Consider the following 288358-nt stretch of genomic DNA (forward strand, 5'->3'; position numbering starts at 1 on the left):
GGACTTGCAGACTTTTTTTTTTTTTTTACACTTTCCAGAATTTTACACAAATTTAGTCATGGAAAATAAGAAAAGAAACACAAGCCATGTAAAATAAAAAAAAAAGAAACACAAGCCAAAAATGCACATTTCCTTCATAGGCTAAAGATAGAATGCACATTTGGGGGGAGATTTGTGCATTATGGGGGATTTGCACATTTCTGTAATTGCAAATTTGCACAAATTCAAGAAATTGGGGTGGGGGATCCAATTCCATCAATGATTGGACAACAGAATGAAAGGCACATGACAATCTGCAAAACACAGACAGAATGGATTTTAGAAAATCAGTAGATCCCTACCTCTGATAGTGACTCCAGATAAATAGAATAGAAACCTTTCAAATTTGTTCTTATTTTCTGTTTTCATATGTCCCTAACAAGTACAACACTGGCAGGGAAATGTCAGCAGCACCCACATTGTTCATTTTTGGGTCATTTTGTTTTTTATTGAAGGGTTTGACCATCTACCCCCTTGGTACTGTTGTACAAAGGGCATATCCATTAATAGTGGTAAGTTCTTCAGTAGTGTTTATCCCAATAGACAGGTTCTCTTTTGGGAGGTTATAATTTGACATCTCATACTTAGGACTGCTGATTTCATCAGAATAAATGCTTCTTTCTGACTGCAAATTGAGAGATACAGAAAGCTCCAACCCTCATTATAATCAGTTTTTATCACTCAGGCAGAAGTCTTATGCACTTAATTGTTAATAGGTACCAGTGCACGGTTTGAGAGCACAGGATGCAGCCACCTTGATAAGCAGATTTGACTCTAGTCAGCGCCTGGATAGGAGGCCACCTAGAAAACCCATATGTGACCCCTTGAAACCCGCAATGGAGTAAAAGTGAGATATGAATGTCCTATAAGAAACAAATAATAGATCAAATTGAAATAGTGGAACTTAGGGCCTTGCTAGACCTGGTTGAAAATCTGGGGGAGAGGAGGGGAGAACTCGTGTTATGACTAATGCAAGATCTTGCCCTTATGCACACGTGAGCCTTGACGAGCTCTGGAGGAGAGCCGGCGCAGCAAAATTACTTTGTTCATGTAATTTTAATTTAAACCCATTTTTAAAATTATTTTTAAAGCGGCAGCAGCAGCGCAGGAGCCAGGAAAGGTAAGTGGTGTTTTTATTTTTTAAAAAAATATTCTTTCCCCTGCATCCCCGATCTTGTTCTCCTCCCTCCCATCCCCAATTTCGTTGCCCTGGCCCTGTTCTTCTTCCCCCCCATCCCTAATCTCGTTGCCCTGGCCCCGTTCTCCTTCCCTCCCATCCACGATCTTGTCACCCTGGCCCCGTTCTCCTTCCCCCCCATCCACCATATCCGATGTCCCCCCTGCCAAATTGCCTGAATCACCCGCCCGCCATGTCCGATGCCCCCTCCCCCCCGTCCGTGATCTCCCCCCCCAGCTCCGCACTTCCCCCTCATCTCTCACCGGGTCCGCTCTTTCCCCCAGCCCCCATCTCCCCCCGTGATTCCACCCCCAGCCTGATGGGCACAGTGCTCCTATGGAGTGCTGCAGCCCGTCCGCTGCTTTCCCCAGCTACTCACGCGTAAGTGCGGTAGCCGGGAAAAGCAGTGGACCCATCCACACACCCGCGATCCCAGCCTCAGCCCGACCTGAGTCCGAGACCGCAGGAAGAACCGCACTACAAGCGGTTCTGGTTAGCATGGTGCCAGGGTGGCTCAAGCCCTGGCTGAGGCCGGGATCCCCTGTGCATCATCTGGATGCACAGGGACGAGCACGGGACAAGCACCGCGCTAACCCATGGTCTAGCAACGGCCTTAGTTCCTCATAATCATGAATATCTTTTAACTTCTTCTAAAGTTTCATTTTTATGTAATATCAAAGAGATAGGATCACATCCAAGCTGGGCAGTGTGATACTACAGGCCAGTTAAGATAGCTGCTTCTTTGCTGGACCTTACATCATGTCACACATAGAAACTTCTTTGCAGTCATCCATGCTGGACAAAAAGGCAAGTAGGGGATGCAACGTTGGGGATGCAGTCAGAGACATGGTGCATGAAAAGGGCTGTTGTGACAGGCTCAAAGTCATCCAATGAGCCACATCACTTAGTGGGGATCTGAACCAGGGCCTCTCTAGTCTACGGATGGAGAATATGTGACCCTGCAGATCTTGTTGGATTACAGCTCCCATCAACCCTAGCCAGCATAGCCAATGGTGAGGGGTAATAAGTGTTATAATCTAACAACATTTCACGTCTTTCCTCTAGTCCTAGTTCCTTCCTATCACTTAGTGCCCTTCAGATAAGCCCTGATCATTGGGTTGGTTGGTTGGGGTTGATGGGAATTGTAGTATAAAACATCTGGAGTGGACCAGGATCGGAAACACTTCCTAACCCAATACTCTAACTACAGCACCATGTTGGCTTCTATGAATATTGGAAAGGCTATCTGGCTACTTGTGAAGAAAAAACAACTGAGACACAGTAATTGAAATTGTTGGCAGTGTGTGGTCATTGTCTCCTGGCTTAGTTGGAATCCTATTCTCCAATGTGACTGGTGGGGATGGAGAATAGAGGCAGTTACCCATGGTATATGGATGTGTTTAGTTATGCCAGCTATTTTTTGTGTATAGGTTACACTGGTGGGAGAAGAGGGATATATTCCCAGGGAAGGATAGGAATTGGCATGAGATCACTACAACCCTACATCTCCACCCATTTCCCCTCTTACCCTGCCGTAGCACTGACAGAAACTTAATATTACAGCAGTGATATCAGTCACTATGCCATCATTACCTTACTATAACAAGGTTGCATTGTCAAGGGCACTTTTAATATCAACCCACAAAGTGAATGAAGCTAGCTCAGATGTGGGCAACTTACAAGCATAATTTGGCCAGTCAAATAAGTGTTCAATCAATCAATCAATCAATTATGCTCCTTATGTGAAATTAAATGAGATGTTCATCATTCCAGCTTCTGAACAAAGCAGACTGCCAGGTATTTTGTTGTACTAAGCAACTCCCATGCATTAAATTCCATGGCCAATGAAATTGTTTTACAGCATTAATTGAGATGGGAGCTTTAATGCTAAGGTTTAGTTGCAGCCTTTGTTCATGTAATTTTGCACTGCCGTATATTTGGGTTATATAATGATGATTTTTTTTTTAAAAAAAGTAACAGGTGTAATAAATAGATAATTATAATTCAATTTTAATATTCCCTGTGACATGTAAACAGGGGAGAGTGTCAAAGATGGGATAAAATAAACTTTATGTAGACCTTTTGTTAGAAAAAAGAAAAAAGAATGAAAAGTGAGGACAAAATTCAGAATACTTGCATAACTCATATATCCACATACTGATCCCACCTTGGTTTATACACAGTTTTTTATTTTATTCCAAGTCCTTTGAATAATTAATATTGAATTAATTATTAACCAGGGCAGGACTTTGGGGCAGAAATTCAAGGCCCATTCAGCAAAATGAGTAGAAGGGCTCCCAGATGTGGCAAGGCTGACTCATTCCATTTTGAAGTAAGTGAAATAATTCACAATGCCATCTAAAGAGTGGGGTGGTGGAAAATATAAGACCATTAAGTCCAGAGTTTTAAATTGCCTAACTGTATCATTGGAAGCATCCCAGTTATAGGCTATCACAATTGATGAAATCCAAAATTAAGTACCTTTTGGACTACAATCCCATTCGTGCTTGCTGACTTAGTTCCATTGAAATCAGTGGATGTTACCTCTGAGTAGATGTGGATATGTTCAGGCTCTACACTACACTGATTTCATCAGATGTGTTAGGCATGTTTAGATCCCCTGTGCTTGAAACAGTGGGTCTAAAGACTGGATCTTGCTCAACAATTATGGTGGTGGTGGTGGTGTTTGGCATCAGTACTGAAGTGGATAGAGATGAACAATGGTTTTAATTTTTTACTGTGGTTTTAATTTTTGTGAACCGCCCAGAGAGCTTTGGCTATTGGGCGGTATAAAAATGTAATAAATAAATAAATAAATAAATAAATAATAAATAAAACAAACTCAGTCTTAATCCAAGAAGATGGCAGGACTGGTGTTGGGGAGATATTGGAGAATAGATATTCTGAATTAAAAACTCAGGTTTGCTCCTTGATCTGGCACTAATCCTACATATCTAGAGATGGTGGTAGTGCATTTACTCTTTACACACTTTGGCTGATAACATCAGCTGTGGTGTTTTCTAGGTAAAAATAGAATGGTCTTGCTGCACATTCATACCTTAGTTAGTTACATTCTAATTAAACCACTATAATGTGCTCTCTGTGGAGCTTCCTTTAAGGACAGTTTAGACACTTTAATTGGTTCAAAATGCAACTGCCAGATTTTTTTTAACTGTGGTCCAAAGACAAGACCATATAAATCTAATGCTAGTATATTATCCCCATTAGCTACTTGTTTATTTCCAGGCTCAATTCGAAGGTCTGTTGTGTTGTTGTTTTTTACTTTTAAAGCCCTAAACTAGGCATGGGAAACCTCCACCCCCTGGGCCCGAAAGGGGTTCCCCATCTGATCCCCACTTCACCTTCTTACCCAGGTCCTACTCTTTCTCCAGCTGGAAAAGCTCCTATCTTTGAACAGCTGCTGATCAAAAAGAAGAGCTTTTCCCCTGCTGAGTACTGAAAAAGGGAGTCCCTTACTTTCTCAGCACTCAGCAGAGATAAGAGCTTTTCCCTACAGAGGAGAGGGATGGGACCTGGGGAGAAAGTTGCTGTATGGTTTAGTCTGGGTTACTTCTGAATAGACATGCAGAGGCTAGGTAGTTGCAATGCTATTTCAAAGTGCTGCTGATTCACGCCTGCTTACTCCTGAGTAGACATTCAGAGGCTTGCTTTACTTACTTCTGAGTAGGTTTCAAATTGGTTATGACCACATTTTGCCCCACCCACTCTGCCTTTGGCTACATCCATAGATGGAATGGATCCTTTAGACATTTCTCAGAAAGTTGGCCTTTGGACTGAAAAAGGTTCCTGCCACGACCCAGGCTCTGAACAACAGACCCGGCCGCAGCTACTCCCTGCTCAAGCCAAGCACCACCGCTTGATACGCCTGAGGTGAGGGATAAAAACCACCTTCCTCCAAACTATGTGGAGAAAGGGGTTAAAATGGAGAAAGATTTTAATATATATAATAATGCGCTGTGAGTTATATCTGCTGAGATGAATATTATTATTATTATTTATATAGCACCATCAATGTACATGGTGCTGTACAGAGTAAAACAATAAAATAGCAAGACCCTGCCGCATAGGCTTACATTCTAATAAAATCATAATAAAACAATAAGGAGGGGAAGAGAATGCACCAAACAGGCACAGGGTAGAGTAAAACTAACAGTATAAAAGTCAGAACAAAATCAAGTTTTAAAAGCTTTAGGAAAAAGAAAAGAATGATTGTCAGAGTGGGTTTAAATGTGTAAACTTAAGATGATAAATGCCAAACAGACACGTGGGATTTTTGTGGTAGTTTAAAAACAAAACAATCAAAATTTATTTTTAAAAGTTCAGAAGCTTTGTTTCAAATAACAACATTTAAAAACCTTTTTGAAACCTTTCATACAATCCTGTCACTCATTCACATACGCGCTTTCCTTTTTCTCACACAATCACTCTTGAACTTTCTTTATTCTCAGTATTGATTAATATACATCCACTACATGCACACCACACTCTAAAGACACCACTCACTACACTGACCCTCAAATTTCCCAGAACTTAAGTACCATAAACACAGATCACTACAGACCCTAAGAGTACCTAACAAGTCTCCCTGAAAAGTTTTTTCAATCCCCTCAGTCATTCCCTTATATATATCACTCCTCCCCCCTCCCAAGACATTCTGACTCCGCCCACTCAGGCCAACATTCTAAAAAACCACAGACTTACAAACCGCAGACATACATTTGGAATTGACTTGTGGGGTGTAACACCACAGTTCCCTCCCTCCCCATCCTAAATGGCCTAGGTTTAGGATACCCTATTATTGTAGAAGATCCTGTCAAAGCATTAATATCAGTATTAGAGCCTCTGCACTGTATCCCATTGTTGTGTAGAATAGATGTTATTGAGCGAGCTTGAGAAACGGCCTTTTCCACAGTTTCACCTAGATTATGAACAATCTTCCAAGGGCAGAGCCACCTGGCTCTATCAAGGATTGATTGATCAAAAGGCAGGTAAGATGTCTTCAAGTTTTTGGTGAAAGAGGCTGAGTTTGGACTAAATGCTAATCAACAGTTGTTTCTCATTATGTTCCTATTACACCCCCCACCCCAGTTGATTAGCGCGTCACCCGAACTCAGCCTGAGTGTGGTTTATATACATTCTGATCTGATTATGCTTTTATTTTATTGCTATCTTGATGCTCCAATTTGTTTGGTATGAATGAATAAATGAATTGTGTTTATATCACAGATTTTTGGTTTTTGTTTTGTTTTTTGTCTTACAAGGAACCCAAGGTAGCTTACATGGTCTCTCCCCCCATTTTATCCTCACAACAACCTTATGAGGTAGGTTAGGCTGAGAGTCTGTGACTAGTCAAGTGGGGACTAGAATTCAGATCTCCTGCATCCCAGTCCAACGCTCTAACCACTATAGCATACTGTGATTGTTTTAATGATTTAAATAAATGTTATACTGTGGAAGACAAGAGTTTGTTACCCCATTTTGATAACTTATCTAGAAAAGCAGGGTACAGATATATTGAGATGATGATTAAAGGGGATGTTCTGTAACACTAGAGCCTTGTGTGGCGCAGAGTGGTAAAAGCAGCAGTTTCTGCAGCTGAAACTCTCCCCACGGCCTGAGTTCGATCCCAGTGGAAGCTGGTTTTAGGTAAAATGAGTACCCAGTTAGCTAGTTGGGGGAAAGGTAATAATGGCAACAGCAAACCACTCTGCTATAAGGCCTGCCAAGAAAACGTCAGCGAAAGCTGCCGTCCCTCCAAGAGTCAGTAATGACTCAGTGCTTGCACTAGAGGTTCCTTTCCTTTCGTTCTGTAACACTATTCTGAGTGTCAGTTACAAGACTTAGATTAAGCTGACATTGTACATTGAATTGTGGAGTGTTTTTATTAGGAGTAATCTGAGGCCTTTTATGGAGTGTGATCTCACCCTTTTAGCTCAATACTAACCAAAATATCCTTCAAGTCTATAGTTAAACGTTAACCTACCTGGGTTGCAAACCTGTACACACATACTAGGGAGTAAGGAACATTGAACACAGCAGGACTTACTTCTGAGTAATCACGCATTGGATTGCTCTGTTAGAACTTACTGTGTGCAAGTGGAACTGAACACCTCCAATACATGCATACAGTCTGTTCTGCTTTTAATAAAGCTCTTTGCATCAGCTCTCCAACTCTTTCTGTTTGCACATTTTTGACGTTATTTTCTTCTCACACTTCAACTTTACTTAAGAAATGAACACTTTCCGAGGGTGGTTTTATCATACAGTTTCCCCAGAACAATTTAGTTAACACAACAAGGGGGGTGGGGGAACCTAATAGTGTTTTAAAATGAAAGGGCAAGTAAGTGAGAGAAAAAAATGAGTCAGAACTTCCAACGAACTTACAGTGTTCAGCAGCTATTGTTGCTTTTGCTAGCTGGCAAGAACTCTTCAGTTGAAGTCTTTTTAGGAAGCAAAGGATGCCTAGTATTTACTCTGCACGTGTCAATACCTGACGGTCGCTGGAAAGGACCGCTCCTGCTGTGGCGCGACAGCAAATCAAATTCAAGCACAAATGCCCCTTGTTCTTAGAGGCTTTAAGGGTCCGATCTAAGGCCCACTAACCAGAGAGTAAATCCCATGGCGCTCAACAGGGCTTACTTCTGAGTAAGCATTTATATAGGATTAAGCTCTAATTAAAAAACGAAGCCTCTCAGCTTCAAAGGTAGCTTCCCCTAACCTCGTGACCGGCAGGACTTTTGGACTGCAACTCTCATCAGCCCCAGCCAGAACAGACAGAGTTTATGGGAGCTGTAGTCCAAAATATCTGAAAGGCCACAGATTGGGGAAGGTTGTTCTAAGGGCTCGATCCTTGATAGGGCTCCATGGATTTCTACCCAGCTTACTTTCAAGTAAGCAACTTGAGAGCTCCGGTTCTAATTTGTCCCATTTTTGACCCCACTGAAGGGATATACTCAGTGGAGGCTTGATTTCGGTGGGGCTGTATTTCATTCTGGGTTTTAGTCAGAACCAGCCAGAACTCTAAAGGCTCTTTCCAAAGTGCTGACCCTAAATGGATGGATTTACAGCCCTACCGAAATCGGAGCCACCAGCCTCCGATTAAGGAACTTCGAAGAGATGAAGAAGACCGAGACCATCCAGAACAGCCTTCCCCCAACAGGGTGGTCTCGACTACAACTCCTATCATCCCTCATATGGTGGGAGTTGTAGTTCAACACATCTGGAGAGCCCCCAGTTGGGGAAAGGCTGTATTAGCAGGTGTCTCCGGGAGGAGGCAGCTCGAAAAGAAAAAAGTTCACTACGCCTGTTTCTTCTTTGCGAACGTTGCTTAAACTACAGACCAGCCCGCCCATTAATCCTTTGCCTACTTACCTTGGAGTACATTATACTTGACTGGGCTTACTTTTGAACAGAAATGCATAGGATTGCCCTATGAGCGGCATAGCCCATTTATTTCAATTATGGTGGGGAGGAGGGGTATTGAAGAGCCTGCTGTAAATAAATAAAATAAATACGTAATCCTCTTGTGAAAATTAACAGGATTTAAGAAGGTTCTGAACTTTGGACGGATGGCGTCCACTGTTTTAACCCTTTGGACACGGCCCGATTTATAGCCCACATGAGCTAAAGTGCTTGCTTTGGAACCAGTTTAAACCCAGTTGGTTTCAGTGGAACTTGCACGCTGTAGAAAGCGTTGGGATTCCTTCTCGTGATCCTGAAAGCCCTGCATGGTTAAGATTCAAAGACTTGCCTTCGTGGCCGATCCTCTTTTCGTTCTACTTTCATAACAGACTCTTCAGTGCGTCGAGATTTTGAGCGAACAGACCCTTGTTAATTTCAAGCCGCCCAGCAGCTGCTGGCCAGGTGGATCGTCGCTGGAGGCTAGTGGCTCCGATTTCAGTGATGTGAATCCATTCTGGGATTCAGTCAGAACCAGCCAGAGTTCTAAAGATGCTATCCAGGATGCTGAAAGCTAGCCTCTAAAATAGGTCCAGCACCTTGGATAGTTCCTTTAGAGTTCTAACTGAAACCCAGAATGGATTCACTGCCGCACCGAAATTGGAGCCATCAGCCTCCACTGTGGATCGTGCAGTCTCCGAGATCCCGCAAAAGTTTGAAAGGAAGATCTGTTCCTTGGGCGGTGGGAGGGGAGGATCAAGGCTATAGTTCCAAACATGCTTACCTGGGCGCCAGTTCCATTGAACTCAGTGGGCCTTACTTCTGAGTAGACATATAGAGGATTTTACGGGAACTCTCCATGACCCACGCCTTGATTTGGGAAAGGGTTGTGCTGATTTTGGGAGAATTTTCCTACAAGGGCATTTGTTGAACAATCGCACTGAAACATAGAGAGCTTCGGCTATTGGGCGGTATAGAAATGTAATAAATAAATAAATAAATAAATTCTCTAACAACTCATTCCACCCACCCACCCCAAATTACATGGGAAATGAGGTTGCTTTTGCAATGGGATCTGCTTCCAAGAGAAGCTATGAACCTGAGTACCCGGATTTGGCTGTGATTCTTTCCTCTAACAGCAATGGGACTTATTCCCAAATACATGGATTAGGTCCTTGGGACTTTCTTCCAAGTAATGCACAAGGAAGTGTCCATAGGATTGTGGCCACAAGAAGCTTGCCTAGAATTCCAGGTTGATTGGCATATCGTCACAGCCCTTTTGATGGTTGGAACTACAGTCCCTAAGCAAATGTATTCCTAAAATACTTGGTGGCCACTATGACTTTTTCATGAACCACAGGCACTATGGAGTCCATATGCTGTCTACACATGCATGCATCAAATCAGATCCATTTTACCTGGCCCATATATAATCCTCCTTCCTCCTACATGTCACTTCTGATCCACAAAGCAGTTCAGTCACAAAAAAATTGCACCCCTGCCCTCCAGCACCTTTGCGGTCACTGAGAGACAATCAACTCGGAGTCTGGTAGCTTTGTCTTAACTAGATTGGGAAGCAGGCTTTGGGGGTGTATCAAACCTATCTGTAACGAACATACATGGTTTCCAACAGTGACTATGATGGCTTAACTTACCCATCATTGGCTACTACACAGTTAAATCTAGAGGTGCCTATGAAGACAGAGAAGTTCTCCCAAACTAAACTCTATAGCCCCATCCTATGGATGGTCATGGGGATTTAATTCCAAGTAAGTATTACACAGGATTGCAGCTGTTGGATGGAATCTCTCAGTGGTAGAAAAGTAGTGCACCAGAACCCAACAAAACTTATTCAGATCAGGCTGAAATTGTAGGTACATAGAACCATAGAATCATAGAATAGCAGAGTTGGAAGGGGCCTACAAGGCCATCGAGTCCAACCCCCTGCTCGAAAACGCCACCGGATAAAGCAGGACTTACTTCCATGAGGACCTGCACGTCTTGGAAAGGGTGGAAATGAGTTCCTTTTCCTTAGGTTTCAGGATCTCAGTGGCCCTGCAGAAGGATTTGTTCTGCTCTTTTTTCTATTCAAGCAGGGCAACTCCGGGGGGGGGGGAAGGGGGCAGTTTCGCCCACCCTAGTATTCAAGCTTCACTTCTTCTATTAACTGATGGGTTAGCACAGGGTGGGTGTGCTAGGTGTTGAGGGGGTAGCTCTCGGGTGGACGAAATTGCTCACCCTTAAAAGGTGAATTCTTCGAAACAAGGTTGCTGGAAGAAACCTCCGCCCCCCCCCCAACCCAACCCAACCCACCCCCAGGTCGACTTAATTCATTCTCCCTATCCACACTCCCCAAAGCAGATGCCAACTCCCATGCATCTTGCAGACATTCCCAAAACATCCACATTTGCGAGTTCAGTTCCCCACCCCCGCCGAGTCTAGTGGGTCGCAGAGAATAGGAGTTAATAACCTGCTCCCCTGTCTCTCAAATGCCAGCCCAATTCAAGGAATAGTTTAGCAAAACAATCCACTTAAGCAGGATGTGGATAATATAATAATAATTAAACTATACTGAATTATTATTATATTATTCAATATAACAACAACAAGTCCTCGTGGTCCCCAATAGATATAACCAACATCTCAGAGTTAAGTTGCTACGGGACGAAAACTCCAGGCCTGATTTCAGCACCTCTGATGGGTGACAGCAACCTGGCTGACAGCGCCGGCAAGAGCGAGGGTTGTGAGGATTTCTAAAAGAGAGGGCGACCTTAGAGAAAACGTCACCGGCAAAGAGAGCTCCGAAGTTTTAAAACTCCGAAGATGGGCGAAGGGCTCTGGCTGACTTTGTGCCTAACATGGCTGGGCGTCAGATTAACTTTATGGTGCGGGGAAAACAGCATGTTTGGGGGTGGGGGAGGAAAAGGAAAAAGAGAGAGAGAGAGAGAGAGAGAGAGAGAGAAAGGGAGAGAGAGGGAGGTTTGGAGTGGGTGTAAATGGAAACCTGAAAATCTGTATTCAAGCAACTGGGAAGATGTATTATAGATAATTTCTGAGCCCAATTATTTGCATTTCATAGCCTCCGACATTTTTAAAATAAATAAATAAATAATTGGAACCCTTTATCATCCTGGCTGAAAAGCAAATCACACAACAGTTATTATAATGGAAACACTGATATGACGCCTTGATCCTGAATACGGTTCTTCTGCAATCCTACGCACAGTTTCCTGGGAGTAAGTGTTATTGAACTCAGTTGGGCTTACTTCTGAGTAGGCAGGCATAGGATTGCGTTTTTAGTGGGAAGTAAGTCCCACTGGGATCAATGGGCTTATTTCTTAGTAAGGGACTTTAGGATCGCAGTAGCATAATTTTACTGTACTCCGACTGTAAACCTCTGTAGAATTTACTTGGGAATAAGCCCTACTGAATAAAGTCGCATTTTATTCTGAGTAAGCATATAGGACCTAGCTATTAATAAAGCAACCTCATGATGGTGTGTGTGTGTGAAATAAATACTAAAATTAACCAGTTCATTGGGGGACAATTGTGTCCGATTGTCATTGTTGATGTAATATTTTGCAAAACTTATAATGGTACCTCCAGTTTACATGGAACAGTCATCTTCAGTCAAGCTGATTTTCTTAACGTTTCCTCACAGAATTCCTATGATCCGGTCGAACAATTCCTCATCTGGGTTTATCCTCAACCCGCACATATGAATATAATTCATATATCTGAAGAAGTAGATTGTTGTCTACAAAAGATTTTGAAGAAAGGGCTAAAGAAAACAAGACAAAATAATTACTCTCTCACTTTTAACAACAACAACAACAACACACACGCACGCACGCACACGCACAGAGAAACACACAAGACATCTGCATGGAAGGATGCCCCATAGAATCCAACGTGCATCCATTCAGGAAGATTTGCGCCCGATCCTACGCATCTTTACTGGGGATTAAGTCCCACTGAATTCAGTGAAACGTAGCCCAAGTAAGTGCCCGATCATTCCGCCGCCTTCTGTGCCAGGAGGATAGAAGCTTTAATTGACTATATATGAGTCGAGAAAAGCGTTTTGCACTGAGTCGCTTTGCCGTGTTGTACAGACTGCTTGGGAGCCAAGTACCCTTGAAATGACCGGGACGCTTCTAGGTAAAGCTGTCATCTGAAAGTTCCCGTTGTCTGGGAGGAAGCCACATTGAAATCAATAGGACTTACTTCCGAATAAACAACTTTAGGATCGGGTGTCAGCACGTCTGCTACATTTCCAACATCCCATTTCTAAACTATTATGACGTAGGTTGTTGGATCATAAAAGCCTTTTGTACAGGTGTTCCTCCCAGTACACCGGCAGACCCCCGCCCCATACTCATCATACCTGGCATAGGAAGGAACTTCCATTGAGTTTGCTTTTCTTGAATTGTGCTGTTTAGATGCAGCAGATTTTGACCGTTGTCACTCTTAAATGTTCTCTCGTTCTCTCTCTCTCTCTTGAAGAGGGTCTGGGATCTGTCATTTATGCTGAAACTCACAAATATTATTAAGAATCAGAGAAGGTAGATAGGAAATATATATTTTTATTGAAAAGTTGTCTATTTTTTGTAACGTTTTGGAATAATGAAGTGCAGGACAAGGTGCCACCCCATGATCTGTTGGGATCATTGTACAGAGGAAAGGCGATGTAAAGTGAAGAATCAACCCAAGCCATTATCAACTGACTAGGATAATATTGTGAATGATTGTTCAATTTTATATGTATAAAATCTGATATTGCATTGCTTATAAAAAAAAACTGGGGTGGGGAGAGGAAAACAAATGCCGCTCAGCTTTAAAAAAGAAAAGAAAAGAAAGGTAACAATAAACTATTGCAAAATAAAGGACTGGATCCCACCAAAGCCCAGCACTTGTAAGTTCCATTCGTTTCAAGGGGAGGACGTCAACCACCTGCTAAACTGCCCTATTGGAATCAATGGGACCTCAGAGTCCTTCGCTTTGGCTGGATCGGTTCCAGGCTTGACGAAGCAATGCATTGGCTCGTTTACTTGTTCCTCGCAGCCGAAAGATAGTAATTCTCTGAGAGGGATTTCAGGGGCACCGCCTGTTAAGTTACTGCGCTGCTTTGAATGTCCAGTTAAGCTGGAGTTGAATGCTACTGGCATCTCGAGCCCAAGCACGCTTACTCGGAAGTAAGTCCCATGAATTTCAGTAACTGTAGGATCCCGCTTTGACTTGAAACTAACTTCCCATTAGATTCAACTCAGGACTTCTGCTTTCCAGGTGCCACGTTGTGTAAGGTGGTATAATAAATGGTGGTTGACACGCCCTGCGTGAGTAATGAGAAACCAGAACAAAATAAAATGGAATGCAGAATTCCCTTTTGAGACAACCGATAAAATGTCCTGGATGTAGGTGTGCGGTCCCCCTTACATCTATCCCAAGGTACAAACGCCTACAGCCATAAATTCTGGGCACGATGCATCTGTTCCTTGCGCGCAGAACAAACGAATCCCGCAGGAAAGCCAGAATGTAGCAACGAGGCATCGGAGAGTTGGGTCACCCAGTTTCACCCGAACCTGAAACTCGCGCCTGCCACCCACTCTCTCGGAAGCCGTTTAGCAAGAAGAGGGAAAGTTCGATATTTGAACAGAACTGCCAATAAAAAGGCTTGTTCTTCTTGTAAAAGGGTACATAATTTCATCATTCCAAAAGCACCCCCTCTTCCACCAAAAACACTCCCTAAAAAAAAAAAAAAAAAAGCATTCCCAAAGGACAGCTCAGTCCACAAGTCCCTTAAGCCCTTGCCATTGGATTTAAGCCTCTCAAGTCTTGCAGCCCTTTGCGGGTTTTACTCTGAGCAAAGTCCTACTGAGTTCAATAGAACTTACTTTCACGTAAGCGTGTACAGAATTGTAACCTTAGGCTGACAGAATTTCGAATTGCATTTTTATCCCCCACCCTCCCCTCTCGCACTGGATTAAATGATCCTGTTTTGTGTGTGGTCTATTCCAACACGTTCAACGCAATCCTCAAGTAGTCCTGTCCAAAAGTCTAACTTTTTCTTGCATTCGGCGCATCTGCTGAAAGCCAGTGACATAAGAAATCAATTATCACACAGCACTCCTGTCGGTTTGCTTGAACAGGTTAATGCAGATCCTCTCCTGGAATTTAGATCACTGGGATGAGCTGCCTTTTACAAATCAAAGGATCGCGCCCTTCGGCCTGGATACTAGATACACTGAACGCGATCCAGCCAAAAGTTAAGCGCTTTTAAGTTCTCTTGATTGGGGGGGGGGGGGGAGAGAGAGAGAGAGAGAGAGAGAGAGAGATCCTATCAGCGCACTGCTATCCACTCTCCTCAGAAGTAAGTCCCATTGAGTTCAATGAGGCTCAGTCCTAGGTTAACGGGAATAGGTTTATAGCCTAAAGCTGTAATTCTAAAAGCAATTGCTTGGGAATTAGCCCAACTGAACCCACTAGGACAAATACGGCATAAAATCGCGGTGTACAACCTTTAATTTTAACTGAGCTCATACTTCGTAGTGAAATAACGTCCTTTGAAATCAGTAGGTATTCCTGGGCTGCCAGCATGTATTCACTTTTCACACACACACACACACACACACACACACACACACACACAGAGAGAGAGAGAGAGAGAGAGAGAGAGAGAGAGAGAGAGAGAGAGAGAGAGAGAGAGGCAAACTTCGCCTCCGGGTGCCTTTCACGTTAATTACTTTCTATGCATGCATGAGTGTTTCAATGGGTTGTGAGGCCGTAGTTACTAGGTTAACGAGGATTTTAAAAAAGCCCTGAGTGGTCATTAGGTTGAGCAGAAGATGACAGATACTGGGAGAAATCTGACTTAAACCCTGGAGTTAGTGGAGGCTGGTAGCTCCGATGTCACTGGGGCCGTGAATCCGCTGTGGGTTTCATTCAGAGCCAGACCCATCCCCTATTTTGGGGATTGGGTTCAGCACTTGGATAAGCGGCTTTAGAGTTCTGACTGGTTTTGAATGAAACCCAGAGCAGATTTATAGCCCCACTGACATTGGCGGCACCAGCCCCCGCTGTGTATAGTAATATCTAGAACTGGACCTCCAACTAAGAGGCTTTGATTGCATTCTTACATTCATGCCAGCTTTGGCTTGCATATTCCTCTGTGCGCATGTCCATTGCGCCTATGGCTGTAGCTGTTTTGTGTGTGTTTGTGACTGTAATGATATATCCACCCCTTTCCCTCCCTCTCAAGCCTCCGCCTTCGGCATCACTGACGCACACATTTGCTGGTTCCGTCTACGTAGAACTATTCATATTAATTTATGACCCCCCCCCTCCCCTAGACACATACTTTTTTTTTAAAGGGCTGGCTTTTAGACGTGGAAGCTGTTGACTGGATTATTCTTTCATTACCATTTTTCTGTTCGAATTGGGAGTGGGAGAGGCGTGGGAAAGGACAACAAAATTGGGGCAACGCTCCCCCTAGCGGGCTTGGCCGACGTTGCTCGCCTCCCGCTTACATTTTCTTTTGGGTAGGGTGGGGTGGGGGAAGAAACGCTCTTTCAAACCAATAACAGAGGGGGAGGGGGAAGGAAGAGGGGGGGGGGAAGAGAGGGGGTTCCTTCGTGACACGCCCTCATATCCAGTAACCAATCCTCAGAGAGGATGCAAATCGACTCATGAGCTCTTGCGTGCGCCCGACGGCTCCCCCTTCCTCTCCTTTGCCGCTGATGCCGCCTTTGGATTAGGTCAAATATCCAGGGAGTCTCTCATGCATGTGTTCATGCCATGGGGGCTCCCCCCTCCCTCCCATTCCTGGCTATGCACGTTGGGTCTCAGCGCTCGGATTGTTTGGAACGCACGTCCCCAGAGCCCAGTCCCTTGAATGGGGGAAATCACAAACGGCCTGGAAAGGAGGGGAGGGGAGCCAGAGGGTTGCTATGCGGGACTACGTGCTCTGGAAGGTCAAGTTTATAGACTGTGGAGGGAAAGAAGAACGCGAATGCTCTGGGGAATCCTGCTGAGGGCAGATTTTTTGGGTTGCTTTTTAAAATAACAACAACAGTCACACCAGACACCGGCATCACATCAATTTTTGTTTTTACAGAAAACCTTCAGAAACTAGGCGTTCCAAAATACAACCACGCCAACATACAGAAACCGGTCATACTTAAAACATGTCCAAAGGTCAGGAAATTCCTGAATCAATAAAATACAGCATGATCTGGCAAAGTCTATCATGTTCATCTAGAAAGAACGCCATAAGCAAGAAGAGAAACAATAATAATAATAATAATAATAATAATAATAATAATAATAATAATAATAATGCAATAATCTCTTGTAAGAGAAAGCTATCAGTGGCTACTAATCCTGGTGGCTACTTGCTACTTCCAGTATCAGAGATAGTCTATGTACAGCAGTTGCTGGGGTACATGGGCAGGATGCTGTTGCACTCCTGTCGTGCTTATGGGTTCCTGTTCAACAGCTGGTTGGCCACTGAATAGAATGCTGGACTAAATGAACTCTTGGTGTGATCCAGCATGGCTCTTCTTATCTTCTGTTGTTGTCATCGTCGTCATCATCATCATCATCGTCATCCATGTTATATAATATTTCCTCCCCCTCCATTGTTTCTCCCTGATTTCCATTATGTTCAGATACCTGCAAACACTGGACAGAATATTCTTATTGGGGTTCCCTCTTTTAGATGGGAAAGTGTATCACTTACTTCAGATGGCCTTACACCCCCCACCCCACCCCACACAAACTTAGATGGCAATGTGTGCTGCTTTACTTTCTTCAAAATGGGATAAACTTTATTTGGACCTTCCTGTTTATTCTGCTGATTGGAGCCCTGGATTGGAGCCCCCAAATCTTTGCCTGATGGCACCACTGACTGCACTTGATCTGGACTTAGCCCAGCTAGTATGTAGTCTGGGGGTGTTGAACCTATTTCAACATGAGGGCCAAATTCCATTTTGAGAAGCTCTTGAGGACAGCATTCCAGGATGGGGGAGGGGTGGGACCAAAGGCAAAAGGGTGGGGCCAAAAATACCAACATAATTTAGCTTAAAGCTCCTACCGCTAGTAACTAAGGGTACAATCCTATGAATGCTTAGATTGAAAAAAAGTCCTACAACTCCCAGCAATCTGGCAATGTTGGGAGTTGTAGGACGTTTTCCCATCTAAACATGCATAGGATTGTGCCCTACATTTTAGGAGAGGCCATCTTAAATCATACCTGACAAATGGTTGCCAATAGGCAGCTGGACAACCATCTGTCAGGTATACTTTAAAGTGGTTTCCTACATTGAGCAGGGGGTTGGATTTAATGGCCTTATAGGCCCCTTCCAACTCTATTCCTCCTCTATGATTTCAACCTTTTAGAATGGAGGAAAAAGCTTTGGGGGAAACCATTTGAGCTCAATGGGCTTTATTCCAAGGTAAGTAGGATTGCAGCTTTAATCTCAGCCTCAATTCCTCATCTTTAAAATGGGAACAACAGTGGTGATACATCCATGGTATACTTTTCTTTGCGATCAGAGAAAAAGAGTAGCCAGAATTATACCCAGGCTGCAATCCAAAACACACATACTAAAGTGTAAGCCCCATTGATCACAGTGGGACTTACTTCTGCTCTACCACTGAAATGAAGCTCTGTGGCTGATTGATATGGTTACTAGTCCATATTATAATTCAAGATTATAGCTTGTTATGTATTAAAATAAGGACAGGCCAAGATATACAAGTTTGGTGGTATCTGAGGAGCAAGAATAAGTCTATTTTTGTATCAGGAACTCACTTGTAGATAGATGGTTGTGGGACAAATGGTCTCTGTGAAAGATTTCTTGCTCTGCTAATAGCTAAGAGAGTGACACCTTTAAGGTTATTTGGAATTGCTCATTCTCTGTTTGCAGAACACTGTCTTAGACTGGAAGTCAGGCGATCCGAGTTTTAGACCCCCACTCGGCTATGGAAGCTCACTGGGTGACTTTGGGCCAGTCACAAACTCTCAGCCCAACCTACCTCACAGGGTTGCTGTTGTGAGGATGTATGCTGCCTTGGGTTCCTTGGAGGAGAAAGGCGGGATATAAGTGTAACAAACAAATGCAAGCGTTTCCACATTTTTAATTAAGAAGTGAAAATTTTCCTCTCCTTACAAACAAATAGAAAGTCCCATTCTCAATCACAAAAATAATTCCTGTGTGCATAAATCATACAAAAATCATTCCTGCTTGCATAAATCTACTACATCAGGGAGAGGGCTAAGCTAGAATCTTTCATGTATTCCATATTTACATCTTTAATACCATGAAAGACTACTTCAGTGTAATGGCTTATGGGATAGTCTACAGGTAATATAAAGTAGCTAATAATAAAACAGGAATAGTCCCAGAGGGGGAGAAATTCTTTTATCCCACATTTTAAAGTGAACATACTAATTTTGAATAACTAGGTGAACCAAAACGCAGTTATCTTTTGAAATTTGCAGTTCTCTGAATTTCATAATGGAGTTCTCCTATGAAAAAATGCATACAAATATTCACATGTCAGAGAAAATGACATTAAAAATATAGCATAGTAGGAAAATCGTATACACACACACACGGCAAAATGAATAAAATGCATTTATTAATGTTGATGAATTTTCATGTGAACTTAAAAAAAAAACAATCTCAAAATTTGGGACAAATCAAACTTAAGACTGAAGAAATGTTCAAACTTTGAGATGAATCAAATTTATGACTGGAACAATGAGGAAAAAAAGATAAACCAAATTTAAAAGATTCGTCCATTGCTAGTTTGATACTTTTGAGCAAGACTGCAAAGTTGTGTCCTGTCAGTGTGAGATAGTGGCACAGAAAAGACAAGTGCATATCAGTTCTTTATGGAATTTGCTATCACCAGCTACAACCCCCAAACCATTTAAAATTGACTTCTTTCTAGTTTAATGTCATTGGCTTCTTCTGAACTAAGGCTGGAGTAAACCCCACTGAATTCAATGACATCTATAGGATTGCACTGTAAGTTTAGATTGCTGTGGCACCTATTGAGTGTCTGGCACACGTATTGTAGAACTCAACCCCAAGCACTGTGAGGATCTATGTGGAGGGCACAAATCATATACTCTTTCCATCTAATCCAATCAAAGGGTTACTCATTGGTTGTGATAATTGGGAATTATGGGCTGTTGTTTCCCATACTTCCTCTAATTGCAGACTATGGGGATTCTGAGGGGAAAGGAAACTTCACAGCACAAAGTGGGATAACATCATTTCTGTCTCCTGTCCTTGTTGTTCCTATGCTTAGTATCCCTATAGGAAACCCTAGCAATGCTTATTTATGTTAACATATTTCTAGGCCACCTTTAAGACAAAGAGCTTACTGTACATAATGAAGATGATTGCACAGGATACAGATGCATAACAATAATAAAACAGGAAACATTTCTGCCATCTTAGAAGAGTGAAATGATGACACATCTCAAAGCCTGTGCCATTAGCAAACAAGGTGAGTTCTAGAACTAGGTTGACTCAGCAGCATCTCCCCAGGCAGCTATACATCACATGGATGGGATACTGTTGCTGGTATTAATTAAATGGAGAGGGTCCTTCCCATGGCCTGTGTAAAGTTCTTTGTGCTATTTAGAAAAGGTTCTTGCTAAGAAGGAAGAAAGCTGGCTGATTTTTTAATTTTAATGCTATACCCATCTGTTTAAGAACACTTCTAGTTTGTTTTGCAGAATGTCAACAGTTATCCCCAGTGAATAACATTTCTTAGAAGTTGGAATTTCCTGTATTGACTCTAATATCAACTTAAGGACATGAATAACACTGCCTACAGCTTGGTCTCCTGATGCATTCTATCTCAGTCACGATTAAAACATCTAGTTTCTTGCTTTTCTTTATGAGATGTAGCAGCCTCTTAGCTTATACTGCCAATCTTCTCCTACTACTCAAACGGGGGCAGGAAAGGGTTATGTTGACTTTGTTGTGTAAGTGGTTGAAAGTAGGGATGTGCTCTGCTTCTAATCGGACCGGCGAATTAGAAGCGGAGCAGGGTGCTTCGCCTCCCCTTAAGGCGGAGGCGAAGAGGATTGGGGGGCCGGCGGAGCGTGGCGAAGAGGATCAAGGTGAAGGCGGATCCTTCGCCTCGATCTGGAGCTCCGCCGGAAAGGTAAGTGGGGTTTACCGGGCCCTGCCGCTGTTGCTGTCGCCCATGCGGCGACAGCAGCAGGGCCCGGTAACCCCCCCTCCTCTCCCTTACCTGCCTCCGTCCGCGGTCCATCGGCTTCTTCAATTGAGCCCGTGGTTCAACCAGGACTTGCGGCCCAGACTTCCTGGTTGAACCACGGGCTCAATTGAAGAAGCCGATGGACCGCGGACGGAGGCAGGTAAGGCCCCCCTCCCTCTTGGTCCCTTACTGGGCTCTGCCACCGTCGCCGCATGGGCGGCGACAGTGGCAGGGCCCGGTAACCCCCCTACCCTCCTCTCCCGGCCTTACCTGGTGCCACTCCCCTCCACTGCGGAGCTCCGATTCGAAGCCGGAGCTCCGCGGCGAAGAGGAGCGGAGTATGGGCGGAGCGGCACGGAGCGGAGCGGCGCGGAGCGGAGCGGGCTGCGGATCAGCCTGCGGGGCAGAGCGGGGGGGTCCGTGCACACCCCTAGTTGAAAGCAATATGAGATCCCCTCTTTGGTAATGAGATTCAAACTGCTTAATCTCATTAATAGAAATGCCATATAACCATTAAAAACATAGATCACTATATAATCTTAAATCACTGATTCAAATGGGATTAAACATGCTAACCTCAGTGCTGGATTGTGACCATATTGTTCATCTATCAAAACATAGTAAGCAAATACATTTTCATCCCATTCCTAAACATTTTTGCTAGTTGTATGTATTGAGAAATCCATTTGCTGCAGTGATAAGTCTACTAAGACTGTAATTCCATACATATTTACTCAAATGTAGGAATATATGAGAATTTCATTTTTTGCTCACAAAACATGCAATCATGCTCTGTTCATAATTCTGATTGCAAGTACATGTCCACCAAAACTGTTCATAATTTGCTGCACAAGTGCTTGTGTTTGGTTTGCACAACTTCCCCTGTTTGATTTGCACAAATTTCCCCTGTAGTCTGAATTAGCTACACTTTAGTCTGTGGAAGAAATCTGCACAAATTTCAGTTAAACCACTGCTCAATTTGGATAATTTCCCCATTCATGCAAAGCAAACAGCAATTGCAAATGGGAATTGAGCATGAGATGAGCAGCAAGCTGATTTCTGGAAAATTCTGGTGATTTTGAACATCACTCATTCACTTCTCCCTATTCAGACATAATCCTCAATAAATTCAGTGGGACTTCATCCCAGGTAACTGTGTATAGGATTGCATTTTAATTCACTAAATCCTAAGGGCATGATCTGCAAAGCCTGCTCCCTCTCCCCGCCTCCCATGTGTGGTGCTCTGTGTAGAGGAGTTTCCTGCTGTCAAATTCCTTCCCTTCTAGCATCCTTCCCACAATTGGACCTACGTATATCTAAGCTATGGATGTTGGAGGAATCTGTCCAGGTGGTGAAGTTCACCCTGGACACCAGATTGCTCACCTGCCAGTTGGCCCTGACTTAATCTGTATTGAATTGAGAGAGCTGATGGATTTTCAGGGATTTCCTTTTTAATTGCCATTTATGCAAAATGCAGCCATAATTTGCATAATTTGTGCAAATTGCTATCATAATATGCTTAATTTGCACAAATCATGCTTGCAATTTGCACAAAATTAAGCATATTACAGTCAAATTGTGCAAATTAAGTCAATTATGGCTGGGGGGGGGGAAGAAACTCAAAGGTCCTGGATCTCAGGAAAAAGCCCATGGCTTGGTCATAAATGCAAGCTGAGCTGAGGGCTCTGGGAAAATCTGGTGAGCCCCCAAATGTCTGGATTTCTGCTCAGTGGCTTTCCCTAATCTGAGCATCTGCAAGGGACCCATTGGATCACCCTTTAGCTGCTTGCTTTTTCTTTTTAATTGCTAATTCTCTGCACCAGTCCACATATACATATCTTACTCATTTCTTTGACTTATTCACTTGTGGTTATTGTTTTTAACTGATAGCTGCTAAAATGGACCTTTATGCTCAAAGACTAAGGTTGCAGTCTTATACCCACTCTCCGAGGAGTAAGCCCCGAGATGATGATTCTTCTTCTTCTTCTTCTTCTTCTTCTTCTTCTTCTTCTTCTTCTTCTTCTTCTTCTTCTTCTTTCCTGCCTTATTTCCTCTTGCAAGAAACTCAAGGTGGCTTACATGGTCCTCTTCCTCCTCTCCATTTTATCCTCACAACAACCCTGTGAGGTAGGTTAGGTTGACAGGCAAAGGTTGGCCCAAAGTCACTCAGTAAGCTTCATGCCCGAGTGCAGACTAGAATCCAGATCTCCCAAGTCCCAGTCTAACACTCTAGCCACTACACCACGGTGGGTCTCATAGACATCAGATTACATTGATATTTGCATAAGCCTGGAGAGGATCTTGCTGTTTTGCCTTTGAAAGGAGAAAACACCGTTCTGATTTCTATATGGATCAAGTCCAAACCAACCAAGTTCTGCACTGTCTGAATACCTCAGATTGTCTGAACGACACCAAACATGATCCAACACAGGTATGCTAATGCAGCCCAATCCTATGGATACTTACTCAGAAGTAAATACAACTGAGTTCAATGGGACTTGTTCCCAGGAGACTGCCAGTAGCACTGCAACCTTAAACCCCCTGAAATCCAGCCTGGATCATGGCCTTTAGCCACAGGTTCCTGGAACTTCAGTTTATCATAGTGAATAGCGAATCAAAGGCCGCTCTTAGGAGAGAGCTCCCTCGCCACCCCCCATGCTGAGTTTCACTGAAGTTCCATTATTAAGCCTACTGAAATAGTTATTCATGCCCAAGTGACATCAATCATCTGGGCTGCACAATGCCTGACTGTAAATTATAACATTATCTATGAGCAGAATGACGATAATAAGAATAATAAAGCTGGAGTCACAGTGCCAGCAGGCCAAGATCCTCCTCTTGATCTGTCAGATTTGTTTTGCGGCATGAAAGGGCAGGTTTTCTTCCATCCCAAGCTCAGACATCATTAGAACTGTCACGGGGCTTCAGCAGGACCAGTTGATATCACTCAGAACAGCAGTTGTTCCGCTATTTGGAGAGGCCGACTCGAGAATCAGTTGCCAGGGCACATGCGCTGCGAGCGCATTCTCCTTCAGACTGACATCCCGGTGTGCTGTCCTGCAATTGCCCTCTGTAAGTCACAACACGAAGTAAACTGCTGTCAGGGAGATGAAAGACCCCTTTCCTCTCATCTCTCCCCTGCAAAATTACTTCAGTGCCACACTGTATTTTATGTCAATACCTATTTTATTTTTATTGTATCTTTTTTTTTCAAAACAGAAAGGGGGGGGAGGAAAGAAAAAGAAAAGGAAAAATATAAGCGCATTGTTCCCTGAATTACTGATGCTCTGGGTAACCTAGCAACTTCTTACACGGTGCGGAGTGGTAGCATGCAGTACATTCATGTCACCAACAATGCAGCTCTGTCTCTGCAGATGTTGGGAGGTGAAATCTGTCAGTCACCAGCTTTGGCCTCTTCTAGACAGGGATATCTGGGCTACAGCGGTACAGTCACTTGTAACCTGAAGACTGGATTATTGCAATGCACTCTATGTGGGGCTACCCTTAAGGCTGCTCCGGAAGTTGGAGTTAGTGCAGAATGTTGCAGCTCAGCTGTTGTCGGGAGCTGACCCTTTCCAGCATGCAACTCCTTTGCTAAGGCAACTGCACTTGCTACCAGGCCAGGTTTAAGGTTTTGGTACTAGTGTATAAAGTTGTAAACAACCTGGGACTTACAGTCACTTACAGTCACTTTCCCCCCTGCTTCTGCCCCACAATACTTCCTCTTTCTTTACATGAAGAAAGAAGAAGTAAACAATGACCACGTGGTCCATTCAGTCGGCGTTTTTATCTTGTGCAGAAGGGGTGGGAGACGTGTGGGAGGCGGATGTCATCATCAGAAAGGCCCATAAAAAACCATGAGTGGCCAGTAATGAGTGTGTGATAAAATACTTGTCTGTTGATGCACCTAGTCCTATCTGCACCACTGCAAATGGATGGAGTGTTATTCATTCATTTATTTATTGCATTTTTATACAGCCCAATAGCTGAAGCTCTCTGGGCAGTTCACAAAAATTAACACCATTCAAAGTATAACACAAACAGTATAAAAACATGATATAACATACCATGATATAAAAGTACACCCAAGATAAAATCAGCAGCAGTGCAAAAATACAAATTTAAAATACAAATTTAAAACAGCAAAGTTCAAATTAAATTTATAGTCTGTTAAAATGCTGTGAGAATAAAAAGGTATTCACCTGGCATCTGAAAGAATATAGTGTAGGTGCCTGGTAAACCTCCTTAGGGAGCTCATTCCACAGTTGGGGTGCCACAGCAGAGGAGGCCCTCCTCCTGGTAGCCACCTGCCTCACTTCCTTTGGCAGAGGCTCACGGAGAAGGACCCCTGAGGATGACCTTAGGGTTATTCTCAAATTGGCAGATTGGAGGTTGACACTTCATGCATCTGATGAAGCAGAGAGTGTCCATGAAAGCTTAATGCCACAATACATGTGTTAGTCTTTATAATGCTACAAAACTCTTGGCTGATTTTGCTGCAACAGACTAACACAGCAAACACCCTGGAAGTGCAAAAGTCATGGGTCGGGCTGTGGGCAGTGGAGTCCATTATCTACTGAGCCTCCTGAAGAGGGCCAGCCCACGAATTTTTGCTGCCTGAGGTGAAGAACAAGATGGTGCCCCCTTCCATTCCATGTACAAAGGCCAACTGGACTAGCAGATGAGTCTTACTTCATTACAGGGAATGGGATGGCTTCCTCCATTGCATCTGAAGGCAGCAGGCTAGCTTAGGGGGTACAAGGCAAACCACATGGTCCACAACTCTCTCCTTTGATACTTTCCTACTGCCTCCCAGCATCTGCCCCTGATGCCACTGCCTTACTCTGCCTAATGGTAGGGCCATTCTAAGACCCAAAGAGGGCTGGATTTGATTTGGGGGCCTGAGGTACCCCACCCCTGATCAGCATGCTCAGATAAAAAAATAATAATCAGGCGTTACAGCCCTCTTGTAGCTTTATCATAACAGAATGGAGAAGGGAACATGCAAACCCACTGTTGAGATATTGGCCTAAATCAGGACATACTTCCTTAATTAGCTCTACCATTGTCCAGCTGAAAGCAGTAAAGTTATTATAAAGCAAATCATTTTATGATCAACAACTTCAAATGCATTTCCCACCTTGGTCATTTGAAACTGGCTTCATCAGCACCATGCGTTGCTTGATTTTAAATATTATTTCTTTAACATGGTTTTGACAAAGGCAAAATGAAAGAGCATTAATATTGGCATATGGCTCTGAGTGAAGCGCTGAAAAACAGAAATGGAAAAAGCTGATCTCATGGCCAGGGAATGCTCTTATCACCATGGTAAGCTGGGGCTTGCTTACAGTCATGGTTCAGGGTTGCATTCAGTTCTCTATGCCAACGGAGAGTTTTCCTATACTGTAAAGATACTCAAGAGATTAATTAAGGACCACAGAGAAGCAGAAAGCAAATGGAGGAAAGCTCACTTGAATTGTACCTTTTGGAACGGTGTATAATGATCTAATAATATGCATTGTCTGTTGTTTCTCTCTAGGTGCACAATATTTTAACTGTCGTATCTTTCTAGAAATGATTGAATCAAATTACTTTACAGATGCAAAATGGTGCCATCTTAAGTTGCCCTCATTTAAAAAATAACTTTTGGGTTGTTCTTGTTCTTGTATAGAAGAGTAGAACCTTCATGAGTTCTTCAGCTTTGTATTTCTTTAACTAAGCCACTAGGAGCAGTTGCAGCACCTGGTGAAATTCCCTATTCAGTTAAAGCTGCAGGTGCCCTGCCCTCTTTTGTATCTGGTCAAGAGGGCAGGGCTCCTGCAGCTTTAACTGTTATGATGAAAAGGGAATTTCACCAGGTGCTGCATGCATACAAATGATACTTGCTGAAATTTTATATACAACTGTTAAAGCTACAGGAGCTCTGATTTCCTTTCCATATGGTCACCCTAGAATAGGGTCCCTGAAGCTGAAATGCCCAGGAAAGTCCAGATGGATGAAGGAGGTCCTTCAAGTAATCTGGTCCCAAACTATTTAGAACTTTATAGTTAAAAACCAGCACTGGCCCTGGAAAAGCACTGGTTCTGGATGGTGTTACACCACCCCTGAAAGACTGTGTTCACAGCTTAGGGGTGCTCCTGGATCCGTCACTCCAAATGACAGCCCAGATAGATGCAACAGCAAGGAGTGCCTACTATCAGCTTCGGCTGATACGCCACACCCTTTCCTAAAGTTGGAAGACCTAAAGATGGTAGTGCACATGCTGATAACTGCAAGGCTCGACTTCTGCAATGCACTGTTCATATGGCTACCTTTGTGCCTAGTCCAGAAATTTCAACTAGTTCAAAATATGGCAGCCAGGTTGGTCACCAGTACACCTAGGGGTGACCATATTAGGGTCACCAATTTTAAAATCACTTCACTGGCTGCCAATTAATTTCTGGGAGAAGTATAAAGTGTTGGTTATTACCTTTAAAGCCCTACATGGTTTGGGTGCAGGTTACCTGTGGGATCGCCTTCTCCCGTACAATCCACCCTGCACACTCAGGTCCTCTGGGAAGAATTTACTTCAGTCAGTGAAAAATAGGCTGACAACCATTAACCAGAGGACCTTCTCTTCTGCTGCTCCCAGACAGTGGAATGGCCTGCCAGGAGAGATTCACCAACTTAACAGTCTTTCTGAATTTAAAAAAGCTAAAAAGACTGATCTCTTGCAGCAGGCCTACCCAGTCAAAATTTAAAATGTCTGGCTGTTATTTTAATAATGTATTAGTTTTATATGTTTTTAATCAGTTTTATATATTTTATAGTATTTTTATATTGGATGTTGTTTCCCGCCTCGATCCAGAGGGAGAGGTGGGTAAGAAATAAATATAATAATAATAATAATAATAATAATAATAATAATAATAATAATAATTATTATTATTATTATTATTATTATTATTATTATTATTATTATTATTATTATCCAGTGTGACTGTTATTGGGCCTGTTCAGACAACATGTTAACCCATGGTTAGTCCACTAACCCTGTTGCAGTAAATGGTTAGTGAGTGTGTTTAAACTATGGTTATGTAGCCACTATAATTAGGAATAGTTCTCATGACATGCTAAGTCAAGGTTCACATGACATACTAAGCCATACTGTTTAGTTCAAAATGCTTAATCGCTGTGGCTTAGTGTGTCACTTGAAAAGGGTCATAGTACTGATGTAACGTGTCCTGATTGCCCAACTCCCACCAGCAGTCAGGCGGCCAAATTCTGCACCAGACAGTTTCCACACTGTCTTAAAAGTAGCCCCACATACAGCACATTGCAGTAGTCTAACCTGGATGTGATTAGTGCACGGATAACTGTGGTGATATCAAATTACTCTAGATATGGTCATAGCTAGTGTACCAACTGGTAAAAGGCACTCCTAGCCACCGACAACACTTGTGCTTCCACGCATCTCTACATTAAGGGGTAAAAACTAGGGCTGTGCAGGGACCCCCCCCCATCCGACTTGGAGGCCGATCCGGAGCCTCCAAATCAGCCCCGATCCACCTCTGGGCTGCCTCGGGGGTTCCTGATCCGCTTTGGCGCCAAAGCAGAGGCTAAATTCAGACCCTCCAAGGTGACTTGGGAGTTTTCTGGGTGCCAGCTGCGCAGCCAGCACCCAGAAAACTGTCTCCACTTACCTGGGGACCAGATAAGCCCCCTCCCTCCTTCCCCCCTTCCCTGCTCCACCGCCTGCCGCTGCAGTCTTTGCGTCTGGCAGCTTCCACTGCCGCTGATGCATAAGACTGGAAGTAGGCCACGCGCCCTACTTCCTGTCTTATCTGTCAGTGGCAGTGGAAGCCGCTGAATGCAAAGTCAGCGGTGGCAGCAGTGGCAATGGAGCAGGTAAGCCCCCTCCCCCTTCCCTTCTTCCTTGCTCTGTCACCCACCGCTGCCTTTGCATTCGGTGGCTTCCACTGCTGCTGACGCATAGAAGTAGGCTGCGCGGCCTACTTCCTGTCTTATGCATCAGCGGCAATGGAAGCTGCCAAACGCAAAGACGGCGGTGGAGCAGGTAAGCCCCCCACCTCCCTTCCTACTTACCTGCCTCCGCCATCTGCCACTGCTGCCCTTGCATCTGGCAGCTTCCACTGCCACCAACGCATAGGACCAGAAGTACGCTGCTTGGCCTAGTTCCTGTCTTATGCATCGGTGGCAGTGGAAGCCGCCGGACACAAGGGTGGCAGTGGACTGTGGCGGACAGCAGAGGCAGGTAAGGAGACTGGTGGTGGTGGGGCTGCCGCCGAAGTGTCGAGGCGGTGTAAAACTTTGGAGCCAATTGGCTTCGGCTTCGGGCCACCTCAGACTTCGCCTGAACCAGTTTGGTTCTAGTTTGGGAGGGTCTGAATCACCCCAATCCACTTCAGATTCAAGGTTTGGACCTTAGGCGGTACTGCTTTTAAATGATATATTGTTTTAACTTGGTTCATGGTTTAATTTGTTTTTAACTGTGCATATTTATTGTTTTATATGTATGCTTTTATCTGTATGCTGCTCTGAGATCTTAATGATATAGGGCGGGGTATAAATGTTTTTAAATAAATAAATAGTGAAAAATCCACAACCGTACCAGACTTTTTTCCTCGTAGGTCTTTCCATGTTCACTACAAGATCCTTTAGATGGTGACCAACAGCGAAGATATGATTTGTAATTAAAAACTTCCCCTCCATAAAGTCCAATGCTCCATAAAATACAATGAAACAGTGCTATCTAGTGGTAGAATGAATTCTGTGGTTATTTAAAATACTGCATTATCTGTTTTTAGAGAGCTTCGGCTATTGGGCAGTATAGAAATGTAATAAATAAAAAATAGATAAATATTTTTTATTTTTTTTTAAAAAAGTGAGATTTTAAAGTGGGGAAAAACATGGGAGAAATTCTGGAGGTTAATGGCATCATGTCAAGTATCCACTATCTGAGAGTCGCCAATCAGGGCAGGTTCTACACTACTACTGCTTTAAATCAGGGCAGGATCTACACTACTACTGCTTTAAATCAGGGCAGGATCTACACTACTACTGCTTTAAATCAGGGCAGGATCTACACTACTACTGCTTTAAATCAGGGCAGGATCTACACTACTACTGCTTTAAAGCGCTTTGTAACAGTTTTGATAACTGTTGGGGCCCAGGACACACTCCATATACCGTTTTCAAAACTATTATTAAGCGCTTTAAAGCAGTAGTGTAGATCTGGCCCATGAGTGTGCAAGAAATAACTCATGTAGCGATGCTCATAGTACTGAGTCCAGGAGGACTCCCAAGCTACAAATGTGGTCTTTCAAGGGAAGTGCAACCAGTTGTACTTGTTCAACCAGTTCAGCCAGTTTTACCACCCACAGTACCTCCATCTTGTATGGATTAAGTTTCAGCTTGTTTGCATGATGATAATAAAAGTGCAATAACTGTGTCCTGCAGGATGATCCCTAAATAACCAGGGCTTCTGCTGAATAGCAAGAAAACCTTTTCATTAAGCCTGTTGCTGCTGGCTGCCTGACAAGACGGTAAATATTATTGCTGGTGCAGCATACCATGGTGATCCTAGGAGGGCGACAGGGCTAAAAAAGCATGAATACAATGTACCGTCTGTCTGGTAAATGGCCAAAGGGTAGTCTTAGCTCTGAAATCAACTCCATTCTGTAAAGAAGAAGAAGAATACATTTGGCTTTGCAAGATTCTGAGTGTTTCAGAAAGCAGGGGTCCTGTACACCGGCTCTTTCAGGCAAGTTTTGAAATCGAAAGCAACACATGATAAGAAAAAGAAACATTTGGGGTTTTGTATCAAAGCCACACAAAAGTACAAATAGGAATAAAACCTGGACCACCCATGGCGAGAGTGTTCTCGTTAAAGCTACAGTCAACTGACCTATGCACCGGAGGGTTTCTATTGCTGAGGCAATGGGATGTAGGTTTGAACTAGACTATCACAGCCTGAATTTTCAAGAATCCTTGGGGGCAGAAGTTCATAAAACATATCTTTCTTTCTTTTGTGTGGAAAAAATAGTCTCCATTGAAGCTTAGATAGATATATACACATTGTAGCACAGAAACACACACACACACACACACACACACACACACACACACACACACACACACACACACACCAGAGGAAATGTAAGGAATAAATCAGATAAATGAAAGAAGCTAATGACGGTATTCTTTAATGTTAATGTCATATTGGGGGTATTTAACAAAAAGATGATGGCCTACAGAATGTCAAACTAATATTCTAGTTCCCTTTGATATGACAAAGGGTCTGATACGGCTTGCAAGAATGGAACAGTAAGAGGGGGGAAATGCAGACTTTGGAAGTATGATATAGGTTTGGTGTTAGCCATATTTCCAAATCCAAATCACACAAAATTGTGACTTGGAGATATATTTAACTAAAAACTGCAAATTTGAACTATTTGAATGTTTATAGCCTTTTGATTATGTTGGTTCACCTGTACTTCAAAGCACTGTTTTTTCTGGTTTTCTGTGCTGGCCAGCCTTTAAAGTTACTTTAATTTTCAGGCCAAGGTTGATCCAATGCCCCGTTTGAGATAGTAGGCTCAATCAGAGTGAGAACTACAAGCAGGCTCAGAATGGGTCATTTTAACCATTGTGTTAGTGAATTCAATTATATTGACATATTGGTAGCCCCGTATTGGCAACACCATTGCCATAAATAGAGAAACCAGGTGAATGCATGGGACTTTCTACCCAGTCAACTGTTACCGAAGTGTGGGACAATAATCTGCTTTTCTTCTCCAGCTGCGGATAGGACCTCCAGGGCACCATGAACTTTATCAAACAGGTTAATGGCATACCTCTTCACTTGGACTGTTTATTTGTTCTATGCCAATACTGAACAACAAATGAGGGCATGCTACGTAGGGTACGCAAACCAATAGAATTAATAAATACCATCAAAAGAAGAAAATTGCAATATCTTGGTCATATTATTCAAGGAGAAAAACACACCATTCCCCAACTTATTATACAAGGGAAAATTGAAGGAAAAAGATCAGTGGGAAGAAGAACAACACCATGGCTAAAGAACTTGAGGCAATGGTATAACTGTACTTCTATACAATTATTTAGAACAGCAGCGTCAAAAACAAAAATATCTGTAATGATAGCTAATTTCCAATAGGAGAAGGCACCCTAAGAAGAAGACCTATTCTGTGAAAATGGAGATTCTCCCGCCCCGAGATCATTCATTCATTCATTCATGTTTTAATTATTACTGTAATTTTATAACATCTTTCAATAGAAATTTCCAAGGAAGGGAAAAAGAAGGCAGAACTTTTCCCAGTGCAGTTGATCCAACTCTCTTTCTTTTCTTTTCTTTTCTTTTTTCCTTTGGGAGAGAATGGGAAGCTAGCTCTCTTAATGCAATTAATTCTATGGATTTCAGTCCATAAACAGTTTTTCAAGCAGTGGTTCTTGGTAACTGTCTTGTGATGCATTCTTTGTAAAAGGAAACCAAGAAAGAGGAAAAGAAAGAAAGAAAGCAAGAAAGAGGATCTTTCTTAAAAGAAATGTCTTTGAACAAACAATAAAATGGGGTGACTAAACTCATCAAGAATATTGTTTGTGCTTGCTCAAGCTTTTACTTCACTTGAAATAAGAAGAAGGACTTCAGATGGGGTCCCTTGGCTTGCTTTTATTTCTCTAGCACAGGTTTAATTGCCTGTGGCAACTTGGATTTTGCAAACACAAGTTCTACTTCACAGTTTAGTATTTACTGGGAAGGGGGGCGGGAGAAGAAGCAAGGACTAAAGATAGAGGCAGTTTCTCTCCTGCTGAGTCTGGGTTTGGCACTGTTGATCTATGCATTTTATGACCTCATCTTGATTATTGTAATTCTCGGTATCTAGGTATGAAGCTCTTGACCTTACAACAGTAAAACCCACTCCAGAACGCTTTCTTCATGGGCTCCCTGCCAAACGACAGATTAAATTGATGGTTTTGGACCTTATCTTAGACACTCTCTATGGGGTATTACTGTGGCGGGCTGGCTCACCATGTGCGATCATGACCTACAAAACTGCTACCTTCTACTGGAACAACAGAAATGTCAGCCTTAAGATTTCAGTGTGTGCAAAAGATACAGAATTTTCCCAGCAAGAACACCATAAATTTGGAAGTTATACCCAGAAGAGGTCAGAATGGGAATAAACCACAGCATAGAAAATAAAAAAAGCATTTTCTTGGAGGTAGGGAGGGGGTACCTAAATCTACACACTAGGCCTGTACTTTTAAAGTCTGAAACATGAGTATTGTTAATAACTGCTATTACCAAGGTACATTAAAATAATAATAATAATGAAAATTCTTCACCAAAGTACCCCACATTCAATTCTAGTCTAAAGCTAAATTACTTTTGTATGCATAATTAAGTGGTCATCTGGTTGCTTCTTTCATAGAGTATTGTTCATACTTTTAAGAAGTTTCTTCTGATGTTCAACCAAAACCTACCCTCCTGTAATTCTTCACTGGTTGAAAATAGACCTGGCCATGTGGAAGTAATAATGAGATGACACACCACTAATTGTATGTGTACTGAAATTACCATGCAGCCAGGACCAATGTTTTGGCCATATTATAATATAATATATTATATAATACAGTCTTTTATAATAGTCTTTTAGCATTTAAGAAAGCTATAAAGACTGATCTATTCTGGCAGGCCTATCCAGTGGAATTTAGGATTTTTTAGGATGTTTTAATAATATATACTATATTTTTAATTCAGTTTTATGTATTTTATTCTTATTGTTGTTCCTCACCTTAATCCAAACAGAGAGGCGGGTAAGAAATAATAATAATAATAATAATAATAATAATAATAATAATAATAATAATAATAATTTGACTGCTAGGGTATGAATCTGACAGTAGAGGACTTCTACTACAGCTCCTATTCATTTCATTTGCTGTTTTTTTTTTTTTTGCAAGAGAACTTCTTGGTACATTGTTTCCTTTATATAGGCAGAGAGGATATTAAGTTTTTAGGTCATGGAAATCGTTGCATAGTCTAGGGATGGGAAACTCTTTCAGACTAAGGGCCACATTCAAACCTGTTACTGGCAGTAATTAAGCCTTAGGAGAGACATTTCAACTTTTTAGAATGGGGCCGGGGGAACCCATGCAAAAGCTGAAAAACACTTCGTGGGCACCCAGCAATGCTACAATCAGGTGCTATTTAAGAATTTGGCCTGACTCTGTCCCTGGATGAAACTATATTCTTCTTCTTTAGGAGTTCTCCAAGGTCCTGCACAACCAGCCTTATCTCTACTAACTAGAACCTGCAACCCTTCTTCCTACTGTGAGATGAATCCTGCTCAGGGTCAACCACATACTCTATAGAAGAGGTAGGAAACTAGGGCTGTGCAAATCTGTGTTTCGGATTTGAAAAATTGAATCCCCACAGCCATTTCATGGGGGATCCACCATTTTATGATGGATCTGCCATTTCAATGCACAGTCCTAGGCTCCCATACAGCCTACAACTTCCAGCACCTGGTGCCTGGGAGAGCTCTACTTATTGGGGTCCAGGGACAGTTGGCATACATCTACTTGCCACCACCACTGTCCACTCCTCCAGCACCATCGCCTGGTCCGTCAGTCTCCTCTGGCCCAACCTCTGCCCGCTCTTCCATCCAGCCCCCACTCCTCCAACCTGGCATTTGCGAGATTGGCCAGCCTCTGCGAGATCCCCTGCTCAATGCAGGAATCCACCTTAAAGCATACCTGACAAATGGCTATCAAGCTGCATCTTGAAGGCCTCTAGTGTGGGAGAACCCGCAACCTCCCTAGGTAATTGGTTTCATTGTCATATTACTCTAACAGTCAGGAAGTTTTTCCTGATGTCCTGCTGGAATCTGTCTTCCTGCAACTTGAGCCCATTATTCCATGTCCTGCACTCTGGGATAAACAAGAAAAGATCCTGGCCCTCCTCTGCGTGACAACCTTTCAAGTATTTGAAGAGTGCTATCATGTCTTCTCTTCTCAAGGCTAAACATGCCCAGTTCTTTCAGTCTCTCATCATAGGGCTTTGTTTCCAGACCCATGATTATCCTCATTGTCCTCTTCTGAACATGCTCCAGCTGTCTGCATCCTTCTTGAAGTGTGGCACCCAGAACTGGATGCAGTACTCAAGATGAGGCCTAACCAGTGCTAAAAGAGGTGAACCGATACACACACTGCCCTTGGTGGTGGCGGCGGCGACATTGTAATGGTAGGATCCTTGGCACATACCCATGTGCATGAGGCACTCTCCACACATACTAATGAACTTGTGCAATTTGGGTGGATGGTTGAGCCTGAGGCCACCATGCCACTCTCCCTCCTGTATGTGCATTAGCTTAGCCCTCAATAATGTCTGAAAAGTACTACTATTGCAAGGCTCTAAAATGATGTGTCTGAAGATGAGTTTGCAACCCCTCCCCAGCCTGATTCATTCTTCTCATCCAAACAGCTTTGGTTGGCTTAATTCTGCATCAGTTCTGTGGACTTGGCTCGGAACTTGAAACGTTCAGCTATGGCCGGGTTTTGTATTTTTGTAATGTGTTGCAATGATCATTCCAATCTCTCACATGGAAATTTATTGAAAGATGGATGTGAACATTTCTGCAATATTTCTGTTCTCTCTGTTTTGGAAAGCTGATTTGTCAGCTTTTGTATGCTATCTGAATTTATGTGCAAGCAAGTAAAGAGAAGGCAGGGTTTTTTATTATTATTATTACACCCAAAGAATCATCCTAAATCTCAAAACAAACGTCACAGATCTCTGGAATTTTGCTAGGCTTTTGCAATCTATGTTGGTTTGCAAATACCAACTGTGAGCTTTCAAAAGTAATGATGTGTCATTTTTCTTGCTCTCTTCCAAAGTCTCTACACATTTTATGGTCCTTTATAACTAGCCATTGATTGACTATAGCAGATTATAAAATGGAGGATCCTGAACACTGTTCTACATTTATTGTTTCAATATTTCCAGTTCTTACAAAATATGAATTAAGTTCTTTAAAATTATTATTATTTACATTTATATCCGGCCTTTCCCTGCTCTTGCAATGAACCCAAGGCAGCACATATGATTCTCCTCCTTCCCATTTTATCATCACAACAACTCTGTGAGGTAGGAGGCTGAGTTAGTGACTGGGCCAAAGTCACCAATGAGCTTCATGGCCAAGTGGAGAGTAGAACCTGGATCTCCTGAGTCCCCTCTAACCATTACACCACATGGGCCTTTTGGATATCTCCCATTGCAAATGCACCATTGTCACAATGCTTATGTCTTTTTCTTCTGCCTCTATCTGCTTTACAGTTGCTGGCTTGCTGCAATAGTAGGAGAAGCTGGCACTAGCTGGCTAGTGTCCTCCTGTAACCTGATAGTAGATAACAACTTCAAATTTTCCAATTCTAATTGGAATTCCATTTTGCTTATCTAGATCCATGTAATCTTTCAAGGAGGCATTTGCTTAGAAATACTGAAGAACTTTAATTTCTTGCTGAATTCCTTAGTTATGACTAAAACGTGAAAATCACTCTTTCTCGTGCTGAACTCATGCTGATTAGCCACGGAAATTTGTAAGACAGTTGGGAAAGAAAACCAGGGTGGGGGAATGGAATGGAGCATCCTAGAGAAGGGCATGGCAAGGCTGGCTGGCTGGAAGCAGAGTGGTTAGACCCTAGGGGTTAAGCAGCTGACTGGCAACACCAACACTTTGTCTTTTTTTAAAAAAATCCCTTTCTGACTTTCTGCATCACTCACTGCCATGAACTGCTCACCTGAAATCCTCTGGAATAAGTGGTAGGAAAAAAGTGAAAAGGAAGGAGGGAAAGAAAATGTTGTCAATCAATTGGCAGGTGGGCAGGTAGGAGATGCTATCTGAGACAGAAGGCAAGGAACTCAGAGGGGGTAAAGAGGAGTGTGGAAGGTGGGTGATGGCATCTATGTGTCTCTTCTTCCATTGCCCAGTTTCTTTTCTTCCCTTTCCAGCTCTGGTCCATGGACAAAGAGAAATGGAGTAAAAGAGAAGGGAAAAATCGACACATAGATACAAAAAGTGTGGAGGGAACCATGGGGGATTCCACACGTCGTACTGAGGCCGCTTCCATGCGGCCCCAGTGCGACCCCAAAGCGATCGTGTAGCTTGCCTGTAAAAGAGACGAGGAAGAGGCGTCCTTGCCGCCGCCGCCACCCACCTCCCTCCTCGCCGGCCTGGATGGAGAGCTCGGCGGAAGAAGGCGGGGTGGAGAGCCGGAGCTCTCCACCCCGCCTTCTTCTGCCGAGCTCTCCGAGCCGGCCAGCAAGGAGGGAGGTGGGTGGCGGCGCCGGCGCCGGCAAGGACGCCTCTTCCTCGTCTCTTTTACAGGCAAGCTACACGATCGTTTTCAGGGTGCACTGGGGGTGGATGGAAGCGCCCTGAGTACGACGTGTGGAATCCCCCCATCTTATTGTCTGGATGGTCATTTCTTGGTACACAATGAGAAGCCATTTTTAAATGTCCTTAGGCAGGAGAGAGAGAGCTGGTCATAGAATTCAACAGAAACATCTAAGATTTTAATGTAGCCAGGATTGGGCACCATTTTCCCATCTGCTGAATAGGTAGCAGCAAAGAGAAGAGTTCTTGATTTTTCTAAATGAGGTCCTGTGAAACATTTAAATAATTGCCCTTCTAATGCAAATTCCAAGGCAAATGGAATTTTATTGTTTCCATATTGGTAGCATCTCTCCCCCATCCTCACAACTCCGCCAGGGATACCAGCCTGTGACATTTTGTTGCATGCCTCCACTTGTTTATAATAATTATAAATCCACAGCCAACCTTAGCTGTAACAGGCCAGGCTGCTGCAACACCAAGTTCAGATACATCAATTTCACTCTTGCCTTGATATCAGTCATGAATGCTTCCCAATGCCAAAGTAGATCAGGGTTGTAGCTCAAAATGAGTAAGATTTTCAAACCTCAAATAAAAACATGTTTGAGATTTATGTGTCGGTGTCAAGATTTTATTTCTTTCACTAAGTTTGCGGACTGTGTAGGCTGTGATGCGAATGGCCAGAGGCATGAACTTATTGTCACATACTTCAGAGGAACACTCCCCACCCCATCATAATACTGGCTCAATCCAAAGTTATGAAATGTGTTATATTAATCACATTCAGAACTTGGTATTTTCCCAAATAATTTAACAAGGGGGATAGTCCATTTCCCACCAACATCTACCTTTCTCCCTCCCATCTATGCTGTCCTGTGCAATCTTTCTTCCCTCTAGCAGCCTTCCATGTCCAGAGAGTGGCCATGCGTCCTCTTTCACAGAGGACAACGCTCTATTTGAAGGCATAGTCTATTTGAGCAGTTGTCCAGGCCAAGTCTGGTTTCAAGATAAAAGAATCATTGGAAGGAAGAGCTGAGCCTTGAAGTCGCCCATCAACTGTTAGCACCTGGGCAGCAGGCAAGTCACCTAGTCACAGTCCCATGCTATGGTGAGATGTACTGTATTTCTACTTAAATTATAATAATAATTCAAAACATTAGCACGTGTACTCTTCATGCAAATCAGTGTCCTCTTTTTTTCTTTTCTTTTTTGGTGAGGCCTTCTCTCTTTTTGGGCGATTCGTAAGTCTGGTATCCTTTTTCCAACAATGGCTAGATGCTTCCAGGAAACCCACATATGGAGTAGGAAGACAATAGCTTGAGAAGTGCCCATGGCTCAGCAGTAGAGCTCCTGCTTTGCATGCAGAAGGTCTTAGGTTTGATTCCCAGCATCTCCAGGTACGACAGGAAAAACTCCTGCCTGAAACCTTAGACAGCCACTACCAGTCAGTGTTGACAATACTGGGTTAGATGGGCCAATGGTTTGAATCAGTTTCCTATATTAGCCCTCCCCCTTTTTTGTTGCCCCCATAGTAATGGGTATTCAGAGGCCGATGTCTCAAAATGAGGTCATTCCTTTTTAGCTAGGATGGCTGCCATTTGTCGACATAGCCACCACAAATGGGCCTAATCATCTTTAAAAGCCATCTAAGAAAGTGACCATCACCACATCTTGCAGAAGTTGATTCCGTAAGTTAATTATGCATTGCACTAAGAAGTACTTCCCTTTGTCTGTCCTGAATCTGCTTTCAATCAAATTAATTGGGTGACCCTGACTTCTAGTATGAGGAGGGGAGAAACATGTGTCTCTATGAACTTTCTCCATGTGATGTATTAAGTCACAAGCTTCGAGCAAGAACTCCCACCTTCCTTTTAGGATCAAACCAGACGTTTGCTTGAAACATAGAATGTGCTATATATCCACTTATTCTTTACTCAATTAAATGCATGTGTGTGTGTGTGTGTGGTGGTGGTGGTGGTGGGTGGAATCCATACATAGAATGCAGAATGTGGTGAGAGGAAGTGTATATCTTTGCTCCCCAATATGACTGGAGCGAAAATGACAAAACGTTCCTCCCCTGCATGGCTAGAATGTTTAAGGAATAATTCCTCACTGGCACCGATGCTAAAGCTGGAGACTGGAAGCTTTCACTTTTGTTGATCATGCTGTCTGGGCATGATGGGAGTTCTAACCAAACACATCTGTAGGGTCCCAGATGGGAGAAGGCTGCTCAAGACAATTGTCAGAATAGTTAACATTTGACTTTTAGGAAGATAATAACCCCATCTAATAAAAATGTGGTTGGTGCCACTCAACTAGTGGTCAGTATGCTGCTCTTATATTTATCTATTCATTTAAACTATTTCTAGGCTTCCTTTCAAGGCAGGAGCCCACCCAAGGTGGCTTACAAGAATGAAATAGACATGCCATTTCATAAAAGGAACCATCTAACAACAACAGCAGCAACAACAACCACAACAACAACCACAACCACATAAACACACACACACAATCGGGGAAGACCAGAGTAAACATTTTCAGAGTATTCCTAAAAACCTGACAGACCATTGTTGATAGCCTATGCCACATGTCCCTGGCCACATAACTGCCCTCCAAGGTGGACAAGGTAGAAGGGTCCTCTGTTTCTGTACTTGCAGAGTTCTTGGAGATGTGAAGTCTTTGTGCACGGCTTTAACATATGCCATCAAAGCATTACAAAAAGAGCACTCTTTTCCTGCTTTTCTGCTGCATATCCTTTAGGTGGCACTGTGGCGTAGCAGTTAGCATGAATACACAACTAAAAAAAACCATTTCCTTTGGCTTTTACAATAAAATACCGCACTTTCCCTGCTCTCAAAAAACCTCACTGAAAGTGCTGTTTAAAAAGGGAACCAAAACTGTAGATTCATGTCCTTGCCTAAAGAACTCCTAAAGAACTATGAGTAGAGAATGAAGAGCGCCTCATGTAGAAAATCCCCCCCCCATCAGAAATCCTCAGGATTTGTTCTGCATGCAAGGTTTTAAAACTGGAGAATCATAGAATCAGAGAATCAGAGAATAGCAGAGTTGGAAGGGGCCTACAAGGCCATCGGGTCCAACCCCCTGCTCAATGCAGGTGAGAGGAACATAGGGGCTCCTTCATATTATAGAATCACAGAGTGGAAAGGGACCAAAAGACATCTAAGCCCCATCTACTCAAACTCCTGCCACCACCACCACCCAACCCCATCAATCTATCTCATTTAGGCCTCAACGCACAGAGAAAGGGTTTTATTGAAACTGAAAAGCTAACATGTTAAACAATCTATATTTTGCGTTGATATGAGCCTGATGTGAAACATATGTCTCTTATGCCAGCAAGGCAGCAGGACAATATTACCGGCATACATTGTGGTTATAACTTATTGCTTTCCATGAAATACTCTTTTATCGAGTCTTCTCTTCTTTCTCTGCTTTTGTAAAGCAGGCCTACTTTATGCCTTGTGGTATGACCTTCCTTTATGCCTAATCTGCCATTCTCTGATCTAGACACCCTCTGTTCAGGACAAATTTTATGTTCCTCTAAGTCTGTACAGAGGTAGTTGCACAACAATGTACATTTTAAACCAAAGGCATTATAAATTGCCCTTTTCAATAATCTGCCCAGTGTTGGGGGGCGGGGGCGGGGAGAGAGATGGCTGTGCTTTGTCTATTGGGTGAATGGCATGCATTTGAGAAACCTATACAATATTGACTCAATAGCAGCTTCAGTCTGGTGGGTAGAGTATACAGCTTCCAGTGATATGATGTTTTAGCTTTCCTTTTCTGTGCTCTGTACAATAGCATCGGTAAAGATCGAATTGCCAGCTTCAACTGTGTGTGTTTCCTTGCATTTGTCTGTTTGTGTCAAAATCTGAACAGTTTTTAAACACAGGAGGCTTTGTATTTATGAGCTTAAATATTCCAGTCTTTTCTCTTTTGCCATTCTTAGGAGCTGCTGGGAGGTGGGGTGGGGGGGGGGAAGAGAACAACCACACAACACACACTGTGCATATCACATCTCATTGAAATGCAGCCAGTGTTTTCTGCATCTTAATTCTATTAGAACATGGACAATGAATGTATTTGTGTTAGTTACTTTCCCACTTTGAGCTTAAACAAACCCATGAATGGAAGTCTGGGTGGCAGCGGAATGACATACTTTGGATGGCGACGCAGTCAGCAACATGCTAAAAGAAATGTTTGTAACCTCCACTGAAGACAGAACTCACCCTTTCTCCCTTGATTCTCATAGCTTTTCATCCAGTTGGTGTGTGTGTGTGTGTGTCTGTACGTCTGTGCTCCTTCGGTTTTGTGCCTTCCTCAAAACCCAAATGCAACCCATTTTCAAAGACTACCCGAATTAACAGCTGAACATTTGTTCCACTTCCCCTCAGATAATTAATATGCCTTATTGGCTGACTAAAGTTCCAGTTTACAATGGCTGCTAGATTGAATGACATGCTGTAATTCTTCCACCAATGCCACTGTGGACTTTTCCTCAGGGATTTGATTAGTTTATCACAGTACTCCTATATTAAAACAAAAGAGGATCTTTCCCCTTTCTGATTACAGACCAGTTCCAGTGATGGGCCTGTCTTGATTGTACCACCCATCTGTTGTTTATGAGAATCATTTTCCCTAAAGGGAGATGGTTATGTACAGGCCGAATGTACCACCTGTCATCTTGTTCCCCAAATTTTTCTCCTTAAGCTATTAAACCAATGCTATGGGGACATGAAAGGTTTCTAGATAAAACCTGAGGATTATGTGATTAACTTACTTGTCTTTCTGAAAACTGATCTTTACAGGTAAGGGGAACCTGTTTTCCAGATTCACTGAAACATGTGAAAGAAAAAATGGACATTTACTTTCTGAGGCTCCTGAAGTGTTATGATGAGGCACTAAAATGTTATGATGAATTTTGTTGTTAAATTCCAAGCTGCCCCCTAAATCTGTTACTGAATGGTTTCCCCAACCCTCTGGAGCAGCTTTCAAGGGGCCTGTAAGGGAATCTATTCTGCCAGCCATTTCCATTCTGCTGGCAGATACAGTATTGTATATAATTCTATAAATACTATACTGTAATTTGAAGAATAGATGCCCGAGTTTGCTTGTTTTCCTCTTCCCATAAGAAGAAAGTCCCATAAGAAGGGAGAGCAGCAAGGACCTTGAAGTTTCCCATCAACAGTAAGCACCTGGACAACAGATGGAGCAGGGACACTGGTGACCTGGTCGTGTTGTTCCCCACTGTGGTGGGATGCGTTGTATTTCTATTTGAAGTATAATACTTATTTTGAAATTTGCTCTATATAGAAATCAGCACACACACAAATTTTATGCAAATTTATGTCCTCTTTTGCCCCTCCTTTTTTCCTTTCTTTGCAGATGTGGAAGCGGCCACCCTATGGAAGGCACACAGGTGGGCTGGGTTGACGTTGGATGTTCCTTTGGTCATCAGCTTTACAATGCAGCAGAGGGGGATGCTTGGGATAGAGACATGGCTTGGCTAAGTATAATGGCTATCTCCCCTCTGCCATTGGGAATGGAAACCAGTCCATCAATGGGTAAATTTTCTAAGAAGAAAATCTACTCATGTCTCACAACAAAAGAACCCCAAGTTCCAGCAACTAGGTGCAAAAGATGAAAAGTTGCAATTAAACAACAGGGCACCTTTGAGCCTAGGAATATGCTTTCAGTACCAGGCACAATCTTCATGGAAACAGACTGGGAAGAGGTCTGTAGTTTTATAAGGATTTTCATGAAATTGGCTTTTGTCCATCAGTATGTTGTTTATTCGTTCAGTCGTTTCTGACTCTTCATGACTTCATGGACCAGCCCACGCCAGAGCTTTCTGTCGGCCGTTGCCACCCCTAGCTCCCCCAAGGTTAAGTCTGTCACCTCCAGAATATCATCCATTCATCTTGCCCTTGGTCGGCCCCTCTTCCTTTTGCCTTCACCTTTAACACCATTAACACAATTAACACTATTTAACACCTCTAACACCTCACCTTTAACACCATCATGCAATGACTCTCAAATAACCCTTTACTTTAAAGACCATTCTTAAGATTTCTTTATAAGATTTCATGCAAGGATGGAGGACCTGTAGTCCTTCTTTCACCTTCATCATAAGGCTCCTCAGCTCCTCCTCACTTTCAGCCATCAAAGTGGTGTCATCTGCATATCTGAGATTGTTAATGTTTCTTCCTGCGATTTTAACTCCAGCCTTGGATTCGTCAAGCCCAGCACGTCGCATGATGTGTTCTGCATACAAGTTGAATAGGTAAGGTGAAAGTATACAGCTCTGCTGTACTCCTTTCCCAATCTTAAACCAGTCCGTTGTTCCGTGGTCTGTTCTTACCGTTGCTACTTGTTTGTTATACAGATTCCTCTGGAGGCAGACAAGATGACTTGGTATCCCCAAGAACTTGTCACAGTTTGTTATGATCCACACAGTCAAAGGCTTTAGAATAGTCAATAAAACAGAAATAGATGTTTTTCTGGAACTCCCTGGCTTTCTCCATTATCCAGCGGATATTGGCAATTTGGTCTCTAGTTCCTCTGCCTTTTCTAAACCCGGCTTGTACATCTGGCAATTCTCACTCCATGAATTGCTGGAGTCTACCTTGCAGGATCTTGAGCATTACCTTGCTGGCATGTGAAATAAGTGCCACTGTCCGATAGTTGGAATATTCTTTAGTGTTTCCCTTTTTTGGTATGGGGATATAAGTTGATTTTTTCCAGTCTGATGGCCATTCTTGTGTTTTCCAAATTTGCTGGCATATGGCATGCATCATCTTGAAAGCATCATCTTGCAATATTTTAAACAGTTCAGCTGGGATACCATCGTCTCCTGCTGCCTTGTTATTAGCAATGCTTCTTAAGGCCCATTCAACCTCACTCTTCAGGATGTCTGGCTGTAACTCACTGACCACACCGTCTGAGCTATCACCGTCTGAGATATTATTATCCTTCCTATACAGATCTTCCGTATATTCTTGCCACCTTTTCATGATCTCTTCTGTTTCTGTTAGGTCCTTGCCATCTTTGTTTTTGATCATACCCATTTTTGCCTGGAATTTACATCCGATGTTTCTAATTTTCTGGAAGAGGTCTCTTGTCCTTCCTATTCTATTGTCTTCTTCCACTTCCGCACATTGCTTGTTTAAAAATAATTCCTTATCTCTTCTGGCTAACCTCTGGAATTTTGCATTTAATTGGGCATATCTCCCCCTATCACTGTTGCCTTTTGCTTTCCTTCTTTCTTGGGCTACTTCCAGTGTCTCAGCAGACAGCCATCTTGCCTTCTTGGTTTTCTTTTTCTTTGGGATCTTTTTTGTTGCCACCTCTTGGACAATGTTGCGAACTTCTGTCCATAGTTCTTCCAGGACCCTATCTACTAAATCTAGTCCCTTAAATCTATTCTTCACTTCCACTGCATATTCATTAGGAATATTAGTGAGCTCATATCTAACTGATCTGTGGGTCTTCCCTATTCTCTTTAGTTTGATTCTAAATTGTGCAATAAGAAGTTCTTGATCTGAACTACAGTCAGCTCCAGGTCTTGTTTTTACTGTCTGTATAGATGTCCGTCACCTTTGGCCGCAAAGGATGTAGTCAATCTGATTTCGGTGTCGGCCATCTGGTGAAGTCCATGTATAAAGCCGTCTTTTTGGTTGTTGGAAGAGAGTGTTTGTTATGCACAGTGAGTTGTCCTGGCAGAATTCTATCAGCCTATGTCCCGCTTCATTTTGTTCTCCTAGACCATGCTTACCTGTAATTCCAGATGTCATTTGACTGCCCACCTTAGCGTTCCAGTCTCCTGTAACGAAAATAACATCTCTTTTTGGTGTATTATCCAGTAGGTGCTGCAGATCCTCATAGAACTGATCTACTTCTGCTTCTTCAGCATCTGTGGTTGGGGCATATATTTGGATCACTGTGATGTTAAATGGCTTACCCTGAATTCGAATTGAGATCATTCTATCATTTTTTGGATTGTATCCAAGCACTGCTTTAGCCACTTTATTATTAATTATGAAGTCTACTCCATTTCTTCTGTGATCCTCTTGTCCACAGTAGTAGATCTGATGGTGATCTGATGTAAAGTGGCCCATTCCAGTCCATTTCAGTTCACTGACACCCAATATATCTATATTTAATCTTGACATCTCACCAATAACCACATCCAATTTGCCCTGGCTCATAGATCTTACATTCCAGGTTCCTATGGTGTGTTGATCTTTAGAACATCGGATTCGTCGTTCACCACCAGCACCGTTGGCTGCTAGCCGTCCTTTCGGCTTTGAGCTAGCTGCGTCATCACATCTGGGGCTAGTTGAACTTATCCTCTGTTCCTCCCCAGTAGCATTTTGACCATCTTCCGACCTGGGGGTCCCATCTTCCGATGGTATACAGACATATCTCTGGTTGTACTGATCCATTTAGTTTTCATGGCAAGAATACTGGGGTGGGTTGCCATTATCTTCCCTAGGGATCGTATTTAGTCTGACCTCTCTACCATGACCTTCCCGTCTTGGGTGTCCCTTCACGGTTTAGCTCATGGCATCCTTCAGGTGCTCAAGCTCCAGCACCACAACAAGGTAATGGCCCTTTAGTTTGGGGTTGGATGGGTGGAGTCCTGCCAGTTGGACTTAATGTCATCAACCACATTGCTGCTGCTCAGCGAATGAGAGGCGTGTTCCCCTCCCCACCCTCCATGCTCTGCTGCTCAGGGAAGTTTCCTAGGAAGAGAGGAATTCGGTCCCAAGTAGTGACAGTCCCAATTTGGTCCCAAGATCGTGCAATCCTGCTATCATTCATGTGATTCTGTTATCATTCAGATGTTCCCTCATTCATAAGAGGTTCCTTCATTCATAAGTAACCCAAGTATAAAATTGTGATTGTGCAATCCCAAGAAGTGAATGAAGGATTTTCTTATGAATGGGGGAGTCTCTGAATGATAGCGGGATAGTGGGATCACGATTTTACAGTTCTAAGTAAGCAGAGACAGACCCATGAACAGGAATATTCAACTTGATTTATTGACCATTCTTACCAAGTAAAGAAACCTTCAACTTGTGTGACCCTCTGCTCAGAAACACATTTAAATAATATTTCAAATAGAATAAGGCCTATGTTAATGACATCATTAACAATCAGGTCAGAGGTATTAATTTTTTTTAAGAAAAATTAAATATCAGCTTGTCGGGGGGGATTGCTAGCAGAATTGCAGCATATGGGAGGAGAGCCTTCATCCTCAGCCATTCTTGGTGAGATTTTGCCTCTACCCATGGAGTGATAATTAGCATTCAGAAAAAGCCTCCTACTGACATCAATGGGAGGTTTTTTTTCTCTTCATGCTAATTACTGTCTCTCTCTCTCTGTGTGTATGTGTGTGTGTGTGTACTTTGACTTAAATCACGGATGGGGAACAAGGCTTAAACTTCATCACACACTCTTTCATTCCTAGTATTTAATTTTTAAAAACAACAACAGCCCCTTGATGTGCTAATCACATCATTAAGTTCTCATGTAGTTAGGCCCTCCTGTTTTTCAGACCCAGCATTATTCCTCAGGAGCATTAATCTCTCTGGTCAGCTCACTGGTTCTATGCACTAAATAACTATTGTTAAAAGTGATTTTGGGGTTGTTGTTTTGGTCTGGGGCTTGATATGGGTGGCAATGGAACAAACACAAGCCCCTAGTGATGGTTCAGCACTGTATATAGAGTGAAATGCTTAAATATTAAACATGCATGCCAAAGGCCTGTTTGTCCTGTGTTAGTATTACCACAGGCAAAATGAAGTATGTAAAAAGGGGGAAACGCAACAGTGAATTTTCTAAGAGCATGTTGGATTATTTAATTACCATATTAAACATATGTTATTACAGCCAAACCAAATCCCTCAGTGCAAGCTTTCATCAAATGTCAGAAATATCTTGCCAGATAACTCTAGAAATTTAATTACGAATATATTTTATCTTAGGCCAGGAAAAGGAAGGTAAAACACTTTTTGTATTCATTCCAAATGTGAGATGGACAATTGGGAGATTTGTGTTATGACTCATTTGTACCATGATTTCAATAGCTTCAGTATTCCAAGCCCTTCGATTAACAATAAAATAATCCAGTAATAGGGACTGGTTTGATATGAGCACGCCTACCTATCAGAAGAATGGGTGCATTGGGGAGTCTGTGTATGCAGGTGTCCTGCTGTGCTTTGCAAATTACATGAACTCTAGGGTATTATTGAAAACATCTATCTGGAAATGACTATAATAATTAAAGAAGAACTGAACTGAACTGAAATGTAGGCTTCCAGACCCTGGCTGTGGAATGAGCAACCTAGAAAGGTTCTCCTGGCGCCTACATTGTGCTCTTTCCAGCACCAGGTGAAACCCTTTTGATTTTCCCAGTATTTTAGCATTTTACCATCCTAGTCTTTGAAATCTGCTGTTTTAAATCAGTATTTTAATCTCTGCATTGATGGTTTTATATTGTATGCTGTGGTTTTATATTGTGGTTTACATTTCCATATTTTATACTTTAAGCTGTACTTCATGGTTTTACTTTTTGTGAACCACCAAGAGAGCTTCAGCTATTGGGTGGTGTAGTAATGAAATAGAAATAAATAAACAAATAAGACAGAGTGATGTGAAATGTCTCCTAGGTGGAACTGACTTGAATGTTTTAGGGCCCAAACTTTTAGCACAAGATCTGCTCATTTCAGCCAGACTAGGGCCACATCTACACCAAGCAGTAGGAGTGTGCACTCTGCCCCAGAATTATCTGGTAACCACGAACATCCACGGAGCATTTGATCTTCCAGAGCCGCTTCCAAACCCATTGATTAATATCAGAGCATAGATGCGCCCAGTCGGAGCTTCTAAAATCTCCGGAATTATCCTGCTCTCTCTCTCTGTGTAACACCATATTTGGAAGATGCTGAGTGGGCTGAGTGGTAGCTTTGATATTGACTTCTGTGGCTAACCAATAGGAATGGACACAGCAGCGTTCTCCTCCAAACTCAGTGTTCAGGGAAGTGGAAAACACTAACTGGTGACTGATTTGTGGGGGGGGGGGAGGGAGAGAGGGAGCGTGTTTCTGCTCAGACACATAGAAGTCAATCATCCACATTTCCACAGTGTGAAAGTGCTGCTGGGCTGGCTGGTGAGTGAGAAAGCTTCTACACTGAATAAGGCACAGGCAGGCTCTTTATTTCAGTGGCTGGGTGCAAGGGGGGGGGTCTGTCCAATAGATCTGGAGGGCACTAGGTTGGAGAAGGCTGGAGTGGGCAATTTTTAAAAACAAATTCCTAAAATAATCAAGGCATAAACCAATCTAAAGCAGTTTGAAAACAGTATATGAAATGTGTCATGGGCCCCAACAGTTTTCAGTGCACTTCAATACCATTATAAAGCAGTAGTGTAGATCCTGCCTAGGCCAGCATAGTCTGTCTAACTTACAACCTACCGAGACACACACACACCTCATTAACCATTTGGTGGAGCCTGTCAAGTGCTTGGCAATGCTGGCTGTGGGGTCCTGGTACTTGTAGTCCAATGCATCTGGAGAACACCAGGTTGGGGAAGGCTGGAATAGATGCAGGCCATAAAAGTTCCGTGTGTGTGTGTGTGTGTGCAAAAACTTAGGGGATGTTCATATGGTTGGCAGACCTTTTAAAGACAATATTTAAACTGTATTTTAATCATTCGTTTGTAAAAAAACAATTTAGGGGGTGCATAAGATATTTAGGGGGGCAACCCCCCAGCCCAACCCTGGCTATAGGCCTGTAGGCAGTACCTAATTAGTTGGACCGATGGTCCGAGTTGACGTAAAACTTCTTTATCTTCCTAGGAGCGCCAGTGGCCCACCCACTCATCGCTGGTGGGCTGCGTTCAGCAATGTGGATCTCAGATTGTGCGGCCTGCCCTCCTGCTTAGACTTTGCTTAGCAGACCCATTTGCCTTGCCACAGTAAGTATAGTTGCTGCAGTTTTAGGAATGAGATTGGCAAGTTGACATAGCAATGCAATATGGCCAGGATTGATATTTGAATTAGATTGCCATTCTGTCAAGTCTTAGACTTGGCCAATTTTCATGTGGAGCCAGGCACAGATCAGCCTAAGATTCAGGAAAAGTTATCCCCAAAATGATCACACTGCTTGCTAAAAACAACTAAAGGACTACTGCAAACTTTATCTCACCTTTAACACCATTGTGCAATGACTCTCAAATAACCCTTTACTTTAAAGACCATTCTTAAGATTTCTTTATAAGGTTTCATGCAAGGATGGAGGACCTGTAGTCCTCCAGTTGTTCTTGTACCACAGCTTCCAGCATCCCCCACTTTTGGCCAATCTAGCTAGGGCTTATGGGAGTTGGAATCTAACAATATCTAGAAAGCACTCTCAGTTAAGTGGAAGAAGAGAGAATATAATGTATTAGATGCCAGATATATTATTTTATTAAATCAAACTGATTTTAAAGTTTTTTGTTGTTTATTCGTTCAGTCGTTTCCGACTCTTCGTGACTTCATGGACCAGCCCACACCAGAGCTTTCTGTCGGCTGTTGCCACCCCTAGCTCCCCCAAGGTCAAGTCTGTCACCTCCAGAATATCATCCATCCATCTTGCCCTTGGTCGGCCCCTCTTCCTTTTGCCTTCCACTTTCCCTAGCATCAGCCTCTTCTCCAGGGTATCCTGTCTTCTCATTATGTGGCCAAAGTACTTCAGTTTTGCCTTTAATACCATTCCCTCAAGTGGGCAGTCTGGCTTTATTTCCTGGAGTATGGACTAGTTTGATCTTCTTGCAGTCCAAGGCACTCTCAGAATTTTCCTCCAACACCACAGTTCAAAAGCATCTATCTTCCTTCGCTCAGCTTTCCTTATGGTCCAACTCTCGCAGCCATAGGTTACTTTTTTTATTATTTTTTAATTTTTATTCATTTTCAACACTATATAAACATAGATAAACATTACCAAAATATAACTGAAACAAAACACAATAAGAAAAAGAAAAACATCAAATATCTGCTGCATACATATTGAATGATTGTTGAGTACAAATATCAAAAACTATTACATATACCTTATCATACTACAACATCTTCGTTCTTAACATAAAAGTGCACCCCCCACCTCGGGATCATTCTTGAGTCCAAAATCTAATCGTTTCTTCTGCTGGTGGTTTCCCACTTCCCTTAGTAAACACAAACACTAGGAACTGTTTCCAAATTCCTTCGAACTCATTTATTTTAGTTACGCCTTTTCTCCACTTAATATTACATGTCAGTTTATCATTAATGGCTATGTCCCATACTTCTTTGTACCATTCCTCAATAGTATATTCCCCTTGGACCTTCCAGTTCCTAGCTACCATCAGTCGTGCTGCAACCAACAAATTCGATATCAGCTCTATAGTTCCTTTTCCACACTTTATATCTTCAAATAGTGACAGCAATGCTATTTTTGGTGTTTGTTCTATTTTCATTCCCACTATTTCTTCAATTTCTGAAAACACCATCTTCCATAATCTTTGTACATATTTGCATTGCCACCACATATGTAAATACGTTCCTTTTTCCCCACAACCTCTCCAACAATTTGCTGAATGTTGATCACTTATCTTATTCAATCTAACCGGGGTTAGGTACCACCTCCATAGGATTTTAAAATAATTCTCCTTTATTCTTACTGATAAACTTCTCAACACTCTTTGTTTCCATAGTCCCTCCCAGCTCTGTCGCCCTATTTGTATCTTCAAATCTGATTCCCAAACCATTTTCTCTGTATTCTCTCTAAACTCCTTCTCTAACAATATTTTATATATTTCACTCATTAATCCTTTTGAAACTATACTCCCTCCTTTCCCTTCCTCCTTACTTACTACTAATTCTTCAAACCTCGTCATCTTTCTGCACATTCTATTATCTTTAATCCACTTTTTATTCCATTGCTCTAATTGACCATATTCTAGCCAAGATAGCTTCTTCTCCTTTAACAAATTTTCCATATCCTCTCTTGTTTTAATATCTCTTACCCAATCCTTTAATCTTATTTTATTTTTCTCTTTTAATATTTTACATAATCTACCCTTTAGATCCTCTGGGAAATTCTTTAACATTATTATCGGTGCTAAGGGAGAGTTGCTCGGAAGCAGCTTCCCTTTAAATTTACTCCAAATTTCCCATTGAGTCCTCAGGAGTGGATTATCTATACTTCCAACCCACTTTCTTCCTCCGTCTTTAAAAAAAACATTCTCCAAATTCATCTCTACCTTATTTATGGTTTTTTCTTCCATCCAATATAAATCTCCTACTCCCATAATTGCTTCTACAACATGTCTTAATCTATTTGCTACGTAGTATAATTTTATGTTTGGGAGACCCATTCCCCCCTTTTTTTGGCTTAGGTACCAATTATTTTTATTCACTCTTGCTCTCTTTTCTCCATTACAATATTTATTAATAATATTTTGCCAACTTTTTATCTCGGTTTCTGATATTTTTATAGGTAACATTCTAAATACAAAATTAATTTTAGCTAATATCTTCATTTTTATTAAGGCTATTCTTCCGAACCAAGATAAATTTAATCTTTTATATTTCTCCAATTTCTCTAATACCTCTTTCTTTAACCTCGTTAAATTTTCCTTTTCAAGATTCTCTAAATTTTTTGTAATTTTAATTCCCAAATATTTAATCTCATTCTTAACTTTCAATTCCATTCCCTTAAATTCCCAATCCTTTTCTTCCTTCTTGGTATAGTTAAACAGCATCATCTCTGATTTAGACCAATTTATTTTTAACCCTGTAATTTCCTCAAATTCCCTCAACTGATATTTAATTCTTTCTAACTTTCTTAATGGATTCTTAATGGTCAATAAAGTGTCATCCGCAAACATGTTTAACTTTATTTCCCTTACCTCTCCAATTCCTTCTAACTCTTCATCCTCCCTTAGTGCCTTCGCCAAAACTTCCATAACCATTACAAACAGGACCGGCGAGAGCGGACATCCTTGTCTTGTTCCTCTGGCTAGTCGTTCCTCTGGCTAGCCATAGGTTACTACGGGGAATACCATTGCTTTAACTTTGCGGACCTTTGTTGTCAGTGTGGTGTCTCTGCTCTTAATTATTTTATCAAGATTTGTCATTGCTCTCCTCCCAAGAAGTAAACGTCTTCTGATTTCCTGGCTGCAGTCAGCGTCTGCAGTAATCTTTGCGCCCAGAAATACAAAGTCTGTCACTGCCTCCACGTTTTCTCCCTCTATTTGCCAGTAATCAATCAAGCTGGTTGCCATAATCTTGGTTTTTTTGAGGTTTAACTGCAACCCAGCTTTTGCACTTTCTTCTTTCACCTTTGTCATAAGGCTCCTCAGCTAATCCTCACTTTCAGCCATCAAAATAGTGTCATCTGCACATCTGAGATTGTTAATGTTTCTTCCTGCGATTTTAACTCCAGCCTTGGATTCGTCAAGCCCAGCACGTCGCATGATGTGTTCTGCATACAAGTAGAATAGGTATGGTGAAAGTATACAGCCCTGCCATACTCCTTTCCCAATCTTAAACCAGTCTGTTGTTCTGTGGTCTGTTTTTATTGTTGCTACTTGTTCGTTATACAGATTCCTCAGGAGGCAGACAAGATGACGTGGTATCCCCATACCCCCAAGAACTTGCCACAGTTTGATATGATCCACACAGTCAAAGGCTTTAGAATAGTCAATAAAACAGAAATAGATGTTTTTCTGGAACTCCCTGGCTTTCTCCATTATATGCCACTAAATGCCATTAAATGCTTGGAGTAGAGGGCAGTCCTAACCTGGTGCCGAAAAGATGGCAGTGTTGGTGCCAGGTGGGCCTGAGTAGGGAGCTCATTCCATCGTCAGAAGGCCACCACAGAGAAGGCTCTCTCTCTTGCTGCCACCCTCTGAGCCTTCCACAGAGGAGGCACTCGGGAGGGACCCTAGAAGTTGATCATAATGGCTGGGTATGTTCAGGTCAGGAGAGGCATTTCACCAGGTATTACAGTCCTGAGCTGTGTAAATTGGTCGAGTGTTCTCAGTAGTGACTGGCACCTGTCTTACGGAAGTCCTTCCAAGGGAAATACGATTGGCCCCTTCAATTGCAGTATTCCAAAACACTTTAAAAACAAACCTACCTATTTAAAATGGCTTTGTTTGCAGAACATGCCACTGTTAAAATAGTTTTACCACTGCGGCTTGGAAATAATTTTATAATAATTTATATTTTAATATATTGGGGGGGGGGTGCAGGAGGAGCTAGCTTTAATTTTTTTTATCAATAATGTTCTATTACATTGTATTTTATGGTTATAGCGTTGTCATCTGCCTTGAGTGGACACGGCCCAGAAAGGGATTTATAAATCTTTAAATCAATCAAACAAAAAACAATAATAACATTACTGTAATGTACATAGAAGTCTGTTGATGAAACTTTTGAGTTTGATAATAAAAACAATGATACTCCAACCTATGCAAGGCATGCGTCTCAAGCTGAATATGCTGGTCATAGACAACTAAGACATTTCTAAATGCAAGCTGCCAAGTACACAAAGAGCAAAGTTTAGTCAAAGTTCATCTTAAGGTCATCCACCAAGTGAAACCATCAATCTGGAAAACCTCTGAGTAACCTCCACATACTTCCAGACAGGATCTGGCTTCCTTTTTGTGCTTATTAGAGCATGCAACAATTAATTTGTTCTAAATAGAAAATTAAACAGTCATGTAAAGAGTTATATGAAAGGCCATAAAGTAGAGCTTCATGGGCATTTATGAGGTCAGCTTGGAATTCCTCGGGATTCAAGTTTATTTTGAGAATAAAAAGAAAGGATATGAGGGTAAAACAAAGTTCTTCTCTTGAGATGGAAATCCTTATCAGTGCTAAGGCTCTTACAATGAATATACATAGGAAATGAGTTCCCCCACCCAGCCCCAAATAATGTGGTTTATTAGAAATGGCTGGATTGATACATGCAGTAGAGTGAGCTGGGAATGAGATGATTGAATGGATGATTCCATTTTGGATGACAAGTGGGACAACTTTAGTGGTTTCAGTGATGGACCTAGAATGGGGAAGCCGGGGTTCAAATCTTTGCTCAGTATTCTGGGTAATCTTGGATCAGCAACAGTCTATTTAGACTCTAGACCTACCTCACAGGCTTGCTGTAAGGTTAAAAGGAAGGGAAACCATTATCCCTGTTTGAGCATTTTAGAGGAAGTGGGGGGGGGGATAATACCACCACTTATGAATGCTCACCCCTGCCAACAGTTGGGCAAAAAACCCCTCTCCTTACAAATAGGAAGGTAGTACATGAGGGAGAAAGGTCTAGTACAGGTCTTTTCCTGCTATACTCTTTTTCACTTTCAGGGATATTTTAAAATAGGGCAGCATTCAAAAACATGATTCTCCACCTGAAGTGGTACTGTTCATTCTTCCACCTTGGCATTCGAGCAATACAAAAGCCCTATTCAGGTTCTGGAAGAGTAGAACAGAGCCACACTGAATAGCCCTGTCCCCCTCACATCACACCCTAATGTAGCCTGGCCTGTACATAGGAGACCATGCCCTTTTGGCATGCCCTGTACATAGGCGACCCTGTATATAGGTGACCCTACACCATAAAGTAGCCCTGTACATAGGTGACCGTGCCATACAGAGAAAGTCTGTAGCAGGGAGGCCTTTGCGCATTCAGCTGTACAAGAGTAGGCTTCTACGCCATTTTGAACCCTGCACAATTGGGGTTCTGAATCCTGCATACAGTGGTACATGTGAAGGCCTCTTCCCTGCTGACATTCATGCTGTACGTGTGGACTCCTTTGGATGGGTCTACATTATGGTGTGATGTCAGGATCAGGGTTACTTAGTGCAGCCCCATCCCAGCTCTCATGGTGAGTTTCATCACTTATCATAATACCTGAGTAGGGCTAGTGATTCTTCTGATTTATGTGTAGACCAGGGGAAGAATCCAATGCTGCCCATCTGCTAATGGAGCTGGCCACCAATTCTGGTCCATGCATGGACAACCCTGCCACTACTGGTCTGCATGTACCCCTAGCACTTGTGGAATGACAATTTAGCACTTCTGGAGGCAAACCCCAAATGAGCAGAAATGCTGTTTTCTGGAAGGGAAGAGGCTGGCAGAGCTCTGCCAACTGGCCCTCTTCCAGACAGAAGTGTTTCTACTAGTTTTGGCTTGCTTCTGGAAGCACTAAATACACGCTCCATTAGTGGCATGGCTGGCTTTGTGCAAAGGCAGCATTGGTTCTGCCCCAGCCATCCACCAGTGTAGGGGTTTCAGGTGAATCGAACAGCCACATCTCAAAAAGCCACTCAAATTTCTATGAGAAAATCAAATCTGTATGTTTCGGAAAGAATTCAGTTTTATGTCCTCTCCATGATTCTCAGACCAAATCCTCCACACAGAGGCAGTTCCTGTCAGGAGATTACACAAGTACCACAGAAGCATTCTTCCAAAAGATGATAAAAACATCTTTTTAAAAAATATCTCTGTGATGGAGGAAAGCAAGATGACTAGCGTATGTATACAGATAGAATGTCACAGAGAGAGAGAGAGAGAGAGAGAGAGAGAGAGAGAGAGAGAGAGAAAGAAAGAAAGAAAGAAAGAAAGAGAAGCAAGCACATACACTGGAAGCTAGCATGCCTTCTAATCTAAAACAGAAGTCAAGTTATTTGAATATGCAATTATATATCTAATTATTCAGGTGTTGTACCTCTCCAGCTAATAGCAGCATGAATAATCCACAGTGATATCTGTAATGTGCTGCAATGATTATTATCACATCTCTGATATTTGCTGGCTCAGCTTACATTCTCTTGCTTTTGTGGGTTTTAAAATAATTTTGCCATGAAAATTTAACTCTTTCAATATTGGACAACTGCAAAGTTAGGTGTCAGAAGCAAAGATTCTGGCCTGAAGCATCTATCTAGGGCCCTCTATGCAAGTATCCTTCAATTCTCTTCTGAAGCCTAATCCACCCTCTCTCCCCGCCTCTCTGTCTGCCAATGACTTTGCCTCTTTCTTCAATGCTAAAATCCAAACTATTCGCTCCGATCTGGCCAGCTCTGCTCCGCTTCCAGCTCCTGTTCCTCACCTGTCAGTTCCTCCTGCAACTCTCTCGGCGTTCCGTTCGGTCTCAGCGGATGAACTGTCTAAAATACTGTGCTCGTCGAAGCCTTCCACTTGTTCCCGTGATCCGATTCCCTCTCGCGTCTTTATTAATCTTATCCCCGCTATCCTCCCGTCCTTGCTTCACATCATTAATTCTTCTCTGTCCTCTGGTTCATTTCCTTCTGCTTTTAAACATGCTACAGTCTCTCCCATTCTCAAAAAACCCACTCTTGATCGACTATCTCTGTCTAACTACCGACCTGTCTCTCTGTTGCCGCTTGTCTCAAAGATTCTGGAACATGTGGTCTACTCTCGTTGTCTTGACTTTCTCTCTAGTAACTCTGGTCTGGATCCCTTTCAATCTGGATTCCGTCCTTTGCATTCCACTGAAACAGCCCTTACCAAGATCACCAATGATCTTCTCACTGCCAAGTCTAAGGGCCATTATTCCGTTCTTATTCTCCTTGATCTAACTGCGGCCTTTGACATGGTTGATCACGATCTTCTCTTAGATTCCCTCCATGACCTTGGACTCTGTGGCTCTGTCTATAACTGGTTTGCCTCCTATCTAGAGGGTCGCTCTTTCAGCGTGTCGGCTAACGGCAGCTCGTCCTCCTCTTTTCCCCTTTCAGTAGGGGTTCCGCAAGGCTCGGTGCTTGGCCCATTGCTGTTTTCTTTATACATGCTGCCCTTGGGTAAGCTTATTCAATCTCATGGCCTCCAATATCACCTATATGCCGATGATACACAATTATATCTCTCATCTCCGGAACTTTCTCCTGATGTCCACGATCGTATCTCAGCATGTCTTTCAGATATCTCAGCCTGGCTGCTTCATCGTCGTTTGAAACTTAATATGGCAAAAACTGAACTGCTTGTTTTTCCTCCTAAACCTTCTCCTCACCTCTCATTCTCTCTTACTGTCAACGATGTCACGCTTACTCCGGTCAAGGAAGCTCGTAGTCTTGGCTTTATATTTGATTCCTCGCTCTCCTTTATTCCTCATATCGAGGCAGTAGCTAAATCCTGTCGTTTCTTCCTGTATAATATTGCCAGGATTCGACCATTTTTGTCTGTCTCTTCTGCCAAGACTCTTGTTCACGCACTGGTTATCTCTCGGTTGGACTACTGCAACCTTCTTCTCTCTGGCCTTCCCTCGTCTCACATCAGTCCGCTGGTCTCTGTCCACCACTCTGCCGCTAAGATCATCTTCTTGGCCCGCCGCTCTGACCATGTCACTCCACTTCTGAAATCTCTTCATTGGCTTCCAATTCACTCCAGAATCCAATATAAACTTCTCCTGCTGACCTTCAAAGCTTTTCACGGTCTAGGTCCTGTCTATCTCTCCTCTCTCATCTCACACTATTGCCCCGCTCGTGCTCTCCGCTCCTCTGATGCCCTGCTTCTCGCCTGCCCAAGGACCTCCACTTCCCTTTCTCGGCTTCGTCCTTTTTCTTCTGCTGCCCCTTACGCCTGGAACGCTCTTCCAGAACACTTGAGAACTACCAACTCAATCACAGCTTTTAAAACTCAGCTAAAAACTTTTCTTTTCCCTATAGCTTTTAAATGTTGAGTTTGTTCTGACTCTATACTGTTAGCCTCACCCTACCCGGTGCCTGTTTACACTTCCCTGTGCCTGTTTGCATTCTCTTTCCCTCCTTATTGTTTACTACAATTTTATTAGATTGTAAGCCTATGCGGCAGGGTCTTGCTATTTACTGTGTAATCTGTACAGCACCATGTACATTGATGGTGCTATATAAATAAATAAATAAATAAATAAATAAATAATAATAATAATAATAATTAAAGTTAGATCTGTAAAGATCTGTAGAGCCCTAAAATATTATTGGGCATAGATGTGGGCTTTTAAGCATGGCTGTTTAGGAACAGTCCATCGATTATTTACTGCTAAATAGTAGAAAAATAAAGGGCTTAGTGGGTTGAATCCAAATTTAGTCATATTTCATACTTGAAATCAATACGACAAGTTTGCTATGAATAACTTAATTCTCAATGATGAGTGTACTGTTAACCTATTGTATTCACAGTTTAATCATGAGTTGATAGAATGTGGTGCTATCAAGTTGACATAAGGTATAATTATCCAGACCCCCTGTTTATAACACTGGCAGGCCCTTACTTCCTGTCTTTATCTGACCTGGGTTCAGAAATGGGGTTAGTCCTGATATTAGGATACAGAGAGCCAAATATGCAACACAGGGCTCATCTACATTTATGAGCTTTCCGGGATCAAAGGGAGAAGATCTCAGGTTTTCCAGCTTCCAGGATCCTTTTCCAGTGTTCAAATGCGAGTGTGACATCCCAGAAGGAAAGAGGGCTGTCCAGCGTGGCATGTGGGTTTTTTGTTTTTTTGTTTTTGGAAGGAGGAGCCAGTCGTGCAATTGTAAATAATTAAAAACAAAGTAAGTAAAAAAGAAAACTTAAAACAAAAGCGCCGACAGCCATCCTGAGAATGGCGAATGCTCCCCCCCCAATGGGCATGGAGCCACCCTGTGTAGCTCCATGCCCATTTAAAGAGCCACGCTACTTGAGGGGAGGAGGGAGGACCTGGGAGCACTGGCCACACTGCCCGCAGTCCTTGGCATTGTCCCAGGACCAAAGGAAAAACCAGGATAAAAGTAGTCCATTTTATCCCAGAGAAAGTGAGTGGTTATCTGTGGTTGACCCTGGGATCCCCTGTGTGTCATTTGGATGCAGAGGGAAGACCTTGAGCTGAACCCAGGATAAATGGATGGTGTAGACATGCCAGTTACTTTATAAATAGATGTTCATATACCTAGATTAATTTTAAAAACATTTCTTACCAAGATCTAATATATATTAAGACAATTATAGAAAGAAAATGGTACCATGATACTTGTTGACAGTGTAAAATAGGGAATAAAAATAAGATTAAAATATATTGCATACATTGCCAATATAGCTTTCTGCTAGCAGAGGTTACCCCCTACCCTGGTTACAACCACGGACACTATCTTCCCTTTACTTTTATAGTTTTATACTTGAACATGACATGCAATGGGCTTTAAGTGGTCTAGCCTTCTCCAACACCTCTTCTCAGAATTTAGGTGACAATGGTTTTGCTTACATCTTTTCTGATGTATCTTCTTTACTCTCCAGTTCTACAGAAATTTCCTAACCTGTTCTTTGGAGGGTTTCCCTGTCTGAGGCAAGAATGATGCTCATCATGTTTTCTTTTCCCCAGGTCAAAGCACAAAAATAGGCCAAGGAAAAACTTTGGTTCAGAAAGCAGTATCTTTAGCTAGGCCTCTTTGGTTTACCTAATATAACTACTGCCATAAATAAGGTTTTTCACTTTTCTTTTCTTTTCTACAAAGGGCCTTTGGGCTAAACTGACTCAGGTTTTCCTACAATTGAGGGGAGAGGGGTAGGTTACCTAAACTTTCTCTTTTCTTCTAATTTGTACTCAGATATTCCTCTGCTAAGAGGGATCTCTCTACCTAGCAACATTGTGTATAGCAGGAGTGAGCAACTTATGGCCTTCCAGATGTTTTAGCCTGCAAGTTGCCCATCTGTGGTGCAAAGTGAGGATGGTACTTATGTGGATTGCACTATACTGAGAGAGGATATAAGTGATCAATTAAATCAGTCAAAGTGACAAATACATCACAAATATTTGTGATTCAGCATTTGTGTAAAATTCACAGTTGTCCATCAGGATTGAATGAATGAAATCTTTATCTCTAAAAGTGATAAGCCATCACAATTCGACATAATAAAAACAAATAAAAAGATAAGCTAAAATAAGTTAAGTTAGTTAAAAATGGCTAATATAGAAAAAAAATCGCAGGATTTAACTCATGATTTTTTTTTTAAAAAATGCATTTCATAAGAACAAAAATATGCACTAATTTTATCTAATAATCATTCAGACTTTGATGAAGCTGTCCATAATAAACAGTAATGCCATTAAGAATGCAAGTTTTCCTGACTTCTAGTATGGTCTCACTGAGAATTTTTAGACAGAGGATTCTGAGATCAGGCATGTGTCTTCATCTTTTACTTCAAAATCTTAAACCGTTTTACATGATTCAAATAAGGGCATTAAACATACAAAATACAAAGTGATTGCAAGCAAATCATATTTCAGAAAGCTTTCTAAGTTTAGATTCAGTAGCATGCCTCTTTAAAGCAGGTTAAAGGTTTTTTTTAACACCATGGCAGTTCTGAACTTGAAGCAAATAAATAAATAAATAATCGAGTATAGATGATAGAGAAGCTGATATGAGGACTGATGTTTGGTTCTGAAGTTCCCATGTGCTGCCTCTTATTTTTATATGATTTTCTTTTGCAGAACAGACCTTCAGATTAGCACTTTAACAATGAATTGTTATTTTCTCAAAATTCCCAGCTATGATGTGGAGTGATATAGTAACTTTATATCTTTGTCAGCTTCCCTGGGTTCCCAAAACAAGACACCACTTGGTTCTCTTCTGTAGCTTTACTATTTTAAAATTGAAGTGGTTTTTACTTCTGTTTACTTCTCACAATATATCCTATCAACTTTCATTCATTTGTGTCATAAGCAGGACATGTGAACAATAATATATGTAAGCAAACATAATTCCCCACCCCCAAACTTTCTTATCTGAAACACCTGTAACCTCTTCCTGACTTTAGATCAGAAAATTTAGCTTTTCCCATAGCAGGCTCAGAAGTCTGTGAAAAAGTCAGTCAAAAGCCACAGTATATTAGTACGAATGCCATGCTAGAATCAAACTGATTCAAACTTAATATAGGAATATATTTCCTAACATTTTGTTTGCTACTTTATAAAAGTTACAAACCTATGGGAGAGATGTGGAAGATCAATATGTCTTTATTTTGGTGAAATATTTACAATTTTGCAGTCTGGTGCAGGAGTTTTGAAATTTGCAAGAGCTTCTGCAGCAAATATTTGTCTCAAGCTGGACTAAGTTCTAGAATGAAAGTGGCAAAGGGCCCTTAAATAGTCCCCATGTATTTAAGTAGACCTTGGCTAGAAGTTAGAGGAAAGACTCTTTCCGTAATTGGCAATCTGCTACTATCCCCATGTTGCTCTAGCACATGAGAGAATTTTATTACAAACAGTCCCCGGCCCATTCTTGGGTCACTGTATTCTGCAGCCATTTTTTAAAAAATGTGCTATATAGCACAGAATGAATACTATTCTAAGTGAAAAGCTGAACCAGCTGTGCACACAAAACCAAAACCTGCTGGATTGTTCCTTTCAAAACTCTGGTTTTTTCTCCTTCTTTCTTTCTAGATTGCCTTTAATTTTATATCCCAGAGTATGAAATCTTGTACATTAAATAAACATTACAGTATTTTTACAGCTCACTGTTAACTTCCTCTTTTGTGATATGTAAGTCGTCCAAAAACCTTTAGCCGAAATAAAAGCAGCCACAGGGTATTCCCAAGGGTATAATTTCACTGAGGATTTCTCTGATGTCACATACCAAAGAGCTAAGTTGAGCTGTTTAGTCAGAGGAACCCCAAGATGAAAATTACATCCTTGTAACACGCAGCAGGAGACTTTTTATACATTAACAGCCTTAAGTGAGCCATCTCTGATGATTATACCTTCTCTAAAGACTCAGGGTTCCAGCAAAATGGTTTTCATACCTACAAAATAAGTATTTATTTCATCTGTTTTTGCCATTCTGTCCTTGAATGAAGAGATGTCACTTTCCTTCCCCACCCCCCACCTTACACACACCCAGGCAACAAGAAGACATGAGTGTTCCCAGCTTAAAATGTGATCATAAGAAGTAGAGGGGAACGAAATGTTTCAATACTGGAGCTTTTAATCTGGATTGGATAAAATTTCAAAGTCCTGTCTCACTAGTCACATTATCCTTTGCTGACATCAGTGTTGTCAGGATAATCTTATAATTCTGACAATGATACCCACCCCAAGTGTACATGTTCCAAATAGGGAAACTGTCAAACTGTCACAGAATATATATATATATATATATATATATATATATATATATATATATATATATATTTTCTGTAGGATCTTTACTCTAGGCTGCCGGATGGACTCCATACTACTTGTCACCTTGACCCCTCCCCCCAAGACACAATAATAACAATAATAATAATCACCCAACTTACAATGGATTGCACCCTTGGTGTTTAAAACTAACATTTCTATTAGTCTTAAAATAATGCAAGCAAATCATGGCGATTTTAGCTATTAGCTAATGCAAGCTGAATGTATCTTCAGAATATTGAATCTTCTACTCCTGCTTCTTTATTCCTTTTTCACCCAAAAAATATGTGGATATTTCCACTACATCTACACCAGCCTGCCCTGTTCCACCTGGGATTCTGTCATGCAAGGAGGCACAACATGGGACAATCAACTGGAACAGGAGGACATTTAGTACCACAGAAACTAGCCTGGATTTTGGCATGATTTGAAGATGATAAAGAACCCTCCAGAAGCTGGAGTACTGACAGGTTACTCTAGCACTGGCTTAGAGCAACTGGCAGGGTTTTACAACCAGGCCAGGAGGGTCCTTCTGGGAGCTCCACTTCCTCATGGGCTGCATATTTATTTATTTATTTATTTATTTATTTATTTATTTATTTATTTTTAAAGTCCACTTTCCTACCGTTGTTGGCTTCTTCCTGGGTGGTGAGGTTCTGGGGACCTGGTTGGGGAATGCTCCCCATAATCTCACTGCTCAGTGGAGGAGCCCAAGATCTACTCCTCACAGCCAGAAAGCAGCAGTGTCTTGTGGAAATCCAGAGGATGGTGCTGGAGGATCTCCACTTGGGAAGTCTCGGGAACTGGTTCTGACTCTTCCCCAAAGTTGCTGCCACTAGAAACCTCAGTCTCAGAGGGCTCTTGGTCCTGGGTTATGACACAGCTTCTTGTGGCTGGCTGGGGAATGCTGGGGAGTTGTAGGACTTTCTTTCTGTCTAAACATGCCTTGGATTGTGCCCCAGTGTGTGTGCGTGTGTGTGTTGAAAGAAAAAGTGTGGAAGAAGCAGTGGAAAAACATGGGATGGTTCGAAATGGAAGACAACATAAAATTTTGTGAATGAGGCAGGGTGGCTGCATGATAAAATCCTCATCTGGAAGCACCCACAGGCAACAGATAATCATATAATTTTCTGCATTGAGTGCCTAGCCAGATATTATTATTATTATTATTATTATTATTATTATTATTATTATTATTTAAAGGAGAGCAAGGTACTCAGTGCAGCCTCAGGCTCAAAAACCGAGGCAGTGTTCCCATCAGCCCACAGCCATTCCTGCTCCTGTCATGCGCCCCATCGATAATTGATGCAATTAGTTTGCTGTTTGAATCTCACACGTGATCATGCTATTTTCCTGTGTGTTTGATGGGCGGGATGATTATAGGATGGAACTCAACGAGTGTGAAACAAAATAGTTAAGTTGGGGTTTTTCTTTTTTTAAAAAAAAAAAAAAGGAAGAAGAAAGAAAGAAAAAGAAATCCTGTCCCATCTGTCAAAGTGTACGTATGACATCATCAGATATTCGGCACTTGTTTGCCGCTATTCAGGCCAACCCGCCCTGCAGTCTAAGCATTGTGCTCGAGCTCTTTTTGCAAGGTCAGTGGGCTGGAAAATTACCACATGCTGTCAGAGTTAGCTCAGCTAGGCCTTGTTATCGTTGTTTCCAAGGAATCCATTCATTCCATTATTTTACATATTGGGCAGACGTCCTGAAACTGAAGCTTGGGCCATGCTAACTTGAAGGGCCAAACGTTAATGGGTCTCTATTGTTAGTGGAATAGTGGCGCAATACGTGGGAAAAAATACCCAGACGGCTCCCTGACACTGGTTTAGGACCTGTAGACTCAGGGGGTAGTCTGTGAAGAGCTTTTATGTAAACAAGACTTGGGTAAACAAAAGCTGTCTTCTGTGTCAATATTCATAACCTCTCTTTTTTTTATAAAAAAATAATCCTTTATTTTAAGAAATACAAAGTGAAACACCCGCCCCCCTCAAAAAAACAAATCAAAAGATGCCAGTATATTATGGTCAATGGTAATGGAGATCTATGTATGTTTTTCAAATAAATAAATAAAACACATAAATTCAGACACGTACTTTTAAAAATGGACTGATTTAGAAGCTAGGTTTCTAAAATCTTAAGCAAATTCCAGCTGAAACAAAGTGACGTTGTTTGGAATTTATCCCACGATTTGTGGGAGTTATAATGAATCTATGACTGAACGTATTAAAAGCATGCCATACCTCCTGTGAACCCCCCTCCTGCTACACGTCAAACCAGACCTTGTGTGACATGACAGCACATGTCTTTTTAATGGTAATTTGCTAGCACTGAGAAGTTTGAGTAACTGATTACATACATTTCAATTATTTTCTTTCTTAAAATCAGAAAGATGAATGTCAATGTTCTAAGTCTTAGGATGGTAGGGAAATATTGTGAATGAAGGAGGTTTCATTAATGGCAGCATTTAAGCAGCTAAGGTTGCAATCCTATATCCATTTACTTAGAGGTAAGCCCAAGTAGGGCTGCACTCCAACGGGATCACACAAAGTGATTTTTTCCAGCAATCCTGACTGTGTCATCGTTGGTTAGCACTACTTATTATTTCCCTTGTCTTTTATTCATTTAGTATTGCTCTATGGAGCCCATTTTGGTTCCCTGTAGTTTTAAATTATCATTGTGGGGGTTGTTATAAACCTGGCCAATGAGATCTTAGCATGATTCAGGGCACTGCTTTGAAATGTGAAAGGTACTAGTACCCAGGTACTAGTATTAATGGAGTCAGAGGTGCAGCAAGTAACCCCTACGCCAATCCCACATGCTGAATAGTGGGGAGAACTCTTCCCCTACCTGCAGGGCCCAAGCATCATTGTAGATCCCAGAAGCCCAATACAAACTTGAAACAGTGCCCCATAGGATCCTTCCTTCCTTCCTCCTTCCTTTTCTATCCTGCTTTTCCCCCTCTTGCAAGAAACCTAAAGCCTCTTATATGATTCTCCTACTCTCCATTTTATCCTCACAATAACCTGGTGAGGTAGAGTAGGCTAACAGCCAGTGATCGGCCCAAAGTCACCCAGTGAGCTTCAAGGCCATGTGGGGACTAGAACCCAGATCTTCTGAGTCCCAGACACTCTAACCACTACACCGCACTGGTTCTTCATCATCAATTGCCACAGACATAGGCCTTAGGTAGACCTACCTGATAGTCCATCATGGAGGAGGGAAGATCTCGCATTGTGATTAAGGCAAGATCCTCCTCAGTTTACATGTAAGGTACAACGATCTCAGGAAGAGAGGCGTTGTGCCCGCCATATTTTTTAAAAGAAGACAGAGCGCACAAACGGTTGTGCGCAAAGGTAAGTTTTTTTTAAAAAAAAATTAACTTAATTTCCTCGCTCCCCCCACCCTACCCCTGATGGGCGCAGCACTCCTGGCTCCGCGCGAGTAATCATGTGGAGCTGGATCAAGCCGCGGCAACAGGCCACACGTTCTGCGGTCTCCGGCTCAGTCCGGGACCATGGAAAAACCGGGCCCAAAGTGGAGGGTGAGCTCCCTCCCTGATCATCCCTCCCTGATCCCGGGATCCCCTGTGCGTCATATGGATGCACAGGGACAATCCAAGGGGTTCGCCCCAGGATTTCGCTTGGTCTAGCTAAGGCCATAGTCTTTCTTTGAAATAATTTTTCTCTTGTTTTTGCATGAGAAAGCTTCATTGGCTGAAATTCCTTCTATTTCAACCACTATTACAGCTGCAGTAGCCCTGTCCTCTTTTGCATCTGGCTATCCCAGCTGAAGCCTGGGACAGGCCACTCTGGATCTTTGGGCTCTGGTAAATGCATCCCCCCCACACACACATATGTGTGTGTGTGGGCTCTGCCTACCTATCATAAGGCCTTGGAATCTCAGATCCCTGTGAAAATCATACCACTTTAGAACACAGGAAGCTGCCTTATACTGAGTGATACCATTGGTCTAGCTATCCCAGTATAATCATCACTGATTGGCAGCGGCTGTCAAGCATTTTAAGCAGGATTCTTTTCTGGTCCTACCTGGTGATGCTGAGGATTGAATATGGGAACTTCTGTGTACAAACCTACAGCCCCTTCAGAAGAAAAAAAAGTGTACGTTAACTTAAATCACCATCTTCAGAAATAAAGCATAATTTTGGAGCTTTTACATCTGATCTACATCCTTGCAGTATGTATAGTATAAACAATTTTGCAGGGAAATAGTCATTACCTTAGGAGAACAGCTGATCAAAGTTACTTCTGTATACAAAAAAAGATTCATCTGCCAACTAGGGATGTCTAAGGAATTTGATTCTTGTAAATTTGGATGTGATCTGACCTGATCTGCAACTCCCAGACTGATGGGTAGATCAAAAGAACACAATTATCCCTCAGATTTCACACTTCTCTGAAGTTCCCAGCTCCTAAAAACATACCAAAATATGCTAAAATATCTATTTTAGAATAGGATATATTTAGAAACACACACATTTAAATAAAAAAGTTTATAAATGGATATTTGATCAGAAAATGCATTTAAAATATGTAGTAAAAGATTAATTTATATACAGGTTCTCGTATAGATTTTTTTATTTTAAAGACACCATATATTAATGAGGAAATGGGATGGAACAGATTTAGGAATGAACATAAGTGAAACTGACGTGAAACAGAAATAGTCAGAGCTGTGCAACCTGGGCAAATTGGAATTATGTTCCTAATTCCTATTTGCCCAATCCTAAAAGATTTTGACTGGGTTTGGATGCCATGATGATCAACATTGCCTGTGGGTGCATATGCAACCCCCTGCTCAGGAGATTGTTGTGTCATGTGAACCATACGAGCATGGGTTATTTGAGGGTTAAACAACCCTCTCATAACCCTAAAACTGACCAGAGGTGATGCAAAGGTTGCATATGCAACCTGGTGGACATACACAACCCATATTCACTGCAGCCTCACCTATTTTTTAAGCCACAGTGAGCTGTCGGGTTGTGTGAACAACCCCTTTATGTTGGTGGAAAACAATTGGGCTTATAACAGCACAGAGGAACAAGTTATCTGTAAATGAGGTTTTAAGTCTGTAATGTTAACATGTTGCATATAAGAATGAGACATTTAAACTACTTAAAACCGCTAAAAAATTAATCTGTAGTGAGGAAGTCCATTTCCATTTGCCTTTGGCTTAATTGTCAGATCAGACCACATTTAATCTTCTGGTAGGTACTCCAAGAAGGCTATGATGAAGATGTTTGATCTTGATCTGCAGCCCAAAATATTTATTTCAGGTGCAGATTTTTGTTCTGCCCCTTCCCCCATTTTTAAAGTTATAGTGCTTCAAAGAACTTCACATACTTTATTATGGTGTTGTTTCTTATTTGTTTGTTTTGTCTTTGTACAACAGAAGTCTTACTAAAGTGACCTAGCTGGGGTAGATAGCAGAGTGACCGGGCCAATGGAGGCTGGTGGCTCTGATTTCAGTGGTGCTGTGAATCTATTTTGGGTTTCAGCCAGAACTCTAAAGGAGTGCTGAACACTATCCTTAAACTAGGTTCAGAACCTTGGATAGCTCCTTTAGATTCATAGCCCCACAGAAATCAGAGCCACCAGCCTCCACTGGACCTAGCCATTTACAAACCTAGACACTGGAGACGAGATAAATGGGTACATCTGAGTAGGCTCTCCACTGGAAAAGTCAATGTACCGTAGTTATTACAGTAGCCTTCCCCAACCTGGTGGTCTCCAGATGTGTTGGACTGCAGTTCCCAGCATTCCCAGTCAGCATGGCCAATACATCTCGGGGGAACCAGGCTGGGTTGCAGTGTCAAACAAAGACCAGGTATACCTGGGTTCAAAGTTCACGGGGTAACCTTAGCCAGCATTCTCCCTCAGCCTAAACTATCTCACATGGTTCTTCTGAGGATTCGACGTAGATGACCATGTACATCATCTTGAGCACCTTGGAGAAAGGTGGGATTTAAACAATGCAATCAATCCAAGTAGACATACATGTTGGTTCTGTGGTCCTGGATAATCAGGGCTGTCGGTGGGGTTCAGCTACAAAAATACAGCAAGCATGGATGCCCTGGCTAAGTCATAAGTGGCTGGACTTTATTTGACGTTGGCTGATATGTTTAATTCCCTTTTCATGTTTGCTACAAAGGGAAGAGGGTGCAGTTGCAGAGTTATTCTTTTGCTGTTATTGTAGCCAATGCTGAAGAAAGAAAGAAAGAAAGAAAGAAAGAAAGAAAGAAAGAAAGAAAGAAAGCTGCATTTGAGTTCTCCATATGCAAAAGTTGTACCTTGAGTAATTTCTTGGCCAAGAGTTCACAGCACGTTGGAAATAGTAGGATATGGATAACTGGGAGGCAAAAACTGCTGAAAAAAAGCCTAGGAATGTCAGATGACCAATGCTTTGATGGAAACTGAAGGGAACAGAAGGCTGACGAGTACTTTCTACAACCACCCAACTCAGCTACAATACAGATTCACTCCTGCTGGACCAAATGTCTTAGCAGTATCATATAGCGAGTTCTCAAAATAATATTTTCAGGCTATCAAAATTACTCAAGAGATCAAGACTCATTTGAGGACCATATTGGAAGATTGATAAGTCAACGGTAGGGCACCTGCTTTACATGCAGAAGGTCCTAGATTCAATCCCTGATATCTCCACTTAAAAGGTGAGGCTGCTGGTGATGTGGAGATCTCTACTGGAGACCTTGAAGAGTGGATACACTTGATGAGTCTTCCCCAACCTCGTGCCTTCCAGATGTGTGAGATTATAAAGCCCACCATCCCCAGCCAGCAGGGGCAATGCTGGAATTGTTATCCAGTCAGATTGAGGAAGGCTGGAATAGATCAAGGGTGCAAAATCTTAGGTCTGGGGGCAAATCTGGCCCTCCAGGGTTCCCCAAATGGCCATGTCCCTTCCTCTGGCTCCACCTCCTTTCCTCTGATAACCAATCATTGTGAAAATATGCTGGTATTTTGGGCTCTGCCCCTTTTGCCTTTGGCCCTAAGAGTTTCTCCAAAATGGACATTGGGAATGTGGTCCTAAGGAAAAGCGGCAGGGTCTTGCTATTTACTGTTTTACTCTGTACAGCACCATGTACATTGATGGTGCTATATAAATAAATAAATAAATAAATAATAATAATAATAATAATAATAATAAAAGTGGCCCTAAGAGTTTCACCAAAATGGACATTGGGCTGAAAGAGGTTAAACTCCATCGGACAAGATGGGCAAATGGTCTGATACAGAATAAGGCAGCTTCCTATATTCCTAAGAAGAAATACCGTATTTCTTTGATTTTAAGACGCACACTAATTTCAGTACCACCAACAGAAAAAAACAAACCCTAAGACACACCCGCAATTCTAAGACGCACCCCATTTTTAAAGATGTTTATATAGGGAAAAAGTGCATCTTAGAATTGAAGAAATATGGTAGTAGTTTCTTGTAAGCTCTCATTTAGAGCATCTTCCAGGTAAGAATAGGTGTTAAAATACTTGCTCTAACCAAAATTCAGGTCAGTCACTTCCTCCTTTTCTGAAATACATTCAAAATTTCAGTGAGGATTATTTCCATCTGGCAGCTAATTTTAAATCGTTTGCTTCTTCAGCTGGCATTAAGAGCCAATTGAGAACTTTTATTTTCCCCCTATAAAATAATGTGTGTCGGCGCTAGACTTCTTAAGCCAAACCCTCCAAAGCAATCACCATAATCACATTGTAAACCCCTTGATAATTTCATCTGTATGTATGAAAGATTCCCCGAATGTAGGAAATGTTACGTTAAAATAAATATTAGAATTTAACCTTCTTAGACTGAGTATAATCTTCAAAAGAAAATCTATCAGGGTTTAAAATTAATATCTTGGAGTAAAATGGGAAGAAGTAAATACAATTCTATAAATAAATAATTTCATTCATTCATTTCCGATTTAATTCTTGCTTGCTTTTCCAATTGTGCACATATGGAAGTACATACAACATGTTCATAAACATTGAAATAATTAACATAGATAGGTCCCATATTGATCGCATCCTGCAAATGTTTAGAATTTTAAAATCTTATTGATTTCAATGGGAGAATTCATCATGAGCTTAACTTTCTCCCATTGATACTCTAGGATTTAAGTACTTAACTTTGGCTGGCTTGTGCTCTTTACCTTTTAGATTTAGATTTAGGTCCACTCCTTTCCTGAGGGCCCAGAACACCTTACAATGTGTTGAGAAGTGCAGCACAAAAGTAAGTTCTAAAAAAGAAACAATATTTGCTGAGATGCAAAAGGCAGCACATGGATTTCGTTATGCGCCAGGGATTTTCAAACTTCTTTTCATATGCAGCCCTTCACACTCACCCCCAAAAGTAGGCTAGAGTTGGAAGTGAAAGTCATTAAATGAGATGGTTGGCTGCCAGGCCAAGGATCCCATTTTGGCAAGCTAGAATTTTGGTGGGCTCATCATTGAGTCTTTGAGCTCCATCAGACAAATGTTTTATTGCACACTCATTACTGGGAACTCACAGATTTTTGTGGGTCCCTCTCATGATGTCATCTACCTTCCACACGCCTCCCATCCCTTCTAGCCTTCTTCGCATGACAAAAGCACATCCCAGTAAGTTTGACTTATTTTTAAAGATGGAAGGTGCCACTATCTCCTGCTGTGTGCAGGAGAAGCAGCGGGATCAAAACAGCCCACTAAATGGGCCATGTGCATGTTGTTTACTTCCTCTTTCAAAAGAGAAAGTAATGAGGGACAAAAGCACGGGTGGAGAAATGATGGTAAGCAAACACGATTTCCCCCTTTGTGATAACGCTCTTTATAGGACCTATGTGCGCATTCACATGCATGCACTCACTGAATGTTGACTTCAGGCATTTATTAATGAATGCTAAACTCAGAGAGCCAATTCTATTCTCAAGCACCTAGCAAACAGTTCCCCACCCCCACCCCCACATAATTCCATTGTTGCCAAGTTTTAGCAAAATATTTAGGAATCACTTTCCTTTCTAGAATGAATCTTTCTTAGAGCAAATGTACTAAAATTAGCAGAAATATTTTTAAACGAACGCCATAACATATTGGAGATTTTCCACAGTATTAGCCATGTTCTCTCATTTTGCATTAATATCAAAGATATTTAGCATTTGATTTTCCTAACAAGATATGACGGTGCAATTGTTTCAGCAATTTTCATATCAGGTTAGTGAATTCCATGACTAACACAACATGAGGCTAACATGGACATGGTTAATAGAATATGACAAAAGGCTGGTGTTTTATTTGTGCATTCACAGCCTTCTTGCTCACTCTGAAAGGTTCATCCTGCTTCTCAAGACTTTGGTAGGAGAGAACTGATTATATTCTTTGAAAACTCATTCCAGGCCCTTGTTATTGCACCTTGTGATGGGCTGATTCACATGTTATATTTATTATGAGTATGCAGATTTACAGGCCTACCGGCACATCTGTATATCTGGTTAAAGCATAATGGACAAGACCAGTGGATGCTGGTGGCTCCAACTTGGGGGTGGGGTAGGGCTGTGCATCCATTCTGGGTTTCAGTCAGAGCCAGCCAGTACTCTAAACAAGCTATCCAAGATGCTATTTGGGGGATTGGTCCTGACTGAAACCAGAATGGATCTACGGCCTCACTGAAATTAGTGCCACCAGCCTCCACTGAACAAGACTGTAATATATACAGTTTACTAGTGATCAGATCCATGGTAAAAGGTATGCATGCCTTCTCCAACGTGGTGTCTTCCAGAGATGCCCTCCAGTGGCCATGTTGGTGAGGGATGATGGGAGTTGTTGTCCAATATAACTGGAGGGCACCAGGTTGGGGAAGGCTGTGGCAGTTCTTCACAGATTATATATGCCCAGGTCTCTAGAGGTGTGATTGACTCCAAACATCTATATACCCATAATAAATATGAGATGTGAATGGCCCCATATTCAGTTGAGTAAACAAGGAGCAAATGTCATAGGAAACACCAAGAATAGAAAGAAATATTTTGTGAGCTAGTATAACAATATTTAAGATTTGGGGAATACATTTTTAAAGGTAGTTTAGCATGAATACTAACCAAAATCTTAATAGATAAGTCTATCAGACTGTGATAATTGTCACAGTTAAGTGTTGAAAGGGAAAGAGAGAGAGAGAAATAAAGCACTAGAACCTAGAGAAATAATCCTGCATTTAAAAGGAGGATAAAAGAGATAACTGAGGTTCTTTTCTGAGTCTTAACTTCTCAAATACTATGTTTTGAGGCCAGGGTGCAGGATAGAGAGCCCAAAGGCACTTAATGGCCTGCCAATTCCTTATCTGATATAGAAAAGTTTTTATTGCTTTTAGAAATTTAATTATTAAAGAAGACAAAAGGATCTTCTTCTTTTTAAAGCCTCTGATTCTTTTGCCTTTGGCAACACTGATATAAAATGATTATTACATAGCTCTTTACCAGGTTGCATTTACTCTAGAGAATTGAGCTGATGGTATCTGCAACAGCCAGAGAGTGCTGGTATAGAGTTTAGTTATTTTGGGTTTCATGTACATCTGTCTGATCAGCAGTGCTTAATTTACCTTTATCCCATACTGCCTTTTGTGTATGTATGTCAAAGGGTTGGATCCAAATCTGTCTCAGTGCAAGGTTCCCCTACCAGATTTTGGGTAAATCTCCTCTCTGCTGCAGTTCCCTGTGTCCATCTCACACTGTCTCTGGAAAAGCTGGGGCAGGTGAGTTGCAGGTATAGTGTGACCATATGGAAAGGAGGACAGGGCTTCTGTATCTTTAACAGTTGAATAGAAAAGGGAATTTCAGCAGGTGTCATTTGTATGGAGGCAGCACCTGGTGAAATTCCCTCTTCAAGAGCCCTGCCCTCTTTTGCTAGAGTGACTAAATACAAAAGAGGGCAGGGCTGCTGCAGCTTTAACTGTTGTGATGAAGAGGGAATTTCATCAGGTGCTGCATGCATATAAATGACACCTGCTGAATTTCCCCTTTCTAAACAACTTTTAAAGATACAGGAGCCCTTATCACCCTAGCAGAAGTAGTGTTCTGCTCATTCAGTTTTTGGATCCAACCCATAGTCTAACACTGCCCTTGGGGTTTCCAAACCTTGCAGAGAAATATATATATATATATATATATATATATATATATATATATATATATATATATGGTGATTACTCACTTGCATATCAACTAATTCAAAAATAGGCACAATGAATTTCTCATTGACTAGCATTAAATCTGAACTAAAAAAAGTAAGACAAAATAATACATAGAAAAACAAAATATAGGGAGATTTGATGAGCTAGTTTGAAGTAGGGCAGAATAAGCAATCAGTCTTTTGTAATTTGAAGGTTTTGCAGAAGACTAGAAATATCATAAATGGTGAACTCAACATGCCCACAGTCCTATAGAGAGCAACAACTCTAACCTCCCAAACAATGCTACTGTATAACTTCCTTATAGTGTAATCTTTTGTATGTCTACTCAGGAGAAAGTCCCATTGAATTCAATGAGGCTTACTCCCAGGTAACTGAGTATAGGATTGAAGCATAAGCCTTTTCTGTTGATGCTGCTGAATGCATCAAACCATTCTTTGTTTAATATGAAAGCTATATCTTTGGAAAACCTGAAAAAAGACACAAGGTAATGGTATGATGGCAAAAACATTTCAGTACAGAAGATCTCAGAAAATTACCTACTATAGACACTCATTCGCTATTTTGAAAAGAAGCAGCTCTGGTAGCAGGTGATGTGAAAGAACCCTGCTGAGGATCTTGGAGAGCCACTGCCAAAGTAGACAACATTGGGTTAAAGATAGACAAAGTGACCTGGTTTGCATGATCAACACAGCCCACCATGGCTTACAGTGGGTTGCATCACCCACAGGCTCTAGATTGCCAATTCAAGTCCCCGCTGTGGCTTCAGATGTCATCCAAATCTGATGAAGGTGGCTTGTTGGGTTGGTACCCCATTGTGCACTACTATAATGTGAATTGGCCCATAGTCTGACCTAAACCTGAACTATAGAATGTTTCCTATGCTCCAAAAAAGGGATTCTGTGGACTCCCAAGTTCCAATCCTAGGGATGTTCCGTCCAGTATTTAAGCTTTTTACACTTTCCCTTTATCTTGCCAATATCATTTTATTTTAATTTTCATTTGATTATCTTTATGATGTGAACATTGACTTTTGTTAACAAGTGAGTGTGTTTGAGCATGCTCCCTTGTCACTCCCACTTCATAGGAGCAATGTCACAACATGTGCGTCATTATGTGTGAACCAGAAAAGCTGTCTTGTCTCACCCCTGACAAGCCAGAGAAATAACCCAACAATAAACCACAGGTTATTTCACTAGCTTGCCAGGGGAGAGACAAACCAGAATTGCTGGCTTATACGTCAAGTGTTTAGCTATTCCTGCTCACAGGAGGAGAAACCGGACATCAGCAGCATTACTCTTTCATAACAACCCAGGGTTTGGAAACAACAACAACAACAGGTTCATGTGACATGTGAAAGACTGTGAGTACTGCTTCATACTGTGTTCTGGTAAAGAGCCTTTGAGATCTTGAGATGGAGCAGTTATTAAAAGGGGGAAGTGTTATTACTTTATAGCAGTCAGAAAATAGTGTTTCGGGAGGAAACTGCACATCTATTTGCAGCTTGATTCAAGAATGCAGCTGATAGAAGAGGAACATAAATGTTTAAAACAATGTTTAAAATATTAAACCACAAGATCTTCTAAATCTGTACTAACTGCTTCCCAGCAAGCACTTCATGAGTACTAATGTGCAATTACCTAGCACTTTGGGAACCTCCACTCTGACAGAATTCCCTTACTAAACGTCTTAGAAACTTGAGTATTTATACTCAACTGCAGCATTTCCCACTCAACTCCAATCAGTACCGCCCATCTCCTTACTTGATAGAACATCTCTCCCTGATCTCTGGAGAAAACAATGTCTCCCATGGCCATGTTCTTCCATCCAACAGTCTTATGCTGAAGTAGAGGGGGGTGAATATAAGAAAACACATTTTGGCATGTTGGATATAGTTTTGGTGGGCAATGAACAGTTTCCACAGCCTGATGACAAGGGTGTTCTTTGAATTTTTGGGGAGGTGCATGATCAGATAATACTACAATAATCATAGGGAACTTCTGACATAGATGACATGAGATAATTAGAGATTGGGCTGCTGCTTCTCAGAAAACTTTTGCCCCTCCCTGAACTGAAAACAGAGTTTTGGCAGGTTATGGAAAATGTGAAGATGCAATATGATCCACAAATAGCCACCCTAGGCCAAATCATGGCAGGCCTTCAAGAGGGACCTAAAGCCTCACCTATTTACCTTGGCCTTCAATTGAGTTAGGGTTCTGCTGGGACTATCATGCATATGGTGCTGACTGGTTTTAACTGTTACTATTGTTCTCATAATTGCTCTTTTTATTGTTTTCGTTATGCTGATGTGCTAGTTTTAAATTTAATACCCCAACAAACACACCCAGAGAACTCTATCTCTCAATTTGCTGAATATCACAATAGCCAGAACAGGTGCGACATTCTTAGAATGTCTGACATCCATTCCTGACCATTGCACGCATATAAAATGGCAAACAGAAATGAGCATCAATGGAGCCAATAGACCAGTTCCCATCAGAGGCGAGCTGCATTGACTCCATTTTCCACGTCTGCGCTGACTAAGGGCATGTTTCATCATTCTTATCTGTTCAAAATATATTTATATTTCAAGCATAAATACAATTGATTTCTTGATTCATAAGAGTTACTTAAGGCTAGATTTATTGTTCTACTGGGCTATTTTTTCCCCTGTTAAAAACGAAGCTTCAAAAAAGAACTTTCATGCCATTAGGATTTATCTTTATACGATTTAAGAAAGAAAAGAAAAACAGTTTAAACTCATTTTTATTTTATCTGCACTGTCATAGTTCATTAAAGTGAAGACTGCAGGGTGAGCCCTGGTGATAGAAGAAGAAATTAATCTATTTAATAACCCACTTTTATAGAGTGATGCAAGACTGTGATAGAACAATTGCCATTATTGCTGGGGAAGATTCTATACGCAAAGCAGGATCAGCCTAAGATATTTTGCTGCTGAAGGTGGAGAAACAAATGGTGCCTACCACCATCCATATGTCAAGGTGCAAAGTACCCAAGGCCTACGGTGGACACAATCCTATGCATACTTAGACAGTCCTACAACTCCTAGCATTCCCCAGCCAGGAAAAAAGTCCCACAACTCCCAGTTTTAGGACTTTGTTTTGTCTAAACATGCATAGGATTGCACCCTAAGTTATTTTAGCAACTGAGGCAGAAAATCCCACAAGCACCTCTCCCTCACAGTAAAGATATAACAAGAATAAAATTAAATAACAGTTTGCTGTTCTTTCATGACAACCCGAATCAAGTGCCTGAGGTGGGTGATTCACTTTGCCCAAGAATAGGGCCAATACTGGGAGTTGTGTTATTGCTGTGTGTGTTTTTACTCTTCTGAACTCAGAACTAATGGCTGGTTCACAAACTAGTTTCCCCCTCTATTTGAGTAACTCATAGAATCATAGACTCATAGAGTTGGAAGGGGCCTATAAGGCCATTGAGTCCAACCCCCTGCTCAATGCAGGAATCCACCTTAAAGCATCCCTGACAGATGGTTGTCCAGCTGCCTCTTGAATGCCTCTAGTGTGGGAGAGCCCACAACCTCCCTAGGTCATTAGTTCCATTGTAATACTGCTCCAACAGTCAGAATTTTTTTCCTGATGACCAGCTGGAATCAGGCGTCCTGTAACTTGAGCTCATTGTTCTGTGGGATGATCGAGAAGAGATCCTAGCCCTCCTCTGTGGGACAACCTTTCAAGTATTTGTAGAGTGCTATCATGTCTCTCGTCAGCCTTCTCTTCTCCAGGCTAAACATGCCCAGTTCCTTCAGTCCCTCTTCACAGGGCTTTGTTTCCAGGCCCCTGATCATCCTTTGACAATCCCAGTTACACATCCATATAAACAAAGATGCCATATGACTATGAGATGGCTATGAGAAATTCCCGTGATAGAAGTGACTGGGGAAAGTGCTCTTGTGAGGAAAGGAATTGCTGCTGGCCATATACTGTACATGATTGTCAGTCCACACATTATAGCTGACCACAAGAGCATGTGTCAGAGGTATTGCTCACACAGAGAATAAATACATAGTATGATGAGCCCTGATTCAAACTGACATATCTGAAAAGGCAAGCAAGCCCTGAAACATATAATGAATTGGTGTTTTCTTGAACATTTAGAAGAATCTAATTTGGGAAATATTGTACTATTCTAAAATATTGATGCTAGATATTTTGAAATGGATTAGCACAATCCTTCTCTGAAATAAAGAATACCACCTATTTCAACATGCATCTTGAATATTAAACCAAGGCAGCCTTTCTCCAACCTGGGTCCCTTCAGATGTGTTGGACTATAACTCCCATCAGCCTCAGCCCACACAGCCAATTATCAGAGATGATGGGCACTGTAGTCCAAATCATCTAAAAGACATGGGGAAGGGATCTTAAATGGAAAAATTACCATTTCATGATCTAACAAAGTAAAACTGGGGGATTTAAAGGAAAACCCAAATATTTGGAAATTATACCACCTATGCATATCTACTCACAGGTAAGCTTCATTAAATTCAGTGGGACCAACTCCTAAATCAGTGTGCATAGGCTTGCAGCTGCAATGTTATACACACTTATCTGGAAGTAAGTCCTACTGAAAGTAATAGAAAGTATGTATTATTTAATCAAACTATTTTTAACTAGATATGCATAGGGTTTTTTCAATGTTAACCTTGTTGAGTTAAAACATGGATAGGCAGGATTCACACACACGCTGATTTATATATATTTCTTTTTGTAAGGAAAACAAATAGCTCTTTGTTGTTGAAATTTGGCCTCCCAGCAGCAAAGCGAAAAAAGAGCTGATTGGTCTTTCTTTTCAAGAAGAAGAAGAAGAGAATTCTTTTTTGCTGCCATGCTGCCAAATTTTACCAACAACTTTGTGCAGCAGTGGAGCATGGGGTATGAGGCTGGATTGTCAATACTCACTCCTTGTGAATGACTTTCCAGCAATCCTTAGCTGCCACGTTGAAGTTACCTATACAGGATTGAAGCAAGCAGGCAGCAAATTGTACAGCAAGCCTTCTCCTTCCCCACTGTAAATGTTAATATAATGTCTGACCAGTTGAACTGGTGTGGGTGGGAGGAAAGCTTTCAAACACTTGCTTGACTACCTAGAATTGTTGCTGGGATCACATCTTGAGATCCATCCTTGATATTTTTTTAGAGATTGCTAGTCCATTAGGAAGAATGGCAGATCAGCACTCCTTCCATTTGCATTATGGAGCTAACTTAAGAAACAAGAGACAATATTGGCATGGTTTGCCTTTGGGGAATTAGTAAAGTGCCCCCCAAAGGTTCACTAAGAGCTTCACCAAAGAGCTCCATGATCACTGAAGGGCCTTATCAAGAAGCTGGCTCTGTCAGCTGTTAGGGCTAAGTGAATATCTGCTCTAATTACACAGGGGGAAACAGACAGCAGTTTTCATTAACATTATTAATAGTCACTAGACCCTGACCATCTGTCTTGGAGGCATGATTCTGATTCCTGAAGAGAAATGTCACCAGCCTGGAGAATAATTCCAAGGTCAAGGAAAACAGACCATCAGTGCTCCAACACCTCTTGTTACAAAGATTCTTCAGCCTTGGCTGAGAAGCACATATTGATTCTGGCACACAAACTACAATCTAGCCTTTAGATGTCAAATCTGTTGCAGCGTTTCTTCCCACCATAACACTGCTCAGCTTGCCAGTAGAAAGACTTTTGATATTTGTGGTCAGCTGTAAGGAGGCCTGGGTTGCCAAAAGGCAGAAGAATGGATTTTGTTTAATTTGCAAGATGAAGAAATTCACATTTCTATCAAAACATGTGGGTTGTGGGTTCCTGGTCAACAGCTGGTTGGCCACTCTTTGAACAGAGTGCTGGACTAGATGGACCCTTGGTCTGATTCAGCAGGGTTCTTCTTATGTTCTAATGTTCTGGTTGGGGTAGAGATGCCATTGCCATGGCACACCTGTGCTGCACAAGGCCAGTGATGCCGTGCAGCTGAGAGAAAAAAGGTAACAGGAGCACCACAAAAAATCCAAGAGCAGAATCAGATGAGTGTTTCTGGCCTTAAGAATCAAGGAGAGTTCTACAAGTACGAAGCTGCCTTATGAATCAGAGTATTTTCCTTTTTTTAAGTTCAGTATTGTCTACACCAGCTTTCCCCAACCTGGAGCCCTCCAGATGTTTGAAACATCATCTCCAATGGGTCTCAGCCAGTTTGATCAATGTCAAGAATGCTGGGAGTTGTAGTCCCAGATATCTGGATGTTGGGGAAAGCTGGACCTAATCTACACCTACAGCCCTTTCGCAACAGAGGAGGGATAATTGTGAGGTTTCCCACTTCCACAATCATTGCTCAAGGGGCACATGCGAGGGAAGTTTGCGGGAGGATGGTGGTTTCGACTGTGTATCGAGAGAAGTGGGCAGAACTGGACAGATGGGTACGGGGCATGTATATTTTTTAATACCTCCTCCGAGATGTGCACCAGTGCAGACACACAGCAATGTGGCGGGGGTAGGGGTAGGTACTGTATCAAAAATGTGCTCCTGTTCATCGATACGGTTGTGTAAAAAAAAAAAAACAACACTGGGTGATTAAACATGATGATGCCCATGCCCCTGACAGCAGATTGGCTGTACACTGTGTCAGGAGCTCGCACTGAACAGCAACAGCTTCGCAAAGGGGGAGCACATTGGCTGCAGACTTCGGGATTGTAGTGAAAGAGCTAGAAAAGCCGCTACAAATCCAGTCAGCGATATTCTGGGGAAACTGAGTGGTCAACCCGAAATCACTGCAGAAGTAGTGAACATCATGTGGCCTGGTAGGAACAACTTCAATATAATCCCTGAATAAACAGCTGGTGTAGACATGACCCTGATCTACACTGATTGACAGTAGCTCTCCATAGTTTCAGAGAGGAGCCATTTGGGAGGGAGGTGCTGTGGCTCAGTGGTAGAACAATTGCTTTACATGCAGAAGTGTACAGGTTCAGTCTCGGGCATCTCCAGGTAAGTATGAAAAAACTCCTGACTGAAAGCCCAGAGAGCCACTGCTAGCCAGTGACAATAATACTGGGCTAGATAGACCAGTAATCTAACTCAGTACAAATCAGCTTTCTGTGTTTTAGCTCTCCCTGTAGAGGTGGGGAATTGAACCTGACACCCACTGCATGATGTAAGCATGTGCTACCCCATCGAGCTATGATGAGTTGGCCTGCAGGGAAGATCTAGTCATGAACATGATTGCCAAGAATGGGATCAAAATTTAGCTATAATGGAGTAAATTGTCCTTTAGTTATAGCTATAGTCAGAACTAATATCTCATCTTTGCCTGGGAGTTCCAGGGATAGAGTATTTACTCCCACTGCCATGCCCCAATAGTTTCTGCTCTCAAGTCAGCATTCAGTGTGCACATGTAGGTTGATAAATCCTACTCCTTTATTAGGAACAATATATGGAAACAATGGCAGAGCAACACATAGGGGGTCACATTTACTGCAGCAGAGAGAGGGAGAGAGAGAATGCAAACAAAAGTCACACCCAGTGGGACTAAACCACATCAGGCAAATATCAGAGGAGAAACAAGATTGTTCCATTTCAGCCCCCTTAAGATACATTCAATATACTGGAATAACACATTTTTTTCTACTAAAGTGGCTCAAAAGAAAGCCTAGACATCATACCTATAAACTGCTTCCTATTTTTATGGAGATGGATGAAAAGTTTGAAAAGCACAACTTTTTGTCACAAATTCCATGTTTGTGTCACCAGATACATAGCTCAGGAATTCTCGTATTTATCTAAGTGAGTTGTGTTTTTTTAATCAAGGAGAAAAATCATGTGCTGCATTGATAGGCATAGATATTAATACAGGTTTATATACAATAACCCATACTTGTTTTCTGGCTTAACTATTCAAGTTTAATGTCATTCCCTGGTTGTGAATACACAGTACTGAACGTGTGAGACAACATCCTATGCTTTCAACATCTCTTTCACATTTTTACCCTATTTAACTCCCATAATTGCACATCCAAAATGGTGGTAAGTGCTTTTGAGTAGGCATCCTAACAGGGTGATTATATGTGGTGATGGTTTTCCTTGGATACTTGTGAAAATCATCTCATGGAAGCCCAGATAATATCCCAGCAAGAAGCACACATTTCAAAACTCATGTGACAACAGTTCAATCTGACCCCCAATTGTTTTTGTGTTAGGGTTGGGAGTGTTGGTGAAAGTACAGAAAAGCGCGACTAAAATGATGAAGGAGCTGGAGCATCTCCCCTATGAGGAAAGGCTGCAACAGTTGGGATTGTTCAGCTTAGAAAAAAGGAGGCTGAGGGGAGACATGATAGAGGGATAGAAAATTATGCATGGTGTGGAGAATGTGGATAGGGAGAGATTTTTCTCCTTCCCCCATAATACTAGAACCTGGGGTCATCCCATGAAGCTGATTGGTGGGAGAGTCTGGACAGATAAAAGGAAGTACTTCTTCACACATCACATAGTTCTGGAATTCACTACCACAAGATGGCCATCAATTTGGACAGTTTTAAAAGGGGGTTGGATAAACTGAAAGTTAGTCCCATGAAGTTCAGTCAGTGAGTTTCACAGCACAGTGGGTTTCCTTAGTCTGACGCTCTAACCACTACACTACCATATACGACATTGGCTCAAAGCAATCCCCCCTCTAATTATGCAAGTTTTGTGATCCCTCCTGACCTCCCAAACCCCAGTGAGTTTCATAATGAATTCACTAGCACATCCTAAAACCTACAGGTGCTTTCAAACACAAGGGTCTTAGCCCTACAAATCAAAAGACATTGTGCATCACCTGCGGCGCATAGGTCGATGAATAAGAGACAAGTTTGGATTTAAATAGGGCCACATTTATTTAAGATCTTCAAAGGGGGTGATACCCTATAGGGCATCCAGTAATGACTGAAACAGGCCCATCTAAGTTGGGTGAGCCATTCATGGCCATGGGGTTGGTGCTGTACATCCTAAAAACTACAGGTGCTTTCAAACACAAGGATCTTAGCCCTACAAATCAAAAGATATTGTGGAGCTATTCTGTCTTCCCTTCCTTAGATTTTTTTTTTTTTGGTTTTTTGGTGAGAATAAAAAAGATGGAGGAGAGAATTACAAATGGAAGATGATGATGTCTGGACTCCCCATAAAATTCTGTGAGTGAGGCAGACAATTACACAATAAAACATGAAGATGATGATTCTAAAAGCACCTCTACATGTTCCAATGCTCTTTGCACCTGGAGGCACCTGGTCTGAAATTCAGAATGAGCTTTTAGAATAAAATGAGTTATATTTAACAATGCCACCAAATTTTGTAATTAGTTGGCTCATTGGTAGAACTTTGCTCATATATAAGTCCCCTTGGTAACATTTCTACACATCTCTTGTTCTCAGATGCCCTGTGTATTTTGCATTAAGAAGAGACGCAGACCTTAAAGTCCTGGAGAAATTATGCTTCTTTTCTGGGGAGTTTAGTTGATATTACTGAATGGAAACTATGGGCAGATGTACTCCTTAGGTCAAATCATTACAAATGTGGAATAAAATGCAGGGTATAACACTATGAAAGTGGTATATGGAATGTGGATTGTGCCCCAACAGTTAATAGTGCACTTCAATACCACTATAAAGAAGTAATGTAGATCTAGCCTAAGGCAAGAAAGAAAGAAAGAAAGAAAGAAAGAAAGAAAGAAAGAAAGAAAGAAAGAAAGAAAATGTTTTTCTATGTAAATTCTAAGTGACCTCCCCAATAAGAAACGTCAGATGATATATTCTGTGCCTATGCCATAAGGAAACAACCTTAGATCCTACCGCATCTTACCAGCTGTTTTTGCATAGGCATCACTAATTATGTGCATTAGTTTGTTTGAGATTTACATGTATTAATTATGCAAACAGTATGGTCACCTGTAACAATGTGGTTTTTTAATTCAGAATTAAGCCTGAGATTAGGGTTTGTGAAGTGAACTTTCACTTGTCAGTGTGGCCATTATTAACTAGAACATATGAACTATGATGCTAATGAAATATTTATTCCTATTAAGAAAATGTATCATTTCCAGTCATTTCGTGCCAAGGGTTTTTAAAATGGCACTGCCATCATTATTTTGTCATACTCACTTAATCAGGCACAGGGACTTATATTTTACCTCCCCATGGTTTCACAGAGAATTTATTTAATGATAAATTCTGTGTAGCTGGCCTTGACTGTACTTAGGGCGGCTATATACAAATTGCCAAAACAGAGGAAAGGTATCACCAAAAAGGAAAACAAAAAATGACATTGGTTTGCATAAAATTTGCATATGTTAATGTGTGTGTGTGTGTGTGTGTGTGTGCAAATTTTGAAATATATATTTTAATTTAAATAGGAATACAATACATCTCACCATAGCACAGACGACTGTGACAAGGTGACCTATGTGTCTTCCTATTTAGTCTGCTGCCCAGCTGCTAATTGTTGATGGACAATAATATTTCTCTTTAAACTGGAATTGAATAGCACAGCTTTTCAAATAAAGGACACCATAAAATAGGGGACCGTTCTCTCAGAGCCCTTCAAATAGAGGAATGTCCTATGTAAAAGAGGACACATAGCCACCCTGCAAGAATCAGTTCCATGTTAAACAGATTGTTGTCAATGGGGCATTCAGGACAGGGCAGGGCAGAAACCCATGGCCCCACTGAGCAGAATTAGCTGAGAGAAGGGCTGCCACATTTTGAAGTAAGCGAAGTAATGTATATTGCCCATAAGACAATTAAATCCAGACTCTAAAATTGCCTAAATGCTCTTCTTCTTCTTCTTCTTCTTCTTCTTCTTCTTCTTCTTCTTCTTCTTCTTCTTCTTCTACTACTACTACTACTACTACTACTACTACTACTACTACTACTTTTAAATAGTGCTGGCTCCAGGTGTTTGAGGGCCCTTGGGCAAGGCATCTTCAGTGGGAGCCCTCTTTCACCACAGTTGCCACTAGCTTGTTCCTCATCTCATCTCATCATTGCTACCACTTGCTTGTTTGTCAGGCAGAAAGCCAGAGAGCAAGGAGGCTGTGGCATCTGCTGATCCTCCTTCTCACCACCACCATTGTGTGGGCCAGAGCAAGAGGCAGGGGAACAAGCAAGTTGCAATGATGAAGAGGAAAAGCAGCCCTTGGGAATCCTTGCTGAGGTGTGCCCCCTCAGCAGGTGCCTAACCATGCCTACCCTGATTCTGGCCCTGTTTTCATGCCCTATTCAGAAAATAAGAGACAAGGATAGTACAGATGTCCAGGGAGCAGGATAGAGTTGCATGACGCCCATTATCTCTTATGCATCTGCTGATATATCTGAAATAAAATGTTTTGGAAACATGTCAAAAACGCTGACAACAATTCCCTTCCACATACTGAGGTCCAATTCTCAGATTATTTTCTAACATGATGAAGTCACAATGGGGTGGTTTTTACCCACACTTTCCATATCAATTTTTCATCGTGCATATTTCATTTAAATATACCTAATGTGGCGAGAATTGATAAGTACCATTACAGGGTAAACTCTGAATCAGTGACTTCCTTCATAATGTAGAATACTAGTTCTCACCATGTGAAAATGAAGACATACATTTATAGATTCCTGTGACATGTTAAGGTGATCAGCACACCGTGGATCCATTCCCTTATGCACAAACTGATTTGGATTTAAGCTAGATTGGCTTTCTTGGGCACAATCCAAGTTGAGTTGTGTCTTCAAGGGGCCCAAGGGACAGATTGACCACACCAACTCCTCCTCATCCTCCCAGCTACTTCCTGTATAAGCTTTGCCTTGTTTGGGGGGAGGGATTTTATTTGGTGCTATAAGCAACAGAGTCAGGGGATGTCTGGTGAATGTACAGTATATTGAAAAAATGTTATGCTCTTTCAACTTTGTATGGACGCTGAAGAAATCTGCTGCAGACCCCAATGAGGCTGGATTCCAAGAATTCTACCTCTGGGGTCTGCTGTGGACTGGCCCCCTTACTTGCACATCCCTGTCCCCTTTACCTGCACATTTGTGGCCACATTTACATAGAAGTAAGTGCTTTATGATTGCAAATGGCATAAAATACACCAACTACGTCTGTAATGGTCCACAATAGGCTAATGGCAGCTGCCATTAGACTATCACACCTTTTATAAACATGGACCATAACTGCACATACCTTAAGCAGACAGAACTAAAGGAAGTTCCTACTAATGCAGCAGGGAATGTATTTTAAATACTTTTTTGAGGGAGGGAGGAAGACGTTCTTTTCATTAAATATTTTGGGAGAGTGTAAGGCTAGGTGAGTTTGTGATCATTTCCATACAATAGACTTGTATGGTGATATTTAGATATGTAGACAAGGCACAGAGAATTGTTCAACTCCCTGGGGCCTTTGTACAACATCTTGCACTTGGAGTCCATAGACTTCTGAAGCTGTTTTTAGGTGCTCTGCTCCATCGCTTTCTTTCTCGTGTGGTGTCATTCACTCGGCCGCTCATGCCATGTCAAAGGTGACTGACCTTTTCCCTCAGATGACAAAAAGCTCTGGGAATGGATTGTGCTCACATAATTTGTCAGTAGCGGTTTTTAAAAAGAGAAGAACAAGGAGTCTTAAATGTAAAGCTTTGTCTTTGGAGTGTCGTCTCTTTCACCAGATCCTCTTTAAGTTTTGCAATAAAGGAAGACACTCGCTCCCATTTACTTGCACGTCCTTTGGAACAGGGTAAACTTCCTACTGACCTTTCTGTGCTGAATTTAAATTTGATGCCTATCTCTCCCAGGCAGTTCACTTGCTTTCTCTTAACTGTTTGGCAGCTCACTGATGTTCCTTTTCTTTTCTTTTTTTCTTTTAGCAAAGCCATTCATGTTGATTATCAGAGAAATTTTATGTTGAAAACTTGGCTGAAGTTTGCCAGTCTCCAAATGTTGGAAACCTCAAGGAAGACCCTACAAGGTCAGCTTCCTTTGGAGGAGGCAGCAGAACTAATTTTTGGTGTCTTTATAATACATTTGTTCAAGCAAGTAGTACAGGAAGATATGTATCATACAGGAGGAATAAGTATTTCAGGAGTGGTAAGTACCATTTTACTAGGTATGTTAAGTACAAACAATGATACTTCCACACCAGTATCAGCTAAGTGCTTGGCAGCACAAACCTGTATATGTTTACTGTGTTCAATGTAGCTTACATCTGGATTGCAGCTAAATCACAAATAGCTCTGAGCATCACAGAAAGCAAAACTGTTTCCCCAAACATCTCTTTCTCAGAACGTTGCGATCACACTGACTTCTCAACAACACTAATTAAGAACTACCTTTTCAGCCTGCACACTCAAAGTAGGTGGGAGAGTCAGGTACATATCTGGTGGTTTGTGATAATGGATTCACGCTGCATCTGATTGCTTTATTAGTTGGCATGGACATGAGCTGTCAAAAATATTCAGCTCAGGAAAGAAGGACGTTGCTCCACATGACTGGCCAGAAATTGTCAGGATCCAGAAAGGGGTCAGGCTCCCAATGGTCAGGTTGAATCAGGCTAGCCCCACCCTTAGGGAGAGTGAGGTGGCTGCCTGAGGAGGCAGATGCGGAAAGGTGTGGAATAGTGGCGAAGCATTGGAGGACAGAGCTGTGTGTGCCAGATGGCCTGCCCTGCACTCCCTAAGTGAGTCTGCTGTCCTCAGGTGCAGTGGGGGGCACTGTCCTGTAGAGAGTGTTGAAGTAAGATTCAATCAGCTTCTGCATGGGGAATGGTTGGCTGCCATCTTATCAGTGGAGGCTTATGGCTCCTATTTCAGTGGAGCAGTGAATCCGCTCTTGGGTTCCAGTCAGAACTAGTCCCAAAATTGGGTCATCTCCTTGGATTAGCTCCTTTAGAGTTCTGACTGAAACCCAGGGCTCACCTATACCAAGCAGGATATTCCACTATGAAAGTGGTATGAAAGCGGTATATAAAAGGCAGGAGCCACACTACTGCTTTGTAGCAGTATTGAAGTGCACTGAAGGATCTACATTACTGCTTTACAGTGGTACTAAAGTGTACTGACAACTGTTGGGGCCCATGACACATCTACACCAAGAGGATATAGCACTATTAGCTTCGTCACACCAGCATTATACTGTGCAGTCACTGCAAATTACATGAAAAGGACTCCAAAGTTTTTCAGCTTATAATATGCTTTGACTGTGAAGCACTCCCATGCATCCTGCTTTAATTGTGCTTCTTAGCCAAAAGAACCGACGTATTTTACTACCCCTTTAGGAGCGAATCTTTTGTTGTTCTCCGAGAGGCTACTGGGGGCACAGGAGGAGGATTTGATATGTTTAAAGTACAAATTAAACAAATGCTTACATCTGTGTAAGTTTTAAAGATAAAGACATCAAAATTGGCACAGTAATAGATATTAAGGAGGGCTTAAGCATACGAAATTTGAATTAGATTGGGTCATCTGTTGATTTTTTAATGATTTTTTGCATTTCTCCCCCTTAAACCCTTTTGCTGGTATGCAAAGGATCTTAGGAGCGCTGCCGCCCAGGGTATGATTTAGCTAACAGCAACAACATTATGCTATGGGGATAATACAAGGGAAATGGGTACGTGGGATGAAGCTGTATGAAAGTGGTATATGGTATGTGTCAATGCACTTCAATAGCGCTATAAAGCAGTAGCGTGGCTCCTGCCTTTTATATGCTGTTTTCATACCACTTTCATAGTGGAATATCTTGCTTGGTATAGATGATCCCCATGAGTGGATTCACTGTCCCAGTGAAATAGGAGTCACCAACCTCCACTGCATCTTACCCTTTATTCTCAGGCAGAAAAATGTCTTGGGTCAGTGGGAAGTAGCACAGTCCAAGGGAGGCATATCTCAAGTCTCAAAGACAGTACTCAAATGCCCAAAAGGCTAGAGGCAGGTTAGCTAGTCTAAAATGGGGACAGGTAGTTTACGTTCCAGAGGCTGCAGTTAATGTCTAAATGGCCACAGGGAGATAAATGTAATCTAGATAGATAGACAGAAAAGCAGGGGGTCAGATTCCAAATAGCAGCAGAACCGGGGTTGAGAATAGGAGCTTAGACAAGCAAGGCTTCTCTGGTAACCTTTCTCTTTTCTTTTCCGGGGGTGGGGGGAAATGGTGGCTGCAACATCCCTCTTCCCTTCTAGGACATCGCACAGCCAACAAAAAGCTGGAGGAGGATTGTGGAAGCAGGTAAATCCCCCCTCCCTCCCTCTACACCCTTAGGTGTAGACATGCCACAGGTGGAGAGAGCTTAAGCGCTCCCCTCCTGGAGCAACATGATCCAAACCCAGATTGGGGATGCATACGCTTTCACGAGAGTAAAGGAAAATAGCAAGCTCCACTACACCGATACAATTAGAAGAAGTTTTGGCTCCCAGACCAAGAAGCAAGATCTTCATAAGAACGTAGGATCAGATCGAGGATCCATTCTGTTCTCACAGTGGCCAACCAGTCTTCCAAGAAGAACCCACAAGCAGGACGTGAGTGCGACAGCACCTTCTCGCCCATGCTCCACAGCAACTGGTGTACATAGACAAACTGCCTCTAATATTGGTGGTCATCGACTTGATAAGGGTTGGGGTTGGGCAGGGATTGCTCTTGGGCCCTGATAATGGAGTCCTCAGCTAGGTGGGACAATACTGCAGCCTAGGTGGCACCCTTGAAGCACCAAGCTCAGTTCTCCAGGCTTGTGGTTCATGTAGGGGGCTGGTCATGCCAGAGGTGCCTGGCTGCTTGGATCTCTTCCCCCAGGAATTATAAGACAATGGCCTGTACAGTTGTCATGGGGAGCAATTTCTGCAAGGAACTGTATTGGGGTAACCGTACAATAAGCTAGTGAGTGTAGGGTTAGTGTCATGACTAGTACTGCATTACAATGTGCATGCAAACATATTCCAGCACCCTGATTTCTTGAGGGCTCAGGTGCTCCAATGCTTGACATGGAGCTCATGTGCCTGCCACAGAGTTTCTATTTCCATTGAAAGGGGTCCACTCAAGTAACGTTTCTAACCAGCATGAAAAAAAAATACTGAAATGATATAAACCAGGATGGTATCTTTCTATGAGAAAACTTTAATTATACCCCAGTTTTTTCCCTGGCATTCAGCATTAATTTCAGGTCTTCTTTAGGAAACATTTCATAACTGTGTCGACACAGACAGCATGTACCTGAGCAACTGTGAATCTGTGTGTTGTGTTAACAACACCCATGGATCTATCAAAACTGTAAGAAGAGTATAGTTATTAATTAATGGAAGATAGTACCATAACGGAGTCATTGTGAGAGTCTTCATGGAGCTGTCAAAACATTAGGTGAGTTCTATGCAACTGGCATTCACATTCCTGACAAAACTATATCTAAAAATTTGCTCCCCCCACTTTGTTAGGCAAATGCAACAAACAGATTTTTGTACCACCTACTAATCTTTTATCAGTCAAGAATAAGTGTTTATGGCAAGCAAATCAAGTTTATTTTAGTACTGAAGACATCTGTGAAAGCTCTGCAACGTAATCCAAAAATTAAAGTCAAATTTGGGGGTGGATGGGGAATTCAGATGTGGTTTCGATTAAATGCTGTGAAACAGGTTGTTTTATCCATGCTAATGCTGGCAGAATGTGAAAAGGAAAACAAAATGATTTATGAAAACCATAATCACAGTGAATATGATTTCAAGTGCAAAACACTGTTGGGATCCTGTAGATTTCTCTGCTTTCATTTGTTAGAAAAGCAACCCTGAAAATGCTCCTAAGAACTAATCCTCAATTTATTACATTGAATGGATAAGTTACCTAGACGTTACCCAAGCCTGCCTAGGTTCTATGAATTTCAGGCACAGAGATATGAGAACTATGAACAGTGGCGGCTGGTGCCTCTGATGGCAGTGGGGTGGTAAATCCACCCCGGGTTTCAGTCAGAACCAATCAGAACTCTAAAGAAGTTATTCGAAGTGTGAAGTTCCAGGTTTTGGAGGGCCCTTGCACAAGACACCCTCAATGGGCCCCCTTCCTCACTACCTTCTCACTGCTATTGTCACCAGCTGCATTTGCTCCTCAGTCTCTTTCTCATTATTGCTACCACTGGCTTGCTTGGCAGGCAGAGAGCCAGGGAGTGAGTCAGCAGCCGCATGTCCTGCTTCTCTTTCTTCTCACCACCACCGTTGTCTGGGCCAGAGAGAGAAGCAGGTGAAGAAGCAAGTCACAATGGTAAAGAAGCAGAGTGTGTCCACTGGGACTTTTGTTAGTGGGCCACATCTACCCATGTTTTCAAGCCACATCTACCCATGAAACCAGCCCTGATTTATGTAAATAAATGGGGTGGCGAAAATTGTGTAGGTGGGTATATATTTAGGGTTCTGGATTCTGAGCCTGATTCTTGCCATGATCCTTCCAACATACAAGAGCAGTAACAAAGGCACCAGGTTTCCTAAGGCTCAGACCTTGAGAAACAGGAAGTGGTGCCTGGCAATCAAGGATAGGAACAGAGCCTAGTAGTGCCTGCGGGGAAGAAGAGGATGACCTCTGCTCAGTCAGGGGAAGAGCCTGGCAGTGCCCGATACCTCAGAATGGAGCTTGCTGGACATGATGAGGCGATCAAAGCCCTATTCAGTGTTACTAACCTCAAGAGGCAACACAGCTACCATGAGGCTGTGGGGCCACACATCTAGCTCAGCCCTAGATCATGTGGCTCCTCATCTAATGGGACTTCTGCATCAGAGTTTAAACCACTTTGGGAACCTCCATGTGTGCAAAACACTTCCTATTGCAGAAGATCACTTTCAGTGTGTGAGGAGACATGAGTGTCAGGCCAGGCCAAAAAAGGATGCCCAACAGAAGAACAACTTTATTGCCCAGAACAATCTAGAACAGCAGACAGCATAGTTAACTGCCTCAGTTTGGCCACAGTGCCATGTATAGTTAGTATAGCATTATAACAGTTAAACTCCCCATCACCTCTCCCAATTCTAGTTACTTTTAGCCCCCCTACTATAGAAATATCTTATATGATAATCCTCAAAATGAACAGTTTTCCTGACATGCCAACCATTACGACTAACAACTTCACCACAGGCCATATATAAACTCCAGTATCAAAGGAAATACCAGTAACTTGGAAACACAAGCAGAAAGATGTTGTTTCATTCATGTCCTGTTCTGGGGTTCCCATAGACATCTGGTTAGCCACTGTGGAACAGAAAGCTGGCCTAGATAGGCCTTTGATCTGATCCAGTATCATTCTTCTTACATTCTTCTGTTGGGTGCTCTTTTAAAAATACTTTTTCCTGTAATTGTTAATTTTTTATTGTATTTTAATGCATTGTTTTATTGTTTTAATTGATTGTAATTCATTTTGTAAACCACCTTGAGTGCCGTTTTTAGTAGAAAGGTGGGATACAAATAATAATAATAATAATAATAATAATAATAATAATAATAATAATAATTTCTTAAGAGGCTGCTTGGTTTTGCAAATGATAGAATAGAATAGACTTCACCTCTGCTTTTCTATACTTTGTCCTGCAAGGTGGCCAGCAGCTCACTGGTGTGTGATGCTCTGTATTTAATAGTTGCCATGTGGTCATTATAGTACAAGAAGGAAGAATTTCCTTTAGCCAGCAAGAATTAGGCTGGCAGGTTACTCAGAGGACCTTCTCTTCTGCTGCTCCCAGACTGTGGAATGGCCTGCCAGAGGAGATTCATCAACTTAACACTCTTTTAGCATTTAAGAGAGCTATGAAGACTGATCTCTTCCAGCAGGCCTATCCAGTGGAATTTTAGGATGCTTTTAGGATTTTTTTTAAGGATGTTTTAACAATCTATACTATGTTTTTAATCAGTATTTTATGTATTTTACACTTACTATTGTTCCCCGCCTCAATCAGAATGGAGAGGCGAGTAAGAAATAAATTTATATTATTATTATTATTATTATTATTATTATTATTATTATTATTATTATTATAGATTATACAAGCTGGTAGCCATGTTTTATGACATGCTATATTGAGCAGAAAGAATAAAATCTGATATCAGTTAGATCACTCTACAGAATGTGTTTGGTGCATATAGTCTAGATTGATAAACTTCAGCACCTAAAATAAACAGTAAATGAAACTAGAGATGATATTTAACACATACACAAGTGAGCCTAATGAACATAAGAAGAGCCCTGCTGGATCAGACTGAGGGTCCATGTAGTCCAGCACTCTGTTCACACAGTGGCCAACCAGCTGTCAACCAGGGACCAACAAAGCAGGGCATAGTGCAACAGCACCCTCCCACCCATGTTCCCCAGCAACTGGTGCTTTGCATGCTAGTAAACTGCCATTTAGTTTAGTGCTTTACAACAGACTCATGCAAGGATGACTATGCCATGAAGGCCGTCAGTTTCTATACCATTGGTTCCTCAAATGTACATTTCATTGTAGAGCAACAGAAGTTCATGTTTGGCTTTCACAATATATCAGACAGAGGATTCTTTTATTTTAAAATGTGATCTTATCTAGTTTGGCGCCAACCAGTAACAATTTCCATAACCATTATGAAAAAGTGGCTAAAAACCCACCCAGAGAACATTAGTACTAAAAACAAAACTGGAAAGTTTCGTGTCACTTAAAAACAATACATTTCATCCTAGTATATAGAAAATGGCATTGTTACCCCCATATTACTTTATGCTTAACAGAAAAATATGAGGTGCTTCCAGATAGAGGTAGGTATTCTGCCATTTTTTCCTTAATGGGTTTTCTACAATAAGAAAAATGATGGAAGGAGTGGTGTGACAAGATGGGAAGGTTATGAATGGAAACATGCACACCCCACACCCCTAAAATTCTGTGAATGAGTCAGGTTGATGGTGCAATAAAAGCCTCACCTGGAAGAACCTATATGCACAAATCCAAAGAAAGTTAGTAACACTACAGTTCCATTGAAATCAATGGGATGTAAATTGGAAAACTAACTTGTCCTGTTGGTCTCAATGGGATTTAATTACTAACTTTCTATGGATTTGGATGCATGTTTTTGATAGAATGGCTTAAAATGTCAAACTTTGTCCATGGAAAAATGGGAATAATTTTTGTTTTTGAAGCTTGATTTTTTTCAGAGAAAACATTGAAATGTTGCATACCGAAATCTTTTAAATAATGAAATTATAGAAACCCATCCTGTCCCAGTGTAGTAACTGCAGTTTCATAGAAATTCAGATTTGTAGGGCAAATATGATCCGAAGGTCACCTAGTTTAATCCCCAAAGGCACAATCCCACATTCCAAACTATTCCTGATAAACAAAAGCCATCATTTCCAGATTATAACGTTCCACAAGCAGACAGTCTGGGTTGGCAATGCCTGCTATGTTCAAAGTTTGTGTAAGTTAAACCTGAATAGGGTGGATCGCAAGGGTATCATCAAAAATGAGGACACAGGTTTGCATTAGATTTGGAGATGCTAATTCATCTATTAATGGCTAATTACTAAAATTTAAACAGAAATATAATTCATCTCACCATAGCAGGGAAAACTGTCAACAGGTAATCTGTGTGCCCCTCCCCCATCAGTCTGCTGCCCAGATGGTAACAGTTGATGGGAAACTTCAAGGCCCCTGTCTCTCCATTCTCATCTTTAAGCCAGACCCAGACATGACAGTTCTTCAGACAGAGGTCATGTTCAAATAGAGGACTGTCCCCTGTAAATAGGACACATGGTCTACCTCATACCCAACCTCATACCCAATACCTAATGCCCAGCAAATCCAACTCAGCACCCTTCAGATGTGCTGGACTACAACCCCATCATCCACACCCCAGATGACCAATGAGGATGATAGGAGTTGTAGTCTAAACACAACTGAAGGCTGCCCCATTGGGGAAGGCTGTCCTACAGCATCAAACCGGTTAATATGGCTCCACTTACCATATTAGGTTTTTTTAAAATGTGTCAATCTGCTCGCTAACGTGAGCTTAAATGGGAAAGAGGCCATGTGCGTGGAATGACTTTTGCTGGTGTTTTTTGCGAGGAGTGCAGGGAAGGGTCTTTAATAGTTGGGAGGAAAGAGCATTTTGAAATATAATGGCCCTATTTTAGCTAACATGTTGTCAGCCGTTAATGACTAGTGGTGTAACAGCTGGCTTTGATGTAATTTCTTTTGAAAACACGAGATTACAAGCATTTTATTGCATTCCTGTCGCCAGACTGCTCCTTGGATACAGCCAAAGGTCACGAGGTCAAAGGTCTAAAGCCACAAGCCAAAGGATTTGTCATCGTTTAACAGGTCACTTGTTGCTATGCACTGTGCAGGCTGGACAGCTCCATGGAGCCTTCTGAAATGGTATGTCGATCTACTTTGCCAGTTGGACAATTGTATTTATTTATTTATTTATTTATTACATTTATATCCAACTATTCTTCCAGGAAGCTCAAGGGTTCCCAGGTGATCTCCCATGAAGGCCCTGGGCAGACTTAAACTTGCTAAATTTCAGGAAGTTTGCTGTATTTGTGCCTTCAGACCATGATCTGGTACATCAAACAATTATCTCCCTCATTCCTCTCTGTGTTTATAGCATACATTTTTAAACACATAAGGCCCATTCCTAAACCATTAAGAAAAAGTTCCCAACTGTTTTGGTGCATACCTTGGATATTCCTTAACTGACGCTTTCTCCTGATTGTTCAACAATGTGCCAGGTTTGCTACACAAATATTGAAAAAGAACAGGCATTGTCATATTTCAAGTATTTTTCACTCCTACATTGGAACTACACCTTTCAAACAATTGCATTATGCTGGATTATTATGAGGAAAAAAGATCACTTGGAATACAAACCATTAAAGTTTTTTTTTCTAAAGAAAAGCTAGTGCTACACCAAAGCCTGCCCCCTATTTTTGGGAAGGTTTTCTCTCCCTATGAAATAGGTATTGTTTTTTATGCCTCTTTTGCAGGGAGGGAGAGAATTTCAGAGAATTTTCTCCTTGAGGAGGGGGAGAGGGTTTCCACATAACTTTTAAAAGTATAGGCAGTTGTTTAGGGGTCTTCTTTCTCATTTTTATTGTTAAAAAAAGATACTCCCAATACTTGGGGGAGCCCAGCAGCTCTTCCTGAATGCCTATTGGAGACCATAGGACTTCACCCTCTCCAATAGGCATTCAGGAAGAACTCCTTGGCTTTTGCAAGTACTGGGGTGTTTAAAAAATAAATAAATAGGAAGAAGTCCCCTCAAAACTTCCAACACTTAAAAAGGTATGTAGAAACCCTGTTCCCTTCCAAAATTTTCATCTCTCCCAGACTCTTTCACCAATTTTTTCTTTTTTTCTCCAGCCACCCCTCCCCCATGAAATGTTGAAAATGGAATAATTGAAAATTTCAGAACAGCACTCAAAAAAACTCAGTTCTTAGAGTCAACAGAGAATTTCAAAAGTATATTCAGGGCCCAGGAAGCCAAGGACTGGGCTTCACTTACTCAGGCTGGGTGGACAAATCTGGCTCTCATGGCATCCCCTAGAAGGCCATGCCCCCTTCCCCTGGCCTGACCTCCTTTCCTCCAGTGCTTTGGTGGTTTCCTGGCTTTTGTGCAGTTTTTTCCCCATTCAAAAAGGTTGAAAAGCCTCTCCTAAGGCTTAGTTACTAGTAGTAAAAGCTTTAAACTACAATATGCTCACATTCTTGGTACTTCGCAGGTTTTGGCCCAGCCCCTTATATCTTTGGCGCTGCCTCCTTTTTTCTCCCTCTTTCATAATACTAGAGCCTGGGATCATCTCATGAAGCTGATTGTTGGGAGATTCAGGACAGATAAAAGGAAAGACTTCTTCACATAGTGCATAGCGAAACTATGGAATTCACTACCAAAGATATAGTGATGGCCACCAGTTTGGATGGCTTTAAAAGGGGATTGAACAAATGCATGGAGGAAAAGGCTATCAATGGCTATAAACCCTGATGGCACTGTGCAACCTCCAGAATTAAGAGGCAGTGTGTCTATGTACATCAGTAGCTGGGGGACATGACCGGGAGGTTGGTATTGCACCTGTGACCTGCTTGCGGATTCCTGGTTGACAGCTGATTGGCCACTGTATGAACAGAGTGCTGGACTAGATGGACCCTTGGTCTGATCCAGCATGGCTCTTCTTATGTCCTTTCGCCTTCAACCCTGCCTTCCAATGGAATAAAACTTTTTATGAAGTTTTCATAAAAACTTTTCTGAAATGGAGTTCAGCTTTCGGGCTGAAAGAGGTTCTGCACTCCCCCCCCCCCCCCGATTTACCCCAAGCACATATTATCATGGTGGGAGGGGGAGAGCGAAGGAGGGAGAGAAAAGAAACAGGAAGAAGAATTTACCACATAACAACAGATTCTACAGACACATTTCCCATGAAGCTACAATCCCACTCTTTAGTAGGGAAGAACTTTCAGGATTGACTGCTCACCCTTTGTGATATGGACCAATCAATATCTTATAAGTCACAGAGAGTTACGGCTTGTGAAAAGCCAATCAGGGATACACAATATAGGTCCTAATTCATATCACTGGATGCAGGAAGAATCTGTGATTCTGATCTCTCTGGGGTAGTCTGACCAGTAACAGAGAAATTCCCCTAAAGCATATTAGGATAATAAAAAATGAATGGGCAGCAATTAACTAAGGAAGAAGAGCACAGTTTTGTTGCCTGGGTGATGAATGTGCTTAGAACTTTGAAAGTGCTGTTATAAGATGTAACTTTTAAGGAAGTAAAGAAATATATAGTTGGCCATGATTTGGCTCACAATTATTTTTCCAAATTTAAATTATTGTTCATTTATTAGGGAATTCTAATTTCACATAATTTTTGAAAAGCTCTGATGTTTAGAGTATTCTGTTGTTTCATGAGCCCAGTCTAACAACAGAGAAACTTGTGGAATATTGACAGTGAATTCATTTACTCCTGCTTTGACACAAGTGACTCAAGAGCATCAGGGAGTGAGGTAAACCTTTGCTAACTCAACAAGATGGGAAAGGTTTCTTTTAGTCTGTTGAATGATTTCTATAAAAGGTTAATGGGAACTCCCTTCCCACACATTGCCACTGAGGAGTTTATGTCAATTAAAAGGAATGAATAAATTTTAACAAGCACTAAGGGAGGGAAATGAACTTGGCAGGTTTGGGCGGACTAGAAACTGCCAAAATTATGGAAATTATCCTTCAAAATGGCCTCATCCCATCACAGCTCTAATCAGGGTCTTAAATGTTGTTCCAAATTTGGAAAAATATCAAGTTTAGATTTCCCTTTAACCTACCTCAATGTCTCCCATTTTGTTTACTACAGCAAATGAGAACTAAGGAGGGGAGAAAGCAAAGTTATTCAGAACAGGACCTTGGCAACACTTCAGGAGGGCCAAATTCGTTGTCATTCTGGTGGTATCTGGTGGCAACCTGAGAGAGGGCCTTTTTGGTTCTTGCTTCCAGGCTGTGGAACTCCTTCCTAAGGGAGGCTAAGGTTTGGTCCTTCTCTGTTGACCTTCTGTCAACAGGCAAAGTTTGTTTTATTTAAGAAGGCCTTTAGCCTGTAAGTGGGTCTGTTTGGGTTGGCACTTTTTTCTGTAATAGTTATCTCTTCATTGTATTTTAATGTATTATTCAAATGTCATTGTTTCTGTAAGCCACCTTGAGTGCCATTTTGATCATAATGAGTGAGGTTCATGATTCATTACCTCTCACACATACAGTTCATGGATCCCCAGGATTTTAAAAGAGACCAGCACACCCTTCCCCCACCTGGAGCCCTCCAGATGTTGGGTCACAACTCCCATCATTCCCATACTGGCTGAGAATTATGGGAGTTATGATCCAACACATCTGGAGGGCACTCATTTGCAATGACCCCCATTATTATTATTATTATTATTATTATTATTATTATTATTTATATAGCACCATCAATGTACATTCCCTCAGTCTTCCAGCCTTTCTCCATTAAGCAGGGAGGACTTAAGGATGGAGCTACTTGCATTCGCTTGAATGTGAGTAGAAGCCTCCACAAGACTGGGAACTCTGATAAAACAGAGTTCCTGATGACATGGAGGCTTCTTCTTGAGATCATGTGAACACGAGTAAAATCCTCTTCCAGACCTTCCTCCTGAACAAAGGAAGGTCAGGCAATGAGTGGGTAGAAGGGTACATTAGAGGCAGAGCTTGTATACATGCCATATCTCCTCCCCTGTGAGCAGCCTGAATGCCTGCATAACACTACTGAGACTTTTCAGTGGTGGTGATATGAGCAAATTCTACAGTAATGAGAACATAATTGATAGCAAATGCATTGCAGTCCTAATAAATCATATTTGCAGAGAGAGCTTTATTAGAAGTTGGATATTACATTTTGAAAAATGTCTCAACCTGGATCCAAAGAACTGCAAAACTACTTCCGCATGGCCAAGGAGGAACTGGATCATGCCATATCACAAAGGGGATGGGGGAGGGGAAAATCCACTGGGTACATTCCTGGGTAATACCCTCCTCACTTGGAAGGTAATCTGATAAGACTTAGGCAACAGGTGATTTCTTTATTTGATCACCAGCTGCAATTCTGTACACACTTATCTAGAAATAAATCCCATTGAACACTTTTGAGTAGACATGCATAGGATTGTACTCTCAAGTTGCAATCCTATATCCACTTCCCTGTGAATAAGTCCCATTGAACTTAATGGATGTTACACCTGAGTAGACATGTATAGGATTGCAGTCAGTAGTGTTCCACTAATCTCGTTTTCTGTACATGTTTTTCAAACTTGTTTTAAAAGCTGTTCTATTTAATTCATTCTATTTTATTCTTGTAGCTGTCAGTTTGGAAATTCACATTTAAAAGCAGAATGTCTTGGGGGGGGGGGCTTAAATAAATCCATAAAGGATCTCTTTGACTATTTTTACACACTTTGTAAATAAGTTGCATAGATATGTTTGGAGCATACTGCCAATTTCTCTCCAAAGATGCAGTAGAAGGCATTCTAATGAGAGGGACTCATGAAAACATACAATTGCCTCAAGGGAGCACAATTTAAATTGAGTAAAATGTCTCACAGTTTTGAGATGTCTCTCACATTCTCTCTTTTGTTTCATGGTTTCCTTGTAGTCAAAGCAAACAGCAACTGCAGCATAAAGTATCTCTTTAAAGGCAGTGTGAGTGATTAATAATAATAATAATAATAATAATAATAATAATAATAATAATAATAGAGAGTTCAGATGTAGAATGATGAAATACCATTATTATTATTATTATTATTATTTATATAGCACCATCAATGTACATGGTGCTGTACAGAGTAAAACAGTAAATAGCAAGACCCTGCCGCATAGGCTTACAATCTAATAAAATCATAGTAAAACAATAAGGAGGGGAAGAGAATGCAAACAGGTACAGGGTAGGGTAAGCAGGCACTGGGTAGGGAAAAACTAACAGTAGAAAGTAGGGGTGTGCACGGACCCCCCGCTCCGCTTCACTTGCAGATCCGCCATTTTTCGGAGCGGGTCGCTCCGCCCCGCCCCCGCTCCGCCCACTTCCGCTCCGCTCCGCTCGGAGCTCCGGATCCGGATCCGGAGCTCCGTTTTTGCCCCCCCATAGGGTTGCATTGAAAGCTAAAAAAGTAAACAACTTTTTTTCCGTTGAAGTTAGAAACCTCACGTTTGGCACCATGACACCTCATGGGCGTATACACACACACGCCAAGTTTCAAGGCAATCCCATCATCCCCTGATTTTTGGCGAATTTTTGAAAATCGGGCACCCCATTCACACCCCTTGGGATAGCTCCGTCAATTTGCATGTTAGAAACCTCAAACTCGGCACCAGGGCAGCTTATCCATGTGTCCACATGCACGCCAAGTTGCAAGCAAATCCCATCATCCCCTGATTTTTGGCGCGGCTCTACCCTCTAACGCACCTCCCATAACCCTAATTCACACCCCTTTAGATAGCTCCGTCAATTTGCACGTTAGAAACCTCAAACTCAGCACCATGATAGCTTATCCACGTGTCCACATGCACGCCAAGTTTCAAGGCAATCCCATCATCCCCTGATTTTTGGGGAATTTATGAAAATCGGGCACCCCATTCACACCCCTTGGGATAGCTCCGTCAATTTGCATGTTAGAAACCTCAAACTCGGCACCAGGGCAGCTTATCCATGTGTCCACATGCACGCCAAGTTGCAAGCAAATCCCATCATCCCCTGATTTTTGGCATGGCTTAACTCACCCCAAATTGTCCCATTCTACAACTACGTCAATTTGCACGTTAGAAACCTCAAACTCAGCACCATGATAGCTTATCCACGTGTCCACATGCACGCCAAGTTTCAAGGCAATCCCATCATCCCCTGATTTTTGGGGAATTTATGAAAATCGGGCACCCCATTCACACCCCTTGGGATAGCTCCGTCAATTTGCATGTTAGAAACCTCAAACTCGGCACCAGGGCAGCTTATCCATGTGTCCACATGCACGCCAAGTTGCAAGCAAATCCCATCATCCCCTGATTTTTGGCGCGGCTTAAACTTTTTAACTCACCCCAAATCAAGTCCCATTCTACAACTACGTCAATTTGCACGTTAGAAACCTATCCTTTGGTCCCATGACAGCTTACCCATGTGTCCCCATGGACACCAAGTTTCAAGGCAATCCCATCATCCCCTGATGTTAGGGGAACTTTTGAAATTTGAACACTCCAGTATGTCAGGGATTTAAAGTTGCAATTGCAGACAGCTCAATGGGGCCAGTTCCAAGGCAATCCCAACATGCCACGAGATAACCCTAAATCTTCTGGCACATTTGAAAAAGGGATTATTGAATTTGATAAAGTCTAAGTGAGCGCAGGAAGGACTTCTCCCCTTAGTCAAAGCAAGACACATACACCATCGCTGCAAGGCGGGAAGGGGAGAAGGGAGGGAAAGCAGGCAGGCAGCATGCATTGTAGTGCCGCAAGGATGGCTTGAGCACTAACGCATAGCAAACCAACCCATAAGTGGGCGCAAAGTGAGGCAAAGATGGCTGGTTGTTTCTTTCTAAGCCAGCAGTTACGCCTTGAGGGGCACAGAGGAGGACGACTGGGAGCAAGCGTGCCGGAGGGTGCTGGCCACGAACCGCAAAGCCCATCTCCCAGGCACCAGGCGGGCAGAGCAGGCGAGGAGTCAGTCCTGGCAGATGCCCCACCACAGCAGCACCCCGGGGGAGGCGGGCAGACAGGCAGGCAGGCATGGGTTGGCGGGCCCAGAAAAGCTGGTACCTTGCACAAGTAAGCCATAGATCTGTGGGGGAGTCAGTCCCAGCAGATCCAGCTACCTCACAAGGATGGCTCCCAGGCAGGCGGGCAGGCGCCTCCACTGTAGTGGCTGTGCTCAACTCGGCGGGCGCACTACAAGACGAGTTGAAGTGAGAGCTCACTTCTCAGGAAATGTAGTGGCTGTGCTACGGGAGATCGGTGGACTGCTGGAGCTTAGCTTTTTCTCTGAGGGGAAGTCCATGAGTTGAAGTGACAGCTTGCTTCTCAAAGACAGGGTTACAGCGGAAGAGGGGTGGGACGAGACCGGGGAGACAAGCTCGACCAGTGACTACTACTAATCCCCACATCCTGGAGGACCACAGCATCCCACACAAAGTGGCTGTGGTGAAGTCAATGGCTGTCATGAGTCGAAGTGAGTGCTGACTTCTCAGGAGGAAACTTAAACTGTCCCTAGTATGCACTAAGTGGCTGTGCTATGGGAGTTCGGTGGACTGTTGGAGTACCAGCCACAATTGGGGAAGTGAATGAGTTTCAGTGAAAGGTTGCTTCTCAAAATCAGCACACAGATCAAGGACTCCATTTGATCCCCGAGCTATCTAAAGGGTGACCCGTGGACTGCTGGAGTTTTCCTCCGGTTCCCGGTGGCTGGGATGGGTCTCGGCTTCTCAAAGCCATGGCACTGCTGCATATGCAGTGCAGCTTCTCGAAAGAGAGCTGTCCCACGGAAAAACGGTGCATTACTGGAGCTTAGCTTTTTCTCAAAGGGGAAGTCAATGAGTTGAAGTGAAAGGTTGCTTCGGAAGTCTATGGCTTTCATGAGTTTCAGTGACAGCTTGCTTCTCAAAGAGGGCGTTACAGCGGAAGAGGGGTGGGACGAGACCAGGGAGAGGAGCTCGACCAGCTGCTGCGACTAATCCTCACCCACATCCTGGAGGACCACAGCATCCGCAGTAGTGGCTGTGGTGAAGTCAATGGCTGTCATGAGTTGAAGTGAGTGCTCACTTCTCAGGAAAATTAAACTGTCCGTACACACTAAGTGGCTGTTCTATGGGCGATCGGTGGACACCTGGAGTACCACCCGCACATAGGGGAAGTCCATGAGTTGAAGTGACAGCTTGCTTCTCAAAGATAGGGTTACAGCGGAAGAGGGGTGGGACGAGACCGGGGAGAGAAGCTCGACCAGTGGCTACTACTAATCCCCACATCCTGGAGGACCACAGCATCCCACACAAAGTGGCTGTGGTGAAGTCAACGGCTGTCATGAGTCGAAGTGAGTGCTCACTTCTCAGGAGGAAACTTAAACTGTCCCTGTGCAGTCAGTGGTTGGGGAGAGAGGCACGGCCAGCTGTGCCTCCACCGTAGGGGCTGTGCTCAAGTGTCTGAACTTGGAGTCGAAGTGAGAGCTCAAAATTGCTCCATATGAGACTGGGGAGAGAAGCTCGACCAGCTTCTGCTACTAATCCTCACCCACATCCTGGTGGAACAAAGCATCCACCGAGAAGTGGCTGTGGTGAAGTCAATGGCTGTCATGAGTTGAAGTGAGTGCTGACTTCTCAGGAGGAAACTTAAACTGTCCCTACGCACTAAGTGGCTGTGCTATGGGCGATCGGTCGACTACTGGAGTACCACCCGCACATAGGGGAAGTCCATGAGTTGAAGTGACAGCTTGCTTCTCAAAGATAGGGTTACAGCGGAAGAGGGGTGGGACGAGACCGGGGAGAGAAGCTCGACCAGTGGCTACTACTAATCCCCACATCCTGGAGGACCACAGCATCCCACACAAAGTGGCTGTGGTGAAGTCAACGGCTGTCATGAGTCGAAGTGAGTGCTCACTTCTCAGGAGGAAACTTAAACTGTCCCTGTGCAGTCAGTGGTTGGGGAGAGAGGCACGGCCAGCTGTGCCTCCACCGTAGGGGCTGTGCTCAAGTGTCTGAACTTGGAGTCGAAGTGAGAGCTCAAAATTGCTCCATATGAGACCAGGGAGAGGAGCTCGACCAGCTGCTGCGACTAATCCTCACCCACATCCTGGAGGACCACAGCATCCGCAGTAGTGGCTGTGGTGAAGTCAATGGCTGTCATGAGTTGAAGTGAGTGCTCACTTCTCAGGAGGAAACTTAAACTGTCCCTATGCACTAAGTGGCTGTGCTATGGGAGTTCGGTGGACTACTGGAGTACCAGCCGCAATTGGGGAAGTGAATGAGTTTCAGTGAAAGGTTGCTTCTCAAAATCAGCACACTGATCGGGTCACCCAGAGGTCCACAGCCTCTACGTAGTGGCTGTGCTGAAGTCAATGACTTCCATGAGTTTAAGTGAAAGGTTGCTTCTCAAAGGCGAGGACTTGCCTGTTTCATTTTCGCAGCGAGACAGGCAGCTGCAGTAACACTCACAACCACACACACAAGGACAGCTTTTGCACAGAGGCTCATGAGTTCAAGTGACAGCTTACTTCTCAAAACCATACTTCGGGATCAGGGAGTACGTCTTCCACTCCCAGGGCACTCCAAAGGGCGACCCGTGGACTGCTGGACTTTACCTCCCTCAGTTGGGGAAGTGAATGATGAGTTTAAGTGAAAGCTTGCTTCTCAAAGACGGGTTACAGCAGAAGGGGAAGAGGAAGAGGATGAGACTGAGGAGAGAGAGGTTGCATCGGAAGTCTATGGCTTTCATGAGTTTCATGAGTTGAAGTGAGTGCTCACTTCTCAGGAAAATTAAACTGTCCGTACACACTAAGTGGCTGTTCTATGGGCGATCGGTCGACTGCTGGAGTACCTCCCACACATAGGGGAAGTCCATGAGTCGAAGTGAAAGCTCACTTCTCAGATAACTTGAATTGCGAGACTGGGGAGAGACGCTCGGCCAGCTGCTGCAACTAATCCTCCTCACCCACATCCTGGTGGAACAAAGCATCCACCGAGAAGTGGCTGTGGTGAAGTCAATGGCTGTCATGAGTCGAAGTGAAAGCTCACTTCTCAGGAGGAAACTTAAACTGTCCCTATGCACTAAGTGGCTGTGATATGGGCGTTCGGTGGACTGTTGGAGTACCAGCCGCAATTGGGGAAGTCCATGAGTTGAAGTGAGTGCTCACTTCTCAGGAAAATTAAACTGTCCGTACACACAAAGTGGCTGTGGTATGGGCGATCGGTGGACACCTGGAGTACCACCCGCACATAGGGGAAGTCCATGAGTTGAAGTGACAGCTTGCTTCTCAGGAGGAAACTTAAACTGTCCCTACGCACTAAGTGGCTGTGCTATGGGCGATCGGTCGACTACTGGAGTACCACCCGCACATAGGGGAAGTCCATGAGTTGAAGTGACAGCTTGCTTCTCAAAGACAGGGTTACAGCGGAAGAGGGGTGGGACGAGACCGGGGAGAGAAGCTCGACCAGCGACTGTTACTTATCCCCACATCCTGGAGGACCACAGCATCCACAGTAGTGGCTGTGGTGAAGTCAATGGCTGTCATGAGTTGAAGTGAGTGCTCACTTCTCAGGAGGAAACTTAAACTGTCCCTGTGCAGTCAGTGGTTGGGGAGAGAGGCACGGCCAGCTGTGCCTCCACCGTAGGGGCTGTGCTCAAGTGTCTGAACTTGAAGTCGAAGTGAGAGCTCAAAATTGCTCCATATGAGACTGGGGAGAGAAGCTCGACCAGCGACTGCTACTTATCCCCACATCCTGGAGGACCACAGCATCCGCAGTAGTGGCTGTGGTGAAGTCAATGGCTGTCATGAGTTGAAGTGAGTGCTCACTTCTCAGGAGGAAACTTAAACTGTCCCTGTGCAGTCAGTGGTTGGGGAGAGAGGCACGGCCAGCTGTGCCTCCACCGTAGGGGCTGTGCTCAAGTGTCTGAACTTGAAGTCGAAGTGAGAGCTCAAAATTGCTCCATATGAGACTGGGGAGAGAAGCTCGACCAGCGACTGCTACTTATCCCCACATCCTGGAGGACCACAGCATCCGCAGTAGTGGCTGTGGTGAAGTCAATGGCTGTCATGAGTTGAAGTGAGTGCTCACTTCTCAGGAGGAAACTTAAACTGTCCCTATGCACTAAGTGGCTGTGCTATGGGCGTTCGGTGGACTGTTGGAGTACCAGCCGCAATTGGGGAAGTGAATGAGTTTCAGTGAAAGGTTGCTTCTCAAAATCAGCACACAGATCAAGGACTCCATTTGATCCCCGAGCTATCTAAAGGGCGACCCGTGGACTGCTGGAGTGTAACCTCCCTCACCCTCAATTGGGGAAGTGAATGAGTTTCAGTGAAAGGTTGCTTCTCAAAATCAGCACACTGATGGAGTCACCCAGAGGTCCACAGCCTCTATGTAGTGGCTGTGCTGAAGTCAATGACTTCCATGAGTTCAAGTGAAAGGTTGCTTCTCAAAGGCGAGGACTCGCCTGTTTGCTTCTCAAAAAACCATACTTCTGGATCAGGGAGTACGTCTTCCACTCCCAGGGCACTCCAAAGGGCGACCCGTGGACTGCTGGAGAGAGGCAGCCTGGCTAGTGGTGGTGGTGGTGCCAGGCATTGCCTTGCCCCCTGCTTGCACCTCACCTAAACGTGCAGTCAATCATGGACAAACGGTTGTAAACCGCCCAGAGAGCTTTGGCTGTGGGGCGGTATATAAATGTAATTAATTAAATAAATAAATAAATAAATAAATAAATAAATAAATGGAGTCTTTTGGAACTGGGTGGAAAACTATCCGGATGAGTTGACTAAGCTGTACCGGACGCCACAGAAATGAAATGAACTCAAGTGCGGTGCTTTGCCCTCACAGTCAGTCACACACACGCACGGTGACAAACTCTGCCTAGTGCCTACAGAGAAAAAACCAGCCTGCCTGAACTGTAGTGTGCCTGCCAACCCAAGGAGGGGTGGAATTAAAGGGAGCCTGCCTGTCACTCCCACGAGGGCTTGAGGGTGGGGTATCCCAGCAGGGGGAGATTGCCCTTCAGAAAGACCAGCTGCTCCACCAAGTCCGGCTCCAAGCGAGAGCGGTGAGGGGTCACTATGTCGCCCGCCATAGAGAACACCCTCTCGCTTGGAACACTGGTGGGTGGGCAGCTGAGTCGATCCATGGCCACCCGCGCCAGGTCCGGCCAAATCTGAAAACGGGATGACCAGTAGGCCAGGGGGTCCATGGAGGAGTCCTCGATGGGCTCTGACAGGTAACGCTGCACGGTGGTTGCAGCGTCATCCTGGCTGGTGGCTGGGGAGGGTCTCTGCCCAAACACGGTGTGCAGAGCCTCTTCCCAATACCCCTCGCCTGTGCTGCTGCTGGGAGGGATGCAGGTGAGGCTGCTGCTGGTGCTGCTGGTGCTGCTGCGGGGAGGGGTGGCCTGCTCCTCTGCCTCACTCTGCCCCACCCTCTTGGCCCATGCCGCCCGCACTTCGCCCACCAGCGTTTCCACCCAGTGCTGCCTGCTATTTGGCCCACAAAGCCCATCCTTCACACGAGGGTCGCACATGGCTGCCAACATGTGGACCCTGTCGGTTTGGATGGGCTCCAGCCTCCGCGTCACGCCGTCCCTCAGCCTAGTCACCGCTTCGCGGACCTCGGGCTCGAAGCGCCTGCCGGTGACGGGATCCCTGTACTCCAGAAAGTCGCCCATCTGTTTCTGGAGATGCCTGCATACAGGGATCACCTGGCTGAGGAGGGCAGAGCTTTTGCTCAGGGTCTCGGTGGCGTTCAGGAACGGCTTGAGGACCGCCACCAGCTGGGACATGGCGTCCCACTGCTGCTTGCCCAGGTGGTGGACGCCCATGTCCCTGACCCTGAACAAGTCGTGGATGGCACGCTGTTGCTCCACCATCCGCTCCAGCATCAGGTAGGTGGAGTTCCAGCGTGTCACCACATCCTGCACTAGCCTGTGCTGCGGGAGATTCAACTCCTCCTGCTTCTCCCGCAGCAAGCGACTGCCCTTGACGCTGTGGTGGAAATGGCCTGCCACCTTTCTGCAGCTCTCCAGGAGGTTACGGATCCCGGACAGGGGACCGAGGTTGGGCTTGCTGCTGCCCATCCCAAGGCCATCCCTCACCACCAGGTTCAAGACGTGCGCGATGCAGCGGACGCCCTCGAATCCGCCGTCGCGCACCGCCTTCACCATGTTGGCTCCCCCGTCCGTGACCATGTAACCGCGGGTGACCTTCTGCCCAGCTAGCCACCCATCCACCATGCGGTTCATGGCCTCCGTAATCTCCCCTGCCGTGTGGGACTGGTCCATCACTTGCGTGTGGAGGAGGGCCCAGCAGTAGCCCTCCTTGCCAGTCCCTGTAGTGCTGGATCCTTCCTGCCCCACGGCTGCCCACCAGTGTGCCGTCAGGGACAGGTAAGCGTGCACTCCGCCCTCGCTGGACCAAATGTCCGAGGTGAAGTGCACCATCCGTGCCTCTGCCTGGCACAGACGACCCAGCACTAACTCCCTGCAGGAACGGTACAGGGAAGGCACCACCCGCCTGCTCAGGGTGGTGCGACACGGCAGCTTATAGTATGGCACCACAAGCGCCATCAGCCTCTTGAAGCCTGCGTTGTCGACGAGGCTGAATGGCTGGTCGTCCAACGCCACCATCTCACCGATTGACGTGGTGATCTGGGAGGGCGTTGGAAAACGCCATCTTGTGGTTCCATACTTCCCCCACCCCATTTCCGGCAGGGTTGCCTGCCTAACCCTTGTGGGGATGGGAGATGGAGAGCTGAGACTGGAAGTGCCAGCAGCAGCAGCAGCAGCAGCAGCAGCAGCAGCCGCCGCCTTCGGCTTTCCCCTGGAACCAGTCGCCTTGCCCGCCTCTTTCCCCAGCAAGACCGACTGGTGCTGCCTCTTAAGATGCATCTTCATGCTGCTGGTTCCATAATGCCCTGTCGATGAACCCCTGCTTAGGCTGAGTTTGCAGTGGCGACAGACAGCAAAGCGGGGATCCGCTCCCAACTCAAAGTGGTCCCACACGATGCTTGTCTTTCGTTTCCGTGGTGACACCACCAATTGCCCGCCTGAGCTCTCTGGTGTTGCCACAGAAACAGGGGTGTGGGATGAGACTGGGGAGAGAGCCTCGGCCTGCTGCTGCTCCTCCTCAGCCCCCACATCCTGGAGGCCCACCGCCTCCTCCTCCTCCTCCCCCCCCTCCACTGTGCTGAGGACCTCGTCTAGGTCCATCATCGGGCTCGTGGGCTGAAAGGAGAATGAAGGAGTTGGGGATACTCCTCCTCCTCTAATGGCACTGCTGCCACGTGCCTCTTGCAAACGGGCACTTTTCCCATTCCCACCCTCAAAAAGAGAACGCCGGGCACAAGTTGCAGAAGAGAGTGGCTCTGCCTGCTGCTTGTCCTGCTTCTGTTTTGGAGCAGTCAGCCAAGGAGTTGCCCGTTTGAGTTTCACAGGAGGAGAGGAAGCCTGCTTACTGCTGGCAGACTGAGCCTTGCTGCTTTCAGCACGCCTGCTTCCTCTTTTCATGATGACTAACAAAATATTAATACTACTAATACTATGTATAAGGTACTACTAAGAATATGTATAAGAAGATATAATATGTTTAAATGTAGGGAAATGGGACAAGAACAATAAAATATACTACTACTAATATGTATGAGAATATACTAATATATATATATATATCTACTACTAAGAATATCTACAAGAATATAATAATATGTTTAAGAATATTACTAATAAATGTAGGGAAATGGGACAAGAAATGGGACAACCACTACTATAACAAGAACAAAATATGAATACTACTACTACTAATATGTATGAGAATGTATACTAATAGACTACTAAGACTATGTCAAAGAATATAATATAATATGTTTAAGAATAGGGAAATGGTGTGCGTATGCTTTCCCCAAAATGCTCAATCTGTGGCTGCCTGTTGAACTTGACAAAAGCAGCCCACTCCGTCGAAGTTACACAGAGAAGAAAAAGAGAATCCAATTTTTTTGGTATATTTGGTATATAGAAGATAGAAGGAAACACAATCAGGATTTAAGAGAGGGGAGGGGGGAAAAGAACCAACCACTACTATAATATGTATGAGAATGTATACTAATAGACTACTAAGACTATGTCAAAGAATATAATAATAATATGTTTAAGAATAGGGAAATGGTGTGCGTATGCTTTCCCCAAAATGCTCAATCTGTGGCTGCCTGTTGAACTTGACAAAAGCAGCCCACTCCGTCGAAGTTACACAGAGAAGAAAAAGAGAATCCAATTTTTTTGGTATATTTGGTATAGAAGATAGAAGGAAACACAATCAGGATTTAAGAGAGGGGAGGGGGGAAAAGAACCAACCACTACTATAAGAAGAACAAAATATGAATACTAATATAATATGTATGAGAATATATACTAATGGACTATGTGAAAGAATATAATAAAATATGTTTAAGAATATAAATGTAGGGAAATGGGACAAAAACTGTGTGTATGCTTTCAAAAGAAAGCTTTCACAAAAGCAGAACAGTCAGGCTTTAATACAGGGAAGGGGGGGGGGCAACCAACCCAACCAACCCAAACACACACTCCAAAATTCAAAAATAAAGTTTATATTAAATCAAAGTAAGGGGAAAACACAGGGCAAACTAAGCTACAAGTCAGAAAGAAGCAAACAAACACACACACACGCCAAACTAAACCTATCCTAATCTATCTCCAAAGTCCAAAGCAGGAGCACTAACTAACTAAGTGTTCCCTCCACGAACGCCAACCCACAAAGAGACACAAAACAGAAAGTTCTCAGGGTGGGTCTGCCTTAGTCCCCCCTCCAACGCTGGGATTGGAGGAGGATGCTTTCTGAGGAGATCAATTCTCATCAGGATTGGGAGTTGAATGTGCCTGTCATCGCTTCCAAAAAAATAAAAATAAAAAAATAAAAAAAACCCAAACCCCGATTTTTAAAAAAATATTGCACGTGAACCACAGCACGCAGAAAGTTGAGAGTGGTCTCAAAATGACCCCCATCCACGACTCTCTGTGCACAAGAATTTTCAGAACGATAGCTTAAACCCCCCCCCAGTTATCCCCGATTCTTTCCCTCAATGCAATCCTATGGGCGAAAAGCCGAAACGGAGCCCCGCGGTTGACCCTATTTTTAAAAAACTTCTAGCCCGCGACCCGTACGATGCAGAAAGTTGAGAGTGGTCTCAAAATGACCCCCATCCACGACTCTCTGTGCACAAGAATTTTCAGAACGATAGCTTAAACCCCCCCCCAGTTATCCCCGATTCTTTCCCTCAATGCAATCCTATGGGCGAAAAGCCGAAACGCAGTTTGAGCCCCGCGGTTGACCCGATTTTTAAAAAAATATTGCACGTGAACCACAGCACGCAGAGAGGTGAGAGTGGTCTCAAAATGACCCCCATCCACGACTCTCTGTGCACAAGAATTTCCAGAACGATAGCTTCAAAAACAACGTAGTTATGCGCGATTATTTGCCGCAATGCAATCCTATGGCGAAATGTTTTCAAGATGGCGACCGGAGCGCTCCGACTGAACTCGGAGCTCCGAAAAATGGTCGCTTCTCTTCGCCTTGCTTCTAGGGGGTCCGCGGTCCGCTCCTACTCCGCCTCTGGGTAAGGCGGAGCAGGCCAATCCGCTACTGCTTCTACGCTCCTAATCGGAGCGGAGCACATCCCTAGTAGAAAGTAACAGTAGAAGTCTGCACAACATCAAGTTTTAAAAGCTTTAGGAAAAAGAAAAGTTTTTAGTTGTGCTTTAAAAGCTGTGGTTGAACTTGTAGTTCTCAAATGTTCTGGAAGAGCGTTCCAGGCGTAAGGGGCAGCAGACGAAAATGGACGAAGCCGAGCAAGGGAAGTAGAGGCCCTTGGGCAGGCGAGAAACATGGCATCAGAGGAGCGAAGAGCACGAGCGGGGCAATAGTGTGAGATGAGAGAGGAGAGATAGGAAGGAGCTAGACCGTGAAAAGCTTTGAAGGTTAACAGGAGAAGTTTATATTGGATTCTGAAGTGAATTGGAAGCCAATGAAGAGATTTCAGAAGCGGAGTAACATGGTCAGAGCGGCGAGCCAAGAAGATGATCTTTGCGGCAGAGTGGTGAACAGAAACCAACGGACTGATGTGAGAAGAAGGAAGGCCAGAGAGAAGAAGGTTGCAGTAGTCCAACCGTGAAATAACCAGTGCATGAACAAGCGTCTTGGCAGAAGAGACAGACAAAAATGATCGAATCCTGGCAATATTATACAGGAAAAATCGACAAGATTTAGCTACTGCCTCAATATGAGGAATAAAGGAGAGCGAGGAGTCGAAGATAAAGCCAAGGCTACGAGCTTCCTTGACCGGAGTAAGCGTAACATCATTGACAGTAAGAGAGAATGAGAGATGAGGAGAAGGTTTAGGAGGAAAAACAAGCAATTCAGTCTTTGCCATGTTAAGTTTCAAGCGACGATGAAGCAGCCAAGCTGAGATATCTGAAAGACATGCCGAGATACGATCGTGAACATCAGGAGAAAGTTCCGGAGATGACAGATATAGTTGTGTATCATCGGCGTACAGATGATATTGGAGGCCATGAGATTGAATAAGCTTGCCCAAGGGCAACATGTATAAGGAAAACAACAACGGGCCAAGCACCGAGCCTTGCGGAACCCCTACTGAAAGGGGAAAGGAGGAAGACGAGCTGCCATTAGCCAACACGCTGAAAGAGCGACCCGCTAGATAGGAGGCAAACCAGTTATAGACAGAGCCACAAAATCCAAGGTCATGAAGGGAATCTAAGAGAAGATCATGATCAACCGTGTCAAAGGCTGCAGTTAGATCAAGGAGAATAAGAACGGAATAATGGCCTTTAGACTTGGCAGTAAGGAGATCATTGGTGATCTTAGTAAGGGCTGTTTCGGTGGAATGCAGAGGATGGAATCCAGATTGAAATGGATCCAAAGCAGAGTTACTAGAAAGAAAGTCAAGACAGCGAGAGTAGACCGCACGCTCCAGGATCTTTGAAACAAACGGCAACAAAGAGACAGGTCGGTAGTTAGACAGAGATAGCCTATCAAGAGTAGGTTTCTTGAGAATGGGAGAGACTGTAGCATGTTTAAAAGCAGAAGGAAATGAACCAGAGGACAGAGAAAGATTAATAATATGTAGCAAGGAAGGGAGGATAGCAGGAATAAGATTAATAAAGACGCGAGAAGGAATCGGATCACGAGAACAAGTGGAAGGCTTCGAAGAGCGCAGTATTGTAGACAGTTCATCCGCAGAGACCGAAGGAAACGCAGAGAAATTTGCAGGAGGAGCTGACAGATGAGGAACAGGAACTGGAAGAGGAGCAGAGCTGGCCAGATCAGAGCGGATAGTTTGGATTTTAGCATTGAAAAAAAGAGGCAAAGTTATTAGCAGACAGAGAGGCGGGGAGAGATGGCGGATTAGGCTTCAGAAGAGAATTGAAGGATGCAAAGAGCCGCTGAGGATGCCTAGCATTTGACTGGATCAGCGTTGAGTAGTACTGCTGTTTGGCCAGTGAGATGGCAGAAGAGAAAGAGGAGAGTACAAATTTGTAATGGACAAAGTCTGCCCGGTCCCTGGTCTTACGCCAAAGGCGTTCAGCTGCCCGGGAACAAGAGCGAAGGTAGCGGAGGGAAGAGGTTATAAACAATCATATACAGCTGAAATAATGCCTTATGAATGTGTATGTCTGTAACAGTTAAATATATACCAGCAGTGGTACCATCAAGGGGGAGAAGACTTTGGAGCAGAAACCCAGGCCCCCACTCAGCAGAAAATGCTGGAGGGGGCCCTAAATGCAGCAGGACTAGCTGACCACAATTTGAAATAAGCCAAGTCACATACATTACCATCTAAAGAGCTCTCCATAACATCCATTAAATCCAAAGTTTAAAATTAACTACTTGCACTACTGTATATACCATATTATTCAGGAGTTTCATCCCAAAATAGGATGTGGATAGCCATAGTCGCAACCCAGATAAACCAAAGGACCAAGATCATCAGTTTCAATCACAATAAATTGGGGCTCATCTACACCTAGAGCCCTTTTGAGAGGGGGGAGGGGTGATCAAGGGGTTTCCAGCTTCTGAGATCGTCCCTCACGGGGCACATGTGAGGAAAGTTTCCCGGGAGTAAAGGAGAGCCATTGTGGGAGGATGTGCACCCCGTGATGGCTCTTTCAAAGGTGTATCAGGAGAAGTGGGCAGGACTGGACAGATGGGTACAGGGCATGGATTTTTTTTTTTTTTTTTTGTAATACCCCCTCCAAGATGTACACCAGCGCATATACACAGAAACAGAGGAGTGGGTAGATACCGTGTCAAAGATGCGCTCCTGCACATCAATACGTTTGTGTTAAAAAAATACATGGTCAGCGCCAAAAGACACCAATAACTGATCAAAAAATGTGCTGAAAATGGTGGCCGCCCACTCCTGCACATATCCGAAACCACTGAACATGCCCCTGACAGTGGGTTGGCTGTTCACCGAGCCAGGAGCTTGCACCAAACAGCAACAGCTTCAGGAAGGGGGGGAGACACACCAGCCGTGGACTTCAGAATTGTAGCGAGAGAGTTGAAAAAAATGTGACAAAAGCAGTCTGCGAAATTCCTGAATAACTGAGGGGTCATCCCTAGATCACCATGGGAATAGGTGAACATCATGTGGCGCAGCAGGGATGACCTCAATATTATTCCAGAATTAATGGCTGGTATAGATTAGGCCTTGCTCTCATTTAATGTGGCCCAGGAACTTGAACTAAAATGCCTGATAGATTGGTTTATACATTTGATTTCTTTTCTGCTGAGAATGTACATTTATGAGAAAATACCATAGACCTGTGAGTTGATTTGTAAAGACATGCATCTTTACGCATTCATGCTCTGAAGCTAGGGGGGGAGAGAGAGAGAGAGATCTCCAGGTATATATGCAAATCCATTCACAAGATTGGGTGGAGCTTTCTGCTGTTGGGTTTTCTTAGTAATGATACCAGTATCTTAAAGACACTTAAAAACAGCCTTCCTGGGTCTTCTGTGACCATCAAAGCTAGGATAGACTAAGAACACAGATTAGGTATTCACTTACTGGCGGTTTTATTCAATGCCTATCATGTCCAGGGGAAATAGCCTTAGGGACAGAACAAGAAACCTGACTGCTGTCAGAATCCTTTTGTCCCTTCCATATGGGTAGGACATGATTCCACAGGATTAGCCAACAATTATGTGCTCTGGACTGATCAGTTCAGTCAATTTACTGTGTAAAGTAAATTGATCCTTTGGAACAAAGGGTCCTGTATTCTGCTGTTTGTACTACAGGTACCTGAGAAAGCAGCATGGCTCTGTAAACAGTTGTCCTTGCCCTCATGTGGAGTGGACCAGCGCCATATGGTGCCACTATGAACTTATTAACTGACGGATTAACTCATCTCAGCATTTGGGATCCCCAGTTTCCAGCTGTGAGCATGATTGATGGGTTAACTACTGCTTCAGTCTTGAAAGTTATTTCCTCCATTTAACAGAGTCAAGAAGACAGAAAATTGCCCCCTTTGTAAATGCTAATCTCACCACTCCTTCGAACACCCAACATAACAATTTATTCAAGGCAAAGTCTTAAAATTGGTATAGTACACATCAAATGCATACTAATTAGCAATTTCTTTTGAAGGCTCTATCACTTATTAAGGGTCTCCTTTTCCATATGTTCATCATGCCCCACTTCACCCTTTAATTACAAAACAGCACTTTCTATTAATTGTGAGAAGGTATATTGTCCCCGGTATTCGTATTAAATACTACACCTTCAGAGGCCCAGTTTAGGGTCAGAGAGAAGGCAATCATTAAAGCTTAGTACCATGGCCATCATTTTAAGCATATTCATTCTCCACCCCCACCCCCTCAGTGGATGTGCTGGTTAAAGAGATTTGCTTGAAAAGTGTTTTTTTCTTTTCTTTCTTTCAATATGTCAATTTCGGTGTTCCTGCTATATTACTTCTGGCCTTAGATAAAGAGATGGTGATTATTCCACTATGATTAAGTGGCAATTATTCCACTACTGACATTGAGCAAAGAAAGGGGACACTTTTTCCACTTGGAACCTTAGTTTCAAGGTTCTCTACACCTCTTTTCTCCTGTTTTTTTTTTCTTTTTGCACATTTGCCCTGAACAAAAATATATTCAGTCCTGTAATCAATACAAGAAAAGTCAGTCCGAAAATTATATAGGAGACAGTTTGTTAGAAACCACTTTTTACTGAGATTGATCTAAAAAACCAACAACAGAAACTAATTGCATACTTGATTGTACAATGAATCTTAAATGTATTAATCTAATAGGCTAATCCACAGATCTGACCTTTAGACTAGTTACGTAATATATGTTAACATGAGAAAACTGTAAAAGGAAATATATGTAATACCAAGAACTGGTCTCATGTTCTCTTTTTACTAGAAGTACAGGTATTTCTTTAGCATTATTTAACACAAGGACAGCTTTTAAGTTTTGTGCAAAGCAGTTGGAAGATAAACAATTGCTAGTCAATATCTTATTTAGATAAAATGGTCATAATAGTGTTTTCATTGGATTTTCATACTGTCAACTGGATTGTTATTACTTTGGTTGAGTTTATCTATAGCTGCAAAAATTCTACCATTAAAGTCTTGTTGTTATTTATTCGTTCAGTCGTTTCCGACTCTTCGTGACTTCATGGACCAGCCCACGGCAGAGCTTTCTGTCGGCTGTCGCCACCCCCAGCTTCCCCAAGGTCAAGTCTGTCACCTCCAGAATGTCATCCATCCATCTTGCCCTTGGTCGACCCCTCTTCCTTTTGCCTTCCACTTTCCCTAGCATCAGCCTCTTCTCCAGGGTATCCTGTCTTCTCATTATGTGGCCAAAGTACTTCAGTTTTGCCTTTAATACCATTCCCTCAAGTGAGCAGTCTGGCTTTATTTCCTGGAGTATGGACTGGTTTGATCTTCTTGCAGTCCACGGCACTCTCAGAATTTTCCTCCAACACCACAGTTCAAAAGCATCTATCTTCCTTCACTCAGCCTTCCTTATGGTCCAGCTCTCGCAGCCATAGGTTACTACGGGGAATACCATTGCTTTAACTATGCGGACCTTTGTTGTCAGTGTGGTGTCTCTGCTCTTAACTATTTTATCGAGATTTGTCATTGCTCTCCTCCCAAGAAGTAAACGTCTTCTGATTTCCTGGCTGCAGTCAGCGTCTGCAGTAATCTTTGTGCCCAGAAATAAAGTCTTGAATGACCCTTAAATACTTGTATAAAATGAGTACCCAGGAACTAGACAAGTCTGGGAGTCAAACATCTTTCTTCTCTTTTCTTTTCTTTTCTTTTCTTTTCTTTTCTTTTCTTTTCTTTTCAAACCTCAGGTTTAAGATATTAATGGTGATATTTAGAGACTGCCTTTATTTTCTTTCCAGGAACATCTTTTAATGATGTACTTAATAGAGAATATTGGCATTATATTTTGCTGTTTGAAGTACCAGATACCAACACCATAATCCATATTAAACCACCAAGTACTTCCCTGCACTGGTAACATATTATTTTCCATTTGGTCTTCCTCTAGTTGCTATGATCATGCTTCTATTGTCCAATGCCCAGGTCAACAAGGAAGCTTATGGGTAGGGATGTTGGAGACAACCTCAACAGAATCAAATGAGTTTGGATTTTTATGAATCCAACCCATGGATTGTGCAGCAGACCAGCTTTTACCCAATCGGGTGAATTCTGCAGACTTGCAGATGGTTTTACTTAATTTCCAGAATTTCATGGAAATTTAGTAATACAAAAACATGTAATTTTTAAAAAAAAAACTGGCCAAAAATGCACATTTCCCCCATAGATTAAAATATGAAAATGCTCATGAGGGAGGAGATTTGTGCATTTTGGGGGAAATGTGCATAATTTCACAAATGCAAATTTGTGTGCATTCAGGAAACTGAAAAAACACCCTGATTCTGTTGATGAGCAGAAGATAGAATGAGAGGCACTTGACAATCTGCAGAATGCAGACAGAATGTATTTTAGACATCCATACATGCTTAACTACTGCTCCATCTATCTTATTACTGTCTACATTAGCCTTCTGCAACCTGGTGGGGCACAAGGTTGCAGTGGAAGGCTGGTGTAGCCAGTACTGAAGTGGATATTCCTGGAAGGTCCAGATTTGTTGAACTACGTGGACTCAGATGTCTTGGACTAAGGTGGGTATTTCTGCAGGCCCTAGATGTGTTGGGCTACAACTCCTATTGACCACATCGGCTGGGAATGGCGGGATTTGTAGTCCAGGTCATATGGAGAACATCGGGTTTGGAAAAGCTACTCTACACTGACTGGCAGCAGTTCTCCAGCGTTTGAAACAGACATCTTTCCCGGAGCTACCTGGAGATTATGGGGATTGGACCTACCGTATTTCTTCAATTGTAAGACGCCATCGATTGTAAGACGCACACTAATTTCAGTACCACCAACAGGAAAAAAAAACCTAAGACACACCCGCGATTCTAAGATGCACCCCATTTTTAGACATGTTTATATGGGGGGGGGGGGAAAGTGTGTCTTAGAATCGAAGAAATAGGGTAGGTCCGTCTACATGCAAAACACATGCTCTACCACTGAGTTACAGCCGTTCTGTGAGGATGTGGTAGTGCATTCAAGTGTTGATTTTTCATGTGCAATGTCTCGGACATAGTAATAATAATATTTGTTTTATTTCTGGTTGGAAGGCAATTTGGAAATACTAGAAACCGGCACATATAACTGAATAGATTGTGGCCTTGCTCACAGCTCAGTGACAGTGCTCACTGCCCCCATCTTAAAAATGACACACAAAAAGCCTGAAGGACACATATCTTTCAAACAACAATGAAAAAAAAAAGACTGTTAGTTTTCTAGGGCTGGGTCAGCTTCCATTTAGATGGCCATTTAAGGCAAAACAAAAAAACCCAAAGCACTTATATTAGGAAAATAAAATTCAGCACAAACATTTAGTCTAGCTTTAAACTTAGTAATAATTGTAATGCTTCCAAAACTGGGAAATGCTACACATGAAAATGTCTTGAAAGTTGTTTTGCTTTTGATTGTTCCAAAGAATAGTTTCTCTCCCTGCTCACACCAGACCACTCCAACCCACCTCCCACCTCCCTTCTTGGGGAAAGAGACAAAATTGCATCTGGCTGTCAATTTAGACAATGTGCCAGATTTCAGTCTCTTGTATTTTGAAATGGGCCAATATTTAAAATACCCAAACCCTTGGTTTAAAATGGAACTGACAGCCTCCTAACTACAGCCTAGCAAGTGCTGATGCTATCATAATGAAATGTAATTAAATTGTCTCTGTCAGGGAGAGAGCTGACCAGTCATTCAATGTATATCTTATTGCTGTCATTCATTTAATTAGCTATTAGCTTCATTATCCTTAGGTGTTTTATTTTCAGCCAAATGATCACACTTTTCTCATTTCTGACACAGCCTCTCTCCATATTCATCCCCAAATCAACTTTTTTAAAAAACAAACAAACAAACAAACCACCACCCCTACAAAAAACAGACACCTTCTGCCCATTAGACAACGCTAATAGTTTTTGCCAGATTGTAACCCATAAATCTTGCCTATTACGGGGGGAAGCAATCTCTCTCAGCAGTTCCATGTAGTTATTTAAAAGCATTGGAAAAGCACCATCCAATGGGGGCATTCATTAGGCAAAACCTGCCAGCTGTCATAGCATGGCAATAAAGAGGGGAGGGGCCTTCTTGCCATGACCTTTAAGCTGAAGATGGTGGTGCTGGTAATGTAGGATATTATACCCAACACCATGTAAAAGCACAGTTGCTGAGTGGATGGTTAGTCCAGTGGGAGAACAGGAGCGGATCTACACGTCGTACTGAAGGCGCTTGCGTGCGCCTCCAGTGCGCCCCAAAACGATTGTGTAGATCCTGCAGAAGAGACGGAGGAAGAGGCGGAGGAGGAGGAGGAGGAGGAGGAGGAGGAGGAGGCGGCAGCAGCCCCGCATCGCCCCTTGCGAGGAGGAACGACTCCGAGTGATTGACATCGTTGGGGCCTAGAGCGTCCTTGCCGCCGCCGCCGCCCACCTCCCAGCCGGCCTCCTGCTGCCGGCAAAAGAGCCACCCGGGGCGGAGAGCTCGGCAGAAGAAGCCTCCTCCTCCTCCTCTGCCTCTTCCTCCATCTCTTCTGCAGGATCTACACAATCGTTTTGGGGGCGCACTGGAGGCGCACGCAAGCGCCTTCAGTACTACGTGTAGATGCCCTCCAGGTCATCCCGTGGAGACTGGCAATGGATACTAGGATTGATGGTACTGAAAGCTACAAAGATCTCCAGGAAAATCAACAAGGCCACTTTACTCATGTCTCTCTCCTGGTGCAGGTCATCAAGAAGGGCAACCAAGTCCATTTCTGTGGCAAAACCAGGCCTAAAACCAAATAGAAAAGGGCTCTAGGTAGCAATCCACAAACACCTAGAATTGTCTTTGACAGCCTCTTAAGTTGCCTTATACTGAGTGAGATCATGGCTCCACCTAGTCCAGTATTGTTGACACTGACTGGCAGCAGCTTGTCAGTGTTTCAGACAGGAGATTTTCCTAGTCTTACTTGGAGATGCCAGGGACTGAACCTGGAACCTTCTGCGTGCAAAGCAGAAGGAGATTTATATGTTTAAAAAGCCCCCACCCAAACACAGTTTTTCTGAGAATTTTTTGGTATTTTTTTCTTTCTGGTTTTTGCTCTCTCTCTCTCTCTCTCTCTCTCTCTCTCTCTCTCTCTCTCTCTCTCTCTCTCTCTCGTTGTTTGTTTCACTTCCCTGGACCTTCACATGTCTAGTCCTGCTTCTTTTTGTTTTTTTGGTGACTGCCTGCCTCTGTTTTTCTCCTTACTTCTGAGACCTCTGGATTTTCTGTTCACATCTGGACATTGTCATTTCTCCAATGCTGGAGAGAACCTGTTTGCATTAGCATTGGGTCCCGATCCTGACTGACTGGAATTGTGAGTGTTCTGTTTGCCATGTGGAACTGGAACATGGGAGGTGGTGTTGCAGGGGGAAAGAGAATGGAGTCTTTCTGTTGTTTCTTTTTCTTTTTGACCTAAGAGCTCTTTTACACAGGGCTCTTAATCAGCTGTTAATCTGTTGCAGAACTGAGATCCCAGCACTACACAAAGTATTAGGGGTGTGCACGGACCCCCCGCTCCGCTTCACTTCCAGATCCACGATTTTCAGATTGGGCCGCTTCGCCCCACCTCTGCTCCGCCCATGTCTGCTCCGCTCCACTCGGAGCTCCGGATCCGGATCGGAGCTCCGTTTCCCCCCCCATAGGCTTGCATTGAAAGCTAAAAAAGTAAACAACTTTTTTTCTGTTCAAGTTAGAAACCCCACGTTTGGCACCATGACACCTCATGGGGGTATACACATCCACGCCAAGTTTCAAGGGAATCCCATCATCCCCTGATTTTGGGGGAATTTTTGAAAATCGGGCACCCCATTCACACCCCTTTCCATAGCTCCGTCAATTTGCACGCTAAAAATCTCAAACTCGCCACCATGAGAGCTTATCCAGGGACACACACGCACACCCAGACTCAAGGCAGTCCCATCATCCCCTGATTTTTGGCGCGGCTCTAACCTCTAACGCACCACCCATAACCCTAATTCACACCCCTTTCGATAGCTCTGTCATTTTGCATGTTAGAAACCTCAAACTTGGCACCATGAAAGCTAATCCATGTGTCTAATCCTACTGTATGTAGGGAAATGGGACAAGAAGTGTGTGTATGCTTTGCCCAAACAGGATTTGAAATGCTCAATCAGTGGCTGTTGCACTTCACAAACAGTGCACTGCACACACAGCACGCTCACACAATCACACAGTCACACACAGAGTCCAAGCAACAGAGAGAAGAAATAGAGAATAATTTTTTTTGGTATTTTTTGGTATTTTTTGGTATATAGAAGGAAGGAAGATGAAACACAGTCAGGCTTTAAGAGGGGGAGGGGGGACAACCAACCAACCAAACAAACAAACACACACTCCAAAGTTTAAAAATAAAGTTTATATTAAATCAAAGTAAGGGAAAAACACAGAGCAAACTAAGCTAAAAGTCAGAAAGAAGCAAACACACACACACGCCAAGCTAAATCCTAATCTATCTCCAAAGTCCAAACACAGCAGCAGCACCTATAACTAACTCCTCTCTCCACGAATGCCAACCCACAAAGAGACACAAAGCAGAAAGCTCTGAGGGTGCCTCTGCCTTAGTCCCCCCCTCCAACGCTGGGATTGGAGGATGCTTCATGAGGTAATCAATTCTCATCAGGATTGGGAGTTGAATGTGCCTGTCATCACTTCAGATAAACCCCGCCACGCTGCAGCCGGGTTTACCCTACCGTTTGTATTGTAAATGTACCTGATTTTTTTAAAAAACATAGCACGCGAACCAAAGGACACAGAAAGTTGAGAGTAGTCTCAAAATGACCACCATCCATGACTGTCTAAGCACAAGAATTTTCAGAACGAAAGCTTAAAAAACAACCCAGTTATCCCCAATTCTTTTCCGCAATGCAATCCTATGGGCGAAAACCGCCGTTTGACCCGCGCTGTCCCTGTTTGTTGACCCGATTTTTTAAAAAATATAGCACGCGACCCGCACGACGCAGAGAGGTGAGAGTAGTCTCAAAATGACCCCCATCCACGACTGTCTAAGCACAAGAATTTTCAGAACGATAACTTCAAAAACAACCCAGTTATCTATGGGCGAAATGTTTCAAGATGGTGATCGAAGCGCTCCGCGGAAAGAGAAGCGCTCCGAAAATGGTCGCTTCTCTTTGCCTTGCTTCTAGGGGTCCGCGGTCCGCTTCTACTCCGCCTCTGGGCAAGGCGGAGCAAGCCAATTCGCTCCTGCTTCTGCGCTTCTAATCGGAGCGGAGCACATGCCTACAAAGTATGTTCCTTTTCTGCTTTTCCACTGCATAACCTCTAGGTGGCACTGTACAAATGCACAAAAAAAACTTTCACTTTTACAATTAAATACCCCACTTTCCCTGCTCTAACAACAACAACAAAAACAAAACTCAGCACAAATGCTCTTTAGACACAGAAGTGGAAGTGGAGGGTTATAACAATGTCTGAAGAACCTGCAAACAACTGTGAGCAGGTACTGATGAGCACTCAATAAATGCCTCATGTAGAAAAGCCCTAACTCTCCACCAAGTAGGTCTTTTCCCTGATCTCCAACATATAGAGGCTGTTTAGGATTATCTGGTGATGAATGAAAGTCACTCTCAGAGGCCATATTCTATGATTGAAGTGTTGCATTCCAAATAGGTTCAGGTGCTGAGCCTTGGTGATCCCTGACTCATGGGTTCCCCAGTGCTCTGGTTCAAGAAATGCCTGCAAGGATTGATGTACTCCATTGCATGGTAGGATAGAAGACTACAAATGTGGCTTTAATGATCTTATATATTTGGGTTTTGGAATAATATGGTTACTTGATTTTCCATCACTGGAAAACATGGCTATTTGTGTTCATTATGGTTAGTGGTGATGACAATTCTTAGCATTTATATAGTCCCTTACAGTGGTCAATGCACTTCACATGCTTTATCTCAGTAACCTTCACAACAAACCTGTAAAGTAGGTCAGTAAATTGACCCTATATCGCAAATAGGGCTATGAGACCGAGAAAGAGAAGGATGACTAAGGCCACCCAGTGGGTCCAGGCCTCACGAAAGATTTCAGTTGGGGACATCTTACATTCTTCAATTTTTCACACAAAGGGAGGTTCCCTCTTCACCCTTTCTGGTCTTTGCCATGTTTAAAATACAATACTTGTTGATTTGTTATTTCCAAAATTACTAAATCACCCTTCATTACAAAAGGGATCCAAGGGTGGAGTGCTTTAAAAACAAAAACATAAGGGAAGCATATTATAAAAACAACTATCAAATCAGTACAATAACGCTGAGAGGGATAAGCCAACATTCAAATTTCCTGGCTGACAACTCAAATGCTTAGCATTCACACATACATTCCAGCCAGATTTCAGGCTGACAAGATTTGTTTATACAATTGTAGAGGCGGATCAAGAAGTGATAGGGGAAAGAAAGGTTAAAAAAAAAGCCTTTGCAGGCCACCAGCTCCAAAACTACCAACTGTTACTGCTCAGTCCCTCTGGTAGAAACATATAGTTGTTGTTTTTAAAGAAATCTGTGTTTTTGTTATTTTTTTAATATTTATCTTCATGTTTTTGATGTGTGTGTTTTTTTATAATTGACCCTTAAAATATACCAAAATTTAAGTTGGGGGGTTTAAAAAAATTGAATGATGAAAATTTGGAATTCAGAATTTTGAAAAAATTTTCACAACATTTGGGAAACATTTCTGGTTCTTTCTCTAATTCGGACATCTTGCAGTGGCAGTGCTTCTGTGGTTACTTATTCTTATAAATGGAGCCTAGACAGGTTGAAACTGTGGTACAGCTATGGAAAATGTAACAACTGAAAATTAATTAATCTGCAAATAGAGACCACAAGTGTATGTTTAATTTACTTCCAACCCAAGCAAGGACTAAAGATGAATCCTTGTATGCACAGCCAACCAATTTCCAAACCTCAGCATCATGGTTTTCATGACTGTTTGGTCCATTGTACATACCCGCCATAGCCATCCATCGGTCCATAAATAAATGGTTAATGCCACATCAAATTGTGAGATGTAAACTGAAGTAGTGAAGCGATTGAGAAATCGTAAAATGCACATTCATTTTCAAGCCTTTCCTACAGGTGTTGCATGAAATTGGATTCATGTTTTGATCAGGGGCACATGAATACTAAAATTCCATTCATGAATATGCAATGGTCAATTCATCTGAACTCCATTGAATTTTTTTGCAGCTGGTGTGTGCCGATGGAGTGTCAAAGGAATCACACGTTCTCATTCACATCCCAGTTCAATGGAATCATTTGTATCTAAACTGATTTAGCCCCACTAAAGTCAAGCAGTCTGATTCCGTGGGTTCACTTTAGCTGTGGTGGCACTAACAGTGGCTGGATTTATTTACATACCTTCTGTTTTGCTTTGACACTCTTAATATTTGAAACTTGAGTCTTAACTGTGTAACCTATTTGCACTGAGAATGTCTTTTTTGTCTTCCTCTTGCTCAAGACATCTTTTTTTAACTTTTGAATGATTAACTTGCCCTTCAGGCCCTGCAGAGGCGTGAGGAAGAGTTTTCAAGATTTGAAACCTTGCATCCAGGTTTTTGAAAACTAATTGGGCCAAGCAAAGGCATAATCTCAGGGCTAAAGTAAAAGTGTCACTTGAAGTGCTGTGGTTATTTTTTTAGATTGTTAATAACACACGTGTGTGTGTGTGTGTGTGTGTGTGTGTGTGTGTGTGTGTGTGATTTGTCAGAAACACAGCATGCAGGGAAGAGGAGTCCTCCTTTGCTATGGTCATATGAAAAACATCCCACTATTAGCCCTGGAAATCAAGCTCCCATAGGCACTATTACAGTAACCTTTGTAATAAGAGTAAAAATCTTTTAACTTAACTTGCATTTTGTGGTTTTCCAGATATTGAATGAAGAATATTGGAAGAGGAAAGGAATCACCTATAGCAATTTGAATAGTATATAATATATATTTGCTCCACTGATTAAAATTAGAAATACAGTTAAAATCAGAGGATTTCCCCTCCCTACTCCCAAAAATACATCATTAGGTTTTCCTCCTTGGGAGTGCAACTTATCTATCAATGGCAGTGCACTAGTTGCTGATGCTCAGAAAACAGAAAGAAGAGTTGGCCAGAAATGACAGAATGTCTGTGTATGTACAAAGTGCCACTGATTAGCTGAGTCCCCAGTGTATATGGCACCTCTATAGAGGTGAAAGGGCAGAGAATTAATGACAAGACCACAGCAGAGAGTGTGAAGTAACAGGTCACCCTGTGTTTCAGGCCTTGATCTTGCATGCCCTTTCATTGGACACATTGTCCAAGCCATCAGTACAAATGCATTGTAACATTTATGTTAGATTAAATACATTGCTAAGATACACACACACACACACACACACACTCCTTTGATTTTAAGTGGAGAGAGGTACGGCTTTATCAAATTCACTTATAGTGGATAAAACATGGGGTCAAATAAACAATGTTCACATTGCTGTTCCCTGGTGGGGATGTTTATAAGGTTGTTCATAAATGGCACATAACACTGCTCAGACTAAATAAAATATTTGGGGTGTATACTTTCATTTGTTGGAAATGCAATGTCAGCAGACAGATTTACATCATGTTTTGTGGGCCTGTCATAAGATCTAGCTATATTGGTCTTCAATAGTTTGTTATTTTCCAGTTAATGGGAATAAGGCTGAAATTTAATTTTGAATTATCTCAAATACAGGATACTGGAGCTAAAGATAAAATGTTGCTCCAGCAATGGCTAGGCTGAAACTGAAGGTTTATGCAGCCAGAGCTTCTTGAACACCCCCACCCCCTGCCCCATAGCTGAGCTGCAGTTCATTACAGCCCCTCTAGCAAAAACCCTACTCATGAGGAGGGCTTTGCTCAAGAAGTCCTTCCCCTTTGGTGAGAGTCCTCCATTATAATTGAGTGCAGCTTCTATTGGCCTACCTGTTGAGGCAATGGCACTCCTGGGGGCTGGGTAGAACTCCCCTCCTCCTGTAGCTCCTTCTTGACAATTGCCTGTAGCTTCTTGTCGAAGTGACATGCTGAGGTTTGCTGACACAGAATGTATGTAATTTAGGCTCTCAGTTAGGGTGACCCAGGGCCTTGCTAGACCTGCCGGGATAAGCCGGCAGGGAGGCGGGGCGACGGCGTGCTAAGTTTAACGCGCGCCGCCCAGCCTCCTAGACGGCCGACCCGCAGGGACGACGGAAGCCCTGCAGCGTCGGCCATGTTTTTTTTTTTTTAAAGGGGCCATGTGGGGCCCGAAGCCGCCGGAGAAGGTAAGGGTTTTTTTTTAATTTAATCCCCCCCATCCGCCCCCCTCGCCGTCTCCTTCGTCGCCCTCCGCCCCCCCACCATCTCCTTTGTCGCCCTCCGCCCCCCCACCATCTCCTTCGTCGCCCTCCGCCCCCCCACCATCTCCTTCGTCGCCCTCCGCCCCCCCACCATCTCCTTTGTCGCCCTCCGCCCCCCCACCATCTCCTTTGTCGCCCTCCGCCCCCCCACCATCTCCTTCGTCGCCCTCCGCCCCCCCACCATCTCCTTCGTCGCCCTCCGCCCCCCCACCATCTCCTTCGTCGCCCTCTGCCATCACCTCATCGTCTCCTTCGTCGCCCTCCGCCCCCCCACCATCTCCTTCGTCGCCCTCTGCCATCACCTCATCGTCTCCTTCGTCGCCCTCCGCCCCCCCACCATCTCCTTCGTCGCCCTCTGCCATCACCTCATCGTCTCCTTCGTCGCCCTCCGCCCCCCCACCATCTCCTTCGTCGCCCTCTGCCATCACCTCATCGTCTCCTTCGTCGCCCTCCGCCCCCCCCCAACATCTCCTTCGTCGCCCTCTGCCATCACCTCGCTGTCTCCTTCGTCGCCCTCTGCCATCACCTCGCTGTCTCCTTCGTCGCCCTCCGCCATCACCTCGCTGTCTCCTTCGTCGCCCTCTGCCATCACCTCGCTGTCTCCTTCGTCGCCCTCTGCCATCTTCCCCCCCCCCGGATCACCCACCTCCTGGCACGATGGGCACAGCGCATCGTGCCAGGTCCGTGGCTTTTCGCGGCTCCTCGCGAGTAAGCGAGGAGCCGCGAAAAGCCGCGGAACTCTCCACACTTTCCCCAGCTCCGGCCTGAGGCCGGAGCTGGGGAAAAGGCGCGCCATAAGCGACTTCGCTTATGGCGGGTAAGACCAGGCCTCAGCGCGGCCTGTCTGCGGATTCCCCTGTGCGTCATCTGGACGCACAGCAGGGAAGCCGGGACAGAATGCGCGCTAAGGCCTCGTCTAGGAAGGCCCCAACTGTCAGGATTTCCCCGGATTTGTCCTGGTTTTTGTTCTTTCCATGGTGTCAGGGGGGATTTTCTATAATTTTCAATAATGTCCTGGAATGACACACCTTCCCCTTTAGGGCTGCCATTAGCATGGCAGGAGGGAGTGACATGCTTTCTTGAGGCACGTCATTCCCCCACCCCGAGCTCCAATTGAGGTCTTAAAGGGGAAAGTGGGTCATTCGTGGACATTATAGAAAAGGCCCCAATTGGAGTGGATGGTGGTGGTGTAGAATGAAATCCTTTCCCCTCCTCCACTCCAATCGGGTTCTTTAAGGTGGCGGGAGAATAATGTACTTTCTGCAGGACTCAGAAAGCTGCTTCCCCACACACACACTAGGTGTCCTCTTTTTTGGCTTCCCAAATATGGTCACCCTATCTCAGTCACATCAAATGTTTGCAAATTGTGGATGTCTCTAGACTCTTCCTGCCCCACGCTCAACTACCCAACTCCTAGGTCACCTCTCTCTTACGACTTGCATAGCAGTTTAAAAACTCTATGATGGGTGTTGAGAGCTGTGATGGGTAGGTGTGGTTTTGGCCTTCCAGGATAAATTGCAGCTGAACCTGAGATATATGAATTAATTCCATGGAATAGTAATAAAGGGTAAATACAAAAAGGAGAATAGACATGCCTCTGAATCCTCAAATCTTCATCCTTGGGGATTTGGATTCTATTACAAATATTAGCAAAGATCAAGGACATTTTATTTTAAGGGCAAGTCTAATTGGAAAGGAGTTAATTCTACCAATCTGGAAGTCAGCTAAAGAAATTAAAATTGATATGTGCAAATGTAGAGGGAGGCATTTGCTCCTTCAGGGTGCAACTTACATTTCAGCTCAACCAGAATCTCCAAGGTATCTCTCTCATATATTCAGTTATATATACCTGCCTCCAAGTCATGAAAATCTCTACATTACAGTTCATGATAGACTTTTAAGGATTTACAGTTCTCATGATTTTTATCATCTCTTATTTAAGTGTATTCTTAAATCCTAAATGCCTGATACCAGGCCAATCTTAGCCATTTATCACATTATTATTTTTAATGTGGTACAGCTACCTGGATATTACTTTCTCTGCCATTTTATTTATAAATTTTATTAAAACATTTGTATCCCACCCTGTATCATTGGGATCTCAGTGCAGCAAGTGAATTGTTTAGCTCATTGAGGCTGTGTTCTTATACACACTTAAGAACATAAGAAGAGCCATGCAGGATCAGACCAAGGGTCCATCTAATCCAGCACTCTGTTCACACAGTGGCCAACCAGCTGTCAACCAGGAACCCACAAGCAGGATATGGGTGCAACAGCACCTGCCCATGTTCCCCAGCAACTGGTGTGCATAGGCTTACTGGCACTGTTACTGGATGTAGCACATAGCCATCAGGAGTAGTAGCCATTGATAGCCCTCTCCTCCAGGAATTTATCCACCCCCTTTTAAAACCATCCAAACTGGTGGCCATCACTACATTTTGTGGTAGTGAATTCCATAATTTAATTATGTGCTGAGTGAAGAAGTATTTCCTTTTATTTGTCCTGAATTTCCCAACAATTAGCTTTATGGGATGACCCCAGGTTCTAGTATTATGGGTGAGGGACAAAAATCCACATTCTCCACACCATATATAATTTTGTACACCTAGAATCATAGAATAGTAGAGTTGGAAGGGGCCTATAAGGCCATCAAGTTAAATGCAGGAATCTACCTCAAAGCATACCAGACAGATGGTTGTCCAGCTGCCTCTTGAATGTCTCTATCATGTCTCCCCTTACTGTCCTTTTTTTCCAAGCTAAAACTCCCAGCTGTTGTAATCTTTCCTCATAGGGAGATGCTCTAGCTCCTTGATAATTTTAGTTGCCCTTTTCTGCACTTTTTCCAGGTCTACAATATCTCTGTGTGTGGGGGGGGGGGGTGACCACTTACCTGGGAGTACTTGAACTCAGTGTGGCTTATGTCTCTGAGCAGAGATGGACAGGATGGTGGTCACTTACGCATCACCCCAAAAGAACAAATGTGTCACCAAAAAAGAGGACACAAGAACATAAAGATTAACATATACTAATTTATATACATAGATTTACATTTAGAAATAATTACTATAATTTAAATAGAAATTCTATCCATCTCAGTATAGCGGGAAAGATTGTGACCAGGGCTTGATCGACACTACTGCTTCAAAGTGGTATTAAAGTGCACTGATAACTGTTGGGGCACATTACTTATTTATTATTTATTTATTTAAAGCATTTTTATAGCGCCGCCTCACCATTTCTGGCATCGAGGCGCTTTACAATAACATATAAAACAATTCCATTAAAACCCTCAACCCACATTAAAACAATTACACATTCTATATACTGTTATCGAAGTGTTATTTCTGGGGTTTCCCCCCACATTATCCAAAATATCGCAGCAAATGTCATTGTGTGGTCTACAAGGTATAAAACTGTAAGGGGATATAGCATGATGGGATTGTAATGATATGACACAAGGTGTAGATTTGGCCCAGGTGACCTAGGCATCTGCTCAGTGTGCTATCCAGGTCTTAATTGGTCATGGGTAACTACAAGGCCCCTGTTCTCTGTTTGGCTGGTTTTACACCTGCCCTTCCCCCCCCCAAGATCATCCCTGGATCGTTCCTGTGCATCCAAATGCCACACAGGGGATCCTGGGAGCAGGCAGGGACAATCCCTCCATTTTCCTGCGATAACTCTTCAGTGTAGAAAGGGCCTTTGTCTTCAAAACAGACTGGACAGGCCTTTAAAACAAATTGGGACTGGACAGCCTTTCAAACAGAGGACTGCCCTCTGTGAAGTAGGACACATGGCCACCCTGGCTACTGAAGGTGAGCTGTGTGTGACTTAAGGGCCAAGCTGCATTTTACAGCTACCATATGGAAATTTCCTTACATCCCTCCTCATGGCTACTGTGATCATGTGGTGAAATGTTTGTGTGACAGACCCACCATGCTGAACAGAAAATAAAGGCTTGCAGCAACATGATGAAAAGTGGTAGATACAATTTTTAAAAAATAATTTTATAAATAAACAAAACTATAACATAGCTGAATTAAAAGATAAATAGAAACCCCACCCCTGCAGTCTGCCTCCATGCCCTCTAAATCTGCTTAGGAGCATTGGGGGATCCCATAGAGCAAATTTGGCGAGGGTGGGGGTGATGTAAGGGAGAGAAAGGAAAGGGAAACTTCTGTTGAATGAGAAGACACCTCCTTGCATAATGTTGGTTTTAGCCCAAAGTCTTTCTGATATGCAAATAAACCCAGGTTAAAGAAAAGTACAGAATTTGAAAAGGGAATAATAAACATCTATTGTCCAAAATATATAAGCTGCTTTAACAGTATTAATGTAAAATGGAACAAGTCAAAGAATGTTTGACTCATTGGGTTCTTGATTTTGGAAATAATATTGAAATGTCAGTTTGGAGATGTCTGTGATCATCAGGTTTTAATGTTTCCCTGAATATGAATATGCAGGAAAATTGTTTTAAAATGAAGACAAGATAATATATTGCACCTGTAAAGAAATACATAGTGTTTATATCCCAGCATGCTGGAAATGTAAAGATAAACTACTGGATTTCTATTGTATGTGGTGCGTTTGTCCATTAGCTAAAATATTGGATGAAGATAAAATTACTGATACAAGAAAATTCTAGGATATTAATCAATTGCTCACTTTTGTTTTTGTCATATAAGAATGTATTTGTACACAGACAGCATTTTGAACCTGCTAGATATATGATTGTGGCTGCTAGTCCTTAATGCAGAATACTGGAAGTTATCAAATATCCCCAATGTTAAAGAATGGATTGCAAAACTGTGGTTTTAACCCACCTCTTTACTGAGGCTTTGGCTTCCACATTCTTTATGCACTTAAGATCAGCTCCTTTGCATGTCCCCCCCCCTTCAAGATTTTTTCTTTCCTTGCCTTCCTTTACACAACAAATAGAAGGTGCTGTGATGTAATGGAATTGTTCAACCATGTAAGAGCTTTATTATGCTATTACCAGATAATACCAGCTTGCCTTGATCAAAAAGGGGGAAAAAGCTGCATAAATGATTGCAAAGAACAGAAGAAGCCCTGGAGAAGGATTACACCATGTAAAGCACCCACAAACTACCATGATTAAGCAATCATGAGCAAACAATACATGCGTCATACAGAAAGGCTCATAACAGCCAAGTCTTCCAATTATATAACCGTGTGAGAAAGAGAAAGGAAAACCTGAATTACTCTAATAATTGGTCACTATTATCACCTTCTGCAAATCCAAAGTTACTTATCTCAGTTTACAACATGGTTTTGAAATGTTATGAAGTTTCTTTGATAGTATTCCATGCAAAGGATTATTTATCTCTCCTTAGTTTGAATGGTCCATTTATTTATTTTATATCCTTTTTGTATGAGTATCTCTTTATTCTTCTTTTGTTTACTATTTTCAATTGATTTTTTTTTTACTATGGAAGCAATATTATTGTTAGATTTGCATTTATATATGTTTTATAGTATGTATATTTTCGATGAAAATGAAAAGAAAAAAGAAAAAGAAAAGTGGCTGATACATGTGGTGGGACCTTTCCATCAGAAGAAGTAAGAGCCACCATGTGGGACAAATTGAAGCTGCTCCTACGTGGTAATTCTAGTATAAATAACAGTCCCAAACCATACCCAGTAGACTTCTGCACAACATAGTAGCTAAACAAAGAATCAAGAAGAGCTCAATGATTTTGTTTCCAAATCCTTATTCAAAGTGAGGCAGACACATGTTCTCTTTTACAGAGGACACACCTCTATTTGAAGAGCATCCTCTATTTGAAGGGCTGTCCAGCCCAAGTCCAATTGGAAGTTAAAGAACCATCAGAAGGAAGAGCTGCATCTTGAAGCCCATCAATAGCACCAGGACAGCAGACTGAGCAAGGCACACAGTGCCCTCTTTTGCCCTCTGTTTGGTAATGCAATTACCAAATTACTGACCGAGGGGACAGGAGCAGGCAGAAGTAACATCGGGGCCTGCTCCTGCTGGACTCTCTCTCTCTCTCTCTCTCTCTCTCTCTCTCTCTCCCTCCCTCCCTCCCTCCTTGACTCCTTTTCCTTGTGTGTCATGTCTTTATTAGATTGTAAGCCTGAGGGCAGGGACTGTCTTTTTTGCTAAGTGTAAGCCGCTCCGAGAGCCTTTTTTGGCTGAGGAGCGGGGTATAAGTATGATAAATAAATAAAATAAATAAATAAATAAATGCAATTCCTCTTTTGGGGTGATTCATAATGGCCATAATTCCCACCCCCAAATCCTCCGAACATGCTGAAGGTTTCAGGAGAGGAGAGAAAAATAGCTAATTACTGATGCCAGCAAAGGAAGCCAGTGGATCTGAAAGGTAGGTTTGGAAAGCACATGGATCAAGAACCAAGAAGACTGCCATAAGGTTGATTGGTCTAGATCTAGAATCTAGCCTCTGACAGGGAAACCTGCCTTTTGTAGTTTCTACTGTCACTGTAACAATTATACAAGGAGCAATGAGAATAAAAATAAAATAAAATGGACCAAGCTTCTCATACATATTTTGAATTAGCTAGCCAATTCTTTCACTACAGGCTTCTAGTTATTATTCATTTGTATTGAAGAAAAACAGGCTCGTAGTAATTCTCAGACTAGACAAATATCTGATATGAAATCTCTTCAATAAATAATGGAACCAATGGATGTCACAGGATAACATCTGTGCTTATTAAAATGAGAAAGAAATTAAATTGTGATTAATTAGCTGTGAGGTGAAAAAACAGGTGAAAAAAATCTTTTAATCAGAAATCTGTACCATGGATACACAAAAGTATTCAGATCAAAGACTAAAGTAAATTTATTGTTTTATTTGTATAATGCAAAGCCTGTATTTAACAAAAATATGCATTGACTCCAGAAGCTGGAGAATTAAGACAAAATAAGTCCTAGGACAATACAGTATTTTCACATGTATTGACAAACAATTGCTATAGCATTGTAGAAATGGACAAGGAATAATATGACATCAAAATCATAGTATTGATCACAACCAATGCCTAAACATGCATAAGACTGCCACCCAAGAAAAGAATCTATCCAATACTAAATAGGAACAATTTACACAAACCTTGTGCTCATGCACCCATAGATAAATGCTTTAGTTCTAGAATGTAGTTAAAAGTAAATTGGAGCATCATGTCTGTATCTATATCAATATATGGAAAGATATTTTCAAGAAAGCATCACCATGTGATAACATCAAGGAAAAACCAAGTTCCTGTCAAAAGCAATCATATAAACTGAGTTTCATAGGAATAGATAGAGTGCAGACAAGGCAAATGTGGTTGATATGGATGGAGCTGTGCTCAAATTGAAAGCATATCTGTAAGTTGGGGTGCATGAAATACCAACCACGTTTTAGATGCAATAAATTGCTCCTGTGGTGTTTGGGTTTTCTCTCAGCAACTATTCTGGTAGATCAACTGTCAAGTGGATCAGATTGTTTCTTGCAACTTGTGAGGAGAGGGGTGTTCAGTGGGCTTGTGAAGAGAATCCTTCATCCCAGGAATGTGTGTGCACACTGCAATACCATGCAAGCATAGAAATCATATAAAATAGGGAACTGAGTACAGTATTTAGCTTCCAGAGAATTTCAGTTTACATTTTATACGATGAAACTTCTAGTCCATTTGGCAGCCTTCCCTGGGTAGGTGCCCTCCAGATGTTTTGGACTACAACTCCCATAATCTCTGACTGAAATAGCCAATTTGAGGCTGGTGGGGGTTATGGTCCAAGACACTGGAGGGCATCAGGTTGGAGAAGACTGCCTTATGGTTACAAAGTTATGCTTGACATTGGATGAGCAACGCCCAGTAAAATTCCAGAAGAGTTGCTGAAAAGATTTCTCAAGAAAGGACATTAATGCTATGCATAGTCCTTTGCCTCTCTCTATGAATGGCACAATGTAGCAAAAACCTCATAATAAATTTTGTGAAATAAGAACAATTATTCAAATATACTTGTTTCATCATACATTACAGAGAATTCAACTTTTCTTAGTGCAGAATCTGAGTTGCTTTTATATTTTTGTTTTAATTTCATATACTCTCACATGTAGCTGTGCCCAACCTACGTGGTGAGTTGCAATACATAAATGGTTTTCGTCAGAGAAACAGTTGCCATGGGGAGCCATTTTGAGTGGCCCCCGTCTGGCATATAATGTGAGCAGGCCCTTTGAGCTCTTGCAAAAACAATAAAAGTGATTTTCAACAAAGCTAAAACTTCGCTTACTCTGCATGCCTTGCAGAAAAGTTGTAAATCTTAGCAGGGAAGAGTGTTTTTAATTGCCTATCGGAATTCTGTCATGGAGTTGAGTCTAGGTCTAGCCTTTCCTCATGCACACCTATGGTTTGAATGATTGCACTTGGCTCTAAAACATGCAGCTACTGCACTCGAGACAAAATGTGCTGTTGAGAAAACAAGAGCGAGAGAGACCATGTCCTCTTGGAGGGTAATCCTTCTAGGTCACAGGTGAGGAACAAAACAGCATGGGTTAGGTCCTGTAGGTTGCTAACAATTTGTTTCGATAGGGAGAATACATCAGTGGCTGTTGCACCACTTGCCATTGTCCTCCTTCTCTGAAGTGAAATCTGAAATTAACCAACTCAGAATTGGGTGCCTGTCCCTGCAGCATATAAACACAATGGCAAATGTGTGTTGCTACTCTGGAATGCCATTTGTGGAGTAACCTGACCAGGTTGCTTTTTAAAAGAGAGATCAGGACAGTCCTCATTCCAAGATTCTGGATTGTCCAGTACTGAAATTAGAGATGCCACCAAAGCTCACTGGGTTTGTCCCTTGTAATTCTCACCTCAAAAGTAGAGTTATGCTTTACAAGGTCACCAAATTAATTTCCGCCTTGTATGAAAATCCAACCTGGAGATTCCTTTTGATCTTCTCCACATTCCCCATTAGTTGAGTTAGGACGGAGAGATTGGGCCTGTTCAGAGAGCATGCTAAGCCATGGTTAGGCTTTTAATCCTTTTGCAGTAAATGGTTACTGAGCATGGTTAAATCATGGTTATGTAGCCACCATGGTTAGGAATGGTTCACATAACACACTAATGCATGTTTCACACAACACGTTAAGCCATAATGCTTAGCTCAAAGTGCTAACCAAGGCTTAGGGTTAGGGTCATAGTGATAGAAATTAGGAGCCAGAGGTAGTTAAATTAATTTGGGTGCAATCCTATGCATGTTCAGACAGAAAGAGAAAAAAGTTCCACAACTCCCAGAATTTCCCATCCAGTCATACAGAGAGCGGTAGGGCTGTATTCTGTCTCAGCATGCATAAGATTGCACCCTTAGTGAACAGAATGAGAGACTGGATGTGCATGAGAAGAGAGGGAGAGAAGTTATTGAAAGTAGAGATGTGGCATTGATGTTTTATAATAATTAGTTATTACATTTATCAGATGACTTTGTTTTGAATGTTGACTTGTTATATATAAAAAAGATTAAGTTTGTTCTTTTACATACATATGTTCTGGATTTGAAAGCTGACATATCTCACCCCACATGCTGGCTTTGTTGTTCACAGAAAAGGATACAAAAGAAGAGAGCCCTACTGCTCTCTGCAAATCAGTAGGTGGTGGGAGATGGTGTTTTGAGGAGACCTAGGAAAAGGCTAGTGACCTCTCAGGGCCAAGGGAACCTTTAGATATGTCACAGTTTACCAGGATACCTGAGTGAGCACCTTTTCCCTTACCAACCTGCCTGGTCACTGAGGTTATTAGAGGGCATGCTCCTGGACTCCACCAGGAGAAGAGCCTTTCATGTGGTGGCCCCTTTTCCTTGGAATTGCCTGCCTCTGGAGATCTGGTGGATGCCAAAATGGTGCTGCTTCCGGTGTCTCCTGAAAATAGCTCTTTTCCGGGAAACATTCCCCAACTGACCAGTCACCATTTTTATTGGTATTCTTTTTAAAATTGAAGAATTTTAAGATGCTGTTCTAATCTTTTTATCTTTTTTATTGTTTTATTCCTGTGTTCACTGCTCTGAAATCTATTTTAGATATGGAGCAGAATATAAATATTATAAATAAATATTGTAAATAAATAATAAAATATATACAAGGATTTCCAAGTGGTGTACAAAGGTTAAAAGCAACAGAATTAAAATTGCATTATAATCACCAAAGCGGCAGATAAAAAGTAAAGGTAAAAGTCAAAGTTGTATATGACCTGGCTCATGTTTTTTACCATTTGGGATCCTAGTTTTAATTATTGCTACTATTTTATTGACAGACATGGGAAACAAGTCAAATAATCATTGTTATTTATTTAATTAGCAACACAGTAGCACACCAAGCCCTGATGAGAGTTTATCTGAGAGTTTTTCTCAGATTGGCCCTCTCGCAGCCTCGACAAAGAGATCCTGTGTTGTCTTCTGGAATTTAAGACCCCAACTCTGTTGGCTCATTGGGTGTACAGAACTGGAAGTAAAATCATTCGATATTTAAGTAGCATTTCTCTAAACATGTTGATGGAGATGTCATTTATTTGCTGAAGTGTGCCAGCCAATACAGCAAAAAACTAATACAAACATTTAAGCAAAGCTGGGTTAGCTCTTCTGCATAAATCCTGAAGCTGTACTTTTCAGAGCATATTCTATAGATCCCATTATATTTTAGGATGCTGTGAGATTCTGGAATTAAATACATCACATCCTTTATTTCCAGTATTCAGATGTCATTGCTTATGTAGCCAAAATGGCACCACCATCCACACACAAGAAGTAGTTGTCAATTTTTGTTGCGTGCCCCCACTTGTTTTAAAGAAAGGCAATGTGTTGATTAAAGTTCTTCCCATAGGCTGCATTCCTAAGAAATGATGTGCATGTGGCTGGAAGGGAACACATTAGGAACTTTATGTGCTCCATCTGCGACAGCACTACTCCCCTTTGTGAGGAGTGGTGCTTCTATTTCTTTTTCAATCACATTCTTCTTTGGATCATGGTCAATGTTTGAAATGGAAGTTGCTATAGAAGTAGCATTTATATATTTGTGACTGTGGAGGAACCCTGGAAAGGCAGGTTACCTCTAATTGGGATTCACTGAGTGGCAAAAGACCACACACCTTGATTTCCTTGACAGCGACCAAGAAGGAGAAATCGGGGACTAGGGCAGGAAGAAGTCCATGGTATCCACTGTGGTGGCTGGAAAGGTCTGTAGGTAAATATAATACAGATAGGAAGACATATGCTAAACCAAGGCTACTTTATATTATAGGAAACAGAGGTGCTTCCAGTGTTACCTCAGATCATGGAATAGAGCTTTCCCCCCTTTCCTCTGAAGTCTCTAGGGTCCCCCCCCCCACAATCTCCTCCTGAGAGTTGGGAGAACCCTTGAGAATGATGTGAGATATGAAGTGGGAGGGCTACAAATGGAGGGGGCTTTGGTGGAAATAAACTCCTCCCTTATTTGAATGGAGAAGTTGCTTAGGATCACAGCCACTATAAGCATGATCCAGGAGCATCAATCAGTTGCGACTCCTAGGGCATGTCTACACCAGCCCTATATTCCGGGATCATCCTGGGATCATTCCTGTGCATCCAAATGGCGCACAGGGGATCCTGGGAGCAGGCAGGGATGATCCCTCCATTTTTCTGGGATAACCCTTAGATGTAGAAAAGGCCCTAGCCTCATATTTACCCTGCACTCACAGCATGCCTTTTCCCTATGAAAATCATGGTGATCCCTCCTACAGAGGTGGACATACTGCCAATGCATCTTTTTTGCTTGTGTGAAGTGACCCTATGCTCTTAAAACACAATGGCATTTATAATAATGAAAGACAGAGTGGTCCATGGACTTCTGGTTCTATACAGATGCTGTAAGAATGTCCCCTCCTAAAATCCTTCAGGGACACTGAGAGAAATGAACAAATTATTCTTAAGCTCAATGACATACCTTATAACCCACTTCTTCTATTAGAAACATTTATGATGGTTCAATTACTTAAATGGCAAGGGAGGTTGAAGCACAATGATTTGCTAATTTTTAGAGGAGTAGTTCATTATGAAAATGGAAACCCCAAATGATCCCACCCCAATTCTGAGTGCTAGATTTGTGCTGCTCTTGAAAAGTTTCTTTGCCAACATCACAAAGGTTAGCTTTAACCCCCCCCCCCCAAAAAAAAAACTATAGTAATGTTCCATGAGGATCATAAAGGAATTTGTCTTAAATGGCTCACATCAGGGTTGTTTTGTGTTGGCATCTTCTATTTGAAATGTGTGCTTTAGGCTCAACTTCTGTTAAAGCCTTAAAAGGCACAATCAACATGGATGGTCTCATGCACAAGCTTCCTTGAAATGAACAAAAGCAAGACAAGAGAACTGGAGAAGAGTGACTCTGGCCTTAGCTAGACCTAAGGTTTATCCCGGGATTATCCCAGGGTCATCCCTGCCTGCTCCCGGGATCCCCTCTGTGTCACTTAGATGAACAGGGATGACCCCGGGACAATCCCGGGATAAACCTTAGGTCTAGCTAAGGCCTCTGTTGTTAGCCTAAGTTCTGCAGTGGTCTAAGAGGAGAATCATAGAGTTTAAGGTGGCCTTGTAAATCATGAGTAGACGGAAAGTAGACCTCTAGATGTTTAGCCTTGAGATGTCAGGCATCAGCCAAGCCAATCTTCATGCCAACTGCTGATAGTTCAAATGCTGGAGAAAGATCAGCATTCAGATGAGGACCGTGGTCGTCATATCCAATCTGCAAAGATAGTTCCAAACCCATCAGGCCATCCTTTCCCAATCTGCCCACCAGTCATTTTGGACTACAACTCCCAGCCTTCCTGACCATTGGCCATGCTTGCTAGGGCTGATGGGGAAGTCAGAGTGCTGCAGCTGCCTCCAGCAGCAGATAATGGGTGGCATGGAGGGGGCTCTTACATTGAGCTCAGGACCCTCCATTGTACAGTCTCTGGTTTTCATCCCATGATGCCTACTGGGGGGAGGTGGTGCATGTGTGGGGAAATCTAACTTTATATTAAGCATGACATTAAGATTTGACCTGCCTGCTGCATTGAGTCCAGTAACCATGTTCTGGCTTCAGTGCTTCTACAGGGATACTAATTCCTACTATGTAGAAACCAGCATGTCAAAGAAAAGGATTCTCAACCAACCATCTCCTTGACATGCTAGTCTTCCATATGCAGGGAATTATTTCATGTGGGGGAACATTCAGCTACATGACTCCCCCCATCTGTAGTCCGAAATGGTACAGCCCCAGCATAGGTTTACCACCTCAGTGGGAACTAGGCCTAAGTCTGAAGGGAAAAAAGAGGAAACAGCCCTAGATACATATTTTGTGACATGGCATGCTTGGATTATTTATTTATTTATTGTCCTACCATTATTACATTCTCATTGTAAGGCTGAAAAGAGAGAGAATGAAAAAGAGAGAGAATAAAAATCCTCCAAAGGTGGCATACAACAGAATAATAAACAATAAAATCCAAACTGAAGACATACATCACAAAATACAATAAATAAAATGCAGCAATAATATATACAAGAGCCTATCTTCCTTACTTTTTCTCCTTTGTTATTCCTTTGAGTACCATATATTGGGGACTCAATGGAATAACTAGGAATATTAATGAAATGTTGAGTGCTATAGAATCTCATGTACAGTTATTAGGAAGTAAATTGTTCTACGCATTTGTTTTTGATGAATTGTTACCTGTGAAGTATGGGAAGGCGGGGCATCAGATGTCAATCAACATGTCATCATTAACCAATTGTTAGTTCATTACATTTGCCCTTTGCAACTGTATGATGGGTGCACATGTCTTGCTGAACAGGCAAAAGCCAGCGGGACCTCATATATTTATTTATATTAGCTGTACTCTACCAAGAAAAGATCACCCAATGAAGTGTTGCCACTTGAATTACTTTTTCATTAGGTCTATTGTTCCGATAGACAGTGTTATGACCAGTCACCTCTTACCAGCCTATTTACTAAAAGCTAATATAAAACAACGGTGTTCTCTCTCCAAATAAGTTTCGTGGCATTCTAGCAATCTATATTATATTGTGCTTATGCTATGAACAGTGCATGCATGCATGGTGGCAGCTGGGCTTATTAGGGTATTTGGTATGTACCCTACCCCAATCAGACACTGCTTTTGGAGAAGTAGGACCAATGAAGGCACCAAAGCAGGGAGAAGAACACCCCCTCACTGCTCTCATTCCCTCATTGGGTGCTGCCCCCCATCTGATTGGCTACTCTGACTTGAAGGGATACTTTATTTAAAAATTGTGTGCAGCTTCAGCCATGACTGGCTGGCCACTGGTGCAGCACTTTCTTTTAATGTGTACATTGATAGGCAAGTACCCAGAACCTCAGCTGTAAAGTAGGGCACATGGCCATCCTATTTTGAGGTAATCAAAACTCTTTCTCAAGCTGGATGTTAAGCCTAAAAACAAAAATAAAGAGGGGGGGGAGTAAAGGGGAGGAAAAGATGATGTTGGGCTAGATGAAAAAGCCCTATTCTGCAGTTTGAAATAGTCTTAAAATGGAATGGGAAAGTGTTAATGCAGATTGAATTAGGTCAGGTCATCCTAACCAGGTAGCAGTACCAAAAGCTTCAGGGATAGAGAAGGGTGGCTGCTCTTGCTTTGAAAGTATAAAACCAGCAGTTATTTGGTTCTGTCCCTAACATGAATCACAACACACACGTTGTCAGGCAGAATGGGAAATGTAGCAGCTTTATACTAGCAAAGCTGATAATTTGTATGTGGTGCACCAGATCGAAAGTCAATGGGAGACAAATTGGGTAGAGTTATATAGTGGTTGGGAAACATGTTGATTCCCCCATAATCAAAATCTCATCAAAAGGTGGGAGAAGGTCATGTTTCTCCAGTGCTAGGATCTCTCTCAGTCAGATGGCTAAATTTGGGATTCTCCAAAGAAGACAAAACTTCAGGAGCTGTGTTGGTCAGTTAGGATTATTATTATTATTATTATTATTATTTATTTATATAGCACCATCAATGTACATGGTGCTGTACAAATAACACAGTAAAAAGCAAGACCCTGCTGCATAGGCTTACAATCTAATAAAGTTGTAGTAAACAATGAGGAGGGAAAGAGAATGCAAACAGGCACAGGGAAGTGTAAATAGGCACCGGGTGGGGTGAACCTAACAGTATAGAGTCAGAACAAACTCAATATTTAAAAGCTATAGGGAAAATAAAAGTTTTTAGCTGAGTTTTAAAAGCTGTGATTGAGTTGGTAGTTCTCAAGTGTTCTGGAAGAGCATTCCAGGCGTAAGGGGCAGCAGAAGAAAAAGGACAAAGCTGAGTAAGGGAAGTGGAGGTCCTTGGGCAGGCGAGAAGCATGGCATCAGAGGAGCGGAGGGCACGAGCAGGGTAATAGTGTGAGATGAGAGAGGAGAGATAGGCAGGAGCTAGACCGTGAAAAGCTTTGAAGGTCAACAGGAGAAGTTTATATTGGATTCTGGAGTGAATTGGAAGCCAATGAAGAGATTTCAGAAGTGGAGTGACATGGTCAGAGCGGCGGGCCAAGAAGATGATCTTAGCAGCAGAGTGGTGGACAGAGACCAGCGGACTGATGTGAGACGAAGGAAGGCCAGAGAGAAGAAGGTTGCAGTAGTCCAACCAACAGATAACCAGTGCATGAACGAGAGTCTTGGCAGAAGAGACAGACAAAAATGGTCAAATCCTGGCAATATTATACAGGAAGAAACGACAGGATTTAGCTACTGCCTCGATATGAGGAATAAAGGAGAGCGAGGAATCAAATATAAAGCCAAGACTACGAGCTTCCTTGACCGGAGTAAGCGTGACATCGTTGACAGTAAGAGAGAATGAGAGGTGAGGAGCAGGTTTAGGAGGAAAAACAAGCAGTTCAGTTTTTGCCATATTAAGTTTCAAACGACGATGAAGCAGCCAGGCTGAGATATCTGAAAGACAAGCCGAGATATGATCGTGAACATCGGGGGAGAGTTCCGGAGATGAGAGATATAATTGTGTATCGTCGGCATACAGGTGATATTGGAGGCCATGAGATTGAATAAGATTACCCAAGGGCAGCATGTATAAAGAAAACAACAACGGGCCAAGCACGGAGGATGCATTGTTATGCTTAATACTGCCCAACTTGAAAGCATGCTAATTTTTGGTGACCTTTTCGGTGTTCCTTGTCTACGTATTTATTACCCTACAGTGACTTTTAGATTCTGCTCTCACCCCCAATGGACCAAAAGGGTGACTGGCAATGTTTGCTGCGTACAATTAGGGTGACCTAATTGTACACAGGGCTCTTGTATCTTTAATAGTTGTATGGAAAAGGGAATTTCAGCAGGTGTCCTTTGTATATATGGAGAACCTGGTGAAATTCCCTCCTGATCGCCACAGTTAAAGCTGCAGGAGCTATACTAGAGTGACCAGATTTAAAAGAGGGCAGGGCACCTGCAGCTTTAACTGTAGTGATGAAGAGGAAATTTCACCAGGTTCTTTATATATGCAAATGACACCTGCTGAAATTCCCTTTTCCATACAACTGTTAAAGATACAGGAGCCCTGTCCTCCTTTTCATATGGTCACCCTAGTACAATGAAATATTGTGAAGCTCCACAAGATATTTCAAAAGGCAAAACATGAAAGGCAGCAAGCTCTTTTTCATACAATCCTGGTACATCATTTAGCATTAAAGGAATTACATCTGGAAGGGATGATGTGATTAGAGCCTGTGGAGATGGGAAGAATCCTTTAAAGTCCAGAGCAAATTTGAATACATTAGAAAGATCCAATTTATAGCACTGCAATATTCAGTTTGAATTGTTTTTGTCACATCCAACTTTGCACCCAGGCAGGGCTGATGGAATACCTAATCTACTCCTACAGACCTTCAGGGTTTAGGGTGGGGGACAGGACCTCAGGCTTTCCAGCTCCAGGGTCCAAACGCCTGTGTGTCATCCTGGAACTGAAGAGGAACATTCTGGCATGGTGGGTTGTTGTGTTTTTTTTAAAAAAAGAAGAAAAGTTGCGCAATTGCACGGGTGCGATCCTGCACCAAAAGTAAGTAATTGTGAATTGCCCAGAGAGCTTCGGCTATTGGGCAGTATAAAAATGTAATAAATAAATAAATAAATAAATATTTTTTTCAAACACCCCCCCCCTGAAAACTCAGCACCAGAAACTGCTGAATCCCATCCCAGGGATGCTGAAAATGCTCCCCACCCACTGCAGAGCTCTGTGCCTATTTGGTGAGCATTGCTACTCGCAGGGAAGAGGAACAACCCTGGGAGAGAATGCCACACTGCCCGTGGATCTCAGGGTTGTCCTGGGACCATGGGAAAAACTGAGAAAAACCCAGTCCAAGTTATCCCAGGACAACTGAGAGCTAATCCTGGTGGACCCTGGGTTCACCTGCGTGTCATTTGGATACACAGGGACATTCTCAAGCTGACCCTGGGATAACTGGCTGGTGTAGATATGGCCAAAGAATGGAAGCTTCTCCAGTTGATGAAGCTGAGTTCTTCTTCTGTTTTCTAACTACCAGGGAAGCAGAACTGTGGAATGGTGTCTTCAGAATAGTTGTAGGGGTGAGGGACCTCATTAGTTCTAAAACAAGAGCTCAAAGTTTTCTGAACGGAATATGTGTTCTAATCATATATTTCAATAGCATTATCCTCAAGTCAAGGAGACATTTCCCCTTAAAGATATGTAGGCTAATTTTCCACCCCATTCACCTCAAATATCAGAAAGGGCAACAGCTAGAAATGGGCTGTCAGACTGGTTAACTGGAGCTGAACTTCAAATAAATTACTCTTCCAGAGGCCTGGGTTTTCTTACGCCTTCACATCTTGCCCATTGCTTCCTTCCTTATATCGATGGAAAACAATATTATGATGATAATGCTCTCCTGATGCTATGCATACAGGGACCTTTTATGTTCTTGATCGACTACAACTCCTCATCCTTATCTTCAAAGTCCTCCATGGCCTTTCCCACTACTTATATTTCCACTTCCATATATTACTATATCCTGTCTGTAAACTTCACTCTTCCATCTCTATCACCCTCAGCTGTCTGTAGGTCTCCTGCTCCCTTCAATAACTGCATCCTTTATACCATTGTTCCTCTTAAATCCAGAACTCCCATCCAGATCACCTGTGGGATGCCACCTTTCTGTCTTCCTTCAAATCCACATTTTCTGTAAAACCTTTATCTTATCTCTTTTGCCATGGGGTGTTTGCAGTAAAGGCTTTTATATTACCATCAACCTGCCTCATTCAAGGAATTTAACAGGGGGGCGGGGGTTTCCGGTAGGGCTGTGCACAGACACCCCCCCAATCCGATCCGGATCATGATCCGCACTTTTCAGATCAGGTCCACTCCACTGCAGATCCGATGCTCTGTTTCCCCCTCATTGACTTGCATTGCAAATGTAAAACTTTATAGTTTTCAAGTTAGAAACATGAAAATGGGCACCATGATAGCTTCTAAATAGATCCTTAGTCATGGCCACCTTGAAAGAAATGGGCTCATCCCCTGATTTTTGGGAGATTTCACCCCCATTTACAGAAATGCAGTTATCTCCGTCGTTTTTCAAGATACACACATGTAACTGGGCACCATGATAGCATCCACATAGGACCTTAGGCATGGCCACTTTGAAGGAAATCAGATCATGCCCTGATTTTGGGAATTATTTTAAAAACATATCTCCCACTAACTCCTCCAAAAACAGCTCCAGAAAATTTCACTCCTCACTGACCGAAGTCCTACCCCACAAAGACAGAGAAAGAAAAGTGTCTCTGTATGCCTCTGGCTTAGTACCCCCCTCCAACATTGGGATTGGACGATGCTTCACTTGGGATGATCACTTATCAGCATGATTGGGAGATGTAGCTGTCTATCAACGCCAAAAAAATGCTTATTCCCCCCTCTCGCTTACCCATTAAAAAAAATCATTGTAACCCAACTGCTGAATGGATATTTCTGAAAATCTACACAAATGACCCCCAATGAGCAATCTCTAAGCTCAGTAATTTTCATGGCTCTATCTTTAAAAATAAGGAAGTTATAGGCATTTTTTCGCCCAATACAAATCAATCGGAAAAATGCTCAAAATGGGGTCTGGAGCTCTAGATCAAGGCTAAGCAATCCAAAATTAGGCGAACCACGTTGCTTTGATCTGAAGGTCCCTAGACCTGATCCGGATCCAAATTTAGCGTGTCCAGATCAGGTTGCTCCGCTCCTGATTTGGGGATCCGAATTGGAGCGGAGCACAGCTCTAGTTTCCAGACAATGTTGTCTTTAATGACAAGCTTCGCATTTCCCCCATCACTTCTTCTGTCTTCTTTCTTACCACAGAAATCTGTTAAGGAAGAAAATATGAAATAGCTACACAATGACTTATAACTGTTAGTGCTAGGACCTCTTCATCAGGAAGCACCTTACTGAAGCAAACTCTTCCACAACTCATATTCTTTCTCTGCTACCTTCATTCCCATCTTCTTCTTGTTCCTATAAGTTGTCGATTGTAAGGGCAAAGGAGTTTTCATTCTGTTACTCTGGAAAAAGCAGCATGCAGACTGATAACATTATATCAAGAGTGTCAAACATTTACTGTTTTAAAATTCTGTACTGGTTTTAGCTTATTAATGGATGAATTTGTTTTTAGATGCATATATTTATTGTTTTATATTGTTTGTATGATTTTATCTGTACGCTGTCCCAACATCCTTGTGATATACTGCAGGATACAAATGTTTTAATAAATAAATAAATAAAACCTTTCAGCCTCCGGACCAAATTCAATTTCAGAGAAGCTTTCAAGGGGCACCTTCTGGTGCTGGGTGGGGCCAAAGGTAAAAAGAGGAAGTGCCAAAATATCAACAAAAAAACCCAAATACCAGTATGAAATGAGCCTGAGCCTGGGTCTGTTTTTTGGGCTCACTGTTTTTAAAGTTGTTACAGTGGTTTTACATGTATGTGTATATTGTATGTTTCTGTGGTTTTAATTTTTGTATATTGTTTTTAAGTGTCTTAATATGTAAACCACCCAGAGTGCTTCGGCTATGGGGTGGCATACAAATGCAATATTATTATTATTATTATTATTATTATTATTATTATTATTATTATTATTATTATTTTCCTCAAAGCTCTTACTGCCAGTAACTAAGCCTTAGGAGAGGCATTTCGATCTTTTAGAATGGAGGAAAAGGAGGAGTATCTGGGGAACCCTGGAGGACTAGACTGGGACCCCAGGCAGGCTGGATTTGGCCCACGGGTCTGAGGTTCAGAACCTCTGCACTAAATAAAGAACGCAAATGACAATGGCCTTTTCTTAGCTGTGGAACTCCATGCCAAAGGAGGCTAGGTTGGTTCCCTCTCTGCTGTCCTTCTGGCAGCAGGCAAAGGCATTTTATTTGAGCAGGCCTTTGGCATGTAAGCTGGTGTATTGGGTGTTTTTATTCAGTTCATTTTGTGATTTTAATTGTTTTTTAATGCATTTGTTTAATTATTGTTTTAGGGCACTATTATTATTATTATTATTATTATTATTATTATTTATTACATTTCTATACCGCCCAATAGCTGGAGCTCTCTGGGAGGTTCACTATCCTATGGGTTGCATCCTGAGTACTCATAAACCTCCCTACTAGGAGACTTAGTAGGGTGGCTGTATGGAAAGGAGGATCTGTAACAGTATTGAAAAAGGAATTCCAGCAGGTGTCATTTGTATGCACACAATGCCTGGTGAAATGCCCTCTTCATCACAACAGTGAAAGCTGCGGGAGCCTTGCCCTCTTTTGTATCTGGTCAAGAGGGCAGGGCTCCCGCAGCTTTCACTGTTGTGATGAAGAGGGAATATCACCAGGTGCTTCATGCATACAAATGACACCTGCTGAAATTCCCTTTTCAATAGGACTGTTAAAGATACAGGAGCCCTGAACTCCTTTCCATATGGTCACACTAGAACTTATGAGTAGGGGTGTGAACGGACCCCCCACTCCGCTTCACTTTAAGATCCGCCATTTTCGGATCGGCCCGCTCCGCCCCGCCCCCACTCCGCCTGTGCCCACTCCGCTCCGCTCGGAGCTCCGGATCCAGATCGGAGCTCCGGTCCCCCCCATAGGGGGGGTTACCGGGCCCTGCCGCCATCGCTGCCCATGCGGCGACGGCGGCAGAGCCCGGTAAGGGACCAAGGGGGAGGGGGCCTTACCTGCCTCCGTCCGCGGTCCGTCGCCGTCTTCAATTGAGCCCGTGGTTCCACCAGGAAGTCTGGGCCGCAAGTGCGGCCCAGACTTCCTGCTGGAACCACGGGCTCAATTGGAGACGCTGACGGACCGCGGATGGAGGCAGGTAAGGGAGAGGAGGGCGGGGGGCGTTACCGGGCCCTGCTGCCGTCACCGCATGGGCAACAGCGACAGCGGCAGGGCCCGGTAAACCCCACTTACCTTTCCGGCGGAGCTCCGGATCGAGGCCAAGGATCCGCCTTCACCTCGATCCTCTTCACCACGCTCCGCCGGCCCCCCAATCCTCTTCGCCTCCGCCTTAAGGGCAGGCGAAGCCCCCTGCTCCGCTACTGCTTCTCCGGTCCGATTAGAAGCGGAGCACATCCCTACTTATGAGTATCCAATGCAGAGTGAATAGAGTACGGAGGGGATCCTCTTTTCCATGCTCCTTCTACCCTTCAGCTGTTGCTAGACTCTTGATTTTGAACATCTACCTAGGGAGCTTCGAAAGGCGAGGGGGAAGGCAACATATCACATAGGAAGCTGTCTAAAGCAGCTTACGTGGGCTCTTCCCCTCCCCACCCCGGGGAACTCCCCCCTTTCACCCTCTCTATGCTCAGTTTTATGAGCACCGAGAAGCAGCCACTGCAGTTCACTTCATGCTAGCTGCAAGGGTGAGGAGGCGGGGAGTGTGGTTTCCTGGCTACTAGCTCAGAATGCTGTCTATGAGCTCAAAGCTAGAAAACTGAACAATCTTATTTCCCTCCGAGACGCCGTCTAGGGGACATAGGATTGCTCCCTTAAGTTGTTGTTGTTGTTGTTGTTGTGAATTAGTTTATATGGTTTTAAGATGCCTTGAGTGTCATTTTCTTGATAGAAAGACAGGGTACAAATAAATAAATAAAATAAATAATGATTCTCTCCCATTCTTGGGACTCCATTCCCCCCCCCCCCAAAGTGGTTTGCTAGGCCCAACAGTATGTTTTGATTTACTTGTTTCAGCATTTGCATTGTCTCCTTTTGCACTCTTGCTTTTCTAGACACAGTGATTTGGAATATATGGATTGATCTGACCAGAATTCAAACTACTAGAAATGTAGGATTCATGGTATAACCTTTGTCCATGCCCATTGCCTTTAGATTTCATCCAAAAGCTGATTGCATGTCCATTAAAAGGTCAACCTTCTCCCCCCCGTCTTGAATTTCATCTGCCTTTTTGATAAAGCAAGCATGATTTCCCATATCATAGAATTATATACCAGGTATTTAAAATAGAGGAACCTAAAAACAACCATCACCCAACAACATTCCCGCTAAATTTACCAGCAGATAAGAAAAATCCAGCAACATACCGGCAGATGATATGATTCCCCATTCTTTTGCCTAATAAGACTAATGACCTAGGTTGCTTCCTCCCATCCTATCCCCAAAACACTTTAAAAAAATTGTATCGCAGAAAGTTTAACTGGGATTCCTCAGATCTTCTGATTTTGACAGACAATGACTTTGTCATTAAATCAAAGCATTTCCTATCACTGTAAATGGAGAAGCACGACTCTCTAGAGATGTCCTCAGGGCACTGTGTCTCTCTGTGTGTGCCTGTGTGCATGCGCATGTGTATGAAAAAGAAAAAAAAGAAAGAAAAAAGGCAATGTGATCTATAGCAACCAACACACTGAAGGTTTGGCTTTACTACAAATACGGCTGTGCCAGGGGACCCAGTTACAACACGGTCTCATTGTGCTGTGCAGATGGTACATTCACCTTTAAGTCTGTATATACAATACAGCCAAGGTCCCATCTATGCAACAAAATAAAACTGTGTTATGTCCCATTCAAGGGACAAACAAGTTGTTGTAGCTTATTTCCTTGACAAGCAGTTTTATTTTCAGCCCAGACCAGCAAATGGTTGTTGCTATTATAAAAGTGCAATCTGCTACCATCCTGTTACCTGTGTTATGTAAAAGGAGACCATTTACCAGCAGCAGTAGCTGTAATTTCTTTCTTTCTTTTTCTTCCTTCCTCCTCCCCCAAACATTATTATGGTTGTTAAATAATGTCACTGTAATACATGCCAAGCTAGCAATTTTCTCTTGCATTGAACACAAGAAGTAGAGACCAAAGGCCCATGTAGCCATCCTGTTTCAAACAGTTCCCAAACAAATGCTTCTGAGACACTCACAGCAGAGCATGAAGGCAGCACGCATCCCCTGCAGTTCGCTGTCATGTAGCTACCATACCTAACAGTCTTTGACAAGCAGGATCTGCAACAAAATGTTGCAGTGCATCCCAGGGCCAGTGTCAAAGGTGGGCATAGTCAGACACCTGCCGAGAGCCCATAACCCCAGAAGAGGCCCACTGGCAAGAGCCCTCAGGAGCAGTCCCCTCTCTTCACCACTGCAACCTGCTTATTAACCTGCCTTTTACTCTGGCCCAAACAACAGAGGTGGTGAGAAGGAGCAGCAGTAGACATCATGGCCTATTTGCTCACCAGCTCTCTGAGCTCTTTCAAACAAGGGGAAATTGCATTTCCTTACTGTCGCTCTGCTTCCTGGTTCACTTCCGGGGACTGTCCTGACACTGTGGAAGGTGTGGGTGTCTGTCCCGCTGATGCCCATTTACTCATGAGTAAGCACAGCACCAGAAATGAGCAAAGAGCCATGCAGATCAGCTCTGTGCACATCCAGGGAGGGGGTGGCAGCAATTTCGCCACCCCTGGGATGGCAGGGAGGGGGTTTAGGGACCGATTTTGGGGGAAAGATTTTCCCCCCTTACTTTTTCGTTGGAGTGGGGCCTTGCTCTTGAGTGACCGGCCCTGCTGCTTCCCCCCAAAAATGGTGGCTGTGACGTCCCTGCTTCCTCTCCGGACATCACACGCTATGATCCAGGGGGAGGATCTCATGATCAGCATATTTTTGAGATCCGCCCACCTCGCTCCCTCTACATCCTATGGTATAGACATGTCCCCTGAGTTCTACTCTTATCAGAGATGGCGAATTTCCCCTCTATCCTCTCCGTCTACACCATAAGTGACCATCATATCCTGTAATGTAATAAATAATAATACCCCACCCCACCCTCCACCATCCCATGCCCCAAGACATCTTTCCCCTACATTTGTCCCAAATAGCCTGGCCTTTCCTCATAGGGAATATGCCCCAACACTTTGATCACCTTGGTTGTCTTTTTCTGCAAACCAACACATTACAGACTAAACATGAGAGCTGTGTGGTTCGATCATCCAGTTCTAAATGATTTATGAATTACATATTTGCCAGTGTAAAAATTAAATATTGTTGAACTCATTCATTCAAATTAGATGTAGGATGCAGTCATGTGAAACTTTCCATTGGTGGGTTGTTGTTGTTTTAAAGCAAGAAAAACCAAAAGCCGTCTTGGGAGGCTGAGAGTTTGAGCACAGAAAAGTTGCTGGGAGGGGTTGCTTGACCCTTTATGTTGCGGTTGTTTTTCTGCTAATTGTTTTCTTCCAGCTGTCCATCCATGGGGAAAGATGGATACTTGTATTTCTTCCCTCTCAGAGGGAAGAAGCTTGCGGGTGCCTGATTTTGTGAGCAGAGAAAGAGCTGGAAGCAACATAGCACAGCTCCACCCCTTTTTCTGCTCAGTCTCTTAGCCTCCATCACTTTTAGTTTTAAAATAAACAGATTCATTTTATTTATTCATTTATATGCGATTTTAGTTTATGTCTTGGTTCTATTTTCCATGGTGTTCCTTCCAACCATACATGAAATCCAAACTCAGACAATGCTTTGGTACCTTCAGGAACTCAGAAACTGTTGGTTCTGCTGAAATGATAATGATGATGATGATGATGATGATAATTCTATTTTCTGGTCATTTACTTCTCCGATCAAACTGCTGAAAACCTCTTGTCCTGCCTTAGGGCATGCTCTTGACATTCTAAATTTTAGGCCCTATCATAATAAAATTAAATTAAAAAATCAATTAATAAAACATAATTTAGAAGTTGGGGACAATCTTGATGAGACTGAGGCAACATGTGTTTAAACCTGGATCTGGCCCACTTACTGCTGGCTCCAGGTTTTTAAGGCCTTTGGACAAAGAAACCACAATGGCTCCCTGCCTCAGTGAGTCCACCTTCTCAACACGATTAGCAGCAGCTGCTGTTGCTCCTTATAATTTTATTTCATCTTTGCTGCCACTTGCTTGATTGACAGGTAGAGAGCCAGTGAGCAAGTAGGCAGTGGCATGTATTGCTTCTCCTTCTCACCACCACTGTTGTCTGGGCCAAGTTGAAAGGCAGGTGAAGAAGCAGGTTGCAGTGGTGAAGAAGATGAGCAAGTCCAGGGGGCTCCCGTCAGTGCCCCCCTGCCGGGTTGGGGGCCCTTGGCACATGCCCTGAACTGACTTACGATGGTGGGGGTGTCTGATATGTAGAGCCAAAAGGGGGCATGTGCATCTGGGATGCTATACCCACCACTTACCCCCCCCCATAGTCTGTCCTCTGCAAGTGCTTTTCTACAAACTAATTTATTGTATCACAGCTCAGCTGAGAAGAATTACACTTTCCAAAGACTGTGGAGAGGCAAAGCAGTAGGCAAGGGAGGTTATTGCACACTCTCCCATTGTGAAAGACCATGGATTGGGGCAGACTAAGATTTAAGCCTCCCTTCCCCAACCCCATGCCCTCCAGAAGTATCACACTACAACTCCCATCATCCTTGGCCAGCATGAATCATGCAGGCTAGGGATGATGGGAGTCATAGTCTGACCTGTCTAGAGGGCCCCAAGTTGGGGAAGGCTGGTTTAAGAAACCCTGCCTGCTGCCATCATATTTAGTTTGGTCCTTACACCCTCCTCAGCCAATACTTTATTGACTGAAGGCATAACATGAAAGGTATTTGACCTCCAGGAATTTAAGATAAACCAGCTATGAAAGTGAGCATGTCTCTTGTATACTTTAATGGAAGACCTCGGAAGATTTTTGCACAATGTATCATCTCTGAATGGAAGGAAGATATGGGTTAATCAATTTGGATCCAGGATATTTAAAATATTGCCCTTCCCCACTTGATCCTGCTTGCCATTTGAGGTTTGCAAAAAAGGGTTTGTTTAGTGTTCCATCACCATCTGAGATGAGGTTGTTCAGTCTGAAGGACAGGACCTTCTTGGTCGTGGTGCCCAGACATTGGAATTCTGTCCCTCTGGAGGCCCATCTAGGCCCTTTTCTTTCAGCCTTTCATAAATTGGCAAAGGCTGCCTTGTTTAGACAGGTTTTGAGTTTAGATTAGTTTCTGTTCCCCAACCCCCCAATTTTTGTTGTTGGGTTGTTGTTGTTGTTGTTCTGCTGTTTTTGTTGTTTTCATTATATTTTGAAGCTATTTTAATTATATAATTTCATATGCTGTGCAGGCGTCTTTGCCAAGAAGTGCCCTATATGTTTTATGAATGAATGAATGAATGAATGAATGAATGAATGAATGAATGAATGAACGGATCAGTGTTTGATGTTTACAGCATAATTTGTTAGAGTTTGATTTCCACAATGCGTTCTATGTAGGGCTGCCTTTGAGGGTGGTTCAGAAGCTACATCTTGTGCAAAATGCAGTGGCCAGAATGATAATGGGGACGATAAGTTCAAAATATACAACAATTCTGGCCTGCTTGCACTAGCTGCCTATACATTTCCGAACCTGATTAAGGGTGCTATTTTCAACTGGGAGAAAAGTCTCAGGATGGTATAGAAAAGTTTATTATACAACAGCCTGACACATTTTGTCTTCTTGTTCTTTTAAGGCCTTCTTCAAGGGACTGTAAGAGTACATATAAAAAGCAAGAATGAGACGACACAGAACTTAAAACCTTTTTCAATTATAAGAGCACATTGCAAATACGGCCTGTGCATACTTACAAACAATAACATAATTTCAGTAAAACGCATAAAAAGTTGTAAAGGGCACATTGCAGATAAAGCCTGTGCAACTATTTAATAATATAAAAGTTAAAATATTACATACTTGTTATAATGTCTGCAGAAATTATTAACAACAAATTGCCTTGTGATGGTGACTAGATGGGATGTACTAAAGGCTATGTATTTTATATATGATTAGACAGATTTTTTTTCTATGATTTCCTTACAGGTGTTATCATAACAAGGCAATTCCATTAAGGTCTTCTCATATCTGTACAGAGCTGCAAGCACTGGGGAATTTCTCAAAACTACAGGGCAATCACAGGAGTGGTAAGAATTTCAGCTCCTCATTTAGCCCCTGCGGAGACAGTGCCTTTAATTTTGCAATCCACTCCATTTCTTTTCTGAGCAGCTGCTTCTCATCCTTGTAGTTAAGTTTTTCCAGTGTCCAAAACTTAAAATCTGTTAAAAGATGTTTCTTTCCCCCAAAGTGGGATACGAGTGGAGCTCCTGGTCTATTGTTTTTGATTTTACACAGGTGCAACCCTCTTTTTTTCATAAGGGGTCTGATGGTTTTTCCCACGTACATTTTTGGACACTTGCACTGGATGGCATAAATAACATAAACACTGCTGCAGGTCGAGAAATTATCTTAAAGTGTAGGTTACATCATCGGATGGATTTTTGAGTGTGGACAATGCAAAAACGTAACTACAATGATGAGAAGCAGCTCGTGAGAATGGAAATGGAGTGGATTTTGATTTTTTTTATTATTTTCAAGTTTTTACCTTATATGTTGTTGTTGTTTCTGAAAAATTAGCCCAATCTAGTGAAGGGAACATGAACATGGAAACTGCCTTATGAAGGCACATCACCTGCTGGATTGGATACCATACCCTTGAAGGGATGTTGCATGGCTTCATTCAACAGCTAGTGCTACAACACATTTCCTATTACTGGATTAAGAGGAACCCAACTTGTAACCCCAATTGGATGGTTGGCCCTGTGAGCTTTGATAAACCATTGTTTGTGGCCAGGTATTGAATCCAACACACCTCATTTATACAGATGGTTGCTGCTGTTGAAATTCACAACACTGACTCCCTGATTAGCAGGAAGCTATGTACATAGATGTGCCATACCTCTGGAATGTGGGCATTTTCATCAACAGATGCATGGTGTTCAGTAATCAAAATTTACCATCCAGAGAGCTTCGGCTATTGGGTGATATAGAAATGTAATTTTTTAAAAAATATGAAATCACATAATCAGTGATTGTACAAAAGTAATGAAGGCAAGGCTGGTATTAACCCTGTCTGCCTCCTTTCTCAGCAAATGCCTGAGTGCCATTTTTGGTACATAAGTAACAGAAAAAATGACCAGTAAACAGCAGCACATGTTTGGCTGAAATACTATTGTCAAGCTCTGATATAACTCTTAGAATGAATTTATTTCACACTGGTGGAAGATTGGTCACCTCATAAAACACTGTGGCTTCAACCCAATGAAATAAGGTTAGTAAAATACATAAACTCTGATACAGCAGGGTGAAATATGCTTTCTGTCAATCGCAATTCACTGGTGGCTTTATGACAGGTATGCTGCTGCAGCTTGGCTGTTTGACAATGGTTCTTCTGCCCAACATTGTGTGCTTTCAGCTTCTCCTCTTCCTCTTCCTCCCCTCCCACCCCCACTTCTCCATACCGTATGGCATGCCACGCCAGTGGATTGAGGTTTACTGATTGCAACAGTCAGTGCTCAGTACTGATGTTTCAGCAGAAACGGCAGCAAGCCACTTGAATGATAAAGACGCTGATAGCAAGCACCAGCCCAAGACAGAAGCACACACTTGTGGAATTAAATAAATAAATAAATAAAATACACCAGCAGATGAACAGAAGTGAACACACTAGACAGAATCACCATTTCTCCTCCACCACCACCACCACCTCCTCCATTCTTTTATATTTCATACTCCATTGATATGATGCTGAACAAGTGCCATTAATCAAGAGGTCTGTAATTCATTAGGCACCACGATGTACTTGAAATGTTATATTGTTCAAAGCTTCTGTAACTGATTGGGATGGGGGTGGGGTGGGGAAGTAAGCCAAAGAATGAGCTATTGCATTTTTAGAATCGAGGGCAGAAATAAATAGGAATAGTCACTTACTTCCTCTGAACTGCATGCCAAACATGAATACAAGAATGGAGAAAGAGGCACGGTGAGGAAAAACAGTGGGCCTTCTAATTCAGAGTCTTGCTTTTGGAAATCGGCAATACCAGGTCCTTCAGGAGACTTGGGGCGTTCCTAGATGAGGCCTTAGCGCGCCTTGAGAGCCAGTTTCCCTGCTGTGCTTCCACATGACGCACAGGGGAATCCGGCTCCAGGCCACACTGAAGCCTCCTCTAACGCGCCATAAGCGAAGTCGCTTATGGCACACCTTTTCCCCAGCCCCGGCCTGAGGCGGGGGCTGGGGAACGTCTAGCTACTTCCGTGGCTTTTTGTGGCTACTCGCTTACTCACGAGTAGCTGCAAAAAGCCGCGGACTGGCCACAGCGCTCAGCGCTGTGCCCATCGGCCGGGGGAGATCCCGGTAGGGAGAAGGAGAGATGACACAGGAGCGGATGGGGGGGGGTTAACTAAAAAAAAACCCTTACCTTCTCCGCAGTCTTCGGGCCGCACGTGGCCGCTTTAAACTTAAAAAAAAAATGGCGGACGCTGCAGGGATCCGACGTCCCGCGTCTGGAAGCCCGGGCGGCGCGCGCTAACATCAGCGTGCTGTCGCCCCGCCTCCCTGCCGGCTTATCCCGGCAGGTCTAGCAAAGCCCTTGGACATAGGCCCTCTTCATTTGTAGGTGCAGGAACCACCTCCCTACAATATGATCCCACTGCAGGGTTGCAGGTGGTGACTGGGTTCAGACTACATAACCAATGGTGGTTTAAATGGTCAACAGTTAGTTATTTAACCCATCGTGAGTTATTGTGTTGTGTGGCAGGAGTTTTTAAACAATGGTTGATTATTTGGCCCAAATAACTAATGCAAATAACCAACTCTGGGCAGAGTTATTGTGTTGTGTGGAGGGCACTGCTGGGTATTTCCTTGGACACTGTTGGTTATTTCATCAGCCACAGTGTGGCAAGGCAGTCAAAGCGGTGGCTGCCACTCTAGTCCAGCTGGCAGGATAGGTTTTCAGCAGCAATAGCTGATGGGATACTAGTGGGAGGACTGAGGAGGGGGGAGAAAGGGCAGGTGATGAGTGAGTCAACTCACCGTGGACTAATAGTAAGCTCTACGCTTATCCTAATCCACACCACAGTTGATTATTACCACACCATTGACTATCCTGTTGACCCAATGCAGCCTGTGTTTGACTAATGCAACCACATAATACAACTCTCATGCCTGGGTAGCACAACCTCATCCCAGGTGGCAGTCTGCTGGAAAATGTCAAATTTGAATTTACATCTAAGAAAGAATGACACCCAGGCTTTTTAAATTAAATATTTAATGGGAAGAGATTTACATCAACATGTCATAATTACATTCATAGATACTTTAGCCATGTCTGAAATCAGTGTTCAGCACTACTGGAAGAGCTGGATGGCATGGATTAAAAAGGATCACTTTGGAGTTTTAAAACTATAGTTGGACGAGAGAGGGGCATTGTTGTTCTGGAAACTTCTCAGGGATTACCACATAAAACAGTAATGGAGGATCTGGTGCTTAGGGTCTCTATCCTATGATGTGATGGGGAAAAGGACATGATTTGGCAAAAAGTTCAGCAGGGGGAGGGGGAGGGGGAGGGGCTAAAAGAAGGAGGGAAGGACATACCAGGTTGATAAGGGACACAGAGATTGGCCTTGAAGGCCTTTGGCATAGATGATTGGGATGGCTTTGATTGGGCAACAGCTTATTAAATGCTTAATTTTAGCAAGCCTCTCTCTTGGGGGCTGTCTATACAATTTGGAAGCCCTGGGGTGGCTCTGCGGTGGTGTTGCATCACTTATACGACCCAGCAGCCACCTCAAAGCCATCACAGGGCTTTCAAGAGAAGCTCTGCATTTTAAAAGTTGGGGACTTACCCCAACTTTTCAGGATGGAGCGAGGTGGACATTGGCCCTTCTGCCATCTAACTTCACTACATCCTCAATGTGGAGGCGTGGCCGGGAGGGTGGTGACCCCGATTTGTCGCCGTCCATCCAGGCAGAGGGAAGGCGGCAGGCCCGGGGGCCAGAAACCCTGCACTTTTGCTCCTGCATTAAGATTAGCCATCACCACCGCGACATAGCAAAAGCGCAGGGTTTTGCTTATTGTGGTGGCAACCTATAGCCATTTAGGCAGCTTGGTTTCTTTTCCCATTCAGCCTCCCTACTTGCATGCTACATCAATGGGACAAAACACAGACCATTCTTCAGCTGCATGAGAACTTTCTATCTTTCTCAGCGTCCCAGAACAGCAGAATCTTGACTCCATGCAGGCTCAAGTGTCTGCGATGGCCAGGTGAGGCAGCAGTTAGGTTTTCATAGTGAGAACAGTGTGGATGTAGCGATAGTTTCTTGGGTCACACAATATGTGATAAAAGGTTGAAATATCACCTTTTTAATGCTACTTAACATCTTTCAGCTGGCATAACGGTCAGTTTGTCATTGTGTTTGATATATTAGATTGTAAGCCTATGCGGCAGGGTCTTGCTATTTACTGTGTTATCTGTACAGCACCATGTACATCGATGGTGCTATATAAATAAATAATAATAATAATAATAATAATAATATATACCGTATTTCTTCGATTCTAAGACACCATCGATTCTAAGACGCAGTCCATTTTTAGAGCTGTTATTTAGGGGGAAAAGTGTGTCTTAGAATCGAAGAAATACGGTACTTAGTAGTGTGTGTGTGTGTGTGTGTGTGTGTGGTTTAAGCAGAAATGCCTTCCAAAAGGGAGAGAATGATTTCTCTAGCTGCTCATGCCAAAACAGAAGTTCAGTTTCTGACTGACTTTCACATTTCAAAGAGAGATGCTGGTTATCTTTTCCACACAATTTCTCTGGTACTTTTCTGTTTTCAATTATTTATGTTAAATTCAGCAACATTTCATTTGCTTGGCTTTCCTGAGTGCCATTTACTAAAATAAAAAATATGAACAAAAATTATTTCCCCTACCCCAAGGAATACAATTTACATTTACAGTATTCACATTCTCAGATTTTCTCTTTTATTGGTTTTAACTATTTGTTTTATCAGTCTGTAATCCACCTTGGGTCTATGTGCTAGAAAAGAGATAGGCAAGAAATAATAATACTAATGGAAATAAATGTACACAGAAAAAGTTCCACAACTCCCAGCATGACTTGCATGGTTGGCTGGGGCATGCTGGGAGTTGTAGGACTGATTTCTAAACATGCAGAGGATTGCACCCTAAATTATCTTGGCAATATTTAAAAAAATACCTTTAAGCAGTTTACAAGAACATTTAAATACATTAAAACAATCATGAAATGTTAAAATACAGTTAAAATACATAATGCTAAAACATTTATATAAAACATTAATAAAAACATTAAAGCCAATACACCATAATTACAAACTTAGCAACGTACACAAGGAAGGACTGGCTAAAGAAATGGGTCTTTAATTGGTGCCTAAAGCATGCTACAGTTGGTGCCTCCTGAATGCTGGGGTGGCGGAATCGTTCTATAAGGTGGGTGCCACCACAGAGAAGGCCCACTTTCACGTTGCTGTCAGATGGCAATCTGCAGGTCGTGGTTCAACCAGCAAGGTCTCCTCCGATATCTTAATGCTCACCCAGGTCTGTATCGAGGAAGGCTAGGTAATCTAGTCTCAAGCTGTTTAGGGCTTTATATGCCAACAGAAAGTCCTTGTACTTGACTTGGTAGCTATTAGGTAGCCAGTGCAGTTGCTTCAAGACCTAGCCAGGTATCCTACATCATGGCTGTCACATTCTGCAGCTTCTAGACCAAGCAAAAGATTACTGTAATGCACCCCACATAAAGCACATTACAGTAAAATGTGAGGTTATCAATGCATGAACTGCAGTGGCATAGCTGACATACCAACTGACGTTGATAACAGGCTCCTTGCCATAGAAGCCAGTTGGGCCTCTTAATTTCATTTCATTTCTTTCACTTCTATACAGCCCAATAGTCAAATCTCTGCGGGCAGTTTATAAAGATTCAAAGCCTTAGAAATATAGTATATGTCTAATATAAACCAGGCAAGTTACAAACATATAAACAGAACAGACACACATGCACACATACTTATCTAAAGAATATCTTATGGCCTGGTTTAAAAACTATCATATACTGCTAAAAGCCTGGGAGTAAAGAGAGGTCTTAACCTGGTACCAAAAAGGATAACAATGTTGGTGCCAGGCAGGCCTTCCTGGGGAGTTCATTCCATAATTAGGGGGACATCGCTGAAAAGACCAACATGACCCAAACCTCCCAGGAAAGCTCTGCTGGACGGGTAATTGAAGATTAAATGGAGGCAGCAAAGTAAGACTTCTTTGCTACCCTCACCACTATGCAGTAGGTGCAATTATGTGCTCTCACACATGTCAGGTTGGCCTCACAATGTGTAGTATTCCATTTTGGCCTCCCAGCCTATTTCATTACCTGGAGCTCAAGAAAGGATCAAGGAGAACCTCAGGATCCACAACACCGGAGAGGATGATCAGGAATGATCATGTCAACAGCCCATCATGTCTCACCATTCCATAGTGAGACTAGAACCTAGCTACTGGAAATTCCCCCAGCACATTCAGGAATGCATCAGATTCCATAAGATACCAGGGTGGAGCATCTTAATGGGTCCCCCACCTCTACAGGGGAAGACTAGTGCCATAAGCCCAAACATCACGAGATTGTGGTCTGACCATCACAATGGGACAAACACAAATCAACCAACCCCTCAAATCCAGAGGCAAAGACTAAATCGAGGGTATGTCCTGCCCTATGAGTTGGCCTAATGATAAACTGAGACAGCCCCATGGTTTTCCTAGGATCCATGAGGTCTCAAGATGGCCCACTCAAGGCCACCTCACCCCAAGACCAACATCCTGGGGTTCTCCAACACCTTGGCCCACTCAGTTAGACTGTTGGGCAGCAAAATGCATGGTACACCAAAAACATGCCCAGTCTGTCTTGCTGGCCAAATGTCAGGTAGAGGCCCCCATAGCCTGACTGATTCTGGGTTTTTTTTCCTTCCTGGTGAGCAAGATCATATTCTTATGTACCATAGTGACTCCCCTCCCCCCTCCCATGGCCCTCTAACTTGGGTTGATGCTGCACCAAATACCCAGGTGAGTAGAGCTGGGACAGATCAGCCCCACCCAGATCAGCCCCAGATTTTGGTGATGTCAGATCCACTCTCTCATCCTCAATCATATCATTGATGAATGAAGTCTTATTGTGAATTCATCTAGCATTTAGCAGCAACTCCACCAGGCAAGAGGTTTAGTAGCTATGCCAGGAAGTACCTGTAAATTCAGAGAAGGGTCAGTAGAAGAGATGGCCTGTACCCATCTTTATCCTCTGAACTCCTGATTCTTCTTTCTCCCTGTCCCATGCCATCTCCGATCTATAATCACACCTATAGGGGCACCCTCATTCTCCTCACCCAGACACATTGCAATGCACCAAAAATCCACATACCCTTGTCTTAAAGACAAACATACACCCCACACTGCCCAGAAGCAATAAATTTTGTCAAAGCCACCACAATGACACCATCCAGGAAGAGGGAATTTCACCAGGTGCCGTATGAGTGATACCTGCTGAAATTCCTTTTCCCTATACAACTGTTAAAGATACAGGAGCCCTGTCTTCCTTTTCATATAGTCACCCTAGCTCTCACCATTCAGTTTACTTTGTCCAGGCCCAAGTTTTATATTGCCTGGGTTGGAGGGAGATGACACAGCCTGGCTCAGAAACCCCAAGTGAGATAACATGGCCAAAGGCAGCCTCCAGCCCGCTCCTCCTGATAAGGGCAGGAAAGACAAGTCTTTTTATCTTTCTGTTTGTCTACTTGTCAAAAGGTATTGTAAGATATTGTAATTTTAGTTCCAGTTGCTGATGACGTACTCAGTGTGATTCCAAAACATACAGTGCTTGTGTATGTCCTCTTCTTTAAAGAGGGTGTTCTTCTGTTTCAATGCAACCTCTATTTGATGGGTTGTCCAGTCCAAGTCTGGTTTAAAGATAAAGAACCATGGGCTGGACACAGGCACGCTTAGAAGAGACCTACTGAAATCAATGAGGTGAGTAATGACTGATTTAAGTCACATTGATTTCACTGGGCCTATGCTAAGCATGACTATGTCTGTGATCAGTCCCCTAAAAAGAGCACAGTCCTTGATATTGTTCCTAGGTCACCTGGTCACAGTTGTTCTTGCTATGGTGAGAGATACTATATTTCAATTTGAATTATAGTAATTATTTTAAATTTGCATCTATACATATGCATTTAGCATATGCAAAGGTACCTACTCTTTTGTCGGGTTTTTTTGGTGATGTGTTTCCTTTTTTTTTTTTTTTTACAATACCTACAGGGCCACCATAGCAAAACAGCATACAACCCATTGGGAAATTGTGCTGTGCAAGCTCCACTGAGATGAATGGGAGTTGTGCAGGAACACAGCAGAGGTTCTGCTCTGTCTTTATTTAAGAACAATAGGGGAAATAGTTATTTCAAGTGATATCCCCATGGAGCTGCTGAACATGCCATCTCTCCCATTCATTTCAATGGAGAGAGGGTGCTCTCTCTGCACATATATTGAGCAGCCCCTGCAGGCAAAGGAACATGAGAACTGGGTTAATACTGTTAAGTGTCTACTCAATCAAAATTTCACATCCCTAGGCTGAGGCCACAGTACACATTTTCCAAAGCATGGGTAGAATAGCTGTGATGCTGTCTGCCCTGAAATGCTTGCAGTCAAATCAGCACCTTCCCTGTAATTCTGGACAATCATGAACCTCAAGTGGCAGAAGAGTAGCTAAACATTTTGCTTCATGAAGAGGTTTCGCAAGACATCTCAAAATGCATTTGACATCAGCCCTATTGAGAAAACTTCTTTGTTAGCAAGGAGGATTTAACTGGGCCTTTCTCGTAGGTTACTGTTTAATTAGCTGACAGAACAGAGAAAACAGCAGGAGTTTGAAAGCTGAGGAGTCTCTGCAACAGAAAATAATATGGAAGCATGGCGAAGATCTGAATGTGTCAAACACTGTTAATGACAAAAAATAGGGCAACATTTAACGGGAGAACGGCTTACCTTCTTTGCCTATCATAATGAGCTAGAAGGTATTCAGCAAATTGCCATCAGGGCAAAAATGTAGTGCCGTTCTTCAACAAATCCAGGTAAGTCCAAAAGAAAAACATTTCTGTTGCAACCATATACTCACTTGCCATGGGGTAAGCCTCATTGAACTCAGTAGGGCTTACTTCTGAGTAGACTTGTATAGGATTGCACCATTAGGCTGCTAATCCTATACACATTTAATTGGGCGTCAGTCTCATTGGAACTTACTACTCAGTAATCATGAACGGGAATTTGATATCAGGGTACAGACCACATGCCCTTAGAGCCACTAGTAGAAATCCCATTGATTGCAGTGGCTTAGGGTCACACACTTTGAGAAACATCAACCATGCAAAATGGCTTTGCAACCACCAGAACCTTCCCTCCCCCTTTTCAAGGACCATTGTTCTATCAAAACAATCAGTAGGAGACTAAACAACACTATTAATTGATGAATCTTAATCATATTGTATCATACATAAAAACATTTTCAAAATTGTAATGCCTAGGAAGATAGGTAGTGCTGTGCTGATTCCTGCCCACCCTCCTATTTTCAGGCATTTCCCCCCTCCCTGTGAAAGAGGCATTGTTTTTTCTTCCTATTTCATAGGAGTGGGAGAATTTCAGAGAATTTTCTCCTTGGGGAGGGAGGGGGCAGCATTTCCACATACTTTTTAGAAGTGCAGCCAGTTGTTTATGGGTCTTCTTTCTATTTTGGATTTTAAAAAACAACAATACCCCCAACGCTTGGAGGAACCCAGCAGTTCTTCATGAATGCCTATTAGAGACCATGTGACTTCTCCCTCTCCAATGGGATTCAGGGAGATCTCCTGGGCTCCTGCAAGTGCCAGGGGTGTTTGATGATGATGATGATGATGATGATGATAAAGAAAACCCCTCAAAACTTCCTACACTTAAAAAGAAACCCTGTCCTCCTCCCCAAGGAGAAAAATCTCCAAAATTCTCACCTCTCCAGCCTCTTTTTTTTACCAGAGCTTTAAAAAAAAAAAAAAAAAAAAAAAAACCCTCACAAAATGCTGAAAATGGAAGGATCAATATTTTTTGGCACAGAACTAGTTGAGGGTGTGCCTCAAACTCTGGCTACTCAGGTTGGGATCCACTGACTAACAGGACCAATACTATAACTATCCCTGGACAGGGAGACAGATGAAGGCCTTAGCTAGACCTAAGGTTTATCCCGGGATCGTCCCAGGGTTATCCCTGTTCATATAAATGACACACAGGATATCCCGGGAGCAGGCAGGGATGACCCAGGGACGATCCTGGGATAAACCTTAGGTCTAGCTAAGGCCAGAGACACACATGCACATTCTATCAGGGAATATTTATGTTGGAGCAGAAAAGATGCCACTGCTGGAAAGAGCTCAGAGTGCCTTCCAGAATGGCCCCCAACCAGCAGCTGTCCTTGCTGGCCCTTGCTGGGTGGATGGGGAATGGAGCTCCCTGAAAATGTCCATGGGCTGGATGAAATTAAACAGAGGATTGCAACAGGCCTCAGGCCAGCAGTACCCCACTCTTAATCTATACAGACCATTCATTTTGTGGGTTAGCAGCCAAAGTAAATACTAAGAGGAGTGACTGATGAATGGCCTTACAATTTCTGCTGAGGTCTAGGGCTCTTTCTACACCTAAGGATTATCCCAGGCAAATGGAGGGATTGTCCCTGCCTGCTCCTGGGATCCCCTGTGTGTCATTTGCATACACAGGGATGATTCCTGGAAAAAAGGCAGGTGTAGAAACAGCCTAGAACTTCATAAGATATGAGCATAAAAAAGGAACATGCAAAATGTGAGTAATCATAAATCTCCAGAAATTACTGCTATTCCAACTAATGGTATTGGGTACCACAAACTCCATAGAATGCATCAGATTTCCAGAATTTTAGAAAACACACAAAATGTCCACATTTTATTGATTTTATTTCTTATTTAATTAATTTGTATCCCACCTTCCTGCCAAAACTGGCATTGCAGCAGCTAAAAGTAATAAAATACAGATTAAAAACAAGATGTTAATTAAAACATAACATTAAAAAATTCAAAGCACAATTAAACACATGAACAACACCCAACCAATTAAAAACCCCTTCAGCAACAGACCAGCTCAGCTGCCAAAGACTGCCAGTCAAGGGGGCCAACTAAGGCCAGATCTACACCTTGTGTCAAATCATTACGAATGTGGAATAAAAAGCGGGATGTAACATTACAAAAGTGGCATATGGAATGTGGATTGCGCCCCAACAGTTATCAGTGCACTTCAATACCCCTGTTAAAGCAGTAGTGTAGATCTAACCCTAGCCTCCCACAGCAGGGAATCCTACAGTCTTGATAGTAGCCATCCAAATGGCCTTCTTTCATGTCCCAACCTAATGTGCTTCCAACCATGGGGGAACTGAGAGGACGGCCTTCCCTGAAGTTCTTAAAACCTGGGCAGGCCCTTACAGAATAATGTGGTCTTTCAGGTAATGTGAACCCAAGTCGTAGAGGGCTTTATAGGTCAAAATCAGCACTTTGAATTGTGCCTGGAAACAGGCCAGTAGCCAGCAAAGATGTTGCAAAAGGAAATCACATGCTGCCTAGAACCAGCTCCCATCAACAGTGTGGTGACAGTATTCTGGACCAGCTGGCTTCTGGACACGTTTCCAAAGGATCTCCACATAAAGCCCATGGCAGTAGTTCAAATATACAGTAGTCCATAACTCCTGCATGTGTGACTGCAATCAGATCAGACATCTCGAGGAATGGGCACAGGTGGCACACTAGATTTCTGTAAACCACCCAGAGAGCCTTGGCTATGGGAGCGGTACATAAGTGTAATAAATAAATAAATAATAAAATAGACTCAGCTGTGCAAATGCACTTCTGGCCACTACAGAAATCTGGGCATCCAGGTTCAGGGTTGAATCTAGGATTACAGTCAAACTGTGAATCTGAGGCCTTAGCTAGACCTAAGGTTTATCCCGGGATTATCTCGGGGTCATCCCTGTTCATGTAAATTTATTTATTTTATTTATTTATTTAAGTATTTTTATGCCGCCATTCAGCCAAAAAAGGCTCTCATGGCGGCTTACAAAAGTATTTCTTGACAGTCCCTGCCCACAGGCTTACAATCTAAAAGACATGACACAAAAGGAAAGGGGATTGGGAGGGAGGAGGAGGAGGGGGAAAAGGAAAGCAAATTCAGGCACTACAATCTTAGTTGGAAAATGACACACAAGGGATCGTGGGATCAGGCAGGGACAATACCGGGATAAACCTTAGTTCTAGCTAAGGCCTAGGTCTTCTCAGGGGGCAGAATCCAGCTCAGATTGAATCCCTATTACCTGATCTGGAACACCTCTGGAAAAAAATTGCCACCAGGACTCCACCGTGCTCCAACACTGCAGGCTTTTAAGAATGACTTGATAACATATTATTTTACTCTGGCCTTCTAATAGGATTGCTTTGGTTGCTATTTTTAATGCTGTTTTTGTTGTTTTTCTTGCTCTTTTTCTTGTTGTTTTCATTGCTTTTTTTATTGTACTCTTATGATTTTTATTAGGGATGTGCTCCGCTCCGATTAGGAGCGTAGAAGCAGTAGCGGATTGGCCTGCTCCGCCTTACCCAGAGGCGGAGTAGGAGCGGACCGCGGACCCCCTAGAAGCAAGGCGAAGAGAAGCGACCATTTTTCGGAGCTCCGAGTTCAGGCGGAGCGCTCCGGTCGCCATCTTGAAAACATTTCGCCATAGGATTGCATTGCGGCAAATAATCGCGCATAACTACGTTGTTTTTGAAGCTATCGTTCTGGAAATTCTTGTGCACAGAGAGTCGTGGATGGGGGTCATTTTGAGACCACTCTCACCTCTCTGCGTGCTGTGGTTCACGTGCAATATTTTTTTAAAAATCGGGTCAACCGCGCGGCTCAAACTGCGTTTCGGCTTTTCGCCCATAGGATTGCATTGAGGGAAAGAATTGGGGATAACTGGGGGGGGGGGTTTAAGCTATCGTTCTGAAAATTCTTGTGCACAGAGAGTCGTGGATGGGGGTCATTTTGAGACCACTCTCAACTTTCTGCGTGCTGTGGTTCACGTGCAATATTTTTTAAAAAATCGGGTCAACCGCGCGGCTCAAACTGCGTTTCGGCTTTTCGCCCATAGGATTGCATTGAGGGAAAGAATCGGGGATAACTGGGGGGGGGTTTAAGCTATCGTTCTGAAAATTCTTGTGCACAGAGAGTCGTGGATGGGGGTCATTTTGAGACCACTCTCAACTTTCTGCGTGCTGTGGTTCACGTGCAATATTTTTTTAAAAATCGGGGTTTGGGTTTTTTTTATTTATTTTTTTATTTTTTTGGAAGCGATGACAGGCACATTCAACTCCCAATCCTGATGAGAATTGATCTCCTCAGAAAGCATCCTCCTCCAATCCCAGCGTTGGAGGGGGGACTAAGGCAGACCCACCCTGAGAACTTTCTGTTTTGTGTCTCTTTGTGGGTTGGCGTTCGTGGAGGGAACACTTAGTTAGTTAGTGCTCCTGCTTTGGACTTTGGAGATAGATTAGGATAGGTTTAGTTTGGCGCGTGTGTGTGTTTGTTTGCTTCTTTCTGACTTGTAGCTTAGTTTGCCCTGTGTTTTCCCCTTACTTTGATTTAATATAAACTTTATTTTTGAATTTTGGAGTGTGTGGTTGGGTTGGTTGCCCCCCCCTTCCCTGTATTAAAGCCTGACTGTTCTGCTTTTGTGAAAGCTTTCTTTTGAAAGCATACACACACTTTTTGTCCCATTTCCCTACATTTATATTCTTAAACATATTTTATTATATTCTTTCACATAGTCCATTAGTATATATTCTCATACATATTATATTAGTATTCATATTTTGTTCTTCTTATAGTAGTGGTTGGTTCTTTTCCCCCCTCCCCTCTCTTAAATCCTGATTGTGTTTCCTTCTATCTTCTATATACCAAATATACCAAAAAAATTGGATTCTCTTTTTCTTCTCTGTGTAACTTGGACAGAGTGGGCTGCTTTTGTCAAGTTCAACAGGCAGCCACAGATTGAGCATTTTGGGGAAAGCATACGCACACCATTTCCCTATTCTTAAACATATTATATTATATTCTTTGACATAGTCTTAGTAGTCTATTAGTATACATTCTCATACATATTAGTAGTAGTATTCATATTTTGTTCTTCTTATAGTAGTGGTTGGTTCTTTTCCCCCCTCCCCTCTCTTAAATCCTGATTGTGTTTCCTTCTATCTTCTATATACCAAATATACCAAAAAAATTGGATTCTCTTTTTCTTCTCTGTGTAACTTGGACAGAGTGGGCTGCTTTTGTCAAGTTCAACAGGCAGCCACAGATTGAGCATTTTGGGGAAAGCATACGCACACCATTTCCCTATTCTTAAACATATTATATTATATTCTTTGACATAGTCTTAGTAGTCTATTAGTATACATTCTCATACATATTAGTAGTAGTATTCATATTTTGTTCTTCTTATAGTAGTGGTTGGTTCTTTTCCCCCCTCCCCTCTCTTAAATCCTGATTGTGTTTCCTTCTATCTTCTATATACCAAATATACCAAAAAAATTGGATTCTCTTTTTCTTCTCTGTGTAACTTGGACAGAGTGGGCTGCTTTTGTCAAGTTCAACAGGCAGCCACAGATTGAGCATTTTGGGGAAAGCATACGCACACCATTTCCCTATTCTTAAACATATATTATATTCTTTGACATAGTCTTAGTAGTCTATTAGTATACATTCTCATACATATTAGTAGTAGTAGTATTCATATTTTGTTCTTGTTATAGTAGTGGTTGTCCCATTTCTTGTCCCATTTCCCTACATTTATTAGTAATATTCTTAAACATATTATTATATTCTTGTAGATATTCTTAGTAGTAGATATATATATATATATATATATATATATATATATATATATATTAGTATATTCTCATACATATTAGTAGTAGTATATTTTATTGTTCTTGTCCCATTTCCCTACATTTAAACATATTATATCTTCTTATACATATTCTTAGTAGTACCTTATACATAGTATTAGTAGTATTAATATTTTGTTAGTCATCATGAAAAGAGGAAGCAGGCGTGCTGAAAGCAGCAAGGCTCAGTCTGCCAGCAGTAAGCAGGCTTCCTCTCCTCCTGTGAAACTCAAACGGGCAACTCCTTGGCTGACTGCTCCAAAACAGAAGCAGGACAAGCAGCAGGCAGAGCCACTCTCTTCTGCAACTTGTGCCCGGCGTTCTCTTTTTGAGGGTGGGAATGGGAAAAGTGCCCGTTTGCAAGAGGCACGTGGCAGCAGTGCCATTAGAGGAGGAGGAGTATCCCCAACTCCTTCATTCTCCTTTCAGCCCACGAGCCCGATGATGGACCTAGACGAGGTCCTCAGCACAGTGGGGGGGGGGGGAGGAGGAGGAGGAGGCGGTGGGCCTCCAGGATGTGGGGGCTGAGGAGGAGCAGCAGCAGGCCGAGGCTCTCTCCCCAGTCTCATCCCACACCCCTGTTTCTGTGGCAACACCAGAGAGCTCAGGCGGGCAATTGGTGGTGTCACCACGGAAACGAAAGACAAGCATCGTGTGGGACCACTTTGAGTTGGGAGCGGATCCCCGCTTTGCTGTCTGTCGCCACTGCAAACTCAGCCTAAGCAGGGGTTCATTGACAGGGCATTATGGAACCAGCAGCATGAAGATGCATCTTAAGAGGCAGCACCAGTCGGTCTTGCTGGGGAAAGAGGCGGGCAAGGCGACTGGTTCCAGGGGAAAGCCGAAGGCGGCGGCGGCTGCTGCTGCTGCTGCTGCTGCTGGCACTTCCAGTCTCAGCTCTCCATCTCCCATCCCCACAAGGGTTAGGCAGGCAACCCTGCCGGAAATGGGGTGGGGGAAGTATGGAACCACAAGATGGCGTTTTCCAACGCCCTCCCAGATCACCACGTCAATCGGTGAGATGGTGGCGTTGGACGACCAGCCATTCAGCCTCGTCGACAACGCAGGCTTCAAGAGGCTGATGGCGCTTGTGGTGCCATACTATAAGCTGCCGTGTCGCACCACCCTGAGCAGGCGGGTGGTGCCTTCCCTGTACCGTTCCTGCAGGGAGTTAGTGCTGGGTCGTCTGTGCCAGGCAGAGGCACGGATGGTGCACTTCACCTCGGACATTTGGTCCAGCGAGGGCGGAGTGCACGCTTACCTGTCCCTGACGGCACACTGGTGGGCAGCCGTGGGGCAGGAAGGATCCAGCACTACAGGGACTGGCAAGGAGGGCTACTGCTGGGCCCTCCTCCACACGCAAGTGATGGACCAGTCCCACACGGCAGGGGAGATTACGGAGGCCATGAACCGCATGGTGGATGGGTGGCTAGCTGGGCAGAAGGTCACCCGCGGTTACATGGTCACGGACGGGGGAGCCAACATGGTGAAGGCGGTGCGCGACGGCGGATTCGAGGGCGTCCGCTGCATCGCGCACGTCTTGAACCTGGTGGTGAGGGATGGCCTTGGGATGGGCAGCAGCAAGCCCAACCTCGGTCCCCTGTCCGGGATCCGTAACCTCCTGGAGAGCTGCAGAAAGGTGGCAGGCCATTTCCACCACAGCGTCAAGGGCAGTCGCTTGCTGCGGGAGAAGCAGGAGGAGTTGAATCTCCCGCAGCACAGGCTAGTGCAGGATGTGGTGACACGCTGGAACTCCACCTACCTGATGCTGGAGCGGATGGTGGAGCAACAGCGTGCCATCCACGACTTGTTCAGGGTCAGGGACATGGGCGTCCACCACCTGGGCAAGCAGCAGTGGGACGCCATGTCCCAGCTGGTGGCGGTCCTCAAGCCGTTCCTGAACGCCACCGAGACCCTGAGCAAAAGCTCTGCCCTCCTCAGCCAGGTGATCCCTGTATGCAGGCATCTCCAGAAACAGATGGGCGACTTTCTGGAGTACAGGGATCCCGTCACCGGCAGGCGCTTCGAGCCCGAGGTCCGCGAAGCGGTGACTAGGCTGAGGGACGGCGTGACGCGGAGGCTGGAGCCCATCCAAACCGACAGGGTCCACATGTTGGCAGCCATGTGCGACCCTCGTGTGAAGGATGGGCTTTGTGGGCCAAATAGCAGGCAGCACTGGGTGGAAACGCTGGTGGGCGAAGTGCGGGCGGCATGGGCCAAGAGGGTGGGGCAGAGTGAGGCAGAGGAGCAGGCCACCCCTCCCCGCAGCAGCACCAGCAGCACCAGCAGCAGCCTCACCTGCATCCCTCCCAGCAGCAGCACAGGCGAGGGGTATTGGGAAGAGGCTCTGCACACCGTGTTTGGGCAGAGACCCTCCCCAGCCACCAGCCAGGATGACGCTGCAACCACCGTGCAGCGTTACCTGTCAGAGCCCATCGAGGACTCCTCCATGGACCCCCTGGCCTACTGGTCATCCTGTTTTCAGATTTGGCCGGACCTGGCGCGGGTGGCCATGGATCGACTCAGCTGCCCACCCACCAGTGTTCCAAGCGAGAGGGTGTTCTCTATGGCGGGCGACATAGTGACCCCTCACCGCTCTCGCTTGGAGCCGGACTTGGTGGAGCAGCTGGTCTTTCTGAAGGGCAATCTCCCCCTGCTGGGATACCCCACCCTCAAGCCCTCGTGGGAGTGACAGGCAGGCTCCCTTTAATTCCACCCCTCCTTGGGTTGGCAGGCACACTACAGTTCAGGCAGGCTGGTTTTTTCTCTGTAGGCACTAGGCAGAGTTTGTCACCGTGCGTGTGTGTGACTGAATGTGAGGGCAAAGCACCGCACTTGAGTTCATTTCATTTCTGTGGCGTCCGGTACAGCTTAGTCAACTCATCCGGATAGTTTTCCACCCAGTTCCAAAAGACTCCATTTATTTATTTATTTATTTATTTATTTAATTACATTTATATACCGCCCCACAGCCGAAGCTCTCTGGGCGGTTTACAACCGTTTGTCCATGATTGACTGCACGTTTAGGTGAGGTGCAAGCAGGGGGCAAGGCAATGCCTGGCACCACCACCACCACTAGCCAGGCTGCCTCTCTCCAGCAGTCCACGGGTCGCCCTTTGGAGTGCCCTGGGAGTGGAAGACGTACTCCCTGATCCAGAAGTATGGTTTTTTGAGAAGCAAACAGGCGAGTCCTCGCCTTTGAGAAGCAACCTTTCACTTGAACTCATGGAAGTCATTGACTTCAGCACAGCCACTACATAGAGGCTGTGGACCTCTGGGTGACTCCATCAGTGTGCTGATTTTGAGAAGCAACCTTTCACTGAAACTCATTCACTTCCCCAATTGAGGGTGAGGGAGGTTACACTCCAGCAGTCCACGGGTCGCCCTTTAGATAGCTCGGGGATCAAATGGAGTCCTTGATCTGTGTGCTGATTTTGAGAAGCAACCTTTCACTGAAACTCATTCACTTCCCCAATTGAGTCTGGTACTCCAACAGTCCACCGAACGCCCATAGCACAGCCACTTAGTGCATAGGGACAGTTTAAGTTTAATGAGAAGTGAGCTCTCACTTCGACTCATGACAGCCATTGACTTCACCACAGCCACTTCTCGGTGGATGCTTTGTTCCACCAGGATGTGGGTGAGGAGGATTAGTTGCAGCAGCTGGTCGAGCGTCTCTCCCCAGTCTCGCAATTCAAGTTATATGAGAAGTGAGCTTTCACTTCGACTCCAAGTTCAGACACTTGAGCACAGCCCCTACGGTCGAGGCGCAGCTGGCCGTGCCTCTCTCCCCAACCACTGTCTGCATAGGGACAGTTTACGTTTCCTCCTGAGAAGTGAGCTTTCACTTCGACTCATGACAGCCGTTGACTTTACCAGCCACTTTGTGTGGGATGCTGTGGTCCTCCAGGATGTGGGGATAAGTAGCAGTCGCTGGTCGAGCTTCTCTCCCCAGTCTCATATGGAGCAATTTTGAGCTCTCACTTCAACTTCAAGTTCAGACACTTGAGCACAGCCCCTACGGTGGAGGCACAGCTGGCCGTGCCTCTCTCCCCAACCACTGACTGCATAGGGACAGTTTAAGTTTCCTCCTGAGAAGTGAGCACTCACTTCGACTCATGACAGCCATTGACTTCACCACAGCCACTTCTTGGTGGATGCTTTGTTCCACCAGGATGTGGGTGAGGAGGATTAGTTGCAGCAGCTGGTCGAGCGTCTCTCCCCAGTCTCGCAATTCAAGTTATCTGAGAAGTGAGCTTTCACTTCGACTCATGGACTTCCCCTATGTGCGGGTGGTACTCCAGGTGTCCACCGATCGCCCATAGCACAGCCACTTAGTGTGTACGGACAGTTTAATTTTCCTGAGAAGTGAGCACTCACTTCAACTCATGACAGCCATTGACTTCACCACAGCCACTACTGCGGATGCTGTGGTCCTCCAGGATGTGGGTGAGGATTAGTCGCAGCAGCTGGTCCAGCTCCTCTCCCTGGTCTCGTCCCACCCCTCTTCCGCTGTAACGCCCTCTTTGAGAAGCAAGCTGTCACTGAAACTCATGAAAGCCATAGACTTCCGAAGCAACCTTTCACTTCAACTCATTGACTTCCCCTTTGAGAAAAAGCTAAGCTCCAGTAATGCACCGTTTTTCCGTGGGACAGCTCTCTTTCGAGAAGCTGCACTGCATATGCAGCAGTGCCATGGCTTTGAGAAGCCGAGACCCATCCCAGCTACCGGGAACCAGAGGAAAACTCCAGCAGTCCACGGGTCACCCTTTAGATAGCTCGGGGATCAAATGGAGTCCTTGATCTGTGTGCTGATTTTGAGAAGCAACCTTTCACTGAAACTCATTCACTTCCCCAATTGCGGCTGGTACTCCAACAGTCCACCGAACTCCCATAGCACAGCCACTTAGTGCATAGGGACAGTTTAAGTTTCCTCCTGAGAAGTGAGCACTCACTTCGACTCATGACAGCCATTGACTTCACCACAGCCACTTTGTGTGGGATGCTGTGGTCCTCCAGGATGTGGGTGAGGATTAGTAGCAGAAGCTGGTCCAGCTTCTCTCCCCGGTCTCGTCCCACCCCTCTTCCGCTGTAACCCTGTCTTTGAGAAGCAAGCTGTCACTTCAACTCATGGACTTCCCCTATGTGCGGGTGGTACTCCAGCAGTCGACCGATCGCCCATACCACAGCCACTTAGTGTGTACGGACAGTTTAATTTTCCTGAGAAGTGAGCACTCACTTCAACTCATGACAGCCATTGACTTCACCACAGCCACTTTGTGTGGGATGCTGTGGTCCTCCAGGATGTGGGGATTAGTAGCAGTCACTGGTCGAGCTTCTCTCCCCGGTCTTGTCCCACCCCTCTTCCGCTGTAACCCTGTCTTTGAGAAGCAAGCTGTCACTTCAACTCATGGACTTCCCCTCAGAGAAAAAGCTAAGCTCCAGCAGTCCACCGATCTCCCGTAGCACAGCCACTACGTTTCCTGAGAAGTGAGCTCTCACTTCAACTCGTCTTGTAGTGCGCCCGCCGAGTTGAGCACAGCCACTACAGTGGAGGCGCCTGCCCGCCTGCCTGGGAGCCGTCCTTGTGAGGTAGCTGGATCTGCTGGGACTGACTCCCCCGCAGATCTATGGCTTACTTGTGCAAGGTACCAGCTTTTCTGGGCCCGCCAACCCATGCCTGCCTGCCTGTCTGCCCGCCTCCCCCGGGGTGCTGCTGTGGTGGGGCATCTGCCAGGACTGACTCCTCGCCTGCTCTGCCCGCCTGGTGCCTGGGAGATGGGCTTTGCGGTTCGTGCCCAGCACCCTCCGGCACGCTTGCTCCCAGTCGTCCTCCTCTGTGCCCCTCAAGGCGTAACTGCTGGCTTAGAAAGAAACAACCAGCCATCTTTGCCTCACTTTGCGCCCACTTATGGGTTGGTTTGCTATGCGTTAGTGCTCAAGCCATCCTTGCGGCACTACAATGCATGCTGCCTGCCTGCTTTCCCTCCCTTCTCCCCTTCCCGCCTTGCAGCGATGGTGTATGTGTCTTGCTTTGACTCAGGGGAGAAGTCCTTCCTGCGCTCACTTAGACTTTATCAAGTTCAATAATCCCTTTTTCAAATGTGCCAGAAGATTTAGGGTTATCTCGTGGCATGTTGGGATTGCCTTGGAACTGGCCCCATTGAGCTGTCTGCAATTGCAACTTTAAATCCCTGACATACTGGAGTGTTCAAATTTCAAAAGTTCCCCTAACATCAGGGGATGATGGGATTGCCTTGAAACTTGGTGTCCATGGGGACACATGGGTAAGCTGTCATGGGACCAAAGGATAGGTTTCTAACGTGCAAATTGACGTAGTTGTAGAATGGGACTTGATTTGGGGTGAGTTAAAAAGTTTAAGCCGCGCCAAAAATCAGGGGATGATGGGATTTGCTTGCAACTTGGCATGCATGTGGACACATGGATAAGCTCTCATGGTGCCGAGTTTGAGGTTTCTAACATGCAAATTGACGGAGCTATCCCAAGGGGTGTGAATGGGGTGCCCGATTTTCATAAATTCCCCAAAAATCAGGGGATGATGGGATTGCCTTGAAACTTGGCGTCCATGTGGACACGTGGATAAGCTATCATGGTGCCGACTTTGGGGTTTCAAACATGCAAATTGACGTAGTTGTAGAATGGGACAATTTGGGGTGAGTTAAGCCATGCCAAAAATCAGGGGATGATGGGATTTGCTTGCAACTTGGCGTGCATGTGGACACATGGATAAGCTCTCATGGTGCCGAGTTTGAGGTTTCTAACATGCAAATTGATGGAGCTATCCCAAGGGGTGTGAATGGGGTGCCCGATTTTCAAAAATTCGCCAAAAATCAGGGGATGATGGGATTGCCTTGAAACTTGGCGTGCATGTGGACACGTGGATAAGCTATCATGGTGCTGAGTTTGAGGTTTCTAACGTGGAAATTGACGGAGCTATCTAAAGGGGTGTGAATTAGGGTTATGGGTGGTGCGTTAGAGGGTAGAGCCGCGCCAAAAATCAGGGGATGATGGGATTTGCTTGCAACTTGGCGTGCATGTGGACACATGGATAAGCTGCCCTGGTGCCGAGTTTGAGGTTTCTAACATGCAAATTGACGGAGCTATCCCAAGGGGTGTGAATGGGGTGCCCGATTTTCAAAAATTCGCCAAAAATCAGGGGATGATGGGATTGCCTTGAAACTTGGCGTGTGTGTGTATACGCCCATGAGGTGTCATGGTGCCAAACGTGAGGTTTCTAACTTCAACGGAAAAAAGTTGTTTACTTTTTTAGCTTTCAATGCAACCCTATGGGGGTCAAAAACGGAGCTCCGGATCCGGATCCGGAGCTCCGAGCGGAGCGGAGCGGAAGTGGGCGGAGCGGGGGCGGAGCGGAGCGACCCGCTCCGGAAAATGGCGGATCTGCAAGTGAAGCGGAGCGGGGGGTCCGTGCACACCCCTAATTTTTATTGTGTTTTTCTCATTCTTAATATGCTGGTTTTATTAAGACAGCTGTACGCTGTCTTGGGAAGGCTTCTGTTTTGAAAGGCTGACAAGAAATATTTTGAATAAATAGATCTGTCTTTCAACTAACCAGGAACACCTCTGCTTGTCTAGATTAAGCTTCAATTTGTTCACCTTCTTCCAGGCCATTAACAGCATCAGACACTGATTTACAACTAGGACAACTTCCTTGGATTTAGATGGGAAAGAGAGATAGAGTTGGGTGTCATCAGCATACTCGTGGCACCAACTCCCAAGACAAACTTTTCCAGAAGTTACATGTATTTGTTACTTAACTTGGGGGACAAGATGGAATCCTGAAGGATACCACAGACCAACAGCCACAGTATTGAATATGAATTCCCCAGCACCACCTTCTGAAATCACCCCTCTAAGAAGGAACCACAGTAGAACAGTGCCTCCATATCCCATCCATGACAGATGCCTCATAAGGATATTATGGTTGATGGTATCAAAAGCTGCCAAGAAGTCCATTATGGTAAAGAAAAGTGATAATTTAACAAAAGTTTTAGAGTCTAAAATGTTTTCCACAAATCCTACAGCAGTTTTCAAACACATGGGTGTTTGTCCTACATGTTAGGTACGCCTAGCAAATGGTGTAAGAAAAATGTTCACGCTTTTATTAAAGCAGAGTTGTTTATCTCTATCCAAATAGGGATACCATAATAACTGAGTAAATTACTTAGCTCTACATACCCCGGGAGCTGGGGAACTACTACTACCACTTTGAATTTAATAGAATCAAACAACTGCAGATGCACTACAGTTTGCAGTTTCAAGTGCATACCTAGCAGACCGCCTTCCCTTATGTACATCCAGATGACAGTTATGATCTTCAGAGGAGGTCTTGCTGGCCATTCCGAAGTGAAGGGAATGTCACCATGAAGAACCTCAATGGTGGTCCTTCTCTGTAGCAGCACCCACCCTCTGGAAAACCCTCCCTCATGCGGTTCAAGAGGCAAACAATGTAATAGCTTTTAAACACTTCCTAAAGATGTACCTCTCCACACACGCTCTCCCTGGACTGTAATTCATCTGATTTTATATTACGCTCTTAGCTTTTAATGTTTTAAATTTATTGTACACTTATTGTATTTTTATGGTTTTAATAAAAATAAAACCACCGTCCGGAGACCCTCAGCTATTGGGCAGTATAAAATGTAATAAATAAATAAATAAATAAATAAATAAATAAATAAATAAATAAAATAAAATAAATAAATAAATTTCTGTTGTGTGTTCCATTTGGAATTATGTTGAAAATGGATCCCTAAATTCTTCAACCTGTCCCAAGGTATTAATAGCTAATTAAACCTTTTCCACAATTTGGAGAAAGTTGTAATTTTACGTTTTAAATGTTACAAAATTTATTGTCAATGATTTATTCATTTTAAAATCACAATAACATGAAGTTGCCTGTAATAGCCAACTTAAACTCATTTGGGATAATGAAAACACCACAGCATCATCTGAGTATAACAATAATAGAATCTGTCTGAGACCAACTTTTGCAGGGTGACCTACCATCAGCCAAATTATGGATAAGAAACAAAGTACGAAGAAAAATCAATAATTTCTTGACCATATGTTTTCCCTGCCCCCTAATTTATTTCCAAAGTAGCTTCCTTGAAGCAGATCAGAATCTTTCTCACTATGGTGAGAGCATGATGACAATTTGTAATATTTAGAGATCACTCAATATAATGGCCACCAATTTGGATGGCTTTAAAAGGGGTTTGGATAAATTCCTGGAGGGGAAGGCTATTAATGGCTACTAACCCAGATGGTCTCCAGTATTTGAAGTAGAAGCCTGTGTGCACCAGTTGCTAGGGAACATGGGTGGGAGGGTGCTGTTGCACCATGTCCTGCTTTTTTCATCCTTGGCCAATGGCTGGTTGGCCACGGTGTGAACAGCGTGCTGGACTAGATAGACCCTCGGTCTGATCCAGCCGGGCACTTCTTATGTTTTTATCCCCAAGCAGTTCACATCAAAATATTAAAATTGCATTTAAAATACAATATGTATTGTGTTACTACTTAAATTGTAGTAATTATTCCTAAATTTGTATCTATACACATGAATTAGCGTGTACAAATGATATGTTAATCTGTGTGCTCTGTTTGGTGATGAATCTGCTCTTTTTCGGGAGAAATGCAAACGTTAGATGGCAGACTAAAATGACCCAGATCTAAATTACATGACTCACATCACCATTGAGGAAGAAATGGTGCCAGTAACTCACACTATTCCTTATCTCAAGACTGGCAACAAAGAACATACTAGGTGTCAACAGGTCTTTCAAAATGGTCTCTAATTTGACTTCCATAGCAGACTATGCCACCACTGCTGTTGTCACCATATTGGCCACACTTGTGCCTTGCACAAGGCCCATTGACATGAATGGGAGCTGTTTGAGAGCATAATACTTAACCTAAATCTTTAATATACTTTGTAAACACAATCAGAAAGAATCCTCCAGTGACACAATTTTAATTTGAACTTATTATAGCAACTAAAGAGGCCTTAACAGCTTATACAAGTACTTTTTTTCTTTTGTCAATTTCTTAATTGTGTCACCTCTAGACAGTCTTTAAAGGGAGTCTATATTAGGACCAGATGATGTCACCGTTTATTTCCTTGCTATTTCAAATAGAACTTAAGTAACTTGGGGATGGCCACTTTGGAGTTAAATATTCCTTCTAGAGGAACAGAAAAGCTAGCTAGATATTTCCCCTCTGTTCTTTTCTGTTTGACTAATCAGCCAGCAATAAATTTACTGATCTAGAGAATTTGGTGCAAAGTGAAAGTACTGTAAGTTAATGATATAAAATAACTCCTCCCTAGAAATTGAAGAAGAAAGCCTACACTTCCCTTACATTATCATACATTAGTAACAATCCTGAATAATTGTAATGTATGGAAATTGGGTTTCTTGACTAGAATAACCATCTCTTCGGCATGCAAGAGTAGTGGATAAATGCCTCATCGTCACAAGTATTCATGGAAGAGGGACTTTTAGCAAGTGAATAAAAATATATCAATGTGAAACATGTTAACTGAATGTAACAGTGTATAATTTAACATTCACATTAAATGTGTGTTATAAAAGCATCATCAACTTTATTTTAGTTTTAACAGAGAAAATTAAATGCACAAATTGTGCTAATGTAATAGTGTAGCTCAGACGTGTAACGGAGAAGTTGCAAAAACAGAATCATGTTCTCTTCCCAACCACCTCCAGTGACTTTTCCAGCAAATGTAATAGATTGTAGGTTTCAATTTTGGATTAAAGTTCATTGAACGAGTTCTATGGAGATGTGTGGATATAGCACTGTGCTGGGATGTACATTCACATTTTACATTGCGTCTTGGCCTAGCCACTTCTCCTCTGTTCCTTTTCAAAAATAGAGGTGCACTTGAACACCTGATCCTGTCCTGGTCTTTAGCTACTACTGTGGAAGCAGAGGTGATGCTATATAAGCAATAGTTTACTTTCAAGGGAGAGGGTCAAAGGGGATGGATATTAGCACTTTACTCTGCTACAAGCGAGAGGAACCCTCTTGTTATTGTTTTTAACACTGTGAAGTATGTGCCAGCATTGGGAAATCACTCCAAGGGCTGCAGGATGGGTCACAAGGAACTGGCTACTACTACAATTTAGTGCAAACTTACTGTACATAATTTGGCACTTTTGAAAAAATACATGAACTGAAACTCTGGTATCCCTTGAAATTTGCAATTTTACAATTATTTTGATGGAATTCTCCAGTTTAAGAATTCATTCAAAAGTGTATATATTTGTGAAAATAACTTTCAAAATGCATTTTATTATAACAATCACTTGCAAAAAAAAAGAAAAGAAAGTATGTTTGGCAAACGTGTGTTCAAAAATGCATGTATTAAGAGAAATGTGCATAAAAATGTGAATGAATTTTCATACAAACTTTATACAAAAATCTCAACATTTGGGATGAACCAAACCTAAGACGAGGAAAAATTGGCAGAAACTGAACGTGTGCCTGCTACAACTGTGGCACAACTGTGGCAGGAAAACTGAATGAGAAGCAAGGTGGCAATGAGGTGGCAAGGACTCTATGGATCAGCTCCTGTGCAATGCAAAGAATATCAGACTCTTAGGCTAGAGCTGAAAGCGGTATGACAGAGGCATTACTGTTCATGATATGTGGAATCATTCCATTATCATCTCTGTACCTGTGCTATCTTGCACAAGTTTGTTGGATCCCAATCAAAATGGTTTCTTTCCTGGAGGTAACAGACGTCCTGCATGCCTCTGCTTTTATCGATAATCTGAGAACATACTGAATGCAGCTGTAATAAAACGCAGAATGGAAGGCCAGGATTAAAATAATTCCACAGCACTGGAGGAGAAATACCAGTTGCATAGACAGAATTTATTGGAGTGGCATTAAAACAACAACACCCCAATGATTAAATTGCCAAGCATGAACATCTGGAGAAGTGCCAGAGATAATTTAAAGCATTGCCCTGCAACTGTTTTGGACTTCAACTCCCATCTTCCCTAGCTAGTATGGCTAATAGTCATGTCTGAAGGGCACCAGATTTGGGAAAGCTGATTTAGAGAATTATCAAGAGCCCTATTCAGTCATTCAAAGGGGTGTTAAAAGTAGGGGTGTGCACGGACCCCCCACTTCGGCCCGCTCTGCTCCACGCCGCTCCATCCATACTCCGCTCCTCTTCGCCGCGGAGCTCCGGCTCCGAATCGGAGCTCCGCAGTGGAGGGGAGTGGTGCCAGGTAAGGCCGGGAGAGGAGGGCGGGGAGGGTTACCGGGCCCTGCCACCGTCGCCGCCCGTGCGGTGACAGCGGCAGAGCCCAGTAAGGGACCGGGGGGGCCTTACCTGCCTCCGTCCGCGGTCCCTCGGCTTCTTCAATTGAGCTCCTGGTTCAGCCAGGAAGTCTGGGCCGCAAGTGCGGCCTAGACTTCCTGGTTGAACCGTGGGCTCAATTGAAGAAGCCGAGGGACCGCGGACGGAGGCAGGTAAGGGAGAGGAGGGGGGTTTACCGGGCCCTGCCGCTGTCGCCGCATGGGCGACAGCGGCAGGGCCCGGTAAACCCCACTTACCTTTCCGGCAGAGCTCCGGATTGAGGTGAAGGATCCGCCTTCACCTCGATCCTCTTCGCCACACTCCGCCGGCCCCCCAATCCTCTTCGCCTCCGCCTTAAGGGGAGGCGAAGCACCCCGCTCAGCTTCTAATTCGCCAGTCCGATTAGAAGCGGAGCACATCCCTAGTTAAAAGGGTCATTTTCTAGCATTCTTAATTGTGTGGTTAGCCCCCATGGATAGAGGAGGCTCCCCTCTTCAGACAGTCACCCTCCACAGGTTGAGGATGACCAATGCAATGAGGGGGAGGGGTGAGACTGGAATGTTCCATCCCCTCACATGTTGCTTTTAACCCCCTTTTCAACAGCTGAATAGGGCTAAGGTTTGTAACAATATGATAGCTAAAGGAAACTTCTTCTATTCAGTCCTATGAAATATGATTAGAAAGTTTCCATTGTTCACACATACACACACACACACACACACCACCTTTTAGCAAAGACTCTTTATTTGAGCTCTTCCATAGGATAAGCTAATTGGCCTATAAGGAATAATCTCCCTCTAATGCACATGTGTAAATTGGCATTCAGTAAAAATTAATTAAACTGGAACTAAATGCAGTGGTAACAACTGGAGGATGTGTAATCAGAAGTGAAAGCATGATGTAGACCAATCTATAAAGCCAAGTTTTATCCTATGTTGGTGGAGTTTCATGAGTAAACCTAGTTGATTCATGATTGATTGTTTTATTGATGGATTAGAAATCTTGACCAAATAAAAGCAGCGAACCCATAAAGTATATTTATTTCAATTTAGCCTGTACGTGTGTGAATTTACCAGATTAATAACCCAGATGAAGAGAGGGAACTAAGCCAAAATATATCCTCCTCTTCAAATTTGAAAGTAAGGAGCAGTACAGACAAGGGATGGGGGAGAAATGATTTCACACTTTCAAACCACTATGCAAACTGAAATTCCATTATCCTTTGAAATTCGGATTTCTCCAAATTTTGCAACTGAATTCTCCAATCAAAAGATGCACACAAAAATATGTGTATTAGAGCAAATGACTTTTTAAAAATGCAGTGTATTAGGAAACTTGCTTGCAAAATAATGAGCATATTAGGAAAAAGTACAGACAAAAATGCACGTTTTGGGAGAAATGAACACAGACATGCTTACAGATTTTCTCGCAAGCATTAAAAACATCTTTGAGATGAACTGAATTTATGACTGGAGAAACCATCAAAGTTCAAAGAAACTCAACCTCAGACATTCCCAAGAGAATTCCCACCCAAGCTCACACTATGCAGACAGACAGAGCTGGCTCCAGGGTTTTGTGGACACTTGGACAACTGAATGTCAATGGGTCCCCTTTGGACTAGATATAAAGCACAATGCTTCTTTTTAAATTATGCTGCCTCCTCCTCCCTAATTTCCTTCCCCTTCTTCTTCCCCTGGTTCTCTTTTTCCTTCTTGTGATAGAGGACCTGCTTTGCATGCAGAAGGTTTCAGGTCCAACCCTTGACATCTCCAAGTAGGACTGGGAAAACTTCTGCCTGAAACCCTGGATGGCCACTACCAGTCAGTGTTGAATATTACACTAATGAACTAATAGCCTGACTCAGTATAAGGCAGCTTCCTATGTTGTCAAATGTGGGGTGGAAAAATGCAGTGTATGTTTTATTACTTTCAGAGAACATGGTGTGAAGTTGTTGATTAATTGCATCACCATGCAAATCATTTCATGTTTTAATTCATTGGCCACATTTCACCCATGCTACTAGTCAGTCTGATTCCCACATTTTGTGATGATGTGGTAAGGTTACATTTAGGCATGTACTGAAGTAGTAAACGTTTCACCACACAACCAGAAGGGAAAACATTCAACTCAATCTCACCTCGTCATTTCAAAATAGCCATGTGGTCTGATCCATAGGAGCAATTTATACTTTATGCAAAGTCATGAACATGCTACTTTTTCACTGCTTGTCCCCTAATGAACGTTGTAGCATCTGAAAGAAAAACGCATGACTGTAAGTGTTGCACTCTGTTCAAGTTCACCTTTGTATGACATCACAGGTCTCTTTAGCAAATATTATGGGTGTTTAGCAGCTTTAAAATCACTACACTGGTTGCCAATTAGTTTCCGGGCAAAGTATAAAGTGTTGGTTATTACCTTTAAAGCCCGACATGGTTTGGGTCCAAGTTACCCATGGGATCACCTTCTCCCATACAATCCACCCTGCACACTCAAATCCTCTGCGAAGAATTTACTCCAGTCAACAAAAACTAGGCTGACAACCATTACCAAGAGGACCTTTTCTTCTGCCACTCCCAGATTGTGGAATGGGCTGCTGGAAGAGATTAATCAACTGAAGAGTCTTCCAGAATTTAAGAAAGCCATAAAGACTGATCTCTTCCGGCAAGTCTACCCAGTTGAATTTTAAGATGCCTTTTAATAGTGTGCTGCTTTTTAATAATGTATTAATTTTATATGTTTTCAGTCAATAATATATATTTTATGGTGTTTTGTATTTCCGTTGTACCCTGCCTCGATCCAGAGGGAATGGCGGGTAAGAATTATTATTATTATTATTATTATTATTATTATTATTATTATTATTAGATGTGCAGTGGACAAGCAGCAAGTATGATCTGGCACATAAAATGGGAATCACATTCAGTTCCATTGGACTTTAATCCAAATTCATCGAAGTTACCTGGCTTGCTTGTAGATTCAACTGTCCTTAAGCAAAATGTATAACTACACGGGTATCTTTTCATTTCCTGTTTTGGGCAGAACCGATACCCAAGCCACAGCGGTGTTTTAATGCAGTTGCCTGCTTCAGTTTCATGGTGTACAGCTGTCTGTAAGATAAGAGAACCTGATTATTCATGTTTTCATATTAGCAGGTATTGTAGCTGACATAAATTCATTTACAACCTGTAATCAGAACAAAGAAGTTCTTTAAAAGCTGGAGAAACCATGAACAAATGTTTCATACCAAACTAGCCATATCTTTTAAAAATGTATTGGAAAAGATTTAATATTCTAAATAAATATGGAATATGTATTCATTAAACTTGAAATTTCTTTTCTGCTCTTTTCTTTTTAAAGAAATTGATATAAAAGATCTAGACTGGCTTCCCCTGTTACCATATTGGGAGAACAATGTCAAAATGTAGTGCAACACTAAAATAACCATAAGCAAATGATTGCCCATAATCTTCGAAGAAAAGAGAAATATTGGTCCTAATTATAATCACTGTAGATAATTGGTAGGCAATAAGGGCAAGCACAATAGTTCATTATAGCTTATCCTCAATTAGTTGACAACTGTATTTCTCAGCATACATAATGTAATTTGGAAGAAAGGTGTATAAGAATCTCTTTCTAGACAGGGAGGTATAAGACCGGGAATCTTCTTTTATCCACACTCTATTATATTTTAGTTGGCTTCTTTAGGTAGAGGAGGACAGGTACACCTTTGCAAAGCAATAGATGATGGATGAATTACCACAATTCTGCACATTCTGAAAAATAAGGAACATGAGGGCCTTGATAATTATTAATAAAAACCTAGCATGCAGTATTTTCCTTTGAAAAGTCAAGTTAAATGAAAATACAATTAGCATTATAATTCAGCCAGTTCATCCTGAGTGGCATTTTAAAAAGTATTAAAGCTCTGTAGCTGGTGTGCTATATTTATAAAATTTTCTTAGGAAACTGTGTCACAGAGCATCACTGCAGTATAAGCAATATGGGCTTCAAGCCCTCCCAGCTGAATGTCATTGCTCTGTACAATGTATACCTTTTCACTGTTAGCTCCTAATATAATTACAAATGGTTTTAAACTTCATATTTAAATCACAATCAAAATATTTATTCACTACGTACGCTCTGTGGAGAAGGGGATGCATCACTGTATTACCGGATGGGAGGATTGCAAGAGGCAACAGGCATTGTACGAAATCAAAGGTGAACACTGATAGACGTCACATGGGGAAGACAAATAAACAGAGGCAAAGCAACTATTAGAGTAAAAAGCATATAGATCAATCAAAAAAATCAATACGGGCATAAACATATGGTGAAAAGATAATTAATTCTTTTCTTTTGTATGCCTTCCTCTCAAAAGCATCTCACTTTGTATGCATCCCTTTCATGTCTCATCACACTTCTTTTATCATGGCAGTATTTTCTTTCCTTCCAAGGATTTTCGTCTGTCAGATGGTTTTTGATACTAATATTTTAAACATGCAGCATGTTAGCAACAACAAAAGCTCTAATATATTTTCTGCATGGATATCATAAACCACGTCCTTGATGAGTGCATATTTGCAGGTTTCTAAAACCATCAGACATCAAAACATTTTAGCTATTCGAAAGGTGACACGTATTTTTTAAAAAAATGCCTGACCACATGGCTTCATTTTCTTAATTTCTGTAACTGAACTGCAGCTTCCTAGGAAAGCCTTTAGTGTGTGTGTGTGTGTTGCTCCTTCAAATCGATCTATTAATAATAAATAGCAGAAAGTCCTTATCTTCACATACTACGAAGAGAATTAATATTGGTATCATTATTATCGAGACAATTACTACTTTCTGCACTAATGGTTAATTTGAGAAATATTGCTTTAGCACAGTTTGTTGAATTTAGCCATCAGATATTATCATAGCATAATACAGTGTCTATTTGGAAATGGATTGTTTTAATCAGTATTTTTCCACCACCTCCCATTGTAAAGTGTTCTCAGGAACTACTTCTGGCATAGAACAGCTATGATCATCTATAGGCTTCTAGCAGAGGAATTCATAAGCAAAGTATTAAAAGCAAGTAAATGTAGGCATAGGGCAAAGACCTTCAGAGTTTGAGTATAATTCAGAAAACACGGCAGTCGACCAAGGGCCTGGCATTGACTTTGGTGCAAGGGAAAATAGGTGTTTGTTTGTTTGTTTGTTGGCTTATTGTGTTATTTCTAGCTATAGTTTAAAGTGTGCTGTCATAAAAAGACAAAATCCATCACTGACAGCTAATTAGCACACCGTGATAATTATAAAGTGTTCTTCTAACCTGACATATTCAAGTTGGACCAAAGTGATTGTCAAAAAGTAGATATTTGCAGCAAGGTTCTAATAGTCATCAACCCCAACCGGCTTAACATCAAATATTATCTTGGAATTATTCTGCATCAGTGTCTTTCAAACTTACGTTGTTTTCAAAAAATATTTATATATCACATTTTTTAAAAAGTACTTTGTTGTGAACTTGAAATCAGCAACAGGTGTTATAAAGACTTCAATGTCCTTTTCCCAAAAGTGTGATTTCTATGACTCTTAACGCTGTGGCCACAGTTTCGAATCGTTACAGTGGCAAGAGATTGAGATTACTGTGTGGCTGGCAATGCTGATATAAATGTACACAAATCTTATATAATGGTTTGAAGTTAAGCAAATAGTGTTTTGTGAGGATTTTTGTTTTGTTTTGTTTTAAAGTACCCACACCCAAAAGCGCTGGGAAGAAGCTTAGCTGGATTTAATGCCTACTGAGGAAATCCATGGTTTCCCGATCCATGCTACTATTGTTGGTTTTAGTTTAGCTCCTTCTCAATAAATATCTAACAGGGCATGATTTAATAAGGTTTTATAATCTACAAAAATGGGGGTGTAGGGGAGGGGGAGGGCAGTTGTGTTATTGTCATTCATCAAAGGGCCCCTTTCAGGTTTCTTTGCTTTCACCTGCTGGGACCCATTTGGTCTCTTTCAAAGAGAATGCAATGACAAAATGAATGAGAAACACAAGGATAAGAGTCCCTTATTCTATCCAATAGTATAATCAATGGGTACTTGTTATCCCTATTGTATTTCACAGAGGTAGTTGTAAGACAATTAAATCTTGCTTCTCAGGCAAATAATTTTGGTAGTTAACCTGAAGCAGCCAACAATATTGAAGAGAATGAATGCATGTGAAGCAATGATGTAATGGGATACCGGTTTTGGGGGGGTGGGGGGGATGCAAGAAAAAAAACCAACCCAATTTTTTTTATGGTTTCACTAAACTACAGTATATGTGAACTATAATTACTGACTGAGACCTTCCAAATGCAGGAAGGAGAGAGAGAGAGAGAGAGAGAGAGAGAGAGAGAGAGAGAGAGAGAGAGAGAGAATTTCCTAAAAAGTGACAGAAAAGGTTAATAATCTTGATGCCAATTTTTTAAAATGTGCATTAAGGAAAAGCAACAACAACAAAGACAGAGAATAGGCACAAAGACAACACAAGATTTTGTTACCTTTCTCAAAACTAAGTGCATCTTAATAAACAGACAATGTTTACACAGTTAATATCACTGTGGTATGACAACCAATTTACTTTTAATTTCATTTACATCAGCTGCATTTGCACACAAATCTTTTTCCCCTTTTTCCTGAATTGCTTGTATGTCAAAAGAAAGATTGTAATACTTTGGAGCAACACAACATTCATTTTATAATTTCATCTTTTAACTAACCTCTCTTGGAAGGCACTCAAAGTCCTTTCTTATTGCTATGCATTCTTCTGTCTCAAAGAATTAATTCACCACCAAAGACACTGTAATCTATATTAAATGTATCTATATTTATATTGAAAAGTCTGTTTCACCTGTCTCAGTAAAAGGAAATACCCTGGCTAGCAGATTCTCTCTGTCTGCTTTCAGTTCGAAACTATTTAAATCAACTATTTGTTGTGCAAATAATGTAACTCCTGTTAATGATGAACACATCTTACAGTTTTAACTTTAGAACTAGTTCATATACTCATTGGGTCAACAATTCACTTGACCAACCTAGCATATGAGCTAGTAACTCATAGCTCAGATGCAAAACAACACACACACACACACACACACACACACACCCTTTCTTGATCTCCAGAATATATTTCAGAAGGATGGTGAGTGCATCCCAAATATAGTGGGTGAACTTGGTGACTTTCAGCAAGCACTGCTGAGAGTTTACACTGGTTTGGAGAGGAGATAAGACAGCATCGATTTTTAAAAAACCGAAGTAGCAAGTTCAGATATGTAGAGCCATAATGATTGGCACATAGAAGCTTGTTTCAATCTTATTTTTTGCAATATGGTAGATCATCTGCTTCACATTATTTGACATGTAGCTCTGCCCACAACCAAATTAAATTAAAATGCTAGGATTTATTTAGGTTTGTTTATTCATTCAGTTTCTAGACCGTTTTTCATACAAACTCCTGGAGTGGTTAAACTGGTAAACATTAAACACCCTGATCCACAAATCATTTATAATATAATACTTGGATTATGGTGAAACTACTACCCCATTCTTATGACACCCCTCCCAATGAATACTTGGTAGTAGTAAGTCCTGCTGACTCTAGGGGAACTTTAGAGCCTAAAGTTAACTTTTGACTTTTCAGTCCCACTGAAATAAATGAGACTAATGATCCTATCCCAAGATTTGCTGTGCAGCAAAGTAGTATGATCAGCACTGATGGTTGCATCAATGCCGGGTCACAAATTGTGATATTATACGCAATTACTGACAGGTCACTCCAGCACCGTTAGACAACTTGTATATATTCATTGCAACTGGGTGACTGCTAGCTGGGGAATGTTGGGAGTTGCAGGTCCTTTTTCCTGTCTAAACATGCATAGGATTTCCCCATTATTTTGACTATGTCATAGAATGAGTTGAAAGCTATATAAATTGTCCACTGTTTTTCTAGCAATAAAGGTGCATGAGAAGACGGTTGTGGTAGAAATCCCTAAGCATCTAGGTAATTCTTGCTGGATTGTGTCTGCACACATACACACACCCATCACAGATGGTTGGTGCAGTAAGCACCAGTAGTGTTGATTTCTATGTTTAGATATTAAATCTAGGTCTCCTTTCTATCATGCAGCAGTTGACAAAGCAGTTGAAAGTGACATTGCTGACCATCTATTCAGAAATCATACACAGGGATCTCTGTATGCAGGAACTTGTGCAAGGATCTTTGGATTAGGACCTTGGGAAATTGATTCCTCCACTTTCCCCCCCAAAAGAAAATGTGTGAGTGTGTGTGGTGATGATGGTGGGGATTATTATCATTATTATTTTCCATCAGAAGTAATGAAAACGCTTTGTGATGAAGGGAAATTCTTTCAAGACACCAACAACGAAACACGAATTCCTCTATAAATAAAATGCCTAGCATTACAGCCTCTAATGGTGTTTATGGATTACTGTAACAACAGCCGTCCACCATCCACCTCTGCCATGATAGAACGAGACATGCTATGGTCTCAGTTTCATTCATCCCAACACTGCCTTTGAGTCCATGTCAGATCCTGTACCGTTCAACAAAAAAATGATTGGCAGATCATTTCAGACTGAGGCACAGGGGACCATGTGCTGTTGTTAGTCAAATTTTACTGTTAATTCAGTGTAGAGAGGCAAACGGGAGAAAGGATAATAGACTCTCTTTCATGTTGTGCAGCATTTTTGCTGATACAATTGGGCCTCTAGAAAGTAATACAATTTCTGGAACTGCTATTGTTTTGCACAGGGAATAAATTGCATTCCTTCTGGTATTTCCTCCTTTCTTTCATTAGCATTGAGGGGGAAGGCCGAATTCACAAAACTAAGTCTTCTTTATTTATTTCCCACCCACCTGCTCGCAGTGTTCTGTACATCATACCTCACACATTTCTTAAATTCTGGGATATATTTTAGGAATTGTTCGATTTCCAGAACCCCAGTTATTTCTGAACATGTCTCATTTCCTTCCCCGCAAAAGGCAAACATGGACACATGATCTTGCCTTTATGCAGCTGTTGAACTCACCTAAGCAAATGACATCAGATGCTACTTTGCCTTAGAACAGAAGGCCTTATTTTATTTATTTATTTATTTATTTATTATTTATTTATTACATTTCTATACTGCCCAATAGCCGGAGCTCTCTGGGCGGTTCACAAAAATTAAAACCATTCAAAGTATAAAACAACAGTATAAAACCATAATATAAGATACAATATAAAAGCTCAACCAGATAAAAACAGCAGCAATGCAAAATTACAAATTTTAAACACCGAGTTAAAATTTATTTATAGACTGTTAAAATGCTGGGAGAATAAAAATGCTGGTGTCTAAAAGCATATAATGTAGGTGCCAAGCGAACCTCCTTAGGGAGCTCATTCCACAGCCGGGGTGCCACAGCAGAGAAGGCCCTCCTCCTGGTAGCCACTTGCCTCACTTCCTTTGGCATTTTATCATTTCCCAGAGATGGGTGCTATACAAAACAGAATGTGGTCACCTGGCTCACACTGTCTTTCGAGAATAAATAATTTGCCTTACATTAAGCAAGGACATTGGAGCATAAAGCTGTTTTGTTTGAAATATGGAGGTTTGCTGCTGAGTAAGGACATGTAAGATGCTTAGATAAATAGTCTGCACAAAAGCATATGGACAGTTGAAGTCACAAGACTGTTAAGAAAACATGGGCAGGTTCAAACCTCTGAAAATAAAACACTCCCTCCTCCCATATGAACCTGCCTTTGGTTGTGATTATCTTCTGGAGCTCTATTGTATTTCCCATCTAAAAAGGGAATTGGTTGTTGGGAATGTGGAACAGGGCCTTATTGGTGGCAGCACCTTGGTTATAGAATTCCCTCCAAAGGAGATTAGACTAGCCCCATCCCTGATTACTTTAAGCAATGAAAACATTTTATGTTTTCTCTCACTGCCTTGATTATAATGTTTGTTTGTTTGCTTGCTTTTAAAACAAGATTGAAGGTTTTAATTCTGTTCTTTGTTGTTTTAATATGCTATTTTAATTCTGTTATTGTTTCAGTTGGTATTGTGATATTTTGTGTAGCAATGCCTTTTAAATAAATAAAATAGAATGTATGAGCCACTGAAAATCAACTGCCACAGATGAACTTCTTGTACTTTTCAATGGATGCAAGTTTAGTAACAGCAAAAACACAACATTTGTACAGTGCTTAGTTGTAATCCTAACAACAACCACATAAGTCAGTGTTATCCCCCCGCCCCATTGCAAGTGTGGGGACTGAGGCAGAGAGGGAGTAGCTTGCCTAAGGCCACAGTGAATTCACTGCAGAAGTAAGATGTGAACCAGAGACTTCCAAATTCATAGTTCAGTTTCTTAGCCACTACGGAACACAACATATACCTGCAACATGAATCAACCAAGTGATGAGAAATAAGGAGATGCACATACATATGTTAACTGGCTATAGATCTCCCTGACTCTGTGGTTCTTAGAATATTTCCATGTGTAGGAGTTTCAAAGGGGAGGGACGGCTCCCACAACATCAAGGACTTTCCTACCAATTAAGTGTTGCAGGCATGTCTGTTATTCATATACCTGCAGCCCCTTCAGATTAATTCGTAACTGCACATATAGGGTGACCATATGACCGGATTTGTCTGGATTTGTCCAGGTTTTGTTGGCAAATCCGGGAGGGGAGGGGAAATCCGGATTTTTTTCCAAAGAGCAGCTCTAATGGGAATTAACAAAAATGCTTATAATTCTGCCATTTTTTAAGATAAAGACATGAAACTTGGCACAATGGTAGCTCTTAGGAAGGGCTTTAGTCATACCAAATTTGAATCAGATCTGTTTATCCATTGATTTTTTAGGAATTTTTTAAATATTGAGGTTTTAAAATTATTATTTTTAAATCATCATTTTTAAAGATAAAGAGATGAAACTTTGCACCATGAAAGGATTTAGGTAGAGCTTTAGCCACACCAAATTTGAAACAGATCCGTTCATCCATTGATTTTTTTAGGATTTTTTTTAAAAAATTGAGGTTTAAAAATTATTATTTTTAAAATCGTCATTTTTAAAGTTAAAGAGATGAAACTTTGTACCATGATAGGATTTAGATAGAGCTTTAGCCACACCAAATTTGAAACAGATCTGTTCATCCATTGATTTTTTTAGGAATTTTTTTAAAAATAAGGTTTTAAAATTATTATTTTTTAAACTGTCATTTTTAAAGATAAAGAGCTGAAAGTTGGCACCATGATAGCTTTTAGATAGAGCTTTAGCCGTACCAAATTTGAAACAGATCTGGGGCCAGTAGCAAACTCTGTTAACAACAACAGCAGCTTGCAATGAGTGAAGATACAGTCAGAAAAGATATATGAGGGAAGGGGAGAATGTAACACACAGAGTAGCAAAAGCTTCAAAGTACAGCAAAACCTACAAAAGTAGGAGTGAGTGAAGTTAATTTCAGATACATCTAATCTCTTACTTGTTCTTTTTTTTCAGTGATTTTAACATTAAGATGTTATGTAGAACAGATTTGTCTTAAATGTGTGCTGTAAAATCAGACATGTGACCAAGGCTATGTTTGGGTGGGTACGCCCCCTTGGTACTGGACACGCCCCCTTGGGGGTGACCATGTTGTCCTCCTTTTTGGTTTCCAAAATATGGTCACCCTAGACATTCATCCACATAGTTGATAAGGGTTCATGAGACATTCTGCATTTGCCAAATCTATGTGCATCCCCTTACTTCGAGTATCCTTCCTCATTTCTCTTCACCCTGCCTCTCAAATGGTAAAGCAGAATTATAGGGTTACACCGGTGTTTGCTCTCTCACACCCAGAGGGATCGCTTTAAGTAGCTGCTGGCATGACAAATACTTGAGCAGATTACGCCACCAAGCAAGTAGCTTCTAATCAAAGGGCAGCTTTGTAGCTCTATATATGCAACCTTCATTGGCTTATGAACATATATTAGACAATCCTGCTATCCTCCATTATGTACTATAGTGGAGCAAGCTCCACACCACATTTTATCTCTTTTGCTTATGCTGATGATACTGAAGGAGGTTAAGAGAGTCATCCTACAGTCCCTGGAGAGTGTCCCAGGGACCATAGGATTTTCAGAGTCCCCTCGCAAAGCCATACACTTTGGCAGGGTGGGGTGGGGTGGGGGGTGCATCTCCAAATAACCCCCCCCAGCTTAATCAGTAAATGCTCAGTGGGAAGGGAGTTCATCAACTGGGATGCTACTACAGAGAAGGCCTGGTCTCAGTTTCCCACCAATCTTACCTCTGTAGTTTCTGGGACAGGAAACAGGGCCTTTGATGAAGAAAGTCGGCTCTTGGCAAGTTCGTACAGGAGGAGGTGGTCTCTCAGATATCCTGGCCCCAAGCTACTATTAGCATAACAATGTAATCATATGTCCTGGTGTGCACATGTAGTGTTGTGTGTGTGTGCACATGAGCATGTATACCAGCACAATTAAAGTATGGCTATGATGGCTACATACGTTATACAGCTGGTGCACACACTACCTCCGCCGCCCCCATTTTTAGCAAAAGATATAAAGTACACTTTGAACCTGAGGGCATACCTGTTTCTTTCTACATTAAGATAATATCTGTTCAAGAAAAAATCATGTTTGAAACATTCTCACTAAAGCAAAACCACCTGAAAAAGCCATATGTAAGCTGGGCTAGATCTCCAGAAGCACTTTTTATTGGTATTGAAGTGCAGTAATAACTGTTGGGGCACATTACACATTCCATATACTGCTTTTCTAGTGTTATTTCCTGCTTTTTTGATTCCGTATTATCCAAAATCACACAATGGATATCATTGTGGGTTCTACGAGGTATAACTGCCATGATGGGATTATATAAATGGAATCGTATTGATGAGACCATATCGATATGACACGAGGTGTAGATCTGACCCTGTTTTGAGCTCTTCAGAGGAATAGTGGAGTATAATTGTGATAATGAAATTAAACAAAGGCAGTTGAAGATAGCTATTTCTCATTGAAATTAACGCTGCTCAGTGATTTAGTTGAGTGTTCTACACCTATGACTTTCAACTTGGTTACAATGACCCTTGGTTACAGTGACCCTTTAACTGGATTCTGCCCAGTAAATTAAAGTCCCTGTTATGGGTCACCATTTCAATATGAGCACAGTCAAAAATATTTTGTGAAATGAATCTAGTAAGTCCTCTGTTTCAGATAAAGTTTGGGAAGTCTGCAAAGATCTTGGAGCTTCTGCAAAAATGTGTTTTGTTGCTGTTGCGCAAGATCTTGTCTGGTCAAATTTCAGAGTTTATGTGGAAAGCCTACATGTGTACAACTTCACACACATAGGGTCTCCTTGTAAACATTGTGCTGAACAGGTGGACAGGTAAAACTGCTAGTTTTACCCTACCCTGTGCCTGTTTGCATTCTCTTCCCCTCCTTATTGTTTTATTATGATTTTATTAGAATGTAAGCCTATGTGGCAGGGTCTTGCTATTTACTGTTTTACTCTGTACAGCACCATGTACATTGATGGTGCTATATAAATAAATAATAATAATAATAACAGGGCCACAAGGCATACTACGTTGGGGGCAGGACCAGCAGTTACAATCTTACTGACTTCCACATGTTTTGGATATACACTTGAATGAAGAAAAAGCCCTGATGTAAATGTGATTTATTGGGTTTAATCTATGGCCTAATCTATACCAAGCAGGATATTGCACTATGAAAGCAGTATGAAAGTGGTATATAAAAGGCAGGAGCCACAATACTGCTTTATAGTGGTATGGAAGTGCCCTGACAACTGTTGGGGCCCATTGACACATACCATATACCACTTTCATAGTGCAATATACTGCTAGGTGTGGCTCCTGCCTTTTATATACCGTGTTCATACTGCTTTCATAGTGCAATATCCTGCTTGGTGTTGATTAGGCCTATGTGTGAATGTTTTCCTGGAGCCTTGGTTAGTGGGAGATGCAAAAAATGGTTCAATTATCACCTAAGACCAATTGGTGAGGCCATCCACCCATCCTTTGCCATTGTTCTACCCTTTGGAGCTTTTCTATTATGCATGTTTAAGAATTCTGCCACAGAATCACTTTCTGGTAAGCACTTTTTGCCTCCGTCTTCCATCTGCATTGAAAGATATAATGATCATCTATATTTCAAGGGTGAGAACTCTGAACGATCCACGTTTTGAGGATAAGCCTGTTAAACATTGGAGGTAGCCTCCATGTATGAAATATGGGGAGAAGGTTATAACTGGTCGCCCCTAGCAGGGTTTTCCTGGTGCATTCACATGCTGCTGCTGTAGGTCTACATGGACCACCTCAATGAAACTTAACAAGCAGTTTTGGCTTACTCGGGTTCCTGATCCCCATGAACTCCCTTATGCACGATTAGGGATGTATTCTGAATTGTTCTGGAAACTGTTTTGAGTAATTTGGATGAATGTGGTTATAGAAGCATTCTTACTGAGACTCTTGCCTATGTTTCTTCACATAACATAATAGTGGAGAGAACTGGACCCAACATCATCATCATCATCATCATCATCATCATCATCATCATTATTATTATTATTATTATTATTATTATTATTATTATTTGTATACCGCCCCATAGCCGAGGCTCTCTGGGTGGTTTACATAGGATGAAAACACTTAAAAACAATATACAAAAATTTTAAATCACAAAGACATACAATTTAAAACCACAAAAACATACAAAAACAAACCCAGGCTAATTACATATTGCTAAATGCCTGGGAGAAGAGAAAAGTCTTGACCTGGCGCCAAAAAGATAACAATGTCGGTGCCAGGCAGGCCTCAAAAAGGAGAATGTTCCATAATTGGGGGGAGGCACCACAGAAAAGGCCCTCTCTCTGAGGTTTCGATGGCTCATCAGGGCTGGGAATGGAGTTTTGTTTGCTGCTGCTGCTGCTGCTGCTGCCAATTTTCAGTACAGCTGTCTGTACAGTTAGCAAACCACCATCATGCATTGACTCCACTTTATTTCCATTGAAACTGTTCCTGAGAGCCTGGAAAGTGAATGGTCTAGATCAGAACCAGTATCGATTGGTACTGGCGGGCACCTGCCTAGCAGGAACCTCCTGTTCACCACTAAAATCCTTTGGCCTTGCTGTTGTTCCTCTTGCCATTGTTACTCACTGGCTTGCTCTTCTTTCTCTAGGGAGAAGACAGAACAGTAGATGCTGCTGACTTTTCACTTGCCATCTCTTTCCCTCTAGGCAGCAAGGTGGCCATTTACCACCCGGACACACAGAAGAAAAGGGGACATCGATTTTCATAAAATGAATATATGTTTATTTTCACAAATGGTTTATTTTTAAAAAATCATTGTTATATTTTAAATAGAAGTACAATTTCAGAGTTGGAAAGACTGTAACCAGGTGGCCAGTGTGCCTGACTGTTCAATCTGCTATCCAGGTGTTAACTGTGGATGGGCAGCTTCAAGGTAGAGATGGGAAATCCAGAGATGTTTGAGCTCACCGAGATTCTCCAAACTCCATTTTGGAGATCACTCCCATTTTTGTTTGCAACCTGTTTTTCCTTTTTGATCCTCCAGGAAAAGTGTACATTTCCGCTATGAAAAGTATGGCTATCCACGCACATTTTTCAAAAATGAACACTCCCCCCATTGACTAAAGTGTAAAAATGTATATGGGGGGGGGGAATGCATGTTAAAGTGCACATCCCTTCCCCCACCCCAAGTATGCATTTTTTCAAATGCAATCGCAATTTCAGGAATGTATGAGCTTTTGCCCAAAACACACACTCCTGTTGATGTTTGAGGTTTTGAATGGGGCAAGTTCTTATGAGTTGTGAACTGAAACAAAAGTTTTATACATCAGGACCCCTCCTCAGGGTTCTTTAGCTTTAACCTGGATTTGGACAGGAAGACACCCTTTCAAACAGATGACAGCTTCAAATAGAAGACAGTCCTTTTGAAGCCCTTCAAATAGAGGGCAGTAAAAGGGAGCACATGGCCACCCTAAGAATGGTGACGGAGAACAAGTGGGCAATGGTGGAAAGGGGGAGGCCACACTGAGGATAGCCTGACCAATAGCAAGAGCCAGCACTAGTCTACATAGATCATAGACCCAGATGAAGCATCTACATATCAGGCTGCCTATTTCATCTTCCTGTGAGAACATCTACATGGCATTGCCTTTGTGGTTTATCTTCTTTGTTCTGAAAACTAGAGGTGCCACAGAAACTTGATACTTGAGGGAGCTCCTCTCCCTATATCTGCCTGCCTGAGACCTGAGATCTGTCAGACGAGCCTTTCTCCATGCCCCACCAATGCGAGACATACACTATGGTGGGACATGGGAGAGGGCTTTCTCTGTCGTGGAACTGTGGCTGTGGAATGCCCTCCCCCTGGAGACCTGACTGGTGCTGGCACTGGCTTTATTTCAGTGCCAGGTTAAGACATGACTTTTTAACAAAGCCTTTGATGGCTAAATCCACCAGCCTGCACACTGTCTTGTTTTAATTGGATTTTGCTGTTTTAAAATTTCATATTGGTTTTAACATACTAGTGGTTTAATTTGTTTTAGAATTGTGTATTTATTGTTCTATTTTATATGTATGATTTTATCTGTATGCCATCCTGAGATCCTTGTGATATAGGGTGGGATATAAATGTTTTAATAAATACATAAATAAATCTCATTAAAATATTCCCAAATTTAGAGCACACTCTGTGTATGGTTTAGTGTGACAACTAATTTTTGTGATCTGCCCAGAGAGCTTCGGCTATTGGGCATACAGAAAATAAATAAATAATAAATAAACAAACAAAGAACATACAGATTTTGTTAAATCCATTCTGTCTGTGTTTTGCAGATTGCCAGGTGTCTATTGTAGGCTCATTGACAGAATCTGATATTTTTTTTAGGGATGTATGAGAATTTCGTTTGACCTGTTCAAAAGTTTTTTTTAAAAAAAAATAGTTTGCCCCCCCCAAATTAAATGGGGTCTTCAAATCTATGGAATTTGCATAACTCAGAAAAAAGTCAGTCCCTGAAGAATGTGCAAGTTGGATTCACAGACATTCACACATATTTGTAGTCACTCCAGCTTTCTCCAACACCCCTAGTCATAACTGAGTGAAATCCATAATATTTGCCTCATACGAATAACCACCAAAATCATCCTAGAAGCAGAGTTTCATGCAAGACTCAAACATCCTTAAATAGAAATGCATTTTTAAATATCTCTTAGAATGAAAGAAATTCAGATGATACCAGTTCAAAAAAGTTAAAAAAAGAAAGAAAAAGTATTATGCAGCCTCTGTATAAACACAACGATATCAGTAGCATAGGGAAATAAATTATGCTGCTCACTTTCCCATGGTGTAATATCTTTTCTGAGCATATGTAAATTTGCTATAAGAGGTTTAAAAAGAGTTTCTTAAAATATACTCCAAACTACAACAGATTTGTCATTCATGCACTGCTGAGCATAGAGGCTTAATTTTACTCTCTCTTTTTTTCTTTTTCTTTTTTTTTCCTTTTTTGCTATTATTTTAAATCAAGGCACTTATCCAAAAGATCAAAACAGCTTTTAAATGGACATTTTTGTGATGGGGAAAATGATAATATGTGTAGGAATATGGTAATTTTCCTACAGCAGAAGTAAAGATAGGTACTGGTAAAGAGCTGATAGGTATGCCAAGAACATAAACCTACACTAGGCCAAATTAATCCTTCCTGTAATCTAAATATCATCAACCAGCATACAGAAGAATCAATTTGTCTCTTTCAGCCTACCTTGGAAGCCACCGATATATAAATATTCTGAAATCTAACTGGAAATTTAGATTGAGGGATATAATAAATTTAAAGAGTCAAATAAGACTCAAAAATAATGGTGAGGAAAACCCTACAGATATTGGCTGCGATCCTGCAAATCAAGGATGTGGCCTAATCCCATTCTCAGTTGCGGAAAACAGCTGAGATGAAAAAAATGCAGAGGCACTCCCTGGATTTTGGGCTTCAGGTGTCCTTTCAATATTGTCCTTATGGAGAAGCAGGGCAGTGGTGGTTGGGTGGGAGTATATCAACCTAAATCCACAAAATGGAGTTGAACTGGATTGGAGATCCAGTTTGAATTGCGCTGTCATGTTAATACCTACTATCTCACCATTCACAATCTAAGCCTTAATGAAGAAAAAAAATCATTGCCATGAAAAGTGTTTGTCTGCATGTGTGCAAGTTAAATAGGTCATTGTGAAAAATGGTTAATTAAATCATAACTTCACTTGTGTTTCCATCACAGAATAATGTTAAGGGAAATCCGAACTATTTACTAAGCAATGTGGTATCATGCCAACTGACTAAATAATGTTAGTTCAAAGTTAATCCTATTTTTATGTATGGTGTGTGGGGAGAAGATTTTTCTCACACACCCACGTGTGTGTGTGTGTATGTTAAATCAGGCATGGAAAGGAAAGATCTTTCAGAAAGCAGGTGAATCATACATGACTTAACACTGTTCAAACAGCAAATGCCAGCAAATGGTTTATACTGTTCCACCACAGAGAAATCCCAGGGTGGTGCATCCATGCCATCTAGTGGAGACCAGCAAGACATCTTCCTAAATCCTTCAAGCTCACAAAATGTGAACACTATAGCAAGGCGCCTAGTCAGCATTCTGGGGTCATTTGAATTTGTTGTATGCAGCAAAGGAAAGGCCTCTGTAATTTGTTTCCACACTGTGGCCATAGCTAGACCTAAGGTTTATCCCTGGATCGTCCAGGGTTCAAACCTGTTCATCTAGTTGACACACAGGGGATCCAGTGCTCAGGCAGGGGCGAACCCTGGATGATCCCAGGATAAACCTTAGGTCTAGCTGTGGCCTGTGTGTGTGAGAATGACCAAGCAGCAATAGGTTTAACACTGTTTATGTTCCTCAATAATATAGAGGTGTGTGGATGTATGTCTGCGTGAATGCACATGCACACGCACGTCTCTGTGTTTATGTGTGTGTGTGTGTGTTCGTGATATATATGCTTTATAATGGCGGAATGCAGAATCTACTCACCGCCTATAACTGCATGGACACTACAGTGTCCATGTAATATATATATATATATATATATATATATATATATATATATATATATATATGCCTAATCTACACCAAGCAGGATATTGCACTATGAAAGCGGTATGAAAGCAGTGTATGAGAGTCAGGAGCCCCACTACTGCTTTATAGCGGTATTGAAGTGCACTGACAACTGTTAGGACCCATTGACACATACCGCTTTCATAGTGCAATATCCTGCTTGGTGTAGATTAGGCCCGAGAGAGAGAGATTCATTCTGTGCCAAAATTTTCAAGCTGGTCATTTTTGGCAATTCATTGGTGGGGGGGGCGGGGAGGTCAGGGCAGAATGAATGCCCCAGAGGAAGAAGCTGGGGAGTGGGAGAATTTTGAAGAATTTCTTGTCTTTATTGTCTTGTCAGGGGTTCCATTTACCTTTTAAGTGTAGGAGATGGTGGGGTGTTCTTCCTATCACAATGCTGCAGGCCTCTTAGCAGAGAGCAATGCTTTCTGGAAACCTCAGGAAACTACAGTCCCCTTAAAGCTCTAAAAGGCCCAAGTGCTCTGGGAGGAATTACTTCATGATGTCTTCCGCTGGGCTTTATCAGAAGTCTGATAGGCTAAAGCGGCTACAGCTTGCTGGAGAAATGTTGTAAAATGAAAAACAGGACATTTGTGCATGTTCCTTGCCCACCTTCTAAGTAAGGAAAGCACAAGAACCCTGAACATGACCTGATTGTGCTGAAATTTTCTTCTCCAGTGAATTTCCTTTTGAAAGCAATTTCTTTTCTTTCAAATTGAATGAGAACCATTGAAAAATATGTGGGGAGAAAATTGGGCACAGCATTCGATTTTAAGTGCTAAATTTAAGCTGATTTATAACCTGGTCTATGTCCTTGTTAAGCTGATGTACTTGGCTCAAAGTGTATTGTGAATGTTTGAGAACCCTAATCCCAAACATATTAACTTGGATGTAAGCCCAATGTTTACAGTGGAACCTACTGAGTAAATAGCTGTGTTTCAGAGACTTATAAATGCACGCTGCAGCATTAGTGGGATCTTCACCCTCGCACCTTCCCAAGTGCAGCACTCACCTGTTGGACTGGAGGGTCTTGTCTGAATCCACTTCCAACACAATGACAACAAACTCTCAATTAGTGCTTTCATAGCAGACAGCACTAATTATCTATTCAGTGCTGCATGGGGATATATTATCATGCACATAGCACAGGTGATGAATATGTGACAAGTTCAATAGAGGAAAATGTACAAATAGACACTTGTTTCTGCATACAGCTGGCTTCCACTATATCTTGTTTCCTACTCAGGAAGGGCAAAACTGTCCGTATCACTTTCTGCTGTGTTCAGATTTTGAAATCTCAAGTTCTTTTCCTCCCAAATCTGATGAACCTTGCGATTTTTGGTAAATCCTTATCAAAAGGGAACTGAAATCAAATTCTCAACCATCTGCCCTAGCCAGATTTAGTAGGTACACAGAAAAGTAAAAAATAGCCAAAGGCAAGGGTGGAACCAAGTAATCTTCTACAATAATATTGTTAGTAAAAGTTTTATTAAAGTGCAATGAAGGTGTGAAAGCATGCCAGAAAAAAGAGGTCGCAAACCAAATTAAGCATTAACATGGCAGAATAGACAGGGATCCAAACCTAGACTTGTAAGCACTAAGCTCTCAAAGGCCTGGGGAGACAAATTTGTCAGTTTCAGTTTCTCCCACATTCAACCTTCTTTAAAACCTCACCTTCTTTTTGTCCCAAATATGGAGAATTATGTGGATTTTTTTTAAAACCAAACCGAACCAAAATTCTCAACCATCCCTAGTTCATACTTGAAATCAAATTCCAGGATCTTCAGTAGGCACTGGGGATCTTAAATGTTGATTTCTGTTATTTATGTATTTGTTTGATGGATTTATACATCACCTTTCAATAAGTATTTCTAAGGTGGACCACATTTTTAAAAGATATAAAACAATCAATACTTCAGCGTCAATATAACATCAGAATAAAAAATAGCATTATAAAAAAATATCACTATTTAAAAGGGCTGGGAAAATTAAAAGGGTTTTGCCTGGACCTGAACAGACACTAATGTAGACACCAGGCAAGCCTCAGATTGGGGAGGTGGTGCACCCTCTGGACACCTAAAACTCATAGTTGGCTCTAGTTTAGAACGGGCCATGGCCAAAGTGTATCTGTTCATGGGTCCTGGCAGGTTTACTTCGCAATGATGCCAGCTGGTAGCAGCAGCATTGGATGACTGAGAGCCACTATTTACATTTCCCACAATGCCCCAGAACAATGCTATGTCAGGATCACCAGGTCAGGGGGAAAACAGCAACAACAACAGCAACAACAACAACTGGGGTGGGGAGGAATGGTGCAACTAGTTTATTTTTATGGACTTAATGGTCTTGTGGGGCGGTTAGATGGCCCTATGTGTTGCTTCAGTTGTGAAGCACAACTAACATTTATCTTCATCTCCCAACTGCTGTTACAACTGCTTCTACCTGATTTGTTAGAACAACAACAAAACTATTTAGCAATAATAATAATAATAATAATAATAATAATAATAATAATAATAATAATAATACACTGAGCATGTACAGTTTTACATTTTAGACTCACATAATTCAAAATACCACCATGACTACAGGGAAAAAAAGAAGTTTGTTTCTGCAACCCTGATGCCCTTGTCACCTGCTTTTCTTTGAGCAGGGCTGCAGGGCCCTGCACCCTTTGCAGGTGGAGGTGAGCAAGGCACCTAGCAGTGGGCCCCATCAAGGCACTGGTGTCTCAGCAGTTTCCCAAGGGTACTAGGCACTAATGCTGACCCTGTTGAAGTGGATATTAGTTTTAAAGTTGCAACCTTCCTGAAACTAAGCAGATATGCATCTGGTTACTGCCTGGATGGGAGATCACCTGGAAACTTCAAGTATGCTGCCGTCAATGTCATGAAGGAAATGCTGGATATAAGTGTGACAATACAAATGAAGATCCTATTGAGCAGTTATAAAATGCCTTTGGAGTGTGCAAAGTGGTTCACATACATTGTCTCAGTAATGCTATCTATCCAGCAACCCAAATTGCAACCCATTACAGATGACGTACTTGGATTTATACCCATGTAGTGCAACAGAAATCAATGTGGAGAACAGTACAAGACTCAATTAAGCTTAAGAGCTAGGATTTAAGGCAATTTAGGCTATGATCCTAAGACACTTATCTGATAGCTTGCTCCATTGCAATTAATTGGAATGATGTCAAGTAATAGGCTTAGGATCGGGATGTCAGTTCCGTAACAGGAGGACCATCATTGAAATCAAGGGAAGTTAGTTTAGGCTAGCCAAGTAAATTTAGTTAGAATCAGAGCCCTTTTTCCCAAGAGACTTTGGGAAGGAGAGGGGGGAAATCTCTCACATCAGTAATTCAAATGGAGAGAGTTGGAGAGAATGGCTATTTGTTGTGAAAATGGCTCTCATCTGTTTGCTATCCTACATTGGCATCATTCACACAAATTTCCAGGCCAGGCTCAAAGAAGTTCAGTGCACCTCTTGTGAAAACAACCAGAGTGACATCAATATGGCCTGTTCCTGGTCTATGCCTATAATACACTTTTAATGTGGCCTGCTTCCCAGTCCATCCACCTCGTTCTAGTACACCTGTCTTCCTAATCCAAACAATATCCTTGCAATTTTGGTGGCATGGGTCAAAGCATTACAGAACTACTTGTGTTGATCGATTCCATCCATCTCAAGTATATTGCTGTCATAGAAAATTTAATTAAAAAAATATGGACACAATCTAATCCACTGCAGTTTTAAGGCCTATGTGCATAGGCTCACTAGAAGATAACACAGTCTTACTCCCCCACACCCTATATAGGGGGAGTATTGACTCACCAGATCCTCATCCAGTCCTCCCTTCACATTCAATGCAAGTAACTGTTGTGTTCCAGAGCATGAAATATTGAGACAAGAGGTAAGATTGGATTAGGTTATTATGGGAAGAATGCACAGATTCCCCCATTCCTCTCTTAATGACACTTTGCACTTCCTCATGCATAAGTGCTTGAAAAAACCAGGTTCCAGCAAGCCTTTCAGCAGTAGTAAAGGTGACCACTTGCACATCACCAAAAAAGAGGAAATCCATCACCAAAAAAAAAAAAGGACAAAAGAGAACACAAATTTGCATGCAATTGCACATGCTAATTTTTATGTATAGATGCCAACTTAGAAACAATGTCTATAGTTTAAATAGAAATATAATATATGTCACCATGATGGGGAGGACTGGGATCTGGGGTCATCCCATGAAGCTGATTGGTGGATGAAACAGGATAGATGAAAGGAAGGACTTCTTCACCCAATGCATAGTTAAACTATGGAATTCACTTCCAAAAGATGTAGTGATGTCCACCAATTTGGATGCCTTTAAAGGTGATTGGACAAATTTCTGGAGAAGGCAATCAATGGCTCCTAGTCCCAGATGTCTATAAACTACCTCCAATATCAGAGGCAGTATACCTATGTACAGCAGTTGTTGGGGAACATGGGTGGAGGGTACTATTACACTCATGTCCTAGTTGTAGGTTTGTCATGGCCATTGGCCAGCTGGTTGACCACTGTGTGAACCAGCATGGCTTTTCTTATGTTTTTATGTTCTGTCTGCCTTCTGCTCAGTCTGCTATCTAGGGGCTAATCACTGTTGGAAAGCTTCAAGGCTACAGCTCTCCCTTCTTATGGCTTTTTATCTTTAATTTATTAATTTATTGCATTTCTATACCGCCCAATAGCCGAAGATCTCTGGGTGGTTCACAAACTGGACTTGGGTTGGGCAACCCTTCAAATAGAGGGCGCCTTCAAATAGAGGTCTGTCCTCTGAGAGCTCTTCCAAGAGGAATGTAAAGTAGGACACATAGCCACCCTAGCAGTGGTGCTGTCAGGTCAGGGCTTTGAGGCAGATGCTCAGGGCACCCACTTAGCAGACCCCCCAACACATCAGAGCACATAATAATACACATAATAATACACATTCCCATCTAAAGTCGAGATTCCTGTATGACTATTAAGTCCCGAATGCACCGCTACCTATGGGAATCTTCTGAACATGAATGCTGTACCCACAATGGCCTGAATTATGCCCCAGATATTTAGTATATATTCTGAATCATTTGTGAATCATTATAACATTTCTGTTCTGTGCAGATTCTTACATTCTGACTCATTTCTCTTTCTCTCCCACCCCACCGCCTTAGGACTCTATGATCTTCATAGTCAACACTGGATTCACATCCTGAAGCACAGATGGAAAACCCTGATAGATGAATAAGAACGTAATTAACTTGGTGTCTTTCATGTGAACGTTGAGTATTGCCATTTCCAATGACAATCTGGGCAGAAAGGAGCTCTTGTTTCTTTTTCACAATTTCTCCCATTTAGAGTGAAACCACTTATAATTATTGTGTAATATTCATATTATTACATATTACATATTATTACATATTATATGCTGTTTTTATCTGGTTGAGCTTTCATATTGTATTTTATGTTATGGTTTTATACTGTTGTTTTATACTTTGAATGGTTTTAATTTTTGTGAACCGCCCAGAGAGCTCCGGCTATTGGGCGGTATAGAAATGTAATAAATAAATAAATAAATAAATAAATAAAATATTATGTGAAACCATTTCTTAGCTAGAACTACAAAATTAAGCCTAGAACATAGGATCACAGCTAAATATGCAATACAAGTATGTTAGTACGGTTGGTTTTGTGACTGTAATACATTTAAGTGGATAAATCATATTCTGGTAAAATGGCTCTTAAATTTGCATGCATTCATGCATTCATTCATGCATTCATTTAAAAAACGAAATCCAGTTCTTCTTCCTAAAAGAAACCAGAGAGGCTTACAACAACTAAGTCACATCTTTAACAAAGCAATAATATCAAGACCAGATTGTATGGGTTTCTGTGTCAGAAAATAGCCCCTTTAAATGAACAATGGTAATAAGTGCACTGACACAGCCTCCTGCCTTTGTATATTATCTCACAAGGGTGCTGTGACATCATGCCGGGAAACTGAGGCTGATTGCCATATCTGTCACCAGTGATGCCGTTGCACCACTGTGCAGTTTTAAACCAATGTGAAAATGGAAGCGGAAAAGATCATCATTCTAAAGGCACTCAGCATAATCCAGAAAAGGCCGAGCACACTCATAGCCTCTTAAAGAGGGTTTTATGCAAATGCTTTAGCAATTAAAATCTATTGGTTTAGTCAGGTAGAGCAGGGAAGTAGGGCCGTTCCTTCGGTTCTACTGAAAGATCAACTGCCTTTTGCAATTCTTCTCCTTCAACTGACACCTGGCAGTAACCATTCCATCCACCTACCTGAACTGTCACCATCCCAGCTGCTCCTTAGAAGAACTATAACTAAGAACTAGTGCTGGAGCTTGCGTTTTTCCTCTTTCTTCTCCAGCCCTTTCTCCTTTTGTGTTGTGTCTTTTAGATTGTTAGTCTTGAGATCAGGGACAACACTGGGGTTGTTTTATTATTATTATTATTATTAGTAGTAGTAGTAGTAGTAGTAGTAGTAGTTTTTTATTGACTTGTAAGCTAGTCAAGGAGCCTTTTCTACTGAATAGGAGATTAAAAATCACTGCTGTGCTAAAGCCTGCTCTCCCATTTTGGGAAACTTTGGCCTTAGCTAGACCTAAGGTTTATCCCAGGATCGTCCCTGGGTTGTCCCTGCCTGCTCCCGGGATCCCCTGTGTGTCATTTACATGAACAGGGGTGACCCTGGAACGATCCTGGGATAAACCTTAGGTCTAGCTAAGGCCTCTCTCTCCCCCACACCCTGCCTTGGTGACATTTTCATTGAACAGAGACTTGTTGCTTTCCTTAAAGCTTAATAATATTATTAGGAGGACAAGGTGTGTGTGTGTGTGTGTGTTCTTGTTTAAAAGGATCCTTGTGCTATATTCTGCAGCCTCCCAGGCAGCCCCTGCTTCCTAAAAGCCATTGGAATGACATCATGACATAAATACCCTCCCAAGGGCTTTCAGGAAGGGTGAGCAGCTCAGGAGGCTGCCTGTGGAATGCCTGCAAGCCACACAAGTTTTGTTTGTTTGTTTTTAATTAAAAGGAAGTCCTTTTAACTTCTAAAAAAGACATAGCACCATCTTCAGGTCCTCCACAGACAGCCTCCTAGGCTGCCCACACATTGACATCCTCCCAAGAGTTTTCAGGAAGTCTAAGCAGCCTGGAAAATTGAGGATTGCAGCACACATATTATTTTCAGCAAGAAAACACACACATTTCATAACTAAGCCTTATGGTAAGTGTGAAATGTGTGCCTATCCCAATGGCTTTTCTTCTGTTGCCTCTATTTTTAAGGTCAATTTCTCCCCAAGAGTGGCTGAAAAATGCCCAGCTCAAATTATCAGTGTGGCACTAGTAAAAATACTTTGAATAAATAAATGATTCTAATGGGATGTAAGTATAGTTAACTTTCTTTGGGAATTGCAAGGAAATAGCAGAAGAGGAAGGATAATCCATTTTTTCTTATTCTCTGTTACTGCTTCTTTAAGACATCCAGGACAGCCCTGGTAATGTATGAATCATGGCAACCACTGTACCAATTAAGCTAAGCACTTAAATTCCATGTAATAATGCATTGGATTAAGCCGGTATTTTATGGGAAGTCTATTTAGAGCCAGGAAAAGTACACTGAACAGTCCTCCTGGAACTGTAGCACTACAGAATAGTATGGTCAAACATTCCACAAGTTCCCTTCACGTGAAAAGTTAGGATGTCAAGGACAGGACTTCTTGCTTAGACTTCTCCCTGTGATGCTGGCTTTCTATATGTAGAGAGCTGCTGAATGCCATTTTTGCCATTAAAACAAATTTCATTTTTGAAGGCACTCCAAACCTTTAGAGCAGTTTGATTTGCAGATCTTTGGGTCATTAATCAATTAAATTCTTGGAGTATAATATTCAGTGTTGTAAATCACATTTAAAAAAGCACTAGTGATTATCTGCATTTTCCTTTTTCATGATAAATTCTGTTTTATATTTGCCATCAAAAAACACGAGTAAAAAGAAAACATATCTGTCAGTATATCTTTTATATCACGATTAACATTCGTGGTATGGTGTGTGGGGTGTGTGTGTGTGTTTAATTTAAAAAAGATGAAAAGGGGAGGGACATCGCTTTAGCATCATCACCTCTCTGAAAAAGAAAAGATGCTTCTCACTCATCATAATTTGAAACAAGATAACAGTGAAATCTCCCTGGCTTCTAATTCAGACTTTCCAGTAAGGCTCTTGTCACAATGTATAGCTTTCTTCCTTTTGATAAGGTCAGTTTGCCAAAAAGAACAAAGTGCACATGAGTAATACATTACTCAACCACTTGTATACATACATCTATTTTTCTTACCAGGTCTCACTATTCAGAAAGGTAAAGACATGGCACCATGATAAAAAGGGTCATTTAAAAGACTTCGCAGAAGCTCTGTACTGTGAAGGATTGAATTTTCACTTGAATGCCTACATTTCCACATTTCTTTCTTTGCAGAAATATTCTTGTTGAATGGCAGACCGGCTGGAAGGTGGGGTGTTTTTTGGATGTCACTGACCAGAATCTATCTATCTATCTGTCTATCTATCTAATACTTGAGCAAATTTCTCCCAGTGGAGAAGCACAACTTACGGAAGAGAGAGAGAGAGAGAGAGAGAGAGAGAGAGAGAGAGAGAGAGAGAGAGAGAGAGAGAGAGAGAGAGAGAGAGAGTTGGGCTTTAAAATATTATTTTAAACAAGTCTTGCAATTAGCCACTTGCCCACTTGTTCTGGGGTGAGTAGGTTGTCAAAGCGATCACTCAAAGTACAGATGGACTGAGGTGTTGTTAGTGTTATGTGAGATGTGAGCACTTGTGCACATATCTGCAAGACCCTGGAGGGATCTTTGACATTGTGCTGTGGAGAGCACTGATTTGAAAATATGGATTTTGGATTATTGGTCGGTTTTGAACTGGGCCATTTGACTCTGCTTCATGTATTTCATTACAAATCGTGATTGATCCCTTTAACTGTTATAGACAGGACTGTTGAAGAGGAGAAAATGATCACCCAGCCTAATAGGTGAGAAATAATGATTCACTGTTTGGATAGGGATAGGGTGGGGTGTGGGAGGTTTTAGATGGCAAACATGAAAGCTAAGGTTAAGCTACAAGTAAATGTGATGTCTATTCCCCAGAAGCCAGACTCAGATCTAGAGAATGTCTTGCCAAACATGCATCACTTGTTCAGGGCCACAATGGGTTATGATGTTAAATTTCATTTCCCCAACACTGCCTTCCCTATACTTTTAATTAAATCCTCACTGTAATACTCAAGGAATAATACTAGGAATGTATACTAACCCCAAGTGACACATGACTATTAGGGGTGTGCACTCTGCCCTGGAATTATCTTGTAACTGCGAACATCTACGGAGCATTCTATCTTCCAGAGCAGAGATTGGCGACTTCCAAAACCATCAATTAATATCAGAGCAGAGACTCGCCCAATCGGTGCTTCTAAAGTCTCCGTAATTATCCAAATATTATCCAAACATGTGTGTGTGTGTGTGTGTGTGAATTGAATATCTCCATATTTGGAAGATGGTGAGTAGGGTGAGGGGTAACTTTGATATTGACATCTGTGGCTAACCAATTAGGACTTGCCACAGCGCTATCCATGACCGTGTTCTCCTTCAATCACAGTGTTCAGGGGGGATTTTCTCATGGACCTTGATTCCACATGCTTATTGCTGTTCTTGGTATTGTGGCATTCATTAGGGTCACAGAGAGAGAGAGAGAGAGAGAGAGAGAGAGAGAGAGAGAGAGAGAGAGAGATTCTTTTATCCTTGCACACACAATGCAGAGTTAGATGGGGAGTTGTTTGCAAACTGAGATTTAAAGGAGGAGAGAGAGGGAGAGATCTATGAGATCTCTAGGTGACTCTGTTTCTTTGCAGAGAGAGGAGAGAGAGCGGGGACTGTTTCGCCTGTTCCACCCCCAGCGTGTGCACATGTGCCTGCGTGTTCTGTTAAAGCTTTTTCCTTCAATTTGCCTGCCTGTCCCAAATTGCAGAGCTGGGTTGCACGATTATATTATTATTTCCCCTTAATGACACGCTGTAGCTCTCCTTCCTATTGGCTGGCTAGGCTTCTGGTGCAGACTGGGGTGGGTGGGTGTTGGCATACTCCTCCTGTGTAGGGAAGCTGTTGTTGTTGCCTTGACTCACTCCAATGTGCCCAACTGACAGTGGGGGAGGGGTGCCTCCTCTTCCTTGGCCTGCAAGCCTCCTGTCCTCTCTGAGGTTGGGCAAGCTGTGTGCTGCTGTTGTGGCATTTATCAATACATTTACGTATTTATTGTTGCGCTAAGCGCTTTCCCGCTGCTTTGTTTCCCTCTCCTGCGAAAGAGGTGCCTGAAAGAGGACATTTGAGTTCAGACTTTAAAAAATTCCCTAAAAATCATTGCAGGGATCTGCTTTAAAATTGGCATGCCTAAAGCCCTCTTTAAAAGCTGTCACAGCGCCCATTTTCATATGTTTATCTTTAAAACTGAGGGAGCAGTAAGCATTTCTGTTAATACCAGGTACCCAAATACTGAACAGTTATTCGACGGGTAATTCGACCAGGGTGAAGAGTGGGACCCACCCCAGAAATCAACTCAGAGAAACACCTTCAAATTTCGAAGCAGAATAATCTATTTATTTATTTATTACATTTTTATACCGCCCAATAGCCAAAGCTCTCTGGGTGGTTCACAAAAATTAAAACCATAATAAAACAACCAACATGTTAAAAGCACAAATACAAAATACAGTATAAAAAGCACAACCAGGATAAAACCATGCAGCAAAATTGATATAAGATTAAAATACAGAGTTAGAACAGTAAAATTTAAATTTAAGTTGAAATTAAATGTTAAAATACTGAGAGAATAAAAAGGTCTTCACCTGGCGACGAAAGGAGTACAGTGTAGGCACCAGGCGGACCTCTCTGGGGAGCTCATTCCACAACCGGCATGCCACAGCGGAGAAAGTCCCACTTTGCACACCCCTAATGACTATCCACTCACCCATCAGTCAGTCATCACCACAATTCCTTTGTTTCTCAAGCTCAGATGCCTCATTATCATCTAGCTTGAAAGGCATCTATGCCTCTCAAAGAACTCTGGGAACAGCAGTTTAGTTAGGATACAGATAAATGTTTGTTAGAGATTCTGAGCCACTTCACGACACCAGCATTCCCGGGGTTCCTTGATTGGAAGTTGTGATAGCTACAGGGTTTTGGAACTGGTATACAGAAATAGATTAATTTTATTCAACTTTTTTTTTCAATGAAAGCAATAAGGAAGAGTTTCACACAGATCACTCATCAAGGCAAAGTTTGGTCATGGCAGTAATTTCCACAGCATTCATGGCATATCACCACCAATGTTGAAGACATTATGAGTAGAAGGAGAAAGTGGAGACCTAAATAAAAGATAATAACATTTTCTCTGGAAAGATACCAATTCAGAAAGTGCCCTGAATTGGAGGGGCGTCCAGAAAAACTAACATGGTCCCCCATGACTTCTGAAGGGCCTCTTTCTTAGAAAAAAACATTTTTTAAAAAAAAAATATGTTTTATTTTTTGGTATGGTAATTCAGGTTTGTGACTTTCATTTATTTCATAGTCCCACACATCTGGGAATTTAAATAAACAGAGCGTAACATTCCTTGAGAGAACAAATGTGGATCAACCATTAATATCTATTTTTCTCCTTAGAAAATATGCCCTCTTTTTCTCATCATGAATCACTCTATTCCCTATTGCTAAGTTCTGTTGGGGGAAGGGGCCCTCAGGCAGTGTTCCTTGGTTTGTGTGAGAGGTGCTATTACAGGACTATCCCTGTTTTCATCAATGAAATGGTGGGGGAGGGGTGTTAAATATATATGAGCATGTCAGCAAATATATATTCAATTAATCAGATCCAGACTAAGCTAGTTGAACTGGGGTCCCATTGAAATCCATGGGAAAAGGCAGTCATGACTCAAACTTATCCTATTGATTTTAGTGGGATCTAAATGCAACTAAATTAGTCTAGATCCAAATTAATAGCTTTGGACCAAAAATCAAATAATAATTACCCTGATTGAGGTGGAATACACTTCCTAGGGAGGCTTATTTGGCACCACCTTTGATGCCCTCATCCCAGTACCCAGTGAACAGTTTTTGATTTGCTCAGGCCTTCTATCATGATGTCATCTAGCTAGTCTAATTGTTTCCTCTCACTTTTTACACCTTCTGTTTTTTGCTCTGCTCTGCATTCTCTACGATTATCGTTTATATACATTCATGTTGTTGAATGTATATCAAGCGGCTCTGAGATCCCTTGGCTAAAGGGTGGTATATGCATATATAAATAAACATTCTACATGGGAAGGACACAATTTTATGAAAGGGAGGTTCACAGGGTAGCAACATTGTTATCTTTTCATTGTTATTCTAGATATATCTTTCAGTTTGGCCCAGAGCTCAAAGTTGTTTTGAAATGTATGTTGTCTTTGTATGCTGTCTGTTTTATGGTTTTATGGTTTAAAATTTTGTATATTGTTTTTTATTTTAATGTTTTTATCTTTTGTAAACTGCTCAGAGAACTTCAGTATGGGGCGGTATAGAAATTTAATAAATACTACTACTACTACTACTACTAGTAGTAGTAGTAATCATAATAATGGAAAATGCCTTTTCAGTGGTGCGCTACCTCTCCCCTCCCACAGCCAGACTGCAGAACATTCTACCCACTGAACCAGTATGCCAAAATTGGCAACGTTTCAGCACGAGGTTAACATGTAATGGAATTTTTATTCTGTACTGATGTCTTAGTTGTTTTAATACATTTGACCTTTTCATAGTTGAGCTATTTTATATTTTGTATGTTTTAATAATTTTGTTGCAAGTAGCCTGCCCCCTCTTTTTTTAAGAGAAAGGTGACTAAGAAACCACAACAACAACAATTCTGTACTAAAATGGTCCAATAACTCATTAAGGGGGTAACATCTCAAATTATTGGGTTACAATTGGCACCCCATTTATCAGCTTACAAGGACCTATGTAGTTACCAAACCCATTGTCTGAGCATTTCTAATGGGATGTAACTTTCAGTTGAAAACAGTATCTTAATTAGAATGAATGGGCTAAGGAAGGTAATACTGAATTCTACCTCTTTCGAATCTGAATTCAGGTGATTTCCCTCCAAGACTATCTAGGGAATACTGGAGAATGTGTGAACATAGACTATTATTTATTTAAAACATTTATATCCCACCCTATATCAATAAGATCTCAGGCCAGTGTACAGATAAAAGCATACAGTATATAAGAGTAAATATACACAGCTAAAAATAAATTAAACCATAAACCAAGTTAAAACAATATATAATTTAAAAGCAGTAAAACTATTAAAACAGTTAAAACAATGTGCCAACTTAGTGAATTCAACCATTAAAAGCTTTGTTTAAAAGCCATGTTTTCACTTGGCGCTGGAATATTACACATCTTGGAGTGGAAACGGAACAGCCTTTACTGCTTAAACTTTGATGCAAGAGTTTTTCAAGTATGATGAAAATTGAATTGACATTTTGAAATTTATGGCACCAGCAAACACAGCTTACACTGATTTTACTTTATGCTGCATGCGTGTGTGTTTTTAGAGGCTGTAAGCAGATTATAGTTATTGTGATATGTTGCAGTAATCAGTATCCCAAGGGTCAGAAATTCTACAGTAGTAAATGGGAAACATTTCATAGGAAAAGTATCCTTCTTTCAGACTCCATACTGTTTAGATCTCTAATAAGAGTAATCTCTTTCCCCAAAATGTTTATTCATGTCACACAACATTTTAACATCATTTTAAATCAGAAAAGCAAATAACAGGTGACAGGCAGAGTCAAGAACAGAAGCAATTCACTAATAGAATCAAAACCAACAAACACTAGCCTCTATTGCATATGTCCCAAATAATTTTTAATCTAGCCATTATTTGTCCTTATTTAAGTATTTATTTCCTGCCTTTCCACCACTTTTCTTCCATTTGTCTCCTAGTCACATAAGTAAATTTTAGAGCAAGTCCCTACTCCTACTGCTCTAAATGGAAGCTTTGTTCACCATTGCTTTGACATATGCTTTTTTATATATATTTCCAAAGAATAAAATTAAGGGTTTTATTATTCATCTTAGCAACAGAGGTTCTACCAGTCTTAGCAGAATTGCACCTTTTCAACCAGTAGTGCAGGGATGGAACCTTGGGGTTAAGCTCAAGCATCCCATAGCCCAAGGGGTCCCCAAAGGACCATCCAGAGAGTGGAAGGTGATGGGGGCAATGGCAAAGAGGCCCGGTGTCAGCATCTTGGCCAACATGGGCTTGATGGGCACAACCGAGCTGATCTTTTCTTTCTTCCTACCTTTAAAAACATTTTATAGTTAGGTGGTTCATGGACATGAATGGTCAGCTGGGCATGTGCATGGTTGCATATGGTCATTTTATCCTTTTTTTTTTTTACTTTAACACTGCATTATCCTTTTCCACAATGAAATGGTGCGTATTCCCGAGTAAATGCATTTAGTAGCAAAGCAACAGAAGCAAATTCCATTTTATTCCTACAGTCATAGAATCATAGAATAGTAGAGTTGGAAGGGGCCTATAAGGCCATCAAGTCCAACCCCCTGCTCAATGCAGGAATCCACCTTAAAGCATCCCTGACAGATGGCTGTCCAGTTGCATCTTGAAGGCCTCTACGGTGGGAGAGATCACGACCTCCCTAGGTCATTGGTTTCATTGCCATACTGCTCTAACAATCAGGAAGTTTTTCCTGATGTCAAGATGGTGCCATCATTTAAGTGAGTTTAAAATGTGAAACTCCATATGCTCAGTTTGTTCTTTTTTTAAAAAAAAAAAAAGGTTTAGCAAACAATTTGTTGTTGTTATGCGAATGTATCTAATGAAGCAATTGTAAAGCATGAAATGGGGGGGAAGGTTGGAAGAGGAGGGATGTTAATTGCGTGTGGTCATCTAAAGTGGTCCCCACATAAGTCCATTAAGTCCGGGGTCTGAAATTACCTAAATGCACCATAAGTTTCATCTTTTCCAGAGAGTCAAGGAAATCTCATAAATAATCATAACCTTTATAATATATAGCTCTTAGTTCTTCCTAATCTTGTCTTTTACTAATTTTATTAAGTTCCCCTGCCTCTTTTCTTAAATCAAAGTGAAGGAGCAAACAACCTCATGGAATTAGGGGAAATATAAAAATAACTTCTTCTTTTTTGGTTCTCAAGATCCAGAAACTGAGGACCTTTATAGGAACTGTCAAATTGAGCTGATTAATGGCTCAAGCTGGGATACAAACTTCTCTCTCATTCTTAGCTCCACAATGCAGATGAATGGCCAAAGGGACAAAATGTGGCATCAATGGGTTGGCTCCAAAGATATCCTTCCATGTGCAGAACGCGTCTTCCTCTCACAGAAGGCCTTTTTCTCTCTCTCCTTGCGCTAGAATGTTGCAGGAGAAAAATGAAACTAAATTTAAACGTGTCCTTCTGTTTGTGCAACAAGTTTCACAACCTCTTGCACAAGCAGAAGCATAAGAATTGCTGTAGAATACCTATTATAGCATGAGCTCTTGTACAAGCATTTGTAGAACAGCACTTGCAGCTTTCCGTTGATTTGCCTTTAAATACATCCCAGTGTCAGATCACATCCAATAAAGATCACATCCAATAAAGGACAGAATCACAATTTTCAAAAATTCCCCCTCCTCCCCACAGTTCCCTATGCCCTCCAAATGTACCCCAGAAGGTAGTGGGGCCCTCAGGAGTAGATATGGGGGGTCATGGAGGCTACAGGGATGAGGAGGAAATTGCTGAAAATTCCGCTGATGAACGGCTTCTGTCAGCTGAGGGAAATCAGCTGGATTCCCACCCCTAAGCCTGCAATCCCAAACACACTTATTTATTTATTTATTTATTTTATTACATTTTTATAGCCGAAGCTCTCTGGGCGGTTCACAAAAATTAAAACCATTAAGAACATAATAAAGCATCCAACAATCTAGAAACCCAAATATAAAATACAATATAAAAAGCACAACCAGGATAAAACCACACAGCAGAAATCGATATAGGATTAAAATACAGAATTAAAACAGCAAAGTTTAAATTCAGGTGTTAAAATACGGAGAAAATAAAAAGGTCTTCAGCTGGCATTGAAAAAAATACAGTGTAGGCGCCAGGCAGACTTGCTAGGAAGTAAGGCCCATTGTATAAAATATGCATAGGATTGCTCTTTTAGTCACCTGTGACCAAATGAATTAAGGAGACAGTTGTGGCGATTCCTAAAATCAATCTGGAAATCTAAATATACTACTTGTCTTTTATGGACAAATCTGTAGCATTGAATCTAGATCGGGCACATTTTGAGGCTCTTGAAAATATATTTAGCTATTCGCCAACATTACTACTGCTGTTATTGTATCTATTACTACTACCACCATGCAATCAATATTCACATTCCTGCTTGTGGATTCTGACCTGTTCATCAGAACTGAAGACCAAAGGTGACTTCACATTTGATCCTTGGCTCCTTCTACAGGAAGTAACCCCAAAACCGAATTGTTTTCCAAAAGGAGAAATGGTCAATTTCTGATTTGGCTAGGCAAAGAGAAGCATAAATCTTTCATTAAAGGTAGCAGAGGTGACATGCCATGATGATGAAAGCATAATAATAATAATAATAATAATAATAATAATAATAATAATAATAATAATAATAATAGGTTTACTAACAGAAGTAGTAAATTACTTACTACACATCCATTATTTTCTTTAAACTTTGAAATTAATTGCACCCAGTTTTCAAAACTTGCTATGGAATAGACATGTGGAAGAATGCTAAGGGCTCAGGTGTGAGCTCTTGATTTGTTCTTCTAGGTATTAATGAACCAAATCATTGTTCCAAATGTATAGATTAAACTTAAACCTCTTACATTAATTTATATTCCCATCAAATATCTGAGTACGCCTGTGTTAATGGAGACTTTTTTTAAAAAAAAAATCACTTGCATTCACGCAAAGAGGATGTGAACCAAGGTTAAGTTAGGGTTAAAGTAGACCCGATGTATCTTTCCCTCCCTCACTCTCACATACTCTTTCTCTCTCTCTGTTTTTTACTTTCTCATTCTCTCATTTTCTTATACTGCTAGAATTAATCTATTTCCCATCATTTCTTTATTTTTTAAACATTTTGATGCTAATGTATGTCTTTGTCTTGTTGGTTGCAGCTACACTACTCCATAATTTGCTACTGCCACTCCATTATGGTTGTGAGGATATCCATTTATTCATGGAAGCTAGCACTTTTCTAAAGAAGGTGTCATTAGAGACTCAAAGTAAACTGTCTATATTTATTGCCCATCATTCTAGAAGCTGGATTCTTCTTTAGCCTGAAAGTCCTAGGGTCCAATTATCCTGTCACTTACATGCTTACGAACCTAAACCTTTGAAATGGCACTGAGTCCGTACTTTGATTCATTCATGTCATTGCCTTTTAAAATATGTACTGTGCATTTCAAAATGGGGGCACACTTGATTCATTAGTCATATTCTTTTTGATTATTGTTTGTATTTCAGTTGCATTTAGATGCTGTAATCCAGATGAAAGGCTTGTTCTGCTCAGTACAATGAACATATACACAGCAGCACACTCATACCACTGTGATCCTACTCCCAAATGAAGCAAGAGAAGATTTGAAGATTATGAGGCAGTTCACCGAACACTTAAAACACTTACAATAGTGTAGTCTAATTGCCCCTGCAAACTATGTGCTCCAGAGATCTTGAAGTACCCATGATTACAGTCTGACAATTATAGGGTATGTGGCTTGAGGGCTGGGCCTTTGTAAATCCTGACCTGGAAAACTTGAATCCTTAACAAACGATGGCATGCATGAATGAGGGGTGTGCATGGCATGTGCAATGTACGAGTGGTATCTGTGTGTGCGTGTGAAGACAGTGTGCATGTGTGAAAGGCTTGTGTGAATGGACTGACTTTATGCATGGGAATGGGCAGTGTAAGGGCTATGCATGGGTGCAAAGTATCTGGGGAAAGTGTGTCAACGAGGTCTGTGTGTGTGAACTGAGAGTGCAAATGAGAAAGAATGACTACAAACAAGGTACTACAAGCAAAGAAGAAGAAGAAAAGTCGACCAATTCTTGTTTAATCTAATTTTTCTAAGATTGTTTATGCAGTGGAGGCTGGTAGCTTTTATTTCAGTGCAGCAGTGATCCACTCTGGGTTTCAGTCAATACTCTAAAGGTTCCCCAAATGGGTTCAGCACCTTGGATAGGTCCTTTAGGGTTTTAACTGGTCCTGATTGAAACCCAGAGCGAATTCACCATCCCACTGACATCGGAGCCAGTTTTCCATCTGCTTATATGCCCTTTAAACAGAACAGATTGGCTCTAGACTGGGTTAGAAAGGCAGAGCTATTATCCTGGGGGCACAGGCAATCCCCACTGAGATTTCCCCCTTTCCCAACTGCAATGGAAAGCTCAGCAGCAGCCTCCTCATCTGAGGTCTCTGGCATGACCTTGGAAGAGGATAGTCAGGGGCGAAAAGGTGTGTGAGCTGGAGGGAAGGGGAAAAGAGAAACCCACAAGCCTCTGCGTTCTCATCCCCGCCCTCAGGAAGGTAAGAGAGCTAGATGGGATCGAGTTAGCACAAAGGAGGAACAGCTCAAATTAGCACAAAGGAGGAACAGGAGATGGAAACGCCTGCACTGTTCCTCCTACCCTGCCTGGCTCTTGCGGGCAGGGCTTAGGAGATCAGAACCTTCCATCTATGGAGCATCAGGATTGTGCTGGTAGCTGAACTTGGGTCCACTTGATTTAAATGGGACAAGCTAGTCATGTTTTAATTTTAATCCCATCAATTTCAGTGGGAATTCAGGGTAACTCATTTAGTCTTCTGGATCCAACTCAGAATTGTTAGTGAAATAAAACTTTTTTTCAAGTTTAATTCATGTTTTAATTAAAACATGAATCAAACAGTGATGGGTTTGTCTTTCATAATCTACAAGGGATCCAATTAGTCCATGGCAGGTATGCAATTGAGGGATGGCAGATCGGGGATCCCTCTACCAGGCCAATTTGGGACATAACCTCATGGGACAGGGCAGCCCTGCTCCATATGTGGCGTAACCTCAAGAATATCTGCTTAATATGAGGTATGCAAACAAGTAACCACAACTAGAACCTATCCAAGACGCTTTTCAACCTTGCTCTGAATTATGATTCCCCTCTACTGAAATATGAAATGATGCCCCCTGGCCAGTGCCAGCTCCTGGTTTCTGAGCGCCTTTGGGCAAGACCCCTTCAATGACACCCCTCCCTCATTGAGTCATTGTAACTAGGTGCTATTGTTCCTCATCATTGCTACCACATGCTTGCTTGAGTGGCAGCGAGCCAGTGAGCAAGTAGGCAATGGATTCTACTGCTCCTCCTTCTCACCACCACCACTGTCTGGGCCAGAGTGACAGGCAGGTGAACAAGCAGGTGGCAATAGTGCGGAGAACAGGGGCTCTTGTCAGTGGGCTTCTGCTGGGTTATGGGTCTTTGACATGTCCCCATGATGCCCATCCACTCTTAATATCAGCCCTGCCTCCGGTTGCTGGTGCTCCAAAGTTTACAAGTGTATTTAGAAGCCATTCTTATTGAGTTCATTAGAACTTTCTCCTAGGCAAGTGCATATAGGATTGCAGCCTCAGAAGTGGTAGATGCATGTAAAAGTAACACTGAATTCTTTGAAGAAATTCTTCTTCTTCTTCTTCTTCTTCTTCTTCTTCTTCTTCTTCTTCTTCTTCTTCTTCTTCTTCTTCTTCTTCTTCTTCTTCTTCCTCTTCTTCTTCTTTTGTTCCACAAAGATAGCTATAACTTAGTGTACCTTGCTACCTATTTTTCTGTCCCTTCTTATTTCCTTGTGTATTTAGTTATTTATTTTCCTTTCTTGCTTCAGTCATGCTCAGTATTTTTTGGATTGTTGTTTTGTTTTTACATTTGTTTACACTTCACTTTCAAGGCTATTCTAACTCCTCAGCTTGTGCTTATCTTGGCAGTCACATCCTCCTACACCCTGTGCTCTGCTAATATTCATTTCCTGACCACTCCATCTCCTTTGCCAGCTCAAGACCGCAGGCAGTTTTTCTTTCAAGTAATTCTCAATTATTTTATATACAGCCAAGCAGGTGAACAGCCTTCGGCTCTTTATAACAGCATGCCCTTTACAGCTGAAACAGCTGCCTGGACCCTCGTCTGGACACATTAAGGCTTTTCGCCATTATGACCATCGGCAATACTATGCTATTCTGTTTGCACTGTACTAAAAGCCCTCTTTTGTTTTAGCATTTCTTTGTTTGTATTAAGGTATTCTTCCAGTTTGCAATAATATTCATTGTTTTGACCAGCTTTCTATTTGACTGCTGAGGATGCCAAAATGCACCCCCCCCCTAAATGCCTGTAAAAGAACATCCCAATGCACCACCGTCTAGATTCAATAGGCTTGCATAGTCACAATGGCTGGCAGAGTGATTCTGCTGACATAGCTACAGCATCCAAATGAACTTTCTTATGTCTTAGTACAATTGGTTTTGTATGTAAGGTTGTTTACTATGGCCCTTTCTATACCAAGATCATCCCGGGATCATCCCTGTGTGTCCAAATGATGCACAGGGACTCCCAGGAGCAGAAGGGGATGAGCACAGGTTTTCCCAGGGATAAATAAACCCTGGGAAAACCTGATTCTTCCTGCAGTCTTGGCATTGTCCTGGGACAATGGGAGGTGTGTGGCCACCTGCCCCGGCTTTATCCTGCCTCCTTGTGAGTAAATGCAAGGGAAACAGGCATGGAGCTCTTTGGGTGCTCTGTGACCATCAGGGGTGGTGTGGGGGGAGCAGGAGTGGGTTGTTGGTTTTTAACTTACATTTTTGTCAGAGCGCAAGTGCACTCATCTCGGGGGGGGGGTAAAAAAAAGAAGATGGCGGCTGTGATTTGGCCCTCCTTCCTCCTGGGATGTCGCACGCATGTGTGGCCCCAGGGGGAGGATCTTGAGAGCAGAATATCGTGAGATCCTCCCCCCTCCCTCCCAGAAGGCCAGGAGGTGTAGAAAGGCCCTAAGTCTTACAATAGTTTTTGCATGTAAGGCTGGGACTATGATGTCCTAAGGGCCCTGCTGGTCATCTCTAAGGCCATAGCTAGATGGTGCGAAATCCCAGGGCAATCCCAGGGATTGTCCCTGTGCATCCACATGACACACAGGGGATCCCAGGATTAGGGAGGGATGATCCCTCCTTTGCCCCGGGATTTTGCCCTTCCCTTTGAGCCTGCTTTTTTCATGGTTTTGGGATGATCCCGAGACCGCAGAAAGTGTGTGCATGCATCACAGTTTGTCCTGGTTCCTCACGAGGAGCCGGGAGCTCTGCACCCATCGGGGGTGGGGTGAGTGGGGAAATTAATTTAAAAATAAAAAATCCTACCTTTTGCTCATGAGCGTTTGTGCGCTCTGCTGCTTTAAGGTAGGGTGACCATATGAAAAGGAGGACAGGGCTCCTCTATCTTTAACAGTTGTACAGAAAAGGGAATTTCAGCAGGTGTCATTTGTATATATGGAGAACCTGGTGAAATTCCCTCTTCATCACAACAGTTAAAGCTGCAGGAGCTATACTAGAGTGACCAGATTTAACAGAGGGCAGGGCACCTGCAGCTTTAACTGTTGTGATGAAGAGGAAATTTCACCAGGTTCTCCATATATACAAATGACATCTGCTGAAATTTCCTTTTCAATACAACTATTAAAGATGCAGGAGCCCTGTCCTCCTTTTCGTATGGTCACCCTATTTAAGGGGGGGGGGAAATGGTGGGTGTGATGTCCTCTCCCTCGGAGGTTATCGCACACTGTGCGTAAACAGAGGGGGAGATCTCGCGATAAAAATATTGCAAGATCCTCACCCCTCCGTCGTGCTAGACCTGGTAGGTCTAGCTGAGGTCTAAGCTTGTCCCTAGGACATTTCCTCTCTGCTCACAAAATTAGGGTCAGCACATCCCTAGGGATTTTATTTTATTTTATTAGATAGTGTGGCTTTCTCTAGGTCTGCAGTTGTAACACTTTAGGGCGGCAACGGTGTTCCTCCTGTTTGCAGGGAGGGATGTGTGTATTTTCCCTTGTTTTGTTATTTTGATTACACTTCTGCAAGAAATTGTAACTGGCAATTCTTTACTATGTTCTACCCACTGTTTTTATTTCTGAGATAAGGAAAAGCATTTTTGTGGTAGTAATTTTAGCTTCTAAGCTATTTAAGATGCAGCACATCCAAATGGGTACCCCAAAACTTTTGGAAATACAGAGATCCACCTAAAGCAATGTGAAACTGCTGTTGGGTTCCATTCCTGCACAAATGACTGTCAGAAACTACTGGGACTAGAGTTGCAAGCTACCCTATGTGGAGAACCCCAGGGTTGCAGGTGAAAGTGTTCTTTGGGCTTTGATGGGTCCTAAGCTCCATTCTCCTGGGAGGACTCTAAGCCCCCATTCAGAAGATGCCTTAAACCATGGCTTGGTTAAAGCCATGGTTTAAGGTATCTTCAGAACATGGCCCAGCTTTCTGGCTTAACCACCATGGTTAAAGCCGTAGTTTAGGGTGTCTTCTGAACAGGGCCTATAGGTTTCCCAGAGAACCTTGGGCTTTTATCTGGGCAACAGTGTATTCACTATCCCTGGCTATGACTTTTTGAGGGCCCTTGGGCAAGACATCCTCAATGGGCAAGAGTCATCCTCAACGAGAAGTCTGCCTTCTCACCATTATTGTCACCAGTTGTTATTGTTCTTCATTCTCTCTCTCATCATTGCTACTACTTGGCTGCTTGACAGGCAGAGAACCAGTGAGAAAGTAGGCAATGGCAGCCACTGCTCCTCCTTCACTGTTGCTTGGGACAGAATGAGAGGAAGGTTAACAAGCGGGTTGTAATTGTGAAGAGGAGGAGCAACTGGTGGTGTGGGGGGGGGAGTTTTTGTCAGTGGGCCCCAAGTGGGGTGTAGGACCTCAGCAGGTGCCCAACCATGCCTACCGATTCACTCAGCTGCTGCTGAACATCCAGCATTGGAAGGTGGATTTGCAATCCATTTCAGAGAATTGAACTATACACAACAGCAAAATCTTTTAAATCTCTTCTCTATTAGTATAACACTCAGGATCAACTGAACTGGCTCCAGCAAAGTTAGAAAATACAGCAGTGCACTGGCAGTGCACTAGGAACATTGCCTGAATGTGGCGTCTCTCCTGTGGTAGCTGTGGACACTTTTATGCCACAAAATTCTCTTCTGCCTCCAATGTAGCATAGCAGGGATATACAAGGTCATTTATGTGGTGCAAGTGGAGTTGGGAAGGGTGTTGGTCTGTATCAGGCTATGGAGTGATTGCTGCAGGAATAACACAGGGGAACATTTTGTCCAGGTTGGTGCTACTTAAGTAGGGCAAATGACAGTATTTTCTGAGCCACTGCATTGAATTGTATTCACATCCCTTTTCCTCTTGGACACATGCATGCACACTAACCAGAGATTCCAAGGCATGGCCTGGAGGCACATGATGCTAAAGCGAAGCTGATCTGGGTATGGTCAGTGCTTGGATGGGATACTCCCAGCAAACCCTAAGTATGCTTCTTTGAGTTCCATGGAATATTACATATATACATAGTGTAAGACAGTTTTCCCCAACCTACTGCCCTCCGGATGTTTTGGACTTCAACTCCCAACTTCCCCAGCCAACATTCATGGAGCAGATAGGACATCTGGAGGGCCCCTGGTTAGGGAAGACTGGCTGAAAATCCAGCTAAGTGTGGGGAGGGGAAGGAGCCATGAATTAAGAGGTTATCTGACAAGACATTACGACACCAATGTGTACTTTAATTGTACACACCTGATACTTTAATTGTACACATCTCATATTTGGACATCACATGACTTCCATTCCTGAAGGAGAATAATTGTGTTCAAGGCTTAATGTGATCACCTTCTTAGTTCTGGGCTCCCATATACGGGTTCTGTTCTAAACCCCATCCCATCTGCAACTTGGCCAATGAGCCAGTAAAACACTAGGGGATTCACACAAATCCTTTAATGTGTTGAAAGCACTCATGAGCAAGTAGCAGGGTCTCATCAGCTAGCTCTGTCCCTATCAGTGATGTGCTTACTGGTTCCACCAGCCACAGGCCATGCATTCAGCCATGGTATGTATGTATGTAGAAAGCATGGCTGTTCCAAATGAGAGGGAATCCTGATTGGCACAGATTTCCCTGTTATATATTGGAGCCCCATGCACATATGTTGGCACAAGCATAGGACCCAATCATACTGCCACCTAGGTGGTGGCTGGTGTACATCTGGTCCTTGAGGAGGGGCAGGATGAGCCAGAGACCCCACAGCACCCTCACAGATGTTTTTAATGCATGAGATGGTTTGTGTGCAGCTATTTCCCTTTTGAATGTGGATTGGAGAATGGGACTACAGCTGTGCTTGTCTAACCCTCTGTTTGCACCCATTCATCTGCCAGGTAGATCTAAGTTACCTCATCGGAGCATTAATACAATCAATGAGGATGTTGCCATTGCTTTTAATGGGATGCAGATTGTAGCCCTCCCTCTCTCCCTCTCTCACTGTCTTATGATGTTTCAAGTAGCCTTTCATGTTACCTTCTTAGAAAATAGGCATTATTGCTGCTCTCCACCACACAAGGAAAATGGACATGGAAACATTTGCATTGCTGTTGTATATTCAGCTCATGGGGTCCAAGTCAAAAGCCATCACAGACAACCTGCCCCTGTAATTAGGGTCCGGCTCATTGTCTGTAGGCTCCTGCTATCCTTGAGGTTTGTGAGCATTTCATTTGTCCTAAATTGTGCAGGACAATACCTGCCACTTTTTGTGTTGCATCAGGTCTATGAACCCTGGTTTTAGAGTATTGCAATGCATCACTGTACATCATAAAACGCAAGAAACAAAATGATCTGTATGAAGTATAAAGTTCAATAAGTGTGTTTAATTCCCAGCGTTCCTGTAAGTATACAGGTCAGTTACTTCTCTTATAGTTCCACCCTAAAGTCATTTCCTTGGAAATAAGGTCTATTGATTCAAGAACTGCTAATAAAGCATGCTTATGAGTACATAATGATAAGAAGAACATAGAATATTAATGGAAACCACTGTTTTTAAAAATGGAATGTATACCCGCATGCATTCTCTGCTGCAAGAGTGGATTGCATAACTCAGGTGAATTGGATAGTTACATACCAGACAAGACACTGTTGAGCATTCATTTTTAATTAGCCAGTTTTTCAATGCATGGGTCAATAGCTAGCTGCTAAGACTGGGCATAAAAAAGCCATGTTCAACCACCTCAACCGTCACCATCGCCCAAGCTACAAATAAGGAGATCATAATTATCATGGATTAGAACTACACAACCACTATTGGTCCTTCTGGGCTAAATGTGTGTGTTTCCCTCAAGACCAGGTTTGGGGATGGGAGGGTTTTGTCATTTGCCACAATGGGCCACGTTGTCTCACAATAGAATCCTGTTCAGGTACTCCACATAATCAGTGGTATTGCTACGATCCTAATTGTACAAAGGTGTTTGTTTTCCTTCAAAAATGTCCCTTTACATACAAAGATAGAGAGAGGCTGTGTCTACACCAGCTGTTTATTACAGAATAATATCAAAGTCATCACTACTGGGCCACATGACACACAGCTGATCCCACTGTGATCTCGGCTCCACCACTCAGTTATTATAGGATTTTGCTGACTGGTTTTGTGACTCTGCCCTCTTTCGTCACAATCCCAAAGTCCGTGTCCAGTGTGCCCCCCTCATTGTGAGGTCATTGGCTGTTCACTGTGAGTCCCAGGATCAGTGAACGCCTGTGAAGGGCCACGTTGTCTCACAATAGGTGTGTTTCATCGCTGAGTGTCTTTTTTTTTTTTAACACAGACATATATCTGCACATTCGATGGTCTCCCTATTCACCCCACGTGTAGCTGTGCATTTACGTTCATGCGCATCTCTGATGGGTCATAAAAAAAATCCCTGTAGCTGTGTACTCTGCCTATCACTGCCCGCTTCTCCCGATCTGCATGTGGAAGCATCGTCACAGGGCACACATCCTCCCACAACAGCACTCCTGGAAATGCAGAAAACTTTGCTCACATGTGCCCCGTGAGTGCCGATCCTAGAAGTGCAAAAATTCACAACCACCCCCTCCCTTGTGAAAGGGCTGCAGATGTAGATTAGGCCAGAGAGAGAGAGAGAGAGAGAACAGTGGAGGCTGGTGGCTACAATGTCTGTGGGACAGTGAATCCGCTCCTGGTTTCAGTCAGAAACAGTCAGAATAATAAAGGTCCAATCCAAGGTTGGATCCTTTTGATTCATAGACAAAGGGGTTAAGGTTGATCATGAACTCTGGCAATTTCTTACTGAATTCAGCAGATCACGATGGATTCCACCACACACAGAAGCAAGATAGCATCCTTAAATAAGCATTGTTGCTGCAGAATTACCACCATTATTTGCTATTCTAAGTGAAAACAAAAGATACTGGCATTATTTTTCATATATCACAGTGTGCAGAAATGAAAGCACATGCTGACTTTGTAACAACAACAATTGAAACAAATAGTATGAGAAAATGAGTGTTGACAGGAAAGCATCTCATTCTAGTTAAATATAACACCGTAAACTACTTTGGGGGAGGGGGGAACGTGTTTGGTCTGCATCTAATTTATTTCCTGAAAAGTTCAGTTAAATGCATTAATGAAGTTGGGAAGTAGTACCTGCTTTGTGCCTAATATCATGGCAAGTAGCCCTTTTTTAAAATGTCAGTCACACTCCCAACTGCTCCGAGGTAGTATTATTGACAGCAATGCATTATATAACTTGATTGCCAAAAAATGTTCTAGACACACCAGCTACTATCCAACACAGATTCAGAAGTAAGTCTCATTGAAATCAACTGAACTTTCTTCCAAGACACATGTGAATAAGGTTGCACTAAGCCCCAATGATTTAAATGGATTTAAGTGAACTAAATGTTTACTGGATTGTGGTCATTAAGTTGCTAGTGTTTAAGATTTTGGCAAAGCTATCCAACCCCCTTCAGTCAATTTTGTGGTTTAGTTCAAGTTTTGAAATCACATTTCCCTCATTCCATGACAAAACATTCCATTATGGATTAAGCGCATGGCATAATAATGGCTCCCTAGAGGTTAACCAATAAGGTATAGAACTGTCATTTTAAAATATAACAATAATACTGGAACCCCAGCATTGCATACACACTGTTTCACCCTCTCTTGGTTTTATACTGGAAACTACTAACTGTGGTTTTAATCAGCAATATACAAACTGATAAAAAAGCTTTTTTTCTTAATAATTGCAATCTTTCTACAGCAACCTGAATGGTGGGTGTGTGGATCTACACATCAGATCATACATTTCCATGAAACTGAGGGCAGGGAAGAAAGGTGTTACTACAGCTCAACTATGAAATTTTTTCCAGGCACCTGGATTATGAATCATGTTCTTTTTGATTGAGTTGAATCCAGGTATTTTGCATTAAGAGGTTTGTGGATGAGGTTCGCAATTGGCCTGATAGATACAAAAAAGAATTCCAAATTTCTGCTGATATTTCTGTGTTAAGTAAGTAGTATTCCCAGCTTGTACCTCTGAGGACAATAGTCTGAATGAAGGACATCTCTACTGCCTTAGTATGAAGTTCACTACTTAATAATGAAAGGAGATTTCTGGGGATTTCAGTAAATCCTAAGGGACAGACCTGAAGGTAATATAGCCCATTCCACTATTCTAAAGCAGGTTATTCCATGTATTATCAACACAAATCCACAGGACCCGTTAACCACACTAGAGGTTAACCCACCTCATCTGGATTGTGGTCTGTCATTGGAAATTATGCCTCCAACCAGAGGTGTGGACATGATTTAAATAATAATAAAGTAAAACGATCAAGCAATGATATAGTTTAGTCAACCGCCCTGTGTATTTCACTTAAATGCAGATGAAATGTTATCAGAACAACATTAATAGCAGCTCAGCAGATAGGATGGGAGTTGGGTAATCCTTAGCAATAAAAGGAAATGAGGTCAACCCAACAACTAATTGAAATTTAATTTACTTCTTTGATTTATTTGCTTAGTCACGGGTGGGCCATCGATACAATATGACGTATAATATTTTTGTCTGTATTTCCATAAGTTAGCAGGTCAGCTTACTCTCACCCTGAGCTAATGGGAAGAATAATTTCACAATTCCCCATGGCACAACATTTAGCAAAATGAATCTCATACTGTTTCTTTCTTCTTCTAAACTTGTAGTGCATCCAGTGATTTATTTATGCAGCAGTATTCAGCAAGTAAACAACTGCATTTTTATTATTTTTCTGGAATGGGTGACCCGTAAATGTATTTTAAACATACATTTAATCATCTTCTTCCCACCCCTTCCTTTTTCTTCAGAAGGAGACAGAGAGAGTCAATGTCTTTCCTGGATGTTTTAAGAAACCCAACAATAGTTGTGGAAAAGAAAAGGGAGCGGTATTGCTGGATGTTTAGCAAGAAGTGATTTACATACTGGAGAGGATCTTTCATGAATTACACGGACAAAGGAGGAGGAGGGGGACGCTTGCAATGGCTCTCTACCACTGTGCATGTTGATGAATCCCTGGCACATGTTAATTAATGCCCTATTGTGCTTGGCAGCTTACCAAGGACTGTGACTGCAGACAGAATTATCCTTTAGACTAACGGAGGCTTAGTACATATATTGAAAAGGAGGGGGGAAACACAGATTTGTATTTATTCAAGCTGCGAATTTTCCTAAGGAATGGGCCTTTTTTGCTTTTAGTGCAATTAATGGAGACGAACTGCCATCTATCACAATATTTTAACATTACTAAAATAAAACCCTATAAAGCGTGTTCAAAATCAGTGCCAGACCACGAGGTGAAAATGGACAGTCACCATGTTCTCTCCTTTTTCACACCCACACATGTCTATATGCAGATACATGCACAAAGCAATGGTTATCTGCCACAAAATGATTCGACAGCGGTACATCTGATACCGCCAAGTAATGTTCAAGCAGATTTGTTCAAATTATAGGCAAGTACATCTGGTTTGTATGATCTCCACCTTTGTTGATGTTGTTTTTGCCTTTTTCTTTCTTTGTCCTAGTAAATGTCAAGGGTGGCGGTGGGGGAACTGATGGGAAAAGCTCTCTGGATAAAATTGTTGGGTATGAAAATACATCACATTTTTATTTAAATCATATATTAGTAAGTTTTATAAAGAGTGAATTTTGAATTAGAATCAGGGCCAGAATTCTAACCCTAGGAATTATTCTCTATGCGGTGTGGAATAGAAATAAACTTCCTGGACAATGAATTCAAGCAGAACAACCCTGGGTGACAGGGTGGGGGGAGATTATATGTTGACTACCATCTTTTATACAGTGTTCTGCCAACTAATGTGGATCATGCCAATAATAGATGCAGATAGTCTTATATGGACATTAAAATGTTTTTATAGCATTGCAAATAGTTGGGAGATAATGTAAATGGAACAAAAAGAAACCTGCCAAGAAAATGACCGGTGGATTCGCATGTTAAATCAAAAGTGATTCGTTTAGGAAAGACTGAGACCACAGCTAGACCTAAGGTTTATCCTGGGATCATCCAGGGTTCACCCCTGCCTGAGCACTGGACCCCCTGTGTGTCACCTAGATGAACAGGTTTGGCCCCTGGATGATCCAGGGATAAACCTTAGGTCTAGCTATGGCCTGAGTTCCACCAACTGCTGTAACGGAATGAGGTTATACATTCAGAAATAATACCACTAGTCTCAACTGTGCACCTGGTCCTTGAGGGTGATATACCATAATATTTTATTTTATTTCTCTCAGTTGTTCAGGTAAAAAAAATGTGTTGCAAAAATGTATCAAATTTCGAAAGGTCACCATTACACAAACAATCAAAATTGCTAACCCATTTCAAAGACTTCCCAAACTGAAACCGATTAATGCCTGTAATATAGCTTTATATTTTGCCTTACATGGGAGCAGTTTGTGGCTAAAGTACAATGAGAAGAACAGAATACAAAATGAAGATGGCAGCCTGATCTTAAGCACATTGGTAATAAATCAGAGCTTAGTGCAAGCATGGCTTCCCCACCTCTTTTCCAAGAAGGACAAATGCTCACATAGGTTTGGGAACATCTCACTCCAAGGGAAGGGGGCATAGTTCAGTGCATCAGCCCCTCACACAAAAGGTCCTATGTGCAACCCCTGGCCTCTCCTGCTCAATAACTCCTATAGCACGGCAGGGAAAGATCTCAGAGTTGGAATCAGACGAGGTGAACCAATGGTCTGACATCTGATTCAGTATAAGAAAGGTGTGGTGGGTGGGTGGGTGTGAAATAAAAAAGAAATGAGAAGCACCTGTACTTACCAAAGAACTTGGCATGAAAAATTTAGTTACTGGATGGTGGCTATTTATTTGAAAATCAGCTTTGCTGATTTCAGTGCAAGTTTTTTAGAAGAATGCCAGATTCAACAAGCTGTAACACCAGGGTCGGAGGTCATATAATCCCAACAGTGCACAAGATTCCATTTGGTGGCTGTCCTTTACCCAGGGAGTGGGGACAAAGAATACAAGGTAGCAGCTTTCCCTGAAGGGCAGGAGAAGCAAAAGAGACACAAGTGACAAAACACTAGTGCCCACCACCCAGCTTCCTTCTTGTCTGCCTACTTGCCGCCCTCCCTCCCATAGGGAGGATGAACATGGAACGAGGAAGGAATATCCTCACATGTGTTGAAAATTGCATAACCAATTGATTTGGTGGAAATGTACCATTCCCTCCAATCAAATTGTCAAGGTTCCTTCCATGTTGTGGACTCCCTGAGCAATGTCTTCAGGAACTCCACCTCTTTAAGAGTCCCTCCTTCTTTCTTTTATTTTCCCCTTCCCAGTAACATGGGGTTTTAAGCTGCAGATGTGGGATGACTGACACACCTGACACTTGAGGTCTAACACAAAAATTGACTAATGTATTAAAACAACCAAATTACAAATATAGGTATTTAGTCAATAGAGCTGAGTGCTACAAAGGCATTAAAAGAAAACAAAAGTTGCAAATGCAAGTTCCCCTACCCTGACCGTAATTATTCTTCTAAAGCTGCTTCCTCTCCATGCTGAAGTCTTTTCTGGCTCTGTCTTCCTATCTGGCTTGCTCCTCCCTTTTAATACTCATCAAAGAAGGTAGCCAGCTGGAGTGTTGGACTGGAAGTCAGGAAATCCAGGTTCTAGTCCTGACTGGGTTATGGAAGCTCACTGGGTGACTTTGGGCTAGTCACAGACTCTCAGCCCAACCTACCTCACAGATTGTTGTTGTGAGGATAACAACAATTAGAGGAGTTGTTGTTGAGAGGAGGCAGATTGTGTACACCATCTTGGGTTCCTTGGAGGAAAAAAGGTGGACTAGAAGTACGGTAAATAAATAAAATTATACTCTCTTCCTCCCATAATAGAAAGTACTGTTTCAAACTTGAAGAATGAAACTTAACTGGAGAAATGAAACTTAACCAGGGAAATGAATCTACTCCTCTCAGGGATACCCCCTCCCAAAAGGAAAACACACCTGGCCTCTAAGCCTGACTTTATTACCTTGCCTCTGTAGGCCCCAAACCTTTACACAAGTAATGATATGGATTGACTGATTGATTAAAGCTTACAGCCTCAAGTTTAAATGCTTAATTCAGGACTGTAGTGTAAATGAAGCCTAAAGGAAGTCTTGGAGGTCTGATGGACGTGACTAGGGTGACCATATGGAAAGGAGGGCAGGGCTCCTGTATCTGTAACAGTTGTGTAGAAAAGGGAATTTCAACAGGTATCATTTGTATGCATGCAGCACCTGGTGAAATTCGTACTTCATCGCAACAGTTAAAGCTGCAGTTGCTATTCTAGAGTGACCAGGGCTCCTGCAGCTTTAACTGTTGTGATGAAGTACGAATTTCACCAGGTGCTGCATGCATACAAATGACACCTGCTGAAATTCCCTTTTCTATGCAACTGTTAAGGGTACAGGAGCTTTGTCCTCCTTTCCATATGGTCACCCTGTTTCTGGGGCAACTGGGAGATGCACCGTTTCAGATTATTCCTGGAGCAGTGTCTTTCAGAAATACTACTACAGTGTAGAAATAGGGTGGGGGAGATACAATTTTTCAACCACTGTTGGGAAATTTGGCCTGGAGATCCTCCAGGGCTATCACTGCTGTTACCAGAGAAGAGTAAAGCCTTTGAATTTAGGTGATGGATTTCACTTTTGAGGAATTATGAATTATTGAACAGCATTCAATTTTTAATGTTTTTTTTTTTTTTTTTTTTTTGCTCTCAATTTTCTACAAATTACGAAGGGGTAGATTTTATTGTGAACCTAATCACCTTCCCCGTCCCCACCCCTCCATTGGCTTAAAATGGGAGTGATTAGAAGTACGGCATTCTGAAGAACAGTAATGAGAAATACTAACTCTTGGTGTGATGCATGAGTAGAAATGCCAGGATCAAAAGACATGGGAAAGTATGCTGTGCATCAATGGGCAGCCTCACACGTAGTTGAGTTGTTCTTGATACCAGTGCTGAGTGCTATAGTAATCAGTGAGTGCAGAAGTTTAGGAAGTATCGTAGCACAATGGATCTGGCATGCAGAAGGAAGACAGATTTATTATCGCATAGGCGCTCATGGACAGAATCTACTTCATCAGGTCAATAGATCTGGTATAAGGGATGAACATCTCTGTGGGTATTTCGGACTCAGATTGTGGAGTCTGAAACTTGTTTGGGCAAAATTAGACTTCATCTCTATGGCTTCTGCTTTCCCAGGTCATGCTTATGCAATTTATTTTAGATTAAGAACTATGATGAAACTGTAGAACGGATAGAATGTTATGTGTTTACCTAGGTCTACATAGGATTGTTTTTTTATATAACCATCATTATTTTTATGTATTTTCCCCATTTGTTTCCTGCCCGCTTTTTAAGGAGCTAGCGTAGGAAGGGGGTATTCCTCCTAAGCTCAGATCTTTGACGCAGTGATTTCATTGTATTCTTATAACAATAATCCTATAAGGTAAATTAGCTTGGGAAATATTGATTTGACTAAGGGTACCCACTGCGATTCATAACTAAGTGGGCATCTGAACACGTTTCTCACCTCTCAAGCCAACAGAGGGTGAATATCACATTTTACCAAGTGATAACTTAGCATAGTGTACAGGTTACCACTTGGCACATATGTATCATCCTGGCCAAGTGGTTACAAGTGCTTTATCAAATTCCTTACTTCCCCAGACTTCTGATCAATTGTGGAAAAGGAGTTCATTCTTCTCACTACTTGGCAGGTCAAAATGGATGGATAGTTTACCAAGTGTTAAATTAGCCCTTCCTAAATATTTATCTGTATTCTCTTACTCTAGCAATGTGATTAAAATTTACCATGCTATCACTCAACCTTCTTTAGTTCTCCCTGCAGAAGCAGAGTAAATGTGGATTGAAGGAATCAGATTGTCACCTTACTCTGAGCACAAATCAATCCAGATACATCCAGTCCCCATTCTCAATTTGCCCTAAGAGCATTCCTTAGCTTATTAAATTCCTGGTAATGGAAATCGTCCAGATATTTAGGGCTGTACACCAACATGTCATTGGTGTTCTCATTCTCTTCAACAGAAACAAAACTTTAGGCAACCACATGAGGATGTTGGACAAATCTACAATGGATTCAAATAAGTTCAGGTTTGTATGAATCTGACCTGTGGATTCTGTAGCAGATCAACTTTATTCAAGTGATGTGGATTTTGCAAACTTGTGGACCAGTTTTTCACTATGGGGTGGGGGGGGAGGATTTGCACTAATTCACATTCGCACTAATTTGCATTAGCATTAATTTGCATTAGTACTAATCCATATTAACTAATGTTGATTAACACATTTGTGTACGTGCAGTTTAGTGCTAATGCAAATTAACCTTTATGCAAATTAGTGCAAGTAGAACAAAATTCTAGTAAAAAAAAAAAATCCAATTCCATCAGTGAGCAGATGATGGAACAAAAGATGCCTGACCATCTGTGAAACACAGACAGAATGAATTTAACAAAATCTGTACATACTTAACTGAGTTCTTTTGATCCTGGCCCACAATAACACATATTTTTGTGAACCGCCCAGACAGCTTCAGCTATTGGGCAACATAGAAATGCAATAAAATAAATAAATGTAGAAAAAGTAAAAATGGAAAATGATGTACTGATTTAATCTCAGTACCCTGTTACACAGGATGAAGGTACTTATCCCTGTAGCATTAGCTATAGGGCTCCATGACCAGCGTTATCGCTCACTGTTGCCGTGTGTTGTATGCAAAGGACTCGAACGACATCGTCCATGTCCTGCTGTGATCATGGTTCTTCCTGCCCCCCACTTAGCAATGTTTTTTGGCACACGGAAAGTCCGGTTCTTCCAGTAATGCAAAAGCAAGCCGCTCAAAATTCAATGTGTATTTTTATCCATCGTTTTCAATCTGATTTCTGTGGGCATGTTTTCAAGGGGCAATAGTGTTAAGCTGGACTGGGCTGGCTGCGTAGCTTCTCTCGCCTCCCCTTTCCCTCTCTCCCCAGCTCTCTCTCTCTCCTTCCTCCTGCGACTCTTTCTCTACCTCTCGAAGCCCAAAAGCCTCCAGCAAGAGAGAAATATTCACATGGACTTGGCAGTTAATTGTCCTTTATTTCTGAGTAAGCGCGGCTCAGATTGAGCTGCAGTCCGAGCTATGCTTGCTTAGGAGTAGAAGCACCCCTACTTTGGGGGAGCACTGCCAGACAAGCTCTTCCCACTTCAGGCAGCCCGTCTTGTGCATGACCCAACCAGGGATCTCACCCCCCCCACTGTGCCTTCTCCCCAATCCTTTTCAATAAAAGAGGGGCTGTAAGTCACCCTCAATCCAAGACTCTGATGCAGTTTACTCCTAAGTAAGCGCACACAGGATTGCAGCCAGGCTCCCCCTCCCATGAAACAAGCCCTCCCTTCCTTCCTGCCTTCCCTCAGTTCAGTATCAAAAAGGGGAGGGGGTTTGAGCCCATTGAAAGGAACAGGATGCAACTGTGAATAAGCGTGCCCACGCATCAGCGGTCTTTTGTGCGATTGGAAGTGTGTGACAAGGGGAACACTATGCCACCTCCAGTGGCAGATGATAGGAGTTTTAGTTGATTAATCAATTAATCTATGGATTAAATTTGGATGTAAATTTTAATTTGGATTAAATTTTAATCTATGGATTAAATTTGGAAGCTGTCCCTCTGGAGCAAGAAGAGGTCCCATTGAACTCTATGTTCTTACTCCTGAATAGGCATTTTCACCTTAAAAGAAATGTGAAAAATGCACCCTCTTTGCCAGCAGCACCCTCATTTTTAAAGACAAAGAGATCAAAATTGGCACAGTGCTAGCTCTTAAAGAGGGCTTTCAGCATGCCCAATCTGAATCCAATTGGATCATCCCTTGATTTTAAGGGATTTTTAAAATGTAAATTAAACAAATGCTTACACCTGCGTAAGTTTTAAAGATAAAGAGATCCAAACTGGCACAGTGATAGCTCTTAAAGAGGGCTTTCAGCATGCCAAACTTGAATCAGATTAGGTCATCCTTTGATTTTTTATATATATAAAAATTAAAAATTCCTCCTTTAAACCCTTTTCCTGGTAGTGTACAAGTTCAAAGGATTGAAGGATCAATCTTCCATTGCTTTGATTATGTGAAGCTGTGCATCTTCAAGTTCATAAAGTACAGATCTGCTGTTCCCTTACTCAAAAGTAAATCCCATGGATTTCAACTGCATTTACATCCCAGTCAAAGTAAAATCACATACAGGCTTACCTTTGAGTAAACCACATTGAGCAGAGTGAGACTTACTTCTAAGTAAACACGTATAGAACTGATATTTAATAGTGTGGTCACTTAGAAGCTTTATTTTTTAATTCTTAAAACAGCAAACTGGAAAGAAGTGCTCTGCAACCCCATGCTTACTTCTGAGGTCTTACTTCTGTTTACTCAGAAGTAAATCTCTCTCTGTTCAATAGTGTTTACTGAAAGGTAAGCCTGCATCTGATTTTAGTATATTCACGCTCCAAAGCCTCCAGGCAGGGTGAGGGGAATGGGCGTAGCCTAGGCAACAGGGAATAACCAAGTAGGGAGGGCACGGTGTCCAACTACCGCCAACCAATGAACTGTAGGGGGAGGTACAAAGGAGATCTGGGGGCGGGATGTGCATCTCAATGGAAGAACAGTGATAGGCTTGTGTGCAGGAGAGGAGAGATGTAAAGATGAATGAAACATAAAAGCGCAAAGGTGTAAGTTGATCAGGCTTTCACACGCTATGGAAACAAGGGCAGATAATTTCAGGGTAAATCAGGGCGAATGTGCAGGAGCAATGGAGCTCATAGTCTCTCAGTACAACACCACATGTGAGAATGCATACAGCAATTTCATCCTAGGGGAGTCCTAAAAGCTTTTGAAAACTTGAGCAAACTTACAGGCACTGGATACAAGTTTGCATTGAACTGCAACCACATTCATCTGAACGGGTGGGATTTTGCATTAATGTAAACACAGAATATTTATGGTGTGCAATTTCTGGACTAGGAACGAACAAAGAAAATATTTCCAGAACTGGTGCAAAAACTGGAACTGCAGAGCTGTAGAAAGAGATAGAGGGAAATTAAAGTGGATTAAGACTTGTTTTCTGCAATAACTCAGATGGACACTGAGTCTTATCAGTGGTAGGTTACACATAAAATTAACACAAAGCAGTGTAAAAATTGAAAAAGGGAGTGACTCATTTTTTGATAGTCAAAAACTATCAAACTATCAACTTTCTTGATAGTTTGCATGATTTTCCTTTGCAGGCTTCAGTTATTTCATAGATAGAAAAAGCCACATATAAGGTCATCATGGGGGGGCGGATTGGGGGAGTAAACTTTCAGTAACATATTCATGCCCCATCTATTCAGTGGCAGTCCATCTACACATGCGCTTTGCAGGAAATATCATGGGAGATCATGGGAGATCAATTTTAGAGCAAATTAAGTTCTTGGTATGTATTACTCAACAATTTATAGAAATAATATCACCCACTATACTTTACTTGAGACGTATAGAGACAGCATAATCACATTTGTATGTTTTGCTCCTATTTCAGACTTGGTATGTGTTTTAGAATACGCTCTATATTTTATTACAAGGCTAAGCTTAACACGTCATAGTTATCTTTCACTAGTGACTGGTCATTTTAATCACATTTCCCCCCTAATACCTGATGCATTCATTGTTATTTATTACGGTCACAGACCAGCAAAATCAACACCAAAACATACAAAGGATAGATTAAAAGTGACATAAAAACAAAATACAGCTTGGTGAGTTGCTTCTCTCAGAAGGATCGCAATGTTATTTTTCTAATTTGCATTGAGGTCATAAGAAACCTGATGCCATTTGTCCAGTGGAACAACATTTAACAAAAGCTACTAGAGTTTTTATGTTTTTTGTTTTGCTACAGGTGTATGATGGTACATGAAGAGGTAATGACTAATGAGTATGTGTTTTTGCTAGGATCCAAAGAACCAATGCATTACTTTTGTGTGCCCAAAGGGTCTTTCAGTTTGTGTTTCTTGAACAGCATTCTGATCTCAAACTGAGGAGACTCATCTATCAGATTGTGATATGGCATAACAGTCAGTATGCATTCCCAATGCACACCTGAAGTAACTCTTTGGATCCAAAAATCCTTGCTTATATTTTAACACAAAATTCTCGATATGGGAAGAAACCGATTGCTCGGCATAATTCATTTGCACAGAAATCCTGTCAGGTAGGCCATTATTATTCAATGTTATAAACAAAGTACAGAAGGTACCTGTGTCAGATACCAATGTGTCAGTTTTATTTTAACTATTCCTTCAATTAGCAAACACTTCTGACACTGAAAATAGTGCACATCTTCCTACCTGCTCTCTGCTTGTGGCAAACTATGATCTGGAGATTCTCTGATTCCATGGGCTAAATTTGTCAGAAATGTTTGAGCCTTGGGTTATGGGGTTTGAAAAACTTCACCTGGTGCACTGGACTAGATGATGTACAGTCCTATGACTCATCAGTGGAAATGGCTGTAGTAAGGAGGATAAATTCTTTTCAGTTATTTCTTTGGGGGTGGGTGGGCAGGGAAACACTGGTTTATCTTCATGTGGAGATAAAGCAATCAAAAATTGAGCCCACTATCAATTCTACTACAACTTCAGACCCACAAAGGCAGTCAATTTCTAAGAAAGTATTTGGCATGTGAGGTGTATTCCTGAATTCCTATTAGGAAGCAGAAACTTGGTTTTTATACAGATGGTGGCTTTTAGTGTGGCACTCAGTAAAATAATAAAGAATTCCAAGGATGGGGTAGCCATGTTAGTTGATTATAGCACAAAAGAATCCTGTAGGGCTTTAAAGGCTAACATCTTGGATAGTTCTTCTACAGTTCTGACTGGTTCTGACAGAAACCCAGAGCAGATTCATCATTCATTGGCATCAGAACAACCAGCTTCCACTGGGTGCTTCCAGAGGAGAATTTTATCGTTCTATCACCCTGCCTCATTCATGGAGAATGTAGACAACATCATCTTCCATCCATAGCCCTCATGTATTTTCCCACTGTTACTTCCTCAAAGGCCATTGGCTGAAAGCAATAAACTTGACTAACATTGATACTTCCATCTTTTCCATTACCAGAGAAAATCTGTTGAGGAGGGGGGGAAAGACAGAATTGTTAGAACCAAGAGCCCTTTGTCTGGAAGCAACCCCACTACTGAGTAAGCATGCGTAGGATTGCTCTGCATTTCTTGTGAAATATATTACTATTTTCTGGATCAAGTATTTCTGTTCTAAAATGTCTAACAAAAAAATTTGTCTTATGCCTGCATAAAATATGAGTGGGACCGGCAACAAAACCTTGCAGTGTGGTGTGCTCCTTAATATCACTACAAATGATATTGGGGTCAATATAGTCAGCTGTGCCCTAATCCAGGATACTCCACACCCACTCCCATCCATCAGTAAGCATTCCATGTCCACTGAGTATATTTGGGTCCCAAGCCACTTAATACATCCCTGTTGTGCATCCATGGTCCTATTTTAACTAAGAGCTTTTCATCATCATCATCATCATCATCATCATCATCATCATCATCATTTATATACCACCTCATAGCCGAAGCTCTCTGGGCAGTTTACAAAGATTAAAACACTGAACATTAAAACTATACACCATTTAAAAACAATAAAAAGCATACAAACAGATAATATCCAGTTAAAGCAACTATTCTGGCATTTAATCCACTTTATCCACTTTTAGTTTCATGACAGAATTGAGATCTGAGCACTGCAAGACGAGCATTTCCTTTCCTGCTTTTCTGCAACATAAGCACTAGGTGGCAGTGTGGTATAGCAGAATAGCACATATGCACAAGAAAAAATCGCTTTCACAATTAAATGCCATGTTTTCCCTGCTTTAAAGTAATTGCCGAAGGTGTCTGTTAGACACAGAAGTGAAACCGGAGGGTCATGTCACTGTCTAAAGAACCTCTTGACAACTGTGAATAGAAAACGATGAGCACACAATAAATGCCTTGTGTAGAAAAGCCCTAAATAGGCATGGGTGCTAGAATATTGGAAATAGATGTAATGGTTTTTAGGGCCTTTTTCTATTTCCATCATATTTGTATTGCATTTAGATGTTTATGGCTGGACATGAGCAGTCTCAAACCAACACAGATTTATGTACACTTATTTCCATAGTTTTGTGCTGGATTTTGGAAAACATGTACCATTGTCAAACAGGTCACAGGGAGTGACTTCATGAGTCTCTTTCTCTTTTTAAAAGAGGGCCCCCCCTAAAGAAGAAAAAGCAAAGGGAGGAGAGCAACCATGATGCCACTGGTATGACCACTTTAGATTGGGTTGCAAACCAATTGGGGGTTACAAGCCACCAGCTGAAGACAGAGACTGTGGGCCTTGCTAGACGAGGTCTTAGCGCGCTGTGAGGCACGGTTTCCCTGCTGTGCGTCCAGATGACGCACAGGGGAATCCGGGGTCAGGCCGCACTGAAACCTCCCTTAATGCGCCATAAGCGAAGTCGCTTATGGCGCACCTTAGCAAGGTCCGTGGCTTTTTGCGGCTACTCGCTTACTCGTGAGTAGCCGGGAAAAGCCACAGACTGGGCACAGCGCTCATACGAGCGCTGTGCCCATCGGGCAGGGGGGATCCCGGGGGGGGGAGAGAGGGGGGAAAGCCGCACATCGGGGATGGCACGGGGTGAGGGAAGGACAGCCGGGGATGGCATGGGGCGAGGGACAGACAGCCGGGGATGGCACGGGGCGAGGGACGGACAGGCGGTGATGACATGGGGCAAGGGAAGGACAGCCGGGGATGGCACGGGGCAAGGGACGGACAGCCGGGGACAGGATGGGGGAGGGACGGACAGCCGGGGATGGGATGGGGGGAGGGATGGACAGCCGGGGATGGGTTGGGGCAAGGGACGGACAGCCGGGGATGGGATGGGGGGGAGGAATGGACAGCCGGGGATGGGATGGGGGGAGGGACGGACAGCCGGGGATGGGATGGGGGCGAGGGAATGATATTTTTTTAAAAAACCCACTTACCTTCTCCAGAGTGTTCGGGGTGCACGTGGCCCCTTTAACAACAACAACAACAAAAAATGGCTGACGCTGCAGGGCTTCCGGAGTCCCTGCGTGTCGTGCGTCTAGGAGGAGGGGAGGCGAGTGCTAAAGTTAGCGCGCCTGCGCCCCGCCTCCCTGCCGGCTTATCCGGCATGGTCTAGCAAGGCCCTTAGTGGACATAGGCCTTAGCTAGACCTACCCGTTGTTCTGGGGGAGAGGAGGGGAGACCTCGCGTTGTGAATAATGCGAGATCTCGCCCCCATTTACATGCAAGTTGTGACGACCTCAAGAAGAGAGGCGTTGCACCCACCATTTTTTTTATTTTCAAAGAGACAGGAGTACAGGCGCGCTCCAGCAACAAACAATGAGTCTTCTTTTTTTAAAAAAATATGATTTCCCTGCTCCCCTTCCCCTAACCCCGATGGGCGCAGCTCCCAGCTCTGCGCGAGTAAAGCCGCGGAAATGGGCCACATGCTTGGGAAAACCGGGGCCAAAGGGTAGGCCTGTATCCTGGGGCAAGGGAGGGAGGATCCCTCCCTGATCCCAGGATCCCCTGTGCGTCATCTGGATGCGCCTGGGACGATCCCAGGTATCAGCCTGAGATATAGCCTGGTCTAGCAAAGGCCATAGTACTGGACCATCTATAGTTTAGCACTGCTTCCTGCCTTCTGACCCAAACAAGTTACTAACATTGAAAACAAAAATTGACAACAGCTAAGGAAAAGTCCGCAGTTCCAAAGCAGTATACTGCCCTTGTTTGTAATTTCTCAATCTGACTACCACAGTTTCGGAGTTTCATTACTATAGTTTGTCTATTGCATAATGGATAAAATTGTGTCATCTTTACAAATATTTTGAACTGCCTACAAATTGCAGGGGGTTAGCCTGTGTTAGTCTGTGGCAGCAAACACAATGAAGAGTCTTGTGGCAACTTAAAGAGAAACAAAATTATTACTGCTTGAGCTTTCTTGGACTTCATCAGGTGCATTTCATCAGGTGCACTTCATCAGGTGCATTATGTATAATAATTAGAAATGTGTTGTATGTACAACGGTAACCAGATATCCTCATAATGGTTGTATTAATACAGGGGGAGGCAATTGTATTAATACTTTGGGGCATGTGAATACATTTGGCAACTGAGGCAGGATCTACACTACTGCTTTAAAGCACTTTATAACAGTTTTGACAACTGTTGGGGTCCAGGACCCACTCCCTATACCATTTTCAAAACTGTTATAAAGTGCTTTAAAGTGCTTTAAGTCTCTCCACCTCTTTTGCGCTCTCATTCTGGATCACCATCCCTAGATGCACTTCTTCTCTCTCTCACACACACACATTTACATACCCCATCCCTCTTGCTTGTCTTCATTTCCTAAGAATGGCTGTGAGCCTCATCATATAGCTCAGAGGCATGCATGGGAAATCAAGATGGCAGCAGGGAGAGGCTCCTAGGCAGGTACCAAGAAAGGTGTTGGGGGGGGGGCATACTGGTGCCCATGGACACATGCTCATACCCAGTGCTAGTGCAAGTGTGACAAAATGATGGTTGAGTTTGTTTGTTTGTTTGTTTATTATGTTTATTTCCTCCTTTTCCTACAAAGATTTCATACATGATTCTTCCCCTCTCCCATTTTGTCCACACAAAAGTCTGTGAGGAAAACAACAACAACAACAACAACAACAACAACAACAACAACAACAGGACTTGTGATCCTTTCATGAGACAGAGGTAAGCAACCTGGTGCTCTCCAGCAGTTTTAGACTACGATTTTCATCATCCCTGACAATTGACCATGCTGGGTGGGACTAATGGGAGTTGTAATCTAAAACACCCAGAGGGCACCAGGTGTCCTATCCCTGGTACAGTGTGTATTAAAATCAGAGTAGAACAGAACAGAACCCAATCAGGTCTTCATCAGATGATATCAGTTAAACTGTTTGGGATCCCACAGAAAGGCTGAAAATTGAGTTCACTTGCAAATCGGCAAGTTGCAGACTTTATAAAAATTGATTTTCTAGCTTATCTTAATGTTTTTTTTTAAGTCACCCTATTCAGTTCTAAATCATATCACTCAGTGTTACTATTATCTATAAATAAAATTAAAGATGGAGATAAACATATTCAAAACATCACAGCAGAATTACAAGACAATATTTTAAAAAATGGATGCATAGCAGGTTAGGCACACAAATACAAAGTTCAGATTTAATTTGAATGGTGAAGGGCATCATCCTATCTAGACAGATGGATAAGGGGAAGTTCATATTGAGGCATGAAGCTTGACTCATCCTGGGTGACACAGTTCAATGCCAGTCACAAAGTGACACATATGACATTTTGAAAATCTTAAATATATAAATTTCCAGTTATGCCAGGATGAAACAGGCAGTCATGAACCTCAATAAATGGTCATTCCCAAAAAGATTTCATATATTTATTTATTTTTGCAGAAAAGCTTGCTCTTTTTTATTTATTTTTGCTAGATTGACACATTCATATTAAAGAATGAGACGGAATATGAGAAGGATCCCTTTGCTTCATGGACTCACTCATAATTCATTAACTAAGTAAGGGGAAAGGGTGGGGATTGTGGTTTTGTTTAGAGAAGAATCGTAAGGATTGTGTCGAGAGTTTAGGAGGGACATATAATCCAGAGCACACTACTGAAACAAAATGTAGGAAAACACACACACATACACACACACACACACTTTCTTCCCACCTTCTTCCAAAATAAAGCCAAAGGGTTGGATCCAGAATCTGCATACCTAAGATGGAAAGACTACATTCACAGAAGATGCTTGAGCCCAATTGGGTGGGTGGGTGAATCCCCCTTTCCCCCACACCATAGTGGTGGCTCAGGTAGGTTCTACCTATCTTCCATTATATCAAGCCTGCAGACCCACCCAGGTCTAAAGACAGTCTCTAGGGTTGGCAACAGCACCCTCAGCTATAACAATGGATTCACATTCCAATTTGTATCACTAATGGGAGAGGTGGTCATGATACTCAAGTTCTTACATGGCCCTAGCATGTAAGTTGTAGAAATGGCAGGGGCCAGCAGTGCAGCAAGAGCCTTGGCTTTCATACTCTCCTCCACTATGCCTAGAACCTTGATATATAACCAGGAATGTACATGTATAAAGGTCTGTGTGAGGAAATTCTGCTCAGGCAATCTGTCCACCCATTCTTACAACAGATGGACCTGTGAATAGAGCCCACTTACATAGACATTCATGGGTCACATTCATTGTGGGATACATTCAAATTCCACAAAAATTCAGTGGTAGAGCACATGCAGAAGGTCCCAGATTCAATTCCTGGCACTTGGAGTTAAAAATGATCTCAGAATTAGGGATCATAAAGGGCTGAATCTGAAATCCTTGAGTGCCATTTCTATTTACAACAGTGCCCTGACTCATCCCACGGGACTTGAGTTGATTGTGTCTAACTTTCCCATTGATTTGAGTAGGACTAAAGAATGATCCACTTAGTTTGAATCCATTCCCATGGGAATAGGCTCACAAACCTGAGGCTTACACCCTCACCTCACCTTACTGCTTCTAGAAACTAGGAGCCAGCTTTGGTTGTGAATTGGACCATGGTGCAAGTGGGATAACAGGACATCTGAAAAAATATTAGGAAGAGCTTTGAGTAGTGCAAGTGAAGATTCGTGAGTATAACCGGAAGGAGAAGGTTGTTTCTAGTCTTTAAATAAGTGCCCACTGACTGATTTTCCACAAGTCACTTCATATTTATGATGGCTTCAAAATGAATAATATTCAAGGAACTCTGCATGATAATATATGCCAACATTTGGCTGCAATTCAGGCAAGCATATGCTTGTCCACAAGTAGCAGATTTTTGCAGAATTTCTTTTCTGAATGCTGAAGAATTATGCTCACAGCTTGAAATATTGGAGGTGGTTATCCAACACATCCTGCTGGGTTCCTACAGAATTAAAAATCTGGCTAGAGCACACTGGCTTTTTGAGACATGTACAACTCCCAGCCCACCCCTAGACCTTTCATCCTGTGCATGATAGAGAAATGGACACAGCCAGACCAGAAACCACCTGCCGTTGGAGGCCCATGAACCAAGGAGTCTGAAAACAAGAATGGAGATGGGGAAACATAAAGAATGTTTCCTATTTAGCCCTCCCTTTTTGTAAAGAAGCATGTATACCCACCAGATTTCATAACAGTATAAAGAATAAATACTAAGACATCTTGTATTTTTTGTGAACTGCCCAGAGAGCATCAGCTACTGGGCGGTACAGAAATGCAATAATAAATCAATAAATCAATACATATTTGTTCTTTAAGAAGGGGATTTTGCTACTCTGGCATTTTCAGAGTCCCAGTGGAAGCTGGTAGCTCTGACATAGGATGGTGAATCCCCTCTGGGTTTCAGTCAGAACCAGTCAGAACTCTAGCAGAGCTTTCCAAGGTGTAAGTTCTGACTGATTCTGACTGAAACCTAGGGTATACTCTGTCTTGCAGTGACTCTCTGTGGTCTCAACCAGAGGTCTTTTTCATTAATTACTACATGATCTTTTTAACTGGATATCCCTGGGTTTGAATCTGCAAACTTCTGTATGCAAAGCAGGTGCTCTACCAGTGAGTTATGTTCCCTCATGCTTCTGCCTTTGAGTTGATCCCACTGCCTAAAGGCTATAGGCAATACTGTACTTTCCCCCCCACCCCATGGAAATGGCTGGGGTGACTTTTCTACATGAGGCAACTATTGCATGCTCATCATTCTTACTCAAGGTTGTTTATGGGTCCTTTAGATGATGATGTGACCTTCCAGTTTCACTTCTGTGTCTAACAAACACTTTCAGTGAAGTTTTTGAGTAGGGAAAATGTGGCATATAATTGTGACAGTGAAAGAAACACCGATTCCCTCTTGTGAATTTTGGCACTCCAGTATACCACACTGCCACCTAGAGGTTATATAGCAGAAAAGTAGGGAAGAAAACACTCCCCCTGTATACTCAGATCTCAGTTCTGTGACAAAACTGAAAGCAGAGAGCAGTTTAACAGCCGATTAACAGCCTTGTGTAGAAAAGCTCAATACAGTATTTCTACCATCCTATACAATACAGGAAAAGGATGATGATGCCAACTTCCATTGCAGGAGGTGAGCCCAACAGTAAAATCCCTGGATCTGGAAGCTTCATATGGGTCACAAGATGGTGCCAGATTAATGGGAGAACTCTGGGTTCAGTCAAACTGTGGGAGGATGCCTTTCCATAGCACTTGCAACCAATACAGCTTTTGAGACCAGTTTCTCATACATTTCTTACTACTGTCAAAACATGACTGTATTCTGGACAGTATTCTGGACATGTGACACTATTTCAAAAAACTCTGCCATCATGTATTTCTGTGCGCACTGAAATCTCTCAACAAGCTGGTTCTGCTGGTTAATATCAAGAAGCAAATTGCAGCACCTGTCCTAGCAGCTGAGGAATTATCAGGAGAAAACAACAACAACAACAACAACAACAACAACAACATTTCTTACCCTCCTCTCCCTCTGGATTGAGGAGGGGAACAACATTAGATATAAATACCATAAAACACAAATCTTCTCAAACATTTGTTTTAGCTTACAGTTTTCAAATTAAGCTTAAAAGATATTCCATCAACATTAATTGCATCCAATAATACTATATACACCTTGCTTATTAGGAGTTCAATCTACCACCTTCCAACTTTAACAGGACTACTTGTGTGTAAGTGAGTTGCAGATTGCTACTTATATTAGCATAGGCATGTATTTAATTTTTTTTAAAAAAAAACACCAACATACGGAGGTGTGTTGCTATTATTTGCCAAATTAGGGAAACAAATTAAACTAAATATAACTATGTTCCCTTATATATTATGCATCTGCAGCTCACTTACTGTCTCTGTCTATGTCGGTGCTTTATGAAAATATGTATGTATAAAATTAGACTTTATATATGTTTATGCAGTATATAAATACACATTACACATAAATGATTTATTATAGAAATATCAGTGTTGCTAGATTACACAGCATACTAGATGAGCTGTCATTAGCATAGAAAGGATACATAGCGTTTCAACAAAAGAAAAGAATCACTCTGCCAGAGAGTTGCAGTGGTTTAGGCGTTTGTATGTGTATGTGTGTCTTCCCCCCCCTCCTGCATCCATCCCTGCCAATCTTTGTGCTGCCAGTAGGGAAAACCATATCCATGGCAACCAACCGTACCATTCCTACGCACATCAATGACGCCTCCAATCTAAACTGTCAAATATTCTATGCACATCATGTAAAATAGGTCTCTTTTCCTTATACCTCTGTGCCTCCAGTTTCCGTGGCTACATGTTTATGCAAATGAGAATTGTCCTTTTTCTCTCAGGTTGATTGAACGCTGAATTTGTTTTGCACCTTGGCGATGCAGAGCCACGGCGTCTTGGCACCTGGTCTGCCGCGTAATTGTAAAGACTACATTAGTGCGATAACTGTCCCAAAATTAGCCCGATTACACCACCTTTCTGGATTGTGTGGGGCGGGGGGATCTGAATGGGCAATAAAGACATTAAACTAGGGCTAAGAGATGGGAGTTGTGGTTAATTGGCTCTCCAGAGTCTATTAATTTTCAGAACTGAAAACCTACTATTTGATCTGGTCTGTTTTTTTTTTTTTTAAAGTTAGTAAGAAAGGAAGGGAGAAAATCTCCCAAATTCTAAATGACAAATGTGACCATTAGGATTTTTCCCTTCTCCCCCCCTCCTCCTTCTGCATATCTTGTTGGCATTTCTAGGAATCCTACATTGCCATTTCCCTTTTTTAAAAAAGCGTTACAACTCACAAATAAATTCTAAATCTATCCTGCCTATATATTTTAATTAATTCAGTATCCCAGTCTTCATTCCAAATTCTCTGAACAGCCCTGTACCCATGCTCAACACACACACACACACACAGAGAGAAAGAGAGAGAGAGAGAGAGAGAGAGAGAGTAAATTAACAAGTAATCTCAATTTCCTAGATATATTATGTATTGGACATACAAACAATAAAAGATTATAACAGGGAAAACTGGGGAGAATCTTGTGCTTGTACAGGCTAGCCTATGTAATCCTCCCCTTATTTTTCAAGTTATTCTACAATATGAGAATATGCTTTTTACAGGATTTTCTACATGAGACATTTATTATGCGCTCATCATTCTCTGTGGTTGTTTTCAGGTTCTTTAGACAATGCTGTGACCCTTCTGTATCTAACCAGCACTTTCGGGGAGTTTTTTTAGAGTAGGAAAATATGACATTTAATCATGAAAATGAAAGAAAGTGCAAATTCCTGTGTCGTATTTGTGCTATTCTGCTATAGCACAGTGTCACCTAGAGGTTATGTAGTGCAAAAGCAGGAAATGAAATGCTCCTCATGTAGTGCTTGGAACAATGAATTAACATCCAATTAACAGCCTTGTGTTGAAAAGCTCTATGATGCCCTTATGTGCAATATGGGATCTGTTGTGTTTCTCTCTTAGGAATTTGCTATGTATCACTTTGTTGAGAACAAAACACATTGCCTCCCACTTACGCATGCATAGAATCACCTGCTGAAAAGGTGATTTGCTGCTTTATGTGGCATCCAGAGGTGTGCAACAAATGTTCAGCTTAGCAAGTTCTATGTCACGAAAAATTAAATACCAATGCCCATAAGGAGAATTGTGGTACATCTCTGTATTAAAAGCCTCAGAGTCTAAAGGCTAGAGAAGGTGTGTAGTCAATGAGAAACAAGCATAATCTCAAAACACTTTGTACCAGTCTTGAGAAGAGATGATTAAGAGGCAATATGATAGCCACCTTCAAATATCTGAAGGGGCTGGCACATAGATGACAGAACAATTTTTTCCCTGCTGCTTCAGAGGGTAGGACCCAAGCCAACAGGATCAAATTACAGGAAGGGTGATTCTAACTCAGTAATGGGGTGAAACGTCCTGAAGTAAGAGCTGTTTTAACACATTGCTTTGGGAGAGGGTGGACCCTCCTTCATGAAAGGTTTCAAGCAGAGGCCACTTTATCAGCAGGGCAATTTCCTGCTCCAGCAGGCTAGATGTTCTTTGAGGACTCTTCCAGCCATGTAGGTTAGATCCACGATCTGCATTCCATGAATAGAACGGTCTTGCTCATGGGAGGTTCCTCCACCCAGTTTTCAGGGATCTCCTCCCTCACCCCATTCAGCAGGGGCTGATCTACACCAAGCAGGATATTCCATCATGAAAGTGGTATGAAAGCAATATATAAAAGGCAGGAGCCACACTGTTGCTTTATAGCAGTACTGAAGTTCACTGCAGGATCTACACTACTGCTTCATACTTCTACTGAAGTGCATTGACAAGTGTTGGGACCCAGGACACATCTACACCAAGCAGGATATAACACTATGACATTGGTATGAAAGCAGTATATGGTATGTGTCAGTGGCCCCCAACAATTATCAGTGCACGTTAATACCGCTATAAAGCAGTAGTGTGGCTCCTGCCTTTTATATACCACTTTCATACTGCTTTCATAGTGCAATATCCTGCTTGGTGTAGATGAATCCCAGGTTTCCCCAAACCTCTGTGTAGCATTTTGAGGGACCTGAGGGGCTGCTGTGGGGATGAGGGGTGGGTAAGTCTGCTTCCACCATTCCAGTGGCATGTGCCTTAATCTGGATCCAACCCTATGATTCTACCAGAAACCAGGGTAAAGCCTGCGTGTGTTTGATTTCTCCTACCATTTATTGCAGTAACTGTGACCAGAGTTTGATGGAGGGGAGGCAATCATACTCTTGGGTAGGAGCAAGTACAATTGATCCTTTGCACTACAGAGAAGCATTCAATCAAGACTGAATCCGCATTCAAATCCTAATATGGGGTGGGTGGGCTGCCTTCTGACAGTACTGTAGGAAATGTCCACATTTCCCCCCTAAATTCTTCACACCTTGAGGGTTAGAAAATAAAATGAAAGCTGAGATTTTCATGATGCTGACTGTTTTCCAGATCATGTCCACAGTTCTTTGACTACAAAATGCCCTGTGAATGCAGGGGAGGTTCCCTAGGTTTGGACAGAAATCCAGACAAGTAAACAAAATGATTTAAAGCTGCAAGAGCTCCTTCATAATATATTTCTTAAATGTATCACAATTTCCCCATACTTGAGTATAACTTCTGATGGATTGACGCGGCAAATCTGGCCATTTTTACACAGTTAGGAGATGGTGTGTGTGTGAGATTGTTACTGTTCTTTTGCAGTGATCTTGATTACAGGAGAAGCACAAATGGATGCTTTAGCCATTATGACCCTAGAGTAAGTCGCTACATGAACATCCCTTTGATCTGCTTTTGTACCTGCTGTAATAATAAACTATACTTCTTTCAAGACAACTTGCTGGTATTTATGCCTAGTTTGTCTGGATTAGATGGTGCTTTAGGTGATGCTATAAAGGGCTGACTGGGCAAAACGGCTGCATAAAACAAAGCATGGGACTCAATGTATTAGTCATCCTCAGGCATTCATTTCAGCAGAAATGAGTGCATGGAGGAGCGATTTGGGTCGCACCTACTGGGACCCCATCTCGAGTCTCCCGTTTGCCCAGAGCCATCCAAATGACTCTGGAAAATGCAAAATATGATTCACATCTATGGGAACCTACACCCATCCAGGTGTGTGCATATTGGCTCCATCTAAACAGGGTCAGCAGACACAACCCCAATGCCACCCCTCTCTGCAGGTTCCATTTCTACCTATATGAGCACCTGATGAAAGTTTAAGTATAAGGACACTATAGGGATACTGAAATGCGAAAAGAAGTGGAACAGAGCAGTGGCTATTCTTTGCTGCTGTTCTTGGAAGAGAGTCAAGCTTCATAGAATTATTTGATAATTAGCCTATTGACATGCAATAGGCAACCTGGATGATTATGTCTACAGCTCACCGTAATTTTAGGACACTGATTCCCAACAGAATTTTTAGCTTCATTAACCAGTCTAACATTATTCTATGGGGCGTTGGTGTTCCTATTCTAAAAATCACAGTGAGCTGATCGCTCTGTAGACATAATCTTTCTGGTTGCCTATTCTGCAGCAATAGACCTACTATCAGATATCCGATAGCGCTGGACTTTGTCCAGAGAAGCAACAGCAGGAGTAGCAATAAACCTAATGTGCCTGGCCCATCTATTACTGCTTTCTTTAGCCTGATGCCCTGGAGATATTTTGGACTACAAGTCCCAGAATTCCTCTCTATTGGCCATGCTGGCTGGAACTTGTGGAAGTTGAGGTCCAAAACAGCACCAGGCTGGGGAAATCTGCTCTGTTAGAATGTACTGCTTGTTCGTGTAACCAGGATTGGGGTCACATCTAAATAAATAAATAGGGCATAAGGGGGAGAGATGATGCATAAGAAGCATTACGTTTGTCCATCTGTGATGTGTATGTACAAGTATGTGGAGTTCTGTTCTTACAGCTGAAAAAAACACTATTTATATTCTCATCAATCCAATCTCTTCTATAGCATAGATTATTGTGTTCCTCATTTATTCTTGCAACACAAATGTGAAGGAGGTTAGGGACAGAGATGGGTTGGTTTTTTTAAAAAAGGTCTGTGATGTTCACAGCTTATGCAGAATTTGAAACTGGACCTTCGATATCCAACTACAATTGTGTAATGATATTTGGAGTTGGTTGGGGATCTCTTACACCCTTGTGACTCAGATGCTAAAAGATTCAGAATTAGTGGAAGGCCAAAATTGGTTCAACATCTTCCATTGTGTTAGGCCAACGGCTCTTAATGGCCAGCAAATATTGGAAGGAATATTTCAGTCCACCTTCTCCCCCACTCACCAAAGGAATGTACTAATGGTGAGGAGAAAACCAAAGGACAAGTGGCAGTTTTTGAAGGAGGACTGAAAGGGATATACAGAGAGCTGAGTTATGCTCTCCAATAATCCTATGGCACTGGTGATTCTCCTGAAGATGGGAAGCAGTGTCTGTTTACAGGCACTTATGCTCAACCTGTGTATATGTGTGATATCACAAGAACATCACAAGCCTCCTGTGACCTCATTCCAAGGAAACAAAAACCTGACTAAAATGCTTGCACCTCTAGAGTTTACACCACTCAGAGAACTGGGGTGAGACCTCACGTCATGCCCCAGATCAGGTGCATTGTGGGGAATTAAAAGTGGCTGTCCACCCACCTGGTGCTTCTTAGACTGCTGGACAAGAAAAAAAATAGAGTGGGGGAAACACAGGGCAGACCACAATGCCACACAGTGCTCTCCTCCATCACCTAGCTGTCAGGACCTCCCAGTTATTGCTGCTTCCCTACTTCTCTAGCCCTAAGATACAGAACCTTACCTCAGGGCAGAGGAAGAAGTGGCAGCAGATGTTCCTACGCCCCAGTGCAGTCTCATTTCCCATTCACAACCCAGACTGGGAAGATGTTGTGAGAATTTCCCTTTATGGGGCATATTTTAGGGATTACAAGAACTCCATTTGTTCGTTAATCATATGAACATGTCCCATTCAGAATCCCAAACATGAACGCAAGCAGGAGCCCTTTTTTCAAGAAATGTTTGCGGATTCCCCAATTTGCAATTGTTTGGGTGGCTGGTGGGTGGCTGTTTTAAAGTGCAATTTTCAATGTTCTTTTTCCAAAAGAAATTCCACATTTTCATGTTTTAGTCAATGGGGTAAAGGGTGCACTTTTGAAAAATGCACACAGAAATGCACATTTTCCCCCATTTGAATGAGCTGAAAAACAGTCCAAAAATGAAAAGGGGAGCAAGTTGAAGTGGACTTCAAAGTGATTTTCAAAGGATTTAGGTGAAGTCAAAAATCACTGGTTTTCCATCCCTAAATTTATCTTTGTTCTCCTGTTAATTAATCCAAGTGCTTTTTAAAATGAATGAATGAATGAATGAATGGGATTAAGATCAGCCATCCAGAAGATGCCAACTACAGAAACCCTGCAGTACTCCTTTTAGCCCCTGGTGGAGCTTATTAAAGAGGAAATCAGGAACATTTAAAGAGAAATTGAGTATGCAATGGGGGCACCTTCTGAAGGGCTAAATGTGGTTGTATATATTGAACAAGCATATGCATATCTCTGGATCCTGACCAAAGAATGCATGCGACCCACTAAAGACATCAAGTATTACAACATAAATATTAGTGCTTGGTGAACATGAAAGTGGAATGTTTTGCATAGCAGGTATATTAATCATCTAACAGTTCCAGGCCAATATACTGTACAGATCTAAGAGAATGGGTTTGGGGATATTTGCTTTGTTTTGTGATGGACTCATTTTAGAATGAACAGAATTGAACTGAACAAATTCATAAGGCTTTCAGAGGGTGAGCACAATCTGTGCTCCTGCTTCACAAGATATGCTAGAAAGATATGTTTTACTATAGTAAACATAGTGATAACAGCAAATCTAGAAGAGTTTAGTACTGACAAGCAACTTTAAACAATGACAATGGAAACAATAGCATTTTGGGGGGAATGTAGAGTGTGGGAAATAATGAGGCAGACACAAGATTGGGATTTAAACAGGGCCACATTTATTAATAGATCTGCAGAAAGGGAAAACCTAAGCAGGCATCTTCTCTAATCTGGCCTAATGCCATTGTTTATCGGGCGAGACATTCACAGCCTGAGAACGGCGCCTCAAAGTTCACCATGTCCCAGGCTTCCCCTTTTGGGGTAGGGAGGCCTTCCATGTCAACCGTCTATATATAGAGAGAGAAAGTGTTGGGGGAGATGCAGCAGAGTGTGGGCAGAGAGAAGAAAGAGGGAAGGGAAATTTTAGGCAAAGCAAGAAAGTTCCATTTTTAATATAGGCACATATACCTGCAGGCCTATCACATAGAAGATGGCAAAAACTTGTTCTTCAGTGCCCTAGAGGGTAGAATTTGGTTGAACATTAGATGAAATGTCTTAATGGGAAGAACTGATAGTGAAATTAATTACCTAGAGAGATGGTGGGCTCTCCATCACTGGCAGTCTTCAGAGAAAGGCTGGACAGCCACCTGTTCAGGATGCTCCAGCTCTGGATTACCTGCATTGAGCATTGAGATAGGCTGCAAGATGGCCTTACAAGAGCCCATCCAACTCTGATTGGTCAATGAAGTACTTACCTACGCAGCACATTTGCAGATATAATTGTGCATGCTAGGAAGAAAATGCAGGGATGATAACAGTTAGGATGCCCAAGTTGGATGTGGTCCAAGTCAGAATTTACACATTGTGCATAGAATTCAGTATCCTGGGAAACTTAGCTTTCTTTCCTTTTTTTATAAAGGGAAAACAAGATTATAAAGTAGACCATAAGTTGACAGGACATGCTTGAAAATAAATGTTCAGTGCTGGGTGAAATGAAAGAAAGATGTGCACATGGGGCATTGCACTGCTGAGGCACAATCTCAATTTTATTGTCGGGCTCATAGTTAAGCAGTGGAGGCTGGTGAGTCCAGTGTCAGTAGGCCTGTGAATCCACTCCGGGTTTCAGTCAGAGCCAGTCAGAACTTTAAAGGATCAATCCAAGGTGTGGAAGCACCTTGGATAAGTCCTTTAAAGCTCTGTCTGGTTCTGACTGAAACCCAAACCTGATTCACTGCCCCACTGACTTCTGAGCCACCAGCCTCCACTGTATTTGAGTCTTTTTTAAATGAATGCAGGTTTACAGAAGGAATTGTGTGGCATGGGGTTGCATTCTGCTGTCATTCCTTAATCGCCACACAAGGCCAACTACATACATTTGTCATAAGAGCAATGCAAATACGTGCTATTATTACAACAATAATTAGTGGTCTTGTATTGATACGTGATCCCCCCCTTTCTGTTGCCTATATTTTCAATTTTATTTCAAGGTAAAATTTCATGTGAAACATGAACAGCAAAAGAGACCCTATGACACTGTAAAGACTAACAACGGAGTTTACTCAGAAATAAGTTCCGCGCATCAATCATTTCTTCTTCTTCTTCTTCTTCTTCTTCTTCTTCTTCTTCTTCTTCTTCTTCTTCTTCTTCTTCTTCTTCTTCTAGGAGACAGAGTATTAGGATATGGTCTTTAAAAGGATTTTATGGTCCTTGTGTATCAAACAAGGTCAGATTCATCCCAAGACCTTTCGAAATATAAGGATGTACAGTATGTGTGGTTCTTCCACTTAGAAAACAGAAAATTGTGTGTGTGGAGAATGGCCATGTTCTTCATGTCAGTTCTTCTGAGGTTATAACCAAGGATGGAGAAACAACAAAGATAGGAAGTGCTTTTGGATGAGGCATTTATCATGAAATCATCCTGCCTCATTCGTGGAATTTTGCAGGGGTTCCATGTGTCATCTCCCTTTTATAAGCCCTTTTTTCTCACTGCTTCTTCTGCCTTTTTTCTTTCTACAAAAATCCATTAAAGAGGAAAAGATGGAATAGTCACATGGTGCCTTCTCACTGGAAAGCCTAGGAGCCCTCCATCTGGAAGCACCCGGAATATGCTATGATGGAGGAGTTCTGGCACATGGCTGCTGATTACAGGGAGGGATTTCATCTCATTGGACTACAGGTAGCTCCTAAAGTTTTACTTCCTCACCATTGTGAGCTCAATGACCCTGGATTCCTGCATAAAGGGCTTCTAAACATTGTATACAACACCAAAGTTAATGTCATGCATAACACATAATTGGAAGTCTCCCAAGCAATCTTCTAAACAGCAGTAGATAGATACAAATTTTGGAAATTAACTATGATTTTATTCAATAACAACAACAACAAAAACAACAGCCAGTTTAAGAACAGGGTTAAGGATATTTCATGTTGGCTCAATCACCACAAAGCCAAGAAACTGGAAACGAAGGCTGATGCCTTAACAGACATGATCAGTAATGATTGTGTGATGTCACAAACTGTGCTTCCTTACAAATTACCCTCCATGCACCCCCACTTTTAGGTCTTTCAGACCAAAAACTAGATGGGTAGGGTGGTATGCCTGGGACCAGCAAAGATATCTCACATTGTCCTGTTCATGTATTGCTTTATGAAGCATCTGAAGCTTACTATATTGCAAGAGAAACCTTCCTTATAAGCAAGCACAATGTGTGACACTACACAATATCATTACTGATCACGGGGCATCAGCTGTAGCTTCCAATTTCCTAGCTGACATGAGATAACCTTAACTCTGGTCTTAAAACAGTAGGATTTTTTTTTTTATCATCGAATTTCCTTGGGTTTTGAAAGAAGGGATTTGATTGTTACAGTGTTCCAAAAACACACACAAACAAGTCATTAACTGAGTAGATGTGTACTAGGGCTGTGCACCCTCTTGGGTCTGAACCCCGAATCTGAAGTGGATCAGGGTGATTCAGACCCTCCCGAACCGGCTCTGAACTGGTTCAGGCGAAGTCCAAGGCGGCCTGAAGCTGAAGCCAATTGGCTCCGAAGCTTCGGGCCACCTTAGTGCTTCAGAGCCCCCCCCCAGCCCCCCCACCAGTCTGCTTACCTGCCTCCACCAGCTGCTGCCACCATAAGACAAGAAGTAGGCCACAGCCTACTTCCTGTCTTATGCGTCGGCAGAAGTGGAAGCCACCGGATGCAAAGACAGCAGCGGCGGACAGCGGAGCAGGGAAGGGGAGCTTCCCTGCTCCACCACTGCCACCGTCATTGCCATCTTTGCATCTGGCAGCTTCCACTGCCGCCAACGCATAAGACAGGAAGTAGGCCACGCAGCCTACTTCCAGTCTTATGTGTCAGTGACAGTGGAAGCTGCCAGACGCAAAGACCGTGGCAGCAGCGGACAGCAGAGCAGGTAAGTGGGGATGGGGGGGGAGGGGGCTTACCTGGTACCTCCACCATCTGCGGTGGCAGACGGCGGAGGCACCAGGTAAGTGGGGACAGTTTTTTGGGTGCCAGCTGCACAGTGTGACTGTGCAGCCGGCACCCAGAAAACTCCAAGTCACCTCGGGGGGCCTCGGAGGTGGATCAGGGCTGCTTTGGGGGTTCCGTATCAGCCTTCGAGGCACATCGGGGGTCCCTGCACAGCCCTAATGTGTACAAATGAATAAATGTCTTCCTGTATATTCAGAATAGCCAAGTACGCCTGCACAGGATTCTAGCATAGCTTTCCCTCCCTCTCTTCATCAGTGATCTGTAAATTAGTGAGTGATTCCTTTGGACTTCAAAATTACCTCATTTTTATCTCAGTTGACAGTTTCCTGATACCTCTTCCCCACTGTGAGAATGCTGACAGGAACACTGGAAATCCTCTCAAAACACTGGAGTACTGGCAGCATTCTAGCTTCAGAGTGAAACTGAGCATGCCCAAAATAACTTGGGCAGCACCTGCTGCCACAGGCTTTCATGGGGCAGAAAAACTGAACTTTTAAACCGCTGCTCAAAATTTCACAAAACCAATTAAAGGCACACATCCTCGACAAACCTGAACAAAGTATATCAGTAGTTTCCCCCAGAATTTGGAAGAAATATATGATATGCCAAGCTGCAGCTTGGAGTAAAAAAGTACAAATGTGTGTCCATTTCCAGCACTTTTTAACTTGATGTATTTGTGGCAATTTGTATAACATCAGATTTTACACAATTAGATGTCATCAGGTAGATTACGAAAACCAAGTTTGAAATTAACTCAACGGTGATATTTTTATTAGAAGTAGAATTTTGAAGCATATACTGTAATGGCAGAATCTTTTTTATTTCTTTTTATTTGTGTGGGGGCATTACATCTCATCTTAACTAAAGGGACTCTCTTTAATACAAATTTACTCAGCAATTTCAGCAGTAAGAGAAGTTGTTATGGTGCCACAGTTCCTATTTATTTCCAATGTAGAAGACCTTCAAACTTCCAGTCAGTAAAGACACACTTTTTTCTGACTATGAATCAGTTACATAACTTAACACATTCAAATTCTCTCAATCGTTAGGAAACCTCCCCTCAGAGTGTTTTACTCTTAAGTGTTCCACAAGCCTTCCCATGATATAAGGCCTTGTATTTTTAATGAGGGACCTTGTTATATTGGTATGTTGCTATTCTTTCTTTCTGTTGCCTGTATTTTCAGCTTTATTTCCAGCTAAATTTTCATGTGACACAACCACTACCATAGAGTTCTATATCACCATATAAAACCAGCATTGCAACCCTAGACATATCTACTCAGAAGATTGTGGCATGAGCTCTTATAGAGTGTCATCAAATGGGGGAGGGATTGTGTTTCCCTCCTGCTGCTGCCCACAATAGGGTGAACAGCTTCCTCTTTCTTCACATGGGGAAGAAAAAGGAAGCAAGCAATGACCACATGGTCTATTCAGTGGGCGCTTTTAACTGTGTCAATTTTAGCTATAGCGCAAAAATCAGATTTTCTCTGTCTTGTTTTATGATGGAAAAAAGACCAGAAGGAGCGGGAGATGCACAGGAGACAGACGGCAGCATCAAAAGAACCTGAGAAAAACTGTGAATGGCCAGTAATGAGCATGCTATAAAACACTCGTCTGATGACACACATAGTTTAGAGTCTGCTTTGTCAGATGCTTGTAGACATCTGGAAAGCTAGTAAGTAGCTAAATATGGGTATAATTGAGGAAAAACAGTTATACATAAACAAACCTTGAAAGAAAAGAAAGAACAAAATATAACAGTGAATGACACAATCAGAATTTGGTGTTGCAGTTTTATAGGTGAGCAAGATGATACATGAATTTATTATTCATTCAGACGTAAGTGGGCCTCACTCCCACCGATGCCAAAGGGCACACGGTGGACCCAACTCATGCCAATTAGTGTTCAATATGTGCAGCTAGCAATATGTGCAGCTAGCAATATATGCAAAGATAGCAATAACCCCACATGGGGACAATTGCTGTCCATAGTGAGAAAACCATTAATAATGCCTTTTCAACCCAAGGGGAGAGGGTATCAAATTTGCTAATGAATTCTAACTCAGCAATTTCACGTTCTAACTTCTCTCTGAATGTTTTTTTGTTTAAATATGGTGATTCTAAGGTCAGCCAGAAAATGGAATGCTCTTCCCCCTAGTCCTGACTAATTTTAGTTTTAATATCCAGTTTGTGTACATTTATTCTCTTGCACAGAAACTGTTTGATCAGTGTATGCATCATATAAAATATGGGTGAAATAAAATAAACAAGATTTTGTGAATCCTGCAGTTCTGTGGTTATGCCATATGAGCAAAATATAAAAACAACAACTGATTATTGGACACAGAATTCAGCATTTGGAAAATTTTAGCTTCTTCTTTAAAAAAAAGAAGTATATGTTTCTAATCGTTAAGCTGACAAGACATGCATGAAAGCATACAGACAGTAGTTGCTGAAATCTCAGGAATGAGTGTGTGGGCGCATGCATCTGCATGCATGCTCAGCAAAATTCCCAGGAGTAAGATGGGAGGCCTTCAGTCCTGTTCATGTTTTGCCTCTGTTCATGACGAAGAGAGGCAAAATAGAAAATCCAAGTAATCAAATATAGTTCCATTTGCTTAATTTATACAGATGCAGAATCCAGATTTCTTTGTGTAGAGTTTCAGTTACCAAGGTGCAGAACTGTAATTTATTTGTTTAGTGCAGAGACTACACATCCCTGTTTTCTTATTATAATCATTATTGTTTTTCTGAGAATTATTCAAAGCAGTTTTCAAAATTAATAAAAGGCCAAAACAAGTGAATCAATAAAGTTAGAATTAAAAACAATGACAAAAAGCATATACAGAGAGCAGCATAAAACCTAATTAATTCAAGGCAGTAGATATATAAAACCTCAAAAGTGGCAGATTTAAAGTCACACCTAAAATCCTGTTCTGCTAAGAAAGTCTTTAAAAGAAAGTCACAGTATGGTCTTATACATGTCTACTCAAAAAGCAAGTTCCACTGATTACAATGGGACTTACTTCCAGATAAGTGGGTCTTGGATTGCAGCCTTAAAAACTAAAAGATTAACTCAGCAGACCACCACAGGTAGGAAGAAAGAGCATTCTACAAATTTGACATCAAATTTGATTCTTGGGCCTGTCTGTTTTCACATTTTGATAGGATGGAGAGCGGAGCGTTGAAATTGACCTTCATTGTCAGTAGCAATACATGAATCTGTCAATTTCAGTATGTCTTAAATTGTGATTGACATATACAAACAAGGTGCCACAGTGTTCATTCTCCTACATTGCATTGACTGAGGGAATGTCTAGAAGATGCCCTATCCTGGGGATCGCCCCAGGATCATCCCTGTGCACAGGGGATCCCGGGGGCAGGGAGGGATGATCCCTCCATCTCCCCGGGCTTACCCAGACATCTTTTAGCCCGATTTTTCCCATGGTCTCGATGTGGGCAACAGTCCTGGTTTTGTCCCAGCTCCTCGCCAGTAAATGCAAGGAGCCAAGAATAAGGCATCGGGGGCGGGGAGGGGAGAAGGGTTGGGTTTTTAAAAATTATTTTTACCTTGTAATTTACCTTGTAATTACCCCCTCTTCTGTCAGCGGGGAAAATGGCCACTATGACAGGCACGATGCATGGGATGTCATGTGGCCCATGTGGAATGAGGGGGAGGATCTCACGATCAGCATATTGCGAGATCCTCCCCCTCTCCTCCCCTGGTATAGACATGCCCTGAGCCACCAGTTCTCAGATGGACCAATGCCAAGTGGGCTGTATCTTCCCACGCTCTAACAAAACAGCTCTTCATTAATAAAATGGCTTGCGCACTGAGGAGGCAAATAATCACGTGTCTTGATGATGTCTCATTGATCCTTAAATTGTCTGTCAATACTTGAAAGTACCAGGTCAATTGCACATGGAATGTTTATTCTGAGAATTCTTGACAGAGTTATGTTGTCATCCATCTCAGAGGATGTCATTCATCAATCTTCTTCCTGATTGAGGAGGTTTATTAGCTTGGAGACCAATTGCCTATCACTGACAACTGGATCCACAATCCAGTTAAGTTGAAGTACCCAGAGTGATGCTAATTTAATTGCACTCCGTCATTTTATAGAACAGTTTGCTTTACAGACTTCTGCCTCAATAGAGAGTACTGCAGAACAGCAGAAGAAAGCCATGCCTGTCGCCAGAGATTCTGCTCAACACAAATGCTTCTATACAGCTGTCATAAAGGGATGCGTATGGAATGACACATATGTGGGTTATGACGTTGCTGGATGTGGTGCATTATGGACTATATCCATGTATCTATAACATAAAGGGTTCCCTCTTTGTTTCTTTTTCTTTTATTCACGCAGATTGTATCTGCTGAAAACTAGCATTTATTTTGTTTGTCCTCAAAATAATAATGTACCGTTGCATCCCTATTTTTCAAACGGGGAAACGAGGGCAGGAGATAGTTGACTTGCCCTCAGGCCCATTGTTGCTCAGGGATTTGAACACAGTTCTTTCTGTCAGCTTTTCACAACAGGCACTTAAATCAATTTATCTGTGTTTACTGTGTCACATCAACCTACGCTACACATGTGAAAATATTAATGATTGGGGGGATGGGTTTGTTTGGACTGTTAGAAATACAAGTCCCATAATTTCATAAAGCAGAAAAGGCTGCCCCACTAAAAAGAAAAAAAGGGCCCCAGTTTCTGGATTTTCCTGTATTTCTGTTCCTTCCAAAGGAAGGAAGGAAATCAGCAGTTGATAGTTCACATTTTTCAGGCTGTGTTTTTACAGCACCAAGAAAACATGCGTCTACCAGATCATCCAAATTAAATAGATCATGTTTTGAGGCCCCATTTTTTGCATTACAAATGTCTGTTTTCCACACTAAATGCTGCAGTAACCAAATTGACATTTGGGGTGTGTGTGTGAGAAAGAGAGAGACTGTGCACTTGAGATCAACAGCACAATCCTATACATGTTAGATGGGATTAAATCCCACTATGTTCAACAAGATTTACTCCTATTAAGTGTGTTTAGGACCATAGCCTAAATTTTTTCTTGTAGTCTGATCCTATTCTTGTTTACTCAAAAGTCTGTCCCACTAAATTCAATGGCCCTACGCCCAGGTATGTGTGCATAAAATCACAACTTTTCAGCATAATCCTGTTCATATCTACTCAGAAGTAAGTCCCATTGCGTTCAAAGGACCTTGCACCTGGTTAAATGGGCATAGGATTACAGCCACAGTGTCATTTCTGAAAGCCTCCTGGATCCAGTGTACTTCACTGGTTCACCCAGTACTCTGGGTTGTGAACAGGGCTGTGAGACTCAATCGTTGTATTCACTAAACACATTTGTCAGTATTGTATTCTCAATATTTCCTCTCATAGTACAATTCTACAGTCAGAACTGCTGCAATCAAATCCAGGATAGGTGACTGAAGAATTGTGGATTCCAAATCAACAGACAACAAGAGAACATGAAAAAGATGAAAACAAAACAAAATACGCTCCATTTGAAACAGCACAAATCCATTCAGTTGGGTAAGTGTCTTTCAATCATCAGTGATATCAGGGCTTTTGTTGTTTGCTTAATTGAAGTTAGACTCTGTCATTAGCAGCTCCATCTTGTGTCATTCACTTCCTTCAAATGAATTTGTCTTAAGTGTAAATGATATTCCTGCTCTTCTGGGGAAATTGCATAGCAACGGGAAAAAACAGTTTCTAAAACAGCGTCTACGCTGTCACGATTCAATCCAATCACCCCAACTTTCTTATCTTCACAGTTGCTCTATCTAAGCTAGGACAATATCAAAAGACCAAATCTTAAAGGCCTTGCTATGACAGCTGCTTGGAAAAGCTTCTAATGAAATGTTGATGAAAGATGAGAAATATTTAATAGAAGCAGATGTCTCTTTTCAAATCAATTCTACTCAAACCTTAACGGTATCATTTTCATGATGGTGCCAAGAGTATCAAAATTTGGCACCACGGAAACACAAAATGTATTCTCAGAATAAATTATGCAAAGCATCCAAACAAATTTAGAATATTTGGGTGAAAGAGGAAAGGAACGGTTGGGGAGTGAGGAGGCGGTCTAACACAGGAGCAAGGGCAGATCACAAGTACGCTATATTTGTCTGTGCCTTGAAGAGGAGACTTCGACGGTGCACTTTCTATTTCAGCCAACTTAAGACATCAAAAAGTGGAAATGCATCACCAAAACATAGAATAAAGGAGGGCACAGATGGACATAACATGTGTATATGCTAATCTGTGTATGTTTTAAATGTACATACAATATGAGGTTCATCGGATGAGTGTTTTATCACACACTCGCTTCTGCCCACTTACGGATGTACGCGCATCCTTTAGATGACAGTGTCCACCTCCCACATGCCTCTTGCTCCTTCACGCTTGTTTTCCATCACAAAATAGGCCCCTTTTAATCCAACTTTTTAAAAAAACGGTGAAAAAAGATGACAAAAGAGGACACAGAGTTGCAAAAACCATTAGTCTTTTCTTCTCATGTCACAGGACTGCCTCCCACCAAGCTGCTGTTTGTCCCAGGGGAGAGGGGAGTCTCCATTGGCATCACTAGCAGCTTCCATCCCGGGGTAAATAAAAGTTTCTATTGGGACCGTGGCACCAGGGGAAAGGGCTAACCTCTCCCACCTACCATGTGGTAGTCTAGATCCTGTCACAAGCACGTTTACTCCTTGAACCCACAAGTGGGTGAATCATTTATTTATCCATTTACTTACTTACATCTTTCCTTCAAGAAGCTCAGGGTGGTGTGCCTGTTTTATCCTCACAACAATCCTGTGAGGTAGGGTAGGCTTAAGAGATGTCTGTTCACATGCAAAGTGAGGGCAGGAGACTCTTTTACATTAAGAGTGAAACAAGGGTGCAGGAGAGGGATGCTGAACCCACTCGTACTGTGCTGTCCCCTAAATTTCATGCTCACTTCTTGTATTGGAGCCAGGGTTTGGAAGTCAGACAGGGCTGCTCAAAAATATTCACTACCACCCTGCTCCCAAGCAGTGGTGTAGTGGTAAATTTTGCTGTACAGGTGGTCACTGTGACAGTCGCCATAGCCACACACCCAAGGAGAGTCCAAAATTGCAGGCGAGAGGAATACAAAATTGCAGATAAGGCTTAACAAACCAGTTTTAGGAGTTTTCATCTGTGAGGATCAGGTCTTTTCAAAAGCTAATGTGTCTTAACTGCCCTTTCAAGAATGAATGGTTTTAATTTTTGTGAACCGCCCAGAGAGCTCTGGCTATTGGGCAGTATAGAAATGTAATAAATAAAATAAAATAAATAAATAAGACCAAGGCATCCCATAATACTTTACATGATAACAAGGGACAACAAACTGTTGCTTGAAAAGTTCATTATCTCCACCAGCAGCAGCAGTAGTAGCTATTTTGAAGATTGCAGCTCAGATCAGAGGGAACAGGAGATTCTGAGGAGGGTGGGCAGCTGATGATGACAGCATCGCTGCTAATAAAAAATTGCCAGTGCCATGGGCCTGTGAGCCCTGGCTCTACTACACCACTGCCTGAAGTCAAGGTGCAACTAGACCCACCTCCTTAATGATCCTGCATTTCAAAGATAAAAGAGCTTGTTTGTACTAACTAAATAAACCATTGTGCGAAAAAAATATTAAGTTTTAGATGTACATTAAAGAACAAAAAGCTCAGGCATATTCAGATTTCCTGGAGGGTGCTGAAACATTGGGGCAGTTTATTTAACCCACAGCAAGACTTCTTCAGCATATGCAGGGTGTGTGCAGCTGCCATTTTGAATATGCAACCTCCCACATGGTGGTTGGTGTGTCATGCCAACCCAGTGAACATGGTTTATGGGAAGGTGAAACAACCCTCCTGTAACCCATGCTTGTTGGATTTGAGCAACATGACAACCCTGAGCCCCATGGATATGCAACCTGGCCCCATGGGTGCCACAGTTTGTCCAAGACTGGTCATGGACTGTTAAGCGACATCAGAATGCAGGGGTTTGTCACAGGGCATATGTATATGTTTCAGAAAAGGTTTATCACTTCAAAATACATGTACAGAATAGCAGGAAGGGGCAGACTGAAAATGTATTTCAAAAAGGGCCAGGTACATTCAGTTCCCTGCTGCTTAATAGTACCAGAGTTTCTTTCTGTCAGAACGTCAGTTTTCAGGTAAAGCTGCATGAGACTAACTTAGATGGGCATCTGTAAGGCAGAGTCAAAGTAAAATAATAATAATATACCACTAAGAAACTGACTCTCTCCATCTTTTGCTCTCAGGAAAGGCAGAAGACAACTGGGATTATTTCGCCACAAGACGATCTTATGCGTTGGGAGCTGCATCGTCCCGTGAGTTTTTTGCTGCTGCTCATCAGGCAATGAACAACAAATAAACAACACCGCAGTCCAGAAGGATATCTTAGAGCAGCATGAGGAATTTGATGGTAGTTTTCATGCCAGAAGAGAGGGGAAGGCACAAAGGAGTTGCAAGCAAACAATAGGAGATGCAAAAAAGAGCACATCGCTAATAATATCAAGACCAACAATAAAGAATTCTTTAAATATATCAGAAGCAGGAAACCAGCTAGGGAAGCAGTTGGACCGTTGGATGACAATGGAGTTAAGGGAGTACTAAAAAGGAAAGGGAAAATGCAGAGAAGCTGAACGAATTCTTTGCATCGGTGTTCACTGCAGAGGATACAGGACAGATGCCTGTGCCTAAACTGATGTTTTCAGGAAGGGAGTGTGAGACCAGATCTACACCAAGCAGGATATAGCACTATGAAAGCAGTATGAAATTGGTATATAAAAGGCAGGAGCCATACTACTGCTTTATAGTGGTATGGAAGTGCACTGATAACTGTTGGGGCCCATTGACACATGCCGTATACTGCTTTCATACCGCTATATCCTGCTTGGTGTAGATGTGTCACAGGCCCCAACAGTTGTCAGTGCACTTCAGTACCACTATAAAGCTGTAGTGTAGGTCTTGCAGTGCACTTCAATATCGCTATAAAGCAGTAGTGTGGCTCCTGCCTTTTATATACTGCTTTCATAACACTTCCATACCGCTATATCCTGCTCAGTGTAGATCTGGCCTGAGGAACTGCAGCAAATAGTGGTGACAAAAGATGAAGTTCTCAACCTTATTGACAAACTGAAAGCAAATAAATCACCAGGCCCAGATGGCATCCATCCTAGAGTTCTCAAAGAACTCAAATATGAAATTGCAGACCTCCTCACAAAAATATGCAACATGTCCCTAAGTTCAGCCTCTGTACCAGAGGACTAGAAGACAGCCAATGTAACACCAATATTCAAAAAGGGATCCAGGAAATTACAGGCCGGTTAGTTTGACACCTGTTCCAGGTAAATTGGTTGAAAGCATTATTAAAGACAAAATTAGTAAGAATATAGAAGGGCAGGTCCTGTTGAAGAAGAATCAACATGGCTTCCGCAAAGGCAAGTCCTGTCTCACCAGTCTATAGAATTCTTTGAGAATGTCAACAAACATGTAGACAGGGGTCATCCGTTGGACATTGTTTACTTGGATTTCCAAAAGGCTTTTGATAAAGTCCCCCACCGAAGACTCCTGAATAAACTTAGTAGACATGGAATAAGTGAAGAGGTCCTCTTATGGATCAGTAAAGAACAGAAAACAGAGAGTAGGAATAAATGGTCAATTCTCCCGATGGAGGGAAGTAAATAGTGGGGTCCCACAGGGATCGGTATTGGGACCAATTCTTTTCAACTTGTTCATAAATGATCTGGAATTAGGAATAAGCAGTGAAGTGGCCAAGTTTGCTGATGACACTAAATTATTTAAGGTTGTTAAAACACAAAGGGATTTGACAAGCTCCAAAGGGATCTCTCTGAGCTGGGAGAGTGGGCATCCAAATGGCAGATGCAGGATTGCATACTCTGTCACCTAGACCTGGACATTAAAAGCTGAATCCAATAGATGAGTTTGGGTCTAGAAGATCATGGCTCTCTCTGCAGTACTTTAAAATAAACATATCCAAAGTTATCCATGTCCATTTGCAATCTTGATAAGACACCTTCCTGTCTGCAATGATTGTGAAAAGTGTTTCGCACAAATCCAGGCTTGAAACTGCTTATGGGAATGAGTTTCCTGTTGCAAACTCTTTCAGCATACTAACACCCTGTATTTTATCTTCCTCAATAAAGATCATATTTGTCACTCTAATTTGTTCATCATACTGCCATAGCTCCAATGTCCAGGTGACAACTTAATAAGCATGAAAGTATTAGTTCTGTATTTGTGCACTAATAAAATAAAATAAAAAAATAACTAGCCATATTCAACTACTTACATGCCACAATCAATGGCCCTTGAATCTAGGGCCTCAATGGATGCATCTCTGTCAGCATTGACTCCATATTTGGAAGTCTTGCTTCATTGGGGAAAAATAAAAGCCATTAATTGAAGATACAGGAAATGGCCTTTCAAAGTGTTCTGTTACATCAGGGCTGGGGAACCTCAGGACAGGGAGCCAAATTCAGCCTATCTGGGATTCTAATTTGACCCTCCAAGGTTCCCCAGATGGCCACACCCCATTTCCCCACACCACAAATCATTGGTGGTTTCCCAGTTTTCATGCTGTTTTCCCCCATTCTAAAAGGTTGAAATGTCTCCCTAAGGCTTAGTTACTGGCAGAAAGAGCTTTAAGCTACAAAACTCTGGTATGTTTTTGTATTTATTATTGCATTTATGTCCCACCTTTTTTCCTCTAAGGAACCCAAGGCAGCGTACATAATGCTCCTCCTCTCCATTTTATCCTCACAACAACAACCCTGTGAGGTGGGTTGGGCTGAGAGTCTGTGACTGGCCCAAAGTCACCCAGTGGGTTTCCATGGCTAAATGGGGACTAGAACCCAGATCTCCCAACTCCCAGTCCAACACTATAGCCACTATACCACACTGGCTCTCACCCCTTTGCCTTCAGCCCTCTTCCCCCTTGAAAGCAAGCCCCTGAGAGCTTCTCCAAAATTGAATCCTGCCCTACAGCTGAATGAAGTTTCCACCCCTGAATGATATGATATAAATAAAAAGGAAGTAGGATTATTTGACTCCATGAACATCCCTGGGCTTTCCTGGCTCCAAAAGTAGTAAAGATGGGAGTTGGACACATGATACATAGGACAGTATCCAATGGGGCTACTTCACCTCCACTTGTTCTGTTGTGCAGGCGGGACCCAGCGATCATGCAACACAACTTTGGCACTTACAATAACAACACCAGAAACACTCATTTCAAGTAATTTTTAGAAATACCAAAGCCCCATTCTGGCTGTTCCTCCACTTCAGAACGTTCTTCTCACTCACCAAAGCCCAAATTCATATGTCTTCCAGAAGTAGTGTGGAGAGATGTGTTGTCGCCTGGTGCTTGTGCCTGACTGAGTTCATTCTGCTGTTTCTTCCCCCCTCAGGTAACGTAGAGCCTCACAGGTGTGAGCCGAAGAGCACAAGGGCTCTTGACCTCTGGCTCTCAGCTAGGATCTTGATAGTGGCTTCCTGTGGCTGAGAGAAGTGAGAAGATAAAGGTGGAGTATCTAGGGTGGCTTCAGAGGATCAAGCCTTGCCTCAGCAGGTGGAGGAACATCTGGCAGGCTGTCTAGGAGGAGCATATTTTTAGCCTGGTTTAGGCAAAGTGACCCTAGAGCCTGTGGGATGGGTTACTATAGCTCATGGGTCAGAGCTGATAGAGGCCTTCAATGTGTTCCAGAGGTGAAGAGCTTGGATGTTGTTCATTTCTCAGTGGTACATGCTATAAATCAATACATAAATCAATAGCCATTACATGAATCTAAAAATTAAATTAAATTGAGAGGGAAAATTATTATACAAATACTATGAGTGTGGGAGGAAAGAGAAAGGAAAGAAGGTTTTAAAAACTGCATTCCTGTGCAAGCCAACACAAAATTCTGTTTTTTAAAAAAATAAATGGTAATACCTCTAATATCCCAGAAGTCCACCATCCACCCCATTCATTCTGAAACAAGCCTCAGCTTGACTCAGATAAATGTGATGTGACACCATGTATATTAAAGATAATCACATATTCCAAAGATTTCCTTTGATTCACGACCAATATGTCTCTTCCTTTCATAGGCTAATAATCCTCCAAAGTATATAGAAAGATCTTTTGTCTTTGTTCCTGAACTGAAAGGGCTATGTTTCAGATTCCCTTTCTGATCTCCATTATTGTCATGATTGAGTATTTTTGAGTACGATTACATGTAAAGTAAATATTTCTCTTTCCACGAGTGCAAGAAGGGGCAATTTTCGAAATTCAGAATTGGCCAGTAAAGAATGTGAAAGGATCAATGGGAGCCAAGCATGAACTGCTAGAACAGCTACTGCGTTGTGGATTTGTGCAGAACAATGAATGGACTGTTCAGTATGTATGGACAATGATGCAAAATTATAACTTGCTTGTCCTGATTACTTTTTGAAATAATATGAATAATAATCATAACGATAACATGCTATACTCCATTTCTAAAAATGTGCTTTGATTTATTACAAATGCAGATACCATAATTTATATTTAAGCATTTTATAGTGAATTAATGGATGCTACCATATCATGAGACTATTCTTATTCTTTGTTATTTCTGCCAGTAATTCTCTAACATCTATTTGGATTTCTGTTCAGCAATGACCATGAAATTTCCCATATCCCAAAGGTTTCTTTCACTTCCCCTTGCCCCACCTTCTTTCAGCCTATAACACATCCTATCCTAAGCGCATTTTTTGGCAGTAAATTCCATTCATTTCAATAGAAATGTATACCTTCCTAAATTTATTTCGATTTGTTTAGGAAGCCAGATGCACCTGGCCGGCTACTCAGAAAATTCATGTGTGAATAGGACACCATCGCTCAGGAGATAAGTGATTTTATATTGTTATAAGAATTGCCTTGATAAAGGACTCGATTTAGTCCGAAATACGTCAGCAATAATCAATCCTTTCGGACACATAACTCCTCGTTCCACCCCTTGCCTTTTGGTTTTTTTGCTCACTCGTTATCTGGGGTTTCCTTTCTCTTTCGGCTACTCAGAAAATTCAGCCAATCTGAAGATTATTTATGCATTCATTTATTTTTGTGCTGCACATTGACTTTTGCAATTCAAAGAGATAGAAAATGAGACGGATTGATCGAGTCCATTGCACAGTAGGCTCTTTTAGGGCTGCAATCTTACAATCCCTGAGAGGGCATTACAGAGGCCAAAGAATGTTTTGGATCTCCCCCTCCAACATCAGAGATAGGTCCAATTTCAAACAGGAGAATCCAACCTTACAACCCACCTGCTCCCAGTTGCTGTAGAAACTTCTGTAGCCCTTGCTACTCTGGCGTTGGCACATCAGTAGAGATAAAAAAAATGGGGCATTATTTATGTAGGCATGTTGGGGCAGATAAGGGGAAGGCTTGGATCCTCAGGGCCCATTGCCTTCCTGTTCTCCCAACATGCCTCTGGAATTGGTGAAAAGCATAGAAGTAAAAGATAAAAATGTGGGGGGGGGGGGAAAGGCAGAGTGGAGAGAAAAACATAGCTCAACTTTCTCTCTTCTGTCCAGAAAAATCCCTTACATGATAGCACCTATTGTTTTGAACAGCCTCTAGTTGGAAATACGGCATGCTGAAAATGTATTTATTTTAACAGGCATTTCCTGACCATTGATATTATCCGCATACACTACCACCAGCTGGCTGTCTACATGCCACTGCAATCATGCACCACCCCGGGACTTTCCGCTAAAGCTGTGGAGAAAAAAAGTCAGGGACTTTTCTCCAGAGTGAGGCGAAGAAGCACAAGATCGCCCCAAACCCTTGCTCCAGAGTTGCAGCGGAGGTGTGGCCAGACAGTGCCTGGGGGAAGGTGACCTGCAATTGGTCACCTTGCACTAGGAAGAGGCCGGGTGGTGGTGGTGGTGGCTCCAGTCCCCGGATGGCTGGACAGAAACCCCACACTCCCTCCTCGGCATCAGGATTACCTGACATCGCCCCCGGAAAGGAAGTGTGGGGTTTGAGAGGGAGGTGGCACTAATCCAGCGCTGTGAAGGATATTGTAGTTTTATTCATTCATTCATTCATTTCATTTCATTTCATTTCATTTCATTTCATTTTTTACTTTTCTCTACCGCCTAACAGCCAAAGCTCTCTGAGTGGCTTACAAAACATTAAAACCTTAACAATGCTATATAAAACATAATAGAACAACCATTTACATACAAAACCAATAAACGATAAAAATCCCAGGACGGGTTAAAATCTTATCATATGCTGCCAAATGCCTGTGTAGCACCAACAATGTTGGTGCTACACAGACCTCACGGGAGAGAGTGTTCCAGAATCAGGGGGCCACCACCAAAAAGGTCTCTCTCCCTTGTTGCCATTCTCTGAATCTGTCTCGGAAGACGTACCTGGAGGAGGGCCTTAGATGATGATCATCGAGTACAACGGCTGAATTATCCAGAGTTTTAATCTTGTTTTTACTGTTGTGAGATTTTTTTTTTTAAAAAAAATCTTATTTGTACACCACTTCTGATTTTTTTAAAAAATGTAACGTGATATAAAAAGTCAAAATAAAGGTATAATAGAGTAACTTCCTCTTGTTGAGGGTGGTGGTTATATTCCTCAATACATACTGAATGTTATTTTACACTATTTATTCACTCAAATACTTATATCCTGTCTTTCCATGTAAAGTACAAGGTGGCTAACCACAAAAACCATAAAATACCAATAAAAATATATACCAAACAACAATATATAAATACCAAGCAAAATAGCAAATATGAGATACGTGTCCCAACAGGTTCTACTGCAGGTCACAGCAAGCCTTCTAATATAAGTGCAATCGATTGCAAATCAAAGCCCCATCACAGATTATCAATCAGCATTTCACACAGAGTCCCTCTAGGTGACCTGTTGGTTGCCTTGCCATCAGTTTACTTAAAATGGTCAGAAGTTATAAATGGTTCTTTTCTCCATGGAGGCTATTAGACTGCGATGCCATTTAGCTAAAATTAGAAGCAATCGGATATGAAAATGTTAGCATATTGTGTTTTCTACTTATTGCTGAATTTCTCTGCAATAGCAAGAGATTAAAAGCACAATAGGTGTTAACGCAATACAGTTGAAGACCCACAGACAAAACGCTGCACTACACCACTGTAATAATAGCAAATATTACAGTTATCCAACTTATGTTGTATTTGTATAACAGAAGGTACTACTTATTGTGTGGAACTTAAAAACAGATTTTAAATAAATGCCAACACATTATTTTAGATTAAAGAAACAAGCATAGTTCTCATATTGCTTATCAGGAGAGAACGCTCTAACAGGATTTTAGAATATCACACTTGTCACATTTTAAACACAGTATGGTGAAAAGGTGCTAAATGGAGTTATTTTCTAGATGATAGTTTTATTATTTTTAGAGATGAGCTATAAATGGAGACAATACATTATCATTAATGTATTTGGGGCTTGTTTCCACTATTTTCCATAATAGTGGAAACTCTTCTGGAAGTCAAGATTTTATTCCAAGAGAATTTCTATCCATTCTGATGATCTTTATTAACTTAGTTGCAGAGATAGAAGCCAAATTAAGCCAAATTAATGTAGCAGGAAGTTGCTTCTTATTTGGCTTTGGTATTCCAGGAGGTAAGTACCATCAGATTACTTAATGAATTAATATTATTTGGACTCTAAATTTCAGAGGAAATCCTAATCCAGTTGTCACCCAATTAAAGAAAAGCCAGTTGCAATCTTATACACATGTACCTGAAAGTAAGTTACATTGAACTCAGTAAGATGTTCTGAGTAAACATGCATAGAACTGCACTATAGGGCTGGATCTACACCACTGCTTTAAAGTGCTTTATAACAGTTTTGACAACTGTACATGGAGTGTGTCCTGGGCCCCAACAGTTGTCAAAACTGTTATAAAGTGCTTTAAAGCAGTGGTGTAGATCCGGCCTAGGTTGATCAAGTAACAGTAAAAGTAACAGTACATGCCTACTCAGAAGAAAGCCCCATTGAGTTCAATGAAACTTATCTCTTTGTTTTTAGATTATATATTGTATCTGTTGCATAGGACATTGGCTATTTTATAGCTCTTACTGAACTTCTTTCCTTTATACTATAAAGTTTATAGCTTTGCACTTAGTATGTATGATCATTGGAAGGGAGATTCACTAACAAACCTTATGATCAAAGGCTTTGTATCTCTGGATCTTGGGAGGGAGAGAATGGTATCCATTAAGTACTACGTTTTCTAAGTAAGCGGCTGAAGAGGTTTCTGGCTAATATTCTATTACAGTTCTTTGTCAGTAGGCCAATTTTAGAATAGATTTGTATTCTCTCTGTATGTAATGATCAATTATATTTAGGTTTTCAAAATTTCCTCCGGTAATTGGAAAAATATATCTTATTTGATACCTTTGCATATATTTAAAGATTTTTTTTTAAAAAAAACTCCTATTTTTTGAAAATCTAGGGAAGTATTGAAGTCAATATTATAGTGTCTGTTTCTTCATGTATACAATGAATGCTACATTCTGTTTATAGGTCATGCTGCCACGTGGTTATGAGCAATAGGGTTTGTGTATAAAAATATAATGCGTGCATAACAGTAATTTAGAAGGGGCCCTCTCTTGTGAAGTGAGAGAATGAGGATGCCTGTGGTTTTTGTACATGGTTAAGTTAAAAATAGTTTAGACATTTGCTTGAAAAATTAGTATTAAAAAAATGCAATTATTTACAAAGCAATCCTATATGTCTCTACTAGGTAAGTTCCACTTTGTTAAATAGGATTTACCCTTAAGTAAGTGGATATAGAATTGCAGCCATTACCAATTAAGCTAACAGTAGTAGTAACTGTAGTATAGAAATTCATGTCCCATTAACATGGCTTGGAATATTCCTTAAAAATTTGCAACATATATAATTGACATATAATATTTTATAAATAAATAAATAATGCAGCTTTATAAGTGATTTATTTTACTGGGTTTTTTGTGTGAAAAATATTAATTTAGGGCTGGATGGAAAACTCTGAACTTGGAGGCTTCTGGAAATCACGCTATTGACAGCAAGGCAGGAGGAGCAATGGGGGTGATTTGGCCTCCATTAAAAAGAAACGAACAGCTAGACGGGCCTCTGAAATGGAGGTGATGGAGAGGTCATAGGATTCTGCATTTCCTGGCTTCTCCTCTTTCACTCCCTTTCCCACCCATTAGAACATCCCCTTTTCAACCTCTTATGATGTTGCAGTTCTTTCCACAGTGTATGCAAGGGGGCAGAGGAAGGGCTGAGGGAAGGATCTCATGTCAGAATCCCGTCCCAACATGACAGCAGTGTTGATGGTCTCAGGAGGGGAATCTGAAATATCCTGTGGTTCCTGGGACCATGGAATTGTGCCCTTAGATGTGAAACATTACTGGAGTAATGTCAGTTCAATAGTGTCTCTAATTTGTAATTTGTGGTTTTACACTGGCATGGTCATATGACTTCAGAGTAAACCACTGGACATGCATTTCAATTCACTGTATGATCCAGCTCCTGGAAAACATGTAAGGAGGACAGGTTGCAGATCAATATATAAATTCCCAAACTTCGAACTTTCCATGCTGCAAGTCTTCTGCTGGTTCAGAATTCTCTTGAAGTATGCAATGGTATTTTCTAATGCACACTGACGATAATAGTTTGAATTGAACTTTATCAAGTGAAATCATGAAACCTTGAGATATTATAGGGTTATAGAGATAGATAGATAGATAGATAGATGATAGAATCACAGAATAGTTGAGCTGGAAGGGGCCTATAAGGCCATTCAGTACAACCCCCTGCATAAAAACATAAATACAAAATACAATATAAAAAGCACAACCAGGATAAAACCACACAGCAGAAATTTATATAGATTAAAATATGGAATTAAAACAGCAAAGTTTAAATTTAAGTTAAATTAGGTGTTAAAATACTGAGAAAATAAAAAGATCTTCAGCTGGCGATGGAAGGAATACAGTGTAGGCGCCAGGTGAACCTCTCTAGGGAGCTCATTCCACAGCTGGGGTGCCACAGCAGAGAAAGCCCTCCTCCTAGTAGCCACCTGCCTCACTTCCTTTGGCAGCGGCTCATGGAGAAGGACCACTGTGGATGATCTTAAGGTCTAGGCAGGTACGTATGGGAGGAAGTGTTCCTTCAAATAACCTGGCCCCAAGCCGTTTAGGGCTTTGAATGTTAGTACCAGCACTTTGAATCGGACCCGGACCTGGACTGGCATGATGTGGTCTTGCTGGCCAGTCCCTGTTAGTAAACGGGCACGCCCAGTTCTTTCAGTCTCCCCTCATAGGGCTTTGTTTCCAGACCCCTGATAATCCTCACTGCCCTCCTCTGAACACGCTCCAGCTTGTCTGCATCCTTCTTGAAGTGTGGATGCAGTACTCAAGATGAGCCCTAACCATTGTCAAATAGAGGGGAACCAGTACCTTGCGTGATTTCGAAGCTATACCTCTATAAATTCAGCCCAAAATATTATTATTTGTTGTTGTTGTTTTGCAGCCAACTTACACAGTTGGCTCATAGATAGATAGATAGATAGATAGATAGATAGATAGATAGATACTGTAGAAAGATCTCTCTCTCTCTCTCTCTCTCTCTCTCTCTCTCTCTCTCTCTCTCTCTCTCTCTCTCTCTGTGTGTGTGTGTGTGTGTGTGTGTGTGTGTGTGTGTGCAATGTTTCAAGTAACTGGCTGGCATGCTGTTGTCCTGTGCACTTACAGGAGTGACCGATCATGCAACAGGGCTTTGCATGAGTAGAAACACTTGTTTCCGGAATGGGGCAGGTCAGTGGAGCTCGCAGAAGAGCGCTCCACCAACCTGTCCTATTGAAAAACAAGCATTTTCACTCACTTCTGGGGTCATTTTGTCAAAGCCCTGTTGCATGGGTGGTCACTCCCACAAGCGCACAGGTGTTATCAAGTGGCTGCTCCTGTGAGCACAACAGAATCGGCTCCTCCTGCTTCTCATCACTGCTGCTGTTTTCTTACTAGTTTGCTCACAACCTGAGCAAGAGGTGGGTGAGCAAACATGTTACATCAAGGGGGCTCTTGTCGGTGGTCCCTCTGATGAGGTATGGGTCTTCACTAGATGCCCAACCATGCCAATCCTTGATGCCAGCCCTGATGTGGAAAAATTAGGTTACAGACATTCTTTCTAGCCTTCTAGCTCTCCATAAGTCTCTCTCTTCCTAAGACTATTTCAGCAAGTATAATCCACAATATATTTATTTATTTATTTATTACATTTATATACTGCCCCATAGCCGAAGCTCTCTGGGTGGTTTACAAACAATACAACCATCTCCATAACCATGAGGGTTCCATTGGAAAAAGCAAGTGAGTGGGTATTGGTAAAACAACAACAAAATAATCACTTATGGGTTTAACGTTTTATTCAGCTTAAGTTGTATTAGCTGTCAATGTAGGATAAGAATGTCAATAAAGAAATGTCACATAACAGAGGGTGGGGGGACTGAATGCATGTATACCATGTACAGAATTGATTCTAAATTACATAGTTCTCTCTTTTGTAAAGGAGAAGCTTTGGAAAAGAGAATAAATAAAAGGCAAACCCCTTGGTGTATTAATATTATCCATCGGCAAAGAGACGGCCTACTGTTTACTGAAACTGTACATATCCTAAGGTAGGAGGTATTTTAACATATGCCATGTATGATTTGGTCTAAAGAACATTGACCCTGGGCACAAAAGTAGGGACTCATGGGGGGGGGATAAAAAGATGAATTATGGCTCTGATTATGCTTGTAATGAAAGAAGGCTTATTGAGAAGGAGGGGAGCATTGCTGGGACAGGTCAAAATTAGAATATGAAATATAAGGCATAGATTAAAAAAAACCCCTTTTTTATTTTCTTCTGATTAAAAAAGAAAGAGTGAGAAAAACGGAATTGGAAAAGAAAAGAAAAGCTACCCTGTCCAATGTACTGAAGTCAGACTGTGGAATTTGCAATTTGTTACAGTTGGGCTTGCAAGAGGTCATTGGAAAAATAATTCGATAGGACTTTCAAAGAACTGGATATAATTTTATAAGCTTTTAACATTTGCTCTTATGTGGGTGAAGAGAATGATACAAGGGAGTTTAGGCCAAGTGCATTAGGCAAGAAGCTGATTACCTACTGGGGCTAGCGGGAATGGGTTCCCATGTCATTACTCAATTGGCGAGATGGTTATGAAAGGTGTCATGGTACATGCCTGGAGGCAACCGGTGTTCCTCGGCCACTGCCAGAGGCAGGAGACTGCACTTAACACACAGGAAGTAATTAGCATCCAAAGGTGATTGTTACTTAAACAGATTTTGTGTGTGGTTTGTACGACCTTTCTGAAGAGATAACTAGAGCAGCTCAGAGTCAGAGCGGAGCTTTTTGAAAAAAAATAAATTTATAAAAACCCACCCAGGACATTAAGCATTCTCCTTTGCTTCAAACTCTTCTCTTAGCTTAAAGGACAGAACACTCCCTTCCCAAGAACATCCTGACCAAAGAAATAAACTACCACTATTAACACAACCACAAAAATATATGGCGCCCATTTATAGACTACATCCTGGCTTCCTGACATGATTGCCAAATTAATTGCCTTTTATTCATTTAACACCTGATTTCATTGAGTTCAAGAACCAAGATAAGATAAGTCAAAACTGATGAGACATTTACCAGAGATGTTTACCCTTCCAACATGATAGCATCTGTATTTGAAATACTCTAGCTCTTTATGCTAGCCTACTGTCAGACTCTATTGACAACACTCTTAATCGTTGGGTTCTCTGAATTTCTGTGCTTCTCACTTTCTGGATTTTTTTTTTTAATATATCCTGCTTGTGCTTTCAACTCATCCACAAAGCTGTCAATTTTCTGATATGCTCTTCTCTCTCTGAATGTCTACATTTCTGATGATATTGAGATAACTCACAAGAAAGGTATAGCATCCTATTTCAAATCTGACAGTGTTCAAGGCTGCCAGCCTATTTCAGCAGGAGTGTGTGTGTTTTAGAGTTTATCTGCACACAATACTGCAATTAAGTTCTCTGGCTTGGAATGATATTACTTCAAAAAGTAGGTGGAAATGTTAAGGGTTAACCAACCCAACGATCCTGTTTGGCTTCCAGTTTTTTGTACAAACACACACACACACACAAGTAGTATAGTAAAGTACACTCTTATGGCTTTCAGCCAAAGAATATTACAACTTTCCAAGAAATTAAAGATAGTTTAAAAATGCAGGCACTCCCAGAGATTACAAAATTTAAACCTGAAAGAACTAACTATCTAAATATATAACATTAACAGCATGTTGGCCATGTATCAGATAAACCCTATGAGTCACATAAGCATCTGTATTAGAAAATAGTTTTCCCCCCCCCCTTAAACTAATCTCAGCTGTAGGTTCCAATAGTAACTTATGATTATTATGTTATTTTAGTTTTTATTTCCACTGATTCATCAATTTCTTCTTCCCTATCCCTTCCTACACCCCAATACCAAACTTTCAGATGCAGCTTCCTATATAATTAGAGGTGGAGAATGATCTATGATATCATTTGCAGAAAGATTGTTTTCTTGGCACTCTCAGTACATCAAACTAATTGTTTTATTATTTCTTTTTACATTTGATAAAGTTGTACTGTAATCCCACCCTGTCCTTCAATTTAGGTTGAAGGACAGAATTTAAAATTCAACCCACCTCCCTTTGGATCCACAACAGATTTAATGGTTATGGATTATACTTAAGGATTCTGCCCAAGCCCTTCCAGCCTGATCATATCCTGGATTAGAAGGAGATCTGGATCTCTTGCTAGTTCACGCGAAGTGATTTGCAGTTAATCAGCAAGGATTTCTGGCAACCAATTGTTTAACAAGAGGAGTAACGAAATGATTTCCCTTTATCCTACATTTTATGCTTAAATGAAGAAAGTTTGGGGTGACCGGGAGTGGATTTTTGTATAGAAGGACCATGAGCTCTATTCAGTTCCGGCACTCAAAATAAATTCCTGTTCTCAGAATTCTTTAATTCTTTTCCAGCATATTACAAAGTACTTCAGTGACGCAAATCTCATTGCTATGAATATGTTGTCTGTCATGAGAAGAAGAGAAAGTTCCTCTAGACACTACCAATTGTTTATGGTGAGCTTATCTACCAATGATGTGACATCTACAAATGACATCACATCCTGCCTTCATAAGTGGCCATCAATGATACAAATCTACAAATTTGCAAGTGGGGAAACTTGAAAAATGATGACACTATGTCATACAAGGCGGGGTGTACACATGGAGGGATGGAAACATACCATGAAAGACCAGCTACAGAGTGGGTGAGATAACAACTAGATGAGCTCTTATAAAATCTTTTGCCTTATTCAAGAAGGGGCCAATTTGGGGAGAAGAATTATGTTAAACTAATAAGCTGTTGATAGTACCTGAAAATCTGACCACAGTCCAACAGAGTTTAAGATTTGTAGCAACACAGGTATGTAACAAGAACTTCTGAATTCTACTGAGTGAGCTCAGTTAAATAACTCAAGATTGCTTCATATATTTTGTAGCATGACATGCATTTGCTTGTACAATATATGTATATATCGTGTACATAGCATTTGTATATGAACTGTGACACATGAGCAGGATCCTGATCCTTTCCTGGACACCATAATGTATAGTTCAAAGGGGACGGCCACAGTTTAGATCAGTGGTTCCCAAAGTAGGTGGTACCGCCCCCTTGGGGGCAGTGGGATTGCATAGGGGGTGTTAAGAGGCAAGGGGGCGGCAGGATCATGTTAAGAGGCAAGGGAATGGCAGGGGGTGCTCGAGGTGGTCTTTTCCAAGAAGCGCCTCTCCAGAAGGTCTTAAAACCCAGGAACATTTTTATGGGAGAAGGTAGTTTGGTCCCAAGCCATATAGGGGAAGAATCCACAAATGTATTAATGCCATTTAAGAAGAGTCCTTTTTACAGTGAATTGAAATGTTTCAAAAGCACCAAAACGCTAATGAAGAGACATACCCTGCTTGGTGTGCCCCGCCACACTGGCCATGCTCTCTTTTTCCTTCCTCCCTCCCTCGGCAAGCCTGCAGCGGGTGCTTCTCATTTAAAGGGGCCAATTGAACTGCAAAATGACATTGAACTGAAGCCAAAGTTTAAGAAATTGTACCAGGAGTTTTTGTTACAGAAGGAAATTTCTGATCGCTATCCTGCACTATGGAGAGTGGTTCAGAAGCTCCTAGTTGAATTTCCAACGTCATATTTGGTGGACTATGGTTTTAGTGTGGACTGCCTACTTCTCTCCAAGCAAAGAAATTGACTCCAAATTACTAAACGTGGTGATTTAAGACTCATGTTAAGTGACTTTAAACCAGACATTGGGAAACTGGTATCACTTCATCAAACCCATCCATCACATTAAGAATTTACAGAATAGTGAGGTACTCTACCCTAGGTACTAAATGTGATATCTAATATTCTTGCTTTGAAAAGATAATATCACTGGATCAAGTTCATCAGTTATGTTTACTTGAATAAACTAAAAAAATGTAATTGGGTTTTGAATAAATATTCAATTATTACTGTTTTGAATTTTATTGTTATTATCTTCCTTAGTGGGTTGTTGAAAACCACTATTCTTAATAATGATTTTTATAGTGTAGGGTAGGGGGCACTGGGCATGAGTTTGTGGAACCAAGGGGGCAGTTACCTGAAAAAGTTTGGGAACCACTGATTTATATCCATAGTTGTCCTTCATAATAGATGCTACACAGATGAACATTGAACAGCTCAGGACCTCCAAGTGCTATTTGAAGGGCGTGGAAGCAGATAAATTCACCAAATATAGGAACACAAATAGCCAAAACAGCATAGTATTGGATCACTTCCTTCACTTAGGGTATCAAGCTACAGAAGGGGACAGAGTTAGACATGGAAATTAACTATAGTGTTCTGATATGAAAATTAACTATAGTCCTCTGATTCATTATAGTTTTCAGTTGTCCTCTCTGCCATGAAGAGGTTGCCTACCAATGACTTAAGCAATGCTTAAATCATCCAAAATGCATTCAGATACACAGAGCTCTCTTCTAAATTCATCCAGGATTCATCCATGCTTACCGCAGTAGAGGCCTACCTCATCATTTTGGGTTCACTGTACTAAGCATCATGCTTAGAGTAGCCCCATCAAAATCAATGGGACTTAACTTCGTCACAATTAATTTGTTCCATTCATTCCACAAGGAATGACTACACCTAGATCTAATCCATAGTAAAAATGGAAATACCTGGTATGGGTACCAGAAGAAGCACACTCTAGACCTTTGTATAGGACAAAGAGGAAGAGTACCTCTTTGCACTTATTAAAAAGGGACTAATGTACATATACACAGAGAGAAAATGCAAAAAGGTCTTACTTATTAGTATTTCTCCTAATTTGTTGAGGTAGGGGAAGGGCCTGGAAAAAAAAACATGCTGACAAATTAGACAGACATAAACAGCTGCAAAGAGAATAGCTAATTATGCAATTTAAATGACTCCATATTTATTCATTTCATGCCCCATCATGTCATATACATCTGTAATCATGTAAAGACACATCAGGGTACATTTGGAAAGCATTGCAGGGTAATTTTATGCACAGATCCCAGAAATAATGACATTTATGGAAAGCTCCAACATATACTGTAATGCCATACACATCAAGGTGGTACTGCGTTACTTTCTCCATTCTTGGGATTTTAGCCTTCTTCCCATTTGAAATCATGTCATTTCAAAGTGTGTGTGTGTGTGTGTGTGTGTGTGTGTGTGTGTGTGTGTGAGAGAGAGAGAGAGAGAGAGAGAGAGAGAGAGAGAGAGAGAGAGAGAGAGAGAGAGAGAGAGGAGAGGGAGGGGAGGGGAGGGGAGGGGAGGGGAAGGGAGGCATTGGGTTTCTTACAGCATCCTTTTTTGTCTCTGTCACTTAAAAATATGGTTAATGTGGCATAAAATGTGGGAAACAACCATATTTAATTTTCTGGAAATTTGTCTGTTTAGTTTCAGTGATCTGACAGATGTGTATTTTCCTGTTACTGTGAACACATGCAGTCTTAAAGATGTGTATTCTTAGTCACCAATCACATATTTTGCAAGGAAACACAATAGATGGGGTTCTATAGATGGGTGAACTGTGCATTAGGAAATGGTAGGATTTCTATTGCCTTGTGTTCAAATATATTTTAACATTTGAATATAAACAATATGGATATCTGTGCTGTCAGATATGACACAACAATAATAATAAAAAAGACATCTGTATCATGAAAGTAGCCTTACACAATTCCTGGGTTAGTATCACAATGTCTTAGAAGAAATTGATTTTTAAAAAATGAAGTTGATCCCAGTGTGAGCATTTAACCCATAGGCTGCAATCCAAAGAATGCTTAGTTGAGAGTGATGAAAGAAATGTAACTTTCTTTGCCTAGATGAAAATCAGTACAATAAAGCTTACTGAATAAAATACTTAAGTCTAAGAAACTTCTGGATGAACATTTAGGTAAATAATCAGTTATGTCTCACTATCAAAGAAAAAGAAAGAAAGAACCCTTAAGCCCTAAGCAACTTGGGACCAGGATACCTGAGAGAGCGCCTTCTCCCTTATCAACCTGCCTGGTTCCTGGGGCCATGTTCCTGGTGGTTCCAGATTAAGATATGAAAAGGAGGATAGGGCTCCTGTATCTTTAACAGTTGTATAGAAAATGGAATTTCAGCAGGTGTCATTTGTATGCATGCAGCACCTGGTGGAATTCCCTCTTCATCACTGCAGGAGCCCTGCCCTCTTGACCAGATACAAAAGATGTATCTGGTCAACAGGGCAGGGATCTTTTAAAAATGTATTTTTAATGGTGTTTTTATTCTTTTATTCTATTTGTTCACTGCTCTGAAATCTTCAGATAGGAGCTGGTTTATCAATATTGTAATTATATTAAATAAATAAATAAGTTTTGAGGTGAGTTCAGTGTTTAGGGACAGTGCTGTTTGCATAGACCAGGGATTGGGAACTTGTGGCCTCCAAATATTTTGGCCTACAATTCCCATGTTTCTTCACCAGTGGCTATGCTGGCTTGGGCTGGTGGAAATTGTAGACCAAAACTTAGGGAGGGCAACAAGTTGCCTGCTCCTGATAGAGAGAGAAATACAGCCCATGTTCAGTATGTTAGTACAGCCCATGTTCAGTATGTTAGCATATTCTGTAGAGCACATACATCACTGAGTCATCTACGACAGTATCTCTGACACAGCCACTTTTTTTGAACTCAGTGACTATCAAACGATTCTTTTTGTTTTTCTAATTGGCCCCTGCAGATACTACTTGTCCACCTAGACCCAATTGTCTACTTTCACTGGCAATGGATCTCCAGGATCTTGAACATGGGTCTTTCACATCACCATGTTCCTGTTACTTTGCTTTTCATGTGCTTTGTCATAGCACTATGGTCCCTTCCCAAAGGGAAGGATTAGCAGGTGATCATATTTATCTTTAGACCATCAAAAATTTCACTTACTGATTTCTGGAGCTCAAAATGCTATTAAAGGCACAGAGAGAAGGATATACCTGGTTTTATTTACCAGCTGGAAACCTTATATGCATTCTCAACACGTTGGTTCCACCCACTGACCAGAAGTCAGCTTCCTTTAAAACTTTGTACTTTATTTCCCAAACATATACTACTAGCATGCCTGAAGCCCACTTGCAAAATGGCTGCCACTCACGGCAGCAGAGGCCTACCTCACCATTTTGTATTCACTGTAATAAGCATATTGCAATCACTTTTTCAAGCAGCAGCAGTTCACAAAATCCAGTTTGGCTTTTATGTGCTTTGATGCCATTCATTGGTCCTAATAATGTTCCATTCCAAAACAAAACACCTCCAGCAAGGATATCATACAGTTGAAATGCCATCTGCAAACCAATGAATAGTTTCTAAATCCCATTTAAAAACAGAACCACAGCCCACTTTGAAATTTGCTTGGCTTTCACAGATTGTTTTACTTTTCCCGCCAAAATGCAGCTGTTTCTAGGATTCCCAAAGATGGAAAAAATTGTAAACAGGTGATTTCCCCTTTTCTCACTGATTTCCAGGGAAGAAAATGCTGCCTGCTACTGTTCCTCATAGCTTTGTTTTCATCTTGATCTCTTTCATCTAATACTTCAAAGCCTGTGAAAAGGATTGCATACACGTGTGTGTGTGTGTGTGTGTGTGTGTGTGTGTTTGTTCCATGCCATGTCTAAGAGAGCCCCAGATGTGAATGGAATGGTAAGACATGATGAGCACCAAAAATATGTTTATTCTCTAATGGAAATAACAGAAACAAGAATTGGAATGATATGAGCAAAGCATCACAGCTAATGAATGAGCTTGAAGTATACTACAATCCAATCAAGTTCATTAAAAAAAAAATCTATCCATTAAGCTACATGAGTATCAGAAATGTCCAGATGCAGGCTAAAGGATTAGAAATTGTGTGGCCATAAACAGGTCCTTATCAAGGAGCCTCAAGGAGCCATCTGTAAAGTGGGGGTACAATTTCATATGATGATGCTTAGGTGAACAAAGACTGTATTACAAGACTGAAAGTACTGTATAAATGACCACTAGGAAGTCTGTATTCTAACTTTTTTTATTATTTTAAAAAAGAACAGTTTCGAAATGCCTCATGAAAAGTATAGTTTTTTTAAAAAAAAATCCTTCCAACATATATCCTATTTGTAAAGTTTTAAAATATACACAAGCAGGCAATAAATATGATGTGGTTTAAAGTTTTTTAAGCATTTTCTCTTTTCCCTTGGTAGAAAGCAAGTTTATCCCTTTTAACAATCTGTTAGATGGAACAGTTTTGCTTATCTTTTGTTCTTGTAGAACTGTGCCAATACTAAGTTGAAACATGTTTTAAAAAGACATGTTCTGCTCGTGGGAAGAAAAGCTCTAATAATAATTTGAACTGTTGGTATTTAGAGAAACTGAAATTATATGAGTCTGATCAGCTATGAAACTGTGGATATGCTAACAATTCATTCATTTTTGCAAAATGTCCCTCACCCCATTATAGCTATTTTTCTATTGTTAATAATCTGTCAGCATTTTCATTTCCAATCCTGATTATCAGCAGTTTGCAGAAAAATGTCTTCAAAAGTACTCAGATTTTTGATGCTGTCAGAAGAAAATAGAGATTTTTTTTTTTTTTTTTGCGGAAAATTAAATGACTACAAATGCATTATGGAAGAATAAAATGGTGTGTTAATGGTTTGAAAATGCTTGCTACATGTCAGTAATCTTTTTTTTCAAAAGTGGGAGGAACAAAAGAATAAAATTCACCCAAATTTCATATATTGCACGGCAGTGTTATATTTGAAGGACCATGATGGCTTGTTTGCATCAGTTAGTTAACTTGCTTTGGGTCACCAGAAGTAAAAGTGAAAGATCTGGTTCTCTTGAAAATAAATCTGATATAACTCTATAAACACATCTTCAGGGAAAATACTGGTGATAAAAGCATGGTAGTTGGGGCCTCAGTCATGTCTCCACCCAGGTCCATGAGATCTATTGAGACTGTGCTTAAATCCATAAAAATAAAATAATCAAACATGGAGGGCGGGGGGCTTGTTGGCTAACTTAATCCCCTGCTTGATGCAGGAAATGCAGACCTAGAACATCCCCAAAATGTGCCATACTAGCCAAGATGTATGCCATCATGCTCTTTATCACATTTCAAAAAGTATTTTCATATGTATGTATGCATGAATGTATGTATGTTACGTTATCTCCATGATAACTTCAGTTTTCTATTGACAATCTGAATCTGTGAAAATCCTATCAAGACAATCATCCCACCAAAAACCAGGAACATTTTTTTTTCTCATTGCACCAAGCAATTATTCATTATGGGCACCTAACTTATGAAAAGCCTTATTATATGTCAGCTAGAACTAAAACTATGTGAGAAGTCATCCTAGTGAAGTACTGGGTGCACCAGGGGAACTTTGAATTGCCTATCCGCCACACCCTGGCACATGGGGGCAAGCCATTGGCGCTCCCTCAGTGGGGCCACTCAGGGGAGGAGGCAGCGCAGGATATAAAGCGCTTTGCCCCTCCCAGCGCCCTCTTCGGCGCGAGTCTCCCTCCCTCCCCCCTTGTAGGCAGTGTGGGTCCTCCGGTTGCCCGTTTGTGGGCCAAGTAGGAATTTTTTGCTCATATCCTAAGTTGGCTATGAGTTTTCTTGCCTGCTTCACACTGTGAGACAACGGGGGAGTAATAATTAGGTTAATCTGGTGTTATTGGTCACAATTTTGATTTGGCAGTTATTTGTGGGCGCCGTGGGCGAGCATAGGAATGGTGAGTATTCTTTGGCACCGTTAGTGGTGAGGGGTAACGTCTGAGGCTCTCAGCTGGGAGTCTTGTGGCAACAGCTCGTGAGACAGGGCTTACCTCTGAGGCCAACCTTTCTCACTCACCTGGAGTTCTGTAACACGGGGGGAGTGACACCGGAAGGCCTACCAACCCCACCATGGGGAAGCCAGAGGAGTGGTGGAATACAGGCCACACCCCTCTGGCTACGAATGACTCGCCCGATCCCTTTAAGGCCAGATGGATGGCCAAGATAGGATGCCCGCTTAGGCGTCCACCTCTTGCAGATTTCTCAATAAAAGTGGTCCTTATTTTAAATCCATTTTCTGTGTGTCGTCACTTTATTTATGCACTCCACTCACGCAGTTGGTTTGTTTGTGTTACTTATTCTCATCAAGTCCATATGACACTACACCCCCTAACCGGCTTGAGTAATAGCCGTTCATGGCCACATCATGCATAGCAGCGATACTAGTTTATGGATACTAAGGCCATAGCTAGACCTAAGGTTTATCCCTGGATCATCCATGGGTCAAACCTGTTCATCTAGGTGGCACACAGGGGATCCAGTGCTCAGGCAGGGGTGAACCCTGGATGATCCCAGGATAAACCTTAGGTCTAGCTGTGGCCTTAGTAATGAAAAACTTAAGTTAGAACCCTTGAAGTGAGATATATCGTGAGATATATAAAGATCGCAAACACTTTCATACTGAAAATTCAAGCCTCATTCACTCTGTGTTGATCAAATATTATCCTCTTAGCTACAGAATATATACGTCCAAAATGGGCAGTGCTTGATTACTGTAAAATGTATTGGTTGCAATACATCACAACCAGGCCATACATGGAGCAGATTACTGGATAGGACTGAAAAACATGTATGCCCATGGATTTTTCTCTTCCATAGCTAGTGGTAGGGCCTTCATGCTAAAGAGGGTTGGAATTATAAATATTCTGGATAAAGACTCAACACAGAAGTGAAATAGCCACCTTGATTAATAGTCACTGATGTTCTATGGTAATACAGAAGCACC

Source organism: Elgaria multicarinata, chromosome 6 (assembly GCF_023053635.1).
Source record: "Elgaria multicarinata webbii isolate HBS135686 ecotype San Diego chromosome 6, rElgMul1.1.pri, whole genome shotgun sequence".
Lineage (NCBI taxonomy): Eukaryota > Metazoa > Chordata > Lepidosauria > Squamata > Anguidae > Elgaria > Elgaria multicarinata.